The sequence below is a fragment of the Papio anubis genome, chromosome 9 (genome assembly GCF_008728515.1).
Source record: "Papio anubis isolate 15944 chromosome 9, Panubis1.0, whole genome shotgun sequence".
Classification (NCBI taxonomy): domain Eukaryota; kingdom Metazoa; phylum Chordata; class Mammalia; order Primates; family Cercopithecidae; genus Papio; species Papio anubis.
In genome coordinates, this window is record NC_044984.1 from 60129822 (window position 1) to 60418179 (window position 288358).

At 39.6% G+C, this 288358-nt stretch overlaps 1 protein-coding gene and 1 pseudogene across 5 annotated transcripts; one reads left to right on the top strand and one right to left on the bottom strand.

The window, feature by feature from the left end:
- Positions 1 to 22779: 22779 nt before the first annotated feature.
- On the bottom strand, positions 22780 to 37273 carry LOC110740702 (annotated as a pseudogene).
- A 57347-nt stretch (positions 37274 to 94620) lies between these two features.
- On the top strand, positions 94621 to 235742 carry HMGA2 (high mobility group AT-hook 2). Of its 5 annotated transcripts, XR_004176105.1 has the most exons (6): positions 94621 to 95850; positions 98468 to 98554; positions 109302 to 109352; positions 220794 to 220826; positions 232759 to 232886; positions 233021 to 235742. XR_004176105.1 is itself a non-coding variant. In XM_021922570.2 (5 exons), the coding sequence occupies exons 1-5, from the start codon at positions 95740 to 95742 to the stop codon at positions 232804 to 232806; spliced, it is 330 nt and encodes a 109-aa protein (XP_021778262.1). In that variant the 5' UTR covers positions 94621 to 95739; the 3' UTR covers positions 232807 to 235742. The 5 variants fall into 5 exon arrangements, 4 of the variants coding, with proteins under 4 accessions (XP_021778262.1, XP_021778263.1, XP_021778264.1 ...); XM_021922570.2 differs by having other exon boundaries at positions 232759 to 235742; XM_021922571.2 differs by lacking the exons at positions 232759 to 232886; positions 233021 to 235742 and adding an exon at positions 221773 to 222060.
- The last annotated feature ends 52616 nt before the right edge of the window (positions 235743 to 288358 follow it).

Below are 288358 nucleotides of genomic sequence, written 5' to 3' on the forward strand. Positions count from 1 at the left end.
TATGTGGTATAACTTTCACTGCAAAAAGTATGTGTATAAGTGGACATGAGCAGTTCAAACCTGGGTTGTTCAAGAGTCGATTGTACAAGTAAAAAAAACTAACAATAAAAAGCAAGCATGCTCTTCATCTTTTAGCCACTTTGGAAAAAGGCAACTCAATACAGCAATAAAACTATGGAAATCCATAATATAATATAAACTTGTAGGGGGCTTATTTTAATAGCAATTATCTCTTTCAAAACATTACTTTCATTATCATATTTGATCATCAAGCCAACTTATGATGCAGGAATTATTATAACCATTGAAAAAAATGAGGTTCAGAGAGTTTATGTCATCAGTCCAAGCTAGTAGATGGCTATTTTTTTAAACCTCAGATAAATTGTAAAAATACAGAAGAAAAACAAACAAACCAAAAAAGAATCTACTACTAAAAATAATATCTTAATGGAATACAATTGCATATTTTTTATTTCCATGTAGAACTCCATGATAAACAACCAGAAGGACCTCAGATCCAGTTTTCTTGGCTAGTTGGTATAGAATATTCTAAACATTAAGGTAAATTAAGCAAGTACTTGAGGTACAGTTTTGTAAGAATGCTTTGTTTAGTGACTTGTTACAATTCAATAACTTTATAATCAAGAAAGTCTTCAGGTTCTAATGTCAGTTTCTCCCAATGCTATTAAAATCTTCTTTCTTCTTATTAAATCTTTTAGCATGTCCCAACTCCAGGGCTCTAAGGATAACCCTTAAATAACTGAATATGATTGCTAGTAACTTGAATCTTTTCTTTACGGGTCATAATCTTAAATCCTTTCATATTTTCAATTGATGTAACTTAAATTTCGAATTCTGGTGATGCTCTTCTCTGAAATACCTCAAATTCTCATATTGAGGCCGGGCACGGTGGCTCATGCCTGTAATTCCAGCACTTTCAGAGGCCGAGGCGGCCAGATCACAAGGTCAGGAGTTCCAGACCAGCTTGACCCACATAGTGAAACCCTGTCTCTACCGAAAATACAAAAAATTAGCCAGGCATGGTGGCAGGCACCTGTAATCCCAGCTACCCGGGAGGTGGAGGCAGGAGAATCGCTTGAACCCGGGAGGCAGAGGTTGCTGTGAGCCGAGATCGAGCCATTGCACTCCATTTCAGGCAACAGTGTGAGACTCCGTCTTAAAAAAAAAAAAAGAAAGAAAAAAGAAAAAAAAAATCTGTGCCGTAGTTAGTATCTTCAGTGCTATTAATACTACACGTGCCCTCCCGCAAAACACCACTTATTTGGTGATCTTTCTGAATTTTCTTACTTCTCTTACTAGAAGACATAATTTTAGTTAAATTGGCACTCAGAAAGAGAATGATATGGTGGTATAGATAGTACTGCTTAAAGACTTCCTCTGCGTTGTAGGAAATTTTAATGAGTTTTACTATTGTACTTTATTTTTTATAGGAAAAAATATCTGATTTATCAATGTACTTATGTTGTTCTTTATAAACTGAAATTCTTTCAGTTTCTTCCTTTTTCTTTCCCAATTCTCCACCTGTCCTCCCAGTGCACCTCACCCTATAGATAAGATTCCAGTTTCTGGGAGAAGGGATAAAACCAGCTAAATTAAATTAAATTAAATCACCTTTCACCTATTTCTGCTATGATCTATAATGCCCCACTTAAGGTATTCAAGATTTTTCATTAGCTAAAATATTTTCTTGTCTAGGAAGCTTTAGTGGAAATATAAAAGATTGAGTTTCTGTTTTTCCTTTTATCAACAAAATACCTATTAATCATTTTGATTGTGTATGCACATGGCTCTATTAAAATTAGAAAGCTTAATTACATAAAATTAAGAAAAATGTACCATACCTTTTTGATAAAATAAAAAATAAATTACAATAAATTACATTTATCTTTTCTTTGCTAAATAAAATGTAGTTTTGTAAATTTTGACTACATTTGGCAACACTTAAATTAGTAAGTTTTGGCTAATTATTATATCCCTTGTATTTTCTCTTTAATAATTAATAATAATTTAAATTGTTTTTAATTAGTTGGGGCACGTGCAGTTTAAATTTTCTAATAGTCTAGGGATAGAACAACTCTTAACATATTTTTAAACATCAATAGTATCAGTTTTCAAATCTGGATGTTATTCAAGTCCACTTTATGTTAATATATTTTTCTCTGTGGGTAACAATTGCAACAGAAAAACTTTGCCCTTGTAAATAGCCAATGGAATTATCAATAATCATGTGAATAATGTTAATGAAAAGGTACAGTTAAATAAGGGAGACAATTAGTTCACACCATTTTGGTTTATTTATTTAGCAGTGAGCATTGTATAACATGTCAGTCCTGAGAAAAAGAAACAGCCATAAAGGGGCTTAACATTACTAATAAAACAATCAGTATCAAAATATTTTATGTAACAATTTGTCCGTGTTCATATAATAATCTGTCAACTCTGTGATTTGCTTATTATGTGAATTAACTCCATAATCGCTCTGAGATTTAATTCAGTGACACCGTTTAACTGCTCCTGGTTTGGGGGCTTTTACTCGATATTTTTAGGTGAGGAGCTGTCAGGCTAATCTGAGGACATTTGGAGAAAACCAACAAACTGCCACGAATTTAAAACTAGTGAGGTTTCTCGTGGTTTGGTAGAAATTTTAACACTTCTCCTCTTCTACCCTTCACCTCTTCTCCTCAAAACACTTTTTTTTTTCTTTTACAAAAACTGTAAATGCCAGCTCTAGATTTCCCTCCAATCTGGGAAAGTCCAATCTCCCTGCCTCGAGAGGTGTCTGGGCGCAATACGTTCCGACCCGAGGCAAGGGGACGTTTGCGAGGAGGGAGAAATTTAAACCCCCTTCGCTCCGCCCCACCTGGGAGCACTTTGGCGCCGCAGACTCAGGAGCCGACGCCATCTCCGGGACCGTCTTGGTGGCCCCGGTATGAGGCACCTTAGTGGAGCGGTCCAGCACTCCCCCTCCTTCAGTCCCCGGTCGTCTGCACCCGTCTCCCTGCTGCCCGAGGACCTGTCCGCGCGCTCGCTGCGCCGCCCTGGGGACGGAACCGTTTGCTTCTCCAAGGGGCAACTTTCGCGCCCCAGGCGGCGGGGACCCCGAGCCGGAGTTTTGGCCCAAAAATCCCAGAGTCCTACACCTCCTGCGCGCCCAGGCCTCGGGGGCGAAGGGCGGCTCCCCCGGCGCGCCCCGATCCCTGCCGCAACGAGGACGTAGTGGAGGGGAGGTGCACCCCGCGGGCAGCCCCTGGCGCCCCGCTCTGCGCCCGCCGGTGTGAGGACTCGTGCATGAGGTTTCTTGTACCTCCGCCTGAACTGAGACCGGGTGGGGAAAGGGGCAGATTGCTGTCTGTGACTCTGCGGGAGTTGGAGCACGAAACCCAAAAGCTGAAGCACAAACGCCAGGCTGGACACCCAACGAATATTAATGCCCTGCAGCCTCCACCCACCCGCAAACATAATATTATGTGTATGTGCTTACTGGTTAGCTTAACAGACTTGCCATCATAAATTCCTTTTTCTCTCCAGCGCCACCAGGTTTGTTGTGATTAGGATGTAGCCACTAAATTTGTTGTGATCTCCTGTTTGTGAATGGAAGTTGACTCTTTTGTAGCAGGTTGCTACTTAGGACTTTTTTTTTTTTTTTTAATTATCCCAGATTTTTCAAATCAGAAAATTCCCAAGTGACATAATCATACAAATTGGTATTTAAACAGACTCTTTTTTGAGGAATGCATTCCAAAATCTTTCAGTTCCCATCATGCAAGACAAATAAGCATAGTAATTTGGAAAGTGAAATTAATGATCAAGATAATTTTGGAAAGGAATAGAAAGGACCAACTGAGACTAATATCTATTTACTTATCAGAAACTTTATGGCTGATCCTAATTAGAAAACAAAGCAATGCCAGGCAAGTCGCATGCTTTTTAGATCTTGGTATCTTGTCTGGGCAAACATCCAGTGTTTGACACTACAGAGAACGGGACAATATTGTGCAGCAGATTTCCAGGAGTAAATAACACATCACAGGAATCTTTGAAAGAACATCACTTATTTAGTAAGTGAGTGAATATTTAAACAACTGCGTCTATTGGAAAGGGTAAGAAGGAACTGAGGGATAGACTATAAATGATACAGCTCCCCTGCCCTCATAGATCATCCAGTCTAGTGATAGGAGAGAGGAAGTAATTTTACAAATAAAAGATAGCCGGGCACGGTGGCTCATGCCTGTAATCCCAGCACTCTGGGAGGCCGAGGCAGGTGGATCACGAGGTCAGGAGATCAAGACCATCCTGGCTAACACGGTGAAAACCCGTCTCTACTAAAAATACAAAAAAATTAGCCAGGTGTGGTGGTGGGTGCCTGTAATCCCAGCTACTCGGGAGGCTGAGGCAGGAGAATGGCTTGAACCCAGGAGACGGAGGTTGTAGTGAGCCAGATAGCGCCACTGCACTCCAGCCTGGGCGACAGAGTGAGACTGTCTAAAAAAAAAGATACCAAAAGAAAGTGGTAAATCTCTCAAGGTAGGATCTCAATAAGCTCATAGGGAATTCCATGGAGGGGAGATTACTGTCAGCTGAAGGATTGTCCAATTGTAAGCTGAGTCTGGCCAAACTTCACCCTGTCTTGGGCTCCATGTAGGTGACAGAGCTCACTGAAGGGTGTTTCTCTATTAGATGTGTCTTTGATAAGAATTTAGTGTACTACCTCTTCTAGAGCCTTCAGTATGTTTCCTTCTACCAACTTTAAGTTGTCACTTTCTTCCTTAAGTTTGTTAAGCAGTCATTTTGGGGGCCAATTTCTGTAAATTGAGGCTGAGCTGAGATGACACAATCAAAGGGAGTCAAAAGTTATGAGCTAAGTATGTTTTACGTATTACTTCTTTCCAGAAAGGATCTGGGTGGTCTATGGTGGAAAACACCCCATTTAAAATGAATTGGTAAAATCAAAATAGAAAACCAGGAGAGAAAAAAAGAAAAAGGAAACTTGAAATAAGCCAACCCTAAGAGTTAACATGATTACTGAGATTGTGCTTCAGATTTGGGTCGGAGCTTCTTAGCAGCCAAGGTAAAGAGAGAAAAAAACATAAGTGACATCAATCTTGCTGTTGAAAAAAAGCAAAGAATGCCTGTTTTCAAATGAAATGAAATTACAGAAGGAGTTTACTATATGGAGTGCCACAGAGGGCTCTGAGGGATGTAACAGGCAATGTCTTAGCAGTACTTTTATGGAAAAGCAAAAGGGGATATTACAGTCCTGTTTCTTGTAATAACCTCCCATGAAAACCAAGACTTGAGTTAAGGTGAGTCCTGTCAGACTAAGCTAGTATAATTCTGTATTTGGGGATTCACCTTGAATACTAAATAACATATCCACTCTGCAGTCTTCCCCATATATTACTTCTCTCAGCTGGGATCTTGATAAGAATCAAACAATTGAAAAGTTAAGATTATTCTCTCTGGCAAGAGCCCAGTGTGTTAGTATTTCTTTTGGATCATAGAAGACAACTTCACAGGGTCTGGAAAACAACTGAGCAAATACTAAATTTGCCATCCTACAAAAACTGCAGAAGCAAATCAGTGTTTTCTCACTGATGAAGACCACCCCAGTCTTCCTCCAAGGTAAGTTGCAGGGGCACCTCAAGATTGAGCCAAAATTTTCCTTAGGAAGTCGCTTTGAATGTGCTCTAGTCCTTGAACAAATGTTTAATTGAGTCCCTAGAGTTACACACTGTTTGGGCATAGAAAATTTTCAAAAATGGTGTTTCCTAGTCACCCACAGTGGCTGGTGGAAAACATCAGGATTCCCATGGCACCTCTGACCGAATGACATGGCTTTCCGATGGGACTCCAGGATGAGTGTGTTGCAAAATGTCATTGAATGAGTTGACAATAGCTCCCACAAACGATGAGTTTTAATTTCATTATCATTGTTTAGCCATTATTTTTAGCAGGCATTAGATACTGCAGCTACCTTTTTTGAGGCAATTTCTGGTTCATGATAATAAGACACTGTGATCAGACCAGAAGAGGATATTTATCTTCCTATTTGTTATGGTAGGGGGAATTTGAAAAGAGAAGGGAGATCATTCTATTTCATACTCCTCAAAGGATTATCTGATCTGTTCCTTCTTTTCTTGATTGTAATAAAGGGTGTTGGAGTAGAAACTTCTTTTTGAATTTTTTTGTTGTAAAAAATATTTGGCCGGGTGCAGTGGCTCACACCTGTAATCCCAGCATTTTGGGAGGCCAAGGCAGGTGGGTCATGAGGTCAGGAGTTCGAGGACAGCCTGACGAACATGGTGAAACCCCATCTCTACTAAAAATACAAAAATCAGCTCAGCGTGGTGGTGTGCTCCTGTAATCCCACCTGCTTAGGAAGCTGAGGCAGGAGAATCGCTTGAACATGAGAGGCGGAGCTTGTAGCGAGCCAAGATCACACCATTGCACTCCAGCCTGGGGAACAAGAGCGAGACTTTGTCTCAAAAAAAAAAAAAAAAAAAAAAAAAGCATAACATAAACTTGATCATTTTAATCATTTTTAAGTGTACAGTTTTGTGGCATTAAGCACATTCACAATGTTGTGCAACCATCACCACCATCCATTTCTAGAACTTTTTCATCTTTCCCAGTTGAAATTCTGCATACATTAAACATGAATTCCCCCATTTCTCCCTTCTTCAGCCCCTGTCAACTACTATTCCACTTTCTGTCTATATTCTAGGTACCTCCTATATTCTGGGTACCTATATTCTAGGTACTTCCTGTAACTGCAGTCACACATTATTTGTCCTTTTGTGACTGGCTTATTTCACTTAGCATAATATCTTCAAAAAGAATTTTTTATAAGAACATTATTAACTGGTAATCTAATTTAAACCATGCAATGTGACTTATAACCAATTTCTATTCACAAAATTTAGAGTCAGTGAAACTTGTAGACCATCTTACATTATTCTCGGCAAGTATCTCCACAAGGTGATAGGGGACGTATCATCACTGAACATTAAGAGGGAGCAGGCCAGTCGTGGTGACTCAAGCCTGTAATCCCAGCATGTTGGGAGGTAGAGGCAGGTGAATTCTTTGAGTTAATATGCTTTAATGCAGAATTATAATATGTAAATCAATTGTTCTGTGGCAGAGGAGCTTGTAGGACCTAGCTCAAGAAGTGTCAAAGATCTAAAAAATTTCATATAGTTATTCTGTGACTCTAATGTCCCTTTCTCCTCCTTCTTTTCTTTCAAAGAGATGTGATGGCTGCAGTCCAGCATCCGTCGCGGACCATGAGGCAATCTTGAGAATGGAAACCATACAATACAATGGTCAAAGGGGAAAGGTAAAAGGAGTAATTGATGACTGTGAAGCCACCATACCCGTCATGGATTACCTCTGCGAGGGAGAAAAAAAGTTCTGTCTTGTTTAAGCCACATTTATTTCAGATCTCTGTTATTAGCATCTGAAAGCAACTCCTAAATGCTATCCCTCCCAAATTCTCTAACTAGGCAATTAAGTTATGAGGACAGAGAGATGGGAGCAGCTAAGCTCAAGATTAGGATGGTAAAGAAACAGTCATTTTCAGGCCAGGGGCAGTGGCTCATGCCTGTAATCCCAGCACTTTGGGAGGCCAAGGCTGGCAGATCACTTGAGGTCTGGAGTTCAAGACCAGCCTGACCAACATGGTGAAACCCCGTCTCTACTAAAAATACAAAAATTACCCAGGCATGGTGGCAGGTGCCTATAGTCCCAGCTACTCCAGAGGCTGAGGCAGGAGAATCACTTGAACCTAAGAGGCGGAGGTTGCAGCGAGCTGAGATTGTGCCACTGCATTCCAGCCTGGGCAACACATCGAGACTCGGTCTCAAAAAAAAAAAAAAAAAAAACCACACACACACAAAGAGAAATGAACATTTTCAGTGCAATATTCATCTATCTCAAGTGTAGCGTTAAGCAAAAATAGACTCAAGTATGTAAAGTATCATTCAATAGTCATTGATTGATTGAGTACTCACTATGTGGATGAAAGACAAGTTAAAAAATAATAGTAATATTACATGATAATGCAAAATAGAATATGTGATGTGTAAAGTACCATGGTTGAACAGCTAATGAAATGATTCATTTAGGTTGGATTGATGGGTGAAGTTTCACAGAAGTTGTGACATTTGGGTTGGATCTTGAAAGATAATGGGAGCTTTGAAGGTGAATGAAAAAAGAAGTGGAAGAACATTCCTGGTAGATGGAACAGCATATGCCAAAGCACAGAAGTATGAATAGTCCAGTGTACTGTAAGTCCTAAGAGTCTGTTTTTTTCTGAGTTAAAGATGCAGGGAAATGTAGTTTTGAAGAGTTTAAGTTAAACCAGATTTGAATCCCAGCTCTGCTCCTTGGTAGCTGGGTGGCCTTGGTCAATTGCTTTTTAACATATGCTGAGGAGACTGGACCTTATGATGTAAGTTGAGGCTGTTTCTAAAAGGAAAACAAGCATATTTGGGCTTTTGAAAATCACTATGACTGCAGCTTAGAGGATAAATGAAAGAGGGTACAGTGAGGTCAGAGGACAAATTAGAAGACTCTTCATTCAACAAACATATATTGGGTGCCCTCTATGTGCACACAGTGAGGCACTGAGAATTCAGCAATGAACAAACAGAAAAACCCTCACCTTTGTGGAGTTTATATTTTATTGGGGATAACAGACATTAAACAAACAAGGACATACACAGATAATGTAAGCACTAAGAAAAATATTAAGATAATGAAGGATTAGAGGTTGCTATTTTATGTAAGTCAATCAAGAAAACTTCATGGACACAGAATATGAAATAATAGGCAATGAAGACTTGGAAGAGCGGGGGTGTGGGAGAGGGATGAGGGATGAGAAATAACTTAGTGGGTACCATATACATTATTCAGGTGACGGTTACACTAAAAGCCCAGATTTTACCACTAGGCAATACATCCATGTAAGAAAACAGCACTTTTACACCTTAAATGTGTACAAATGAAAAAGAAAAAGTGTCTTTGAAATGAGATGTTTGAGTAAAGAACTGAAAGAAATAAAGGAGTGAGCTGTGCAGATACCCAGTGGAGAAGATTCCAGGAAGAAAGAACAAGTGTACCACCCTAAGGGAAGAGCATGCTTAACTTTTTCAGGAGCAGGGAGAAGATCAGTTTGCCCACAGTACAGTAGTATAAGACCAGTGTGGTGATTCTCAGGGGAAATTGGGAGGCTCTGACCTACTGGAGAGGAGTGGGAAACAGAGGAAAATAAGGAGCTTGCAATTTTTAAAGGCAGACGGACAGGGCTTGATGGCCAGTTGAATATGAGGAGCTGAATATGGGGAGTAAAGAAAGGAAAGGAATCTTGCATGACTGCCAGATTTCTGGATTGAGCAAATGCACAAGTGGTGTCACTGATAGAGAGAGAATGCAGGAAAAACAGCACACCATGAAGTCAGTTTGGGACCTGTTCAGTCTGTTGTGCTGATCACAATTCCAGTGGAGATGCCTTGTTGGCCTTTGGATATACAGATATGGAGTTCAGAAAGGAGATGCGGCCCAGGTATACAGGTTGTTAGCACTTTATTGAGATATTCATTTTCAGTGTTGGGTCATTCATTCATTCATTCATTCATTCAACTAATATTTACTGAAAGCCAAATATGTTATGCTAGACCCTGGGTATATAAAACAGACACGGCCCCTGTCCACATGAAGCTTACAGTCAGGTGGACAAGACAGACAAAAAACAAGTAAACAACAAAATAGGCCAGGCGCGGTGGGTCATACATCTATAATCCCAGCACTTTGGGAGGCTGAGGAGGGCAGATCATGAGGTCAGGAGATCGAGACCATCCTGGCTAATGCAGTGAAACACTGTCTCTACTAAAAACACAAAAAAAATTAGCTGGGTGTGGTGGCTTGCGCCTGTAGTCAGCTACTCAGGAGGCTGGGGCAGGAGAATCGCTTGAACCCAGGAGGCAGAGGTTGCAGTGAGCAGAGATGGCGCCGCTGCACTCCAGCCTGGAGACTTTGAGACTCCGTCTCAAAAAGAAAAAAAAAAAAATAGCATGTAATTACAAATTGAAAAATGGCACAAAGGAAACAAACACAGTGCTAAAAGAGTATAAAATGTCTTAAAGGAAGGCTTTTCTGAGGTCACATTTAAGCTGAAAACTAAAAGATAAGATGAAGCCATCCACATAGAGTGTGGGAAGAGAATGCCAAAGAAGGCATGCTGAGCCAAGCGGGAGGGGCCCAAGGTGAATGTGGAGAAGTACGCAGAGACTGGATCATGAAGGTCTAGCAGGACATGGCACAAAAATGTTTGAAAATCGTAAAGAATGGCATTGACAGAATCCAATTTGTGGTTTTAAAAAATCAGGCGGGGCACAGTGGCTCATGCCTGTAATCCTAGCACTTTGGTAAGCCATGGTGGGTGGATCCCTTGAAGTCAGGAGTTTGGCGCTAGCCTGGTCAACTTGGTGAAACCTCGTCTCTCCTAAAAATACAAACAAATTAGCCAGGTGTGGCGTCTGTAATCCCAGCTACTTGGGAGGCTGAGGTACGAGAATCACTTGAATCCAGGAGGCAGAGGATGCAGTGAGCAGAGATCGTGCCATTGCACTCCAGCCTGGGCGACAGCAATACTCCATCAAAAAAAAAAAAATTAAATTAAAATATTAAAAATGTTAAAATCAGCTGGCAGGGTGGAGGGGTGGTGATGGATAGAGAAGATGTTGGGGGGTGTGGGAAGGAGAGATTAGAAGGAGGCAATAGAAGCTAAGAAAACCAGTAAACAAGCCTATCGCAGCCATCCTCGTGAGAGATAGGGCTTGGGGTACAGTAGGACAGCGAAAATAGAACTAGAACATTCCTAGATAGGCTTTGGATGTAGAATAAATACAATTTGGTGATGGACTGGGTGTGGAGAGTAATGAAGACAGATCAAAAAAAGTGACTCAGGTTTCTGCCTTGATCAGTTGGGTGTTTGGTAGGATTCTTTCTTTCCTTTTTTAAGAGATGGAGTCTCGCTCTGTCGCCCAGGCTGGCTGGAGTGCAGTAGCACGACCTTGGCTCACTGCAACCTCTGCCTCCCAGGTTCAAGCAATTCTGCCTCAGCCTCCTGAGTAGCTGGTACTATAGGTGCACGACACCACACCTGGTTAATTTTTTTTTTTTTTTTTTTTTTTTTTGGTATTTTAGTAGAGACGGGGTTTCACCACGTTGCCCAGGCTGGTCTTGAACTCCTGAGTTCAGGTGATCCACCCACCTCAGCCTCCCAAAGTGCTAGGATTACAGGTGTGAGCCACCGTACCCGGCTGGATTATTTCTTTTGATTGAAAAGACTGGGGGAGAAATACTTTGGAGATGTGAAATCAGGAGTTCAATTTTGGACCTGTCAGGTTTGAAATGCTTGGGGAGCCTTCAAAGAGAGTGGGACTGAGCTCAGGGGAGGTATCTGCCCTGGTGGTAAAAGTTTTGGAACCATCAACATATAAATAAAATAAAAATCCATAAGAATGTATAAGATCACCTTGGGGCAGATGAAACAGAAAGGATAGAAAGCCCTAGTAAATTTCAGCACTAATGCTGAGAAAAAAAGAGGATGTCAACCACATTGTTTGGTGTGTTTGTTTACTAACAATTTAACAGTATGGATTTTTGAGACAGCTTTGTTAAGGTATATATTTTGTTTTATATATATATGTAATATATATATGGTATATATTTTGACACCATGGTAGAATTTCTCTGTATAACCTTTCAACATACTTCTGCTTTGCACTGATATATTTTTACTGAGTCTCATGCCTCATACAGGCTATAGGAATGTTTGTTATTAACCCAACTGTTTGTTGAATAAGAGACAACACCCCGTCCCCCTGTGTGTCTCTAAATTTACCAAATGCAAAAAGAAAATCTCAAAGAACAAAGAAAGAAAGTGGAAAGCTTCTGACTGATTTTTAAGAGTACGTAATTTCAAGTAGTCAAGAATGATATCGTAAACATTGTTTACATGGTTCCTTTTTAGTTTTAATATCAGTTTGCTACAATACAATGCATTTATAATGACAATTTTGTTAAGATATACTTGCTGCAAGTCAATCATTTCTCATTAAATAAAGATGTTCTGAAAGAAACTCCAGGATGAGCAACTGCCTTCAAGGGCAGAGGTTTTAAGTTGCCAATAAAATAAAACAGTGACAAGTATACACTGCGCCTCATCAAGAGGAGCAAGGCAGCTTCTGTTGTGTAGCCGATGTTCCCATTTTTAGAACGTAGAGGTAGATGGGTGAGAAGAAAGAGGATATTTAAACCGTCTTTAAGCTCAAATTTGAAATTAAAAGAAAAAAAGACCTAAAAGAGGGGGCCTGCCCCTCCACCATCAAGGCAGCAAAACTTGCAGCCTGTGGGGTCTCACCATAGCACAAACCAAGCACCTTTACTTGCAGCTCTCTGAGGGCCCAGATTTGAGTTTTGACTCAGGGAAGAGAAAGCAGAGGTCTCTAGAAATGCCTGTTGGGTTTGAAAAATGCTGATGACATTTTTGCGACTATCCTTTATCATCTATTTTCTGTACTTCCTCCACTCGCTCCACCTTTTCCTTTCTGCAGTTCAAAATCATTCTGTGAAATATCTCCTCTATTTCAAATCTTGGCTCTTCACCACTCAATTTAAGAGTGGCAAACGACCTTGCAGCCTGAGGTTCCACCTTGAACATGGAGAACATTCAAACATAATATGGGAGAGGGGGCGACCTGCCTGACTTTTAACATCCCTTCCATGTCCTCCCACTGGGCGCATTTTGAGCGCCAGCGCTCATCACACTCGGCTGCCCCACCGCCCGCGCCCCGAGCCCGAACATTCCCAGTCCCCTCCCTTCTCTCACTTATAGGTCAACAAATATTTTAATAGGTCCTTTTGAACAGATGTGGCCTGTAGATGTATGCAATGACCCCATCGGAAATAATTTGGGGTGACTGGGGAAGGCGGCCTTCCTCTCTAGGAGAGCCTTTATTGTGTAATCTCTAGATAATGAGCTTCTCTCTGGGCCTCAAACTGGGCGAGTTATCCGTGTCTTCAAGTCTGGAGAGGAGGCTAAGAAGCAAACCTCCTGGGTGTCCGGGATCACGCAAACCTCCTGGGTGCCCGGGACCACCGGCCTTAACCTTCTCCAAGCCCAGGACAAGGCGAGAAGAACATGGCCCTGTTCCCCTCGGGGTCCCTGGCCGGGCTGCGGCGGGGGAAAGGTGATCGATCTTGCCGGGGACCATCCCTCGCCCATCGCTTCCTGCGGCGACCTGCCGCGGCGGCCGGAGCCTGGGAGCTTCCCATTGGCTCACGGGCCGACGCCGTGCAGTCTGCGGGGGAGTGGCCGGGCGGTAGGGCGTGGCCGGACGGCGCGGCGCGGCGCGGCGCGGGGCGGGGCCGGGCGACGGGGGCGCACAACAATCTGCCGAGCGCTGTGGGGGTGGCGGCTGCTACCAGCGCAGTCCCTGCTTTGGAGGTCTCTGGTCTCATGACTTTTTTTTTTTTTTTTTTTTAATAAAGAATGAGCGGATGCCCATGACAAGTTAATAGCTCTCGCCACGCTCTAAGGTTAAATTGCATCTCCTTCCCGCCGCGAGTCTCCTTCCACAGACCCTCCGGAGGCTGCCGGTTCGCGAGCTGCGCGGGACGAGGCGCTAGGTGCTCCCGGCTGGTTCCGGCAAGCAGCCCCCACCCCTCGCCGACGCTTGGGGTTGGAGACCTAACCCCAGCACCCCAAGCGGACCCAGGCCTGGACCTCTCCACGTCGCGGTGGTGCGCGCCCCGCCAGCACCCCCACCCCACGCGCAGCCCGTGTCTTCTTTATCCCCGCTCACTTAACACAGGGCGCACGCAGGCATCCCGGCCCCGTCACACTCACACTGCGTCTTCTGTCACACCCCCTGTCTCACACACAGTTCCCTGACTCGCACCACTCCTGTGTTACACCCACTCTAGTTTCGTATCGAGCGCCCGCCAGTTCTCCCTCAGTCGCGCCGGCGCAAGCTTGTCCCCTTCTGCCCCGGAGCCCGCCCGCGCCGCACGGTAGCCCCTCGCGCTGGCCGGATCGTGGGAACCAGGCGGGGCCCCAGCGTCCCTGCCCCTGCCCGGTCATCCATCTCCCTCCCCGTCGGTCAGCCGAGACTTCAAAGGCGCCCCCGCCGGCCGTGCCCGCCAAACCCCAACGCAGCCTGGGTGTCGGCCGGGGGCGCTCCCGGGCGGGGGAGGCCGGGCCGGGGCGCGTCCGGGCCCGGCTAGGTCCTTAGTGCGGCGGCGGCGGACTCCAGAGCTGACTGCGGGGCCGCCCCCGCCGCGGCCGGGCCACGCGCGGGCCACCCGGGAGCTTCTACCAGCTCAGCGAGCACGCGCCGGCGGGAGGGGCGCCTGATTTTCATGGCAAGGGAAATCCGGATAAGGACCGACTCCTTTCCGAAGAGAATGGGAACGCGCTAGTCCTGGTGCCTGACCCTCTCTCCTAAAGAAAATGAGTCTCCCCTGGAGCTTAAGCCATATTTCCTTCTCCTCCTTTCCTCCTTCCCATTCGGACACCCCTAATTGACAGGCTCTAATCCTCGGATCGGAACTACTTTTGCCTGGAAGATTTGGCCGGCTTTTCCTTTTTTCTCAGCGTTCCTGCAAAGCCAATTCGTTCTGAGCTGCATTGATGGCGGGCTGAGGGAGGAGGGCTACATCCAATTTCTGGCACCACCTGGGTGGTCGCCGTAACCGAGTGATTCCTTTACAGCTATTTATTCTCCTTAACTTTATAAGGGTTCTTTTGCTTAGAAGAGTTAAAGAAGTTTTAAGTATTCTATTTTGGCATTGATGTGGGGCATAGTCACTGAATGACATTTATCTGTATTCAACTAGACTATGAATTTTTTGAGCATAGGGATTTGTTATATCGCAGGCCGTAGATTCTAGCACAGGGCATGGCAAATAAATTGTAGCTGTGCAATCAATTATGTTGAATTCAAATGAACCAGCTTTTTGCATGGGGCTTTCCAAACACTTTATCATACTTAAAAATGTTATGTAAAACTTTCCAAGAAGGAAGGAAAACGGAGAAAAAGAAAAGGAGGATGGAAGAAGGAATCCCAGAATGATTTCAGATCCTTTGCAAGAAAGAGGTTAGATTTAGATCTTCAAAGTTAAACCAGGCAGATCTGCATATCTGAGAACACAGAAGCTCTAAAACCAACATTAAACATCATCCCAAGTTCATAGTGTTTTCCCGGCTAACAATGCCAGCTTCTCTTAATGTAAGTCTCTAACTTTGAATTGTCCTTATTACTTTTTCTGTCGTGTCTTGAGCTATGAACACAAGGCTAGACTGGACACAGATTGTTCAAATCTAGAAAATGGCAACTTAGATTTTTTTCTGTTAGCGAGTTTTATCCCATTTAAAGGAAAGGAAGGGGTTAGCATAACCATATTAACTGTTTAGAAAAATTGGTGGCAGTATGGAGGATTCAGTAAAGTGTCTCCAGAGTAACCCATGGTGGGACATTAATGAGCATAATATCCTTCTGTAGATCATCTACAATCAAATGTTTTCATCCAACAATACAATTTTGAGACACATCCATTTTGAGATATATAGGTCTTTATTTGAATTGCTGTATGATATACCATTGAATGAATATACCAGAATGTATTTATTCATTCTCCCATAGGGACATTTAGTAGGCCTTTTTATTTTCTACTAAAAATAATGTAGTGACATCTTTGTGATGGTGGTCCCCTTGTTTGCAGATGAGAGTGTTTCTCTTACTTTTGTCCCTAAAAATGAAATTGCTGGGTTGCAGGGTTACATACTTTCATCTTTACTAGATATCAATCACCAAACTATTCTTCCAAGTGGTTGTAACAGTTCACTCTGTTAGCAGTATGTCAGCCACCTGCTTTCTCGTCATCCCCAGCAACACTTGGTATTAACAGACTTTTCCATTTTTCCCCCAGTTTCATGGATATGAAGTGGATGGTACATCACTGTAATTTACTTTTTCCTTGAATTTTACTTTTTCCCTGAATTTTACTTATTCAAGGCTTTTAAAATTCTCTAAACCAGTATTGTTCAATAGAACTTTCTTGTCACGGTGGAAATGTTCTCCTTAAATGGGTTTCTTTCCACTTTAGTGAGTCCTCTAAACTGCCATCAATTTTCCTACAAAGGAAATCTGATCATGTCAACTAAAACACTTTAAAATGTGACAAAACCTGAAAAAGTTTATTTATTTATTGCCTACAGGCTGCACCAAATTATAAAGCTTGGACCACAAGGGTTTTATATCCAGCTCTGCTCTGTATTTTCACCTTTATCTCAAACCTCTCAATCCCACATGCTCTGTGCTGAACTTCTTATTCAAAAACCACCACCATATCCCAGCTCTCTGAACCTTGTGTTTGCAGGCCTCTCTCCTTGGTTTGCATTTTTTCTTCCCTCACCTGCTACTCATGCTTCTTTCCTAGCATGCGTCCTCTACCAGAATGAGCTTCACGAGGATGAAATAATTTTCTTATTCATTTTTGTATCCCTAGTATACACCCTAGTGCAAGCAAAATAGCTGGGGTGCAACATTTGTTGAACGCGTGCATGAATGAATGAGTGAACGAAGTGTACTACCAAAAAAATGCTGAAGAAGAAAAATATAGAATACAGTAAATAACTCTAAAGCAACAACAGCCTTCTGTCAACCATAGGCTATAGGTAAATCAAAACAGGTAATTCTTATGTTAAACTGTATTCTCTTCCACTGACCTTTTAATTTATTATGGGTCAGTATTATTCCTACTAGTTAACAAAGAAAAACTTTCCCAAAACCTATCACTGAAGAATGCTTCAGCTACAAGAAGCAGAGAAACAAAAAAGAACAAGCACATAAAACCTGATGACCAGTAGCTTAAACACACTTTTTTTGTTGTTGTTGTTCCAATTCATAAGAAACCTGAGGAGACTGCAGCTGGGACAGACTCTCTGGATTCTTCGCTAAGCTCTGACCTTTTCCTTCCTGTGACAGAGTTGCTGCTGCTCCTGACACATCCATATTGAATGAAGGGGAGAAGGAAGGAACAATGCCAGCATGACTATCCCTTATGAAAGCAAAAATGTTCCCACAACACCCCATCACAGCAGACTTCTTATAATGTTATTGGCCAGAATTGGGTAAATGGCCACTCCTAGCATCCAAGGAGGTGCAAATGACCTTCACAGTTAGGAGCCAGTGAATGGGACGCATTGCCAGCACAAGGCAAAGAGGGTTCTGTTAGTGAGGAAGAAAGGCTAATAGTGGGTAGTTAACAAAGCATCTTCCATAAAACATGACCCAGTATTTAAAACGTTAAAACCAAATATCTGGTCTAATCTCATGTTTTAGCCACTCCCATTCCACCTCCCAGAAGGCACAGAGGCCTGAAGACTTAAAAGAGCCCAAGATGTGGGGGGCGCGGTGGCTCACGCTTGTAATCCCAGCACTTTGGGAGGCCGAGGCGGGCGGATCACAAGGTCAGGAGATCGAGACCATCCTGGTTAACACGGTGAAACCTCGTCTCTACTAAAAAATACAAAAAGAATTAGCTGGCATGGTGGTGAGCCCCTGTAGTACCAGATACTTGGGAGGCTGAGCCAGGCGAATGGCGTGAACCCGGGAGGCGGAGCTTGCAGTGAGCCGAGATCGCGCCACTGCACTCCAGCCTGGGCAGGCGACAGAGCGAGACTCCGTCTCAAACAAAAAAACAAAAAAAAAAAGTCCCAAGATGTACTATAGGACTTTCGGGCTTTTGACTTGCAGGCCCTGTTTCCCTTTAATAATAATAATTTAAAAAATGGGGGTGGGAGAACTAAAAATAGGCATAGTGAAAAGGAGGAATTATAAAATTGGACTCAAGAAGTTGCCTCTATACCAGGGCTGCTACTTCAGATTACTTGAATTGAGTCCTTCTTGCTGTGACCCACTGCTCACAGAACTGGACATTCAGCGTTTACCTTTCTAAGACATCACAGTGCACACAAATCAAGCAGACAGACAACGATGCTGCAGCAGGGCAGGAGGAACATGGAATTAGGCTGAAGGGTAGACATCAGGGTTCACCATCTATCTATCTATTTATTTCAAGTGCCGTGACTGGATCCCTGAATGCAAAATATTTGGGTCAGATCCTGGAGTAAGTAAGGCATTAATTGGCAGCAGTTTAGATGACTAAAATGGAGAGAAATGTATGAAAGGTAGATTATAAATATACTATATCCTTTTTGTATGTTGCTAACAGTGCTGGCAAGGTAATACAAATTTAGGATAATGAAAAGGGATAAAATAAGATAATTTCCAAGAAGATATGAACCACTTGTTGTATATATGTCCCGTATGCTTGACATGAACTTCCCACCTTTTCAGTTTCCCCAAATTTTATCTCCTTTTTAAGTCTCTGCAATTTACTATTACAACTCATTTGTTCATCTTTTAACAAGTAACTTAAGTTCCACTTTGAGCAAGTTCCTAGCAACATAAAGAAACCAACTCTGGAGAGTGAATTTAGAAGAATGGAGGACACAGCTGGATGAATAGTGTTATGGACTGCATGTTTGTAATCTCCCAAAATTCGTATGTTGAAACTTTAACCCCCAGTAGAATGGTAGTAAGACATGGTGTCTTTGGCAGGTATTTAAGTTTAAATAAGATCACGAAGATGGAGTCCTCATAATAGGATTAGTATACTTATAAGAAGAGAAAAGACTAGCACTTGCAATCTCTGCCATGTGAGGACACAGCAAAAATACAGCTGTCTGCAAACCAGGAAGAAGGGACTCACCAAGAACCCAATCATGAAGCACCCTGATCTTGAACTTCCAGCCTCTAGAACTGTGAGAGGTAAATATTTGTTGTTTAAGCCACCCAGCCTATGGTATTTTTGTTATAGCAGTCCAGATTGACTAAAATAAATAGGGATTTTAAAAAATGGCTACATTTGCTTATGAATGAATTGATAATTACTTTCCCTCCATGTTTTCGATTGTACTTTATTTATTTATTATTATTTTGAGTTAGATATTTTTCCTCCCTTTGTTGCCCAGGCAGGTCTCAAACTCCTGGGCTTAAATGATCCTCCCACCTCTCAAATATACTTTAAAATAAGCATATAGTCAACTTTAAAAGAAGACAACCTACTCCAGTCTCCCCACAACTGATCATGCAAATTGTCTACCGTGTAAAGGAGTTCAAAACAAGCCTGGCCAACATGGTGAAACCCTGTCTCTACTAAAAAAAAAAATACAAAAAAATTAGCTGGGCAGGGTGGCAGGTGCCTGTAATCCAGCTACTTGGGAGGCTGAGGCAGGAAAATTGCTTGAACCCAGGAGGTGGATGTTGCAGTGAGCCGAGATCATGCCACTGCACTCCAGCCTGGGCAACAAGAGTGAAACTCCATCTCAAAAAAAAAAAAAAAAAAAAAAAAAAAAAATTACTAAGCATTCAAAGTACACAAAGAAGTAGGAAAATGTGACCCAAAATCAAAGAAAAAAAGTAGTCAATAGGAGTAAATACTGAGATGACACAGATGTTAGAATTAAATGACAGAGACTTAGTAGCAGCTGCTAAAAATACATTCAAGGACTTCAGGAAATGATAGACATAATGAGTGAATAGATGGGAATTTTCAACAGAGAAATGGTAATAAGTGAAGAAACAAATGGAAATTCTAGAACTGAAAACTGTAATATCTGAAATGAAACGTTCATTGGATGGGCTTAACAGCAAATTGGAGGCTACAGAACAAAGGTTCAGATGAATAGAAGCTATTTATTCTGTAATACGAAGAGAAACAACAATTTTTTAAAAAATGAACAGGGCTTCTGTGAGTACTCGCAAAATGCCAAGCAGCGTAACATATATGTTGGACTGTCGGAAAGAGAAAAGAAAAAGAATGGAGCAGAAAAAAAATTTTGAGAAAAATAATAACCCGGATTTTCCCAAATTTGATTAAAAAACATGAAAGCAAACCCCTAAAATTGACTAAAAAATCCAAAAAGATCTGCACACCACAAACAGAATAAATACCAGCAAAACCACATTTTAGCACATCCTAGTCAAACTGCTAAAAACCAAAGACAAAGAGAAACGTCTATGAACAGTCAAAGGAAAAAAGAAAAACTATACACAGGGGAATGATGATGTAAACCACGGCTGATCTCTCCTCAGATACAATGGAGGCTGAAAATGAGTAGAGATTACTTTTATAAAATGGAGAAAAGAGGAAATGAGTGAGGAAAAGGAAGAAAATAAGAACAATTGTGGGCAGCAAAATAGTAAGCAAACTTCTAAGATCCTGGAAGTGGATTTGAGGGTGTCTTATAGAAGCAACTTGGTGGCTCTGTCTAACCTAGAGAATATAAATGAAGAATCATGTATGAAACCCTACCTCAAGGATCTTACAGTGTCACTGTAGTGTTTGATTAGGTGTAATAAGGTCAAAGAAAGAAGGGACAGAGATAAGCTGGAGCCTTCCACAGGGAAAGCTGAAAGGGAGATAGGTTGGAGGAGAGATGAAAGTATGCTTGAAGAGGAGTCAGATCTGCATAGAGGTGACACATCAGAACAGGGGACCAGCACTAGCAAAGGTGGCAGAATGGGCGTAATATCATTAGGAACCTGACCCATGTGGAAGTGGGCAGGAAGGAGGAAGCGAAAAGGGTAGGGATGATCATGCCTTTTCTTTCTTTTTTTTTTTTTCTTTAATTGAGATGGAGTCTCATTCCATCACCCAGGTTGGAGTGCAGTGGCATGATCTTGGCCCACTGCAACCTTCCCCTCACTAGTTCAAGGGATCCCCTCACTTCAGCCTCCTGAGTAGCTGGGACTACAGGGATGCGCCACCATGCCCAGCTAATTTTTGTATTTTTAGTAGAGATGGGATTCACCATGTTGGCCAGACTGGTCTTGAACCTCTGACCTCAAGTGATCCTCCTGCCTTGACCTCCCAAAGTGGTGGGATTACAGGCATGGGCCACTGCGCCTGGCCCCTTATTTTCTTCTGTATTTTTATGGATTATCTGTGTGGGGCTGTAGGTAATATGGATCGGGATTAAATGTTGCTGCTCTGAAATCAGACTGCCTGGGTTCAAAGCCTCTGTTGGCCGTTTACTAGCAAGCTGCTGGGGGAAGTTACTTAACCTCTTGGGTTTTTCAGTTTCTTTACTTGTAAATAGATAACAAAACTATGTCACAGAGGTGTAGTGAGAATTGGATATTAAAAATGTATGTAACACTCTTAGAACCATGTCTGGAATATAGTAAATGTTCAGTATACTGAACATTCGCTGTTATTTTTAACTTGAGTTCTCAATAAATATTTGTTGACTTATTATTGGAGGGATTGGTGGTATCAGCTGAAGCAAAGTGGTTGTTCCAAAGAAGGGCAAAAATACATTTAAGTCACCTGGGATATAGGAAAGTCAACTCACAAAAAAGGAAGCTACTTCTGAAGTAGTCTTGTCACCTGTCATCAGTTGTCTTTGGATGGTGTAAATGAGACATGCAAGGCAATAACATTTCATTGGAGGAGAAGGTTGAATGTGTTGATTTCAGGAGAGAAAATCTTTAAAGAAGGGAGGCCTTAACCTTGTCTGCAACCAGGTCATGTGATTTTTTAACATCATCTGAAATATACCTATATAAGCCCGGATTTATTGCTTAGCAGAGTCACCTCTAAGGAAAAAAATAAACTCTCACAGCCTGTGCAAATGAATAAATTAATTTATTTAGGAGATGGGGTCTTGCTCTGTCAACCAGACTAGATTGCAATGGCACCGTCACAGCTCACTGTGGCCTGGGCCTCCTGAGCTCAAGGGATCCTCCTGCTTCAGCCTCTGGAGTAGCTGGGACCATGGTTACGTGCCACCAAGCCCAGCTAATTTTCAAAATGTTTTGTAGAGACAATATTTCCTTGTATTGCCCAGGCTGGTCTCAAACTCCTGGGCTCAAGGAATCCTCCCACCTTGGCCTCACAAAGTGTTGGGATTATAGGTGTGAGCCATTGTGCACAGTCTCAAATGAAGACTTGAAAACTAAAATCAGGCAGGGTGCGGGTGGCTCACACCTGTAATCCCAGCACCTTGGGAGGTCGAGGCAGGTGGATCACCTGAGGTCAGGAGTTCGAGACCAGCCTGGCCAATGTGGCAAAACCCTGTCCTTACTAAAAGTACAAAAACATTAGCCAGGTGTGGTGGCACGCACTTGCAGTCCCAGCTACTTGTGAGGCTGAGGCAGGAGAATCGCTTGCACCCGGGAGGTGGAGGTTGCAGTGAGCGGAGATTGCCCCATTGCACTCCAGCCTGGGCGACAGAGGGAAACTCCGCCAAAAAAAAAAAAAAAAAAAAAGAAAAAGTAAAAAAAAAGAAAACGAAAATCAACGGTGCCTGTTGATCTACCAACTGCTATAAGAAATTGCTGTTTTCCTCACAGAACCATAGTCAGTACAGAAAGAGAAAAGTGGCTCAAGTTTCATACTTTTTTTTTTTTTTTTTTTTTTTTTTTTTTTGAGACAGAGTCTGTCTCTGTCACCCAGGCTGGAGTGCAGTGACGTGATCTCAGCTCACTGCAACCTCTGCCTCCTGGGTTCAAGTGATTCTTCTGCCTCAGCCTCCCGAGTAGCTGGGACTACAGGCGTATGCCACCACATCCAGCTAATTTTTGTATTTTTAGTAGAGATGGGGTTTCACCATGTTGCCCAGGCTGGTCTCGAACTCCTAACCTCGTGATCCACCCACCTCAACCTCCCGTAGTGCTGGGATTGCTGGTGTGAGCCAATGCGCCCAGTTGTTTTTACCTCTTTTCCACATGTTTATCCTTCTACATAGAAATTCTTGGTCAGGAAATACCAGAATTTTTGGTACATTGTGGAAGTGTCACAACTGACCTAAGATGAAAGGTAAATTAAAATGTCTACATATTTGGGAAAGGTGAGATTCTGGGATTTCATGGAGTCTGGAGTGAATAGAAAATTTGGGGACCTAAAAATTTAACTTACTCCCCCTCTCATTCTATCAGCTGAATGGGCATTTAAGTCATTCCAAGGTTTTAAGAACTGATCCTATTCCTGAGACCATGTAAATAAATACTAAATTTTATACTTATTTGGTGTAATGGTTGGAGACAAAGGAAATAAAGGAAACCAACATCAAATCATTAGTTTCCACAAGACTTTGAAGATAGACAAGGTGCATTTTACAAATAAATACACTCACCACTCAGAGTTCAGTCTAGGGGAAATCTTTTACCAATATCTTTCAAGCCTCCTCTAGCAGAACCGTTAGCTCTGAAATTTTTGTCAGATACAGGAGAAAAGAAGTGGCTAAGAAGCAAATACTTTCAAGAGACATAATGACCAAGTTGGAGCTGCTGTTTTTCTTAGCCTTGAAACTAAACAGATTGAAAACTTTTGACTAAAATACATCCATATCATGTAGAAAAAAGAAAAAGCCAATCCAACAAAGTTATGGTGAAACATACTACCTGAAAAAAATTCTGGATTATCAAGAGTTGAATGTATTATCTGGGTTATCAAGAATTGAATTCTCAAGGCATCACCTGGGATGAGTTGGACCCAGACGTCTAAATGATGCTATTTGGATCATATCATCATGGGGGAGCACCACTGAGATAAGCCAGACTGGTCTCTGAACCGCATTCATTTCCTAATTCTCTTCTCTTTTTTCTCTTTGCGCTTAGGAGATCTGGCCTTCTTACCTTCTCTATGGTGTTTGAATAGAAACATCTCTCGGTAGTGCTGTCCCAGGAATTCTGTCCTCACCCTTTCAGCATCAAGTGCAGATGAACCCAACATGTGTGTGAGAGAGATATAGTGGCAGAGTTACTGAGAAACAAAAACACCTTCCGCAGAGCCCCCTACGTCTGAAATGGCAACGCCATGCTTCCCCTTGAAAGCTGGTTCGCATGGAACTTTTATTTTGCTGTGAAACATCTAAACTGCCCCTCCTTTTGGGTGTGTCACAGCCCCTGTGATTTTGATTTGGAGGATTCGATTTGTTTGTGAACTCTTCGTGCTTTCTGTAATGGCTTGACTTTACTTTAACAGCTGGATTTTCAGAGACAAGCTGTGGCAATGTCCCTCTTCTCCCTAATACATACACAACCTTTGCTTTACTGAAGATCTTAATCATCACTTTCTTACACAGACAAACTTCTAACTTTCAGGGCTTATGTAAAACACAGAGTGTTCGTCTTTATGTAAAATGATGTCAGGCATCCGAGGCTTTAATAGATTTCTGCAATGCTTTGGTGGTGGGTGTGTGTGTGTGTGTGCTGTGCAACCAGGTTTTAAATCCTTAAGGTAAGATTTTAATGAGAACCAACTGTCAAAGGAGCTAATTTTCTGAATTTGTGCCACAACTTTATTTTGAAAACACAAGTTTTGCTAGAACTGGCTAGTTTTGACCGGGCTTAGGAAAAGGGGGCTGTTTTGAGTGTCTGAACAGAATTGAAAAATAAGAGAACCCTCTAAAAGAGAAAGGACATGCTCTTTCTAGGGAAGAAACAGGAGAACTTTCAGCCATCCCACTAGGCCAGTGTTTTCCCAGCTCTGCAGTACTCTTGTAAATTTGTAAATTTGCCACAGCTCACTTGTAAATTTGCCAGGGTGGCAGGGACACATGACTCTTAGCTGGGAGGAATGCCAGCTATCAGAAGCCCCCAACTCTCAGGAGGGAGAAGGGGGCGGGTGCCCAGAGACCACCCTGGGTTATGTTTATTTTGGGGGATACTTGCTGGTACTGATAGCAAATCTCCCTAGACGGATGCAGCTCACATTGGAATGTCCTGTTGAGAATTCCTCAACTCCCTGGTATCAGACCTAGCACCTTATAAAGTAAATCCTTACATTATAACAAAGGTAAGTACAGCCTTTCCTATCCTGCCTTATATGTCACCTGATCTTTTAGGTTCTTCTGTGCTTGACTCTGTCTCACCAGAAACCCCTTGTTTATTCTGAGCAGACAGAAACCCATAATTCTTATTCATTTTATCGGTTCTCCCCCTCTGTTCTCAAATCCCCTTCATTCCTCTTCGTTCCTGGTTACCTCATTGTCCCTTGGCCTCCAAAGAATCATCTTACACCCATAAGCCAGACAGATTAAAGTCCCTGTTTCCCAAGGTGTGTTTGGTCTGGCTCCAGCTGACCACTGGGATTTTGAGCTGTGATACTACCGTTGAGAGGAAACTCCCTTCCTTTTTATACTAAATGTATGCATTCTCCTGACCCTTAATCCAGCGTGGAAAAAAAAAAAAAACAACTATCTATCTTCCCAAACATTTCTGACGGGAAACTTAATGCTCTCTTATCATCCACAAACTTCTCTTGAACCTTTGAGCTCCAAAAGAGAGTATAGATGCCATCTTAGGGATTAGGAATGTTTTGCAGTGTGTTTTTAGGGAATTTTAAATCAATAAATCTCAACCTGGGTGATTCAACCAGTGGATTTACTAAACTCAAGCATGGATGAGTTCAGTAAATCCTGTCTCATTGCCAAGCCCATTGAACCCACCACCTGAGTTCCACAGCAGGTACTCAGAAGAGCAAATTATTCACCAGTGGTGAAGAAAGATGGGCTTGGGGATTAAGGGAGGTCAAGGAGTGTTTTGTTCTCTTGTGGTAAGGAACGAAGAGAAGAAGAGGAAAAACAGTTCTAGAATAGCCTACTAGCATAACCTTTGCTTTAGAGATGCTGTTTCAGCTGTCATTATTTCATTGAACTTATTTCTCCACCATTTTTGAAGAATAAGCAGGAGTTATGTGCTTCTTGCTTATAAGAAAAATTATTGTTGCTCACTGTAGTTTGTAAGATTCAGGATGGCTTCCAAAGAAAAAGTCGTATGAACATATTATGAGTTAGTGTTTTTGGCCTTTGTGATGCTACAGAATCACATGCATGTCATGACATTCACCACATTTATGACTTTTATTTGGAGAAACACTGGAAATGAACAGTAGCAATGTATCTACGTAGGGGGAATGCAATGTCAAAATCCCAGGGGAATGCTTCCCCCTGTGTCCTCTTATTCATTCCTCCCTCTTTCCCTTCCTTCTTCTTCTCTTTCCTTCCTTTCTTTTGCTTGAGTGAACCAGAGGAAACCATTCATCTGGAAGCCTCCAAATGTAGAATTTTAAAAAATTTAGTCCTTGGCAGATCCTTGCAAAGTTTCAGAACAATCAGCCATTTACATGCATACATACACGCATGTGCACATTGCAACGAGCCCACTCATCACTTAAAACTATACTGGGATTTAAAACAATGTTTAAATGCTTTAATTAAATAGTAAATTTTTGGTTTGTGTTGGATCTCTTATTTTATTGGCTAGGTAGTTTGGGGTGCGGCGGTGACAGAAGTTTAAGAAACGGAGTAGAAAGGTGAGGGCAGACTAGCCAGAATCGTCCTTTCTCTAGTCCCCTGTGCTAATTCTTGCATTTTGTGATTGTGGCATGTCTGCTGTGCTCTGAGTACAGAACTCCAGCATATGTCCAACTGTCTGCACAAGTGGAAGAAAGGAGGCCTTTTACAAGACTAGTGTTGACAGCAATGCTGTCAATTAATGTAGCCATAGCAAACTATTCATCAAATTTATGTCTGCACATGGCTTTCTTTACCTTAAATTCAGGCACTTGTTTTACCTTCCCTACATCTATTTTAATCAAGTAACCAAGTCACCTGAAAAAATCTATAGACTTTTGAAACCATGCATTCAAGATTAATGTCAAAACAAAGGAGATGAAACACATGCAATTTTTTTCTAAACACAGAATGCAAATAATCAAACTGAGAAGGTTCCCAGTCTTCTTGTTTCCAAATGAATCATCCATTTCATGGTTGATTGTACTTCACAAGGTGGCTGCAGTAGATATCCCATCATACGTACTCTTCTTAAACTTGATGTTGACACTCTTCTCGTAAACCTGAGAGGGCCTTTGACTATGGTGGAAGTGACACTATGTGACTTCTAAGGCTAGGCCACAAAGAAAGATCTAGTTTCTACCTGGCTCTCTTAAGACAGCTGCTCTTAGGACCCTGTCACCATGCTGTGAGGAAGCCAAGCAGCCAAGAGAGAGACCACATGTCGGTGTTCCAGCTGATGACCTCAGCTGTGGTCCCTCTGGTCAGCCTGGAGCTTGGAGTCATCTGAAGGTTACTGTGTGGGAGTAACCATCCGATGATTCCAGGTTCCAGAAGTCATTCTCAACATCTGAGCTGAGCTGTCCCTGCTGAGCCTTGCCCAAATTGCAGATCTGTGAGATGGAGAAAAAGATGTATTGTAAGCCACTAAGTTTTGGATTTTTCTTATTCACCAATAGGTAATTCCACCTCTGAGCTCTCCCCTTCTACTGGGAGTTTGCTGTTGGCCCTAATAATTTCATACGTTTAAACATCCACTTTTAAAGAAGCCATCTAAACTGGGATCTTGAGTTCCTAAGATTTAGCCACAGGAAAAAGTAAAAGTTCCCTGCAAAATGAGTGCTGTGAACGAAGAAAAAAGAAGTTAAAATCTAATGGAGCTATCATTAATAATGCAGCAATAGTCACCATTCCTGGGTACCTACAGTACTCCACCATCTATCACATTAGAACAGAGATAAATTGGAAAATGCTTCTTGACAGAGCAAGTTGTTTTCAAAAGATCAGAAAATGAGAAATCTAAAGAAAGAAGGATGGAAAGAGCAACAATGTGATATGAGCTATGCCATCGATTTAGGATGACTCTGGTCTTTGCATCACAGAATTTTATTCTTTATTTTTTAGAAACTGATGTTTATTTTCTGTCAACCTTATTTTCATGTTGCTTAAGAGTCCGTGCAAGAACAGCTTAAGACCATTCAGTGGTTGCTCCTACCCATTCAGTGGCCTGAGCAGTGGGAGCTGTGGACCAGTCTTCCGTGGCAGGCTGAGCGCTCCAGTCTTCAGTAAGAACTGCTGAATAGGCACAGAGGGTACCTGCATGTCTTCAGACCAGTCTGCAACTTCAGACTGAGTAGCAGTAAACTCAGGAGCTGGAACAGTCCATTTACCGTGAAATTCCTTCTTGGTCACAGCCTTTTCAGCAGCAGCCTGCTCTTCTTTTTCAATCTCTTCAGGATCTCTGTAGAAGTAGAGATTAGACATGACCTCCCATGGGTGTTGCAGGAAATGGTGCCGCCCATGGGCAGAACTTCCCAGGCCAGCATCCACCACATCTGACCCACTGAGGGAGCTCCCTTGTTGTTGCATGTGATGGCAATGTCCACATGACGTAGAGGAGAATCTATGTTGCACAAAGCAATGGCAGGTGGGTTAACACAAGATGCCCCTCTGAGAGACTGGTGGTCAGTCCTGGGGTCAGAAATCACAAGAAGCTGTGGCTCCCAGTAGTCTGCCTGTATCTGGTTAGGAAGATTCAAGGAGTGAAGCAGTCAGCAATTGGAGTGGCTCCAGTGGCAGCAGCAAACTTCAGCATGGCCTTCTGGCCAGTATTCCTGGGAGATATGACACTGACATCAGCAGGGTTTTCAATAACAACAATGGCATGAATTGCCAGCCGAAGCTTCTCCCAAGTCCTCTTCAGATTTATGCTGTAGATGCCATCACTTTTCCTTTTATAGATGTACTGTTCCATTTGGAAGTCAAAGTTGGTGCCACCTAAGTGGGTTCCTACTGCAAGGAAATTAAGGACATCCTCCTCCTTCATTTGCAGGATATCAAGGGCTCCAGACATTGTGAAAGTTTCTCTTTAAGTTATGACAGGAACCTGAAATTAAGAACAACATCGTATGGACTCCTCTGTAGGTAGCACGGAAAAGCTGCCTCACAGAATTTTAGAACCTCAAGATTATAAGAGATCAACTAGTTTGGGTCTGATTAACCTCTCTTGTCAAATCCCTGAGTCCCATCTGCAAAGAAAAAATATCATCTAGTTTCTGTTTAAATATCTTTGATATCAGAGAAAATCCTCTTAATTTCTCAAAGAAGTTAGGTGTTAAAGGATTCTTCCTTGGGTTAAGCTAAAACCGTTCTCCCTGCAATTTTAACAGTTGGTTTTATTGTGAAGTTGTATCTTTTGCAGGAGGTTTGGTTCTAAAGCCACATGAGGCAGCAATTGAATATGGCCAAACATGGTCTTGAAAGTTCCTCAGGAAAGCAACCCAGCCATTATTAGCCTATGATTTGTTAGCCAGCATTCCTGTCATGTTGGAACTGATGACTGTTTCTTTGGTTGAAAAGCAGAAAATGTAGTTGGTTTGCATAATGGAGATGAAGGCATTTTAAAAAATATGAATTTTACAAAGCTAGAATTACACTCAGACTGGGGAGATACTTATGTTCTGAGAGGCAAAATGGACCTGAGATGGGAGAGCTCATGCTTCCTGGCTCCTGCTCATTCTGGGGCACATATACACTCATTAAGCAGAATGACTGAAGGAGCCACCCACACTACTTACTTGTATTTTTCTCTAAAAATAGGATTATTTTTGCAGGGCTCATCCAATTGAATGAGTGTCCATTAAACACACTTATGACATACACCACTGTAGGCCTGTCCTCTAGAGCTCCGTATAGCAAGTCTCATGTCATCTCCAGGAAAGCATTTTGAAGACAGTGATTAGAATTCTCGAGTCAGCTCCACATGAAGCACCATCATTCCTTCAAATGTTTCTCATAGAACATAGTTTTGAGCCCCTACTCACTTGTATTTCTTCTCGGAACAGAGCTGAACATGTGCCCATAAGTATAAATTCCTGGACTGTTCAGACTGTGCACATGGGATGGGGTCAGCATGGAATAGAGGAGACGGACACATCTTTCCTTCTGAATTCTGACTTCCCTTACGCCAGCCAAAAATTGCATTTGAATTTTGGCAACAAAATCCTACTGTGGTATTATAGTTATCAAAATCCCAAGTGCTTTGAACTATTTAAACGTGCAGAAAATGAAATAGCAGACATTCATGAACTCATCACCAAGATTAACATGTTAACAGCTTTGCCTTATTTACCTTGGATTACTAAATCTTTCTTTACATGGGTTTTTATTTGCCCGATTCTCCCGTATACTGTATTTCTGCACCCATCTAATCACCCTGTCAAGAGTTACGAATTCAACAATTATTTCTTAAATTCCTCCTGTGTCCTCTTTGGGGTCTTAATTTTGCTATTTCAATGCGTTATGTATTATCTCAGACTCATATTCACAATTTTTGTTAGGGACCCTGTACACACAACTTTTTTTACAAAAATGAATGGGACAGGTTGATGACAGAGCTCTGGGATCCACCACTAATGACATCCTGTAGACTGGCTGAAGCATTATTTCATCTCTATGACCCTCTTTTGCCTTTGTTTATGTCGTTTCTTTCTCCTGGAATGGCTTCTTGTTTCCTTCTTCCATCTGACGAACTTATGTTACTTAACCCCTTGAGGTTCAGTGTTGGCTCTTCCAGGAACCCTTCTCTGATCATTACCTGCTAGGTGAGGTGCTCTACCTTTGTGCATCTCCTTAGAGTAGCATCTCTGCTCTACAGTCTTCATTGGCTATCCTGTCTATCTTCCTACTCATATTTAAGTCCTTTAAGGGCAAAAATATCATTATGTTTTCCTTTATATTCTTAACCCTTATCAATGTGCCAGAACTTCAAAAGTACCAGATCACATCAGATGCTCAAAAATGCTTGCTAAATAAATATATAACAATAAAACAATTTAGGCAAATCTTTCTTCCTTCCTTCCATTACAGAGATACTTTCCACAATACCTCTGATAGATCATCACTTCCATCATGGAGAATTTGCTACCTAACAGGACAGCCGATTCCCTATTTGAATGGCTCTGGATTTTGAAAGTCTCCAATTAAGCTCCGAATCAGTTTCCTGTAACAACACTGTAAGTTCTCATTATAAATAAGTCAAGTCTCCTTTCTGAATGTTAAAGATTCTTATATGGTATTCCTTGGGTAACTAAGTAGTTTTTAGTGAATATATTTTACGCACAGCAGGCAGAGCTGGAGAAATTATTTCGCTGTTCAGAACTGAGGCACTTTCTGGGGCATCCCATTAAGGATTTCTACCCTGAATTCCTTCCAGAAGCTAATTGGGTCTGTGAAGACCACAGAGTACAGGTGTTCCATGTTCTATGCAGCTCAGATTCCTACATAAACATGCTGTTACTTTCTCGAGCGTCATAAGCTCCTGGGTGGTCTTAGGGCTGCCTTCAAAGGAAAACAAGTAAGACTTTCCTCTCATTGCTGATCACTTGAAGACCTGGTTAGCATACAACATTCTGGAATCTCTATTTACTGAGTCATGAGTTCTCACCTGAAAGGAAACTTCAATGGCTAACTCTGGCTAATTCCAAACCTCATTGAATAGCCAAAGATTTGTAGGAAAAGTAAAAGTGAGAGAAACAGGTAACTTCTGTGCTAAGTTCAATGCCTTTCTCTAAGCTCTTGATGTAACTATTACTTAGCAAGGTGAAAGCAATTGACATTTTCCTCAGGAAATATAGAAGCAAGCCATTTTACAGATAAAAGTTAGTGGTATTTTTTTTTTTTTTTTTTTGTCCCAGGTTGCAGATTTTTCCAAATAGTGGTGAGTTGGCTAAGTTTTATAACAGAGCAGTCATTATTCTTTCTGTATAGAATGTCAGTGTTTCTTATGTGCCAGGCACTGTGCTAGGTACTTTGCAGGACTTACCTAATGTGGCCCTCCTAACAATCCTGAGAAATAAGTATTATTATCTCCATTTTATATATGACGTTCTGTAGGCTCAGGAAAATTAAGAAATATGTCCAGTGTTTCAGAATTACTAAATTGCAGAAACAATCCAAATCCAGATGGTTCTGATGCCACAGCTCATGGGCTTTGTAATAGGCCATGCTGTCCCTCATTCCAACATCAGCTTCCGCATGTGATTTTCCATGTGGATATGAGCACTGCCTTTACTTCCAGATCCAGTGTTCTCAGATCACCTCTACTATCTGCATGTGATTGGGTGCCATCCACTTAGGACAAAGTTATAACATTCTTTTCTTATCAACCAGAGTGTATTTAATTTTGTTTTAAAATAACATCACACTTAAGAATATCCAGAATGCATGTAAATGATTGCTTGGATGTTTTAGCTTCTCGGCTCACTGAGACCTGTGCCTCCGGTTTCAATGATTCTCATGCCTCAGCCTCCTGAGTAGCATGCAGCACCATGCTTGGCTAATTTTTGTAGTTTTAGTGGAAATGGGGTTTCACCATGTTGACCAGGCTGGTCTCGAGCTCCTGACCTCAAGTGATCCACCCTCCTTGGCCTTCTAAAGTGTGGGAATGACAGGTATGAGCCAACACGCCTGGCAGCTTCTCTCTTTTATCTCGACTTTGGGTTGGCTAGAGGGATGGAGTAGAGGAAGGTGAACTTTACTTAATAGGGCCCAACAAAAGTATTTAGTAAGAAGCTCAATTTATTTAAAAAATCTGAGTCCTTTGGACTGAAAAGTCAGAGATAGTTTTTGCTGATATTCATCATGAGTATTTTATTTGCATTATTTAGGCTATTTTTTCCACCCATCTTGATGCTCCATGCTTGACAGAAAATTCTTTAGACCAGAGTTTGGCTGAATTTTGTCCACTGTCTGTTTTTGTAAATAGAGTTTTAATGGAACACAGCCATGCTCACTTGTTTACATGTTGTTTGTGGTTGTTTTTATACTACAAAGGCAGAGAGAAGTAGTTGCAACTAAGACTGTATGGTCCACACAGTCTAAAATATTTACTTTCTGACCCTTTACAGGAATAGCTTGCCAACCCTTGCTTTAGGCAGACCAAAAATGTATGGATGCTGCAGGCCAGCTTTGAATCTCTGTGTCTAGACTTGAATGAGGAGGAATTTGGACTTGGATGGCAGGACTAGGACATCTTTAAAGGCTCTTCCAAGTCTGCATTTCAAGGATTTAAAAATTCAGCATTATATATATTTTTTCTCATAAATAAAGTGTATGAGGTAGGACCCGGATAGCAGATGTGGACTTGTAACAAATCTTGGAGTGCAATGGCTATGTTAAAAACAGACATTTCTGTTTTGTTAATTCTTACTATGCTGATGCTCAAATATAGCAAACTATGAATCCAGCGCATTAGTTAAATTTTGAACAGTCTCTAAAGGCAGCTAAGGCTGAATACGTGGAAGTGGGCCATGTCTGGTTATATTGACATCAACAAGTATTTGAAAGGAATCAAACTACATAATTGTACCATTTTGCTTGTCGGTATTTGTAACATATTATTTGTGTCTTCTATGAAAACTCCCTCCAGTCATGAATGTTTTATTAATTTATTTGTTGCCCATCAACCTTATGCACCCCGCTATATGAAACAATAGAGGAAATGTGGTCACTACCCTGGAGAACTGTGCTGCTCAGTTTTTGGACTTTCTTCCCATGCCTCAGGACCTGTTGTAATGTTTTGGTTATTTTTTAAAGTATTTCCTAGTAATTAAGATGCATGTCTGAAAAATTATGTATAATGTCAGAGGCCCAAAACCTTGGGATCTGACACTGGCTGGGTTCATTTTTGCATCCTTGGGAACTTTGGCTGCATTTAAATTAGAAAACTCATCTTTTGTAACTACAGGCTTGTTTTTTTGTTTTTTTTTTTTTTTTGTTTTTTTTTTTTTAAGCCTCCTGTATTCTCTGTAGATCTTATTTGGCTCACTGGTTAGTCACCTGGTCTTTTAACTTGGGCCAAGCTTTCTCTGAATACCAGAAGGATTTCAAAAGTAGATGTTTAAAGACATCTGATCCCTGATGTATTGTTTAAAATCATCATCTACACATGTATGTACATAAATATATTTTTAAAATATTAACTTGGTATATTTTTAAGTATTTTCTGTGTTATGAAGTATTCTACATTCAGATTTTTTTCCTATTGAATTTAAAATCAAAACAGACATATGTGAGTCAAACAACAAAAACTGTAAAAATACCTGTAAGGTTTAAAATGATTTGCCTGGGGAGAAGAATATCTTATGATATTGAAAATGGGAAAAAAGTTTTACCTTGGAAGGAAAAAAAGATATCATGCTCAAGGAAAAAAGATGAATTTCCTGCATAGACATTGGGAATGGATTATGGGCATGATCCAGTAGGAGGTCAGAGCTGTCGGCACATCACACAGTGGCACCATTGTGAACTTGTTGATAGGATGTTCTGTAATTGTTCTCAAGTCAGCCAGTTTATGAATATTTTGTCTTCTGCGTCAGCAAAGAGAAGAATTTTCATCACCTATTTCATTAGTATTTCCTTTCTTTTCTTCACCTATAAGTGTCTAACAAAATATTTTATCTTAGGTACCTAATAAGTATATATTGATGAATAACTTCACTGTTTAAATCAGCTCATTGGCATGTTTACTGATAGTAAAAAAAAAATGAATGAACTTAAAAATTCTGGAGAGAAAATGCATACATTCCAGAATTGTTTAAAAGAGAATCTTTATGATGGTTCTAGAAGAATTCATCAAAGTTGATTTCAGGTAATAGCAATTTGTCAATAGATGAATTGGCCCTATGACTCATTTGCCCATTTAATGATTCATAATTTTGTTCTGACAAGTAATAAAGTAACAGGAATGTCTGTTTCAGTGAGGCCGCTCAATATACAGCTTACTTTGGAGAAAGACAATTTCTTGGGTTTAAAAAAATTCAGATACCAGGTATATCATCCATCTCAATGAATTTTTAAATAGTATAGTGAATTTTAAATAGTATAGTGAAGTGAAACCAATCTCTTGCTTTTCCTGCCTCCTATAATTTACAGATTTTCTTTCTTGACAGGGAGAGAGAGGAGTTGCATTACAAGTATGGACTAGGAATATTTTTATACATGGATAAGGAGAGGCTTGTATGCCTGTGACTGTGAGTCATGAACTGATATAATGGGAGTGTGAAGATACTCAATGGTTTTAAGCTTGGAATTTTTCAAATGGTTGTGCCAAGAACTACAAAGCAACAAGTTCTTGGTGAATCAATAATGTTGAAAATTGTTTTCTTGGCAAATTGGTTTTTTTAATGAATCGTTAGTCAATCACTTACTATTTGACTAATTTTATTCACACTGGTCTATCTCGTATGAAATAATCTTCCCTCTCCCATGAGAGACCCACTTATCCGGATGCCAAAACCAGTCTTATCTGGAAGCAGGTAAATGAAGCTGCTGCCATATTTCCCAGACCCCATAGCTTTATAATGATAAATTGCTTTATTCCATGCAAAGAAAAACAATCTTTTAAAGTGTCTTTTTGGAGAATTAGTTATTGAACATTTCAACGTGGTAACATTTAAAACAAGATTTCATTTTAACCACTAAAATGGCTTAGCCATAACTCCTATTAGAGGTATGGCCTAGAATGTAAAAGAAAGAACTTGGTTGTGTATAAAAGAAAGGGAGAGAAAAGAAGAGTAAATGTAGAAAAATGAGTAAAAATACTGCAGGCTGTAAGAAACAGAAGAAAGATGCCTGAAGACATAAAATTGCATAGGGCTATTAGTCTGGTAGGTGCTTATGTACATGGGTGTGTATCCTGGTATAAGACAATGAAGGTTAAATGTATCTGCGTCTTAAAGATAGAAGGTCCACTCTCCCAAAATATTCAACCTTTCCAAAATATTCAGCATCGTATAGTGGCTAATAGATATAAGTAATTTCCAGGCTTGCTCTGTTGATGTCACCCTGTCCCTGTGTCTTAGCAATTGGAATGGGGATTCAAGCACTGGAAAGCGGGGTATTGGTTCTGACATTCTAATGGCATTGGACAAACTCCTCTCCACTTGTGTTTTCAGTAGTGACAGCCAGAAACTAATGGCAAGAGGGTTCTAGAATTGACTGTGTGAATAATGAAAGGTACTAGGGGTCACTGCCAAAATACCAATCTACATTCTTTTCTGTTATCAGGACACTGGCATCCACGGGAAAAAAAAAAAAAGTCTTTGTAGAAAAAACTCAAGTATTATTCTACCAAGTTTCTCTCTGCAACATGTGCAGTGTGCCCAGAGTTTTAAATTGGTCTTTCTATTCTTCAAATAAGAAACTGTTCTTATTTAAAGAACAGTTCTTAGTGTTCTTATTTCAAGTATCAGTGCAGAGCCCAGATTTTTCTCCAACGTGTTTTCCCAACACAACGAAACTAAACTTGAGGTCCTTGGAAATTCTGCTTGGTATGAGTCTTTGTCTTTCCATTTGGTTTTTCTTTTTCCTCCCCTTGTTTTCACTAGATTGAATTCCATTTCTTTCTTCTTTGAAAAAAAAGAGCTGCATCAGGCATGGGGATCAGGAAAAGGTTTTTTCACCTCCATGATTTTGGTAGCAATACAGACATCTGGCAGCAAGGAGTATAAAAAACTTCTTTACCTTTTTTACTTTTTTTAAGGAAGCCATTATTTCAGGTAGAGGATATCAACTAACATATTCTTGCAGGCATTGGGCTCTTTCTTTCAAGACCTCCACTGGTGATCAAACTAAATATTTAAAAGGACATTCCTATAAACAAAAGCATGGTCTGCATTCACAAACCATTTTCAACAAGATCTCTTTCCAGTCAAGACTCTGACCATCTGCTTGCCATCTTATATTTTTTAATATTATTCTGTCAAATACATGCTCTGTCAATGCAGGTAAAGGAATACTCGAAAAATCTGAACATACACAAATCAGTGGGTCCAGATGACATGAATCCAAAAGTCTGGAGGGAATTAGCTAATGCAGACTTGCAAATAAGTGCCCCAAACAGAGCACCTTCACAATAATATTTTATCAAACTGCCCTTCTTTCAGGAAGTACACAGATAGTAAAATAAATACAATCAACATTCCCTTTAACTCTCCTGGCAGAAACTGTTACCTTGGACAAGTTACCATTTACAAGGCTGCACATATGAACTTACTCTAAAACCAAAGCCAAAAAAAAAAGTATTATATCACCAAGAAAGAGCAAAACAAAACAAAACAAAACAAAAACAAACAAACAAAAAATAATTAGTACTTTCTAAAGATTATAGAGATAGTCTGTAATTTGTTATTGACTAAGAGTACCTTTGAGATCTAAAAAAGGGTTACCAGGCCAGATGTGGTGGCTCACGCCTGTACTCCCAGCACTTTGGGAGGCCATGGTGGCGGACCACTTGAGGTCAGAAGTTTGAGATTAGCCTGGCCAACAGGGTGAAACCCTGTGTCTACCAAAAGTACAAAAATTAGTCGGGTGTGTTGGTGGATACCTGTAATACCAGCTACCCGGTGGGCAGAGGCAGGAGAATCGTTGAACCTGGGAGGCGGAGGTTGCAGTGAGCTAAGATCGCACCACAGCACTCAAGCCTGGGTGACAGAGCCAGACTTTGTCTAAAAATAATTAATAAATAAATAAATAAATAAATAAATAAATAAATAAATAAATGGATAGCCACGTAGGAGATGTGGCTGAGAGGTTCAAGGGGGACAGTTCAGGACTGTGAGCCAGAATGACCCTGAGTCTGGTCTTATTAGTCATCTGCCTGTGCAACCACAGCTGTGGACCTTGCATGGGCAAAAGCTGGGCTGAGCAAGAGAGTATGACAGAAGTAATGCTCCAGGCCTATTCTTCAGAGGACCAGTAACTTTCACCCTGGCCACTTGAAAGCCATCCACCATGTAACAAGTTGAACCACCCTAAGATTGCCATGTTGTGTGGACGTCCAAGCTAGTCATCTGGAGAGAGTGAAGTGGGTGGCGGTGGGGGTGGGGAGGAGAGATAGGGGGAGAGTAGGGAGAAAGCTCTTCTAGCCATCCTGGCATCCTAGTACGGATTCCAAACAAGTAAATAAAGAAGACATCTTGAACATTCCAGCCCCAGAAGATGCCATATGAAGGGGAACAAAAGAACCCAGCCAATATCCAGAACAGAGAGCCCAGCTATATGGCCCCAGTTGAGCTGGCCCCGTTATTCCCAACCGTCCAAATCGCCTCAACTGAGGCCTCAGGTATTGTGAAGCAGAAACAAGCCATCTGTACTGTGCCCTCCTTGAACTCCTGATTCCTAGAACCATGAGCTTAACAAAATGGTTGTTGCCAATGCCAGGGGTATGGGGGAGCAGGGGTTTACGCAGCAAAAGGTAGAACTAACAACTTTTCTTTTACTTTAGGAAACTTTATTCCTTTTATTCCTTGTGTTTCTCTACTTTGTTGTTCCTATTTTCCTTTTTGTTCCTTTATTTATTGCTATTTTTCTCTACTCATTATGCTAAGATAATTAAGCATATTTAAAAATTTATTTTGTTTGCAAATGAGGTGAGTTTTGGTATGCTCTCCTGCCCACCCCCCCCTGCTTGTATATTATCTTATTTTGTTATTTATTTAAAGACAGGTTCCCTCTCTGTTGCTTGGGCCAGAGTACAGTGAGTGGTGTGATCCTAGCTCACTGAAGTCTCATCATTCATTATTTTAAAATGAAGTGAGTTGTACTTAAAATTTCCTCTCAGAAAACTAGATTAATCAATTCTTATTTTCATGTAGGCACCAATGACCCAAACCTTTAAAAATGTACATAAATATGAAAAACTGGAAAGCAATAGAATGTCCAACAAAATAACTAAATACAATGCAACTGATTAAAAAATGCTCCACTGACTATATCTGGAGCAGCCATTGCTATCTCTTTGCCTCACCTCTGAACACTCTCACCTGCTAACACTGATCCAGTTACAAAAGCCCTACTACTGTTCCTCTAGTGTACCATGTGCACTCTCTTTGCTGTGCTGTTTCCCTTGCCTGGTAAATTTCAAGAAATGCACACAAGGTACCCTCTTTCTTCTTCGGGTCTCAGGTTATCAATGTAGCCTTTCTTGACCACTGCACATATGACATGAGACTCCTCCCCTTCCTAACACACACTATCTCCCTTGCCCTGCTTGATTTTTCTCTTTAATGCCTCTCACCATCTGCTGTATCATGTATTCACTTATTTATTTATTGTCTTCTCCCACTAGAATATCAGCTCCATGAGGGCTGAGACTATGTGGTCTTGTTCTGGGCCTGTCCCCGGCATCTCTAGTACTGTTTGGCAAATGGTAAATATGAGTCAAGGAAGCATGCTTGACTCCTTGACTCCATGCAGCTGAGATGCAACGGATTTTAACTTCTGTCAAAGCCACTAACAATACATCATTAAGAGAAAATAACAGGTTACAGAATAGTATGGAGAGTTTATGCATACGCTTTGAAAAAACTGTAATAGTCTTGACTGGATGTATAACTAGAAATGAGAAAGGTCCTCATTTTGTCAGCCGGGTATAAAATTGGAGGAAGCATTGGTGCTCTCTCCTGTGTGACAGAACAGTACAGTGTTACTAAGAGAATGGAACAGCCTGGGGTGATGCAGGAAAGGGAAGGGGAGGCAGAACACGGGCTGAGCCAGAAACAGAGGCAGCACTAACTTTCCTACCCAGCAGCCGTTTCCTCCTTGCCCTTACCAACAAAATCCTGATGTCATTGAGAGGAACGAGGGACCCAGCCAAAAATACTCACTTTCCTGAACTCCTTGCAGCTAGGAGACCATACGAAAAGCTCTGGCTAATGAGAAGTAAAGCAAAAGTTTCTAAAAAAGCTTTTACTTTTCTGATAAAGGCACTACCGTTTCCTCAGAAAGTTCCTTTGAAACTTTTTGTTCCATTCTCTTAGTAACCCGTGTGCTGTTCCGTTGCCCAGGTTAAAGTATCAAGACTTCCTCCAATTTTATATCCAGATGACAAAATGAGAACCTTCTCTTTTCTAGTTATGCACTCAGTTGAGACTATTACACTTTTTTCAAAGCATGTGTATCAACTCTCCATGCCATTCTGTGACCTGTGCTTCTCTCTCAATTACTGAGGTGGGCACTGCTTCTCTCCTTCCTGCCACAGAAGGATATGAGGCCTGGAGCTGCGGCAGCCATCTTGTGACAAAGAGGCACCAGCTGTGAGGCAGAGGCTTTCATGATAAGAATGGTGAAATGGAACAATAGAAAGAGGCTGGGTCCTGGCCGGGCATGGTGGCTCACATCTGTAATCCCAGCACTTTGGGAGGCCAAGGCGGGCGAATCACGAGGTCAGGAGTTCGAGACCAGCCTGGCCAACATGGTGAAACTCCGTCCTTACTAAAAATACAGAAAATTAGCTGGGCGTGGTGGGTGCCTGTAATCCCAGCTACTCGGGAGACTCAGGCAGGAAAATCGTTTGAACCTGGGAGGCAGAGGTTGCAGTGAACCGAGATCGCACCACTGCACTTCAGCCCGGGAGACAGTGAGGCTCTGTCTCAAAAAAAAAAAAAAAAAAAAGAAAGAAAGAAAGAGCCTGCATCCTATGGCTGGGCACAGTAGCTCATGCCTGTAGTCCCAGTACTTTGGGAGGCTGAGGCAGGCCAATCACTTAAGGCCAGGAGTTTGAGACCAGCCTGGTCAACAGGGTGAAACCCCGTCTCTACAAAAATACACACACACACACACACACACAAATTAGCTGGGCATTATGGTGGAAGCCTGTAATCTCAGCTATTTGGGAGGCTGAGGCAGGAGAATTGCTTGAACCCAGGAGGTTGAGGTTGCAGTGAACTGAGATCACGCCATTGCACTCCAGCCTGGGCAACAGAGCAAGAGGAAGGAAGGAAGGAAGGAAAGAAGGAAGGAAGGAAGGAAGGAAGGAAGGGAGGGAGGGAAGCGGGGAGGGAGGGAAGCGGGGAGGGAGGGAGGGAGGGAGGAAAGCGGGGAGGGAGGGAGGGAGGGTCCTGTAGCCATCATGGAGCTGCTGCACCATCTTCATGTTATTTCCTCTGGACTTCTCATCGTAGCAGCCAAAGAGGATCCTAATAGATACTTTTGGGTTTTTCTCCTTCTTCTGTCAACTTACCATTTTTCTACAATGACATATGTTATTTATATAGCTAAAACAATCGTGTGTGTGTGTGGGCACGCGTACACATATATTTGAGGATGGTCGTGAAAAAAATGTTTGGTTAGTCTGAAGCTAAGGCAGGAATTTTTTCTTCCCTTTCCCTCTTATCCCAGAGGAGAGAACTAGATCCCGAATTGTTGGACCAGCCACCGCCTCTTATGATGCTTTGTTTTGTCCAAATACTAGACCCTCTGTGATCTCAAATCCCTTTTAATGAACTGCCTCGGTGAACTGGCCCCTGTGTGAGCCAAAGAGATTTGAGTTTTGTAGCTAATAACCTAGGACAGAAATGAATTGGATTGTCTCCTTCTACTTGGACTTCTGATGGCAAACAGCAGATTAAAATGAATTTGAAGAGAAAAGAACATATCTCTTAGGCTTGGAGCAAAACTGCGTTAATCTGAAACTCCCTGCTCCCATTTTTGCCTAGGCTGAGCCTAATTTCTGCTTCTTGCCTGTCTTAGGGGAGATCCTTCATGCAGAATCAACCTCTCCATAAGAGAAGAGTTGCAGATGATGCAGCCTGTATATCTCTCAGCTCCTCCTACTGCAATGTCTCTTCTCCGCATCACAGCCCAGTATTGGATCCAAATTCTTCCTGCCTGTGGCACCTAATCCACTGTATCTCCTGGACCCTGCCTCTTCCTCCTGTTCACATTATTGAAATTTGAGGGGGCCCACACTGCTTTCTCCCACTTAAATTCTGGACCTAGTAAGAAATAAGACAGAAGAGTAAGGCAGAGAGGAATACAAAATATATTTGTACTGATGATGCTGATGTTGGCCAATGTTTCCCCTATCAGCAAGTTGGCTTGCAAAATGAGACAGACTGACCAACCCAGTCGGAGGCTGCATTTGGCAACCATAAATCCTCCCTGGAGAGGAGGTCTGTCCTTGCAAAATTTGTAACATTAAAAAGTAAGGCAATATGCTGTATTCTCGTAAATCAGCAGCTCCCAGAAATAAAATGAAGAGGAAGGGCTGGTCAATGCATGCCCAGTTTTTTTCCAAACCCATCAGTCAGACCAAGTCACTCTTTTTCCTGGCTCAGGCCCCTGCTTAGTTCACTCCTTGCCTTACCCAGTCCATCCAGGCCAAAGCTTTCCTGCCCTCCCCTTGCTTCACCCCCAGACAACATCCTCCACATGTCCATCTCCTGCTCCCTGCATGAAGCCACCCCAGTGCAAGGTGGCAGATGCTCCAACTCTCCTTTCTACTCTTCCATAAACAAAGGTTTAATCTCTTCTACCTGTCTCAGTTACCTGTATGCCCTTTGTATCACTTGGGTCTCAGTCTGAAGCTCTTACTCTAGAGAAATACTCTGGATTGGGAACATGTGAAAAGACATATAGAGTCCCCTCACTCAGCTCTGACTTCTAGAACTATGGAGAAGAAAGTAGTCTTTTTCTATGGTGTTAGAAAGAGAAAGTCTACTTTCAGCTTCAGGAAAAGGGCACAGGCTTTGGCACAAAACATACTTTAGTTCCCAATCTGGTTCTTCCATCTTCTTGCTCTCACATTTAGTACACTTGGTTTAACTTAAGATTTGGTATCTTTGAGAATGGAGTATATTCATATCATGGCTACCATGCAGAACATCTTTTATAAGTATTCCTGGGACAATACCCAACACACAGGAGATAATCAAGAAATACTGGTTTCCGTCTTCCATATCCAACCTAATAGTAGAAAAGTTTCTCTTCTCGAGTTTTATGTGCTCATTTTCTAGTCTTCAGGTCAGCCTAGTCTTTGGATTAGTCTATCCTCTCCCATCTTAGGATGATACATCTAAGTTTTAAAAAGATATTTCCTATTTCTTTCCAGATTCTCTGCTGAAGCCAAGCATGATCCAAAGGCAAAAACTTTCTCATAGTCCACAGTCAACGTGGCTGCTACAGGATACAATGAAAACCCTTAGGGACAGTGATTGTTCTTCCAAGACCCATCTGCTGACCCTGATGTGAAGAGGCATTTCGTATACCTAACCTAATGAACATCAAACAACATAACTTAGCCTAGCTTATTTTAAACAAGCTCAGAATACTTACATTAGCCTACAATTCGATAAAATCCTCTAACTTAGAGCCTATTTTATGGTAAGTGTTAAATATCTCATGCAATTTACGGAATGTTGTACTGAAAGTGAAAAACAGAATGGTTGCGTGGGTACCGTCTTAAAGTAGAAAAATCGTACATCAAACCATCTGCAACCACCTGTAGTCTCGAGCACTCATCATAGGACTGTCTGCACTCCATGACACTCATCCCAAGCTAGTATGATTACTTGTCTGTGAATGGACTTTTCAAAAGTATCCCCATAAGTTATTCTTTGAATGCCCAGCACACCAACCTAGGCTCAGGGACACTGGGCTTTAAGTAATGTTTACCAATGAATGAATGAATGAACAAAGGCCATATAACTGATTCAAAAGACTCTTTATATAAAAGCATCATGGAAAAGTATTGTTACCATGATTGTTTTCTATAAGTCAATTTTATGTAAAATGATAATTTCCTCCAATATAACACAGGGAGGATTCCCTTTAGACAATAGCCATGCATGTCATAGATTTTTCTTTCTTGTCAGGCTCTAAAGACATCTAGTCACTTCTATTGGCACTGTTTGGTCTATGAAGGATGTCTCAAGTGAATTTGTGTCCTTAAAGTAGTGTTTTCCTCTCAGCTACTTGGGAGGCTGAGGTGGGAGGATCACCTGAGCCCAGGGAGGTTGAGGCTGCAGTGAACTGTGATCGTGCCACTGCACTCCAGCCTGGGTGAGAGAATGAGATCTTGTCTCAAATAAATAAATAAATAGTGTTTTTTCATTGATTTATGTCATAATTTCTGAGATATTTTGATTTTATTCTAATAAAATGACTTTAGTTTCAAAGTTTGCCTATCTCCTGAGGAGTTACCATTCAGAATCTTTTTGTAATGTAAATTCTCACCCCCTAATTTATGTGTTGTCAAGTTTGGATTTTAGTATACTGTATTTGGCTCTCTTAAAGCAGGGCACACCTGAATTAGCTTTTGAGATAAAAGGAAGGCAAAGAAAATTGATTGTGAGCAAAACATCTGATATAGTTTTAGTTGCAAAGTTCAAATTTTCTGAATGGGATTAAGATGGCATAGTTTGAAATGTGGCTGAAATGTCCACCTGAAAGCAATGGTGATGAAGTTCTTATACAATATTTCCTGGTGTGTTTCTCCTTAGGTATTTCCACATATGTACACATACATTGGGGAAAGCAAATGAACTTCCCTTTCTCTTTCCTAGAATCATTACCATCCCATACTTATTATACGAAAATGGCCTCTCATTCTTGGATCCATTTATTTATGTAGATTTTGCTTTGACTTTACCAAACAAGAAAAAGAGCTGAATTTAAATAGCAATGAAATTCTGCTTGCTGCTATGAGAGGGACTGTCCTCAAAGATCTCTTCTCTTGCCACCCCACCTTCCAGTTATGCTTTGTCCTTTAACCCACATAACAAAACTTTATCTAGCACTGGCTAAGGGTTAGGCACTATGGTAAGTGAAGGGGATGCTGTCCCTCCCCCCACCGAGCTTATTATCCAAGGGATGTTTTGATGAAAATAACCAGTCATATCAGGGAATAAAGCCAATTACAGCATCCAGATCAGAAACTGGCCTCAATTAAAAGTGATACTGATGGCCGGGTGTGGTGGCTCACGCCTGTAATCCCAGCACTTTGGGAGGCTGAGGTGGGCGGATCATGAGGTCAGGAGATCGAGACCATCCTGGCTAACACAGTGAAACCCCGTCTCTACTAAAAATACAAAAAAAATTAGCCGGGCGTGGTGGTGGGTGCCTGTAGTCCCAGTTGCTGGGGAGGCTGAGGCAGGAGAATGGTGTGAACCTGGGAGGCGGAGCTTGCAGTGAGCCGAGATCACGCTACTGCACTCCAGCCTGGGCAACACAGCAAGACTCCGTCTCAAAAAAAAAAAAAAAAAAAAAGTGATACTGATAAGAATATCAGAAATGTATCAAAACTGATATTCATCCTATATTTTGCCCACATTTATCTTCCTAGAATGTTTTTTCCATGGTGCTGGATTTACCCCTTGGAGCCACACAGAATAACGCTTATCTGTGTTCTGCAAGATGTTTCAGGTTTTAAAAAACAGCCACTATCTCCCCCTGAGTGATCTCTCCTTTAAAGCCAAGTAGATCCTGCTCCTTCAACACTGTGATATAACTGAATTTTTTTTGGAGACAGAGTCTTTCTCACTTTGTCACTCAGGCTGGAGTGCAGTGGTGAGTTCATAGCTCATTGCAGCCTCCACCTCCAAGGCTCGAGTGATCTTTCTTCCTCAGCCTCCTGAGTAGCCGGGGACACAGGTATGCACCAGCATGCCTGGCTAAATTTTTTATTTTGTTATTTTGTAGAACCAAGGCATCTCACTTTGTTGCCCAAGCTGATCTGAACTCCTGGGCTCAAGAGATCCTCCCACCTCAGTCTCCCAAAGTCCTGGGATTACAAATGTGAACCACCATACCTGGCCTGACAACTGTGAATTCCCTCAAACTTCTGTACTTAGGTAACTAACCTCTGTAGCTAGATTTTGCAACAAGTGACCAAAAACCTAACCCCAAGTGGTTTAAACAGTATAGGAGTATATTTCTCTGCATAAAATTTCAGGTAGGTGATTTACCTCCAGTGTGGTGTTCCATAATACGACAGACCCAGGCTCTGCCCAGCTTGTTGCTCTCCCATGCCTGACTTGCATCTTAGGATCCAAGTGGTAGCACCCACGTTCTAAGCAGCAGGGTAGAGGAAGGGGAAAAAAGAAAGGCAAAACAGTGGATGGATGCACGCTGTCCCTTAGGAAATACGTCCAGAAGCGGCCACTCTGCTTCTGTTTCGTTGATCTTAGCCACATGCCTGCACCCACATGGAAGGGAAATTGGGAAATGAACTGTGTTCTAGGGAGCCATATGCCTTCCTAAAACTTGGAGGAACTGTTGCTTTAGAAGAAAGGGACATGCATATTGAAGGCAATCTACTTTACTTACCTCACTCTCTCCTTGTGCTCTTTGGTCTCTCATGAAGGGCTGTGGCCAATATGTCACTGCTTTTTTTTTTCTAAATGAAAGATATCACACTGTAAAAATAGCAATTTTATTTCATCATATACAGATGCAGGAAAGTCCTTGTACTTTTCTAAATCAAATTAAATCTAATCTTGTGCCTTGTCTCACCATGCTAATGAAAAATTCAATGTCCTTTATTCAGTATTGCTTATTTAAGGTCACGTGAAAGTAGGATTGAGGTTGAGAAGGTATTATGTGGGTCCTGGAAATTGAGGAATGTGCCTCTTATCTTCAGGCCATCATAATCCCCTAAGAGAGGTTCATTGTCCAAGTCCTATGTGGTCCATGTGAAAACAGGAGACCCTGCTCTTTTCACTCCAGTCTTGGGCTTTAGGGTCTTTGCCAAAGCTAAAATGCAACCCTTGATGCTGGGTGCACAGCTTTCCTCAGTGCACTGTGCAGTCATTTCTTTCCAGGATCCTGTGATTTCCCTAGGGTGCTGTAAAGCAAAGATCCCTCCATTCCCTTCTCAGGTTTGCAGAATCTCCTTCTTCCCAGGACCAGCCTTTTCTGGCTTTACCCTCCAAGCATATTCTTTGATTTTTCCAAGTCTGGATCAGCCCAACATCATTTCCCCTCAGAAGACTTAAAGAAAATAATTTTTGCCTTTTTTTGAAGTACTGTGGTAGAAGGAGATTCTGGCATCTGTCAGTTTTTGTGGTTGCTGTTTCACGTTTGTGTCTTGTTTTGTTTACTCTAATCCTGGTATAATTCATTTATTAATGTAGTCTCAAATCAGTTGGATCATTTCCATAATCATGTTATATTGCTGACCAGTATCAGGAACTGAGCTCCTCTGCTAGTAACAGATATTCAACTAGAGGAATAACTAGTTAAGAGCTTATTTTTCATAGAAAGAAATTCCAGAGTTGGAACAGAAGCTCCAGAATGTCATCAGGGACTCACTGCTCCCTTGCCTTCCTCCTTTGTCACCCTTATTCATGTCCATCATCAGTGACACAATGTGGCTGCTAGAGCTCCAGCCATTACTTCTGTGTTCCAGGCAGGAAGAACGAGAGGGGCAAGAACAAAAGAGACACACCTCCCCGATGAGTAAATACCCTTTAAATAGCTATCTTTAAGCTTATGTGCAAATAATTCCATTTAAATCTCATGGCCAAACCTTTCTTCACAGGATGCTGGAAAATACAGTTCTAGCACATTGCTGCTCCAAATAAAATCTAGATTTTATCATCAAGGAAGTAGGGAAAATGAAAATCTATAAGCAACACAATTTCTATATACTGCATATTATTGCTTACTCATGTGTCTATCTCTTGATTCATACAGTTAGCTATTAATATTTGCACCCAAGCAAAGAACTCAATTTTGTCTTACTACTATTGAATTCCCATTGCAGCCTATGAACATATTTTAAAATCCAACATGTTCATTATTCTTTGCAGCTAAGTCACCTATACATGTGATTTAAGTGAGCCAGCTGCTAAAAAGCTGTTTCTGACTTTATACCAGTTGGTGAGGTGATGAAGAGATGGTAATAATCCCATTTCCAAACATTTTCCTCTGATGCCTTCAGCTTCAAAGATTTCCATCTCTTATTTCATAACTTTGAGATCTGTTTGAACAATCTTTGCTTTTTATTTTTGCAGGGACATCTATTGCTGGAGAGATGCAGGGTTTTTGTTGTTGTTGTTGTTGTCGTCGTCTTTTTTTTTTTTTTTTTTTTTTTAGAGATGAGGTCTGGCTCTGTCACCCAGGCTGGAATGCAGTGGTGCTATCATAGCTCACTGCAGCCTAGACCTCTGTGGTCAAGTGGAGATGCAGTTTTTATTTCAGAAAAACGAAGAAAAACAAAACAAACAAACAAACAAAAACAAATTTCCAGTTCATCCTCCCTTTCTTTCATTTTATTAAGTATAGTTATGTTATTAAAGTGTTACCTACATTCATTTTCTCCTTCAGAAAATCTTTTACCTAAATTAAGAAATAATTCCATGATGTATACCTATAACAAAACATCACACTCTACTCCATAAATAAAATTAAATATGTATATAAAAGATAAAATTATTATAGAATTTTGACCAAAAAAATAGTTCTAAACATCATGTAAGAAGCATAATATCAATTCTTTACATCAGAAAATTGGCATAAGATACAAAATTGTGACTAGTTTTCTTTGACTAATACTTTAATAATGTTTAATCGAAATTTTGAGAAAAAAAAAGAAAACCATTTTAACTTTTTTTCTTGCCAAACGTTTTGTATCAGCCTGATTGCCTCTCTGACTCATTACACGTAATTGAGTGATTCTTAAAAGACAAATAAAACCACAACAAAAGAAACTTTAAAAATAACAGAAGAATTATTTCTGCAGTATTAACTTTGCCTCGTCAATTATCAAGTCCTCTCCCCTTTTTGAGAGCTGTGGAGTAATCTTTCTAAATAAATATACCTTTTCTTTCCATTAGAAATTTTAGTCGGACATATAATCCTCTGGGTAGGAAGATTTGTTCAGAATTTTTTTTAATTGAAAGTTGAGTCGTTTTGCCATTGACCTTGTTTCTGATTTCAAGCTGTTGTTGTTGTTGCTTTTTTTTTTTTTTTTTTTTTACAAGTGCAGGTTTGTTACACAGGTAAATTTGTGTCATGAGGGTTTGTTGGTGCAGATTACTTCATCACCCAGGCATCAAGCCTAGAACCCATTAGTTACTTCTCCTGATCCTCTCCCTCCTCTCTCACTCCACCCTCTGATAGGCCCCAGTGTGTGTTCTTCCCTTCTGCTAGCTTTTTTAAAAATGTGGAAATAATGACATTGCAACAACAACAACAAAGGATGATTTTTTTAACTTAAAACTAGCATCAAATAGTGAGAGAAATAGATCATCATCACTAATTCCAGCTCCCGCTTTCTTGAATCCTTATTCACAAAACATTCTTTCAGCTCCTTTTCTCTCTCAATGGAAATTGATGGTCCTTTGCAACATTTTAAAATCTGTGCACTCTCGTTGAAGGTAAAGGGGCCCAGCCTTCTCCCTGAGGGGAAAGGAAATTCTTTGCATTCCTTCCTGATGAATCAGACATGCACACACACACACACACACACACACACACACACACACACACACACAGTCCTTGATTTATCGGAGGCTCTTTGGTGGGATGTTATGTTACAAGCTGAGACTCCCAGTCATGAACTCAACCACTTATTCACTGTGTGCATTTGGGTACGTTGGAAACCTTTGTGAGTCTCAGTTTCCTCACCTGTTAAATGGGGATAATAATATGTTCCATGCAGGATTTTTAGGGTTAAGGGGATAACATGAGACGCATCTGACACAGATTTTGAAATCCTCACTAAGGATGGAATAAGTAAGATGAGTTCATCATCCTTTTTAACTTTCTGCATTTCATTGTTATTGCACAAAGTTGAATATCACAGTTTGTAACATGCTGCTCTGAAACTTATAAGAAACATTGAACTGACCAGGAGTACCTGCATGCTGTGAGGCATACATTCGGTGGCAAGAACTAGAGAAAGCATTTATTGAATGAATTTCATGTGCCAAATACTGTCCAGATGTTAGTACTTTTATTTTTTCAGAGCGTCTCTGAGGGAGCAGTATTGTCCTAATCTGGAGGAACATGAGGCACAGAGAGGTTTAAGTCACAAAGCTAATCCATGGCCAGTTGAGAGTTGATTCTCTGTGTGCAGGAGGCTTGTGCCCTGTGGAAGTGGAATTCTAAGACAGATCCCAAGATTCCCACTCCTCGGTGTCTGTGTCCTGTGTGATCCCATTCCCTTGAGTGTGGGTGGGACTTTTTAATATGATGGGATAACCACTCCTGTCATTACATTCTGGCAGAAGTTAGGAAGATTCTCCTGCTGGCTTTGAAGAAAACAGCTGCCTTGAGAGGACCAGGTGGCTAGGGCCTGAGGGCGATCTCTGGGAGCTGACAGTGACCCCTGCCAACAGCTGGCACAAACCTGGGACCTCAGTCCTACAACCACAGGTTACTGAATTCTACCAACATTGTGAATGAACTTGGAAGAGGACCCTGAGCTCCAGCCGAGAGCCACAGCATGGCTAACATCTTGATTTCAGTCTTGTGAGATCCTGAGCAGAGAACCTGGGATTGCCATGCCAGAAAGTGTGAAATAATAAATGGGTATTGTTGTAAGCTGCTGAAATTGTGGGAATTTGTTACACTGCAAAAGAAAACTAATACGTCCCCTTTCTACCAGGCTCTGCTGGATACACACTCAGGTGATAGCAAATTCAGCTTCTATATGGTCCTCCATCAGATACTGGCCCAGAATGCTGGGGCAATACCTTTTTTTTTTTTTTTTTGAGATGGAGTCTCACTGTGTCGCCCAGGCTGGAGTGCAGTGGCCAGATCTCAGCTCACTGCAAGCTCCGCCTCCCGGGTTTACGCCATTCTCCGGCCTCAGCCTCCCAAGTAGCTGGGACTACAGGTGCCCGCCACCTCGCCCAGTTAATTTTTTGTATTTTTTAGTAGAGACGGGGTTTCACTGTGTTAGCCAGGATGGTCTCGATCTCCTGACCTCGTGATCCACCCGTCTCGGCCTCCCAAAGTGCTGGGGCAATACCTTTTTAAAGAGGAGCTAATAATGCTTGTCTTTCCTACCTGAAAGAGTAGCTGGGAAGTATATCTGAAATGGTGAACACAAATGTTCCTATGGAATACAAAGTGCTATACAGCAGTGATTCTATTAGTCCATTCTCACACTGCTATAAAGAACTACCTGAGACTGGGAACTTCATGAAGAAAAGAGGGTTGATTGACTCACAGTTCTGCAGGCTGTACAGGAAGGATGGCTGGGGAGGCCTCAGGAAACTTACAATCATGGCCAAAGGTGCAGGGGAAGCAGACACATCTTACCATGGTGGAGAAGGAAAGAGAAAAAGAACGAGGGGGCAGGTGCCACACACTTTTAAACCATCAGATCTTGTGAGGACTCACTCACTATCAGGAGAACAGCATGGGGAAATCCATCCCCAGGATCCAATCACCTCCCACCAGGTTCCTCCCCCAACATTGGGAATTACAATTCAACATGAGATTTATGTGGGGACACAGAGCCAAGCGTAGCAGTGATATTCAAAATGTTAAATAACCAGTTCAGTGCAAGGGGCAACTGATCAAAAAGGATATGGTCACATCAATTACCTGGAACTATTTCTTATAGGGCAGATGTAAAAGATATTTCCAGGTTCAAATATTGATGTATGAAAGTCTGGGGCATGGTCAGGCCAGGGGGAGGTCAAGTTCATAAAGGAAGCTCCTCCATCAACATTCTCCTCTATATGTCTCGAAGTTTTGCCTTCACACCTATTTTCTTTAAATTCTCTCATATTTTCAACAAACATCACATCAACATATCCTTCTAAAATTTGTGAAAAATACTCCACTTTTAGAGAATGTGTTCTAAATGTTTGTGCTCTCCCCAGTTCTGAGAAACAATGGTACCACTAGCTCTTCCCTGAGTCTGCTCAAGAAAAACAAAATAGAGAGATTATTTAGTGCCGAAATGTATACTATTGAATGAGAAATGAGAGGTTGTTTCTTTTGAAGTGTCATTTACATTGATTCGATTTGACTGTATAGATGCAAATTTTGACCTTCAACATCTACCTTTTTCCTGCAGATATTTTGCTTTTTTTCCCTGCAGGTATTTTTGTATTGTTTCCTAGGCTCAAGCTGCCCAAAGTGTCTCAGTTGCTTTAGTAGCCTAATTGTGCAGTGGCATATTTAAAAGTCATTATTTTCATCATCTATTAAATGTAGCCCAGAACAGTTTAAAAAATTGGGTGAGGCATTTTTGCAAAAGCATTTACAATGTGGGCTGCCAAGGAATGTGCAGCTGCAGGAGCTTCTTTCTCTAATCTCGGATTTTTACTTGAAAATGTATTAAGGGTGGATACCTGTGAAGAGGAACCAATTTGATCTCCCAAGAATTGCATGCATTGGAGAGTGAGACACACCTTGTTAGAACATGCTGACTCTATTCATCCCAGGAAGTGTTAGTTGTTACAAAATAGCCCTTTTATATTGAAACAACTGCTTTACCTTGGATAGCATCTGTTATCTTGCTAGTTCTTAACATCTTTGAAGAGTGGATCCTGAGCGGCGGTGAACTGGTAAGTGTTTAATAACAGGCCTAGAGGTAGGGAGAACCTGATTTGTTGCACTTGCCAATTTCCTTGGTGTAAATACTCCTACTATAACCAATTTCAAGCTATCAAAGTTAGGTCACTGAATGCAGAGTTGGGAAAAAATGTGCAGTGGTACACCATCACATAATTTTTTTTTTTTTTTTTTACCATACAGATACAATAGAAGTAAATAATCCCAAGAGTAAAGGTAACAGTAAAATGGAGTGAAATAATTAGGAAATGATGATCTTTGACAATTTGTTACCTTCCTTTGTAATACAATTTATTTAATTGGAATTTTGTGTCATTTAAACTTCAATAATGGCCATGGTTAACAACCAGCTCCAGTACACCACTGAGCCTGAGTCAAGAGTATTAACTAATGTTGCTGGATGATAATAACACTGAAGTCATTCTGCTTTATTTTTGATGGAGGCACCAAAAATCCAAGAATAAGGCAAGACGTTCCAAGTACCCCATATTAAAGGAGTGCTAGGCCACTTGTGTGGGACTTGCAAAGGCGATGACCAAGTTGGTCAGCATCATCTTCCAGTTGAGTTGGAAGAGGTCGAGAGAGAATTTCCATGGGAAAAAATTATTGGATTGTACTTCAATACAAGTAACAGGAACTTCAAGAGGACCGCTCAGAAAACTTACATGTGCCACTTGGAGTGCAGGAACATAAGGACTCGGTCTGAGACCCAGTAAGAACAGTAAGGGTAAAGTCTATGGCTGTGACCACAGCACTATGTCTGGTCACAGAATAAGGAAGCCAGCAGTGGGAGCAAACTTCACCTTCATTGATTGCGAGCAAAGGAAGATCAGGTCAAAGGGAGCCAGCATGGGGCTGCCTTAAAAGGGATCCTACCCCATAGGCTAAGTGATCTAGCAGAACAATGGGACCCTAACAATGGAGTAAGCACCCAAAAGTCCTCCAAAGGGACAATGTTAATCAGACAGCTATGTCAAGATGGTGGCAGTCAGAGACCTCTGGTCAAGGATCACTAAGGAGCCAGCAATAGCCTTGCCTGAGAGAAAGAACCAACTTTAGAGCATCTGCCTTCCTAGGGGCACCAACACCATGTTGCAGCTCCTCCTTTCATCTCCTCTGTACCTTGAGGTACCCTCCAAGGGTCAGAAACACCAGCTAGAGGGAAGAGGTGGGGAGAAAGGAAGTGAAGAAGGGGAATAAAATAGCAATGCCCACGACCCACTAAAGTTTACATGGAAAGCTCTAAATTGAATAAAGTTTGGTTACAGTGTGCTGGACTTTGTGATGATTACACTGGATCATTTTAAATGCTCAAATGAAGGAATTATTTGTTTATTACCCAAGAACAATGGGAAAAACTAGAGAAATTGCCCAATATTCCATCTGGGGGAGGGGAGGGAAGCAATCCAGAAATCAAATTTGCAGAGCAGTGTACAAACAAAGGTAGAAGTTTGGATTCTCCTTATAACCTATTGATGCAAAATCAGTCAATAAACCAAATACAACTATATTTTTGGAAGATTTTCTTAATGCACTAAGTACTTTAAAACCCTTACCAGGCCAGGTGTGGTGGCTCATGCCTGTAATCCCAACACTTTGGGAAACTGAGGCTGGAAGATAGCTTGAGGCCAGGAGGTCAAGACCAGCCTGGGCAACATAGCAAGACCCTGTGTCTTAAAGAAAAAAAAAAAGAGAAAAGAAACAAAAAAGAAAAAAAACAACCCTAACCAATTGCTACTTAAATGAAAGATGAAGATAAGTCATAGGGCCTTTTCAAGTGAAAACTACAATAAGAACTTAGAAACATTTTTTTGGAATTAAATATAAATATTCCCCAAGGAATCTTGTGATTGAGTGCCAAACTTGTCCTCCTCAATTCCAATTCATAAATCTTCCCAAAAAGATAATAGAAAAGATAAGCTGCCTTATGAAAGTTAGAGTGAACATCACTTCCAATAGGCTGTCTAAATACTAACATAGTAAGGAGCTAAAAATTATTTTGATAATTATTTACATAATATTTTTCAACTACAGAACACCAAACAACTGCTTTCTTCTAAATTACCAAACTTACTTTTTGTTTGGAACTGTACAAAGTGCACAGCCACCAAATTCTTGTTAAAAGGTATTTCAACTTTTACCTACTCAATTTCATGAATGTAAAAGTAATTGCAGAGTGGTGGGTTATTTTGGGGGATGGGCTGGGAGTAAGTGTAAAAACTCTCAAGTTCCATGAAACAGCCTTATGTCTGTTCCAATTCACTACTAGAAATTATATGTGCAACAATGACTAAGCCCAGAAAAGTCAATGAGGTTACTAGGCAAGGAGGCCACACACTCTCTTTCCAAGAGGGGTAGGTTACCAGGCAGCAGCCTCTACTCAGACCGTATTGTCTAAAGAAAGAAGCAGTTTTCTTTTAACAGTCATGCAGCAAAAGAAGCAAAAAAGAGGACAGAGGAAAAATGATACAACACCGTTAGGTCCCTTTCAATTTGCAAATCCTGTGTTCTGTGATGGACATACAGACTTAAATGCTCATGGGGACTGGGAAAATTGAAAAAAGGAAAAGGAAAGCAGGCAGTTATGAGAAAAGACTACAACACAAACACTGCAGTAAACAGCTTTTGGCACTCCGTCGGTGTCAGGGAGCAACAGGGAGCGAGGAGGAGTGCGGTGAACTAGATAATGCCGCAGTCAGTGCTTGCTGACTGTGCCAAGTGACAAAGCGAATCCAGCAGTTACGGTCATCCAAGTTTTGTAACGCCCTGGTTTTTTAAATGTTGCCAACTAATTTTAAAAATTGAAAACACTGTGTTGACTAAATCAAACATGGGGGCTCCATGAGCTGTGGTATGTTACCAAAGTACTTTTCATCCAATATTAATAATAATAAAAATAATTCAATACTGTTCAGATTCTTTTATGGTGCTTACTAGTGCCTGGAACTAAGTTCTTTACATGTACTATCTCTTTTAATTCAGACAAATACATAACATCATATTAAGCAAGAGTCCAATGTAAATTTCATGACCAAGTATATCGATTTCAGTTGTATATTTGGGGGCCAGAGAAAGGACCACTGGAGGAGGGGTGGTCTGCTGTCCCAGTGGACCCAAACCAGGACCCCATTTCACACTTGGCCCCATATGACCACATGCTAACCAGGAGACAAGGCAATGCTTTGGGTCCCTGCACTTCAGTGTCCCCGTTCTCTAGTAAATGGCCATAAGCTTCTTCAGGGAAGGAAAGGGGAGTCATTATTGTGTTCATTTGCTAAGCTACTGAAGGGTCTTCCCTCCTGGGGACTTTGCTTCTTCAGTCACTGAGTACCAGATTGAAAAACTGGCTTAGGTTCAGAAACATTTTGCTGGGGTGACTGCCCTCAGCCTCCTGACCATTCATCCTTCAGTTCTTTTGATTTTATGGATTGAGCAGCACCCTTGCTAGCTGCTCATCTATTTTGCCGTCAGGGACACTATATTCCACTAACAATTCTGTAAGATTCTTGTTAGAGACCCCTCCCTCTGCCTTTATGATGTTACCCTGATTGGATCATCATGTCCACCTCGTGGTCTTATCACTCCCATTGCTATCAGGAATGGCATCTCCTACCATCAACCCTAACCTACAGGGCACAGCCACCACTGAACTTCCTAGGGATGCTGTTGCCCCTCTTAATGGCATAACCCTTGTTGCTTGGCAAATGGTGCTTCACTTCCTCCCAAGCCTCCTGCGGATCAAGGGACTCTGGTGGTTGTCTGACCTTACACAGTATACTCACTCCAATATGTCAATTTCTTTGGCTTTGAAACCCCTTCTCATGCCATCTGTCATGGCAATTCTGGCAGGTATACACATGTCTGCTTAGTGCTCTGTTACTTTTTCTAGGAATCATCTTAGTAGTGTATTTGTAGCATTCCCAGGGTCCTTGCCAAGGTTTTTAATTCTATATCCTGGGTAAATTCTCATTTCACCACTGTTGATCAAGCATTCACAGAATCCAGACCTGTGGACCCTCATCTGGCTCCTGCCAGTTTGCCAGCTCTTTGGAGTCTAGTCCCTTTCCTCTTATGTCAGGTTCAACACATCATCGTCTAGGTTATACTGTGAGGGAATCCTAGCTATGGGCCCAGCAAAGAACAAGGAAATGTGCTAGTCCTTAACTGGGAAGAGTATGCCCCTTCGTTTTTCTTTCATTCTTTCTTTTGTTCTTTCTTTCTTTCTTTTTTTTTTTTGGATACAGAATTTTGCTGGGTTACCTAGGCTGACGTGCAGAAATGCGATCACAGCTCACTGCAGCCTCAACCTCACGGGCTTAAGTGATCTTCCCACTTCAGCCTCTCAGTAGCTGGGACCACAGGTGCATGCCACCATGCCTGCCTAAGTTTGTTTATTTTTTGTAGGGATGAGGTCTCATTATGTTGTCCAGCCTGGTCTTGAACACCTGGGTTCAAGTGATTCTCCCATCTTGGCCTCCCAAAGTTCTAGGATTTACAGGCATGAGCCACTGCGCCTAGCAGTCTGTGAATTCGTGATTCTCATGCACACTAATCCAGATGTCCCATCCATGTGCCAGAGTCACTCCCCTGCTCCCACCCAGTCAGGGCCCTGACCTTGGCATAAGGGATCTGCCGTGCTTGAGAGCTTAACCTTTTGAGCTCTGCTTCTATAGGGAGAAAGTTCTGCATGTGAACCTCAGCTTTCTCTGCCTTCACTCCACAAGGTGAGAGCCTCTCTGTGCTACCAAAGACACTCTTTCTGGCTTTCACATTTAGCTTTTAGTCAATTTTAACTTTTTTGTCAGCTAGTTACTTTTGTTTTTTTGTCATAATTTTTTTTTTTCAGGGCTTTAATCATGCTTAGGAATGGCAAACCAATTCCATCAGCCTCTAGTTACTTTTTCTCACACCTTTCTCAAACTCCACACCAGGTAATACTTTCACTTCCATGGGTCACCAGTAAGTACCTCATCCCAGTTCACCGCTGGCTGCAGTATTAACCATTGCATTGCTACTTTGTACCAGAGATTGCCTGGCCACCACCTACCCCAGTGACAGGATTTGAATTGCCAGTCAAGAGCTCCAAATTCACCCCAGGATCTGCCTTCTTAACCATTCCTGATGCCAGTTGTCACTGGTTGAGTTCCCCAGGAGGCAGCCTATGAAATGGAAATTAGAAGTCAAGTGTATTATGAAGCCTCTAAGGATCTCTACCTGCAGAAGAGAAGAGGCAAAAGCAGGATTGCACAGAGGGAGAATCAAGCTGTGATGCAGTCTTAGCCAACACTGCAGCTGACTCCATAGGGATCTCTAAGGCTGGGATGACCTCTGTAGCTGTGTTGTCCTGAGCTGGGGTGAGAGGTCGGCCTTTCTACCCCAAACTGATCAGTCATCGGATGCAAGCATCTTGGAAAAGGGGCATGACCTTGGGTGAGGCAGCTGTCTTCAGCCAACACAATCCCCATAGAGAGCTGACAGCTGAGGGCTCTGTGCTGGCAGTGCTCCCAGCAGCTGGGAGAGTATGTCCTTCATCCCTGAAAGGGGTTCTGGGTGGTGCATCCTAGTGTCCACCACACCCGGTATTCAAGGCTCTCTTAGCCAGATATTCCTGGCTTGGTGAATCACTTTCTGCAAAGGTGAATATTAACATTAAACATTTGCAGATAATAGCTAAATAATACTGTGGTCCTGGATTTTACTCCCCAGGTAACTAGAGCCTCATCTCCCAGGACCCTCTGTCGTTCTTGGTATTCCCTATTCACACCAATGTTCTCTAAACCCACAACTCAGGGACAGGACTCTGTGCCTTTGGGAACACCGGGTCCTAAGGCTGAAATTGCCTTTCTTCCTTGTCCATCTGGCTAACTTCTGGTTACCTTTTAATGCCTGCCTCAAATGTTACCTCCACTGTGACACTTTCATCTAGTTCCCGATTATAGCTATTTGCAACTTTCCTTTTGCTCCTACAAGCATGTGATAGTATAGGACTTAGCGGGGCATATTCTTAACACTATGAGCTAAACTTCGCAGCTAGACTTCACCTTGACGAAATCTTATTTCTGACATTTAGTAGTTGTGGAACTTCGAGTAAGTTATTTACCTTATCCCAGCCTCAGTTTTCTTATCTGTAAAAGAGGGATGTATCTCATTAGTGTTATTGTGGGGATTTAATGAGTGAAAATGAGAAAATCACTTTAAACTGTGCAATGCACATAATGTATGCTGCACACCTTTGCCATTGCCTCACTGTAACTGTTATACCTTGGACCTCATTAGTTGGCTGGTCAGGAGCAAAGACAATGTCTTATTTGGCCTTAAACAGCCAACTATTAGCACAGTGACTGGCACACAGAAGATAACAATAAACACTCACTGAGTAAAGTCGATATTTATTTGAGATCTACAAATCTATATCTAGCAGCAGGATAATGAGCTAATAATGTGATACGCTGTAGCCTTGAAGAAATATATATGTTTTTCTTTGTGATGGCAGTGTCAAACCAGTGTTTCCCAAAGTGGCTTCAATGGAACACTGGTTCTGCAAAATTATCCACAAAAATGAATTCAGTGGTCAAATATACTTGGGAAATGGTACACATGCTACTGGATTCACATTAGCATATTAAGGTCTCTACAAAGTTCTCGAGATATCAAATTCTATGACACTTCTCCCTCCAATAATTGGAGTTTATTTCCCTTCCCATTGCATATAGGCTGAACTTAGTTTTCCAGTTCAGTGAATAGATTGTGAATTCTAGTGAACAGATTGTGATAGAAATGACAGTGTGTGACTCCCAAGACTAGGTAAGAAAAGGCGTAGCAGCCCCCTCCTTGCTCTCTCTTGGTCCCTCACTCTGGGAGAAGCCATTTGCTATGTCTCAAAGAGAAGCCCACATGGCAAAGAATGAATGCCTCTGCCAACAGCCACAAGAGTGCACTATCCTGGAAGTGGATCGTCCTTACCAATTGTAAAGTGAGGTAAATATGGTCTGAGAAGGACTCCTTACGTCTGTATTTGAGTCCTTGTGAATGAACCATAACCTAACTTAATAGGAAAAGACAAGATTGAAAACCTAACTTAGGAGTATGTGCCTGTAACAATAGCTGAGTCTTGATCAATCCCAGCAGCCGCACTACAACCACTCATACACCACTGAGTGTTCAAACTGTGTTCAAACAAGGCAAATGCTGAGCTATAACCAATCCAGCTGTTTCTGCACCTCACTTCCGATTTCCGTACGTTACTTGACTTTTTTTGTCTCTAAATTTGTTCTGACCATGAGGCATCCCTGGAGTTTCTCTGAATCTGCTGTGATTCTGGGGGCTGCCCGATTCCCAAATCATTCATTACTCAATTAAACTCCTTTAAATTTAATTCAGTTGAAGTTTTTCTTTTAACACTACTCAAGCCTTCAGATGACTGTGGTCTTGGAAGGCATCTTGACTGCAACCTCATGAGAGTCCTGCAGCCAGAACCATCCAGTTAAGATGCTAAATTTGAGGGGAATTTGTTATGTAGCAATAGATAACGAATGTATGATGAAACATGTTTAACTTTATGCAATTCAATGTTTGACCCCGGACACTCATCCCACATTATACCTATTAATACTGTAGCCCATTCTTTTGTTAGAATGTTGAAAATCACTACACAATTAAATGTTATCAAGTTTCTCTGAAGCTCTGTTTTAAATCTTTTAGAAATAACCATTTTAAAAATCATTCTATACTTGATATCTTAAAATATGAAAACACTGTCATACTATAACCTCTATGCTTTCTAAATATCAGATTTAACATCTTTGTTCCACTTAAATATCACCTTCTCCTTTAAGAATAATTTCACTTTTGTTAACCAGAGATTCATGTGTGGTTTTAAAATATGTAGCAGGTTTTATTGTTTAGGTGCATTTTAATGTGCCTCATTTAAAGTAATTTCTATGACATTCAAATTAAGCATTAAATATTTTATCTAAAATGAAGGAATTTGAGAATTTCCTGAAAATGATTATTTTTCCTCAAAAGAAAAATCTTTCCAGTTTAATGTTATTGCTACATCAGCTCTTTAGAAACTCACTTAAAAATAAGTTATTATCTCTAAATAAATAATAAAATCAGTGGTATAGGCTTTGTTTTGGTATATTCAGATCTATGTCTCATAAATATTCAAAGTACACTGCTGTTAATCAGTATTTTCCTTGAGTGGTTTATCAGAATTTGAGGTTATACTGTAACAAGCTGGCTTTCAAGTTCAATGCAGTTAGTATTGTATTTGTTTAATTACAGCATTTTAGACATTTCAATTTCCTCTACTGAGTTTGGATGCAGAGCAGTCCTTTGAAGCTCAAATACTTAGCCACTTCCTTACTCTAAGGAAGTTTGGAGAGTGCACAGATTTTTCATCAGTTAAGGGAAAGCAGACATTTTTGTTGTTTGTTTGTTTGTTTGTTTTACCATTGCGTGGGCTAAGGGAAGAGCTGGACAGAGAAGCAGGATGGGAGGAACTGGGCATCTTTCTTTGTGCCTGAGCCACGGCTTCTCAATCCATCTTCATCATTTTCTTTGAAGTGAATATTCAGACCCCCAGACCCACCGATTTTCAAATATAAGAATCAAACACATTCCAAAGTCAAATGTAAAGAAATTTAAGTTTCACGGCTGTTTTACATTAACCTAATCTGTGATCTTCCCAAATAGTTTGAATAATTAAGAAGACCTAAGTAACAGATGAAGCCTGTGATTTCCTTATAGTTGGTTAACTTTACTGAGTTACTCTTCTTCAGTTTCACAACCAAAATAAGGAAAATTGGTATAATAAAATTTATGACTCTGGGCTTCAGAATTGCATGAATTCTAAAATAACACTAATAGAAGTTAGTTAAGCACAGTGTTAGACTCCTTACATACATCACCTCTCTTTATGCTCAGATCGGTCCTTAAAGATGGGAAGTATTTCTAGCTCCATTTTACAGAAAGGAAACTGAGTCTCTGAGGAGTAATTTGTATCAGAGATTATAACTAAAGATTATTATTGGAAATAGATTTGTCTTGATATCAAAATCACAAGTAACTAGAGGAATCATTATTTTAACCCTATCACCATAATGTTTGCCCATTTAAACTAAAAAGTTCTGTTTAAAGGCTATCCTTTAATTGACAGAAGTACTATATATAACAACAGATTTCAGTATGAAGACAGAAGTTGCCATTTGCTTAAAAGATCTTATCTGCTTTCCTGTTGTACCTTGAAGTATATCAGGTATATCAATTCTACAATCAACTATGATAATTAGGGGGACAACAAATGCCCCAGAGGGAGCATTTTCTAGTGATTATATCATACATACATAATAATATCTTTATAAGCTAAGCAGGAAAACATTCTCAGAAGCATATTGTTCAGGTCAGTGATTTTAAAAGAATTCCATAGGATGAATAGCCCCTCTGTCAGAATAAAAGTTGTGGCACAAATTCCATTATAATTCTCTTTTCTCAGTCACTTGGAACTGTCTCAAAAAATTTCTTTCCAAGTGAAACTGTCCCTGGTGACTGCTTTCCAAATGTGATTTTTTTTTTTCTTTTTTTTAGTAAAAGGAAAATTTGTTTCTTCATCCAAGAAGGAAATAGTTATTCAGTTACTTTTTTCAAAGGCTTTTAAGTGTAAATACCTCAAAATGCAAATTGTTAAACACTTAAAATTTTGTGTAAAATTAGGTGGCATTTAATTATTGTTCTTCTTGTTATAGCATATGAGAAATTAGGAAAATCATCTAGAATTTTCCAGAGTTCAATAAATTGCTTACCATATTGAAAAATTGGAGTAAAAGCAAGACTGGCTTTATAGAGCTATAGTTGGATAGAACTTGACTAAACACTTGATTAAGGTTTAATTCACAGTGATTTATCCACATAACCAGTCATGGAGTCAAGATAAAACATCACCGGCCTTTCTGTTCAAACAACATTAAGGCCTGTAGCAAAGCTGACAAAGCTGTCTTATTGGGATTCGTCTCTACGCCTTTAATGATTTGCCTTTGTTAAAGGAAATCTTCCTTAAGTTGAACTTAGCAGCTCCCTAGGATCTACAGATACCAAGGTCTTCTTCAGTCGTAAGGTTGAACAACTGAATATCTCCACCCCCTCACCCTTCCTAACCTGAGAATACAGAACACTTGACTTTTTGCTTGTGAATTTATCCTCATGTTGTTCACACAAGTACAGTGCCAGAAAACGTTATAAGGTAGGCACACAATAGACTTCACTATTTCAAGGAGTATTTCACCTGCAAAATCTGTTGAACTACACATTGCCGGGTATTATTCAGAAAGAAGAAAAGTCATTTTGTACCATGTAAAATATAAAAAGTATTAATCAGCAAATAAATTCATAAGTGATCAAAACTCAGCAATGTTCTGATCATCTGAGCATATGTTTATGCCTGACACCAGAACTCTAACACTAACTTGTGCTGGACACTGTTGAGACACTTTATAAGCAATAAAGATCAAATGTGATAGTAAATTGTATATTGCTTTGGAGAAAGTGATTTGATCGCAAGTCACAAAAAATAAAAAGCAGATTAAATAAGCTGCAAATGTCTGTCTTAAGTTTAAGAAGTCTGAAGGCAGTTGATCCTGGGTGGAATGGTTTTCCCAAATGGCAAAAGTTCACCTCCTTCCAGGTGGTTGTCTTGCTGGGTGTGTGAAGCCTGCTTTTCAAGATCACTTCATGTTTGAAGATGGCTGCTGAGGCTCCAGACATCACATCACCATTTCAGTCTACATGAGGAAGATGCTAAAAAAGGGCATGCATTGTATCATGATTTCCATTGCCATTCCATTTGCTCAGATTACTCAGATGGCTTCACCTGGCTATAAGGAAAGCTAAAAAATGTCATATTTATTTATTTATTTATTTATTTTACTTTGAGGGAGTCTTGCTTGCTCTGTCACCCAGGCTGGGATGCAGTGGTGCAATCTTGGCTTACTGCAACCTCCACCTCCTGGGTTCAAGCACTTGTCCTGCTTCAGCCTCCCAAGTAGCTGGGATTACAGGTGGCTGCCACCACAATCAGCTGATTTTTTTTTTTTGTATTTTTAGTAGAGATAGGATATTTCCATGTTGGTCAACCTGGTCTCAACCTTCTGACCTCGAGTAATCCACCTGCCTTGGTCTCCCAAAGTGCTGGGAGTACAGGCATGAGCCACCACAACTGGCCGGAAATGTCTTTATTCTTGAAGGCCATATGTGCAGCTAAAACTCAGGGGTTTACCTTTATGAGGAAGAATGGGTATTTCAGGCAAAACTGAATTTCAGCCTTGCATATGATTAATGAATACAATAAAATTGTATAAAGTTACAGCAATTACAAAATAGGAGAAGCAGGAGAAAACCTGGTAAAGATTGAGATATTTGAATTAGATTGAACAAGAACATAAAAATCAATTATTGTGGAACATTTCCTTTTGTGCATTACTGTCACAAGCTCTTCTCAAGGTCTTTAAGCTTAAACATCTTAAAAGTTAAGATCTGGCTTAAAAGTTGTATCTGCACATTCTAAACCAAAGTTGATACTTGGCAATCAATGAGTAAATTCAGATTGTGTAGTTAGCAGTCTAAAGGTTGAAAAAAATTCCACGTTGAATCAAGAATTGCCCTGGTTGCCACTGTATGGTATGTTTATGCTTAAATATTTATGATCTCCTAGAAAGATCTTATTCCTAAGAAAATATGTGTAATGTCATCCTTGCTATTTAGTACTTGGCTCTAGTGTACATTGCTCAAATATTTTAACAACCTAAAGTTCTCATTTTTTTTCCCTACATTTTTTTCCATTTAAACAAGAGAGAAAATTATTTTGTTCATTTCAATATAAAAATAGAATGTAGAGGCCAGGTGCGGTGGCTCACGCCTGTGATCCCAGCACTTTGGGAGGCCAAGGCAGGTGGACCACTTGAGGTCAGGAGTTCCAGGTGAGCCTGACCAACATGGCAAAACCCTGTCTCTAATAAAAATACAAAACTAGCTGGGCGTGGTGGCATATGCCTGTAATCCCAGCTACTTGGGAGGCTGAGGCAGGAGAATCACTTGAACCCAGGAGGCGGATGTTACAGTGAGCTGAAATCATGCCATTGCACTCAAGCCTGGGCAACAAGAGCTTAACTCTGTCTCAAAAAAAAATAAAAAATAAAAAAAAGAATACTTAAAAATGCAGGTGATACCAATGAAATACATAATGAGTGCAAGATACCTACTTCAAAAGCTTGTCAAGAAGATTAATGAATTTATGTAAGTATGCTTAGTTTTAAACTAATATTACTTTAATTTTTAAAATATTCATAAAATGTTATATATAATTATGCATAAAAACATAATTTAATGTGTTTTCATGACAAAGTAAATAGATAGAGGTTAGAGATTTGTGATTTTGCTGAGTAAGATCTATAATTCACAGAACCACTAAAATATCAAAAGTCAAAATCAACTTTCCTTTTTCTTGTGAAGTTCATTTAATTTTGTTGTTATTGTTGTTTTCTTTTTTGAGATAGAGTCTTGCTCTGTCACCCAGACTGGAGTGCAGTGGTGTGATCATGGCTCATTGCAGCCTCCAACCTCCTGGGCCCAAGTGATCCTCCCATCTCAGTCTTCCAAGTAACTAGGATTACAGGCATGTAGCACCATATCTGGCTAATTTTTTTTTTTTTTTCATTTTTGTAGAAACAGGGTCTCTCTATGTTGCCCAGGCTGGTCTCAAACTCCTGGGCTTCAGTGATCCTCCTGCCATGGCCTCTCAAAGTGCTGGGATCACAGATGCGAACTGCCATGCCTGGCCCATTTAATTTTTTAGAATTACAGGTTTAATATCTTCTCTTTGCTGCCAAGGATGTTCCCTTTAAAGATATTTTAATAGTGCCCTGAAATATATCCATATCTATGTCTATATCTACACCTATACTGTATATTTAAACAGTTTTGCCACATGCTTGGAAATTATGCCTTGTAATAACTTATCAGTGGTCCAAGACCTACCAAAAGAGCCTTGTTCAAGACATAATGAACACATGTACAAAGATTGCTTTTTAGCTTCCAATTCCTAAGCCCAAGTCATACTGCATTTGCTGTAATGGAGCAATATATTATCTTGAAAAGTACTGTGTAAGCATTTTTTGGTAGTTGAGCTAACATAAAATTTTAAAGAATGAATATATCACAGTAAAAAACTGTAAAATATGGAACATTGCATCATTTGTTTGCATTTCATATAAATATCAATATTGCTATTTCCAAAGAAAATATGGTAGAATATTAATTCTGATTAGAAAAATAAGTATTGTTAATGAGCCAAGCACATTAGATATTTGTCTTACAGCTTTGTTATAGTTTTGTTAAATAAAAAACTCTACTAAAAGAAGAAAATTGTGTTACCTTTGGGCCCTATTTTGCAATTTTTAACATAGGCAGAAACCTCCACTACTTTCCCGGGAGCATGCTTCAATTAAACATGATGAGCATATTTCAATTAAGGTTTATATTTCATATGTATTTTCCCAGGTGTTAGTGCCAAGGTCCATAAATACAACCAAGAGAATTACATGGCTCTGTAAGAGGGTCCCACTCTGTGCTTCTGATAGTGCCTATGTGTGACTCCAAATGTCTGTGCAGCCAGTAGTAACAACGCTAAGCTTTTCTTATTGAAATCATATCAACATGCCAAACTACCATATCTTCCTGTGAAGTTATTGTCAAAATCTGAGCATTGCCTTAAGTCACCTTAACATCAGAATTACCATTACAGTATCAATTTTAACCATTTTCTGGCTAATGGTTATAGGTTGGAATATCCCGCAAGAGAAGTGCAAAGACAGAAAGTCCATTCTTGATGGTTCACAGTGTTGGAGGGACCCAGAGGTACAGGTCATCTGGAATGGCAGTATGCAAAGAATGTTAGTGGCATGCATTGTAGCTGTCATTTTTTAATATGGGCACTAAGAATTGAATTCCAGGTTAAGGTCTTATTAATATTACTTGACCCAGGAACTTGAGGTAGTTACCCAATGTCTCCAGCTTTCAGACTAATAACAAGGTGTGCTCACTGAATTATCTTCCTTACGTATCAGCTTTTCAAAGGACTTCCCTGCATACAAAATCAGCAGTTGAGGTGTCAAAAAATATATAGGTAAATAAATGCAAGTTCTCACTTCAGAAAACACCAAATGCGTTCCATCGAGCGAATGTATAGAGATATCAACAAAACAGCGAAGTGTATAAAAAGGAGTTGTCAGCAATCATAAAATTGCACTGGCTGGTCTGCTCACAGAAAACACTAATCTATTAGAGCAACTCACTCATTTTTTTCCCACCCTGAGGCAGGGGAATAGCATGATTATAATAGTAGAAGCATGAAAAAGTTATGGTCCATCAGAGACTTTCTGATGGTTAAATGAAACTTGCCATTTGATTTCAGTTTAGAATTAAAACAATGAGGTTGACAGGTTTCTTTTTTCCAAACTGACCATTTGACTTTAGTGTATTAAAACTGCTAAACTGGTTTAACCAAAACTACCCTTAACTTTCCTCTGGATTCTGTCTCCTGAGAGATCAAGCCTCAGCTAATAGATCATGCTTCTTAACCCCAAGATAATCTTTAGTGAAGCCATCCGCATGTTGTTTTTTTTTTTTTTTCCTTGCAGTCATTTTTAATTTTTTAGCAAAACATTGTGGAAGCAACTTAGCAATCTTGTTTTTCCTCTGTTGGGTTTCTGAAATGACTGGAAATGTGACATCAGTGTTTAAGGAGAGCTTCCTTTACAAAACTCAAAAGAAATCATTCTAGACAAAAAGATTATGAGCAAATGGAGCCTGTGTTCTGTTTGTTTGATGATAAGTCTCAGATTAATCCTGGAGCTCAATGATCCTTTCCCATTGGCTTAAATGCTGATTTCGTTTTATAAAAGCTTTACAGATTGATTGACTGATTTTTTGTGACAAGGTCTTGCTCTGTCGCCCAGGCTGGAGTGCAGTGGCACGATTTCAGCTCACTGCAGCCTCGATCCCCTGGGCTCAGGTGATCCTCCTGCCTCAGCCTCCTGAGTAATTGGGACTACAGGAGCATGCCACCCCTCCTGGTTAAGGTTTTTTTTTTTTTTTTTTTGGTAGAGACAGGGTCTCACCTGGTTGCCAAGGCTGGTCTCAAACTCCTGGACTCAAGTGATCTGCCCACCTTGACCTCCCAGAGTGCTGGGATCACAGGTGTGAGCCACCATGCCTGGCCAAAGCTTTACAGATTTTTGTCTCCGACTTTTCTGTTTTAAGGCAGCAGTGTGTGGTGGGTTGCACTGTATCCCACAAAAATGTATGTACAAGTTCTAACCCCTGATTCTGTGAATGTGACCTTTTCTGGAAGTAGGGTCATTGAAGATGTAATTAAGTTGAGGATCTCAAGATGAGGTCATCCTGGGTGCAGGATGGGCCCTAACAATAATGGCTGGTGTCTTTATAAGAGAAAGGAGAGAGAGATTTGAGACACAGACATGCAGAGAGGAAAGCGACATGAAGATGGAAGCAAAGACTAGAGTGATAAACCTACAAGCCAAGGGTTGCCAGCTGTCACCAGAAGCTGGAAGAGAGGCATAGAAGATTCTCCCTTAGAGTCTCCGGAAGAAACCAACCCTGCTGGTGTCTTGATTGTAGACTTCTGGCTTTTAGAACTAGACTTCTGGCTTTTAGAATAGATTTCTGTTACACACAGTTGGTAGTAATTTTTTATGTCAGCCCTAGGAAACTGATACATAGTGTAAGTCTCCTGTGTGGCTCTAGGGATAATTCTTTTGTTCTAGAGGCCGTCAGAATGTTACAGGTACAGCCACAGAAGGCAGAACAACTGATACTTCACCATCAGCTGCTTCCATCACAGAGATCAGTACTCACACAACCACTTGTTGGCCTTAGTTGGTGGAAGTGTGTGGCCAGGATAAAAGCCCATGGTGTGCTTGCAAATATCAGTGTTGTGGATAAACAGTCTGATTACTCCTACGCAAAGTGCAGATTTCCTTGACCAGAAATGCCCACACCAACTACCCATAGTTACAAACCTAACTGAAGACAAACCCATGTTTTCTGTGACAATGTAAGTCAGATGACAACACCTCCCATTTCCTGAAGGAAGCATTTTTTCTCCTGAGCATAGTAGAAATCCTCTTTTAATTTCTCTGAACTTGCATAATATGAAAGTTACTTACTGCTCCCCCAAAAGAAGAACAAAGGAAGAAAGGAAGGAAAGAGGGAGAGAAAGGGGCAGGAAGGAGCAGAGGAAAGGAAAGAAGAATGGGGTGATGAGGAAAGACAGGAAAGCAGAGAGAGAGAGAAAGGGAAGAAGGAAAAGTCCTATTCACATCTGAAATGTGGAACGTATCACATTAGCATTAAAATCAAACTGCTCGCTGGGCAATGCTCATGGAATATTTGAATGTATTGTTTAGTCAAACCTTGTCTATCTTCTTCATTGACCACAGAAAGGTAAATTCATTGGCACAATTGACCAGAGCAAGATGGAAGGGCCTGGAGGAGGGCTAGGATGAGGGAGGCCAGCAGCCACCTCTTAAGGGCAGCTGAAGTCCTCACATACTCAGACCCCATCTGCATAGCAAGTCAGGTGGGCCCCTTCTGTCTGCACATTAGCCTGAGATTCTGTGCCATCACAGCCCATTTCAGCACGCTGTTGAAATTCATGCTGTCTCCATTTCTCATTGGACAGCGTAAGTAAACCAGCACCAGCAACAACACTGAAACTCGTGGCTAATCAGAAATTTTCTGTGTGCTAACATATTTTTCTTTTATTTGGGGTTAGGTCTTTAGTGAAACAGAACTTCCTCTGCCTTTTTCCTTTCCTCCCTCCATGCCCCTCTTCCCTCTTAATTTCACAAAGTAGAGGGGAATTCACAGGACAGGATATCTGGCTTTATGCCACTCTGTCCTGCAATTGAACAGTCAGCAGATGAGAGGAATGATGGTATTTAAGAACAAACAAAAGGAAAATATAAATCCTTTGGGCAGCAGATATGTGTAATTTACTCTAGTTTTTGGTTTCAACTTTTAAAAGAATGCAAGATCTTAGACAATAGAGAGTCAGAAATAGGCCAGTATAGCACTCAATCTCCCTCAATTAGGGTCATCACAAAAACACTATTTATGAACATATGGTGCAACTTCATGGAATTAAAAGAATAGTGGATCCAATTTGCCATCTCCATCCACAATGTCCCAGGAGTCGTGAAAACCTGTTCCTTGTGGAGTCATTTTAAGCATTCTCAGCAAATCTTTCAGACTCTCTGGATTCCACAGCATGACTCTATTTTCAATTATGGACTTGGGCTCCAGGTCTCATCTCTTTATTCTCCATCAGCCCCAATATTTATGGAAAAGTGTCATTTAATGGCACACCAATGTTGGCAAAAGCTGTATATGTCTAAGGAAAATGAAATATTTGGCAGAACATCAACCACAACATCTCTAGTTTGTATCCATTTGCATTCTATTCTGTACAGTTCTGACAGATCAACATTCCTGAAGGCCAGATTTAATCCTTTGAGTTCCTACAAGTAACCTTGGGCTTCTGCCGACCATGAAATGCTTAGACTGGCCTCATGGCCCTCCATGGTCTGGCCTATGCTAGCTGTCTGCTCTTACCTTTTGCGGCTCCCTTTCATACACTCTTCCAGATGGAATAATTTAAGGTGCACATATGTATCAGGCTTTACTTCTTCCCCTTTGATTAACCATTTGCTTGCCTGACCGTATTTTTTCTTCTCTCTCCCTGCCTCATATGTCATGTCTTTACATTATTTTGAGTGTTATTTGTATGTTGGGTCTTGCTCCTACTCAACTACAAGCTCTTAGGTGAAGGGACTTATTCACCTTTAGCCCCTCTCCCTCTTTATTGGCACCTAGCACAGTGCTTTGTGTACAGCAGGCATTCCAGTTACTTGTTGACTGCAAATAGGAACAAATAAATGATAAGTAGATTAAAAGCTGAAAGATGAACATTAAATAATTTAAATCATGGCTTGGAAAGACATAAATGGGGAAAATAAATCTAAATCACATGTCATTCTTAATTCATGAGAAAAATACTATACTTTGAATCATTTTATATTGCTACCCTGTGTTACAATTATTAAGCTGGAGTGCTCCCACTTAAAATGTCTGTGTACGGGTCAGACTTGGTGGCTTACATCAGTAATCCCAACAGTTTGAAAGCCTAAAATGGGAAGATTGCTTTGAGGCCAGGAGTTTGAGACCAGTCTATACAACACAGAGATTCTATCTCTACAAAAAAAAAAAAAAAAAATTAATTAGTCAGGTGTGCTACTCAGGAGCTACTGTGTGCTACTCCCAGCTACTTGGGAGGCTGAAGTGGGAGGATTGCTTGAGCCCAGGAGTTTGAGGCTGCAGTGAGCTATGATCATGCCACTCACTGCAATTCAGCCTGGGTGACAGAGTTAGACCATGTCTCTAAAAAGATAATAAAATACTGTGTATATTATATGTTACAAGAGAAGTCAGGCTGGTAAGTTATTATGTCAGTATTAATGTTATTTTTATGATATTTCCTATAAATGAATTTGGAGAAATGCACATTTTAAGACTGTATTGCAAAGAAATTCTATCTTGAGGTTCTGTTGCTGAGCCACTAAAAATTCAGTTGTTCATACTATGAAGTCATCCAGACACCTCAAGGAATTTTTTTCTTGTACTGCATGATTGCTCATCTGAACGCAAAAGGAAAATTTATATGTTAAAATATTTGATGGGCATTTTTATCAGAAAAGGAAAATACTAAAAAAGTGCAAAATAGTACAGAATCCTTGTTAAAAGATTTAATCAAAAGGAAGAGCAATCTCCTTTTCTATGAGATGCATATTCAGTGAATAACCGAGGACCTATATGCTTTCATGGAAACTGTGGAAAGACATGATTTCAACTTTTGATAATTATTTCCTTGTTAATAAAAAAGCCTTTGAAGTATCATGGCTCTAAGCATCAAAAAGCAAGAGAGAGATACCAGACTGAATACAAGACAATAAAAGATCTAGCCCATTAAAAAAAAAAAAGACACAAAAGCATTATCATCTCCTTCCAGAGTTTCTCTCCCTGATCCTAAACGCTGCATCCTCACACTACTTCAAGCTTCATGGGTAGAGAAGATGAGAAAAATGAAGTGATGGGGGAGAGAACGGGAAAATGGGAAGAAAGTGGGATAAGGGAGCTGGAGGGAGGATGCTCAGGAGTGGTTAGAATCACAAAGAAATGGGGAAGGGAATAAAACCTGCTATAAGCACCACAGACAAACAAGGTGAATTGAAGATGTTTGTGTCCCGTGTGATGTTCTACGCCTGCTACTCCTGCTACTACAATCTAGTGGATGCCATGTGCCAGGTATGGTTCTAAGTATTTTACATATAGTAAATCACTGAAGCTCATGACTCATCTACTGAGCGAAAGTCACAGAAAGCCTGACCCAAACAGTGTCAAACCAAACAAAAAAGGAAAGAGGATGGGTCTAGAACAGAGGCATCCTTCAGGCTGGGATTTATTCAAGGCTTAAATAGTGTATCCCTTTTTCCATTCCTTTTCCTCAACTGGTGCTATATTGACTCCAGACCCTAGCAAGCTCCCCACTCCTAGTCCCAAAATGGTTGCCTACAGCTATGAGCTAGGCACATATTTCCTATTCAATGAAAATGGAAATTTCTACTGTGCTTGGAAAAAAATAAGCAAAATTTTCATGATCGTCCAGAAGAAAGAAACTTGCCTATCTCTTCAACTTCTCAGGCCCATCGTACCACTCCTACTTGACGCTTCCATCACACGGGCCTCTTTAAGGTCTCAAATCCATCAGGCTCTTTGGTGGGAGTGGAGGTGAGTAGAAATAAAGGTTAAATAAAGGTCCTGGAATTTGTTGCCCTGATTGGGCAGATTTGCTCTTGTGATCAATCCCATAAACTAATCCTGCTTTGAGGAATGTGGGAATTGATGGTTGTTTTAAGCCAATTATATAGATCACCCCTGAAGCCAAGTGGAACCAATTCTATCCAAAGTAGACTGATGAAAAATTCAAGGAAACCTTAGAAAGGAGGCAAGAAGACAATCCTCATAATGATAGACTGGTGAAAATGAACATAAAAGTAAACGGCTAAATGTAAAAAAAGCAAAGAATAAAAATCTAAAATATTTTTTTATTTTGTAATACTGTTAATAATATGTCTATATTTTCATATATGTGTGTATATACATGCATGTATCTATACTGAGTTGCAACATATGCTAATTTAGACAGAAAGGGAGAGTTTTTAAAAAGGGATTTTGACTGGTACAGAATCTCCTGAAAGTTGAGTGTCTTAGGTAGATTGCCAAGAAGCAGACCCTGGAGAATTTATGTCTTGGTGATTTATTAAATGATACCAGGAGAAGCCAACAAGAGAGTGGGGAAGTAAGACAGGGGATGGGAGAAAGCCCACACCCATCAAGGGTGCTAGCCTATGCAAAGGTAGTTTCAGCCTGATCCCACAGGGGAACTTTATAGCAGAAGTTATGGCTGTCTTGCCCCAACTGAAGGCACAGAAGCTGGGCTTCCTTATTCCACATCTCTGAATCACTGGTTAAGAGCGCTCCTTGGAAGGCAAATTCCTAGGATTTCCAGCCCTCTATTAATTCTGGCAAAAGCTAGCTCCAGAAGCCAGAGGACAGCCCTTGAGAGAAAGATTTAGGCACTGGCTTTTGAAATAGAAAGCACCTCAGATGCTGGGGAAAAGGAACACAGAAAAATAGCAAAAAAGGATCCAGTGAGACCTGGGCAAAGCACGAATGCAATGCGCCACTTTGAGACAATCAGCTTTCAAGTTACACATGCAGTAACAATACTCCAAACCACACCGTGCAGCTGCCCCATGCACCATCAGGGAAATCTCTGATGCTGCTGGTGCCTTGCCAGCGCTGCTACCCACTGCTGCATCTAATTGCTGACTGCAGTCTTTGCCCCATCCTCACTCCCATGGATTCTGCCTGTCACCTGTTCTTGGAATCTCTAACTTCTAAAGTCTAGTGTTTATGGAATACTACACAGTCACAAAAAATAATGAAATAATGTCTTTTGCAGCAACATGGATGCAGGTGAAGGCCATTATCCTTAGTGAATTAATACGGGAACAGAAAACCAAATACCATATGTTCTCACTTATAAGTGGCAGCTAAACACTGGTTACTCATGGACATAAAAATAGGAGCAATAGATACTGGGGAATACTGGCGGAAGGAAGGGAACAACAGTTGAAAAATTAACTGTTGGTTACTATGCTCAGGACATGGGTGACAGTATCATTCATACCCCGAGCTGCAGTATCATGTAATGTACTCATGTAACAAACCTGCACATGTACCCCCGAATCTAAAATAAGTTGAAATTATAAAAAACAAAGAATAAAATAAAACAAAGTTTAGGGTGCTAAGTGATGGTGGCCAGGGTGTGTTTATACATCTGCTACAAGAAATGCCAGAAAAGGGAATATCTGGCAATTTTAGCTGCCATATCAAGAGGCAAGATCCACCTCATTAAATATTAGGTGGGAATGCCCAAAACACAGGGAGAAGATGATGATGTTGTGTAGAAAAAAAAAAAAAAAAAGTAAGAGGTATTCACTCCACTCACAAAAGCATAAAACATTTAGAATTGGGCCGAACGTGGTGGCTCACACCTGTAATCCCAGCACTTGAGGAGGCCGAGATGGACGGATCATGAGGTCAGGAGATCAAGACCATCCTGGCTAACACAGTGAAATCCCGTCTCTACTAAAAATACAAAAAAAAAAAAAAATAGCCAGACATGGTGGCAGGTGCCTGTCGTCAGAGCTGCTGGGGAGGCTGAGGCAGGAGAATGGCATAAACCCAGGAGGCAGAGCTTGCAGTGAGTCGAGATTGCACCACTGCACTTCAGCCTGGGTGACAGAGCGAGACTCGGCTTCAAAAAAAAAAAAAAAAAAAAAAAGAAAAAGAAAAAAGAAAAAAAAGAAAAAAAAAAACCATTTAGAATTAATAAGAAATTGCCATCAGAAATTACCCTGGGGAGCGGAACCAGAGCTATAGTTTGAGGAGTGGGTGAGAGAAGATTCTTACTTCTCATTTTATATGTTTCAGTAGTGTTTAAGAATTTTATAAGTGACATGTTTCTTTTTTTGATTTCAAAGAACTGGTTTACTTTTTAAGAAGACCTGTCTCTTTATTTAGAACTGCTTTTAAAAAAAGGCTGGAGCCGGGCGCGGTGGCTCAAGCCTGTAATCCCAGCACTTTGGGAGGCCGAGAAGGGCGGATCACAAGGTCAGGAGATCGAGACCATCCTGGCTAACACGGTGAAACCCCGTCTCTCCTAAAAAAATACAAAAAACTAGCCGGGCGAGGTGGCGGGCGCCTGTAGTCCCAGCTACTTGGGAGGCTGAGGCAGGAGAATGGCGTGAACCCGGGAGGAGGAGCTTGCAGTGAGCTGAGATCCGGCCACTGCACTCCACCCTGGGTGACAGAGCGAGACTCCGTCTCAAAAAAAAAAAAAAAAAAAAAAAAAAAGAGGCTGGAATGTTTTAATTAAATTATGTACCCTTCGCTTTCAGGAAGGGAGGCCATTCAGATTTGGTGGCAGTGGTTACCATTCATTTTTTCGTTCATTTATCAAAGATTTATTGATTGTATGCAAGGCTCAGGGGATAGAAATATGAAAGACAGAGCCTCTGTTCTCAAGGAGGGAATTAATGGTTATGATGAGAAATGTCTTTGAATGTCTTGGGTTTTGTTTTATTTTCTTACATATTGGTGAACCTTTTGCTTCAGATGTAAGTACCTTCTACTATACAGCTTTAACTAGATTTACTTACGTTTTTTCCTATTAAATGGAATTAGGAAATATAAGTTGTACATCTTCACAATGATTTCCAAGCTAAATGATGTTGGTGAGGTCTTTGAAATGAGTTACTGTGGAAGTATTTTATGCTCTTGAACTTCTGTGGAAGTATTTTATGCTCTTGAACTTCATTCAAGAATTCAATTTAACTTCATTTAAAGATTTCATTAGAATTAGGTGACATCACCTTATGTTTTGTGTTGGATTGCAAAAGACTTATTGCTAGCCAGATGTGTTCCTTTTGCTGATAGTAATATAAGCATTCTAAAAGTTCTCATTTCTAAGCCTTGGATTTAATACAAAACCATAGGTAATAAAGATGTATAAAAATCTAGCACTGAGGCCGGACATGGTGGCTCATGCCTGTAATTCCAGCACTTTGGGAGGTCGAAGCGGGAGGATCACCTGAGGTCAGGAGTTCAAGACCAGCCTGGCCAACACAGTAAAACCCCCGTCTCTACTAAAAATACAAAAACTAGCCGGGCATGGTGGTGGGTGCCTGTAATCTCAGCTACCCAGGAGGCTGAGGCAGGAAAATCGCTAGAACCTGGGAGGCAGTGGCTGCAGTGAGCCCAGATCGTGCCACTGCACTCCAGCCTGGGCTGCAGAGCAAGACTTCATTTTAAAAAATAAATTTATAAAAAAAAAAATTAAAAAACAAATAAATCTAGCACTGAATTATTCTGTCTTCCTGACATCTAGTATTGATTTATGGAACATTCATGGTATGGTCAAGCTAAGTTGTAGCTTGAAGGAGGATGCTTTATCCCACCCTCAACAATCACTCTTAGTCCCTCCAAAGCCACGTAGGCAAGAAGCTGGCTGTGCGAATGCAGCAGCGGGATGAATCCAGCCTCTTCTAGCAATCAGCTTACCTCATCCGATGCCTCCTCTCTAGACACTCTGGAGCTACCACTGCTTTAAAACTGACTGGCCTAAAATAATGCACTAGTCTTTTTTTTTTTTTTTTTCTTGATAGGGTCTTGCTCTGTCACCCAGATCAGAGTGCACTAGCATGATCATGACCCACTGCAGCCTTGAACTCCTGGGTTCAAGCAATCCTGCAACCTCAGCCTCCCAAGTAGCTGGAACCACAAGTGTGCACTATCATGCCCAGCAAATGTTTTTTTTACTAATGCTTGGTACAGAGAGAATCTCTCATGTTGCCCAGACTGGTCTTGAACTGCTGGGCCCAAGTTATCCCTCCACCTTGGCCTCCCAAAGTGCTGGGCTTCATGAGCCACCATGCCTGGCCTACTACTCTTAAGGTAGTTAAAACTCTTTCATTTGTAATTAATTTGTTATGTAAATCATGTTTTAAATCCACCTTTACATTCTGAAATAAACCATGTCAATTCAGTTGGTTAAAGCAATGTTTTCAATCTGTATTCCAGGGAACCCCAGGGCTCTGCAGAGGCCTCTTAGGACAGTGAGAGGCAGAGGTTAAGAGAGAGGGTAAGGGGTTGAAGCTTTAGAGCTCTGCTTCCCTGCCCCAGCTCAATGTTTTTCCTCTCAACTTTCTATGCATTGGGCTTCCATGTAAAATTTTGTTTGGAAAAGGTTTCTGCTGATAAAAATAATAAATAACTTTAAATTTAAGATGTGCACTCTCTTCAACTCAGAAATGTAACTTTTAGAAACTGCAGAAATATTTGCACACATGCTCAGAAATGTATATATCAAGAGCTCCTTTATCATTGTTTTGCAATGACAGTAAACTGGAAGCAATCTAATATTCTTCAATAGGGGCACAGTTAAGCAAGCTATACTATGAAATACTATACAGTTGATAAAAATGCATGGAAAGATCTTTTGGACATGTTAAGTTTTTTAGAGCATTTTTCAATACAATGTGAAGAGTATGGTCCCATTTATGTAAAACAAAGCTGTATGTCTGCCTATTATATACATGTAAGTGCTTGGAATAAAGAACTAGAAGGGTGTACATGAACTGTTTCCAGTCATTACCTCTGGGGAGGATAATATGAAGACGTGGGAGGCTGATAAAGAGATACTTTTACATTTTACTCCAACTATTTCTCAGTTTTTGAATGTTCTACTATGAGAATTCATTCAAGTATAACTTGTGTACATTATTAAAGAAATAACTCAGCTTGGAAACCACTGAGTTAAAGCCTGGTGCTAATGAGGCCATGAATATGTGCTTTTTCCCTACATAGGCAGGTTGGTACCTCATAGAGAAAATCTCTTTGTATGACAAAGACTGCACCCCATGTAACCCCAGCAAGCTCTTGCAACCACACATAGCACTTGTCACAATCAAGATCAAGTGAGAGGGTTTGACTGGTTAATTGCCAGTGCTCCCGGTCACAGCATGTGTCATGTTGGTAGGTCTGGCTTCATCCTTTATTCTTCATTTTTTTTTTTCCTTTTTTTTTTTTTAAATTAATTTATTATTATTATACTTTAAGTTGTAGGGTACATGTGCATAACGTGTAGGTTTGTTACATATGTATACTTGTGCCATGTTGGTGTGCTACACCCATCAACTCGTCATTTACATCAGGTATAACTCCCAATGCAATCCCTCCCCCCTCCCCCCTCCCCATGATAGGCCCCGGTGTGTGATGTTCCCCTTCCTGAATCGAAGTGATCTCATTGTTCAGTTCCCACCTATGAGTGAGAACATGCGGTGTTTGGTTTTCTGTTCTTGTGATAGTTTGCTAAGAATGATGGATTCCAGCTGCATCCATGTCCCTACAAAGGACACAAACTCATCCTTTTTTATGGTTGCATAGTATTCCATGGTGTATATGTGCCACATTTTCTTAATCCAATCTGTCACTGATGGACATTTGGGTTGATTCCAAGTCTTTGCTATTGTGAATAGTGCTGCAATAAACATACGTGTGCATGTGTCTTTATAGCAGCATAATTTATAATCCTTTGGGTATATACCCAGTAATGGGATGGCTGGGTTATTCTTCATTTTAAATAGCTTTATTGAGATATACTGTGCATATCATATGCTTAACCCATCTACAGTATACAATTCACTGGTTTTTAGTATACTCACAGCTGTGAAACCATTACCAAAATCAATTTAGAACATTTTCATCACTCCGAAGAGAAATCCTTCACTTATTAACAATCACTCCTCATCCCTCCCTCCATTCTCCCCAAGCCACAAATTTACTTTCTGTCTCAATAGATTTACCTATTTTGGACATTGCATATAAATGGAATAATATAGTATGTGGCCTTTTGGGCCTAGCTTATATCAGTTAGCATAATGTAGCATAATGTCATCCATGTTTTAGCATGTGTCAGTACTTCATTCCTTTTTTATTGCTGGGTAATATTCCATTGTATGGAAACATCACATTGCGTTTATTCATTCGTCAATTGGTGGACACTTGTGCTATTTCCATTTTTTGGCTATTACGAACAGTACCACTATAAGCATTCATGCATAAGCTTTTGTGTGGATGTATGTTTTAATTTCTCTTGGTGGTGTGTCCAGGAGTGGAATTGCTGAGTCATATGGTGATTCCACTTTTAACATTTTGAGGAACTGCTAGACTGTTTTCCAAAGTGGCAACATCATTTTGCATTCCCACCAGCAATTTATGGATGTTCCAATTTCTCCATATCTTCACCAGCACTTATTTCATCTGCCTTTTTAATCATAGTCATTCTAGTTGGTGGGGAGCTGTTGTATACATTATTGTGTTCTTGAGAATGACCACTTGTATGAATTAGGCTTCTGCTCCAATACTACTGCCTATAAACAATCTCAAAATTCACTGGCTTGAACTGTAAGCATATATTCCTTCCTTATGGGTTTGCAAGTTAACTGTGGTTCTACTGGGCTTGGCTTGGCAGTAGTTCTGATCTGTTTCATGTGTCTTCATCCTAGGACTAGGCATGCTCTTCTCACAGGGGATCTCAGAACCTCAAGCAGCAAGCAGAAATATTCTGTGGCCTCGGACTGGCACTTGTTACTTCTGCTCTCAAACCTTTGTCCAAAAAGTTCATGTTGCCAAACCCAACTTCAATGAAGCCACTAAGTAAACAGTGGCTCACAGTGGCTAAGGGCAAGAGTGTATAATTGTATTAAGTAAAGAAGAGTTGGAAACAGTAATCTGGTCTGCTTTACCACTCAATTCTCTGTCCCCAGTTCCATCCTCTTTCTCAGTTTCTAGCACTGCTTAGCCATTATGTTGTTGTTATAAATTGCTGTCTTTCAAAATTCCATGTCTCTCAAATCTCAGAAACTCTCTTAATTCCCCAAAGAACTCATTTCCCGACTTCTCCATTTGAGGCAACAACACCCAAATTTAGAATTATTAAAAGCCCAAATGATTAAGAATTAGAGTGTCTTTCTCCCATCAAACCTACTCCTCTTTTGTATCAAATGCTGCTAGCTGCTATGCAATAATACTTTTTTTCTTTCAAAACAAAACCAAAACCAAAATAACAACAACAACAACAACAAAAACGTGATTTTTTTCTGGCAATGTTCTTTCTCCCAGCCTCCCTTACTTGCAGCTGGGGTTGACCCTGTGGTGAAACTCTGTTTTAGACTTCTGGAAAAGTTTGGTTTCCTTTTCATTGTCCTTGACATTGAAGAAAATTCAATGTCATTGTCATTTTCTTCGTATTGTTTTCTGTAGGTCATGGATATGAAACTAGAGGTGGAGTGACCATACTTTAACCATAAGGTGATCATAGCAAGGAAAACCAGATGCAAAGAATTGGGACGTAGAATGGAAGAAGGCATGTGAACACTGATAACACATGGAACTCTGACTCAGCTGGCCTATTCACTTCTGAAGTTTTTGTTGTGTCACTATCTTGTTGATAAAGCATCCGTGCCTTTGCATCAACTATCAAGTAATTTACAAACTCCTTAGTGTGGTAATTAAGATGTTCCAAAGTCGTCTCTAAACTTCCAACCTTTCATCTCATGATTATTCTTTGATTTGCCACTAACTGCCCACCCAAGATCTATTCTTCATCCTTCTCTGTCCTGCTCTGTACACTACCTAGAGGGTGATGCTGGTAGCCCAAGTCACCCAGGACCCCTTGCTTGTTAGTACTTGTTGAGTTTGGCCAATGGGACGCACTGGCATAAGGAAGCAAAAATGGGAAGAGAAAAATTTCAGAATACTTCTTCCCACTGCCCTGCTTTGGTGCTTCCCTTCTGGCAATGGTCACTTGCTTCCTGACCTCAGCTACTACCAGGTAGCTTCTCCTCCAGGGCTCCAAATCTCACTGGGTCTTCAACATGATTTCCTCCCCTTATCCATTAAGCCCTAGAATGATAATGGCTCTCGATTGCTGCCAATATCTAGGTGCCTTAACATCTCTGTTTTGCTCTTATAACCCTGTCCAATTTCTATACAAGGTCCTTGCATTCCAGTGCCTTCACAAGAACCATCTGCAGTGAATTGTTTCCAGCTGGCATCTGACTAATACAGTAAAACCTCTCCTGGTACATGCATCTGGGCTTGTATTTCAGCAACTTTTCTCATAATCCTCCCTTTGCTTGAAATCCCTGTCCTCTCTTCTCTGTGTCTAGCTGTCCTTCAAGGCCTTCTCAGGCACACTCCTCCCAAGTAGCCTTCCTTAATCCCCACAACATGGGAAATCTCTTCTTTCCTTGAACTCACTCAGCACATACTTGACAGTAATTATCTTTTTCTGGTTTAAATTATAGCGACTTATGTATATGCAACTCTGGCCAGTTGGTAAACACTTTGAAGTCTGAACCCACATCCAGGTCTGATTTGTTTTTGTTTTTCTTTTTCTTCTCTTTGCTTCTTCCCAACCTTTGCTTCTCTCTCCCAAAAGCTTGGCACCAAATGGATACTGTCTCATTCATTTGTATTACTACTTATTACTACTTACTACTTATTACTGTTTATTATTAGTACTACAAGAGATAGCAGTTACAATCAACATTTTATCAAAAAATAGAAAATTATGGAACAGACTAAAATTTTCCTTTTGGTGATAATGCATTTGTTGCACTTAAAGTATACAATAATCATTCATCTATGATACCTATATGATAAGTGATTTTTTTTTATTTTAATATTTTAAGGTGATAAATCTGGTTTTCTCCCAGCACTTTTATTGGGTATCATAGAAAAAAATAACATATAAGCCAATATTCATCTGTAACTGAGGGTTATCTACCATTATGAGTTAGAATCAGAGGTATAGAGTTATTTCCTAACCCAGTGTTTTTCACCTCTGCTCTAGGAAGTTCTAGGGATTATTTCCAAGAGTGGGAACAGGGGGATAATGGGAACCAGTGCCAGGGTAGGAAAACATGAACTGTAATTGATGAACTGCTAGAGGTTCAGAGTAGGCAAGCCTGAGAGTTAACAAACTCCATGGGGTTCCAGCCATGGGGTTGTCCACACTTCTGTGAGTTTTATCTACAGGATCTCTACCAGGTCTTCACAGTGAATATTGGAGAAAAATCTTCTCATGCTTCTGGCAAGGGAAAGGGTAAATAACCCATTTTGAAATTTTCAGCAGCATTCTGTCCTTAACAAGACCTGCTCTCAGGAAAAACTATTAACTGGAATCCAATCTACTGGGGTTTTATTAGAGCCTAACCTACTTGAAGGAAGGACAATATCCAATCCCAGCCTCCTATAGCCATCCTGTTCCACATAACAGGCAGGGAAAAGAAGTGAGAAAGCACTCAGTTCAGGGACACAGGCTCACCAAAAAGTGCAACCTGATCATAGGACTATAGAAGACTCTCTCCCCTTCACTTCTTAGGATTACATTAGTGAAGGTCTAGACTCCTCATTTCCTTATACCCGGTACAGCATGTCCACCTTTCAACAAAAATGGCAATGCACACTAAAAGACAAACACACACACACACACACACACACACACACACACACACACACACAGTTTGAGTGACTGAACAAGCACCAGAGCCAGAGTCAGAAATGGGAGGAATGTTGGAATTATCAAACGAAAAATTCTTGAAAACTATGATAAGTGTGTAGAGGTCTTTAATGAAAAACGTAGAGAGTATACAAGAACAGATTATAATGTAAGCAGAAAGATGGAAATTCTAAAAAAGAATAAAAAGGAAATGCTAGAGATCAAAACACTGTAACAGAAATTAAAAAAGCTTTTGGTGAGCTCATTAGTAGACTAGACATGATTGAGGAAACAATCTCAGAACTTAAGGATATGACATTAGAAACTTCCAAAACAGAAAAGCAAAGAGAAAAAAGATGCAAAAAACCCAGAACAGAATATCCAAGAATTGTGGGACAACCATAAAAGGTGTAACATACAAAAAAAGAAAGAAACAGAAGTAATATTTGAAGCAATAGTGACTGGAAATTTCCCCCAAGTATTGTCAGACACCAAACCACAAATCCAGGAAGAGCTCAGTGAACACCAAGAAGGACAAACACAAAAAACCACACCCGAACTCAAAACAAACAAACAAGAAAAACTACACCTGGCTATAATACATTCAAACATCAGAAAATTAGAGATAAAGAAAAAGTCTTGAAAGAAGACAGAGGAAACATTTTACCCATAGAAGAGGGAAGATAATAATTACATCAGACTTCTCAGAAACCATGCAAGCAAGAAGAAAGTGTAATGAAATATTTAGAGCACTGAAAGAAAAAAAAAAAACATCAACCTAGAATTCTATACCTTGTAAAATTATTCTTCAAAAGTGAAAGAGAAATAAAAACTCATAGACAGACTAAAATTGAGGGAATTTGTTGCCAGTAGAACTGCCTTGCAAGAAATGTTAAAGATCTCTTCAGGGAGAAAGAAAATGATATAGCTCAGTATCTCAGATCTACATAAAGAAGGAAGCACATCAGAGAAGGAATAAGTGAAGGTAAAATAAAAACGTTTATTTTTCTTATTTTTAGTTGATCTAACACATAACAGTTTCTTCAAAATAACAAGCAACAGTGTATTTGCATATATATATATTTACACGCATACTTATGTATTCTTATGTGTAAACAAAGCAAATGACAGTAGGAGACAATAAAAGGGAGAGAGGAAGGAATTAGGGATGTTTTGTTATTGTAAGGTACTTGCACTACCCATAAAGTGGTATAGTGTTATTTGAAAGTGGACTTGGATTTATTGTAAACGTATATTGCAAGTAAAAAAAAGTTTAAAAAGTACAATTTATGTGCTGTGAAAAGAGACAAAATCGAATCATATAAAATACTCAATTAAAACCATGAAAGGCAGAAAAAGAGTGGAAGACTAAATAGGAACAAAGAAAGGCAACAAATAAAATGCAGTAACAAATATCATAGATATTATTCCAACTATATCATCAGTAATCACTTTGAACATCAATAGTCTAAATGCACTAATTAAAAGTTCAAAGTGGATCAAAAAATAAGACAGACCCAAGTATATGTTATCTACAAGAAACCCACTTTACATATAAAAACATATATTAAAAGTAAAGGGATGGAGAAAGATGCACCATACTAACACTAATCACAAGAAAGAAGGAGTAACTATATTAATTTCAGACACAGAAGACTTCAGAGCAAGGAAAGTTATCTTTTAAAAGAGAGTGTTATATAACAACAAATAGGTCAGTTCTCCAAGAAGGCACAACAATTCTTAATGTATATGTGCCTAACAACAGAGCATCAAAATACATGAGGCAAAAACAGATAGAATTGCTTTGTTTGTTTTCTGAAGAACTTCTATACTGTTTTCCATAATGGCTGTACTAATTTACTTTCCCACCAACCATGTGCAAGAGTTACCCTTTCTCTTCATCCTCACAAGCATCTGTTATTTTTTGTCTTTTTGATAACAGGCATTTTAAGTGGGGTGAGATGATATCTCATTGTGGTTTTGATTTGCATTTCCCTGATGATTAGTGGAGTATTTTTTCATACATCTGTTGGCCATTTGTATATCTTCTTCTGAGAAATGTATATTCAGATCATTTGCCCATTTTAAAATTGGATAATTTGTTTTATTGTGATACATTGTTTGAATTCCTTATATATTCTGGTCATTAATCCCTTCAGACAGAGAGTTTGCAAATATTTTCCCCCATTCTGTAGGTTGTCTTTTCACTCTTGTTTCCTTTGCTCTGCAGAAGCATTTTAGTTTGATATAATCCTATTTTATATAAATCTACAGTAATCAAAGCAGTGTAATATTGGTTAAAGAATAGACAGGCGGGGCGTGGTGGCTCACGCCTGTAATCCCAGCACTTTGGGAGGCCGAGGCAGGCAGATCATGACGTCAGGAGATCAAAACCATCCTGGCTAACACGGTGAAACCCCATCTCTACTAAAAAATACAAACAAATTAGTGAGGCGTGGTGGTGGGCGCCTGTAGTCCCAGCCACTAGGGAGGCTGAGGCAGGAGAATGGCATGAACCCAGGAGATGGAGCTTGCAGTGAGCCAAGATCGTGTCACTGCACTGCAGCCTGGGCGACAGAGCAAGACTCTGTCTCAAAAAAAAAAAAAAAAAGAATAGGCAGAAAATGGAACAGAAGAGAGTCAAGAAATAAACCTACATAAATATAGTCAACTGGTCTTTGACAAAGAAGCAAAGGCAGTACAATGAAGCAAAGATAATCTTTCCAACAAATGGTGCAGGAAAAACTGGATGTACAAATGCAAAAAAGAAAAAAAGAAAGGAAAAAAAAAATAGATCCAGTGGGACTGCTCTGAAAAGGGAATACTTTTACTGCTGGTGGGAATGTAAATTAGTACAACCACTATGGAAAACAGTATGGTGGTTTCTTAAAGAACTAAAAGTAGAACTACCATTTGATCCAACAATCCCACTACCATGTATTTATCCAGAGGAAAAAAATCATTATATGTAAAAAACATGTGCACACACGTTTATAGCAGCACAATTTGCAATTGCAAAAATACGGAAGCAGTCTAAATGCCCATCAACCAACGAGTGGATAAAGAAAATGTGATATATATATATAGACATACACACACCATAGAATACTATTCAGTCACGATAAAGAATGAAATAATGGCATAGGCTGCAACCTGGATGCAGTTGGAGACCATTATTCTAAGTGAAGTAAATCAGGAATGGAAAACCATTATAGGTTCTCACTTATAAGTGGGAGCTGCCGTCGAGGTGGCTCACGCCTGTAATCCTAGCACTTTGCTAGGCCGAGGTGGGCGGATCACGAGGTCAGGAGATAGAGACCATCCTGGCTGACACTGCGAAACCCTGTCTCTACTAAAAATACAAAAAATTAGCCAGGCGTGGTGGCGGGCGCTTGTATTCCCAGCTATTCGGGAGGCTGAGGCAGGTGAATGGCGTGAACCCTGGAGGCGGAGCTTACAGTGAGCCGAGATGGTGCCACTGCACTCCAGCCTGGGCGGCAGAGCGAGACTCCGTCTCAAAAAAACAAAACAAATGGGAGCTAAGCTATGAGGATGCAAAGGCATAAGAATAATATAGTGCACTTTGGGGAACAGGCAGGAAGGAAGGAAGGGTTAAAGGATAAAAGAAAATACATTGGGTGCAGTGTACACTGCTCAGGTGAGGGGTGCAACGAAATCTCAGAAATCACCACTAGAGAACTTTTCCATGCAACCAAACACCACCTGTTCCCCAAAAACTATTGAAATTACACACACACACACACACACACACACAAAATAAATCTAGATACAGACATTATATTCTTCACAAAAATTAACTAAAATAAATCTATGATTTCCTAATAAATGTAAAATGCAAAATTATAAAACTCCTAGAAGACAGCATAAGAGAAAACCTAGATGACTTTGAGTATGGCAATGTTTTTTTTAGATACAATGCCACACGCATGATCCATGAAAGAAATAATGAATACTCTGGGCTTTACAAAAATTAAAAACTTTTGCGCTGCAAAAGACAATGTCAAGAAAATGAGAAAACAAGTCACACACTGGGAGAAAATACTTGCAAAAGTCACTTCTGATAAAGAACTCCTATTGAAAATATACAAAGAACTCTTCAAACTCAAAAATAAAAGAATTTAAAAAATCCTATTTTAAAAATAGGCAAAAGACCTGACCACAAAAGAAGATATACAGATGGCAAGTAAGCATATGCAAAGATGTTCAACATCATGTGTCATTAGGGAATTGTAAATTGAAACCACAGTCAGATACCACTACACACCTATTAGAATGACCAAAATCCAAAACTCGTAACACCAAAAGCTGGCAAAGATGTGGAGCAACAGGGACTCTCATTTCTTGCTTGCGGGAATGCAAAATGGTAATGGTATAGCTACTTTGGAAGACAGTTTGGCAGTTTTTTACAGAGCTAAACATACTCTTATCAATCCAGCAATTGTGCTCCATGTTCTTTACCCAAAGAATTGAAAACTTATGTTCACACACACACAAAGACCTGGCACAGGGATGTTTATAGCAGATTTATTCATAATTGTCAAAATTTGCAAACCACCAAGATATTCTTCACCTTGTGAGTGGATAAACTGTAGTACATCCAAACAATAAAATGTTATTCGGTGCTAAAAAGAAATTAGCTATCAAGCCATGACAAGACATGGAGAAAACTTAAATGCATATTACTAAGTAAAAGAAGCATATCTGAAAAGGATACATATGGTGTAAATCCAACTTTATGAAATTCTAGAAAAGGCAAAACTATTAAAACAGTAAAAATATCAGTGGCTGCCAGGGATTAGGTGGGAGGGGAGATGACAGGCAATGCATAGGGATTTTTAGGGCAGTAAAACTATTATTCTGTATGTGACTACGATGGTGGATACGTGTCATTCTACATTTGTCAAAACTTGTAGGATGTACATCAACAAGAGTGAACCTTACTGTAAACTATGGACCTTGGGCAATAATGATATGTCAATGTAGGTTCATTGATTGTAATAAATGGTGTCAATGTATATATAGCTCGGGAGGTTGTATATATGTGGAGACACAATATATGGAAACTCTCTGCACTTGCCACTTTATTTTGCTGTGAACCTAAAAGTGCTGTAAAAATAAAGTTCATTGATTTTTCTAAAAAGCCAGTCACATTATAACTTTTGTCAATCATGCATGGATTGAATATTTTATCATTTAAGAATTACATTTTACTGTTCATGACAGAGAATGGCTTGAACCTGGGAGGTGGAGGTTGCAGTGAGCCAAGATCGCACCATTGCACTCCAGCCTGGGCAACAACAGTGAAACCCCGTCTCAAAACAAAACAAAACAACAACAACAAAAATAGGTTATAAATTGTAATGTACAGTATGAACCTATATTTGTTCACTTAAAGTCCAGAAGGATTAAAATAGTTTTAGAGTTTTCTCTCAGTGGTGTGATAATTGGGGCATTTTTTTCTTTACTTTTCTGTCGCTGACATTTTCAACAATGCATTTTCTATGACAGTTGTGATAAGAGAAAAAGAACAGTAACAATAACTGATCAGAAAAAGAAAGAGATCCTTCTAAAAGCAGTGAAGAATGGATTCTTACAATGTAAGACTGAAAGCTAGGAGACCATGGAGAAAGATAGTGAAGAAATCCAAGTGAGAAGGGGAGGGAGCCCTAACTAAGGCAGTGGGGGTGGGAAGTAGAGTCAAGAAATATTTAGAAGGTAGAATTAGAGGGACTTGGTGATCATTTGATGTGGAAAGAGAAGGATCTAGACTGATTCCTAGCTAAGTGCAATTCCTAGTTAAGAGTGATTAAGAGTGATTGGTAAGAAAAGAAAATCGTTTTGGGGAAAAAATTATGGGCAGTTTCTATGGCTATGTAACAATTCACCCAAAAACTTAGTGAATGAAGAACAAACACAACATGTGTTTTACCCCTAAATCTGCACTTGGGTCAGAGCTCAGCAGGGGTCTCTGCTCTCTGTTCTGCTTCACATCTGCTTGGGGTGGCTTAAAGGCAGTTGGGAGTGGGGGCCTGGAATTATCTGAATGTTCATGCACTCACTTATCAGGCAGCTGATGGGAAGATAAATGTTTGAGATCTGGCACAGCAAGGGCTCCTTGGCATTTTTATCTCTGTGTGGCCTCTACCCAAGGTCTCTACAGCATGGTGGCTTCAAGGCAGCTAAGCTTCTCATATGTCGATTCAGGAATTCTAAGGTGGCAGGAGGAGGCACAGGGAGAGAGAGATTGGGATCAAGGCAGTAATTGTATTATTCGTGTTTGCAGCCTTGTGTTATGTAGTCTCCAAAATGATGCAGCATGATTTCTACTGCCTTTTATTTATTACAAGCATGTTACTAAAATTGACCCATGTTTAAGAAGACTGGAAATTAGATTTCACCCTTTGTGGGAAGAATGTTGAAGAATTTACAAACATGTTCTCAAACCACCACACATGACCAATTCAGTTTCAGAGACACTGAGTTTGAATTTCTGGGTGCCTTAGTCTGCTTCCTGAGCAAACAAGAGTCTTGGGTAAGGATCAATCCTTATACTTTATTTAGAAATACACACTCAAGGCAGTGAAAGTAAGGAAAAATGAAGATAAGGCAGGGAAGGATGGAAAGCAATTGAAGACGATGCATTTTTATGCTGGTCACTACTACCCAATTACCACAAAGAGACAAGGCAGGTGGCTTGGTAGGAGTGGTGCAACCACGTGGGGCTTTTCCAGATAAATTCCAGATAAAGTCATTGTGCTTTGGAGCTTGGTGGCATTTCACGGATGGTGAAAGGGGAGGAAGTTTATTTAACTAGATCCCTCCTGTATTAGTTTTCAATGGCTGCATAACAAATTACCACAAACTTAATGACTTAAAATATGATTAAAATACCCATTTACTAGCTCACAGTTTTGTGAGTCAGAGCCAGGTATGGTGTGACTGGGATTCTTACTCAGGGTATCATAAGGCTGAAATCAAGGTGTTGGCCTGGCTGTGCTATTGTCTGAAGGCTCTGGGGAAGGCTCCACTTTCAAGCTTGTTCTTGTTGTTGGCAGAATTCTGTTCCTTGTCATTGGAGAACGGGGGTCCTTATTTCCTTGTTAGATGTTGGTCTGGGCTGACCTCAGCTCCTAGAAACCACTCATATTCCTTGCCACCCATGTCCTCCATCTTCAACAACCTTCTTCAAATCCTTCTTGAGCCAGAGGAAACTCTCTGCTTTAAACATACATTTAGTATGGCTCCTCTGGATAATTTCCCTATCTTAAGGTCAGTATGTCAGGTAATACAACCTAGTCACAGGAGTGAAGTCCAGCCAGTGATTATGCACTCATGTACACCTCGAGGCAGAAAATCTTGGGTGCCATTCTGCCTACTACGCCTCCTATCCCTAAATCTGATTTCAAAGCCCATGTTCTTCCTGCTACCCAAAGCTGCTTGATAATATATGGAGACCGAGATCGCTTGGGGCTGACAATACGATGTCAATAGATGAAAGACAGACATGAAACTCTATCACTTCTGTTCTGTTTCCATGACTTTTGTTGAAAAGAACGTTCTGTGAATCCCAGCATGTATTAGGTGCTCAATAAAGAGGGTTGAATGAATGATGGATTGGACAGAGGAGACTGCTGGAAGACTTAATGTGATAAGTAAATAGATTTTAAATGAAGACCTAATTGTGTTAATTGAGTTTCTCTGTAGTTCTAGATGAATTATATTTCTGAGTCCTGAGAGAATAACAGTGAGATTTCTGCAAAATCAACTCAATATATGTTCCTTGAATGAATGAGTGAACCAATTTATTTTGTTTGGTGATTCTCTGACTACAGGACTAGGAAGCCTATCAGAAAAAATTTAAAACCCCAAAACTAATTTGGCAGCATATATTTGTTCTTGATGATACTATAGGGAAACTCTTAGAGATAATCTCTCCGACATTTCATTAACTATTAACCATTAAAGACTTATTATTATTATTATTATTTTCTTTTTGAGACGGAGTCTCACTCTGTCGCCCAGGCTAGAGTGCAGTGATGTGATCTCAGCTCAATGCAACCTCCGCCTCCCTGGTTCATGCCATTCTTCTGCCTCAGCCTCCCGAGTAGCTGGGACTACGGGTGCCCACCACCACGCCTGGCTAATTTTTTGTATTTTTAGTAGAGACGGGGTTTCACCGTGTTAGCCAGATGGTCTCAATCTCCTGACCTCGTGATCCGCCCGCCTTGGCCTCCCAAAGTGCTGGGATTACAGGCATGAGCCACCATGTCCAGCCCACAAGTATTATTAAATAATACATTATTAAAGATATAATTTCTAAATTGTGGGTTTGAGCAGTGCAAATGACCTTATATTAAAACACATGAAACATTTTTTAGCCAAAGTAGAATGCAAAGCTCTTAAGGCAAGATTATGTGTTTATTTTGCTTTGTGTGTGTATGTGTGTGTGTTTTGACACAGGGTCTCACTCTGTCACCCAGGCTGAAGTACAGTGGTGCCATCATTGCTCACTGTAGTCATGACCTCCTGGGCTCAAGTGATCCTCTCACCTTAGCCTCTTGAGTAGCTGAGGGAGACTATAGTTGCACATCACCATGCTTGGCTAATTTTTTTATTTTTTGAAGAGACAGGGTCCCACTATGCTGCCCAGGCTGGTCTCGAACTCCTGGCCTCAAGTGATCGTCCCACCTCAGCCTTCCAGAGTGCTAGGATTACAGGCATGAGCCGCTTCGCCCAGCCTATGTGTTTACACTGTACTTTACTAAACTTCTATTTACATACACACACAGAAGTGCTATGCATTCTGTTCAATCAAAATTAGTTATAATTTTTTTCTGTGACCTTACATAGATTCAATTCCAAAATACCTGATTATAATAAATCTCCATTTAATTACACAGGAAATATATTCATCATTAATCAGTTATAATCTGAGTAAATCCTTAAATAATTCTTTTTAATTTGTGAATGTATTAAGGTGTCAATATATCACGAAAAAGTGCAATATGAGTACTTAAATCTCCTTGTCATAGATGCATCTTTCTTTAGTTAAAAGAATATGAAAGGTATTTTAGTATATCTAAAGCTTTTCTCATCCTGTATGGTATGTTCTTTAAAATAGTAAATTTATTATAGGTGCTTTCGTCGTTGCAATAAATTAATAACTATCAGAAGTCTATCATGAACAGAACACTACTTAGACTAGTGCAACAAAAACAAACAAAAAACCGAGGTACTTGAAATGCTACCTGTCTTCTGGGAATATACATAAAATTTACATATAAGCATGTGTATTAGTCCATTCTCACACTGCTATGAAGAAATATCCAAGACTGGGTAACTTAGAAAAGAAAGAGGTTTAATAGTTCTGCATGGCTGTGAAGGCCTCAGGAAACTTACAATCATGGCAGAAGTCAAAGATGAAGCAAGACACCTTCTTCACAAAGAAGTAGGAAGGAGAAGTATGAGAGCTGGGCAAAGCAGGGAGCCCATTAAAAAAACCATCAGATCTTGTGAACACCTACTATCACGATAACAGCATGGGAGAATCACCCCCATGACTCAATGACCTCCCACCGGGTCCCTCCCACCATAGGTAGGGACTATGGGAACTACAATTCAAGATGAGTTTTGGGTGGAGACACAGCCAAACCATAGCAGCATGTATACTACCAAAATAGAAAAGACACTACCTAGTATGTGATAACAGTACTAAGACACCTTGAATTCTAAGATACATCCCAAATTCTGAGACGTTAAGGATGAAAATACAACCCATCTTTTTTTTTTTTTTTTTTTTTTGGAGACGGAGTCTCGCTCTATCACCCAGGCTGGAGTGCAGTGGCCGGACCTCAGCTCACTGCAAGCTCCGCCTCCCGGGTTTACGCCATTCTCCTGCCTCAGCCTCCGGAGTAGCTGGGACTACAGGCGCCCGCCACCTCGCCCGGCTAGTTTTTTGTATTTTTTAGTAGAGACGGGGTTTCACCGTGTTAGCCAGGATGGTCTCCATCTCCTGACCTCGTGATCCGCCCGTCTCGGCCTCCCAAAGTGCTGGGATTACAGGCTTGAGCCACCGCGCCCGGCTACAACCCATCTTAACAGTTTTCATACATATGTACTATATATCTAAGGCAGAAATTGTACATGTGATATTCTCGATCTTAGTCTACCTATTTTTTAAATGATGTTATGGGTTTGCTAAATTAATTTTACCACCCACTAATGGGCTGACCTGATCTAAACACTAATCTACATCATGTATCACAGATAATTAAAAACCTTGTTAACATATACAACCAAGGTGCTAATTGCTCAATTCTATAGTGGGTACAGAAGAAGAAAAGACAGTTGAATATGGACAGAAACTACCTGGAAAGTTTTCAAATTAGAAAGAAGAATTGAGCCTTGAATATATGGGTAAAATATGGTGTGATAAAAAAGTAAATGGTTGAGAAGTTTAAACTGGGGGAAAAACCCTCAGATGTAAATGTAAAAATATTCCTTTTTCTTTAAAAATAAAATCTAACCTTTTAGCATTATTTTTAAAATATATAAGAACACCATTTTGTATAATAAAAGTCTCAATAATTTCAAAGATTAGAACAAATTTTAATGTTTTGCCTACAGAAAATATACAGAATTCTGAAAAATCAAATACAGCTTCCAAAGAATGAAAATATACAAAATTGATTTGAACAGAACTTGATACAATATTTGTTTTATACCCTTGTTATAAATTCAAAAGGGGTCAAATAGTCCAAGAGCAAAATGATAGCAGCCTGAAAACAAGTGGCTGTATATTCCCCCACCCCCAGTTTTTCTGTGCTTCTCTTATATTCAAAGATTAATGCAAAAACAAAATTTTGGAATCCCCTCCTTGCTGACCTCTGTACACATTACAAAAAAAAAAAAAAAAAACCTAGGATATAATGAGGTATACAGCACAAAACTGGCTGGCTGAACTCCTCAGTGGCTCCCCTGCATTCACCCTCAGAATTTCTCTCTCCTTCTGGCAAAAAGTAAGCAAACACACACAAATCCAGAAATCTATTTTGTACGTGTATGTAAAATGTGCACACCACAGTGCAAATATGTGATCATAGTTTTTAAATGTGAACGCTTGTCAGTTAGGACATGTCACTGTAATCGTTAGGTGAAACTTTAATCCCTTTGATGAAGATACCATCTTTGAGCCAGGCCCTGACAGAAAACCTTTGGTTCCTGTTAGACCCCTCCCTTCCCAGTCAGCTGCTGGGCTCCATCCGGAGGGATGGAGGCTCTCTCTCTCCATCACAGCTAAGCGTTCCCAGACCCAGGAGAAACCCTGGATTCCTGCAGAGCACTCGACGTGCAGCAAAGTGTCCCAGCTCTGCAAAGGGCAGCTGGAAATGGATTTAAAATGGCAACGCGGACCAATCAGCGCTGCCGCGCCAAAGCAGACATTTACACGCGCCTCCTCCACATGCACAGGGGAACCTGGCGGTGCCTAACTCCTGCTTAGGGCTGCAGAGTAGGCGTTTTTATTCCACGGTGGTCTGTATCTTTGAAAAAAATAAATTCTTCCCCAGGTGAAAGTTTTTATTTTGGAATTAGTCCAAAATAATTTTTGGTGTGATGTGTGAAAATCTGAACCTAATTTTTTCAGAGTTTTGTGTTATTCAAGGATGAAAAGAGGTACATTTAAAAATGTACTCCACCTTTTAAAAACGGACTGTGGCCATTATGGTGTTCACATAACTCAGAAACAGCCCAGGCTATAAAATTAGGACTTGGCAGAAAGAGTTCTCAGGCAGAAGGTTAAATCGAGGTAAACTGAAGGGAGAGTTGGGCAGTGAGTGCAATTGTGGCGTTAGGAATCTACAAGGTGCCCTTTACTCTGCGAATGTCGGATCCCCGGGGAGGGAGATGGGGAGGGAACTTTGATTGCCTCTAGGCTTTCCTGGAGAAAAAAGTTCAATGAAGAAGCTGGCGCGCTGTGTGTGTGCACATTGCTTGCACGTGTCTGCGAATGTGCATGTCTATCTGCGTGCCTGTGTGTATGTGTGTGTGCGTAAATGCGTGTGTTTACGAGCGCATGAGTGCCCCGTTTCCACGTGTATCTGCGTGCAAGTGTGCATGTGCTTACACGCGTGTTCGTGTGTATCTGCATGCATGTCTCCGTGTATGTGCGCGCTCGCCCGCCCGCAGTCTCTGTGGTGAGGGCATTCTGCGGCGGAGTAGGGCTGTCAGGGCCCCTCTCCCACTCCTCTGCAGTCCCTTCCCGCTCACAGTGAACCGGAGCGCTGCCTGGGGTGCAGCCTAGACGCTTCCTGCAAAGTGTTGGCTCGGGACCGTAGAGGCGCAGGTAAAGGCCGAGCCCCGAAACGTGGCTCGGGGACAGTCACGTTCCCGCGCCTTCCCAGGACAACCGCCCAGGGGTGACCTCGAGAGGCGGGTGGGGCTAGGCCCACGGCGAGCCAGTCCGGGATCCCCGGCCTGTCCCTTTAACCCCGCCGCCGGGCGGGAGCACGTGAGCGGGGCTCCGGGTGGCACCCGGGCGCCGCCGCCGCCGAGGCAGTTGTATTTCGAACGCTGCCTCTGGCTAGCAGCCAGGCGCCTTGGCTCGGCGGTCCGCCTGGCCTCCCTCCTCCTCATACTTTTCTTCCTGCGCAACCCCCTCCCCTTTATCCGCCCACGATTAGAGGTGGGCACTCCCCCCCTTCCACCACCCCCTCCCCAAGCGCAAGCGCGCGCAGCACACACACCACACACACTCACACTCACACACACTCACACACACTCACACACACTCATCCCACTTGAATCTTGGGGCAGGAATTCAGAAAACTTCCAGCCCGGGCAGCGCGCGCTTGGTGCAAGACTCAGGAGCTAGCAGCCCGTCCCCCTCTGACTCTCCGGTGCCGCCGCCGCCTGTTCCCGCCACCCGAGGAGGCGCGGTGCCACCCACTGCTCTGTCCTCTGCTTGTGCTCCGTGCCCGACCCTATCCCGGCGGAATCTCCCCATCCTCCTTTGCTTTCCGACTGCCCAAGGCACTTTCAATCTCAATCTCTTTCTCTCTCTCTCTCTCACTTTCTCTCTCTCTCTCTCTCTCTCTCTCTCTCTCTCTCTCTCTCTCTCGAGCGGGGTGGGGGGGAAGAGGAGGAGGAATTCTTTCCCCGCCTAACATTTCAAGGGACACAATTCACTCCAAGTCTCTTCCCTTTCCAAGCCGCTTCCGAAGTGCTCCCGGTGCCCGCAACTCCTGATCCCAACCCGCGAGAGGAGCCTCTGCGACCTCAAAACCTCTCTTCCTTCTCCCTCGCTTCCCTCCTCCTCTCGCTACCTCCACCTCCACCGCCACCTCCACCTCCGGCACCCACCCACCGCCGCCGCCGCCGCCGCCGCCACCGGCAGCGCCTCCTCCTCTCCTCCTCCTCCTCCCCTCTTCTCTTTTTGGCAGCCGCTGGACGTCCGGTGTTGATGGTGGCAGCGGCGGCAGCCTAAGCAACAGCAGCCCTTGCAGCCCGCCAGCTAGCGCTCGCCCCGCCGGCGTCCCCAGCTCTATCACCTCATCTCCCGAAAGGTGCTGGGCAGCTCCGGGGCAGTCGAGGCGAAGCGGCTGCAGCGGCGGTAGCGGCGGCGGGAGGCAGGATGAGCGCACGCGGTGAGGGCGCGGGGCAGCCGTCCACTTCAGCCCAGGGACAACCTGCCGCCCCGGCGCCTCAGAAGAGAGGACGCGGCCGCCCCAGGAAGCAGCAGCAAGTCAGTACGCTGGCGCGGTGGGGGCACCAGCCCACCCCGTCCCCACTGCAGGGGCCCAGACACGCGCGGGGCGGCCGGAGCGCGGGAGCCCAGTCGCCGCGGCCGTCGCACGCTGCCCGCCCGCCGGCTGGGGGGAGCGGCGCAGACCCCACGAGTGTGCCGAGCGGCCCCGGGGCGCCAGCAACCCTCTGGGCGGGGAGGTGGGGAGCTGCGGCGGGCGGCCCGGGGAAGGCTGGAGGTGGGGTCGGGCGAAGCGCGTCCTCGGACTTTCGCTATTGTGCACCGCCCCGAGTGGCGCGGTGTCGCCGGGTGACTGGAAGCGACCGGGATCCGACAAACCCGGGCTCGCAGGCGCTCTCCGAGCTGCTTTTGCAACTGCCCGGGAGGAAGGAGGTGCCGGGGACCCGGGCGCTCCGGCCGATCTGGGCTGAAGGGGTTAGAGTCCTGGGGGCCGGAGGCTCTTTCTCCCGCCTCCCGGGGCTGCTCGCGGGTCGGGGGCTGGCGCGCCGCAGCCGCCCCCTTGGCGCCCTCCTCCAAGCTCTCGGTGGCCCAAGACTCGCGCCCTCCCGACAAAGAACGCATGGAGAGCCGGCTGCCTGGTCCTCTTCGGGCTCTTTAAATGTGCGGCGGCCGCCGGAGGGAGCCCGGGGCAGGGGCTACGGGAAACCTGGCTCCCCGCGGGACGGGGTTAACTCGCCCAGCCAAGGGCGCGTTGAAAGGAGTGTCCGAGAGAGTGCAGGGTAGCCAGGGTCGCTTCCTCGTCAGGCGCCCGGTCCCCCTTTTGCCCCTGGATCCCGCGCCTCAGAGCTGCAGCCATTAAATGCTCTTCTCCAAGGCCAGTGGCCGGAGGTTGAGTAGGGGACGATCGAGGGGCGCCCGGGACCCAGCGGAGTGGAGGGTTTTGTCTGCGGATGCAACCAATTAAGCGTGCAGCCGGCGCTTGCAGAGCTGCGCTCAGCGCGCAGGGCTGGGGGTTTTGTTCGCTGTAATTTCCAAGCCGCGGCGGGCAGGGTCGGAGCGGGCTAAGTCTATTGAGAACATTTAAACTCCACTTTCTCGGGCTTTAAAACTTGCTCGCTCCTTAGTCTTAAATCGCTTCCTTCATGGCAAACACGCCGATTAGAAAATAATCCTAGAGTCCCAAAGTTGCCTGAGAGCAAGGTGGGGAAATTGAACAATGTTTGCTTGCCAGAGAATTTTAGAAAAATTGAGAGTTTACCTTTTCAAAATCATCAAAGGAAACAAGCCTATCTAGAGGCCCCTGAGTTTTCCCGCTCTGCCCAAGCGACACTTTACATCGCATTTGAATCCTGTTTTACACCTCCCAGGAAGTCTCTGCCCTCCCCCACTTGTTTCCCACCCGCCACCCAGCTCCAACTGACTAATTGCACCCCCCTCCAAAAAAAAAATCCAAAAGAAATTACAATGGGGTCTGGAGGTGATTGGATACTTTACCTTTGAGTTAAGGCAGAGTTCACAAAGAAAGAAAAATGTGTCTCCGATGTATTTGCTCTCGATGTGCCCACTGGCGCTAGTGGTCCCACAGAAGCTTGCAGGGAACCTTCCCCGAATTCTCTAAATGGGATGCGAATTTTCATTGAGGACGTTCATGGGTTTTAAGTTAATTAGTCTCACTTAATCACCGAATCTGAATGAAATGTGAATAGATGATTCACTGGATAAATATTTGGGATCTGGAATATTAATCATCGCATTCTCTTAACCACTTGAGTATTTACTACTTGGCATAGGAGCCATTTAAAGTTTTGCTAAACCTAGTGATTGCTTCCATTTCTCATTCCCAGACACTCCATTCCTCCTCGCTTTTACCCCCTTTTAGTTTTCTCCACTCCATCCCCATAAGAGTTTTCTTAAAAGAAAGTTTTGAAGAAAGTATGTTTATTTTTATCAAAAGATATTTAAATGTAGACTGGAGACCATGCCTGCATCTCCAAAAGGAAGTGGAGAATTGAAGCAATTAACTAGATAATTCAAGCAAAACCTCCCACAATAGATTTACTATAATTATTTGGAAATTTTAGGGGGAATGGAGTTATTTTGAACTGAAGAACTTGAATAATTCCTCCAGTATTTCACTCAGAATGTGTCAGTTGAATCATAATCCACCTAGAAGGCAGGTATACAAAGATTATTAAAAGCCACCTTTTCAATATGGAAGATTGTTGAAATATCTATGATGTTAGCTTCATATTTCTATTGTTTGAAATGCTAGTATAATGGAGAGTGGTGCTCGTTTAAAATGCTTATTATTCCTATGAGTCGCCAAATGCATAGCCCTGTAAACTTTACGCCTTAAAAGTATATGACTTTCTTTCTAGAACATGCCTCTTCAGTCTTTGTTACCATTTTAGGTTTGAAGTAGAATCTAGTTTTCATATACAAAATAGGGTTTCCTCTTTGAACCCTTGGATTAAAAGTATAGTTATTTCCCCTTTCTGTAAACTCTGTACCATCATCATCCATTTATGCTTGAACTGAAAGTGTTCCAACAGCTCTTTTGAGCAGCACATGCAGAAAATATAGCTAAAGAGTCAGGGTCAATTTCTTTCAGACATTCTTGCCACAACAGCATTTTTTTTTCCCCCCTCACAATTAGGAACCAACCGGTGAGCCCTCTCCTAAGAGACCCAGGGGAAGACCTAAAGGCAGCAAAAACAAGAGTCCCTCTAAAGCAGCTCAAAAGGTGAGATTTCTCGAGTCAAGCTCTCCTAACTTCATCAATGACTACAGGAGCCTCCCTGTAATTTTCCTATTCTAACTCCGCACCTAGGAATTTGTCCCAACTGGGTAACACAGACTCAATTCTTACATTTAACATTAATTAGATGCGAGTTAACCTTTTTTCTAAGCAGATGCTCAGCGTAAAAAGTTTATGAAGATACTTAACAGTGTTGTTTTTAAACAAACAGCCACCAAATAATTTGAACCTTAAAACGGGTAGAAGTGAGGAAGGAAGGCAGGGGGGAGGGGAAGGTGGAAAATGACACAACTAATATTTGCACTAGTTGTAAGTAGTTAAAAACAAATCAAAACTATAGATTTTGCCTGGTGGTAAAGTTTTTGCAATTTCTTCTGAAAAATGATAGAGATTGATTTACTTTGTGCTTATTTCATGGCTACTGCAAACCAAATCCCCCTATTAAAGTACTTTGCCAAATAGATGATAATTAGAAGTAAATCTAGTTGTGGGATAGTGGAAAAATTTCATGAATTTTACAGCTTTAATTGTGATAATAAAGTATACTGCTTGTTTTACAATAAACCTGCAGTATAGTATATCATAATCTCAAAAAGCCTTTTCATCAAGTGACATAGAAATGTCTGAATTGAACAATGAGACTTTTTAAAACAAATATTTGGCTCATTTAATATCTCTTTTTGGGCAAAATAGAACCCAGTTAAGTGTAACATTCAGTGTTTTTCTTAATAAATTTAAAGTTGCAGTTTAAGATAACTTCAGGCTGGCTATATTTAAGATTGCAAAGAGGAACTATGTCAGGGTTAATGCATGTATAGAGAAGTACCAGTCGCTTTTTTGACTTTATAAATAAATTGGAAAAAAAAGTTTCTGCATTTTATTTGTAGGTTTGTATAGTAATTGAGAACAAAGTTTCAAAAATCAGAACTAAATTTGGATATACCTTTTCAACGGGTTTAAATACATGTACAATATTTGTTAGAAAGGGCTATATGCTCATCGTTTGGGGATTAATGTTTTGTGTGGTTTTCTTTGTGACTGTGGGTACTAACTGTAATATATGTGCTAGTTTTCAGTGTTGTAAACTGCCATAGCAACTAATGGTACATATAAATTATTTAGGAAGTAACTATGAGTTCTTGTCTGTTTTAACAGTTTTGAACAGAGTTGAGGAGCATATTTTTAATATATTTAAATTTAATTGCTTCTTAGAGTTTAGATTTGATTGTGTTTCTTATTTAATCAATAAACTTTAAAATAGCTCTAAGTAACCTTGTTATTTAAAAATGGCAATATGTACTCTGGTATTTTTAATATGAATACTTTATATTTGTTTTATTTTACCTCATTTATAAATTAACTAAAAAGGACTGATTTTACCAAGGAGTTTTTCTATGTTGCGTAAGTGTGGAGTTTACCTAATTTACTTTTATTCTAAGGAGATGCACAAATAAATACTTGTTAGATAGCTAACATGCATTTAAGCTATGGTGTAGTTCCTCTGAAAAATGCAGCATGATAGTATCTCCTAGGAAGAAATCTTTAAATTTCACCATAAATAAGTAATTTGAAATTTAATACTAAAAAGGAAAATGAATTGTCTCCCATATTTTACTATATTCCATGTTTTTTGGATGAATAGATAGAAATGCTCCCATTGCCTCCTCTTCATTTTAAAAAGCTTACCACTGACTAACAAAATTTGTATTGAGAAAAGGGAAGCTGAAACTAGTGCCTAGTTTACCACCTAAAGCAAAATTTTTAAAGTTGATCTATTCCTAAGTAAGGGTTGATTTATTTTTAGTGACTCTAGTGACAGGCGTTTGTAAATGAGCCCCCTAAGCCACTCATCTTTCTGAAAATTCTTCATATGTATGCATACATTATTCCAATTTCCAAAACAGAAGTAGGCTTTCTTTTTTCTAAAGATTCCTTCTCCAGAATCTTTCATTCTTTCAGACACAATTATTTCCAACAATGCTGTTATAAAAATCCCTCTTGTAATAAAAATGAATAAATACATTTGCCCATAACCTGACTTATTTTTCTTCAGTTTTATAAATTACGCTTCATCTGGAGAAGAGAATACCTTGCAAAATAATGAATGACATTGATGAATCGTTCATGGCATGTGTAAACTTAAGGTGTTTTCACTTTCAAATCAGAATTTGTTGAGTATGTTACTATTCTATATAAACATGATTTTCAAACATGTTTGTTTATTAAGCATATATTGTGTTCTAACAAAACATATATGTTCATCAGGATTTTGAAATGCAAATCTTTTTAGAAAAAATTATATTGTTCATAACATGTAAGATAAACATACCCTGTGAGACTGACCAGAGTAGATATGAGAAGTCTTCTATGAGTAACAAAGTGGGTGTTTTCCTGTAAACTGAGACCCATCACAGTGCAACATACATTGCAAAGACTGGTAAGTATATGAGAAGAAAGAAGCCTAAAATTAGAGGAGTTGCAGTGCACACTGAAATCCTGATGGTTATATGCTTAAAATGTCTTGCTGCTTGGAGTTTCTTGACTTACAAAGTTTATATTTGGATTCAGTAACTGGCCTTGGGACATTTGAAAACAAAGCTGTTTATTAGAAAATTAACAGTGTGAAACTGGACAATGCATGCAGAATGTTGCAAGACCAAGTGAATGACTACTAAATTAGCCATCACTTTAATTTCAAACCATATTCAGTAGAAAATTGATTTATATAATATGTAAAACAAAGACATTGATAAAAACACAATTTGCTATGCTTAGAACTTTTGGAAGAGAATTATTCTTCAATCTACTTAATATTCCATTAAAACGAACTACTATGCATGACCATTGTGTGATGATTCTAGTCATTCCTCAGAACTCCAATCTGAGTGCTCAAAATTTGTCCCTGAATCGGTTTCATATAGTTACCTGAATAAAAGAAAAGAAATCAGAAGTTAAAGTTTTCCTGAATAATTAATTTGTCCATGTGTGTCTATGTCTGTGTGAGCATATCTTTACCCTTTTATTTTTAGTCTGAGATATACCTAAGACCAGTTATGTCTTAACCTCCTTTTTTGTTTTGTTTTGCTTTGCTTTCCTTTCCTACGTTGTGCTGGATGGAACTCTTTGCATTTTTACAGTTCCCAAATGGTTAGAGAGAAAAGTTATAATCTCCTTTAGTTTAGGGTTTTGTTGTACTTTTTTAATCATGACAGAATACTGGAGGGGTTGTCACTAATTCTTCAGTGTTGAAGGTCTCAAGTCAAATTCATCCTTAAGTTTTAAGCCAATTCTCATTCACATATTTTAGGAAGTTTTTTTTCTGAGGTTGAATTAAATTTTATTGGAAGGTAAATGAAAATTTAAAAAAAAAAGATCTCAGGTGTGAGATAACCCTACTTCATCATGTCATATATTTGCTTCACCACCCTTGTGACTTTAGGTGTAATGGGCAGATCTAGGGAGCAAAGTGCAGAATGAAAATATCTAGATAGAGCAGCTATAGTTAAAATAACATGTTCAGAGTAAATGTTTAGTCTCTATGTTCAATTTGCTATAAAAAGAAGGCCTGAATTAATTAGATACTGTAAAGACTACTTCATGCTCCTTCTAATCATTTGCATTCCTAGAAATGTGGTTTGCTTTTCATAATCATTACCAACACCAATCACAGGTATTTTAAGAAGAGAGAAGATAGGTTTTAGTCAACATGCAGATAAATCATTCAGCATAAATGCTGAATGAGGACAGAATTTTCTTCAGAATATAGTAGGCCTAGTTGAAAGGAGAAACCAAAGGCATTATTATAGGTGAGTTAAGGAAAGGTAACATTGGCAGTTATCATATAATTCCAGCCTATGGTTTCTAAATTAAACTACTGTGATTTAGTTTAATTCCTCTGTATTTCAATGGCCAGGTAAGTTTTATTGGGAGATTCAGGGCCCTATCTGAGGATACAAATGAATTCAGGCAGATTCAGGGCCCTATCTGAGGATACAAATGAATTCAGCAGGTGAAATTAAGTAAAGCCCAACTGTTATTCCATTATCATGATATTTCAGGCTGACTTACCTAAACAATTGACTCATTTTTTTCTTTCACTTTGCCAGGGAAGATAAAGCCTTACTTAATGCACCAGCACATTCTATCTGGCAATGCTTTGAATCATCACAGATTATGATCCAAATATGGGAGATTGAAATACATTTGAATTATCTTACGAAGTAATTTTATTTCAAGGGACCCATAGTTCTACTTCTCTAGAAGCTCTCATCCTTCTGAACTCTTCTGAACTTGAAGGCTCCTCACTTCTCTGGCTGACCTACATTCCTGGCTCATTTTTATCTCAAGTTCTCAACAGATCATTTTGCTAAGGAGATAGAATATACCAGATTGGTATGCTATTGCATTTCAGTTCTTTCTCGAGAATAGATGGATGAAGAGCATTTTATGTCAGTTAAATCATTCAAAACTGTCTTGTCTTGTTAACTTTCTGCAGTTTCCAGAGCAGAAGGCACAAAGTAGAAACTGAATTTAATTTCACTGTCCTAGATTCTGAAGGTTTTAGTTAGGAATCTTTGTTCTGCCAACCAGGAGAAAAGGGGAAATGAGAACTGACTATCTGTTAGGGCATTGCATTATCTCATATTGTTTTAATACGCCGAGCAATTTTGAATGGCATAGTCTATTTAAATTAGGGAAGAGTAGTGCAGGCATTATCTTTTGTCTAGGATAATGTTTGCTCAGAAGGTAACTCCTATGATCAATAGCAGTGGTCTCTTGTATCATTGCTATTGATTTTTCTCATTACAAAGAAGTAGAGAGAAGATTTGGAGGAGGAGAATCTTAAACTTTGAAAATGATAACTTTGCCTGTCATTTGGCTTTGGTTTTAATTTAGTGTTTGTATACATGAAGATAAGCATGTGCAAAATAAGGACACCAAAGTTGACAGTAAGTGCTAACTTGGGTAATAAGCAGGAACTACAATGGATGATGGAAGTTACTTATATTTCCTATTGGTAAATATATTATGATAGCAAATTGTAATGTCTCTTCAAGGCTAAAAGTGTTGCTTGTAAAATTAGGAAACTCACAGAACTGGATTATCAAAAAGGTAAAATGAAAATTTCCTCAGTGCTTAGTGAGATTGATTTGTATAGTTGATTTTGATATCAGTGTACATTGATTTATACTGTTTATGTTTTTAAAAATAGCAACTGAAGGAAATAAAATGTGTTTTCTAGGCTTTGGATAGTGGGCTTCATGTAAATCAAGATACATGCAAACAAAACAGGGCACCATCACACCCAAATATTTTTCTGGTTTTTTTTTGGTACAGATGCACTGATGGATTTGCAGTGGGGGAATTCTGGCTATATCATAGTACATAAAAAATATGATGAGATAACTTGTAATAGCAAAAAATTAATAGCCATCTAAATCTGACCCTGAAGTCAGAATTGAATTATTCTTAGTTTCCAACCTCTGCTCTTGTCCTGTGTTTATAGGAAACCTGGAAATACATTACTTTTAACTAATTTGATTTTCACCCTAGAAGGTTATCTTTTATTTTTTAAATTTTCCCATGGCAGTTTTGTTTCATATGAGAATAGTTCTCCAAAGAACAGACACTTTACTGCCTTGAAATCCGATTGGGTCTCAGTTCTACTACCTGTGAACATGGGCAGGATGCTTAATCTCCCATTTGTAAAACAGGGGAATTAACAGTTGCCCTGCCCTACTTAAGTAACATAATGCTTGGAAAGTCACTTTGGAAACTTACAGAATTGGTAAGTATTATATTTGTGGGTAGCATTTTAAAGTAAGGGGAGGGAGAAGAAATTACATTTGCCTAACTGCTAAATACCATAGCTTTTGTCAGGCCCTTTATATGTCTATTAGCTCCTTTAATCCTCTGATTTAAGCATTGTGGTCTTCATTCCACAAATGAGAAAACTGTGATTCAAAGATGTAAACCAGGACATATCTGATACTCAACTCTGGTACATGGTAACACGTGGGTTTGAATTCACTTTAATTCTAAAGCTTATACTCTTTCCACTACCATGTGCTCCTGAATGTTCTGTAAAACACTTGTTAAAAGGTAGATTTCTGTTATCTCCAGTGACCTGAAATGCAGGTTGGAAATTACGCTTCGGGAAACCTTTGAAGGGCCACTCCAAAGGTTATAAAGAGACTGGAAATGTGTGCCTTCTGGTACTGATACCCACAAGACTTCTAGCTCCCAAATATATCATGGGGCTATGTCTTTGGGAATTGTAGTGCATCCAGAAGCTTTCTGCTTTGCTAAATGAGAGGGCTAGGTGAAATTATTTTTGCTAAAGTTTTACTGAACTCTAAATTCGGATGAGAAGAGGGAAATAAGACACACATATAATATAATCACTTTTCCTTCCTTTCTTTTTTCCTTCCTTTCCTCTTGCCCTCCCTTCCTCACCTCTTCCTCCTTCCTTCCCTCCCTCCCTCACTTACTCCCTTCCTCTCTCTTTGCCTCGCTCCCTCCCTCCACTCCTTCAACAAGTATATAGTGAACACCTCCTGCACACCAGGCACTAGTGCTAAGCACTGTTTTCAAGCTCAAGAGATGTGTTTGCTAGATGAATTTCTTTCCTAATTAGTTTTTAAAATCTGCAGTACATTGAAGAGTCTGCAGTACCAGAACTTGTTAGAGAAAGAAATAGTTATATTTCCCATTTAACATTTCTCCCAATCCTCGTGGACTTGCTTCTAAATATATCATAAAATTAAGTATACAGTTTTGAATCTAAAGTTTAAAACATAAAAATATTAATGAGGGCAAACAAGGGAGAAATGACACTTTTAATGAGAAATGATTGTTGTAAATATTCACATAATAGTACTGGTAATAGTCTGAAATTTCAGTTCTTACAAATGAGAATTCCGACCATATCTCCCTTTTCTCTCTCAATGAGAGCAATAAATAGTTAGAATTAGTTATGTCTCTGTTATACATGGGTTTGTAGTATAAAGCCAAATTCTATTCTGGCAAAGGAAAACCAAATATACACTTCTACAGTATTGCATATGTTAAAACAAAACAAGCCTCCTGAATGTTTTGTTTGTCTTTTTTGAAAAATAATATCCTGAAAAGCATTAAACACAGGAAAACAATATTAAAGCTGGTGTTTTCCAATATGTAAAAATTCTGGATCTAAGCTGGTTTACAAACTAAAACCCTAACTTGTTTTGCAGCCTTTGAGGAGTTTGATTAGAATGATTAAATAATGTGGGTTTTAAAGAAAAATGAAAACCTCCCAGATCGATGCCACACAGCACAGCTAATGTGTTTCTTCTAGATGTAGTCTCAGAAGAGGGTTTCAGTTTACATGTAACAGAGGCCTGAACGACCAAGGAGCGAATTTGCTTTTAACAAGTCCGAGTGATAATCGTGATATTTTGCCCTTTAGTTAATGGTGCAAAGTTTATTTCTCAGTAGGCTTTTTGTAAATGAGATGCTTGTTTAAAAGTCATCTTATTTGCAGGGCTTTTTCTGTTTTTGAGAGATTTGTTTTCTCTGACTTTGAAATGCAGTGAAATCCTTTTAGAAAAAACAAAAAACAAAAAACTCTCTCTTCAATAGACTTTAAATACACCCGGATCACATCATGGCCCCTGAAACATAACAACCATGCAGAGAAAGCATGGCGTAGCACTGTTAGCTTCTAAGGTCAATAGCCTCCTTCTCCCACTCTCACTTCACACCCCCATTTCCATTAAAAAGGATTTATAGGCCGAGCGCGGTGGCTCAAGCCTGTAATCCCAGCACTTTGGGAGGCCGAGACGGGCGGATCACGAGGTCAGGAGATCGAGACCATCCTGGCTAACACGGTGAAACCCTGTCTCTACTAAAAAATACAAAAAACTAGCCGGGCGAGGTGGCGGGCGCCTGTAGTCCCAGCTACTCCGGAGGCTGAGGCAGGAGAATGGCGGGAACCCGGGAGGCGGAGCTTGCAGTGAGCTGAGATCCGGCCACAGCACTCCAGCCTGGGCGACAGAGCAAGACTCCGTCTCAAAAAAAAAAAAAAAAAAAAAAAAAGGATTTATATTTTCCATGTTTATGTAATTTACTACTGGGTTAAGTGTGCAATCTTACAGTTGCTTCCAAAGATTAAGTTAGATGCTGCTTCTGTGCTAGAGAACTCCATACCCATATATAACTCACTATGCAGTAGCAAAAGGGATCCTTAAAAGCCTTATTCTAAAGGTGACAGATGGGTGTGATGGAATACTTGCATTGACCAAGCCTTCTGAGAGAGGGAACTAACTTGAAGAAAAACTCCCTTTTTGGGAGGCCGAGGCAGGCGGATCACAAGGTCAGGAGATCAAGACCATCCTGGCTAACACAGTGAAACCCTGTCTCTGCTAAAAATACAAAAAATTAGCCAGGCGTGGTGGCGGGCACCTGTAGTCCCAGCTACTCGGGAGGCTGAGGCAGGAGAATGGCAGGAACCCTGGAGGCGGAGCTTGCAGTGAGTTGAGATCGTGCCACTGCACTGCACTCCTGCCTGGGTGACCGAGTGAAAAAAAAAAAAAAGAAAGAAAAAGAAAAGAAAAACTCCCTTTAAGAGTTCCATCTAGTTAGGAGTGAAAGAACACTTATGGAGCACCTCATGGGAGGCAGGAACTTCTAAGTACTTGGAGGAATGACCTCTCATAGGAGGCGTCATGTCCATTTCACAGATGAAACCAAATTGAGGTCTTCAAGGCCCTGCCCAAAGTCATAAAACTAAAATGGCAGAGCAGGAATTGGAATCTAAGCGTTCCAAGGTAGAGTCTGTGATCTTCTCAGGACATCTCCCTCTCTCCATGAGGCAATGCTCTGAAGATTATGTGATTTACTTGACACTCTGGGCTTTCACTGAATTCATGCCCTTGGGACTGAAGGTAAGACAGTGCCACTAACCTCTGACAATATATGATTCCTTTGTGGAGCCATTCAAAAGTAATAAACAATGATTCAGAGTGTCCAAATCTGATGGTTAGATAGAATTCCTAAAGGCTACCAGGTTTCCTTTTGTTCTGGGAAATTAACTGAATCAGTGACAATTATAGTTTCCTCAAGTATTTTTTTATGGTAACAAATGCTTGTATACTAAGGGGTAGTAGCATTGTTAAGAGGCTAGGAGCACAGTTTTTAGAGTTAGACAAAACTGGGTTCAAATCCCAGGTCTGCCACTTACCTGCTTTGTTTGTGACCTTGAGACAGTTGCATACCTAACCTATCTAAGACTTAGTTGTTCATCTACAAAATAAGAGAAATAATAATACCCACTTTATAAGGCTACTGTAAGGATGAACATAACACCTGTGACTGACAGTCGAGTGCCTGGGATATTTTAAATGCTCAATATGTGTGAGTTAACATTACAATCATATAGAGTCTGGGTTAATTCATGGGACCTGTTGGATAGTAATGACAGATCAGGGAGACACTATTTTGGTAAGAAATGTTGTGGCTTATTTTATCTGTTATCTACCTGTCTGTCTATCTGTCTATCCATCTGTCTATTTGTCAACTATCATGTAAATCTATCTGTTTTTACCAGGCAGACTGAAGAGAAAAAGAGGAAAGTTTCATTTGGCAGTGTAGATAGTCAGTATCACTACCAAGTACCCCCACTGGCTGCTAACTCAGATAACAAAAGTAAAATGTGGAACAAGGTATCCTGGTTCAAGTTATCTGTATTTGTGTGTTAATACAGCCATGGATGATTCTTATACATGAAACAATATGTACTAAGTTTTCTTTATCCTAAGAAGTATGAACACATGTTTTTATAGATGTATGTGATATGTGTGTGTATTGATGTGTTGTTGTGTCTGAAGATTGGACTAGGGCTGACAAAAACAGGGAAAAATAATTGTTTTATAAATCATGTTAACAACTGTGATATCAGAAAAATCTTCTGCGAAGTAAAGCAATGAAACAAACTCCCAAGATAGAAATGTATTCGTGTTAAGTGTGGGATTATTGTTAATAAAGTACATTTTTAATTAATCATTATTTCTAGGCACATATAGTTTTCATCACTGGGACAAACTGATGATTTCTGCTGCTTTTTTTTCCTCTGCTTTAGGTGAACTGATTGACAGGTAATTGTTTCAGGCAAGGAACATGAAATTAAACATGTAGAAGTGTACAAATGTTTGTTATTTTGAATTAGAATGCTTGTGTATTCTTTTTTATACATTTATACTTGCTTTTGACTATCAATATAGGTAGAAGAGCTTTGTAAATTATAAAGCAATGTATCAATATTAATTTTTGCAACTTTAGTTGTGACATGGAAAGAATCTTGATCATCTTAAGAAACATTAATTTTCTAAAATACTAACATATGTAGTTACAGAATGTGGGGATAATGTTTTTAATATGGACAGAAATAAAAGCAAAATAGCTTTTTAAGAAGCATTTTCATGCATTTCAGAAGAGATCACTACAGGGGGAGTATTTTAGGGTGAGGGGTTGCATAGATACCTCTTTACATCATGCAATGAAGAAGAATCTACTCAAAAATGTGGAAAAAGATTAACCTTAGAGGAGATGGAGTTTGCTAAAAAAAAAACAAAAACCAAAAAACCGATACTTCATCTGCAAAGCAGAACATTCTTACTTCAAATGTGTCCCTTGGTGCAGTACTTATAAACAATGTCAGGTAGAAAACTATAATGACTTCCTTTGTCATTTGCAGAAAGCAGAAGCCACTGGAGAAAAACGGCCAAGAGGCAGACCTAGGAAATGGGTGAGTAATAAGATATAATTTTTCTTCTTTTTTTTGGAAAGAAAAATTTCTGTTGTATTAAATGAGAAAAGTTTTATTTCGTCGATTACATGAATTTCCAACTTCTGGTTTGATGAATCTTTGAAAGGGTTAAGGCAAGAGACAAATGATCATCACTTCCTACCACTAGGCTCCAGGTGTTTACGCAGAACACTTTTCTTTCCTGAAGGTGGACTCATTTTTCTATCTCTTATCAACATCAAAAGAGGCTCCACTCTTCCTTCAAATGGGGTAACAATGAGATGATTTGTTCAGTAGATTGAGTAACTAAAGTTAAAGGGTATTATGAAACCTTGGAAGTTGATTACAAATGGTGATAAAATTCATACACAATGTGTATGTGATAACTTTTTAATGTTTTTCTTTTTCTTTCCATTTTTGTTTGTTTGTTTGTTTTCTCCATGGCTTTTTTTTTTTTTTTTTTTTTTTTTTTGACACATCTCATTTTCTAGGTGGTTTGTGTTTTCTTTTTCACATGGCTTTGTTAGGAAGCAAGGGTTTATTTCGAGTTTTTCTTGCTTCCCTTAGTAGTCATTCTCCACATGCAAACATTAGAGATAGCTGTATCCATACAAGTGCACTTAATCCCATAGGCACACAGATCCTGTATCTTTTGAGGCCAGAGATTCAGTCGCCACTGAAGAGCTTTGCTAATTTTATTGCTTGAACCTTGTTCCCTTGGTTGCTGTGTTACCCATGTTCTTCTGGTCTGTCTTTCCCACTGACAGAGAAGTCCTAAAAAATGAATGAACTCGTTTCTCAAGAAGGATGAGGGCATCCTTTATACCCAATGTTGTATATGATGGGTTCTTTGGCTTTCCTTTTTCCTCTTCCCCAGTTCATTCTTCATGCTCCAAATTTTAAAAAGTTTTTTTTTTTTCCTGTTATGCTGGATTATATGTTCCTGTTTGCCATTCCTTTCTCCTCTAGAGTTCTGCATCACTTTCTATTTATACTTTGGTATTGCCTTTCATTTAATTTATTCATCTTGTATTTTTCCTCTGCTCAACATGTGTTGGGATTAGATTTCTTAGCACAAGGAAATGGGATGATCTTTAGATGAAAAACATCTCAGTATTAAAGTGTAACCTTAAAGTAAGGATATTTCATTCAACCTTCTGTTCATTAACTTAGTTCTCTCCAAACCTGCTTATCAAGTGGTGATCATCTAGCCTGTGCTTGATTACCTTTAAAGTTAGGGAACTTGCTACCTCTCAAGGCTGCCTCTTTCTTCTAGGAAAGTTCTGAACATTAGAAAATTATTCCATCTGACTCCCTGTAACTTCTGTCCACTGTCTCTAGGTCATCCTCCTGGAACATACAGAGTAATTGTTTTCACTTTCACTCATGATAGCCCTGCAAACAGTTGAGGAAAATAAACACATATTCTTTGTATGTATCTGTGTTTGTATGTAACACATACTCCAGTTATCTCATTTTTTCCCCATAAAGGAACGTTCTTGTTGTTCTTTTCTGAGCATGTTTGTTCTTTAATCTTTTGAAAGATGTCACCTAGAACTAAATATCATATTTCAGGTGTGGGTTCCATAACCAGTGGGTTTATCACCTTCCTTATTGGACATATGATTCCAGTTATCGATTGCTGCTTAGTTAACCACTCTAAAACTTCATAGTATAAAAAAAGATTTTATTATGCACATGGATTCTTTGGGTCAAGGATACAGGCAGGGTAGATAGAGCAGAAAGTCTTGTCTCTGCTCCATGATGTCTGGGGCCTCCACTGGGAAGACTCAAGCATCAGTGGATGACTCTAACACTTGGGATCCAGAATCTGGAGCTGTTTCACTTACAAGTCTGGTGCTTTATCAAGATTGACTGGAAATCTGGGTGGGTCTGGGAGTGTGTGCACTGGATCACCCATACGTGGCCTCCCCAGGATAATCAGCCTTCTTAACATGCACTCAGAGCTCCCTCTGGGAGTGTTCTGGTAACTGAGGAGGAAGCTGCAAGGCCTTTTTAGTCAGACATGGCCTTAGTCTCAGAAGTCAAAAACTGCTGCCTTCATTATACTCTAATGAGCACATTGTTGACTAACTTGATATTGACATACATATCAAATAGAGATCTGCTGTTTTCTAAGCATCAGAACTCTGAAAGGACATCCCATACCATTGAACATTAATAAGAAAGATGTGTATAATCTTTCTAATAGGTAGCATAATAGAAAATAGATGAGTTATTTGAAGTCATGGGATTAATGTGGCTAAAATGAAATAAAATAAATTGTAAGCAACTACAGTGGCAGTTAACCAGCAAACTAACCTCCATCAAATGGGGCCTCTTAACTCTCTCAGCCTTTCATCTCCTCTGCCTTTGGACTGTCCTATAATGGTCACCAATTCACCTCCATAGGTTAGAGTCTTGTCGTCTCAGAACCTTCCTATGGCTCCACATCTGACCAGCTAATTAATTACAACCCATCCTAGTACTTCGAAGTCACCCGGTTTACATCTACCTTTCTTTACAGTTTTCTTTTTCACCACACATCCTTAAACAGTTGATTAATCAGCCAAGCCGGAGTAAACTATAAAGCAATTATATGTTTTTTTCGTAATGGGTTCTTGCTAATTTAGGGGGGGATCTGGATTGCAGGCATTCGATCTTCCTGCTGGGTAAGAAGCGCATGTGAGGCGCCCATCACAGAAATCCTTGCCTTTCTGAGAATAGCTGGGCCATTTTCTTTGACTCTCCTGGTTTCTAATTTTTACTGGCTGTGAGAATGGAAAATATTATGCAGTGAATTGTTACAAGTCCCTGATTTGGTCCCCAAAGAAGAGTTGTTCTACTGAGAAGAGGAAATAAAAGGAAATTGTATATTTTTTCTAGACAGCGTGTTTCCTCTTTGCTTGTATATCTTCTGTTGGGTAGAGTATGCAGCCAGTCACAGCAAGGCATTCCGTTCAATGGCATTCTTTGCTGGAAAGCTTGTACTGAAGAAATAAATTATTGCATTTTCCATAGGAAATGGGCTTATACTTTATAGCAAGTTCAATTCTTTCCAACAGTGTCATTCACCGATTTCCTTGAGTTAGAGATATATTTTTGAACCGACTGGATTCATTAGGTATATGGGTTAGAAGCCAAATTGTTCCCCTTTTATTCTTGTGGGGTATTTTGCTTTGTTTTAAAGCTCTTGTGCTTTTAAAACTTGTTCCAGTAGATATTATAGATTCATGTAAGAGGCCTGGGAAAAGATACTTAGCGAGGAATCCTCTGATCTGATGTAATTGGGATCGGTATGGGTAGGTGTAGGAGAGAAACTTGAGTCAGTCTTGCTTTCAGAGGGCATGAAGCATTGACCAATCCAGTGATCTAATGAGTGTGTTAAGTAGATTTGCTTAAGAACACGTCTATTGTTTACTTTAATTCCCTTCGTCTTTTTTTTTTTTTTTTTAATCCCCCTAGTTTGAACTGGATTTCAGATCTATTATTTTTATGAGGTGGTCTGATTTTCAAGGGGTGTGTGTGTGTGTAGAAGAGGCTAGAGGTAAACGGGTCTCTTTTTTTTCTGGCTTTTTATAGTTAAGAGCTTAGGCTCTGGATTCAGATGGCTTGAGTTCAGATTCTGGCCCGCCATTTAGCTAACTGGAGTCTTGAGAAAATCACATGACCTTTAACGGTCCAGTTTCCTCATCTGCAAAAGTTGTATTTCTAATAGAGTTGTAAGGATTAAATGAGATAATGCATGCAAAGGGCTTAATAAAGAGCATGGCACACAGGAAGTGCTCAATAAATGTTGGAAATTATGATTAATTTCACTGTACATTTTCATTTTGACATTAGCTATAGGCTAAACCTTAATTACTTAAAGCCACCAGTAGTTACACATAAAATGAATGACAGAGTTACATGTCAGACTAACCAAGTACCCTTGATGGTATCATTATGTCCTCAATATATTTATGCTGAATATTAATCAAGTTTAAGAACTGCTTATAAATAATACTAAAATGCATTTTAATTCTCTTTGCTGTTAAGGGGGAGTTTTACATTGCAGCTTAGAAGCCTTTCTTCTAATAGTAGAGATTTGGTGTCATGTGGTGTTCATCAGTTTGAAAAGAAGTATTTCTGCTGTTTGCCTCAAGATGTACATACAGAGATGGCTGATTCTCAGAACTTCTATAGAATTCCATTAGCCAGTCCTGCCAATTGAAATTTGGCATTTAATATTTGCATTTTTCTATTCTTGCATAGGAAAGGAGCTTGTCACATACTTAGTTTAGTGATGGAAAGCATTTGGAGAAAGTTGTAGAGAGTGGGGCTCAGGCTCAAGAATACAATGAAGTAATAAAGTTGTTAACCTCATGTATAAAATCCTCCGTGCAGATGTTGCTTAGTGATGCAGCTAGTGCTTCTGGAGAAAAAGAAGCAAGAACCAAATAATGAAGACTGCATCAATGGGAACAAGTGATACTTTTAGGTGTTTTGTTCTCAGAATATTTTAAAAGAAAGGAAATTAACAACAGAAGAAAAATATTTACAATATGAATTAATGGTTTTTAAAAGAAAAAAAAATCTTTCTGGAGATACTAAGATTGACCTAGAAGTTGATCCAAGGACCAGATGCTGAAACTGCACTTCAGTTGGTCACTAGAAAGATCCCAGCAATCCCCAGCTGGTTTCTCAGGCTGCTGATTCTCTTTATTTGGTAATGGGGTGTGTGCAGTACGTCGATTAAAAAATATGTATTTCCATTCCATTGCTTTTGAAGGGGAGCAGTTGTCTTTCTCTTATTAAAGAGCTTGTGATACACAGGAAAGTGATGTAATTTTATTTATTAGTCAAACATGTGAGGATTCTAGGTAAGACAACAAGGGTTTTTTCCCCTAGTTTGTAGAAATCTAGAAATTTAAGTGATGATTTGAGGATCAAGAAGGGAGAACTGAATCAAAATAAAATTTACTACATCTATTCTTTGGTTTTGGAATTCTTTGGCTTTCTTCTAAAGATCCCAAGCATTAATGTATTGAAGAACCTGGAAATCTGATTTTGAAGCTAAAGCATTAGGTTTTCATGTCCATTACTTTTCCCCTCCAGAGGTTTGCTACTTACACACACACACACACACACACACACACACACACACGCACACACCAAAAACTTTTAGCTGTTTGTAATTTAAGACTTTCCTTGTTGAAAGTGGCTGGGAGTAGTGGCTCACGCCTGTAATCCCAGCACTTTGGGAGGCCGAGGTGGGCAGATCACTTGAGGTCAGGAGTCCGAGACCAGCCTGGCCAACATGGTGAAACCCCGTGTCTACCAATAGTACAAAAACTCCTGAGTGTGGTGGCCCATGCCTGTAGTCCCAGCTGCTCAGAAGGCTGAGGTAGGAGAATTGCTTGATCCTGGGAGGCAGAGGTTGCAGTGAGCTTAGTGATCATGCCACTGCACTACAGCCTGGGCAACAGAGCAAGACTCCATCTCACAAAAAAAAAAAAAAAAAAAAAGAAAAAGAAAAGAAAAAGAAAAAAGAAAGAAAAGAAACTGAAATATATAACTGCAGTGTTTAGAAAGGAATATCCAATAATGCAGATTGCAGATAATTGCAACTTTGTACTGGAGTCGGTGGGGAAGAAATGACTTTGATATAACATCAAAAACTCTCTGCTAATGGAATATGTGAAGGTGAAATCATTTTTCCTTAGACCCTTGCGATTATCACATGCTTTAAAAAACAGGAGATGCTCTTTTTAAAGCAACTGGATTTTAAAAATATATGCTTAGTAATTAAATATAAATTTGCTGATGCATATAATGCATTCAAAGTTGGTAAGTAATATTTTCTGAAACTAGCTTCTCCTTTGCAATTATGATAAAAATAGAGTACTTTCCAATTTTTTCCCTGTGGGGAAAAGTAGCTTAATATTGTTTTGTTTTAATAGTTTACTGCAAAATTCACTAAAATGATTATTTAAAATTAAAAGATGAAACAAAAACACGAATAAGTCATGTCTTAAAGGCAAGCATTGAATTTGATCATTCATGTTTTGATTCAATACTAATGTCTTTTTCATTTGTTTTAATATGCAAGTGCTATTCTTAATTATTCTGTTAAATGAAGACTTTCCAAAAAAGAGATTGATAATCTGCCCTACTTGGTCATCCAGTTCATCCAGTTCAGCACGGCCAATCTCTACCAGACACTAACCATTTAGGATTATAAAAGCATTGACTGCAGAGTCTGAAGCTCCAGTGACTCTGCTGCTGTGCCAAAATAGCATTGACTATAACCAAGGAAGAAGAGGTTTTTCTCACTTGTGTGGAGTGGCAAATTTTAGACAGGAGGTAGTTCATAAAAATGTCTTGTTTCTCCATATGTTATCATCAGATCAACAGAGTCCTGGCCAAGACAGTAGTCTCAATTTTTAATTCTAATAAAATGACAAATGTAGAATCAGTGACCATTTTGTACGACAACAAATGTATATAAGATTTTCCTTACACAGTGTACTATCCCTACTCCCATACACGTTTACCTACATTCACCTTACTGTAAGTATTTATGGATGGTAGTAAATATTTCTAAAAGGTTGGAAATCCTCATACTGTATATTAATATGCCACTTTTTTTACTAGGTAAACAAGTAAAATGATTATATTCCAGGAGAATATTTTTGTTGTGTTTTTAAGGGTGGAGCCTGCTTTTATAAGGGTTTTTGTTTTTGTTTTGTTTTGTTTTGTTTTTGAGACAGAGTTTCACTCTGTCACCCAGGCTGGCGTGCAGTGGCACAATCTCAGCTCACTGCAGTTTCTGCCTCCCAGGTTCAAGTGATCCTCCTATCTCAGCCTCCTGAGTAGCTGGGACTATAGGCCCATGCCACTATGCCTGGCTAATTTTTGTTTTTTTTTTTTTTTTAATAGAGACGCGGTTTCATCATGTTGGGCAGGCTGGTCTTGAACTCCTGACTTCAGGTGATCCTCTCACCTTAGCCTCCAAAAGTGTTGGGATTACAGGCATCAGCCACCACTCACGGCCTTTAAGATTTTTTTAAAAATCAAGGAATTCCTGATTCTAAACTCTTCAATACTTGACACAAACATTTAAACATTTTTGACAAAAGATGGGATGAAATCAAGCCTACTCCTTGTACTCCAGATTGAAAAAAGGACCTCTGTATTTTGATGGGCTGAATACCTTTGGGCAGGTTACTTAATTTATCCATGCTTTTTCTCATGTTTAAGTGCCTGACAGGAACATTCTGTCCACAACTAATGGCTGTCAAACATTTACAGTTGTAAAACACAAAAACCTTTATTGCTCCAGCCAGGGACTGATTATTGAGTTTGTGATGAGGCAGCCTCTTGTCTCCTTCTTTGCTTTGTTTTCTCTGTTCCCACCTGCTGCCTGCCCTTTGGCCATTTCACTGCTCATTAGCGCCTCCACCAGATGGGGGGCAGGGGCAGGAACAGGGGGTCAGCTCTGGTAAAAGGCTTGGTGAGAAGGAGGCTGAGAGTAACAGCCAACATCAGGTTTTCAGATTATCTACATCCAGGCTCGCCCCCAAACCTGTCCTCAGGAATCACTGAATGCAACCATGGCACAGAAATTTGTTTTTCATTCATTATTTTTTCATTCTTATAATAAACGTGGTTTTATAAGTTAGTTAAAAAGCTAAAAAGTATTTTTCAAGATGTCATAGTAAATAAGAGTCCCTTTTGAGCATTTCGTTAGTAAACGATGAATGGCTGCCGGTCAAGCTTGTTCTGGCAAGTCTTTCGCCTCTGTTCAGATTCAGAAGAATGGCACCAAATCTATGCTTACATTAGGCTCAGGTTGTGGAATGTAGTTCTTTCAATTCAGGTTTAGGGAATTTGCCTTATGATGGTGAAAGAGTCCTGTTTGGATGTTAAGAGGCCACAGAGCTAACCCTAACTATATGACCAAGGAAAGCCCGTGTTATCACATTGTACTGTAGTTTCAGTGTGTTAACTCAGAAAATGCACCTGAAGTGCCTCTTTAAACGTGAGATTGTGCAGAAGGCACAGCACGTACAGGACAGAGATACAGACAGAGGCTACTGAAACACTTTTGTTTGTTCACCTATTTGGTTGCTTGTCTCTTTCTTGGCTGGATCATTTAAACCCTAGAGCTCCAGTTCTGAGACCCTTTGATTTTGTGATTTTCCCATTTGTCTAAACATTTTGCCAAAGCCATCTGACATTATTATGAATCAAGCCTGTGCTGGGTCCTAGGGATGTCAAGGTTAACAAGATAGGTGGGACTGCCTTTGGGGAATTTATAGTCTGGGGAGTTCTAAAGAGATAACCTGATGCCTGCCAGGTAGGTTATTATTCTGTGCTTCAGATGTTAGGAGGTTAAATTAAATGACAGTTTTCAAGTATTTTGAGCTCTTTAGAATTTAAATCCTTCCATAGAAGTAATTATACTGCTTTCCAAATCCTAACAACACACTATTGGAATTTACTTATATTAACACCATATTTTGAATGTACATGTACATGTATACATATATATACACACATACACACACACTTATATATGATATACGAATTGGTTGTACTATGTACTGTGCGCCTGGGGTCACATTCTCTCATTATCATCACAGCAAATATTAAAGCTAATACAAAATGTGTACAGATTTGATTTATCAAAGTAGTCAAATTTCATCTAGTTAGTATAGGTTCAAAAAGATGAGTGTTAAGTCGTCAGGTCCCAGCTCCAAAAAGAGGAAGAAAAAGGGAATCAGAAAAACCAGGAAAATTCTGGTGAGCCATTCAACATATGGTGATCTTATTTTTCCTCTTTGTGCATACTCAGTATAATTTATGTTTATCAAATAATTTTTAAATCACCAGGTCTTATAGCAACTTAATTATATACTTTAATATTTCTGAAAAGTGCAGCCCTTTGTGTTTTAAAATGAGCTCTTTGAGGGTAGGGTGCATATCTCGTATTTATCTTTTCACCCTCAGCACCTAGGACATAGGAGGAAATTCAGCAAAGCGATTAAGAGCTCAGACTGCCTGGGTTCAGGTATCAGCTTAATCAAGGCAAGTTGCTGATGGTCCCAGCCCCTGTTTCCCTGTGTGTAAAACAAAGGGTAATCATAGTTTTTGTCTTGTAGGATTGTTTCGTAAGAATTAAATGAGAAGCCATCAAAAAAACTTTATTCAGCATGTGGCAAGCTCTCAATAGGTCATAATTGCTGATGTTAGTACAGTCCCAGGCCCATAATGGTGCTTACTAAATGTTCGGTGAGTAGGATGACAGTTTTTCTTTAGTGTGTATAAAGCATGGCTTTTGAATTTTTGTTTTCCAGTAATGAGTGTGGATTTGAATTACATTCTTTGACTTAAAAAAAGAAAAAAACCAAACAGATGATCTGTATTTCCAAAGAGGCTACACTAGGTTTTTTTGTTTTTTAAAAAGCACAACCTATAGGCATCAAAGCAGATTTGTAATAATTTTGAATTCCATCTTATGCCTCTCCGCTAAAGAAGTAAGCTGCTAGCCACTATCAACCAGGCCCAATAGAAACTTTGAATGTCTTGCCCTATATTAATATTTCCATTCCCTCACTCCTGGAAATAGCATTCTGCTTTCCAAAATAGACTCTTATGCTGTACCTTAGAAGGATTTTTGTCACAATTTTGGATCATCAGAAAAACAGAAGACAGTTTTATTGGCCAAACCTCATGAACTAATTTTCTAAGGTAGTTTCTCTCTCTGTTTTACAAAAACTCATTTTAATGGCCTATTCGTGTCCCATTTTCTTTCTATTAATTTTTAGTACTAACATGAGAATAAAGAAAAGTAAAAGTAACTCTATTTGTTTCTTTTGAGGGCATCTGAAAGCACTTAAAGTGACACATTAAGGCAGTAGGGTGTACAACTAAAGATTTACTGGGGACAAAAATCTGAAACGCTAGGCTTACATCAACATGGGAGTAAGTACTTCACAGTGAGAATAATAGCTAGCAATGTTACATAACTTAAAAGTTTAAGCATTACCAATAATGGAAGTTCAGGTTTACCAAGTTCCCAGAAAACCCAAGTATCTTCACTATTAAGGCAGTGTCCCAGTGCGGGAAGCACTAGATCCCAAGGAGGTGAGATAATAACTCTACATGCATGGAGGAACATGGACTCATACGATTATGGTTGGTAATGTTCTAGAAAGCACCATTTGTTTTGCGGTGTCTTATTATTTCCTGTTCAGAATGATTGTGATGTCAGAGAAGTACATCCTATGCAGTTTGTGTCAGAAGCTGATCCTCGAGTGTAATTTCCTTATTACAGGGTCTCTGTCTCTACATTTTCTTTCCTGCCATTATTCTCTCAGGTAGTCCAACTTCAGTATTCCTTACATTCTCTAGTGGAAACTTGATGAGGCATTTGCATGCCTGGGCCCACTCTCAGTTGATAGAACTGGGGGTGGGTTTAGAATGCATGAACATGGCCATCTCTGTGGCCCCTCATTCTCTTGAGAGATGGACATTCTTGGCACTGGATGCACACTTTATGAGTGTTAAGGAAAGGATGAAAAGGCAATGAGTGATCTTATAACATGTTCATTCTGTGCTATTGCTAAATCTAAAATTTCTCTTTTAAAAGAAAGTATAGTTTGATTTACAAATCAACAAAGAAATCCCTTATTCCCCTTTCATATGTTTGGACTATATATTTTCCATATATATTTGGTGAAAATTATCTCATTCCCAATCCTAATTCTCCTTATTATAATTTCTTTCATAGCTATGTTGTAGAGTTTAATGACATTGTTTGGATTGCTATTGAGATTTTCCTAAATGAGAGTGCTTATTTCCAGACTGCCAAACCAAGACAATGGTCGGCTCTGAATTTTTTTTTTTTTTTTTTTGAGGCTGGAGTGCAGTGGCACAATCCTGGCTCCCTGCAACCTCCGCCTCCTGGGTTCAAGTGATTCTTGAGGCACAGCCTCCCGAGTAGCTGGGATTACAGGTGCCTGCCACCACGCCTGGCTAATTTTTGTATTTTTAGTAGAGACAGGGTTTCACCATGTTGGCCAGGCTGGTCTCAGACTTCTGACCTCAAATGGTCCGCCTGCTTCAGCCTCCCAAAATGCTGGGATTACAAGCGTGAGCCCCTACGCCCAGCCTATATTTTTTATTTAGTATTGCCCTTCCTCTATTGGTAGTTGACTTTTTTGTGGATATTAAAATTTGTCATCAAATCAGCCAGGCTTAAAGTTTTGTGCTTTCCATCCTGTTTAAACAATTGATGAGCTACATAAAACCATTTAAAATTCATAATTTTATAAGCAGTAAATTGGTAACTTTTTCTAACATATAGTCCGCCTTGCTATTAAATTGCTTATCTTAGTGGAGATTAGTTGGGATCCTTTTCAACTGTTAAGACCTATGGAAACAAAACTGTTACAGCTATGATCCTATTTACACTGTTGGAAGTTCTTAGGGAGCCATAGTATTTATAGGAAACTAATTCACGCTCAACTCACTTGTACTGCATTGTTTCCTGCTATGATAAAGCAAATGGGTTATGTATATTATTGCTTTAATAGAATAATGAATGCACTTAGATTGTATAGTGTGAGAGAGTTTGGCCTTACATAGTCATAGTATGAAGAGAGACCGATTTTTTTTTTTTAACTAAAAAAAGACTTTTCTGCTGGGATTGTAATAATGTGGTAAGTATTCAGACTTACTATTTGCTATCTTTGAAGCAAATATATCACAATAAACATTTAGAGAAGCTGATATTTTATATCCATAAGGCAAACACAGAATTTCCTGATTTGTGTGAAAATTTGGGTGTTTTATCCTGTGGTTTTATTTTATTTTTGAGTCTGAGATACTTTTGTGTCCAAGAAAATGTTTAGATTAATTTACTTGTAGTCTTGAAGTTATCTTTTGTAGAAAACCATCCTTATGTGTATGAAAAAACCATTTAGAAAGGAGATTTCGTGAGTATCCTTGACAGTGGTGTACAAGTTTAATCATCTTTCCTGTGGCAGGAGAGTCTTCATGTATTCAACCTAGAATTTCTCCTTTTACGGTTCTTAGTCCATTTCCTCTTGTCTTATTCTTAATGGTGATAGAGAACATCTGCTATGTTCCTCTTCAAAACATATCTTCCTACTTGGGGTACTGTAAAGTGTACATACTTTGGGTCCTAACATATCTGCATTTGAGTCTGAACCTTATCACTTACTAACCTTAGGCCTTTGTTACCTCTCTGAGACTAAATTTCTTCTTTTGTGAAATGAGGCTGGTAATATCTCCATTGTAGTTTTAGCTAAAGTATCCAGTACCTAGCAAATGCTCAAAATACCATTATTTTGGCCTGGCACGGTGGCTCACGCCTGTAATCCCAGCACTTTGGGAGGCTGAGGCAGGTGAATCACTTGAGGTCAAGAGTTCGAGACCAGCCTGACCAACATGGTGAGACCCCATCTCTACTAAAAATACAAAAAATTAGCCGGGTGTGGTGGCACATGCCTGTAATCCTAGCTACTTGGGAGGCTGAAGCAGGAGAATCACTTGAACCCAGGAGGCAGAGGTTGCAGTGAGCCAAGATCACGCCATGGTACTCCAGCCTGGGTGACAAGAGTGAAACTCCGTCTCAAAAACAAAAACAAAAACCAAGAAATTAGATGGCCTTGGTGGCAGGCACCTGTAATTCCAGCTGCTTGGGAGGCTGAGGCAGGAGAATCGCTTGAACTCAGGAGGCGGAGTTTGGAGTGAGTCAAGATCATGCCACTGCCTGGGCAACAAAGGGAGACTCTGTCTCAAAACAACAACAGCAACAACAACAAAAATCATTAGTTTTAAACCCTGTAAAAATATGTTGTCAGCTTTCCATTTTCCACAATAAGATTCCCAAATCTTCCTTACTATGTCCTGTTTTTCTAACTCACTAATCATGGTTCTGAATGAGACTTCAAATGATATGGTAGATGGAACACTACGTTTGTGATGAAAGGCCTTTCTGACTTGCTTTCTGACTTAATGAATTTCTAGCTTTATGACCTTGGACAGGTGACTTATCCTTGAACCTGCTTGCTCTTATGTAAAAGGGGGATAATAATTGTCATATATTCTTTGTCTTCCTCTCTGGGTTGTGGTCAGAATAATATAAGAAAGTAATTTGTAATGTACAAATAAAGCACCTTGCAATCATAAGGTAACAGCAGTAAGTATCAGCAATTAAAATTTCATACACTAGCTGGATGCAGGGGCTTACGCTTATAATCCCAGCCCTTGGGGAGGCCAAGGCAGGTGGATCACCTGAGGTCAGGAGTTCGAGGCCAGCCTGGCCAACATGGCAAAACCCCATCTCTACCAAAGAAAAAAATACAAAAATTAGCTGAGCGTGGTGGCGCGCCAGCGTAATCCCAGCTACTTGGGAGGCTGAGACAGAAGAATCGCTTGAACCCGGGAGGTGCAGCTTGCAGTGAGCTGAGATTGCACCACTGCACTCTGGCCTGTGTGACAGAGCAAGACTCTGCCTAAAAAAATAATAATAATTAAAATTTCCTGCACTACAATAGGGTGAATGAAATTGTTCCTGTTATTTATGTAACTTCTAACACTTAGCTTGCTATCTTCAGCTTTTCCCTTGTCCTATCTGGTGGTTTATGAGGCATTTACTCTTTTACCATTTCCATCTGCTCTTGTGATTGAAAGGCTAAAACTGACAACTTTCAGATGTATCACAGAGACATGTCAAAAGAATTTCAACATGAAAGGTACTGGGTTCGTGTGCAGAAGTAGTGAATAAATAAGCAGGGTTGGGTGAGGTTAAGAGAGAGCCAGATGATCTAAGTGGTAATAAACAGGTGAAGTGTCCAGGAGAGAGAGATGAGCAAAAGAGATCTCTCCAGCAGTAGACTTTGAAGAGGAGGATTTTAGAATTCGTCTCCTAAGACATTCATTGCCAAGTTCCAACGGAACATCGTGGACAAAACATGTCTAAATGAGAAGGAAACTTTGGGACATTGAGGATTGCTTGGCGTGGAAGTGACCTGGAAGGTTACAGTGATCCCAGGCAGGAGAGGACAATGGCCATGTCTGCAGTGGCTGTGTCTAAGGGGGAAGGTTGCGGACTGACGTGTTGGGAACTGGGAGTGTGGCACTGGAGAAGACCAGTTGGATAATTGATTGCCCTAGGTGTGAAAGGTGAACCATGAGGACGGTCTAAGAGCACTGAAACTGGGGAGAAAAGAAAGTAGTGTGAACATGGTAATGCTTAAATGAATATTTACATGTGATACTGGCTTAATATTTTAAATCTACTGAATATACTGTTCAAGTTTATAGAAGCAAGAAACTTCCCCCCATATTTGTACTGTATTAATCTTTTGGTTTCCTTGCCTCAATTCAGTTTTGTTTCATGTTTAATTATGGGGCTGAAAGTACATAAGTTTGAGTAGTCTAGAGTGGAATGTGGTTAAATATCCCTGCAGATTACTTTACGTGTTTCAGTATTCCAATAAAATCAGCCGCAGTGATCCATATGGGATTTGTAGATGCTGTTTTCCCGAGGCCCTTTTCTCCATGGCTGTCTGTGACCTTAGCCATTGAATGGCTTAATCGTTTTTGGCCTCCTCAGTCAGTGATTCTGAGCGGGCAGAGTGGTAATGTGATGTCATGTCTGGGGCATGAGCCTGCATCCTCGCCGTACATGGGTCCCACCCTTCCTGGTCTAGGCAGCTCAATGCACAGTGCTTGGCGCATCGTGAGTGCTCAATAAATTCAGTTGCTTTTCCCGTCTCTCTCTGGATCTCAAATAGGAATATCCAAATTTGAGAATGCCACCAAAGCATTAGCTTCCCTAATTAAAGTCCATAGTAAAACCTGAGGCAGATGTGTGGGAACGCAGTTCCAGACACTGTAGTTAATGTAGGAGAGATGATCGCACTGTATTTACAACAAGGCTTCCCATGCTCATGAATCATAATAAGAACTCTTACAGGATTAATGAGTTTTAACTCATTGCAGAATTTTTGAACTATGTGTAATACTGGGACATTTCGAAGTGTTCGTCATGAAAAGTGGCTGATGGAGGTACACATTTTGAGATATCCTGTGTTCTGACTACGTTGTTTGTTATCTTATTGACATCTTCTGTTCCTTTTACAAAAAGGTCAGCAGGAAGGCCCTCCACATTTTCTGTAGATTTCTAGATAAGAGAAACATCAAGATAGAAGGGAACATTTTGATAGCCTTACACATTTATGTTTTTAAAAATAAAAAAATTCTTTACATAAAACTTTCTTTCGTGCCCTTTCTCTGGTAGAGAGAAAAATCAGCCCCCTTTTCTTTCAGAGAAAGGCCTTGTGCACTTTGCCCAGTTTTCCCCAAACGCTGGCATTTTGTAAAACTGTAGAACAAGATCTCAATTAGGATGTTGACATTCATACAATCCATTCATTGCAATTAGATTTCCCCAGTTTCTCATGTACTTATTCGTGTGTGTGTACATGTGAGCATCAGGTTATATACAACTTTATCACATGTAGGTTCATGTATTCACTGCCAGAGGTATTATTATTTTTTAAGTTCCGGGGCACATGTGCAGGATGTGCAGGTTTGTTACATAGGTAAATGTGTGCCATGGTGGTTTGCTGCACCTATCAACCCATCACCTAGGTATTAAGCCCAGCATGCACTAGCTATTCTTCCTGATGCTCTCCCTCCCCACTCCAGTATTATCTTTTTTTTTTTTTTTTTTTTTTTTGAGACCTGTCCCGCCTCTGTCACTCAGGCTGGAATGCAGTGGCTGGATCTCAGCTCACTGCAAGCTCCGCCTCCCAGGTTTACACCATTCTCCTGCCTCAGCCTCCCGAGTAACTGGGACTACAGGTGCCCGCCACCTCGCCCAGGTAGTTTTTTTTGTATTTTTTAGTAGAGACGAGGTTTCACCGTGTTAGTCAGGGTGGTCTCGATCTCCTGACCTCGTGATCCGCCCGTCTTGGCCTCCCAAAGTGTCCAGTATTATCTTTTAAGACGGTCAGTTGCTCAGGAGTTTGTGGCACATCCCATGGTGACATACACTAAATATGTCTTCTCTAAATACACAAGAACTTTGCATGACTGTAGGAATGTGGGGAGAGGAATTCTGGTCCATGATTCCTGTCTTTGGCTGTGCAGTTACTCTTTCACATTCCCTCATTATAAAGGTCTGGCTGGCCCTGGCAAAATCATAGGTGGGCTTGGCACACAGCTAACTGCTTGCCTGAAGTAACTTACGCTTCTGTACTGCATTCAGAGTTCTGCCAATTTCAGAGGCCAGGAAAGAAAGAAAGGATTGGCCTGGGAGTGTAACACACCTGCTTTTCCTGAGGGCACATACAACAGGCCTGTTTGAGTACCGGCTTGCCCTTTGGTATATATTGAAACACATGCCTGTATCGTCCTGAAGTTGTGGATGAATACATTTATCCCCTGGAAATTCCTTGTTTCACATAGATTTTAAATGTCCATGCGGGCAGACAGTCACTGAGGAAACTGTCCTGTTAATTGTACTTTGGCTATTTGCCCAAGTCTCTAGAACAATTATAGTAGAACCATGTCATCTTGACACATTTAGGAAGAGCCATATTTGAGAATGCCACTGTAACATTTAGGTTCCCCAAATAAAAATTTCATATTACAACCATGTCTCTCTCTCTCTTTCTCTCTCTCTCTCTCTCTCTCTCTCTCTCACACACACACACACACACACACACACACAGAGCAAAGCTGTGCTAAGATGCAAACACTAGGCAGATGGTCAAGTTGCCCCTTCAGGCTAAATGTCTCAGGCCTGCACTCTAGTCTGAGAAAAAAATGGATTTGCAAACAGCTCAAGCGGTGAATATTAACATTTGAGAATGGCCAAGGTCTATTGCATTCCACTAGTCACTCCTAGAATCTGAGGTAACCAGAACACAGATGATGATGATGATGATGATGATATCGATTGATCATAATAACTGAAGAGTGAACAATACCATCAATGTGATCATTATGAGATTCTTTTAGAGAATACATTTAGCATATTTGGACCCAAAGGCCTATGGGATCCTAAATCCCAGCTATGCTGTGGCATACAAATAACTATTTTTTCTTTTTCTTTTTTTTTTTGGACTAATGCTTTTTGAATATTGGCACTTCAAATTTCTACGAATTACAAGTGATACTCTTTATTTTTGGTGGTAACGATTACCTTATTTAAACAAAATCATGCTTTTGAATCAGCTGTAAACATTTTTGACAATCTTGGAAGTGCAGAAAAAGTTATATTTGAAAGAAAATAATTACAGAATATCAGCACATGCTGCTGTTGCTTCCATAGCAAACTCCTTTGGGCCTTACTCAACCAAAATAAATGTGACCACACTACTGCGGTAGGCATGGCTCGAGGCAAATGGAAGACTGCAGTTCTGTTTCCTGTGTCCTGCTTTCTGTCCCTGAGGTCCAAGCAATGCCAGAACAGTGACTCTGGAAGTATTAAATTGTTGGTCTGTGTGGTCCTTGGTCTTCCCAACTATAAACCTAGACTTGGTCTAGAGGTTATATAGTTAAATCCTCTTATATTCCACAGGTAACAAAATGAAAACCCAGAGCAATTGTGTCCAGCTCAAGGCCATGCAACCTTGTTAGCTCTGGCAAGAGCCAGGTTTCCTGACTTCTAGTCTGCTTTTCCCTGTAGCGAGCCACTTCCTCTTGCCTCACCTGATCTTCCTTGGATTTCCATTGGGAATGTTGACCCCAGTTCTGATGAATCTCTTCCTTCAGATCCTGTGCTAGTTTCTTCAGTGCTGCCATAACAAAGTGCCATAAACTTGGGTGCTTTACCACAACAGAAATTTGCTCTTTCACAGTCTGGAAACTGGAAGTCTGACATCATGGTGTTGGCAGGGCCGTGCTCTCCCTGAAGGCTCTAGGGAAGAATCTGTTCCATCTCTTTCCCTTCACTTCTGGTGCTGTTGGTAATCCTTGATACTCCTTGGCTTTTAGATGCATTGCTCCATTCTCTGCCTCCGTCGCCACATGGTGGTAACAGCAGTTCCCGTGTGTCTGTGTCTCTTTTCCTCTTATAAGGACACCAGCCATATTTGATTAGGGCCCACCCCACTGACTTCATCTTACCTTGATTATACCTGCCAAGACCTTATTTCCAAATAAGGTCACATTCATAGAGACAAGGTGGGTTAGGGCTTCACTATATCTTCTTAGGGGACACAATTCAACCTATAGGAGTTCTTTTTAACTTTAAACCTGTTAGAACCAGGCTGGTATGTGTAATGCATAACGAGAAACTGCAGTGAATTTCATTAAGTGTAAAGCATCATATCCAGCATTTGTAGTTTGTTACAATAACACATTGAAAAGATTTATAGACTGTTTTTGGTGTGATTTTTGGATTAATTCCCTCTTTTGAAGACATTTGTTGGGTTTAGTTTATTTTAAGGAAGGAATGAATAGACCTGAAAGCACCTAATTTTTATTTTCAATTTAGGCTGGAAGCTAGCAAAAGCTTTTGCAGAGAACTTAAACTGTTTCACAGAGCACCAGCACTGTATTTGTTATCATTTTGGCCTTCAGTTTTATTAATGCTTGTTTGATGTGCTAAGCCTCTAGCTAAGACAAAAAGACAGAACTTTAGGGGTTTTGTTTGTTTTAGCAGTAATAAGGTCTAGAATAAAATGTTTGCTCTATAATATTTAATGGTGTGTATTCAACTTTTAAACCAAAATTTAAAAGAAAGAAATCCCATTCTCATTCAGCACTGTCAAATGTATTCATTCCCCCAAACTTCACTGGTTGAATATAATAATTTGTGTGTATAAATAGTCTTCCTGACTGCATTCTCTTTAATATTAGTTTATCAATTTGGGAGGAAATTTCCAAATAACCTTTATTTGTACCTTAAAAATATAGTTTTAAACGAAGTCATGGGAATGGATTGCTGTATCTTTTATTGACTTTTGTATATGTGATTCCAAATCTCCCTTTAAATTAATGTCTTCTAGTTTCAAATATACCTCTTCCCATAAGGCTATTCCTCATTTCCTATAATCTTACAGACCTACGAGAACAATATTTTCCCTTCTTCCCTTCTGTCGTTTTGATAATTACGTCCTCTGTGCTCAGTGGTGGCCTATTAACTCACATGAATATCATGGGCTTGCAAAATAGCCTCAAATTTCCATATATTGGAACTGTGAGAATTTTCTATAATGGTGCTTTAGCAATAATGATGGAGGTGCAGGCATTTCCTGAGGATTAATGACCAGCTGGGAGGAACCAGTGGCCCTTGGCTCTGCCTCCCAGCCAGCCATTAATTCTAAGGAAATGTCTTTTGCTGAGGTCGTTATTGCTATTATAAGCTTAAAATGGAAAAACATAATAGGTGTATGAGTTATTTTTATGGGTTGATGCAGTTTCCAATGGTATGTACTAATTTGAGAAAATGAATGTGTATACATACAAGAGTAAGTCAGATTGTTTGAATCATCCCTCAGTATTCCATATGTTTTGTGACTGATTTTACAGTTCTCTCTACCTACCTTTCTCATTTACAAAAGAAAAGAAAGAAAGAAAGAAAGAAAGAAAGAAAGAAAGAAAGAAAGAAAAGAAAGAAAGGAAAAGAAAGAGAGAGAGAAAGAAAGAGAGAAAGGGAAAATTTGATTTAGCAATTCCTAAAAGTATTGTATTCAGTGACATCTTTGGAAACACCAATTTCTGTTATCAGCTTTAAATAATAGTCAGGTTTTATGTATGATCTAAAGGGAAAAAAAGTTTGTTTTTCAATCCTGTGATAATTTTTCTTTTAGAATGAAACATTGCAAGAAATGAAAAATAAAAAAAAAAACCACTCTAACAATTGTGCTGTGCTTCTTTGATTTTTCTCTGTCATTTGTTTAACGGGCACCTTATATTTATACCTTTACATATTGAATTCATGAGAGAGTTATGCACAGCCTAGTTATTCGACATTCCAGGGGTTTTTAAAAATGTATATTAAATATTGCAATAATGGTGAATACTTTAACATAAAACCACAAAAAACCTCCTAAAAATAAAGCCAAAGAGTCAAAGTCTTGCTCACTGTGCTTTCTCATTCTTTTTAAAAGCCAGCACTTCTTGTACAGTGTTTCTACTTTTTATTCTAATCAACTGGCCTGTTGCGTTATTTTTATGTAGATTGCTAACAAGGTTTTTGAAGAAACATTCTTAAAAGTCATAAAAGGGAAAATCTTGACAGTTCTGGGATATTGCCGCCCTTGACCTTTTGGAGAAACGTAGACAGCATCTCCCAGGCATGACGCCTGGGGATCGTGTTTATCTGTCATCAGTTGGTGACTCCATGTTTATCGAGCACTGGCTATAAGCCAGACTTGGTAAGGGACTGAAACAATTACAAGACACAGTTCTGCGCTGGAAGAAATAGGAATCAACCTAAGATGTCCTGTCCTGCTAGGTCATCAGGTTCCTGTCCCACTACTTTCCTTTCACTACCAAATTCACTTATAGCCTCCAAGTAGTGTAACTATCAATAGCACCCCTTTCACTCCCCAAAGTGGCCTAATTTGGAGAGTAAGTTGTATGATCACTCTACCTACAGTCTGCCTGTTTTCAAATGCACACTTTGTCCCTCTCCTGCTCTTGTTACACATGTGTTCTGAGGCCACTTCCAGATTGTTCTTCCTCTGTCATTACTCCAGCGTGTCGTTGCTCTGCTCAGAAACTGCTAACTGGGTCTTGGTTTGTGATTAAATAATTTATAAATATTTCAGGTCCCATAAATACAATTATGTGGCTCTTATTTTACCATTTTTCTTATATACATGTAGCAGAAAACTCTATTTCCAATATGGAAATAGCTCAGAGTAAACATTCTATTCCATGAACAGGACAAACACTTTCTAATCTTCACTTTTACCTGCAATTTCCTTCTCCCATTTTCAACTGCTTAAAATCTTCTTTAATCTTCAAAGTCCAGTTTAGACGGCACCCTTTTATGAATTAGCTCCTTACTGCCCTAGTCAGATTTGGGCTGTCTCATCCGTGGAGGAGGGTGAACAGACATTGCAGATGCTTCTCAACTTGCCATGGGGTTATGGCCCGATATACTCATTGGAAGTCGAAAATATCGTCAGTCAAAAATGCATTTAGGCCGTATGCAGTGGCTTACTCTTGTAGCCCCGGCATTTTGGGAGGTTGAGCTGGAAGGATTGCTTGAGCCCAGGAGTTTGAGACCAGCCTGGGCAATATACTAACACCCCATCTCTAAAAAAAAAAAAATATATATATATATATATATATATATATATATATATATAAAATTTTTTTATATATATATAAAATTAGCCAGGTGTGTGGTGGCACGCACCTATAGTCCCAGCTACTCGGGAGGCTAAGGTGGGAAAATTGCTTGAGCCTGGCATGTCTAGGCTTCAGTGAGCCATGACTGTGCCACTGCACATCCTAGCCTGGGCAACAGAGCAAGACTCTGTCAGGAAAGAAAAGAAAAGAGAAGAGAGAAAAGAAGAGAAGAGAAGAGAAGAGAAGAGAAGAGAAGAGAATGCATTTAAGACATCTCACCTACTGAACATCCTAGCTTTGCCTAGGCTACCTTAAATATGCTCAGAACACTTACACTGCCTACAGTCTGAGCGTATTTACATTAAATATGCTTGGAACACTTACATTGGCCTACAGTCATCTTACACAAAGCCTGTTTTATAAGAAAGTATGGAATATCTCATGTAACTTACTGAATACTGTACTGAAAGTGAAAACCAGAATGGTTGTATGGGTATTTGAAGTACAATTTCTACTGAACGTGTATCACTTTCACACCATCGTAAAGCCAAAAAATTCCAGTCAGGCCATCATAGGTCGGGGACTGTCTGTATGAATGCCTTGCTTTTATTATAGCATTCTCTATTTTCTCTTGTACTGGTAATTTTTGAACAGTTATATTTACCAGTTTTGTAAATTCCTTGAGAACAGTTTTGTATTTTCTTCAAAACCTAGGACTGTAGTATACAGTAACTGCTTAATACAATATTTGTTAAATGAAGAACAAAAAATACATGGCTAGGCTACTCAGGTCATAACCACAAAATGATTTCTTTAAACTGCGTAATTGGAAGTTACTGTTTTTTCAAAAAAGTATGTCCACAGTATTATGTCATTAATTACTGTACCCTGAGGAATTACTGCTGCTGCTAATCTTTTGGATTCAGTACTTAGAGACATAAATATAAGTGACATTAGCACTGCTACTGTTCAACAAGATTACAAAATAGAAAGTAGATGTACAAGCAGATGTTGGAAAATATCCTCAAAGATAACAAAATGTAGAATATCTTACTAGGCCTGGTTCAGGGACATAGTCTAAGCTGAAGCTGCCACACATGGTGTTTGATTTCATGGCACACTCTTCTGCAGAACTGGAAAGAGATGTGTCTACTTTGGGGCATTTTCTTGGAAATTTTTTAAAAAATGTGTCTATGATTGATTTTTAAAAAGATAATTAAGGCCAGGCACGGTGGCTTACACCTGTAATCCCAGCACTTTGGGAGGCCGAGGCGGGCGGATCATGAGGTCTGGAGTTCAAGACCATCCTGGCCAACATGGGGAAACTCTGTCTCTACTAAAAATACAAAAAACGAGCTGGGCATGGTGGCACACACCTGTGGTCCCAGCTACTTGGGAGGCTGAGGCAGGAGAATCGTTTGAACCCGGGAGGCGGAGGTTGCAGTGAGCCCAGATCATTCCACTGCACTCCAGCCTGGTGACAGAGCGAGACTCGGTCTCAAAAGAAAAAAAAAAAAAAAAGATAATTAAAAGAAACAATACATGCTATTGTATTGGATAGATAAAACAGAGTTTCATGTGACAAAACCTGTACATAAAAATATTTCTTATTGTTTAATCATCGTTTTGTGTATGTGGATCACTATGGAATACTGAGCTCAGAAAATAAATTACTTTTCTTTTTCAAAACATTGGATTGGTAGTTTCATCTCGTTTTAGGTAATATTGATTTATCCTAATTGGTAAAAACAACCTAGATACTATATATATTTAATTTAAGTACCTTGTAGTTCCATGGAAAACAAACTGATAAAATTTTAAGAGTAAATTGACTAAATAAATATAGATTATACTTAAATTTTTTTCTCTATGAACTGGCTTTACAGATGTACTTTAACATTTAATATACCAACATATTTTTGAAAAAAGAATCCATTTTTGTGCAACATGTTTCTAAGTGAACAGTATGACTTCAGATTTTTAAGAGAGTTAACAAAATAATAAGCATTGGATATATTTACCTTTTTTCAAATGTTGTAACAAATTTACCAAAACGCACCACACACACACACACACACACACACACACACTACACAACATCAAACAACAGAAAATGGGATTCTCTCTGTGTCTGTGTTCCACAGTCAGTACCACTACCACTACTACAGTTTGCTTTTATTATAGCATTATCAATTTTCTGCAAATAAGCCTACATGTCTTATAATTCTACATGTTTATATTACACAGTAATTGAGGAAAAACTAAATATTTTTGAAAGTACATTTAAAATACTACTTTAGAACAATTAATCTGCTTGGGTATACAAAATGAAAGCCAGTTGTTAGAAATCTCTTATACTCCAAAAATTAAAAGAGTGTTAAATGTCAAGGGTTAGACCTGGACTAGAAGCGTGGGTCACTTGGTGGATGACCATGCAACTCAAGAAGAGGAAGAGTGGATTTAGAATTCAAGATAGAGATGAAACACTCATGTACTTAGTATGTGTGAAATTTAGGAGAGGGAGCTGAGCTTGATGGAGCCACGAGTTGCAGTAGCTGAAGCCATGGCTGTGGATAAAGATCCCAAGAGAATGTGAAAAATGAAACGTGATATAGAAAGTGGAGAAGAAAGGGAATATGGGGACCACTGCACACAAAGGAAATAATATATGTTGTCAACTGCCAACAGCGATGTGTGGAACAGTGGTCTTTACTACATCCTTCTCCAGCTGACCCACCGTCCACAAGAACTTATGCATGCTTCCTTTGCTCTGCTCCACCCATGCTCGGTTCATGGTAATTGACATGGCTGTTTCATATCTATTAGCTCACTAGACTGAGCTTACCATTGGGATAGCCAACAACAGCAGTGAACCCTAAATCCTGACGACCCTATCAGCACTTAAGGAGAGCTGGGGAATGAAACTGGAATTCTTTTGGGGCCAGATCATTAACTCATATCTAGTGACACCCCATTTTCCCTCTGGAAAAGTTAATTGTTATGCAATTAGCCTTACAGAATGGAGCATTTCTGTTGGTTTGCTAAAACTGTTAAGCCAAAATAGGGCACAAGTGCAAGTCCTGGCTTCAGAAGTTGGCTGTACCTTCCCTTCTGCAGTACAAGGTGAACATCTGTAAAGAAGAGTGCAATGTCCCGGGTGTGTTTAAACTGACTGCCTTGGCCTCAAACTAAAGCTGTTAAGCCAAAACAGGGCACAAGTGCAAGTCCTGGTTCCAGAATTGGCTGCACCTTCTTTTCTGCAGTATGAGGTGAACATCTGTAAAGAAGAGTACAGTATCCCTGGTGTGTTTACACTGACTGCCTTGTCTTCAGGGATCATTAGATTTCAAAGAAAAAAAGTCACAATATCCTTTGCATGGACCAGATGATGAGAAACTAAATTGTAATTTGGAATTCATTTACAAGAAAAGGCCTGAATGGTTTTCCCATGGACAGGATCTTGGAGGTTAGGAATACTAAATCCTGTGCCCAGCTCAGTCTCTCTGACTGACTAGGGAACATTGTCTTCAGACTACAGAAGTTGCAACCCTAACCCCAAAGCATGAGATATTCAAACCTTTCGAAGGGTGTGATGTTTCCAGGTAATTTGGCTTGGCGCAGGGATTGCATTTATGCCCAACTTTGGCTAAGCGATTTTAGTAGTCCAACAAAAATGCTCTGTTCTGTAAAGCTAATTGCAAAACAATATCTTCACTTCTCCAGATGGAAAACGGGATATGAAAATCCACCAAAGGAAAGAAATATCATTTCCCACACTATGGCTCTGCAATCTTAGAATGGTTTCATGAATATTATGTATGTGCAGTAAACATTTATGACCGTATTTAGGTCCAAGCAGCATGAGGGATTTTGTGCTAGTAGTTGTTGATGAGCACTACAAATAGGAATCCTTTATATCTGAGGTATCCATAGTAACTAAGTAGGGCCCATTTCCATCATGCTTATTTGCTTCCAACCTGCCAACCATGCTTAGACTCTGAGGGCTCCAGGATTCCTAATTCATAAAAAAACACCCCAGAGAGGTGGGTAAGTGCTTTTCAGCAAAAGCAAACTTAAGCAAGTGATTTTAAGAGATTTGAAGAGTGCTACATGGCAGCCAAGATGATAATTTTTGGCCCAAACATAAATTTAATTGAGTAGTGTTATAAAGACAAAATTACATAGCCAGAAACAGAATTATGAGCATTAGGAAAATAATAGTGTTGTCTTGCATCTCCTTGAAATCCCCTGTTATGTTACTCACTCCACTGTTGACTATTTTGTAGGTAGCACACGTTCACCTTGCATTTGGCAGAGAACACCAGCTTTGTTATGAATGCTCACAGTTTTTGTAATACAGGGAAATATTTAACATACTAGGGAAAAAAGGTTTAAATTCATTAACATTAATATTGTAATGTTCACATAATCCTCTTAGGACACACTCACTAAAGTGATTTTATAGTGTTTCCATTTAACACACATAGTAGCTTTTCTTATGGATTGTATGTGCAGTGCCGTTGAACAGAAGCATAAAATTGTCAGTGGCCTATATTTTTTAGATTATTTAACTATGATTAGAAATATTTTGATCCATTTTTTTCACTTCATCTCTTTTTCATATTAGTGCACACTTGACCCTTGAACAATACAGGTTTGAGCTGGACGGGTCCACTTATATGCAGATTTCTTTCAATAAAAGTTACACCGAGTGCTCCTGCCTCTCCTGCCTCTTCCACCTCTTCTCCCTTTTCTGCCTCTGTTACCCCTGAAACAGCAAGACCAACCCCTCCTCATCCTCAGCCTACTCAACATGAAGAAGATAAAGATGATCCATTTCCACTTAATGAATAGTGAACAAATTTTCTCTTCTTATTTTCTTCTTTGTAGTTTACATGTAGTTTGTAAGAATGCAGTATATAATAATATAACATACAAAATATTTGTTAATCGACTGTGTTATCAGTAAGGCTTGCAGTCAACAGTAGGCTATTAGTAGTTAAGTTTTGTGGAGTCAAAAGTTTTGCGTGGATTTTTGTTGGATTTCTGACTTCACAGGGAGTCAGTGCACCAACCCCTGCATTGTTCCAGGGTCAATTGTATTTGTGTCTGATTTCATGAGGGTGAACTTTTTATACTATACTTTTACAGATAGAAATGAAAGTACTTAGTAATAATTGAATGTATGTACAGTAAAAATATTATAACTGTTGTTCTAAAATAATTATATTAAATTGAAACCTAAGTTAGTCTTCAGGCTTTTTAAGGTTTTGAAATTTGAACTGGAATGTGAAGCAGAATGCACTAGAATAACGTTTCTCCTTTCTCCAGTGTCAAGATGGGAAGGCACACATTCTAAGAGTCTGTATCCCCATCTATTTTTCACTAATATTCAAGCTATAGTTACTGGCTAAAATGATGAAGCATCAAAATTTGTGAACTCTGGGAATCATAGCAAGTGTATAACTATAATTCTTTTGTGTCTAAGGAGGGTGGACCTCTATATTAGAGAGAAAATTTACAAATGTTGAGGATAAATGGAAATTGAGATTGACTCCTAAGGAAACATCTGTTCACTCACGCAGCAAACATTTATCCCACTCTGCTAATGCTAGGCACTGTGCTAGATATTTGGAGAGACACTGGGGAAAAGCCTAAGGTCTCTAGTCTTGTGGCTCTTACATTCTAGAGAGGGATTACAAATGGTGGCATAGTTATTAAAAAAATAGAGATGATGATTTCAAGACATGATAAGAGCGAAGAAGAAAAGTGAACCAAGTTAATGTAATGGAGAGTATTGGAGTGGGCAAGGCTGCTTTAGATCAGAGAGTCTGGGTGGACTTGACGGAGGAGGTCATGGATAGCCTTGCAGCTGGTAGTCCTGTGGGCAACATTAACAGCAGATAGAATGAGAGGGTTAGGGGCTAACTGAGCATTCACCTTTGTCTTCTTTTTCCCCTCGGTTATGAGTGTGACTAAGCGGAACATTCAAGAGAGATGTTGCAGGTGTCGTAACAGTCATGTAAAAGGCAAGATGATTCATTGTATCTGTTCTTTTTGTGATACTCGTGTGACTACCTATAAGCTTCAAAGTGAAATAAACATTACCTCTTCTACCTTAGCCCGCTTCTCATCATTACAAATTTAAGAAGGCAATTATTAATGTGAACAGTCATTCTTCTTTTCAGCAGTGCTAACTTAAAAAAAAATCACTAGCACTTAGCTGAGATGCAGCTGACATGTACCAAGATTGCTTGCCATTGCCCTCTCAACCCATCTGAGTCTAATTTTTCTTTCTGCTGCTGTTTTCCTTCTGCTGCCGTTTTTCTTTCTGCTGCTATCAAGATGGGAACATGTGCCTTCCCATCTTGACACTAGTAGAGAGAGAGATTGAGAGAGTGAGGGGGCAGAAATCAGTTCTGATTTTCTAGTTTCTAAACACTGCAGAAGAACAAAGTAGAGAAGAAAGAGGAGAGTGTGTGAGGAAAGAAGTGGCAAGAGATGCATGAGATAACTTAGCAAGGAGTTAAATCACTAGCTCACATAATGACAAAGAAATTGACACTCTAAATTGAGAGCCTGCCATTTTTGTTAACTGGTATCCCTGAATGTAGCTAATGGCACAAGCCACATAGAAACAGCGCTTGTCCTGTTTTTGTAATGAGCAGAAATCTAGCCCACTGAGACATTGAGTTCTTTTCTAACTTTTTGCTCTGTTGAGAGCATCTTTGCTTTTGGATACAAAGGCAGCATGAAAATCCGGAGGCCTTCTCAGGAAGGGGAACTTCTAGGAACTTAATCTGTTAGTGGGAGAGCCAGGAACCAGCACACTTGGAGTGTTATCTGAGCAGGAGGAGTCAGAATTGGCTGGCCAGTTTTCCCTTAATGAGTGTTTATTATGTTTAAGCTACAGAACTAATTACTGTGAAAAGACATAAAGGAACAAGAAGACCAAAATCGTATCCTCATGATGCTGACAAATCAGTTGGACTGAGCACACATGAATCAACTGAAGAACACTTCTGCCAAGTTCAAGTTGTGTAAAAGTGGAGGATATGAGTCTTGTGGGGACACAGAGTTGAGGCATGAGCTATTAGTCAGAGCCGTAAGGCTGCCTGCAGGAGAAGAACTTTGGATGGAGTTTTGAAGGAAGTGAGGAAAAGATCTGAATTAACGTTATTAATACATAAAGCTTGTCATCTGAACAGGACTAGAAGCATCTCGAGGGTAAGAACGTGCCTTCTCTTTCTTACACATTCCCTGAAGACCCACGTTCCTTGTTGGGCACTCTGTAACAGTATTTACTAAGCAGTTGAATACCTGGACATGGGCACCATGTTGCTAAGTTGATTAAAGGTTTATCTTCCACTCTGCCACTGCCCATAGCACAAAGTGGAAACATGTCACAAGCACCTTGTAGATCTGTCCCTTTTTTCTTCTGATGTTCACCCTCCTTTTGAGCTCTTTTTCTCTCCAACATTGCTTAGAAAATAATCTTTCTGCATCTGAGAGGGAGCAAATATTCAGTAACTTTCTGCCGTTGGCCTCCCTAAAGAGGAGAATCTGCTGAATGCCACCGGAAATGTAAGGATCTCTTGTGACAGTAACGTCTCAGGGGAAAACTAGTGGTTAAATTGTTAATTCTTTGCGTCTGAAACTTTTTTCATTTGCAGTGCAGATAAGTGCCTGATCTTAGAGTATCATGTTTCTGACTTCTTTGGTCTGGCTTCATTTTTTTTTTTTTTTCCAAAATGCCGCTTTCATTTGTTCTTAGAGTTCAGAACATGTCAGAGAGCTTCTCTGAGCAGTAGGTGATTTTACAGAGCCCACAGAGAAGGAAAACTAAATGTCATCCCAGATGTAGTCCACTACGATCAGGGAGGAGTCAGATTACTCTCCAGGCTTTGCTGTGTCTGCTTGTGAAACAGGAAAGGGACCTTATTTGGGCCCAAAGCACCACCTACGTTGAATATGGAGGAAATTTGAAGCAAGAGTTTCTTTTTATAGGTACTGTGTACATAATCACCATTTTCTCCATGGTTCTTATCCAATTCAGTGCGTCTTTAGGGATGGCTTATGGAATCATGATATAGCAGAAAAATACAGGTGATATCAGTCTTGCCTGTTTCTACCTAACTCTTTCATTTAAACTCTCACTAGAATCTATAGGAACTGTTAGCATAAATTTTAATAAGTTGTCGACTAGGTGATTAGTGGTATTTATTGGTTATTTTTGACAAAATAAGGGAATCATCAAATTTCGAGTTGAGAAGTAAAGTAATAATTTATGCCAAACCCCAAATGTAGACAAGGTCACATTATAAACATTAATGCTGTCCCAAACTGCCAATGCATTGCATACAAGTGAGTCTAGTAGGTTACCGCTGAGTGCCTCTACTTAATGCTTTAAGAGGTTGGCATTGGTAAGCCACTACATTTTCTTGATCAATGAGGCAGAAACCCCTTTGCAAAACACTCAGCTGATGAAAAGATTAGCTAGAATGACTCTAGGAACTGTCTTCTAAGGATCTGACTCATTCATTCCCTTTTCTTTCTTTCTTTCTTTTTTTTTTTTTTTGGTAGGGTTCTCTGGGCCAAGTTAGTTCGAGTATGTATCATTTAAAATAGGATATTACCATCACCATCATCATGTACATTCGTAAATCAAAGCAAGATTAGAGAAGGAATATGGTGGATCACAGAGCAACTCAGAAAGATGACAGCAACAACTAGGAAATGAAACACCATGGTTGTATTTCAGGAACCCTACCCAGCAGATAGGAATTACCATAGCTCCTAAAATTCCATCTGGGTGGTTGATGGAGCCTCAAGTAATCTGACACCATAGCCCACACTCCCCTCTTGCTACCTGCTGAAGTTAGCAGGGAAAAGTCAAAGAGGGTGCTGTCAGTGGAGTCAGTTCTGAGGGATCATAGTGAACCACCCTCCATTGCACTGACTCTTTCCCACAAAATGGGCTAGAGACAACAGCTCTCCTTATGTATTTAAGAAAGAATGGTCAAAAAATACAATTCACATTTTTTTCTGATGTACACCATTTTGACAATGTTTCACCATGTAGGTAATATGAATGGGGGCATTTAAACACAGTCCTGTTTAATATCCTTAGCCAGTACTTATTAAATGCCTACCAAGCCCAGCACTGTTCTAGAAACCTCAAAATACACCTTTAAAAACACATTTTATTGACAGTTGTATAAATGAAGAAAACAAGTCTCCGAAAATTAAAGTAACTTGCACAGATACACAAGCTAGAAAGTAATAAAACTGAATTTTGAACCCAGGTCTGTCAGACTCCAAAGTCCATGATTTTCTGCTCCATATGGCCAACCCAGTTAGAAAGGTTATAAAAAATCTTAACAGTTTTTCAGCCCTTCTCACACTTAGCTTTAAGATTAAAGTATTGGTCACGATTTGAAAAAAACAAAAAACAAAAAAAAAAGTGGTGTACAATATTCCAGCTATATTCAATAAACATTTGTTGAACACAACACATGTATATACAGGTCACTGTTACAGGTGTGTGTATAAGTAAATATAATATGGTCCTTAGCTTTAAGACCTTACAGTCTAGGGGTAGATATGCATATCCATACAACTTCTATTTATTTTTGAACTTCGACTATGTGTCAGGTGTTACGCTGAGCACGTTGTCTTGATTTATTATTTAATCCTTACAAGAGCCACGTAAGGTAGTGGTTTCAGAAATATTTTTGCCGAAATGTAAATAGTAAAAAACAATATGCGAAGCCTTTATTCCAACTAGGTAAAATAAGGAAGGCTTTACAAAGGAGTTGAATGACACTTCAGCTGAGCCCTAAAGAATGAATAGGATTCTAATAGAACAGCTGGGGGCAGGCGTGGTGGCTCACACCTGTAATCCCAGCACTTTGGGAGGTGGGCAGATCACATTAGGTCAGGAGTTTGAGACCAGCCTGGCCACCATGGCAAAAGCCCTTCTCTGCTAAAAATACAAAAATTAGCCGGGTGTGGTGGCACATTCCTGTAATCCCAGCCACTCGGAGGCTGAGGCAGGAAAATTGCTTGAACCCATGAGGTGGAGGTTTCATTGAGCCGAGATGGTGCCACTGCACTCCAGCCTGGGCAGGGGGAGACTCCATCTAAAAACAAAACAAACAAAACAGCTGGAAGAGGACTTTCCTGTGACAGGGCCTTTCATGTCATGTGAAAAGTAGGAGTAAATCAATGGAGGCAGGGAAATGTAGGGTGTATTTAGTAAGGGCAGCTAGTTTGGATTGGATAGTGTACATTAGAGACATACCATGAGTGAGGGAGTGAATGTGGACAGTGAACCTAAACGCTTAGTGGTAGCAGGTCACGAGGGCCGTGCATACATGCGTAAAGAGATTGGATGTTGCAGGAAATGGGAAGCTATTAAAGATTTCTAAGCAAGAGAATGACAGGTCAAATCCGACATGATTTGGAAAAAACGTAGGCTCAGTCAGAAGCCATAGTCTAATGACCAATGCATCATAATTATTTGCTACCCTAATTTTCTTCTTTAGAAGTCAGCTTTTAAAATATGTGTTTATAATACAGGTTTATACATTTTTACATGGTTGAAACAAAGAATAATAATATTTATTATGTAAGATTCAAATTTCAGTATCAACAAATAAAGTTTTCCTGGGCACAGTCGCACCTATTGGTTCACGTGTTGTCTACACCTGCCTTCCTACTACAGTGACAGAATTGAGTACCTGCCACAGAGACCATCTGCCCAACAAAGCCTGAATTATTTACCATCTGACCCTTAAGAGAAGAAGTTTGCTGACTCCTGCTCTATTGCGTCTTTCTGGCCCTCTTAATCCATTTGTGTGTGAATGGAAAATGAATTTAAGTTCATTAGTAGAAGCAAGAAACCTTTAGCTTGGCCTCCAGGTATTATTTGTTTTCCTTCTCATGAGAATTTTGAAAGTCCTGTATCTACATTCTCAAGGCTAAAGAATAATGAGGCAGAATATGTTTTCTCCATTACTATATCCCCTTCCTACGGGGATTCTGAAGGTGTGGTTTTCCCTCTAGGTGAGAGAACTATATTCCTTTTCTAGGCAGATTCCATTTTAGTTCACACTCAGGCTGTCAGATACACAGAACAATGTCACACAAGCTTCTTAAGACCTCTTAAAAATCACTTCCAGTTTGACTTCTGCCCATACCTTATTTTGTTAGTTTTCCTCAGAAAGGCTCGGGAATAGCAGAATAACCTTTGATTACCAACAATAGATTTAATTTTCCTATTTGATATGATGATGTCACAGAAAATAACCAATTGCTTTATGTGCTCTGTAGCTTTGTGCTTCACTGCATCATCACTTTCTTGGGTTTAGGGGTCTGTGGGCATAGCAAAAGAAGGTGTGACAGCCTGTCCTTGTTAGACTGAAGCCAGTCTGAAGTGGTAAGGAGGCAAGAGGATGCCAGCCAAATGAAACATATTCTCACCTCTCCAGATCTTTAATCCAGTCCGGAGCCTAGTGTGACTTGGCTTCTGCCCCCTTCATCCTTCCTAGGGTCCCCCTACACAAAGTCCTCTAAATAAGATCGCCAGTAACCTCTTAACTGCCAAATCCAGCAGACACTTCTCAGTCCTCGTCCTGATGTCTCTTCTGAAATATCTGACACATCAGCAGCGCCTCCTTATTTCAAACTTGCCCTCCTTGGATGCCTGAAGGTAAACCTGTCCTGTGTTTCTTCTCTTGTCAAGAAGTTCCTTGCACCTGGGAGGCTCTTCTCTCTCTACCTGCCCTCTGCACGTCGCTCGTCTCCAGGGTTATATCTGAGGTCTTCTATTTTTCATTCCATGGTGTTTATTCTGAGTTAGCTCCATGATATCTGTGTTTCAGTCACTGCCTGCATTGACTGACTGTATTCGTAGCTTATCTGAGTGCCATCATACACCCGGTCATCCTTGACTTGTCAGTCTCCTATTTCAACATTTGCAAAGTTCTGCTATTTATTACTCCTAAAGGTGCCTGGAGCTATATGTTTTGAGTTTTCTTTTCCTCCATTCCCACTTCCCCACTGCGACATTCTTTGTACAAGTCTTTATCTTCTCTCACTTAAACTATTTGCACCAGCCTCCTACTAGTTTTCCTGCTGTGTCTACTCTTCTTTGTCCAGCTTGCCTCCATTATTGCTGGAAGTGTTTTCTTCAGAACAGACACTCAATCACTCTCCTGCCAAAAATTGTCACTGGCTACCATTCACCCAACGGATAAAGTCTGAACTTCTTATGTTGATTATAGCATTGGGCCTAGTTTCTAATCTTGCCTCCTACCACCCACCAGTTGAAATCTTCACTTCCCTAGGACAGAAAGACCCGTTTTTCTGAAACTTACATTAGGTGTTTCACACTTGTGCTCTGATTGGTGAAGTCTTTACCTTTACTTCCATTTGGACCGATCTCAACACACCTCCCAAGACCCAGTTCAAATATGGTGCCCCCCCAACCCCTCCTGCAATTATTTCCTTCCTCTTTGCCTCATGGAAATTTGCACACACCTGAGGTAAAGGACATTCCAAGTCTACTATAATTATTTGTTTACATGTTTTTCATGCATGAGACTGTGTCTCATCTATCTTTGTATTTTCAATGCAGAGCATAGTGTGTGTCTTATAAAAAATATCCAAGGAATGAATGTGTCCAAGCCATGTGTCTGCACCTATACCGTGAGCCCTCTAGATTCTGTTGTCTGGTGTGTTAGAAATAAATAGTGCTTTGAGCACCAAATAGGGAAGCCATCAGCAGAAAAGGTTTATTTCCTTTTCTCAATATTTTTTTCGTATTGAATCTGGGCTAAGTGTAGATGGCTATAAATAGTCACTCATGAAGTCAAATGCACTTGTGGGATTGGAGGATAATATTTATTTTAGAAAAAAAGAAAGAAGGAAAAGAGGAGAGATGTCCAATGTCACTATTAGTGAATCACATATATTATACTTTAATTTCCCATGTAAATGTGAAAAGAGCTTAGTAGAAAGTAAGATATATAAAGCATGTCTACGTGTTTTATTATATGTATACATGTATATATGTAGATGCATACATATATTTAAATGTGACCATTATCACATTACTCTATGTTTTATTTTATTATATTCATCCTCATGAAATCATTGTTTTACCTCCAGTAATAAAGACAGGGAACTGAGGATTTATTTTCAAGTCTTGCTTGTGGTATTTGCCCGTGCTTGCACAACAGTAACAATAATGGTAGACCCATTTATTAGATGATTGAAAAGAGCAGGACACCCATGGAGGTTTAACATATGGTCGCTGCCCTTACAGAATTCAAAAATCACACACCAAAAAAGGTAGGTAACAATATAGGGTGGTTTGAGGTATGCCAACTAATGGCACACAGTTAGTGAGATTTTGTTTTTTTAATCTCTCGATAGCCTACTATAGCACTTTGCAGACACTGGATAAATATTTGCTGAATGAGTGGACAGTAAAACAGAAGCAAATTTGTACTAATTTTTCAATTACACTTTCTTCCTTGTATGCATTAAACTAGAGTTGGGTTTTGGGCTGTGTTTGTTGACACCAGCTTGTTGGGAATAAGAGTAAGAATTTATCCTTTACAGTTTCATAGATCTCATTTATCATCTACAAGAAAAGAAAACTCATTTTTGTTTTGTAAACTTCAAATGTAAATTAATAAATATATAATATAAATAATAAAGCTATATAAATAATAGGTATATATAATGTATAACATTTAAAGCTATATAAAGTCTACTACTTAGTTGAAGACTTTGTCACTCTTGCTGAGACACATTGAGTGAAAATATATATAAAAGGCTTTAATGATGTGAGGTGAATACTCAAGAAATTTTAATCATCTTCTTTTCAGTGGTAACGAATTGCGCTCATACAACAAAGCCTAGGTTTCCAGCAGGAAGCAAACCATTTGAAGATGTGGTGCCCTTTAGAAATTGTTTAGAATCTTTTTCAGAAGGAGGTGTAGTGTGACTCCAGGTGCCTCTCCAACCTTGTTGAAGTGAGTGCAGGTGACCTCTATGTACTTGTTCTTCAAGCTGCTTTATAATAAGCAGCTCGCTACCCCGATTTACCCACAGAACCACCTTAAGTCTTGGCAAGATAGCTTTAAAAAAAAATAAAGTAATGGATAATCATAGTTCAAACTCATTTGTTTTTCTGTATACATACATACAGGTAAACATTTTCACAAGTACGCTTAAAAATAGTAGAAGAGTTTAAAGATTTGCCCCAATGGGCTCGTCTCCCTTTTCCAGTTTGGTGCTCCATCTCAGAAAAAGAGAGTCACACTTTGAGACAGATGTAGCTCTTTCTACAGATTTTTCCAGAGCAAGAAAATTGGGATCTCACACACCTGCAGTACTTATTTTATCTTCTCAATTCCCTTTATTCAACCAGAAAGGTTTCCCCCCACCAGTAATACTCTTTTAGAATTATCATGTAGCTTGATGCTATGGCCATAATGGGTTTTGTCTTGTTTTGTTTAATCACAGATGTAAAAATAAAAAGAAATGCTTATATTTAAATAGAGTTAATACAAGTAATTGTCTCAAAGTAGTCCCAAATTAATTTTTACTCCCTCATGCTCATACGAGAAAATATACTGACAGTGGCTTAGTACTTGCTTGCTTTGCTTATCTTGCTGGCAATAATACCAGATATATTTTATTTAATTGAATAGCTGTGTTCCTGAGTGAGTAAATGATATTATTCTAAGTTGATCTATTTACATACACTGGAACTTGCAGTTTATAACAACTGTTAGTTTATTATTTCAAAGATTATACTGTGTTGCAAAGAAATATTTTATTCAGATTTTCATATATTCAGTTTTGTCTGTTTGTTTGTTTTGAGACAAAGTCACTCTCTGTTGCCCAGGTTGGAGTGCAGTGGTGTGATCTCGGCTCACTGCAACCTCCACCTTATGAGTTCAAGCCATTCTCCTGCCTCAGGCTCCTGAGTAGTTGGGATTGTGGGCATGTACCACCATGCCTGGCTATTTTTTTGTTGTTTTTTTTTTTTTTTTTTTTTTTTGTGAGACGGAGTCTCGCTCTGTCGCCCAGGCTGGAGTGCAGTGGCCGGATCTCAGCTCACTGCAAGCTCCGCCTCCCGGGTTTACGCCATTCTCCTGCCTCAGCCTCCCGAGTAGCTGGGACTACAGACGCCCGCCACCTCGCCCGGCTAGTTTTTTGTATTTTTTAGCAGAGACGGGGTTTCACCAAGTTGGCCAGGCTGGCCTCGACCTCCTGACTTCAGGTGATCTGCCTGACTCGCCTCCAAGGTGCTGGGATTATAGGCGTGAGCCACTGTGCCCGGCCTTGTCTGGTTTTTTAATACCGATGGCCTACGTAAACCATCAGTCAACTATCTATGAGTTTGAACTACCAACTTGGTGGATGTTTTTCTTTTTTTATTTGCTTGTTTTCTTTGAATTATTTTTACTATCATTAGAGAATGGGCAAAGTTATTTAGTAGAGAATGAGCTCATCTCTGCTACTTCAGCTATTTTTAGAATCTGATTTTTTTTTTTAAAGTGGTTGGAGGAAAGAAATGAAACTGTATTCAACTAGGCTGACCTTGGTTGCCATTATCATGGGGATTGGTGAGTTTTTCTCTTTGTTGATGTCTTCAGTTTTCAACAAAATTGCTTCTTTGGAAGTTTCTGCTTTTTCTCCCAAACTGGTTATATAGGAATGTAGTAGGTACAGGTAATTCCATTATATAAATGCGTATTTATAAATGATTTACTTAGCTGTTCCAGCTTGTTAGTTAAATATGTATTTAAGGCCCATTAAATATATATATATAAAAAATAGAAACTCACAGAATGGATACTGAGTTGCTGAAAATTAGCCAATCATTTGAATTTAAATCTTTTCAGGAGTTTTTGCATTAGGAATTTACACCATATACTCACTCTGAAACCACGGCATGAAAAGTATGATTAGTCACATCTATTAAAATGGTGAAAGAAAATATTTGGTAATTTTGTATTAGCCAATAAGTTACTTTGCACAAGGCAATTGTGAATACTCTTTCTGTTCCTAATCTTAATATGTACACAACTATACATTCAATATTTCTTTCAGGAAAACCAAATCCTACAACACCAAAAAGAGAGTCTAATTTGGTTGCTTTCTATTTCTCTTTGTATCATTTATAAAGCAGGCAAAGCAATTTCTGGCCTCTGAGTTTTGAAAACCATACAATCATTTCACCACTTAAGCCCAAACTTTCGAAATCAAATTTTTACCCTAAGAACAAATACTTTCACCATTTATAAACCTTTCAAATTAAGGTTTTGAGTAGAACTTTCCAGACAGCCTCTGGAAACCATAGCAACACATGTCCCTAAAGCACATTATATTATATGGTGCTCTACCATAGATGCCCAGTATTTGCCACAGAAGGAAGAGAACTTGTATTACCCCATAAGTAGACCAATTGGTCAGTGGAGGGGTGACAGGTGAGCAGTCAGCAAGGGTGCTGGAGGAGGGTGGCTGTGGGGGTGTGAAGGTTTAGTAGTAGAAAAAACTCTCACTCTGGGTTGCTGGGTGCTTGCTTTGCAGCCCTGGTTTGTGAAGTGATTTATGGGCCATACATCACCTTCCTGGTTGGCTTTGTTGACACCTTGTCACATTCTTGCTTAGGCTTGAGGAATTCATTGTTCTTGTTTGAACTGATAAGAACAAAAAAAAAAAAATGAAGAAAGAAAAAAGAAAGGTTTTCTCACTGAGACCTTGGGAAAAGCTAAGGGGGTGGAATGTTGACGTGGAGCGTCAGGCTGCACTTTCCCAAGCAATGCAGCCCTGTGTCTGCTGGCTGCTGCAGCGGCAGGGAATGCCATTAGGAGTGCTGGCGGAAGCTTTATTTGCCCTGTGGAAGTAGTTTCCTGGCTTGGAGCTGTTCCTTTTTGCTAGAATGGTACTGTGGAGAGAGGCCTTAGGAGGGGTCAAGGAGAGAGGTTTTCCTTTGAGAGCTGGGATACATAATGGCTGAGAGGAGATTCCAGTGGGAGGTAAAATGACCCCGGCCACTGGGAGAATGTAAAACACACGGTGACTTGATGTGAGTTGGTCTCTCCAAAGTTCATCCTGCTGTACAGCATGCATTTTGGGCATGGTGCCATGCTGACCTTTCTCCTTTAATGTGTAGTGCCCCATGCTTCACTTAGTATTTTGGCAGCCTGCACACAGAGGCTGGCATTTGAGCCCAGTGCTTTGAAGAGAGCAAAAAAGTTTCAAAATGGGAACTCTTCAAGTCATTGGTTATACATAGGGTATTATCTCCCACGTCAATGGAGCAATGGATGACCTGCCTGTTTTGTTTTTTTTTTTTTAGACCTCTTCCCTTTTGTCTTTGCTTCAAAAAAAGTTAATACATTAAACTATTTTTCATCCAAGAGAAGTAAACAGGTCAGATCCTATGTTCCATATCATGGGATTGTAAATGCTCATATTTCCTTTTGTGAAAATATGTTTTGTTTAAGAGCAGCCAACTGTGAACATACTGCATTCACTAATATTCTCTGTCATCATGCTACTGTTGATTGGAAGGAGAAGAACCTACTTGCACCCCAGCCAAGGGTGAGGTGTCCTGGGGAGTGTTCACACTTTTGTGTTATACTGTTAACAAGTTCATGTGTAATGTAATAAATCACTTTACCTGGAAGCGCCATTCACACATCCCCCCTATGAACCCCATTTTGAACCTGAGCCATAGAAAACTGTTTCTAAAACTGTTTCTAAGCTCCTTAAAATGGTTCTCTGCAACAATGTTTCTTACAGAATGAGGATGTATAAACTTGTTATAATGTACTTGACTTTCCAAGTGGTCCCTGTAAACAAGGGATGCTTGAAGAACTGCCAAGCTAGGTAGCCAGAGATTGGGATTGAAGAGCTGACATTGTTCTAACACTGAATGCAAATGGAAATTACCTAATACATGTGTAATAGTAAAGCTTATAAACGTGTAACAGTATAGCAATTGCAGGATTAAAATAAGAAGCAAATTTTGGAAAGTGCACACTTTTTCTTTTGGGTCATCTACCTTGGTATGAAGTGATATTTCGAATAACATTTAAATATCTAAATATATGTATTGCCATAATATTGACACCAAACTTTTAACACATATCTGTTTTTAAAAATCTACAAGCCCAGTTTCCTCAGTTTCTTTATAACTCTGATGAGCCTGCCAGTTCTGCCTTTGCTTTTTTTCCCAACTTGGAATCTACTCTGGTTTCCAGAATTAGGTTTATTGACAGTGTTTCACTGCTCTCTGCTGGAGAAGCCCAAAGCCAAGCCAGGCATCTAAGGCTCTAATGACTTGCAAGGAATGCAGGTGAGATGGTTCAGCTGATAAACTCCCGGCCTTGGAAATTAAACTCAACACAAGACTTATTCATACTAGTCGAAGATCACAGTTTGCAAGCTGTGCTGTACGGGCTAGAAATGGGTTTCTCAGAGAGTAGTATAGGTAAGATAGAAAGTATAATACTGCCTAAGCTCCAATTTCTTACTTCGAATGTCCTTTGTAAAGATATCCTATATAATGTTGCACAGAAACTGTGCAGTTTCTCAAGTCAATTTTCATCCTTCCATTTTTGACACATAGATATAAACTTAATTGTGGTATGTACATCTGAGACAGTAATCAACCATTCCCTCTGAAAGAAAAAAAAAAGAATTTTATTTTTATTTTTGAGACAGTGTCGAGCTCTGTCGCCCAGGCAGAAGTGCAGTGGCATGATCATGGCTCACTGCAGCCTTGACTTCCCAGGCTCTGATGATCCTCCCTTCTCAGCCTCCCAAGTAGCTGGGACTACAGGCATGTGCCACCATACCCAGCAAATTTTTTGTATTTTTTTTTTTGGTAGTGATAGGGCTTCACCATGTTGCCCAGGCTGGTCTCGAATTCCGGGGCTCAAGCAATTCACCCACCTTGTCCCCGCAGAGTGCTGGGATTACAGGTGTGAGACACCATGCCTGGCAATAAAGCGCTTTTAACCAAAATATGTCAAATTCGAAACAAACTATATATAAAGATTTTTTTCTTCTGAACTTCATATTTAGTATGTCCATGACCAGAAAAAAGAGAACAAGAGTATTTACCAAGTAAGCAAAAGTGAGTTATGACATTTTTTTCATGAAACTTTTCTAGGTAGGAATAAACATTACTTTACATCTTGATTTGCATGAACACAAAACTCTACCATAATCTAGATGCCATACTTCTCAAATTTAAAACAAAAGAACAAAAACAAAAACAGTAAACACTTTAGGTGACTGTTGTTTTAAATGTCTATATTAAGCATATATGTACACATATATTTATGCATGTGTGGATGTGTGTTTATACACATATTCTATGTATATATCCTTGGTATATATCCAAGGGTATATGCTCCCATATACCCTTGGGAACAGGGAGCAAAGATCTAAGCATATCTCCACAGGGCTTTATGTTCTTTTCAGTCTGGTATCTTTTAACTTAAAAACAACTCGATGAATAGAAATCATAAAAGCCATCCTTACAACAGCATTAAAGTACTATTCTATTCTGTAGCATTCCAAGTGAATTATTGCTGTGCTGTCAAAGAAAACAAAAACATTTGGGAAGGACTGTTTATTTTACAGTGGTTGACCAAAAGTATGCAAGTGGTTATAAAAAAATGTAGACAGCTAACGATGGGAGGTGCCACTTGCACATTCTGAAATCCATTCACAAACCTTTGACACTAACTGTTGATCACTGGAGATAATATTAGAAGCAAAGCATTTTCCACAGGGAAAATCCTAGCACTATGAAAGCATTTCAGGTCAAAGTAAATAAATAAAACCTCTATCCCTCATCCTGTATCACTGGCATCTCCTCACTCACAGAACCTAATGGCATGATTGTTTCTTCCCAAGAAGAGCAAGAAAACTTTGCAAAAATATTTCTGTCAGAGGTTATGGCAATGAGGGATTTTTGTGCCATGAAACATGTGTTGCCCTTTGTATTTAAAGATTAAAATAAAAACTGCTTTTGACAATGTTAATAGATTCTTTCATTAAACAAATATTTCATTTTGAGCTATATGGGAAATTAGAGACATCAAACGCAGTCCCTGTATATTAAAGATAACAAAATGTATACTTAGGGAAGATAAATGACTTAAGGTTACACAGCAGGTAGCATGGAAGGATGAATTAGAAGTACTAGTTCAGTGTTTGTATTTGTATGTTTTGCCTCAGAATCAGACAATATACAGTTAAGACCTCATTGATATCTCCCGGTAAATGCTTATTTAATGTTTAAGAATTTTCATTGGTGGAGAGATTCTTATTCCAGGAGTCTAGGTCTTGGAGTTTAGGTTTCTTTTACTTAAAAAAACAAAAAGATTCCTCTGATAAGTGAAGATCCATTTAACTTTCTGGTGGATCATTCGGTAACTTTCGAGAAATGAGAATAATCATAACTGGCTCTATTTATCCTTAGCATGGGGTGAAAGATATGAAAAGTTCCTTGATATGACTGGCATGATTCTATCCCATAAAACCACTCGTAAATATCAGTTGAAATAATGCCTGTAGGGAAAAATTTCAAATGTCCTTTCTATCAATGCAGAAATGCCAGTGCAGCTTGTTTTCTGGGTGGTATGTAAGTTGTAGACAGGCACCACATTGTAGACATATTATGGTGGTGCGGTGAATTGACAGGCAGTTTACCACCATTTCCATGTATTAGATTATGTGTACCTCTGGCTATCCTGAGCCTTTGCCCCCAGAGTGGAGATAGTGAAAGAGAAGGAGAGAGGGACAAGAACTCCTCGCATCCGTGCCCCTACCTCAGCAGCTCCTCCTCCTTGTCTCTGAGGGTCTCCAGAGTTTGAGTTTGGTGTCATGTTGGCCCAAGAGACTGTTGTCCTTTTGACAGCTCGGCTGTTTGTGTCTCCAGAATGAAACAGAATCAAAATTTTTTCAGATGTAGCATCTGCCTTCCCTCCAACATCCTTGGGTTAATCACGTGCTTGCTGGCCAGGATATGTAAATAAGACTTGGCTAAAAACCCCTTAAAGGATTATGAAGCAATCTTGCTTAATAGTAGCAGAACAAAACAAAACAAAAAACCACTCCAACAAATCCTCCTGTGTGCTACCAAGTAATGGAAAGATCCAGTTATGACTGGAACTGTCCTGGCCTGAGTATTGTCCTAGACCCAGAGGGAGCGAAAGAGGGAGGGAGGAAGGGAGAAAGAGAGAGAGGGAGGGGGAGAGAGGGAGAGAGAGAGAGAGAGAGAGAGAGAGAGAGAGAGAGAGAGAGATAAGTATGAGAGGAGGAGAGAAATTGCTGAAGGAGAGCTTCACTCACTGACTCCGCACACATTCCCTCCCAGTGGTTGCTAATGAAGAGCCCGTGCTGGTGAAGGAAGCCTGCTGATCCCGGAACTGGCCTTGTGCGCATGTGGTGGGATGACAGACACATTCCCTTCCTTGAACTGCACTCTTTTCCTTTGCACTCAGAGGTGGCCAGAGAGAGCCCCGGGTAGGTCCCGGAGTATGTTCCATGCTGCATAAGACATGGAGAGATTCCAATTGCGGGGGTTCCTCCGTAGCCTTTGCAGCTGAACGTCTCCATCTCCTGTCCCTAGGCGGTCAGTCGCTGGCATGGCTCTGTGGAGTTTTACCTCCCAGTTGTCTATCACCAAAGCTGTCCACCCTGTCTGGAGGGGAATGAGCGTGGAAACCCCTGGCGGCTGTACTGACAAAAGCAACCTTAGTCAATGACAGAGTTGGGCAGGCGGCGAGGTCTTGCGGGCTGGCCTTTCTGCTGCTCGTAGGAGGATCATGTGCTGCTATTTCGGAGGTTCCTGCCAGTTGGCCCCTGCCCACCTTTTCTGTTCATACTGAAGCAGCCAGGAACTGAGAGAAAGAGGAAGCCTCGGCTGTGCTCCGGGCTGCGCTGCCAGGGTTGCGTCTGTAGTAGGTCCAGCAGCAAAAACAAAACAGGGCAGAGCCCAGGGAGGCCCCAGCCAGAGCAGCTGAGTGTGGAAACAAAGCAGCCCGCCCGCCCTGGGAAGCTGTCGCAGGCTGTGGAAGGCAACTTCTGGAGAGGCTGCATCCTCTTCAAGCCGGGAACCTGAGGCCCAGAGGACATGTGACATATCTGAGCAGTGACCAAGCCAGGAGTAGAAATGTCTTCTGAGGGCCTGTCCCCACTGCTGTTTGGTTTTAATTGCTCAGCTTTTAACAATGTAACCCTGGACAAGTGGCTTACTCTCCCCAGCCTCCATCTCATCTGTAAAATGGGGATGAGAAAATACCGCTAAGAATTGTTGTGACAATTACATGAGAAAGTATAAACAAAGCATGTGGCACAGTGCCCGGCCACTTAATGGGCCCTCAGTAAGTGTTGTCTAATTATGTGAACCAGAACTTGAGATGGAAGTGAAGCAGAAAAGATAGGGAGTTGTTCATAAATGCCTGATCTGCTAGGGAAATATTTTTTAAAGCAAGGCTACTTTTCACAAGGAGGGGTAGGCACACTTGAATTAAGATCAGATTGATTATATGTTTTTGTTCAGCTTTGATGTTGAAATGTCTAATCAAATGGCAGACTGTGCACCACTTCCAGGAAGAGCTCAACTCCAACTAGGAGGAAGCAGGTAACGTGAGCCGTGGCATCTTCGCCATTTAGATTTCCCGAATCTTTGTTTATCTTCGTTGTCTGAACCTTCCCAACAGAGTTTAAAATATTCAACTTCAAAGTTACATTCTGATGGAAAACACGTCCTAAGAGGCTGAAGGCTTGCTCTAGGAGGTGAAAGAAGAGGAGAGGCGATGGATCACACCACATTTGTGGAAAACGTTAATGCTATGTGATCTTGCCTCCTTAGACCCAGATAGATGCAAAGGATAAGGAACTCAGTTTATAAACTAATAACAGATACTCCAGAAGTGCTTTGCATCCTGTTCTGACACTAACTGGTTGTGATTCACTTGTTAAAGACAAGGATAACAACAGCAATACCATTTCTTGAGCCCTTACTGGGTGTCTGGTATTGTGCAAAGTACTCTCTCTATTACCTCAGTTTCCACAAGAACTTTTATGAAATATTTCTTCCTTTTGTGATGAGGAAAGTGAGACTTAGACAGAAGTTAAATAACTTGTTCAAGATCACTCAATTAATAAATGCTCCTATGCACCTAATCACTGTGCTATGTCCTGCTTACCCCTTAATGTTAACCTTAATCCTAACTTGAATTTAGGTTAATGTCTATGCGCACTGCTGTTTTGTTCACCTGCAAATCAAGGGCTGTACTTACAGTTTTGCTAAGGCCACTTCTTTGAAAATTGTAAATATTTCCAGAAAGAGGCACAGTTTACAACAAACTTATTGCTTTCCAAATAAATTCTTCCCTATTAAAATCAATGTACCAGTTGTAATTTTCATACCTATGTATTGTTTAAGATAGAGAGTTCAGGACAGAATTGAAAACTGGGAAAAAGAATCTCGTGGTTTTGTTTGTTTGTTAGAGACATAGTCTCGCTCTGTCGCCCAGGCTGGAGTTCGGTAGCCCAATCTCAGCTCACCGCAACCTCCAACCTCCCAGGTTCAAGCAATTCTCTCGCCTCAGCCTCCCAGGTAACTGGGATTACAAGCGCGCACCGCCACGCTCAGCTAATTTTTGTGTTTTTAGTAGAGATGAGGTTTTGCCATGTTGGCCAGGTTGATCTCGAACTCCTGACCTCAAGTGATCCAGCCACCTCGGCCTCCCAAAGTGCTGGGATTACAGGTGTGAGCCACCAGGCCCAGCTCTCGTATTTTTGATATACAGATTGAATATCCCTAATTTGATAACCTGAAATCTGAAATGTTCCAACATCCAAAACTTTTTGAGCAGTTACATGATATTTGAATGAATTGCTCATAGGAACATTTTGGATTTCAGATTTCCAGATTAGAGATGTTGAAATCTGTAAGTGCAAGACAAATATTCCAAAATCCGAAGAAAATCAGAAATGCAAAACAGTTCTGGTCTCAAGCATTTCAGACACTCAGCCTGTATTTGTACGCTCATGGCTGTTGGGAAAAGTTAACACATTCACCAAATTGTGCTTGGCCAATTGATAATGACTAATCAATATTAATGCACGAGTATATGTACTTTTGCTGTCAAGGGCAAAATTTAAACTTTACTTGCACTAGTCTTTAACTCTAAGGAAACTTGTACATTTATGCGAGTAATTTGGTATCCTCAAGGTAAAAACTCCAAATAGTCAGCATTATTTACTGAGTGAAATTTCTCTATGAAGACTTTTCATATCCTAATGGAATTATGCTTCTAAATTCTCAATATTTATTAGTATCATTGAAATTTTGTGAATTAGACTCATCTAGATTAATATGTACTAGAATCGTTACCTGTATGAACTTGGACAAGTTTCTTAATCTATCTGGGCCTTAGTTGCCTCAGCTGCAAATTGGGAATGAAAATGGTATCATCATATTATAATGGCTGTTGAGACTGTTAAATGAGTTAGTTATGTAAAGTGCTTCAAATTGCAGCTGGCACATAGTAAGTGCTATATGTGTTAATTAATTGTACTAATCACTTGTGACTTTCAATTGATTCTATTTTAATTGATATATTCTATAATATAATTTGCTTCCTTCGTCTCCCTTTCATGTATACAAATTAAATTTGCATAGAAAGTCTTCTAAGAAATTTTCATTCTTCTACTTCACCCTCTCTTTAGCTCTGTAGTAAGTAATTTCTAACTGCTTATTTGTCCCTTAGAACTTTATCTAGAGAAGCTTTTGATATTAAGCTGTGACATATAATGGATGAAATTACAGTCATTGAATTTATTTTCTCTGAATTACTGATTATTTTAGGTAGAATTTATCTTCCTTTTTTTTTTCTGGTGCCCAAGTCTTAGAGAAACATGTTTTCAGCCCTGATCATGATAAATAGTGGGTTTTTTAAATGACATCACGAGATACATATTTCTCAGATACAAAGGATTGTTGTTATGTTCTTTTGGCCAGAAGACACTCATCTTCCTGGGAAATGTAGCCACAAAATGCTGGGTTTGAGTTTTATTAATATCCTTGTAGATGAAAAACAAAATGTTTCCCCTCTAAGTTTTTGTTCTTTTCCATTTGGCAAACCCGGTGATTTGCCACATGAGCCAATGTGTGTCTCATTTGCTTATTTTCTTGCGCACTAGCAGCCCTGGTGATAGCATCTGGAATGTGTGCAGTTCCTGGGAACAAATAGCATGTTGGAAAATGGTTGACTTGGTGGCAGCAGGATTGCTCATGCACCTGACAGCACATGCCACGTATCTCAAGCCATTTGCCTTTTGTAAAAGTGATTTTAAGATAGGCTGCCTCTCCCCAAATTTTTGTCCAAATAATAATAATAACAACAATGATAAGAAAAGATTTTTATGACCAGTGACTTTAATTTGAGAGTCAGATTTTCAAAATTATTTTGATATTTGAGCTGATGATATCAAATATGCCATGAAATTTTGTTTTGTTTTGAGGCAAATTACTCGGTTAAATGGGGAGGAACCCTCAGTTCTGGGAATTGCCCACTGCTTTCCTGGAAAACACATGAATAATCCACCCTCTTGTTTAGCATATAATCAAGAAATAACTTTAAGTATCCTTAGTCCAGCAGCCCAAGCTGTTGCTCTGCCTATGGAGTAGCCATTCTTTTATTCCTTTACTTTCCTAATAAACTTGCTTTCACTTACAAAAAAATTACTAGGTTAAACTGAATCAAGAAAAAGATCAGACTTTGAAAACTTGGTTTACATATATATTATATATGTTGCTTTATTTTCACCATTCTTAAAAACTGTTCATTGACTAAATGATACACAGATTTAAGAGGTTAGGAGACTGAATGGAATTTAGACCGGACTGTTCTTAAACTGCTTTCAAGCTCACATTTCACTTAAGAGTAGGGACTCCCTGTCACCCTTAGTCCCTGTTTCCTCCTTTTCTTTTGATTCATCATTCTTGCAGGGAATTACTGAGAAGGACGTGAGCTAAAAGACAACACAGAGGTATTCGAGGAAGGAGGTGTGAATCAAACCAGGCCAGACCATTGAGTTCCAGAGAAATTTCCAGACAAAGCTTCTCAACCCACCAGCCAAGACCCAACCCACAGCGGTCACTTTCACTCTGTCTTATCTTGAACATACTCTTGCTTTTTGAAGGCACAGTCTGTAGAATTCCACATTTTCTGTTTCATTCATTGCTTTCCTCAGTTTCCCTTAATAAGTAAGCAAGACTTGAACTACAGGTTATGAAATTCTTGGGATTAATGACTGAGCTAATTTAGAAAGAAATGCCTGTTCTTCATGGCCCAAAAATGTAGAAAGCCAATCACCTAACTCTACTTGGCAATTTAAATGATGCCTTTTCTATAAAGAGTTCATTACACAAACGCTGACCTCCCCTCCTCATAAAATGGATGATATTTTAGTGAGGCATTTCAAAGACGAAAGAGTCTGATGACTTGGCCTAAGGCTAGTTCAATGAAGGCAATGAAAACTTACCTTGGCTATTCTTTTTCGAGTTGGCATTCCAATGAGTCACCATATGGAAGAGGATTAAGAAAAATATTTTATACTTAGGCCAGGCACAGTGCTTCACACCTGTAATCCCAGCACTTTAGGAGGCCGAGGTGGGTGGATTACCTGAGGTCAGGAGTTCGAAACCAGCCTGGCAACATGGCAAACTCTCATCTCTACCAAAAATACAAAAATTAGCCTGGTGTGGTGGCGTGTACCTGTAATCCCAGTACTTTGGGAGGCTGAGGCCAGTGGATCACTTGAGGTCAGGAGTTTGAGACCAGCCTGGCCAACATAGTGAAACTCCATCTCTACTAAAAATATACAAAAATTAGCTGGGCATGGTGGTGCGAGTCTGTAGTCTCAGCAACTCGGGAGGCTGAGGCAGGAAAATCACTTGAACCCAGGAGGCAGAGGTTGCAGTGAGCCGAGATCGCGCCATTGCACTCCATCTCCAAAAAAAAAAAAAAAAAAAAAAAATTGCACTTAGGATTTGTAAAATCCTAAAAATCTTGAAGAACAATAGTTAAATCTTACCTTCTATAATTAAAATAATTAAATATTAAGGATTCTTTGGAGTTGCGTCATTAGGAGCTTTACAGTAAGATACCTTACTAATCAATATTAGCCTGCCACAGGTAAATTAAAAAAAAAAAAAAAGCAATGACAACAACATTTGAGTTTGTTAATCTAATTGCCCCTTCCTTGCCATCACTCCAAGGCATTAATGTGTCTTTAGATGACCCCATTAAGTTTTCTATTAGAATTTCCTCTCCATCTCTCTCATACACACACACACACACACACACACACACACACACACACACCCTAGCCATTGGTGTTTCCGAGATTATGAATCCTCTTTCCATGGTGGTTTGGGAACATAGGATATAGTTTATGAGTTGGGGAGACACAAATATGTTCTGAAAAAGAAACCTTCAAACCTACTGGGCGTGGTGGCTCACGCCTGTAATCCCAGCACTTTCGGAGGCCAAGGCAGGTGAATCACTTGAGGTCAGGAGTTTGAGACCAGCCTGGCCAACATGGTGAAACCCTGCCTCTACTAAAAATACAAAAGTTAGCTGGACACGGTGGTGTGCGCCTGTAATCCCAGCTACTCGGGAGGCTGAGGCACGATAATTGCTTGAAACCAGGAGGTGGAGGTGGCAACTAGCCAAGACGTTGCCACCGCACTCCAGCCTGGGAGGCAGAGTGAGAATCAGTCTCAAAAAAAAAAAAAAAGAAAAGAAAAGAAAGAAAGAAAAGAAAAGAAACTTTCAAATAAAACTATCTTTGACTAATAGACTCATTCATCCAATAGGAATAGAGTGCCCATGGTGTGCTAACTCTTATGACAATGATGACATAGGGACCCAGGGACCACCCTCCCATTAGAGGTGCACCATACTCAGCCCATCTAACTTCGAGCCTGCACTTTCCACCAATAATCAGCTGCCTTCTGTGCCCACACTAGGAGGAAGGATATATGCTTGATACTTTGTTTTATTATACTGTTAAATTTCATCATCACCCTACTCTTATCCACAAAAATTATCCAAAGTATTAAATGTTTCTTAAAAGAAATATTAGTTGTGCCCATTTTAATCTCCTAAACTTTATGACCTTTGTCCAATGTTCAACTAGATATTTAAGATTGCTTTCATTTGGCTTTTGGTAAGACTCATTTTTGGAATTAATACAGGATCACTATTTGTTCTCCTCAAGTCCCAGAAAAGAAAAAGGCTTTTTCCTACAAATCAAACTTCAGCATACCACGAGCTGCCAGTGTTATTTGCCATTTGTTCCTTATCTTTTCCAACAAAGTGACCTTAACTGAACCAGGAATGCTTAGATGTAGATGTGCACAGAGGACCCTTTTAGTTAATATATAGTAAATACATACCTAATAGGTAAATATGCCTATATATATATACACCCACAGATTTTTAATAAGTGAATATTCTAGAAAGTTGCCATTCCAAGAATGCTCACCGAAAACACAGTACACAAGGCCAACAAGGAATAAGATAGAATATTCCAGCTTGGCAGAATGGTGAGTGAATTGGGCTTTGACTTTAAAGAGGTAGGTAGGTGAGGAATTGTTGACAAACCTTAGTTTGAAAGTGGTTTATGTCATGGGAAAGTACGTATCAGGGCTGTTGTGAGGACTATCTTATTTCTTTCTCACAGTAACTCAGTGAGGTAGACACTGTTATCATCCTTATTTCACTGATTAACAAACCAAGGCACAATAAGGTAAAGTCATCTGCTGCAGGACTCAACCGCTGATGAATGAAAGAGCCAGGCAGGGCAGGCTGGCTTCAGAATTGTACTGTTCCACTTCCTATTTCTCCCTACATCCTAGCCCCACTCACATGGAAATCAGTCTGAAAAGTTCTTCTGTCTTATTCTGTAAAGACAATCCAGGCTGGGCGCGGCGGCTCACGCCTGTAATCCCAGCACTTTGGGAGGCCGAGACGGGCGGATCACGAGATCAGGAGATCGAGATCATCCTGGTTAACACGGTGAAACTCCGTCTCTACTAAAAATACAAAAAAAAAAAAAAAATTATCCGGGCTTGGTGGCAGGCGCCTGTAGTCCCAGCTACACGGGAGGCGTGAACCCGGGAGGTGGAGCTTGCAGTGAGCCAAGATCGCTCCACTGCACTCCAGCCTGGGTGACAGAGGGAGACTCCATCTCAAAAAAAAAAAAAAAAAAAGAGACAATCCAGGCCGTCTTCCTCCTAATTCTTACCCACTTGTATTTCTTCTATAATTGCTACAAAAATGGTCCTACACAACAACAACATTGTCAACTCACAGAGTACCAAAATAGCAAAGAACCTTACAAATTCCTCTGGGCTAATTTTATCAGCAAAACACTAAGCAAAATGAGAGTTGCCCAAGTCCTGAAAATCATTATGCCACAAAGTTAGTGGTTACCAAGTTCAGCCCACTATTTAAGTATAGCCATTTAAATAGGCCACTATTTAAAACATTGTGTTATCCCCATATACTCAACTCAACAGGACAGAGACCATGTTTTATGTCTCTTTGCATGTCTAGCCCTTACCACAGCACCTGAGACATATTCCTCAACAATTTATGCTTGTTGGATGAATGATGGACTGAATAAATTAACAGGTCTTAGCTTTTAGTTTTTTAAAAATTAAAAAGTTTAATCTTTCATTAATATATTCTTGTGATTTGATCAACGTAAAGAAGAGCAAGATCATCATCTAATATTATCCTGAATACTATTTAATATATTTCTATAATGTTGCCTAAGGTATATCTTTTGTTTTGTTTTTTTTTGTTTTGTCTGTATTACACAGTTGACTCAAGCAAGCTGTATATGCCATGAAAATCAGCATTGTTCTCCCTCACAACCCCCCACACACACATACCCAGCTTTCAGATAGATCTGAACTCCATGAAATGGAAGTCCTTCTTGGGTTAAGCTGAGATTGAGAGGACTATTTTACTGCTTCTTCAGTATATTCTTTTTTTTTTTTTTTTTTTGAGATGGAGTCTCACTCTGTCACCCAGGCTGAAGTGCAGTGGCGCAGTCTCGGCTCACTGCAACCTCCGCCTCCTGGTTCCAGCGATTCTCCTGCCTTAGCCTCCTGAGTAGCTGGGGTCCCAGGCACACATCACCATACCCGGCTGTTTTTGTATTTTTTGTAGAGACAGGGTTTCACTGTGTCACCTTGTCGGCCAGGCTAATCTCGGTCTCCTGACCTCAAGTGATCTGCCTGCCTCGGCCTCCCAAAGTGCTGGGATTATAGACGTGAGCAATAGCTCCCAGCCCACTTCTTCAATATATTCTTATATGTGAATTGAGCCTTCCATTTCTTCCCTTAGCTCCTCTTCCATCGATTGGAACCAGTTGACTTTTTAATGTAAAGTATAGAAACTCAGCCGCTCTAACCCTGTTTTGATTCCAAACCCTTGTACCTACCAGGCCATTTAGGAAGACTGGGATAAATAAGCATTGTAACTCTAGGGAGCTTTCTGGTTTCATGATCCATTTCTGCTTCTTAGGGGCCAGACAGTGCTAGGCTTACAGGAGGCTCAGCCAGAAAACTGGCAAGTCGATTAATCTGTAGTTAACCACAGCAATAAATGAACACAAAGGAAATGCAGATGTAAGTAGGGGATAAACTTTGAGTGGTTCCATCAGTAGTGATTCATGGTGTTGAACTACAATAATATTTTCCTCCACACACTCTCCCAGTTCCCATTGTGACCCTGGGGCAGCATTTGGGGAAGACAGTTAGGCTTGGGGGTGGGTTCTGTGGTCATGGCTGTGTAAGATTGGTCCTACGGCTGTTAATCTGGCTGACAAATGGTTCATCAACATGTATTGTTGAAAGTGACATGATGCACAGTGCTAGTTAAGAGAGTTGCGTAAATATTAAAATACCCAAGATGGGAGAAGAGCAGTTTTCCCGGCTTCTCCAAGTTTGAGCTGCAGAATCAGAAGTGGCAGAATAGAGAGAGAAGAGACAGGACACTAGCTTGGGTTCCAGCCCCAACTCTGCTGCCCTGTGCTGCGTGGCTGCAGCAAGTGACTTATCTAATAACTGTGGGTCTCAGTTTCCTCACTCATAGTACTAGTGATCATTTCTCAGGAGTATTAAATAAAAGCATGAGTTTAAAGAGCCTAGTCCCGTGCCCAGCACAACAGAGGCTACCCTCCAAAGGTCAATCCCTCTTTCTATGTGTTTCATCCTCTCTTGGCAGCCTGTTTGCTGCATCTCTTAGCTGACTTTTGTCCCTTCCTGCTCACTTAGTCAATTCAGAGATTACAGTTTGTACAATAATGCGCTGCCTTGTCTTCTCGCTGGTGAATCTGGACCGGAATGCTCTGCCTCTGCGCCGACGCTCACTCTGATGGTCTTGGCTGGAGGACAGAGGCTGCTGGCAAAAACCTAAGAGGGAACATACCGTGGTAGCAGCATGAAAGAATTTGGCAAGGAGGTGCTCGTCACATGATTGTGATTCATACTGTACTCTCAAAATGTGGCAGGAGGGCTAGGAGAGACTTTTAATGCCAGCACACAGAGCAGAGACACTCATTTTCAAACATCACATTCTTTTTATAGTACAGGCATGCCTCACAGGGAAAATATTGAACTTGGCCTGCCAGCACCACGAGAGTCGTCCCAACTGTGATTTTACTGCTTGAGTCACTCCCTGAATCAGATACTGGCTGCATGGAGGAAGTCTTCTATTAGGGATGCTTTGAAATTGTGTTTTTAATTAATTAACACCAACTCTGGGCAGGTTTTTCATTTACTCCTAGCAGACTCTTTTTTTTTTCTTTTCTTTTCTTTTCTTGCCTGAAACTTGTTAGACATTTTTGTAAGGTCTCAGTTGGATCGCTTTTAAGTATCTTGGTGAAAGAGTCATCTGTGTTGGGTGAAAGCAAAGGGACCCTTCAAAGTAGAGTTTGTCATCTCCGAGCAAATCTGATCCATGGGAACTGGGTCGTCAGGAAGAGTCCCTAAAAGTCTGGCATAACACTTTCTGATGCCTTCAGCCGTCCTCAATCCATTCATCCTGTTGTTAAAACTTAAAACTAGAGCTGGCCAGCTGTTGAGAAAAGTCCTCAGTTTTATTTCAACCAAATGGTGCTGCCTCCTGGGGCTGGAAGGGGGCTGACTTTAAGCACAATTAGAAATGTGTAGCTCTTTCAAGCGGCGGAAACCTACAAAATGGCCTTGATTCACAGAGCCCCTCTGGCTCAAAGACTCTCTGCTTCCCGTGTGTCATAAATCTGTATCTGCATCAAAAAGTGTAAAGACGGCAGTGTATGGAAGTCCCTCTTCCTCTGTGAGCGTGTCTATGACAGATTTATACTGATGGCTACACTGCACCCCGGTCACAGGCTCCTATTATAGTCATGCCCCACTGACTCAGCCCCCGTTTCCTGTGGAAGGGGAGACAAGGTCCTGCATGAAGGAGGGTGAAATTACAGCTCAACTCTCTAATTGCTGTTAGTACAGGAGGACCTTTAAGGGTTGCAGCAAGACCCATTTTGTTCATAGCAACATCTACTGTCTCCTCACCCCTGTGTGGTCACAGCTAAAACCTAAGGCGTTTAGTTTAATGACAAGATCTGCCATGACAGGGTACTCCAGAATTCAACAAGACCAAATGGATACATGCTAAAAGAACAAACCACCTCATCTGTTTAGTTTCTGTTTCTTCAAAGTGGTTTTCTTTTTCTTCCTGAGGGTCCAAGTTTCAAATGTGAAAATTTTTTAAGGTAGCATTGAATCTACCTCTCTATTAGTATTTGCAAATGGATGCAGACCAGGACTGGTTTTTGAAACCACCTCCTTGTTGGAGATTTTTCATCCTTGGCGAACATTGTAGGGTTTCAGAGGTAGCGGCTGATGAGAACCCTCTTGTGTTCGACTGCCACCTTCAAGGTTTAGAGCTGTCCTGCATTTCAGGGGGTGAATCGCTACTGGTAAAGAGGTCAAAATGAGCTTTATTCTAAGAGTTAAGCAACTAAGTTGCAAAGTTTAATTCGTCTAATTTTGGGAGATAAGGATGGAACTGAAGGATATTAGGATAGTTTGAATCCTCTAAGAGGAGAAAAGGCAAAACTGATGTTTCACTTTCCCATTGTATTTAGAGTAGAGCCTTCATGTGGGTAGCTGTTCCTTCTCCTGTTTGGTATGGCTCAGAGCACTTGAAAATGTCACTGGCTGAAGAAGAGTGTTTGTGATGATATTTTTTAATTCAATTTTTTTTTTTGTAGATTGTAGTACTATAAAGAAATGATACATAGAGGGGAGTAAAAACTTGTCTAGCTAACAATTGGTATTATGCTTTTGAGTGCACAGTTCTGATTAAATTATATACATTTCTTCCGTTGGCCAACTTATCGTGAGCCTGGTTGTGTGCCTCTGGTGTTTGTATGATATCCACCGCATTTTTTTTCTAACATGTTAAGGATTCTGTTTTAAATAGAAAATCAGATTGCAATTTGAAAAACTTAGTTTTGAAACTCTACCATCTGCTAGATTTGTGAAAGAGGATCTAGTAAATGAAAATTGTGTGTGTATGTGTGTGGTTTATTTTATAGGCACTGCATATTTCTTTGATGATCTATTTTCCAAGCTCATTCTTATCTTTTAGAAGATGTTTCAAGGATTTATGCATCTGGCAGGATTTCAGAGAACTCTATAGTGGTGGAGAAGTACACTCCATTTATAGGGAATCCTGAATCAGGGTCATTCAGAGCATTTATTTTGTTTTGTGCTTAAATTTATTTCTGCTCTGGACATTTCTTTCAAATGGATCATTTTTACATTGGCAAATCTAAGCATTTTATTCATAAGAACTGTAATAATAAAGCTTTTCCAGTCCAGACATAGGAGGAAATTTGCAAAATGCATCAAGAAAGTATGGCAATTGTTTTTCAAGCCATCGTGTATTTGAGAAAGTATTGCATTCATTAGTGTTTGCAAAACTGTACATTTAATGGTGCAAAAGTAAAGTTGACCTCTCCCTTTTGGTGCACAGATGTATAAACTTTATGGAAGTACACCCCAAGGTAGAGACTTATTGGAGTAACTCTTAGAAAGGGCAAAGTTGGCCATAAACAGTGATGCAATAACCCCACAATTATGTATGCTCAATTATTTGGAAGGGAAGTCTGGGAGAAGTGTTTTATATGATTACATGGGCAAATAAGAAGTGAGTGAGGAGAAGCACGGTCCAAAGGTTTGCATTTGTTGTGTATACCCCAAATAGCATCCTAATACAGCTTTATAATGTAAATCCACCGGTACCAGTAAAATGGCATTTAAAACAAATTGTAAAATGAACAACATTTGCAAAGCAATAAAGACACCACCTTTGCAACCACTTTACTACAGTTTTGAAAAATGTTAGTGAATAGCTCTCCAAAGATGCAAATAAATAATATTTTATTAGATTTCAGACTAGGAGAAAGGGGAGGAAAACCTTCAACTAGAATTACATGATTATTGCTTCGCTCCTCCCTCAACCCAGCAAACATTAAAATGGAACATAAAGCAAGTCTATAACAAGATTTATGAGGAAAGGTATTACACTTAGGGGCACATTGTGCAGAAAAGTCATTAAAATTGTTTGGGCCTTAAGAAGGGGAAAAAAACCCTTTTGAGAAAAATGAGAAACTCAGATGTATCGAAATGCCTTCCTTATGATTACCTAAGGCTTTAGGTTTTTAAAAGCCATTGTACCTAAAGGTTCTGATTCATTCTCTATTGTGGCAGCTTTTTCCTACCAGAGAAAACTGAAAGATTTTGTTTCTCTGGGAAACATACTTAAAGAGGTATAGTAGACCTGGCATTCCTTTTGCATGCTCTGGTAGACCCCGGCTCTTGTATAATAAAAACAATATAGGCATGTTATATTTGCCATATGTTAGTTAGGGGATTTCAGCACACAAATACCTCCTTGTGCACAGAAGTAGATGAAAGCAAAGCTTACTGATGTCTAGGGTCCCTGTGCCTTAACTTACCTTCTTTATCCTACTTAGTCTGCCTAGCAGACTTCTTTTTAGTTGGTTGTATGCATATTTGGATAATGGTGATAGCTCAGCTTATTCTTTATGCTTTGTTCCGCTCTAAGGACGGCTAGTACACTCGATTCAGTAGTATATGCTTTCTGATTTCCTTGCCTAATGCTTCTGTGTTATGCTAAATCTCAGTTTATTCTGTCAGTAAAGTTGAAGAGAGTAAGTGAGGAGTGCGTGTGCATGTGTGTGTTTTCTTATCTGTAAAGTTTTAACTTTGGCTTACTGTTTAACCAGGAAACTCAGCAGGACAAAGGAGAACTAAATAAAACTATATTCCTGTTGAGAATCTCCAAGGTTATGCAATACTATAAAATGGTGGTTTGAGTAGAAGTTCTGTAGTTCATCCTTATCAGAGTAATGGTTTTGGGGGTTTTTGAAAAGGAATGTTTCAAGGAGGTCTTTGAAAACCATTTTCTTCAAATGTTCGTTGCATCTGAGATCCCATTTTTGTCCCTTTATTTGCTCCAGAATACCGCCCAACTGCCAACAAAGAAGGGCCTGTGCTCCCAGGAATTTTCTGCATTCCTCTCTGGAGTAGGCATTTTTCTCAGCTACAAAGGCCCTTTGGCGAATTCCCTCTAATCATTGGATTTGCCCTGGGCTCTGATAGGTGCCATTCATGGACTTGGTCTGCTGTTTGATGGGGCTGAGGCATTAATGGGATCTTTTCATGATAAACAAAACCGGGTAACATTACCAGAGGGATCACAAAGCTGCTGTTGTGGGGGGAGTGTGGTGCTTTCTCTCTCTTTCTCTCTCTCTCTCTGCTTTTTCCTTCTTCCTCCTCTTCTGCCTGTTCTTTTTATAAATGCACATTTGTGTGCGTGTGCAGCATGGCCATTTCTAGAAGCAGATCTTCTGACCTTTGCTGCTACTCATAAGTCAATGGCCAATGGCAAAGCCTTTGTTGAACATAAGATGATTCTATAAACTGATCTGATCTACAGTAGCTTCACAGCCTGCGGGGAGGTCTGTGTTTTCTTAATTGATTAAACATTGGAAGAACACTGCATGAAGAATCTGATTTTGAGATCTTTCTTACATGCTGGCATTTAATTACTGAAAGTATCTGGTAGTTGAGATGAATGAGTCTGTGGGAATAAACACTTAACACAATAATTTGACTTCATGTGGCTGCTGTGATGGTATATCCCTGACTGTGTTATCAATGCCAGACTGAATGGGGTAACTCCAGTCACTGTTGTTGTATCCTACTTGCTTCTAAAAAGAATACAAAAATTAGTTGAAACCTGATTCCTGCAATAGTGGAGAAGTGAAATTAGAATTAATTATTAGAAGTGACGAACACTATTTTTTTAAAATTTTTATTTTTGTGGGTATGTACATGTACATATTTGTGGTGTGTGTGAGAGATTTTGATGCAGGCATACAATGCTTAATAATCACATCGGAGTAAATGAGGTATTCATCACCTCAAGCATTTATCCTTTGTGTTGCAAACAATTCAGTTATACTCTTAGTTATTTTTTAATATACACTTAAATTATTATTGACATTAGTCACCCTGTTGCATAAGACTGTTTTTTGATGAAAAGAAACTGACAGTACAAACTAGAGAACTTGCAATCATATTAACGACATTATTTTTAAGTTTCTGAAAATATTAAGGAAAAAGTTTCTTATTTTAAACGGAAATCTCTGTGAAGTAATTTGGGAATAGGTGGAACATTAGGCATCCTGATAGAGGTAATTCTACTTACTTAACATGTATTTTCTTATGTTCCATCTGAATACTGGGGCTCAGGCAAAAGGACAAAAAGGAGTAGTTAGGGATAGCACAGAGTGAGCAAGTGTGCAGAGCAGTGATTTAAAAGTCAAAAGGAATGTTAGGTTAAGGGAGGGTGGGTGAAAAGCAGTGCTTATTATTTCTCCTAAAGCAATAAGAAAGGCCAGCACTGTGGCTCTCGCCTCTAATCCCAGCACTTTGGGAGGCCAAGGCGGGCAGATCACCTGAGGTCAGGAGTTTGAGACCACACCGGCCAAAGTGGTAAAACCCTGTCTCTACTAAAATTACAAAAATTAGCCGGGCATGGTGGCACGCCCCTGTTGTAATCCCAACTACTTGAGAGGCTGAGGCAAGAGAAATCACTTGAACCCAGAATGTGGAGGTTGAGATCGCACCATTGCACCACCAGCCTAGGTGACAAGAGCAAAACTCTATCTCAAAAAAAAAAACAAAAAAAAACCAAAGTTAAATGATTCATCCATCGGAAGGGATAGCACAGTGCCCTCCTATTTCCGCCAACCACTGATGCCAATTCTTCATTTTAATTTTGACATGACTTCTGGGCTAAGTGTAGGTATTTTAATATCAGTTTCGGCCTCCAGCTAAATAACAAACAGGACACCAGGCTTCTGTCTAGCCAAGGTTTCGTGATGCTATTTAATGGTCCCCAAATCCCTACCTCAGTACATTTTAAAATATCCACGTGCTGTAAGTCAGATGGGAAAAAGTTTGACAGCTAGTCAAAGAGGAGAGAAAATCATTCCCTTTGGTAGAGCAGCACTTTATTCATTTCTTTTTTCAGGTTTTGATTTTTGATTAATGCTTTTTGTTATCATCTGTTCAGTATAACATATTGTAAATCATAAACTCAGGGTTCAGATCTTTCAACGACTTTTGCAACTTGAAAGGTGGAGCTTCCCAGCCTCAATGGAAATCTGCAGTGGCTTGTGTTCCCTGCGGGGCCCCATTACCCAGTCCTGGAAAGGTGCTAACGGGGCATCGTTTTTTTTCCCCATGAAGAAAATATCATGCATTTTAAAATATCGGTGTTATCTGATATTCACATGTTTCATATATATGGTTATAGTACATTTTCAACAGCCCTTAAGGGCTTAAATATCCTTTATATCTACTAAAATCTTGGTGGTAGCCACTATACAATGAACTCTGCTATGTCCAGCACTTGATTCACATTATCCTTAATCCTCCTAGCCTCCCTGCCAAATCATGTTACGATTATTCCCATTTCCCATTTTAAAGATGAGGAAACTGGGGCTCAGGGAGATTCTAGTGTTATAAGACAATGGAGTCAGTTTCCAATGATGCCTGGCAAGTGGCACTGGCTGTGTTCATCCTATTTTACCTTCTCGTCGGTTTATAACTCGTGTTTCTGAACAGATGAAAACTGAAAAGTTTAGTTGAACATCCGAATGTTACCAAATATCCTTATATTTCGTAGCTTGTAGTTTATGACACATTTGGGAGCAAGTTCTTTCCAATGTTTATTTATTCTCTATAGTACCTACATTTAACTTTTTTCCCCCATAATGACTTCCGATCCTCCTTCTCCCTGATTCAGTATTCACTCCATTACTTCACTGGCTTTCTTACTTACTATCTGTCACAGGACGCACACTTAGGAAAAATCTGCCTTGTGATATGATAATTGCAGGATGTTTTCTGAATTGCAGAAGGCTGGAGTAGAGGGGGATGAGGGTTTGAATCAAGTTTATCTCTGGATGAGAAGAATTCTGGCCTGGGAAAGGAACTGGAAACATTCTGGCCAGCTTTCTGAATGTCGGTTAAGGAAAAGCCTAACTCACTCTAGACTGCTCTGCATTCTAGACATTTTACCATGGTCTGTACCCTTTAGGATCTTATATTCTGAGGAAGAAAGTGATTATTTCCCAGGTCGTGTTATTTTTATGAAGAGAATTGAAGCTCTTTTAACTCTGAATAGTTTTCATTTTAATTTACAGATATCCCACTGCATCTTAGGAAAGCTGATATTTTTAGTTCCAAACTACTGGATCACATTTTACCTGCCAGCACTTTTGCCACCTAACTAGTTTCCTGACACCTGGGGTTTTTCTACTACTCAAGTTAGACACTGAGACAACTATGCGGGGAATTTAAGTGAATAATAAAATCAAAAGAGGAAGGAAACCTTTCATCTCAATCATCTGAATATTTTGTGGTTTTAAAATCTTTATAGGATAGGGTAATATTTTAATACTTATAATGACTTCATTATTTTAGATTATCTTGTATATGTAATTTGCATTGCTTTTCTAACTGCTGTAAGCAAATTAGGTCATGTTTACTCTGTAGTCAGTGAAAACGATTTGTTCAAATTGAGGTCTCCTTGGATTATTTCAGTCATAACTACCTCTCCATTAGAGAGAAACGCCACTAATGATCAGCTTCTCTGCATTCTCTAGGAGGGCCTTAACGCACTCTAAATTTGTACATGAAGATTTTGTTATGAAAATACTGCATCTTACAGGACTAAATGGCATGCTACTATTCCAAGAAGCTTGTTGTTAGTTTTACTTCTCCCCTGGACTCCTTTTCAGGGTGTTTTCAAGCAAGGTAGAATCTGTTCCTAGGTCACGGCATAGCTGAATGCCAGAGAGCAGAACTTAACCAGACCCAAATCTTGAACCTGGTTCAGGTAGAAACCAGACAAGTGTCATTAACTTTCCCTCTTAGTAGCCACAGCAAGCTCACAGCAGCCTCTAGCCAAGGACCAAGTGTATCAAAGGGGACTGACCAGCACTGTGGACTGCAGTGAATACACAGAGCGGGGTATGGAGACCACAGGGACAATTTTATTTTTTCCTGTTCTCTAAAAGACCACTTAAGAACAAAATGAGCCCAATCTTTGTAGTAGAAGCCCTGGTAATTACTGAACACTCACTCAATTCAATTAATAAAGCCAGACTGGCTTTAATACACCCATAGGCCAGTTTAATATACCCAAACTGGCCATTGTTTTTAAGGGAGATTTTGTTTGTGTGCTGGAGGCAGGTTGGAGCCAACTGTTACATTTTTAGGAAGTTTGGGAGCTGGTTGTTAAACACAGCCATTACTGAAAATTAACATATATACATGTATAATTAAATAAATTATGTTTGAAAACAGTCAATGTGTAAAACTCATCATTTCCAAGTTATTCTTCTGGACTTTACTATTATATATGCTCTTGATGGTATTTATGTTTATTGTATCTATGTGGAGAAATACTACATAATGGTGTGCCACCTCCCATTTCTTTCCAGCTCTGTGTTTAGTGATGACACATTAGCAGCTGAAATTGACCATGGTAGGAGCATTTACACCACAGAAATTGGCAAATGCTACGAATAGGACTTGACACATTGTTTTGATGATTGTCTAGACTTTAAAAAATTATTGAGGACATTTTAATAATGCAGGTTAAACTTAATAAAGTGTTATATCTGCAGCCTTTACATTATAAATAGCATAAAACATTTAAGGAAATATTCCTTGGGTATTCAAAAACTATCATCCAGTTTAGCAAAGAAGTCACTCACATTATTGATGAATGAGTAAAGTTCTGACTTCACTGTTTCACTTTGGTTTTACTTACTGATGTAAAGAAAAATATCAACCAATGTTCATGTTGAAACTGCACTTATTTGTTAATGACATGAGCTGTTTCTTTGCTGAAATGAATAGTCACCAAGCATTTGTTTGTTGTCTGATTTTGTGACACTGTTGTTGGTAATCGAATTACAAAAACTGATACTGAATTTTGCAAGAAATAGCAAGTGAAACAAGTTACAGGTGTATGGAATTTTAAAACAGTATTACATGTTTTATTATCAATTGTCAATTGTTTACTAAACATTCCTTAAATCACAAATTTTATAATAAACTTATGAATATGTATATATGCACACATTGTTTTTTCTCCCAAAGATCCTGACATTAAACATTTACTAGGTAATGGAAGACAATGGATGCCTTATGACGTAAATTCAGAAATCCCCCACAATTTTCTGTTGAGTCCTATTTTTAGATCCTTGTTATTCGAAGGACACAAGCAGAACTTTTCAAACAAAATAAAACACACACACACACAAGCCTAAGAAACATGATCTCCACCAACATAATATTCTGAAGTATGTGAAAATGAAGTCTTTTATGTGAGAACCATAGAAATGTTTTTCAAATATAGTAAAAATGAATGGTGTTGATTAACTTACTTTATAAAAACTTTCCTGAGTTTATTCTCTGAGAAACAACTATGTAGAAAACTTTGTCCTGGGCTCTGCACAGATTTAAGGAGGACTTGGTGCCTGTTCCCCAGGTTGAGCTTAAACATTTGCTCTAATATGGATCATCCTACTTTTAAGAGTTGTTTTTCTTTCCAAATAAATAGGTAAAGAGCCATTCTAAGTTTCTTAGGAGAATCGACATGAATTTGTGAAGACCGTTGATCATCTTAATTTGTCTTCCGTAGATAGTAATAAACAAACAATATCGAACACCTGTTATATGCCACATTCTATACCAGGCACATTCCTCAAAACTATCTTTTGAAAATCTCTGTGAGCTCAGTTATAATGTCTTCATTTTACACAAAAATGAGACATTATACTGGTAATCAATGATGAATATGAGATTTCAGTTCAGGTTTTTCTGACTCAAAAATTCTGTGTCTTTTCTGAAAAAATCTTTTATCCCAAGAGCCCTTGAAAAAGAAAACAATCAAAAATTATATTCCTTTAAATTACTGAACAGACACTGAGCCTGGGGAAATGCTTTCATCAAGTGTGAGAATAAAACTAAGTGACAGCTGGATGGCCAGATCCATTTTCTGCAGTAGATAGCAGAGTCTGAGAAAACAGCTGCCCAGAAATGAGGAAATGGAACAGACAGTATGTTTTGGTATCTTTTTACATTCAGAAGAAAGTAAAGAACCATATTCTGATGTCATTAGTCATCTCTGATACAAGCAAATTTTTGACCTGCTGATACTACAGGGTTTAATTGTGAAACTCACGCTGTGGCCTAAGATAATTCCAACTTCCTCACTCTCCTCTTGTCCCATACAAAATATCAGTGTGCTACTTACCAGTACTAATTCAAAATTTTATTTCTAAATTTTGTAGAGTGAGATAGTTATATAAACCAAGTAGTAGTATTAGAAAGAAAATAAAGCAAGCTAAAGTAGGATCTAAAAGAAGAAAGAGAATACATTATTTGTATATATTGGTCTAAATGTTGCCTAGTTTTGTTTGTTTGTTTGTTTGTTTAAAGAAACAAGCACCAGGATATGAGATGTCACTGGGAATACCATTTCCCTTCAGCTGCTTTATATTTCATTGTGTCCTGGTCTAGAATGTGTTTATATACATATAAATATATTCTCCACCAAATACACATTTGAAACTAATGGCTTTGCTGATTGAAAAGACTGAAACTTGTGTCACTTCACGAAAGCAGTTCCTAAAAACAAATGCCATAAAGTTAAATGTATATATGGCCAATGTATGCTAGAAAATAAAGGGACATGTAGGATTTTAAATCAGTTGATTGATTTTTCAGCCATCAGTTTGAGTAACATAAATTGCAGACTATTAGGAAACTTTGGAGAAATGCATAGGTTCACAGTAAAAGGATCTGAGTGGGGAAAAAATTACCTTTTAGGGACAGCCAAAAAGACTGTAGTCACAAGAGCAGAATGAACATACTGAGACATTGCTGGGGAGGTGGGGGCAGAGCAAGGGTCTCCAGTAAACAGGAGCCACTGTAAGAAGGATCCAAGTTAAAGGTTCGAGACATCACAGTGAGTATTTTTTTTTTTAGGTTAAATGTTAGCAAAATGTTTCTGACAGGCCTGTCAAACACTGTATCCATGGACCTACAGAGGCTGTTTGTGTTCCAAGAGTAGTGCTTCTTCATTCTGAGGAAGAATAGAGATTCCATCACAGGATTTCTGAAGTCAGAGTTATGTTAGGTCTTTCGGCTTTTTGATTGGTGAGAAATAGGCTTCTGTGGATAACTAGCAGATAAGAGATAACATCCATTTTTGTTGCTGGAATGAAATAAGACCCAACACTGGCAAATTTACATTCATGATAACGGCCTAGAGCCGCTTGATTTCCTAGTGGAGATAAAGAGGAAATGTTTTATTTGGGCGAGGTGGGGATTTGCCAGTACGTAGTAGTAAATAACAAAATCAAACGCATCACGTAGTGATCCATGAACAGTAATGATAATATCTTGAATTTGTACAGTAATTTGTAAAGCACCAGTTAATTAGAGAGAACTTTAAATCATTAGCTTCATATTCCAGAGGCCCTGGGTCAGGGACTTCTGAGAGATCTGTTCAACGTCATAGAATTAACTCGTGGATTTCGAGGCTGGGCCTAGAGTCTGGACATACTGTTTCCACCCAGTGTGTCCCTTGGCTCATTGAGTGACCAAAGCACCACAGTCTCATCTACCTCTAGATTATAGACTCATCTCACAATTGAAGCTGCAGAGCAATTCATTTTTTAAACCACTTCTAATATCAAGCACTACACAATTATCAGGTATGCTCTTTCCACATAGAATTGTGACCTATCTTGTTTTTCCACAGTAGAAAGCATCCAGAATCAAGACAGCACAAGCCACCTCCTCCAGTTCCTTAGCAATTGTTCTTTAACTGATTTTTTTGCTATAACTTTACAACTAAAGTATTACTGTTTTATAAATGAATAAAACAAGGTGCAAGAGAATGGTTCTGATATGCCCAACTGGTTGATTTGATGATTCTGAATGACGCTGTTTATTAATTGATTCCAATGATTTTTTTGACATTTTGAAGATTAAATTTCTGGCTAGTTTGATGATATTAATTACTTATTTTAAAACTCTTAAACATCTTACATATATATAACTCTACAGCCAAGTCAGCTTTTGGTTACGTAAATTAGAATGAAACCGTAGAGAGTGAAAATTTTTTTCACTTTGGGAGGCCGAGGCGGGCAGATCCTGAGGTCAGAAGTTCGAAAGCAGCCTAGCCAACATGGTGAAACCCCATCTCTACTAAAAATACAAAATTTAGCTGGGCATGGTGGCGAGCGCCTGTAATCCCAGCTACTCGGGAGGCTGAGGCACGAGAATTGCTTGAACCCGGGAGGCAGAGGTTGCAATGAGTCGAGATTGCACCACTGCACTCCAGCCTAGGCAACAGAGCAAGACTCCATCAAAAAAAAAAAATATATATATATATATATATTTATTTTAATTGCAGATAAATAGAAAGTCATTTATATCAGTCTTTGAAATGCATGTCCTAATTTTTATTTCTTGGAGGCGTGGCTTTCTGATTATTTTGGGAGTAGGTTATAATAAATTGACTTTATCACAAACACATACACATATATAACAGGAAATGAGGATGAATACTAAAGTGGGCATTTTTCTGTATAATTAACAATATTGATATAGTCAGTGAAACCAAATGAAATTGCTGTTTTTGTAAGTAAAAAAAATTGTTGAATATTGTCTGTTTCTCATGCTTTAGTCTGCTTAATTTTGTTTACGTGTTTATCAAGCTTCTTCAATGGGATTCCATTGTATTTTGAAACCAAGCTGTCTTCCAGAAGAAAAACAAAATGGAAAAAAAATTACCAATATTTAAATATTTTCATTGTTCATTATTACAGTTTTATAGGTTGAGGAATAGAAAGAAAAAGCAGAAGACAAATAAAATACCTCATGTCCAAACCTGTGTGTGGACACTAACTCCACGGCACAGACATGTCGTCACTCGACTCCACTTCTTCTGAGGATAGCCACACAGTGTGCATGACAGTGCCTGCCCTGTATATGCACAGTACTCTTTGCATGCTTCTACTTACATAAGGAATATTTTTCTTTAAAAAATACTTTCCTTGAAAATACATATAATCTTAAACTAATACATTGTCTTTGGAAATTTTGGATAATTCATAAAAGCTGAAGGAATAAAATAAAATTATTGAATCTTACTACTCAGAAGAAATATTTATATTTACTTCTTATACACTAAAATATTAATATATTCTTATTTAGAATATTAATATATTCTAAATAAATACATCTTCTTATACACTAAAATATTAACATTTTAGTGTAAATTTTTATCTATGAAGTAAACAACTTTAAAAGCTAAATATAGAGTCTCATTCAGAATATATGGATTATACCTTATGTGTAATTTTGTATTCAGCTCTTTACACTTCACATTATATTGTGTTTCCCAAGTCATTAAATATTCTTCTAAGTAACCAGAATAGATCAGCAATAGTTCACTTAAAACAGTGAACAAACTGCATTAAAAACCAGCCAGAGCCTTACCAAAGAGCTGATGCTATGAATACCAGTCATAGCTTAGTTGCTGTTCCATATGTTAATTTAATTTGACAGAGTAAGAGTCTTTGAAGTCCTAATTCTCTTTTGCATCCAATAAACCAGTTTTTATAGTGCGTGAACTTTTAGACATCAGCCTGCAGCTAAACTCATGTCGGGAAGTTGCCGTGAGGTCACACATAACAATGGCTGGAGGGGTGTTCCTTTGGAAGTCTTGTGGGAGAGGTGAGGGGACTGTCAGGGGTCACTTGGGGGGTCAGTGCCTCTGATGATAGCATCTTACGGGCATACAGATTAGTTGCCATTTTATGTGAGCTCTTGAAGGTTGATTTCTACAGAAATGGGTCCACAGTAGCCCAGCAACATTCATTAATAAGTGTTTAGGTACATCTTTGTGTTTATTCATGTTCTCTGTAGCTTTACAAGGAAAAAGCTAAGCACAAATGTCTTGCTAGTATGTTGTTTCACTTCCCATACTTCAGCGAGAAGGTGACTCTCTAGTCTTCCCTACCATCAGCATTTAGAATCCGGGTGGTGAGTTAGTTCAACTCATAGAATACTCTTGGGGATATTTTTGTTTGATGCTGATTAGAGCTAGTGGTACCCACTAGAAGGGTAGAAGGGAAAAGAAACAGGGTCTTAGAGAAGAAGATCGTAAAGAAAGAGGTTAAAAATAACAAATTATGCTGAACATTAAGTTCTGTAGAGTAAGGATTTTAAGGTTTTTTAAATTGTTCTTTGTTTAGATTGTATGTTCTTTGAGGGCAGAAATCATGCTTATAAGATATTACAAGTTTAGCAGCTGATGTTTTTGTCTAATAGTTATTCTGGAGGTTCAGCATCAAATATAGTGCCATAATAGCTACAAACATTAAAGATCAAGACCCTGCGGAAATGGGTTTCTTTTCCAATTACTGATCACCTCCAGTGTGCCAGGACCTGTGCGAGGCTAGCATTTGACTGCAAAGGTGTATGGGCATTCCCTGTAGCTGAAAACGAGTGGGAGCCAAGCATGTGAACTGTTAACTTCAATAAAAAGGGGTTACCAGGTGCGGTGGCTCACGTCTGTAATCCCAGCACTTTGGGAGGCCGAGGCAGGCAGATCACGAGGTCAGGAGTTCGAGACCAGCCTGGCCAATATGGTGAAACCCCGTCTCTACCAAAAGAAAAAAAAAAATACAAAAATGAGTCAGGTGTGGTGATGCGTGCCTGTAATCCCAGCTACTCAGGAGGCTGAGGCAGGAGAATTGCTTGAACCAGGGAGGTGGAGGTTGCAGGGAACCGAGATCACACCACTCTATTACAGCCTGGGCAACAGACCGAGAGACTCCATCTCAGAAAAAAAAGTGGGGGTGGGGAGGTAAAGTGCTCTGATGGAGTCATACGCCGAGAGTTCTGGGCCTCTCAGTGTTTGTCCAAAGTTAGGGGATCACTCAATGATCAATTAACTAGCATGAAAGAGCAATTCAGAGAGGAGTCTGTGCCCCTCTTTGGAAGGACCTGGGAGGCCTATTCTTTGGGGAGTTCTTCATCAATGACAGCGATTTGAGAATAGAGAACTGAAAGATAGAGTGGCCACTTACAAGGCACACAAGCCAACATTTAGGGAAATTGGTGATTAACAGGAAATTATTGGACAAGTGCTTAATATTTCCAGTAAGGATGTTTCTAGGTAACAATCCTGTTGTGGCCGCGTGGTTCTGGGAAGTGGTAGACATGGGATTAAGCAGCTGCACTGGATAGTAATGATGTAATTAGGTTTCCAACATAATTTCCAGTCCTTCTACTGCTTCTGGGTGGTTTCAACAACTGTGTGACCTGAGTTTCATTTTGGCAGTCCATTTCAGCTGTACCGTTGCTTTTCAGCCATTACAAAGGTAGCTTGACTGCCTCTTCACACTTAATTACTCAAATCTGTGTCCTTTAAATAAAATTGAGATATCCATAGAGTCTGCCAATTAAGCATTTAGGGGAAACCACACACTGTGGAGAAAAGAAGGTCAAATTAGACAATCAAGTGGACCAAGAATTTGCCTAAGTTTGGTATAATTTTGTTGAAGATTAGCTTATTTTCATGGTGAGTTATGGTATTGCATGGAAAGCACACTTTACATTACTCGTACCTGACTGTCAAACAGCCATTACATGTGAAGGGCAGCCTGTATACAGGCTGGGTTTCCCCTTGCCGCTTGGGAACAGGCACGGGGAACTGTTGGCATGAGTCGTTCTCCTTAGCTCGGCATATCTCACACACGTATTGTAGTTCTATTCTCCAGTCTGTCTGTTCTACTCGGTGTGATTTCTTATTCATACATTCCAGCATCTCTAGATTTTTCCTCATCTCTTCAAAGTCTCATTCACTTGTCTTCTAGATATTTCCCTTCACATCCTTTCCTTTTTTTCCTTTGCCTTTCTCTTTATTATTAACCTTTTTACAATTTCAAAATGAGCTACATATGTCTGCAGTTGTTGCTGGGAAGTATTGGTACTTTCTTCGTTTATCCACAGCTATTTTAGTGCACCGTGTTAAAATTATTTGTTTATGCATCTATTTCTTCCTTGAAGGAAGTTTCATCTTTAACATCTTCCTTGGCATCTAATGGGGACTTCATAGATGCCTATGTTTTTAACCATTGTAATTTTAGTAAGTTTATTCTGCTTTCCTGATAGTCAATTCACAAGCAGACTTTTGCAACCCAACTCCCATATAGATTGAGGAGTTTCTGCAATGTGGTCAACTACGGCAAAAGGCTTTTTTTTGTTACAAAACTCTAATCTTGATCTACTTTGACCCCACCTGAATTCCACTATAATTACCTTTACAACATATATCCTACCATCATCTTAAAAAGGCTTACTTCTGAACACATCCGCTGGCAGAAGATTTGTTTTGCTTTCTTTTCTAGGAAATTGTAGCTTAGCCAACTATGAGACTGTCTGACTTTAATTTTTCTTACTTTCTAACTGTTGATCTAACTTTTAAAAAGTAAATAGATTACCTTTAATTTGCTTATTACGCTCAATAATCACACATTAGCAATGTAGTAATTTTAATAACAGAAAGTACATCTAAATCTCTACTGTTTGTATGTAAGTCCCATACCTGGGAGCCACAATACTTTCAAAAGTGCACATCAAAGTAATTGTTTTGTCTGGCGCCAGCACAAATTTCTGCTGGGACCTGCCCCATTTAATATAAATTATATTACCTGTGGAATTTAAAAGGATGTAAGGTGTAGTGTGCCCTGCAGGCAGGAAATTTAAACTACGGATTGCCTTCTTTTTTTTTTTTTTTATCTCCGATTTATTCCTGTAATGTGGAATATTTAGCATCCCTAATTTTAATCATTTTACAGGCATATTTAGCATCCCTAATTTTAATCATTTTACAGGCATATTTTGAATTTTTCAGTCATAGGGAAGACAAAGTTAGAAATCCTATTATTCTCTCAGGCTAACTTGAGAATGAAAAATATCTAAAGCTAGGGGCGAAGTGGGAAATAGATGTCATTATCCGAAGGAGTCTATTTAGAAACCAACTAACCAACAAACAAAAAAAAGGATGATGAAGAAAAATAGGGAGTTTTGACCTAATTTAACCAAAAACCATCAAGCTTCAAACCTGATATCTTTGCCTCTTTTTTGCCTATATAGATGTGAATGTAGGAACAGCACATCCACGGGCATGAATATGGAGATATAACCTCATCTCTGTAAATCCATTGAACACAGTTTTATCCCCTGCTTAGAGGACCAAGATGTTATATTTTAAGCCTGTGGAGGAAAACACATGCAAACCCAGCTGTTCAGGTGGAGAACTCTGGCTTCCACATTCACACCCTCAGTGACCAATTGGGCTCACGTAGTCCTCTCTTAGGAGATGGCTGCATGCATATCATCTTGAATGTTGAATGTACAGAACACTTTCACTAGGACCAGTAAAAAGGGGAAATAAAGCTAACAGCACAAAAGAGGATATATTGAAAAGAGGTAGAGAGGAAGGAAGGAGTGAGAGCGTATACTAGAGAAAAAAAAACTAGAGGCACTAAAGACCAAAGCAATGAAGACGAGGCTCCTGTCCGCCTCCCCTCTTTGTGTTCCAGGTGGTTCTTACACTCATTTTTACTCAGCCACAGCTGAAAACATGCTTCTGTCTCTGCCCTTAGTCAAGGGAAGGGGCTTCTGCTCAGTCTCTTAATTCAGTCATTGCCTAGCCATTCTCATGAAACAGGTCCCCATCACCAAGAGGAGATACCTTCTCCAGGTCTTTTTCTTTTTTGTTCTATAATCCGAGTATTCTCTCAAAGACTAACATTGCAGTCATGAACAATAGTCACTGTTGACCAAGGTACTGCATTAAATCTTTTATGTCTTACTTAAAAATCTTTACATCGTACTCACTCCTCATGCCTACAACATACGCTCTATTGTCCCCGTTTTATAGATTATTGAGTAAGATGTTCTGTATCTTTAGCGATGAATATAAACACATGTAGTTCATAATTCTACATAAGATTTTGCTGTTTTTCCTTTGCTCCTGCATGCATTTCTCTCTGTTCAGTGTCTGTGGTCCCTGAGTGTTCATGACATCTTCTGGTAGGAACTTGGGGTACTAGACCTTTGGACACTTTTCACAGTTTTCTCCTTTTTTTTATTTTTAAAACATCTTATTAGTTCTTGGAGTCCTGTCCAACTTTAACTGAAATGTGCATCTCCATGGTTTTCTTTTGGTTTCTTATATGTTTCCTTTTCCTTTATTTAAAAAAAAAAAAAAAAAAAAGGCTAAATACCCTTTGTTCCAAGGGTTGACTGAATTCAAAGGCTCAAATTCAAGTTTTTGAACTGTATAGACAGGTTAGTAGCAATTAGTAGTTGTTGAATGCCAGCGGTAGAGAGAGCTGGTATTTAGCTTCCTTCCACCCCATTCTCCTATTCACCTTTGTCCTTTCAGCATTAGAGCCCCCACAGATTCTGCAGCAATGGACAAGATCTTCGAGAGGAACAATATTAAGAAATAAGGCTTCAGATACGCAGAGGACCTTTTCTAATCTTAAAAGCTGATATCGAACAATAGAACTATTTATTTCAAAACGACACTCCGTGTATCCAACTCAGTTGGTATACTTTGATGACTTACATTAGCATTTAAGGAACAAGCAAATTTTAGAAGATGCCTCTAGATTCAAGTGTTGGAGGCAGGGAGCAGCTGGTCTTTGTTGTTAGAAAAATAGATATTCAAAGATTGGGATAACAGATGAACCATCTCTACCACTTGACTTTAAAGTTAGTTTTTAGATAAGAAGATAGCTTAATAATGGGCTGGTTGTTGAGAGGATCATCCTTCTAAAAACCTTAATATGCTTTCAGTCTTCCCCGGAAACAGGTGATAGGGTAGTTAGCATCCACATCCTCTGCTCAACAGAGCAGCTTCTCTGCTGGCACATTGCTTGGCAGGATTCCAAGGAAAGCTGTGTGATGACAGCAAGATTAAGATCCAGGAAGCAAGGCCCGGTCATATGCTGTAAGTTGTCCATTTCTTCTACTCCCTTAGCATGTTCGATTCCACGAACACGGCTTATTCCGAAAGCCAATCTTCCTAATGAGCACTCGGTCATTAGAATTTTCATCAATACCAAACGGCATTACATTTGGGATCCCTTTTGGTCTTTCTTGTCATACCCGAGATGATGAGACCCTTTATACTCTAAGTGCCCCTTATGCACACACAGAGCCAGGGCATCCGTGTAGAAATAAGAACTTACCATGGTAAATGGTCAGTACTGTTGAATCTCCAGGATGTGGGGTTCACCACATTTAACTGTATGTTTATTAACAATTCCATTCTAAAAATTACGTTACAAGCATGGCCAAACAGAAATGAAACTATGACAGTGGCATCTCTGTACTAAAAGTCTACTCTCGATGGATCTGGCTATATCTTCACTTATAGATAACACATTGTATGGAAGTTCTAGTGTCAGAACTTCAGGCTGGTGATCCCTGATTTAGATACTATATTAACTATATCTTTCCACTAGTCTTTCTGTTTATGTTCTCTTTACAATCCCCAAACACCCAATAGTTTGCAACCCTTACCACACTTCACAGAATGATTCTTCAGGTAGATAATAAATATGAAAGTTTTAAATTTATGCATATTATTTTGGTAAGCTAATCAAATTTTTTATGTTAAAGTGAACTTGATATATTTTTATATTCTGTCATTTATTTCTTCATTAAGTGCACAGCTTTAAAAATTTTCAGTGCTGCAAAAATAGGCCAAAAAGTGTGACCTCATGTATTTTAAATTTAAATAAATGAATGAATGAATATGCAAATGAAAGAAATAATGTCTCCTGGGAGCATTCTTCGAAGTGGGCCTCAGCAAAATAAAGAACAAAAGCTTCTAGACCTTGCTTTCTGCTCTGTCTAGAACCCTTCTGAAACTCATTTCCTCCAATCTGTAGAGTGGCGGGGGAGTCCTGGATACTTGGGTCCTTCGCATTGTCCTGTTCATGCTGAATTATCAGTTTTATTTAGCAGTTATAAGTGATTCAACCTGAGGAGGTGTTGTTCACAGACAGCCAACCCTCAGAATGTGTTTGAAAACATAGGTTATGATTCTGGAAAGAATCCTGGATTTGGAATCTCTTCCTGGATTTAATGTCAAGCCATAGCTCCATCAGCTATTTACCGGATGAGTCTCTCTTTGTCTCTGGCCCACAGTTTTCACAAGTCTAAACTGTGGATTGTCATAGGATGATCATGCCGAATGGGGCATTTTAGTTTCCAAAATGAGAACATTATTCATCTATATAAATATAAAGTTAAAAAAGAAGCTGTTTTAGGGATGACAAAAACTCTCAAAGCAGTCCTTTAGCACTTCTATGTCCTGCTCTGAGGCAGGACCACTCTTAAATTCTTCCATTCAGATAAAAAATCTATATTGTTTGAAAATACCTTCAAAGGAGATGTGGTAGGAATTTACTCCACAAGCACAGTTACACTAGACATTATTAATTAATTACTTATAATCATGAGTCTCTTGTTTTCTGTATAGTTCTCCATCCAACAGTTCTTCAGTTCCACCATTCCTTCTGCCATTTTGTGCTATTTTTTCCTTCTGCCATTTTGTACCATTCTGTGGCCGTTTGCCTCTCCTTCCTTTTTTCTGGTCAACTCCTTCAGTGGTCTTCCCCATTTTAAACAAACTTCACTGCCCCGCTCTTCTCCGGGGTCAGTCATCTTGACTTCTGCACAGGAAGAAGATTCCACAGTCTTCCTCAGCCACTGAGTCAAATAAGTGCAATCTTTCTGGTAAGGAAACTTGCTGTCTTGTTGCAGTTGAAGCCCATTTCCTATTCTTACTTCTTCAGAGCCCGTTTCAAAACAGCTGGTTACCATCCTTTAGGTTAGTCCTTCCTAGACAGTACTTCAAAAACATTATATCACTTTTCAGTCTTTTTTGTCAAGCATGAGTTATAGAACTTCCTTTAACTTTTTCTCATAAGGCGTATTATTCAGCCTTTTAATAAGCAGCAGGGTGTAATTGAAAGAATATGGGCTTTGTAGTTAGACCTAGGTTTGAATCTGGGCTGTGTTACTCACTAGCTGTTTGACCTGACTCAGAGCTCATGACTTCTGAACATAAGTTCCCTCATCTGTCAGGTGGGGTTCATGGGACCTGTCTCACAGGGTCCTCATCACAGCTGATGTGTGTGGTGTTCCTGATGTGTCATCAGTGCTCTAAAAAGTGTTGGTTACCCTTCCTCTTCCCTTTTGTTGTACTCTTCTCTACATCAGGTCACTATTTCCTGGCACTTATGGAGCCTAGGATTGAACACAATGTTGAGAATTTGAAATAATTATCTTTATTCATCCCCCCACAACATGCTTTTTAAAAAATGTCTTGGTTGTTTGTTGTTGTTATTGTTGTTTTTTGAGACGGAGTCTTGTTTTCGTTGCCCAGGCTGGAGTGCAGTGGCGCAATCTCAGCTCATTGCAACCTCTGCCTCCCAGGTTCAAGCAATTCTCCTGCCTCAGGCTCCTGAACAGCTGGGATTACAGGCACCTGCCACCACACCCTGCTAATTTTTGTATTTTTAGTAGAGATGGGGTTTCACCTGGTTGGCCAGGGTGGTCTCGAACTCCTGACCTCAGGTGAGCCACCCACCTTGGCCTCCCAAAGTGCTGGGAATACAGACGTGAGCCATCGCGCCTGGTCTAAAAAATGTCTATTAGTGTTTCATCACTAGATCTGTTCTGAGGTATTCATGCCATATGCCCCACCCTGATGTCGTATCCACGGGACAATCTACTACCAAGAACCAGCCCCAAGAAGAAAACATCTCTGGGAAACAGTATCAAAAGGAGTCACTTAATTGTCATTGGAGGAGTCCAGGATAGCTCTTGATCTTATTTTCACCTTGAGGAACTGTCTGTTACATCTATGAACCTTGTGTGTGTGGCTTTCTTCATATAGAAACTGATCGGGTGTCCTTCAGATCATTTCAAAACACTGGATTATTCTTTCTTAGGTTTCCAACTGAAGTCTGCATCCCAAGATGCAGTTTCACTGCCATTCCATATGGCACCCTTGTGCAAATTTGAAAAAGGTACTCACTCTAGGCACATGCAGAGCCATGCCTCGGGGGACAGCTTAGAGAGTAGAGGGTGGGCTGAACTCCAGTCACTCTTGTACAGGGATCCACCTTTTTGCAGAAATCACAGTGTGGCTCTGGTGTGGTTTGATTTCATAAAACAGATACTTAAAAAGTATTCACTGTCTCTGTCTCTTCAGTGCCATGTAATATCACATGACCTTCCTTTCTCATTCCATTGGTCTTTTCCTGTATCTTTTATCTTCTGTGCAGTTTGTCAGTAACATTTCATTCCCAGCTTCAGATGGGCTGCCATGACTCCTACCAGTTCCAGCTATTTCTATGGATGCACCTTTGAATGCCTGTCTTGACTTATACTTTTGTGTGTGTGTGTGGAATTACTCTTTGGGTTTAAATTTTGGGCATTTGGGTATTAACCCAAATAGATTTTGCTTAAAATTTCATTCTATTAACAGATTCTTAGTAATAGCAAATTGGCAAAATCTAGATAGTTAATTCATATTAACTTTACTTCCCCGTCTTCTCTACCACGCCTCTAGAGATGACTTAACTGAGCATCTAAATGACCTAACCCAGGGTGCTGGAGGGAAAGGGGGAATGGGTGACCATCAGTCTTAGATAATCTACACACTAATAACCTTCAAAGGAGGTGAGAGTCCAGTCGTTCTAAGAGGAATACCGTGCTGTCATCCTTGCCAGAAAAGAAGATCCTTTTATACTAGGCCCACAACTTTGGACAAGTCCCCCATAGAACAGGAAGGGAGTACAGTGGACCATTACATTTTCCAGAGCTCGGCCAAATTGATTCTGGTGGTCAATGAAGCTGCAAGTCTCAGGAAGCTGGTCCCATGTTCAGTAACTGATAGGTATTCTTACATTCATCTCAAGGAGGTAGAAGAATACTTTAATATAAAAAAAAAAATGTGTAAAAGGGGATGAAGATTAAGAAGTGGAAAACTTGAAGTTAAGCCAGAGGCAAAATTTCCTGACAGCATGATGTACTGGACTGCAGATAGGTCTTCTGATGGATATGCTTGCAATTCCATTGTTAAATTAATCTTGTCTGCATTTTTCCGCATTTATTTCTAATGTGTCTGCTAGGCTGGTACCTCCCTGGGAACATAATATAAAAACAACTATTAAGTAAATAGAAAAGCTTAAACAATACGCATATAACTCCAGCTTGAAGCATTTTTTTAATGCTCTATAAATCACTAGAAAACACGTGACAGGAGCTATTCCTGATCGGTCTTAGGATGTGCAGGATACCCTAAGAAGGTTTTCCTGTTTATTACTTTTTTGAGTGTATGAATTTATGTTTTTTGACTTTGAGATAGTTAATATCCAGAAGAGTTCTTTGGCTATGGAAATAGCCTTGAAGGCTTGGGTCTGGGAAAATAATAGAGAGAAAGAGTTAGTAGGGCTTAGTAGAAGAATTGAGGGAAGGATGCAGGGAAAAGGGGACAGCAGATAGAAAGAGGAAGCTGGTGAAGGCAGACCTTGGCAGCTGGGGCAGCGGCACTTGGGCCGCTCACGGTGAGGTAGCCCGCAGAGGCGCCTTTGGGCGGAGAGAGAATAAAATCTGGTTTTGACATGTTTATTTTAGATGGCAATGAAATGTCTAGCCTATATGTTTTGTAGACATTGAGAAATAAGGGACTGAAAAGAGGAAGAGGGGTCAGGGCTGGAGATGGGGATCTGGGGCTCATCTGAGTATAGGTGGTAATTGAATCCTTATGGCTGCACTAAGGGAATAAGTAGAGAAGGAAAAGATGAGCTAGGAACCCCTGGCTGAGCCCTGGGGGCACTAAGTGGTAACGCATGGAGGGAGGGGGAGAAGTTAAAAGAAGGAAGAAAAAGCAGACAGAAATATCTGAGGAGTCCCAGGGCCTAAGGTCCCTGCCACTGAGGCCGTGAGAATGTTGAGAAGGCAACACAGATCCCTGGAACGGGGGAGTCGCTAAGAAGTTCAGTAAGAAGCCATGGTGTTTGACAGCTTCCATAAAAGCAAATGACAAAAGCTAGGACTGCAGAGAGGTGAAACCAAGGCCGAATCTGCGTCTGGTCTGGATAGTTTCCTCCATGCTCTCTAGTACAGAGCTTTATAAGATAGTGTTGGTTTTAACGAATGAGGGAGGGAATGAGTGAATGAATGAATCAAGCAAGTAAGCGGATATAGAAACATGGGCATTTTCATAAAGCAGAGTACTCAGCAGTGCCTGTGAGCATCACTGACAGGCCAAACACATAAAACAGGCAGAAGGGAGAAAAGGAATTGAGAAAAAGAAGGACAAGGAAGAGACGGAAGGGGGAAGGAAAGAGCAGTAAGGACTGAAGAAGGCCGGGGTTTCCTGGAGTGTGCAATTATGGAGCCCTAGATCTGTGGGTTTGGCCCTTACTTTGTTCGTATCTCTAGTTGTTTCTTTGACATTCATCTTGTCTCTGTGATGAAACTTTAAGTTTCTTAGCAAAGACAAAAACTACTATTGTGTATCTCTTTAGTAACTAATACAATTCTACAAGCATTTACTTTATACTTGATAACAGGTAGAGAGAAAGAAAGCACGTTTTCAGTAATTTCTAAAAAATGAAGAATTATCTAGAAATTTGGTCAGTTAAAACATCCAGTTTTGATAAGTCAAACTAAAACATCCATTCTTCACTCAGAAGAGGCTTTTAAACTTGGATTTTCTAAGTAATTTACTCAAACCCCTGTCTCGTCTCTCAAAGACCCTCTTGTGAAATGCCCTTATGAAGTGCTTGTGAAATGGCCTTCTGACTTAGCTCCACAAAATGTCCTTCCTAATCTTAGCAAAATGAAGAAATGGGTCGAAATGATTTGAAATATGCTTCTCTGTCTCTTCCTTCACCTCTTTTTGGTTCCATTTTCGTAAGAGTACCTGTCAGCATTTGCAGATGAATTAAAGGCAGTGTCGTTCTGGAGGGAAATCACATGTTCCTTTGATTTTGTGATGGAAGGACTTATAAAGAGAAGTGGAGCTTGGTTAGAAAGGAGAAATGTGCACATGGGAAACGGAAGCAGGGCTGGTGAGAAAACTCGGTGGTGGCGTTTAATTAATTTTGATACTGGAAAATAGTTCTGTAGTTAATCTGTAAGATTTTTTATGCTGAATGCTTGGAAAATTTCGACTTTTTTATTTTCAACCACTTTGTATGCAGTGATGACATAAATAAGAAAAATGGCCCTTGAAAACATCAAAAATGTAATTTTCACCTTCTTATGCTTTAAAAACACCTAAATGCACTTTTCTCAAACTTTTAAGAGAAGAAACAAAACTCAGATTTTGGTAACGATCAAGATGAATGGTGTTGACAAATTTCAGGAGGCTGGAGACTCTGAAAATAGTCTTATGGATGACATCTGTATGTAACTTTAAAATGCTCTACCACAGATGCTCCTATAAGGGCAACAGAGAAATAGCTGGAAAAGGTAACAATGTTACTTATTTTATTAAATATGTAAGAATTGTTTGCATCCATTTCCTGGCAGTATTTCCTGTTTTTAGGAGTGAGATCAATGATGTTGTAGAGCTAGAGATACCAGTGGGCTGACTGCAATTTTCAAAGCACCTTGAGATGTAAAAAAAAATGTTTCTGCAGGAGGGAAGGGGTACAATTCTGATAAATCTCTCAGCAGGATGAAAAAGAAAAGGGTCTAGATAGTCTTGTTTCATCTGATAGAATTTTCCCACAGAAGATGGGCAAACCTCAGATAAGAACATTTATCAGACCTCACACATTTTACAGCCACATCCCTTTGGGAACATTACACAGCATAGACTTGCTAAGTCCTGAAAATGGAAGACAGAAAGCACTATAAAAAATATGGACTGGCGCCCTGAGAAACCAGTCTTTATTACTCACCCTAACATATACATTAGGCATTTTGGTGTACTTGTTAAATGATACATAAGACCGTATCACTAATGAAAATACAGCAGTAGTCCATGAGCTCTTGGCTCAAAAGAAAGCAAAAGTAAATTAAGCAAAAGATCTAATTTTTAAAAAAATGGTAGTGGTCCCATTGGAAAACCAAATATATGCTGACCCACTTTTCCTATTCTGCTCTTGTCTGATTTTCATAACAATGGGTGAATGCAGAGGAGCCTTGAGCAGGATTGCAGAAAGCAGGTACCTATAGTCCATTAATCCCAAACTTCAGAAGCAAGAGCAAGTAAGCTGGCAACCTAGGAGATGCTTTAGTAGTAAGGGCAGGTGTTGCCAGGGCAGATTTTTGCCAATGAAATAAGAATTTAAGCAAAATGTTAAATTCATTTAATGTTATTTCAAAGGCTAATCTAATAATTCTTAAACATCTATGTAAATCTGCCATTTTCTCAACTCTGGGAGACAGATAAAGAGAACCACGTGGGAAGATATAGCATGTTCTATTACTCGCCATTAAATTGATAAGAATTACAATGTCTGTGAATTCATCAATACCACTGAAAGACATGCAGTGGAATCAAATAGGTGGCAGAATAGGTACATGAATAGCATAATAGAACAAATCTTTCACCAGATGGTGTTCAGATTTGCTGTTTATTTGTGGCTTATTTAATATTATCCTGCTTTTCCTCAATCCACAAAGGATTCAAAGCGTCTTACAAAGAGCACCATGGGCCTCAGGCAACCAGCTTTTAATGACCAAAAATGAACTCTTAAGTCCATGACATTTAGTAATTTGTCACTTTTCTTGGGCACAAAGTTGAATTCTGGCTCCAGGAAGCTGATGTTTGGGAGAAAATCATTTAGTTGTGGATGAAGTGAGCCAACACATAGCCGGTAGTCCCAATGTGACTTGTTTGTTTCCTAATTTGAGTTTACATAGTAACTCTCTTAAAGAAACAAAACCATTTTTTAGTGATGGGGGAGTTCTTTGTGAAAATAGCCATGAAGTGAGAGATGAGTCCCGGGTAGAAGCTGGAAAGGGAGTTAACTTGCGGTATGAGGATGTGCACAGGAAACGCTTGCCTCTAGATAGTAATACAGTTTCAGGAGAAATCTCCAAACCTGAGTGAACTGTTTCCTGGATTCTCAAGTTTAGAGACTGTGAATCTGGGGGCTTGCCAAGTCCTCAAAAACATCAAGGGCCTACTAAAATACAATAGAAAATCTAGAAAAAAAGATAAAAAGACAAGGAACATGTAGATTTGTTTAGAATACGCACTTTAAATGCAATTCTCCTATTACCAATTGATATGGTTTGCCTGTGTCCCCACCCAAATGTCAACTCGAATTGTATCTCCCAGAATTCCCATGTGTTGTGAGAGGGACTCTCACAACAGGGGAGGTAATTGAATCATGGGGGCCAGTCTTTCCTGTGCTATTCTCATGATAGTGAATAAGTCTCACAAGAGCTGATGGGTTTATCAGGGGTTTCCACTTTCGCTTCTTCCTCATTTTCTCTTGCTACTGCCATGTAAGAAGTGCCTTTCGCCTCCCGCCATGATTCTGAGGCCTCCCCAGCCATGTGGAACTGAAAGTCTAATTAAACCTCTTTTTCTTCCCAGTCTCGGGTATGTCCTTATCAGCAGCATGAAAAGAGACTAATACAGTAAATTGGTACCAGCAGAGTGGGGCATTCTTGAAAAGATACTTGAAAATGTGGAAGCGACTTTGGAACTGGGCAACAGGCAGAGACTGGAACAGTTTGAAGGGCTCACAAGAAGACAGAAAATGTGGGAATGTTTGGAACTTCCTAGAGACTTGTTGAATAGCTTTGCCCAAAGTGCTGATAGTGATATGGACAATAAAATCCAGGTTGAGGTGGTCTTAGATGGAGATGAGGACCTTGTTGGGAACTGGAGCAAAGGTGACTTTTGTTATATTTAAGCAAAGAGACTGGTGGCATTTTGCTACTGCCCTAGAGAATTGTGGAACTTTGAACTTGAGAGAGATGATTTAGAGTATCTGGCAGAAGAAATTTCTAAGCAGCAAAGCATTCAAGAGGTGACTGGGGTACTGTTAAAGGCATTCAGCTTTATAAGGGAAGCAGAGCATAAAAGTTTGGAAGATTTGCAACCTGACTATGCGATAGAAAAGAAAAATCTCATTTTCTGAGGAGAAATTCAAGCCAGCTGCAGAAATTTGCATAAGTAGCAAGGAGCCTAATGTAAATCCCCAAGACCATGGGGAAAATGTCTCCAGGCCATGTCAGAGACCTTCACAGCAGCCCCTCCCTCCCATCACAGGCCTGGAGGTCCAGGAGGAAAAAGTGGTTTTGTGGGCCAGGCCCAGGGTCCCCATGCTATGTGCAGCCTAGGGACTTGGTGCCCTGTGTCCCAGCAGCTCTAGCTGTGGCTGCAAGGAACCAATGTACAGCTTAGGCTGTGGCTTTGGAGAGTGGAAGCCCCAAGCCTTGGCAGCTTCCATGTGGTGTTGAACCTGTGGGTGCACAGAAGTCAAGAATTGAGGTTTGCCAACCTCCACCTAAATTTCAGAAGATGTATGAAAATGCCTGGATGCCCAGGCAGAAGTTTGCTGCAGGGAAGGGCTCTCATGAAGAACCTCTGGTAGGGCCATGGGGAAGGGAAATGTGGGGTCAGAGCCCCCACACAGAGTCCCTACTGGGCCACTGCCTAGTGAAGCTGTGCGAAGAGGGCCACCATCCCCCAGACCCCAGAATGGTAGATCCACTGACAGCTTCCACCACGTGTCTGGAAAAGCCACAGACACTCAACACCAGCCCATAAAAGCAGCCGGGAGGGAGGCTGTACCCAGCAAAGCCACAGGGGTGGAGCTGCCTAAGACCATGGGAACCAACCTCTTACATCAGTATGACCTGGATGTGAGACCTGGAGTCAAAGGAAATCATTTTGGAGCTTTAAAATGTGACTGCCCCACTGGATTTCGGACTTCCATGGGCCCTGTAACCCCTTTATTTTGGCCAATTTCTCCCATTTGGAATGGCTGTATTTACCCAATACCTGTACCCCCATTGTATCTAGGAAGTAACTAGCTCACTTTTGATTTTACAGGCTCATACATGGAAGGGACTTGCCTTGTCTCAGATTAGACTTTGGACTGTGAACTTTTGGGTTAATGCTGAAATGAGTTAAGACTTTGGGGGACTGTTGGGAAAGCATGATTGGTTCTGAAATGTGTGGATATGAGATTTAGAAGGGCCAGGGGAGGAATGATATGGTTTGGCTGTGTCCCCACCCAATGTCAGCTTGAATTGTAGCTCCTAGAATTCCCATGTGTTGTGGAGGGACCCAGGGGAGATAATTGAATCACAGGGGCTGGTCTTTCCTGTGCTATTCTCGTGATAGTGAATAAGTCTCATGAGATCCCATAGGTTTATCAGGAGTTCTCGCTTTTGCCTCTTCCTCATTTTCTCTTGCTGCCACCATGTAAGAAGTGCCTTTCGCCTACCACCATGATTCTGAGGCCTCCCCAGCCATGTGGAACTATAAATCCAACTAAACCTTTTTCTTCCCAGTGTCGGGTATGTCTTTATCAGCAGCATGAAAACGGACTAATACGCCAACCTTAGGAAACTTCATTGCATGACCATTTCCCTAGTTTCTTCAATTGGAAACGAGGGGAAGCTGCTCATCCCACCAATTGTTGTGCACAAAGAAGGGCAGCATGGGCCTTCTGCTAATTTAGTTGGTAAACTTGGGTCCAATCAAGTAAAAAAAGAAGAAAAATAAATCCCTATGGCCATTCTTAAAGAAGACCCCTCAGGAAATAAAAGAACAAGGTTCTGGGTCCTTTCCCACTCCCAAAGCAGAGCAGCTCCATTTTTATGATTTATATAAAGTGATGTTCTAAAGACTGGAGGTTAGGGGACAGAATGAGGAAGAGGAATGTTTCTTTGATGAAGGAACACTCAACACCCACTAGGGGCTTCCCTGTGTTACATTCAGACCACTGTCAGTTCCTTTCAGGAATAAGTGATACACTAGTGGGCTCCCCTTGCCAGCTACAGCACTGGACCAGTCCAACAAAATATATTCTGAGGCTGAAGATCAAAAAACTTAGTGAATAACTGAAACTCCTGTAGGCTCCTGTACCCTGTGGGAACCTAGAAGAGTATGGTAGGACAGCAACATAAGGGCTATGTTCTGGCTTCAAATGGGAGCTCTAGAGCTCTGATGGGAGATGCCAGACTTTATCACCCTTAAGAAAGTCACCCTCACCGGGTGCGGTGGCTCATGCCTGTAATCCCAGCACTTTGGGAGGCAGAGGCGAGTGGATCACCTGAGGTCAGGAGTTCGAGACCAGCCTGACTGACATGGAGAAACCCCATCTCCACTAAAAAATACAAAATTAGCCTGGTGTGGTGGCACCTGCCTGTAATCCCTGCTACTCAGGAGGCTGAGGCAGGAGAATCGCTTGAACCTGGGGGGCGGAAGTTGCAGTGAGCCAAGATTGTGCCATTGCACTCCAGCCTGGGCAATAAGAACAAAACTCCATCTCAAACAAACAAACAAAAAAACAGGAAAGTCATTCTCTGACCCCACCCCCAGCCCACCTTAGGAAGGATACTGTTTAATAGTAACTTAAATTCCTCTTAGGGTAGGGAAGGTCCATCTTGTCTTGGCTTATTCAGGGCAGTAGAAGCTTTACCCACTTCCCACTCTTCTTCATGTTATTGAAGCCCAGTTAAAATGAACCAACGTAAATTAGAATATAAAATTATTTTAATATTTCTTCATCTGACTTGCTTCTAATCCCATTGTTTTTTTTGCTGTATCTGAAGATAGTCCCAACTTCTCAAATATGTTATAAATTTCTGGGCTGTAAAATGAATATGGATGAGGGACTCAAATTTTGTAAATGCTATGGGGTAACAAATCCCCAACTGTCCTCTGCCTTTGTGTTGCCTCAGCTTACCACAAAACCCCCCTACGCACATACACACACACACACACACACACACACATCCCTAAAGTCACTCTAAATATCAGTAATTATGAAGTTGACCAGGCGCGGTGGCTCACACCTGTAATCCCAGCACTTTGGGAGACTGAGGCGGGCAGATAGCTTGAGGTCAAGAGATCGAGACCATCCTGGCCAACATGGTGAAACCCGTCTCTACTAAAAATACAAAAATTAGCTGGGCGTTGTGGCACATGCCTGTAGTCCCAGCTACTCAGGAGGCTGAGGCAGGAGAATCACTTGAACGCAGAAGGCGGAGGTTGCAGTGAGCTGAGATCCTGCCACTGCACTCCAGCCTGGCGACAGAGCAAGACTCTGTCTACAAAAAAAAGAAAAAAAATTTAATTGTGAAGTCTTTGGCAACTTCCTGAGGCCTTCCAACTCTCTCCCAGCCTTTCAGAACAGGTCTTCCTATATTCTTCCATCCCTCTTCTGCCATTCTGTCATATTTCTAGAGTGGGGCTGGCAATAAAGCTATCAGAGAAGAGAGAAACCATATGTTCTGAGGTAAAATTTAACAGAATAAAGAAAGAATGCCATTAATTTCCAGCCCTTGAAAATGCCCAGAAGCTTCCAAACAGACCTTCCTTAAAAGTTTCCATCTACTGTCTTTTATTAAACCCTGGTATTCCTCAAATGTGAAATTCCAATCTGAATTGTTAAAATATTTTTACAAATTAAAAAAACTCTATTAATTTTGAGTAGCTCAAAAGTATCTTTTCTACAATTTCTAAAGTGAATATGCTACATTTTAGATTATAAGCTTTTGCCACCAGGTGTGAGTCTAACTACTCTTTATATCTTTTGTTCGCTCAAGGTAAAACATGTCCCAAATTTGAAAAAAATTGACTTTGAACAATTTCTAATAAGCATTTCGGTGGTCCTGAGCAGGAGGACCTATTCTTCTAGTTTGTGAAGTAGCTAAGGAAAACATCTTAGGCATAGAACATTCATTTATATTTCCAAGACCTTAGCCTGACCAATTAACCTGACTTGCAACTTGGGCGTTTAATTAGAAGCAGTTTGGACACCAGAGTTCCAGTTCTGCTGTTGGTGCCATCTTTACCTTTGGGGAAGTGTTCTGCTTGCAGCCTATATTTTGTGGACATCGTTTCCTGTATATCTTTGTGTCTAAACTTCAAACATAGTAGGCATTCGGAAATTGCTCCCGGAACTGAATTAAATGCAAAGTTAATTCATGGTTGTACATGACCAGAGTTGGAGTAAAAAATGAAATAAAGTGAAAAGCATTATCAATTACTCAGGTGAAGTCATGTCAGGCAATCATTAAGTTTTCGATGATCTTGCAGATGTTTGAATGAGAATCCGGATCTTGGGGGCATTTTCAGTTGTGTGCACTGACATGTGAATGTGTGTGTGCCCTCACATAAGTTCTTACATAGCAGAAGGAAGGAAGTTGTGAAAGGGGAGAAAATAGAGCTATTGACTGCAGAGCCATAAAGCTGTTTTTAGAATGACTGCTTCTGTTGTATTGGGGAACACTTCCTTTGAGAAGGGGTATATTATGCATCCTTTTTCCATTAAGTCTATTTTTGGAAGAAATTACAGAAGATAATATATTACCAGCTTCCAGGGATCTCTTATCAACATAGCCTCTGTTCTCATTACACACCTGCTTAGAGCAAAATAAATTATTCTGTCCTCAGGAATGCCAACCCCAGACAATCAAAATCTTCACTAAATCACTGTATTTATTAGGGAAGCTCTGATTTTTGAAAAGTGTTAACTCCACCCCTAAAAAGAGTAAGTGAGATCTAACAACACTGGAGTCTTGTGGTTGAGCATTCAATCAGCTTCAACAGGGACAAAGTCTAGGAATTGTTTTCAAAACAGTGTGGGGCTTCGCTTCCTACTCAGGAGGAAGATTTATCTGCATTTGGCGATTACTCCAGTTACCTTGGAACAAGAAATTTACTTCTCAGTAGTTTTACAAATTAAGTGTCTAACTTGTCTCTATAGAATTAATGCCTTAGGAGGTGGGGAGACGGAGGCAGAGCAGAGGCTTTCAAGGCCAGTTCACAAGTTTGACATTTAAAGTGATAGTAGCAATTTTTTCTCTAACTCCAACAGTGTGAAACTCTGCTTCCACCTAATTGCAGTTTGCATCCTGCAAGTATGTTGATTTAGACATTAAAACAACTTAAATGTTTAGCAGTAAAAAGTTGTTTAATCATTAAACCACTACCATTTTATTTTGCCCTTTAAACCTGCTTTCAATCAGCAGATGCTGATTTGGATACTGGTTTACAGTCTCATTAACCATGAAGATCACAAAGGAAAGGTTGTGGCAGCAGCGGGAAGCTCTGAAACACCCTCATTGTCACAGGAAACACTCAGTGAGACATTCAGCTGTCTCACAACACACGCGGCTCTGAGAGAGGTTTGGGTGGCAGAAATGCCGCCTCTAATTCCAGAAGCAGCACCCTGTTCATTCCAGGAAAGGAAAGGAAAAGTGTTTTTCTGCGTGACCATGTTGATCACTGTTACCATGCAGTAATCAGGGGTCTTTTTGCCACTTAAGTGTAATGGGAGGAGGATATATCATTGCAGACTCCTAGGTGAATGGCGTGGATGTTACTTTTTTGCAAAGCGAGGAGGAGTTGCAGTGTTTCATGGCCTTCTTTCAACACATGGGAGTTTTATCACTCATTTTAAAAGCCCAACTTAACACCATTTTCAAACTGAGTTCCAGTCCTGGATTGTTTTTCTACAAAATGGCCCCTTTCCCCTCAGAGTGGGATGGCCATGGGTGCCCATTAATTGCTACACTTGTAGGAACTGAGTTTATTCCCTTCATAGTAGAAAAACCAAGCTTATTTTCTGAAACTTAATCCTGTGAGCTACCATCCACGGCCACACCAGGCTCCAGGAAGGGATCACGACTTTCCGAAGAGATGAACTGCTGCTTTAACAAAGGCTACATGTGCCTTTTGATTCCATATTCTGCCTCTGCTAGATGTTTGGTTTTGCTGCCAAATATAAAAACCACACTGGAAAAGACAGTTCTTCACTTTTAAGTGGCTGTGTGATAGAAAATTGGTAATTAGTTCAGTTTTGAGGAAGATAGGGACAAACTGTTCTTTACGTTTTATAAAATCGCAAATTGTGACAGTGATCTCCCATTTGAGATGGAGAAATAGAAACCTAACGAGTTCCAGAGACTTGCCCAAGATCTTGTAGCTAATTATTAGAAGCAGGAAATGGGTTAGAAGCCAGAACCTTGACTTACAGCTAATTGTATTTTCAGCTAGCCAAACGTCTTTACTGGATTAATACAAACTTCTCTTGTCCTCAGATAATACAAATATCTGTCCTCATGGAAAATAAAGGCTTATTGGTCTGTCTCTTTCTCTCTCTCTCTCTCTCTCTCTCTCTCTCTGTATCTGTGTGTGTGTGTATGTATTATATATGTGAATGTATATATAAAATATGTATGTATGTATATGCATATGTATTTCTGTCACTAAAAATGTGTGTGTGTATATATATGAATGTATGTGTATATGTGTATGTATATGTTATATATTTTATAAAGACACATATTCAGTCAAACATTGCTTAACGATAGGGGTACATTCTGAGAAATGCATCTTTAGGCAATTTCATTGTTGTGTTAACATCAAAGAGAGTACTTACACAAACCTAGATAGTAAAGCCTACTGAACGTCTAGGCTAAACAGTGTATCCCATTGCTCCTCGGTACAAACCTGTACAGCATGTTACTGTACTGAAACTGTACACAATTGTAACACAATAGTAAGTATTTGTGTATCGAAACATATCTAAACATAGAAAAGGTATAGTAAAAATACAGCATAAAATATTTTTAAATGGTATACCTGTATAGGGCATTTACCATGGATGGAAGTTGCGGGACTGGAAGTTGTGGTTGCTCTGGGTGAGTCAGTGAGTGAGTGGTGAGTGAATATAGCAGCCTAGAACATTACTGTACACTATATAGACTTTATAAACACCGTACACTTGGGCTACACTAAATTTATAAAAAAATATATTTCTTTCTTCAATAATAAATTAACCTTAGCTTACTGTAACTTTTTTACTTTATAAACTTTAAATTTTTTTAACTTTTTGACTCTTTGTAATAAAACTTCACTTAAAACACAAACACATTATGTAGCTGTACAAAAATATTTGTATTTATATCCTTATAAGCTTTTTTCTATTTTGAAAATTTTAATTTTTTTTAATTTTCAAACTTTTTGGTCAACAACGAAGATATAGCACACACCGTGCCTAGGCACACATAGGGTGTGGATCATCAGAATGTCAGTAGGCAATAGGAATTAACTCCATTATGATCTTCTGGGACTATATGCAGTTCATCGTTGAGTGAAACGTCATTATGTGGTGCATGGCTGTATTTATATCTGTATAAAGATTACACATACATAAAGGATACAAAGACAAAGAATGCATATATATTTATATATAGTATACTGTATATATGCATGTATGTATGTATGTATCTTACTTTGGGATTTCCATTTTTCTAATCTTCTTACCATTTTAAGAATTGGTCTATGCACAGCAAACTTTTAGAATCGCAATTAAAATATTCAGAGAAGTGGCCAACTTTTTGCTTTTGTTTTTGTTTTTGTTTTTTGAGACAGAGTTGTCACCCAGGCTGGAGTGCAGTGGCGCGATCTCGGCTCACGCAAGCTCCGCCTCCCGGGTTTACGCCATTCTCCTGCCTCAGCCTCCCGAGTAGCTGGGACTACAGGCGCCTGCCACCACGCCTGGCTAATTTTTTGTGTTTTTTAGTAGAGACGGTGTTTCACCGTGTTAGCCAGGATGGTCTCGATCTCCTGACCTTGTGATTCACCCGTCTCGGTCTCCCAAAGTGCTGGGATTACAGGCGTGAGCCACCGCACCTGGCCATGGCCAAGTTTTTGTATAGGTGTTTGGATACTGTGCACACAAGTTCTACATTTCTCGGTTCTCAAAACTCCTTCCTACATAAATACTGAGGACTGTTCTCTGGCCAAAGTCTGTCAAACCATCTCTCTGAGTAACAAGACTTTCTCATGTTTTCCATGCTCTATAGGTCAGTGTTGCAGCCTTCCCATACTTGATTTTTAAAGCAGAGTTTTGTTTTGTTTGTTCATGGTGCGTTATGACTATAAAATTTAAATACCTTTCCTCTTTGAAGATAATCCTTATTTTAAACACTTGCTCTTGTTTTAAAACATTGAAAAAAATTTATCGACTTGATATTTCTAAAGAGACCTATGTATATATGTATTAGATATTTATATACATACATATGTATATATGTAATATATATTATATATATATTTTAGAAATCTGCAAATTTAATAAGGGAGTGTTCAGATTGCAGAAGACCTATCCTTAAATCCCGAATCCCAGAATTCTTAAGCTAGAAGGGCTCTTGAGAGGTGATCTCATCTATACAGAGATGTATATTTAAGGAGCTAATTTACACAAGTAGGTAGCAAAACCTTACACCAATTATTCAAGCACATGAAGCACCTTACACCAAGCACTTTGGTGAATACCCATTTCTACTCAATTTTAAACTAAATTCAACTGAAAATATCTCATTTTAAAGAGGATATTCAGTTGACTCACTGGGGAAAAACAATTGGATAAACTGACTGTTTGCCCTTACCCGGATAAAATCACTGATGAGTTAAATGCATTTTTGTAATGTGTCAAGACACTGGTGGCTTTAACCGTCACACATATTAAGTATGGGATATGTGGCGAGGAATGGAAGTTTTTATATACAGCAGTAAGAACTGTAGAGGGGGAAAACCGTGAAAGATGGAAGACAATGAGAAGAAAGAGGACAGAGATGATACACTCAAGAAAAGCTGCCTATTTCAGAGTAGAATATATTGTAAGCCCCAATATAGTTGAATGCTTACAAGAGGAGAAGCTTTCAGCAACTCCTTTGTTTCTTAATGTATATATTATATCTGAACAGAATGCTTCTTTCCTGTGAGCTGGACAGTAGGAAGTAATCTATCTTCAACCTTGTTTGGTGTGTAAATAAAACTTCAGAAAGGGTCTGTTGAACTTTGGACAGGCAAGCTCCATGAGCTCTCCCTCACTCTTTGAGGCAGGTTAAAGGGTAGGGCCATGACCACCACCTTCATCCTTCAGGGACTATTTACAAAAGATTGAAAAATGTGCCCAGGGCCTGTACCTGGCCCTCTGTGAAACTAGCCCAACTCAAGTGGGCTGGCAGGCAAGCCTGGCTTTCATGGGGACAGAAGAGAGAGTTTAGGGTGAGCTTGGCATCTTTCAACACATGTTTTTTGGCTTCTCCTACTGAATTTGTAATTTCCATGATATTTGGTGGGAAAATGGACACTGGCCTCTTTTTCCTTTTGTCTGCTGCTTTGCAGCTATTGGGATTCTGAGTCTTGGGATAATGAAGCAGGCTGTCATTTCCTACCACCAAATAATGCATTACAAAGTGGAAATGCAAATTTCCTGTGCAAGCTCTAAGTAGCAGGTGGTATTTCCTTAATATATTGTTTTTGACCTTTGGGGAAATTGGTATTATGAGCTTACTTTGGAAAATTAAAATAGCATCAAGGTCCTACATTTTCAATAAAACAATCAATATCTTAAATTTTAAAAATCAGACTAGATTACAATACCAGGAAAAGACATACATATTTTGCTTTTATGTGTTAAAGTTTTGTAATTCAGGGAGGACAAGAAAAGGGATATGGTGCAGCTGAACTTTCTAATTCACTAAGACAGAAATAAAAGGAAAGAGAAAAATGTATATTTTTAAGTTTCAATTTAAACCATTGCTGTTAACTAAATGCTTTGATACGATCAGTCATACAAAGAGTTAAATTAAGCATGGAGCTGTTCAGATGGCAAATCTGAGTTGAGCTGAAGGTAAAAGACATCTGTATTTTTCATTCATTTGCTCAGCAGCACTAAATTTCAAGCTTGTTTTTTGTTCAGCATCAAAGAAAAGGTTGTTTTATGGTTATTGGATTTTTTTTAACCCACATATTTCATGAAAGAGACTCAAGTCACTGGGTCTTTATATTCTTTTAAGTTATTTTTCTGCCCACAGCCCTTCTGCAAGCCATCTTGTTGAAGAGGGAAAACATAATTTCATTCTTTTTCTCTTCCTTTGAAGAAAAAAATTTAAGAGATTTAAATACCGTTCACATTTTGGAACTTCCTTCTTTACCCCCTCCCGAAACCATAATCTCACAACTATGTAAAGCAATCAAATGTTGAAAGACTTAAGAGATTTTCACTCCCATAAATATCCTTTATATACTTATAACTGCTCTACTTATCAAGGGCAACAAGAATGGAACCCAGGAGCTAACTAAGTTTATAGACGTGTGTTTGTGTGTGTGTGTATCAATATATCCAGATGTGTCCAAATGTACACGGTATTTTTAGCATACAAATTGCTGATTAGGCATCTATATCATTTTTTCCTCTAAAATGTCTAAGTGCATGGATCTATTAGTGGATGGGCGCCAGAACGACACAGTCAATGGAGGACTGAAATATTTACCAAACCCAAGAAATGAAGGTTTGTTTGAATAGTTTAAACTTGACGGGAGGCTGAGACAAGAGGATCACTTGAGCGAGGAGTTCGAGGCTACAGTGAGCTCTACAATCATGCCTCTGCACTCCAGCCTCGGCGATAGAGCAAGACCCTGTCTCTCAAAAAAAATAAAATAAATTTGAGTAGAGCAAACTATGTAAACTTGGATAGTCTGGTAACCTTCATTCTTTAATTGTTCCATAGCTTATATTTGGCTTCAAGGTCCAGGTTTTCGAGCACAAGAAATCTGCGTTTTTCATTCTAAGAAGTATAAAGCAAGATAGTTATATTTCATGTGAGGTTCACATTAATTGTCATTGCACCTCTTCTTCCCAGAAGGAAGAGGAAATGAGAGCTGGAGTCAACACTGGGTACTGTAAATGCTCATCTAATCTTGAAATCTCAGAGGTTATTAATTTTCCAGATAGTTGAGTTATTGCCTTCAAATTTTAACTTCAAATTTTATTAATGTGGTGGTATATGAAAATGCAGCCAATGTGCATGATATGTGTGTCTCAAACTATATTTATGAATTCACTAAATGTAATTTTATGTGTCTCTTGATAATGTTTGATTGTTAACATAAGCATCACTAGACTTGTCAAGTGGCAAAGATCATATTCTTTCATTCTTTCTTCCTTTCTCATTTCTTGAGTGCTGGCCATATGCCAGGAACTATGCACCCACTCTGGTGCTTGGTGTATAGAAGGCACTCAATGAATATTTATTGAATAAATGCAAAAAAAAAAAATGAATAAACAAGTTCAATGGATAGTTAAAAGGATAGTTTCGGTTCTGTAAACCTTGATTTGGGTATAGGACCAGTCACAGTGACATGACAGAGCTATTTGGTGATAAATAGTGTGGAGTGTATTTACCACCATGCAGTAATGCCCTGTCCCTCCTTGAATAGTAGTACAGATATGAGAGTGCTTTTTAAAATTTTTAATCATTGGCCACTTTCTCGTGAAATTAGAGGGAAACTGTGCAGCAACAGGACTCTCTGGGCATTGTGACATGTCTACTGTCTACAAAATTTGTGTTCAAGACAAAATCTAAAGCAACCATCTTTCAAAAGGATGTCCTCACTTTCTAAAAGACAATTATTGCAATGACTATAGCCAATGAGGTTTTTCGTGCCACTGCCATTCAAAACATCAGTGATTTTGGCATCTTGGGCACCGTACCAACTTGTTTTTTCTTTCCCACACCTCTGTCCCACATATGATAAGTTTATTCTTGGGTTGTGACAGAGGAGCATTCCTTATCACTTTGAGAAGTTCAGCTAGGATATTTAGGGGATGAATTGCATTCTTATGAATTCTTTATCATGATTACACTCCTATCTAGTATAATGTGAAGGTAAAGTAGGGCCTTTAGAGGTAGACTAGCATAGGTTTGAAATGTTTGCTTCATTCCTTACCAGCTTCCAAAAGTAACCTGGGGACATGTCCATGCTTCGTAAACATGGTGTCTTCATATACACGCTGATATACAGGAAAGATCTTTGCAGAACTCCATGAAAGTTTGTTTTTATTATTGTACCAAAGATTACATATACCTGACCAGACACAAAACTAAGCTGTAAGTTTTCTTCAAGCCTCCTTAATATTTTGTCCTTTAAGCATAAGCGATGTTGCAAAGCACCCCTTTAATTTATCGTGTGTAAACAATCACTAGAGTCTGCAAAATAGATTGCATTTCTTATGAACTCCATTTTGTAATAACATTTTGTATACTGAATGATGCATTCAGTGAATGAGGTAATTAATGCTAAAGGATAAAAAGATTATTTAAAAATTTACCAAACTATACCTTGCTTCCTTAGTAGCTATGCATAGGTAAGTATGTTGTTCTGAAATTATTGTTGACTGAAAGAATAAATATGAATGATAGTGGGAGCTATCCATCAAAAACGTCTTTATTTTTTTAAACACTGGCATGCACTCTATAAGCAGTAAGCAAAAGTGACAATTTTTTCCTAATCACTAAATGTTTACTTACCATTTGTAAGAAGGGTTAACCTGTCCTTAATTTGTTTGAACCCATGGGGCCATGAACAAACACCATAATAGAATGAAGAAAGCAATGCCAACATAGACCAATTTTGTCAGTAATAAAGAACTGTCCTGGGACAGAGTATGCCCAGATATGAGTTCTCAGAAAAAGCCACAGAACTCTTCTGTAAACTTCTATATCAACCGTATCCTACCTCCTCTTCTGCCTCAGCTTGCAGTAGCAGAAAAAGTTTACATGTGTTTGTATATTCACTGAACAGTAGTCCTCAAAGAATAGGGAATTCTCACATCTTTTTAAAAAGAGCCACTTAAAGAAAATATATTCTAAGTGCTTTAATTCAGATTTAAATGGCTACATTGCGAGATATTATTCCATATAATTGGAGTAATTGCGAATTTATACAGATTTTCAACAGTGGCACTTTGTAATCATTGATAAAATACAGCAGGGTGGGGGGATAAAACCAGTATTGCTTGGATCCAATGACATTTTCCCATGCTCACTTTTTCCAGTTGTGTAGCAATGACCATATTCTCTAATAGCATTAGCATACTTTTATGCTTCGGTCTTTTTGCTTTTCATTAGGAGAATACTGGAATTCATGCTATAGAATGGTTCCTTTTATACTCCAGCCCACTTGTGCAACAACATTCCTGTGATTTTACTATCTAATATGTTGTGGCTATAACCAGAGAATGCAAAATTTGTCTTCCTGGGAGCCTTGGCCTCTATATTTTCTACCAAATCATGCCTCCATTTTTTCTATAAAGGCTGTTGGTACACCCACAAATGTCATCTGTCTGTGACAAGCAGAACTGAGGCACTTTTGTTCTGATGCTTACATTTGTTCACATGAATAGAAGTTCCTCAGTTGAAAATGATTTGCACATAGGTTGAGGAACTGTGAATGAAATCACTCAACCTAGAGGCTGGCATTCTTCATGCTGCTGGCTGTTGATTTCTTCATCTTCTCCCTGAAGACCCTGCATGAGTGGTGAGTATCTGTAAAGGCACCAGGAGACCCAGACACCTCTGTGGCAGCCAAGCAGGTGTTACCCTGCAGGACTTAGAGGGATCTTAAGAGCAAGAGAAGGAAGGAGTGACTTATCTCACCAGTGGTCAGAGCAGAAAGTGCAGAGCAGCAAGTTGCAGGTTCTGGCAGTGATGGCTTCTGAACTGAAGAGCAACCAAACCCTCTTATGTAACCCTGTCACCACAGCTCAAAGGGAGGCTTTCTTGCCTCCCAGTAGAAGGGAACTGACAGAGCCTGTGTGGCTTTGCATCCTGAAGAATCTATAATTGTTGTGTCTGTTGAGAAAGCGTCAAGAAAATTGGATTGTTCCAACATTCAAGCTCTTCCATATTAGCTTTGTGTTCCATTTGAAAACAATAGGTTGAAAAAATAGCTTAATTCTAAGCTTATATGTATATGGGGAATTTTATCAATTATTAGCACCATTATAACTTGTTAAACAGTGAACTTATAGTTGAATGTGATCTATCAGATGGCTGCTTAACATTTGCTCAAGAATAATCTATGAGTCATCTAAGCACAAAGTAGCTATTTGAAAATTTGTTGAGTAAATGACATCTCTTTGACAGAAATATCTGCATAATTACAGTGTGTTATACATGCTCGTTATAGCCTAAGGACGTCTGTTTGAATTTGGGTTTTCCTTTTTTTTTTTCTGTCTGCATAACACACATGCAGACATCATAGTTTGAATACTTACGGTTGTGATCTTGGAGAAAAGTGTATCTCTTTTCTCTTTAACAGCTTAAGCATACTAAAGGTAGTTTGTAAGCAACACATAACTTTGAACACGGAAAATTAAGTTTGCTTTTCATGAAATTCTAATTTTGTAACTTGTTGAGAGTTATTTTTAGAGAGTGGTAGCTTTTGAAGAAAAAGAAGTTTGTGTTTTTTTTTTTCCTGAAATGTAATTGGTAGTCATTAATTACATTTTATAAAATATATGTTCCTTTCAAAAGCAATCTCAGACAATAGTACATTTTAAAGTCTGGATCACTTTCCCAGCAGCCCAGGGTGTTTTGAAGATAGGAGAACAAGGGAAGTACTTTAAGCCGTAAAGTCTTGCAGGGTAGCAGTTAAGTGCTTAAGGCAGTGCATTCTTGTTGCAGCGTCCTGTTACAGTAATATTATGAAAAAAAGCTACAGGGAATTCTCATACATGTCTAATACATATAGCTTTAATGTTCACTGGCTGGACCCATTCACAAATGGAATCTGTGGGTCAGATGTAGTTTGCAAGCCACTATTATTAAGCTGTTTTCCTTTTACTATTAAGTAATGGTTCCTTGTTAATATTATGAATGCATGTGTTCTTTGCTCTCTCTGTAAATCTTTTGTTCCAGTCTTTTTTTTTTTTTTTTTTTTTTTTTTGGCCTTACAAGAATGTGGGGGGAGGATATCCCTATCCACAAATCACGTACTTTAAATAGCCAGGCTAGAGCTGAATGAAGGAAATCAGTCTAGATAACATCTTTGTGAAATGTATGCCTATGAACTCTGCGTCACACAATACAAAGGAAATTGCCATTGTCCTGTACAAATTAGGTGAACAAAGCACATAAAAAAATCCTCTTCTGGTTGCCATATATATTCCTGTGCAGCTGAAACTAGAATTCCAAAGGCCACAGAAACGGCAAGGCTTAAGTGACAAATTTGCAAATCAGAGAGTGTAGGTTTTGCATTGATAATACAGAGAGATCTGTAATCATTTATCACAATGGTACCACATTTTTTGATACTGAACACTGCAGACCATAAACAATAAGGATTACATGACCACTGCTGCTACTGTGACTACTACTGCCATCACCGCCACCCTCCCTAGTGCTATTAAATCATGCTTATTAAGTTCTTACAGCCAACAATTGTGCTATATACTTTAGTGGCATTCATCATATTTAATCACCCCAGCAACCCACTGAGGAATCCACTTTATACAATTAAGGAAATTGAAGTTTAAATTGCTGCCAAGTCACACAGCTTATGCATACCTGGTCTCATACTTGATCCCGGAGGTCTTTCTGGCCCCAAAGCCCTGTTCTTCCCCACTATCTTGAACTTCCTTTCCCTGTATGTGAAGGGAATGGAACTCACCAGGTACCAAGATGTCACCTCCTAACCCTTACAAAGCCCAGTGAGTTATTTGGAGGGGAATTTTTCCCAAGGCCAAAAAGCTGTCCCTGTAATACTCCAAAGTAACTTCGATATTCTGGAAAGAGCAACTACAATCAAAGATAGCACCTTACAAACATCCTTCCTTTATTTAAAAAAAAAAAAAAAAAAAAAAAAAATTTTAAAGCTACTACCACCAACGGTTCTTCCCAAGATCAGAGATACCTGCACATCTGGCAATAAGCCCAGACATACCAAACTGTGTATTATCTAGAGCCAATGACTTGAATACCACTGCATCTGCAGAGAGACAAGCATCTCATTTCAATAGACAACTTGTTCCTAGAGTGGGATACTCCCCTGCTGAACTGACAGGGAGCCGGAAGAGCGGCATGGAACAAAGAGAATAGTTATGACTAGGCAGCAGACGGCCCCAAGCACAACCCCAGGTTCTGCTCTTCTTCAGCTTAACCAAGCAGAACTGCAGTTAACTCCCATTAAAAGTCAGTAGACATTTAGTCGGCTTCCAGAATGTGGGCAGAAGCTCATGTTAGTTATTTACTACCCATCTCTGGAATTCCTTTTGGACATGACCAATGAGTTACAGCTGGTCTTTAGGCAGTATGGCACACTCATTAACTAGCTGTCAGGAACAGCTACACCCTTTGGTCCACAAATCTGGATTTACCAGAGGAAAATTCCAAACAGACCAGGAAAGCAAAAACCACTGACACCATCTCCATAATAACTGTAAAACTGAAACATGTACGTTCTACAAAGAGGGCTGTTCTTCTGCCTCCTCAGAAACAATTTGACAAAGGCAAAAACTTTATGCACTACCCCTGGACAAACAATGCAAAGAAAAATGTTGTGCAGCTGATTTCAGAGTCAAGAGGGTGCTTCTTACCAACCCTCAAAGAAAAACCAGCACAGAGAATAGTAAAATGTGCAAAGCCAAACTGGTTGCTACTCTCTATCCATTCCCCAGCTTCCTTTGTTCACAGAAAGTGACCCTCTCCATGGCCCTGGGGTAAATCTGATCTGTCCATGGTTGTCATGCTGGTCCCATTCCCCTCGCAGGGCAGTTCTGGCCTGTTAAAAAGGGCGGTGAAATCTGCAGGGACTGTCGGAAGAGACTCTCTCCTTCTGCTGGACATTGACATTTCTGGAAGTGCCACTATGAATGGCCACTGCAAATGACTGTACCCATTTTGTGATTCTGAAGGAAATAGACTGAGAATAAATGTCAACTGGCAGAGCGGAAAGAAAGAATCTGAAGCTCCGACATTTCTTGATCCACTGAAATTACCAACTTTAAACGTGCATCATCTCCAGGCTTTTTGTTATGTTAAGTAAATAATATCCTTATTATTAAATCAGTTTGAATTGGGGTTCACTGTTATACCCAAAAGCATACAGTAGGAATTTTCTTTGGTGGGCTATTTGAGACTTGTCAGAATTCATTATCTACAGTCTTACAAATCGGTTGGATTTCCATTACCTTCTTACATACACTGATCTGCTGGAAATATAGGGAGATCAAATCATATTTAATATGTCTTTTAAAATGTACTCATTTTCTTCTAGCCACTTTTGGAACTCCAAAAAAGTAACTCTGTCATGCTAACAACTCCCTTGTTAGAGAAAAGAATTGTGGGTGTGTAAGCATTGTTTTCCCATGACAATGTTTCTTTTTAATTATTTATTTATTTAGAGACAGGGTTTCACTCTGTCACCCAGGCTAGAGTGCCAGTGGCATGATCACAGCTCATGGCAGCCTTGACCTTCCCAGGCTCAGGTGATCCTACCGCCTCAGCCTCCCGAGTAGTTGAGACTACTGCTATCAAATGGGTGGCATGTACCATCACACCCAGCTAATTTTTGTACTTTTTTGTAGAGATAGAGTTTTGCCATGTTGCCCATGCAGGCCTTGAACTCCTAGGTTCAAGCCATCCTCCCACCTCATCCTCCCTAGCAGGTCACTGGGCCCTCCAAATCTAAGAGTCATGTCCAGGAATCAGCATTTCTAACAAGCACTCTTTTATGAGATATATGGAAGGCATGACTTAGCGCTTGAGGAAGAAGAGCTAGAAGAGGAGGAGGACTTCTTCCAGGCAATGAGAGGCCTTAGAAATTAGTTGGAAACCTTTTTTTAATATTTACTTCTTCCAGAAGACTAGAAACATGGTAGGGACTGAGTGAGTGAGGTGGATGGCCAATTTCCCTGCTTTAGGAAGATTCTCCCTGAAATTTTCCATTGATGTTATGGTCTGCTCAATGTTTGTAAACACAGCTTCTCTGAGACTGGAGCATGAAATGGTGTGTCGGTAGCTTTGACTGGTAATGTGCCTTAATATAAATATGTATAAACATTATATGTACGCACACATATGCAAACATACAAGTTTTTTTAAATTTTTATTTTTATTTTTATTTATTTATTTTCTTTTTTTTTGAGACCGAGTCTCGCTGGATCACCCAGGCTGGAGCACAGTGGCGTGATCTCAGCTCACTGCAACCTCCGCTTCCCAGGGTCAAGCTATTCTTTTGCCTCAGCCTCCTGAGCAGCTGTGAATACAGGCACCTGCCACCACACCTGGCTACTTTTTGTACTTTTAGTAGAGATGGGGTTTCACCATGTTGGCCAGGCTCGTCTCAAACGCCTGACCACCTGCCTTGACCTCCCAAAGTGCTGGGATTATAGGCATGAGCCACCACACCCAGCCACATACAAGCTTTAAATGAAGTGTTTTAAATGACTTCCTCTGTATTTATAGATCATGAGTAAAAAAGAATGTCATGGATGGTAACATTCTAAAGAAATGAACACAGGCACAGGAGCACCAGCCAGTGAACACAGAGACCATACTGGACAAGGGACTAAAGGCAAGAGACGTGGAGATTTATTGATTAGAAAGCCATGTGGTTGGGAAGGGGAGAGGTGTGATGATGTAGATGGGCCTACATCATTATGGGAAGGACTCGTATGGCATCTGTATGGGGAACAAGCATTTTTATTCTTCTTCATATTTTGGTCACAGACATTAACATATAATATATGAGACTGTAAAGTCCAGAGATACAGGAACTGTGCCTGTATATTTTCTATATCATAGATACCACAGAATTTATAGCTAACATTTGTAACATAATCAAATATTATAGCAGGTAATAAACAAGAGAGGAAAAAACCAAAAATAAGTCATTAACATTTATCATGGATATTTTAGCCTTCTTAGCCTTACCCGAATTTATTTTCTACAGTTTTCAAAAGGAATAATAGAAATAAAAGGGTTAAAGAAAGTATAGATAGATCGATATAGCTATACATAAGAATAACAGGATAGGATTTCTACTTTTATAGAAATCTAGTGAGAAACAAGATGCTCTCTATATTTCTAAAACATCTTGAACTTTTTGATGAGAATACTTTTTTCAGAGCAAAGCTGTTATTATAAAAATAGTATTCTACTGCTGATTTGTCCTTTAAATATATTAGAAACATTCTTTTGAACTAAGATCTTTTAAATTGTTACATTAAAATGCAGTTTTTCTCCTTATTTGGTCATTTTTCTTCTTAGTGAAATCATAGTCCTAGAAAGCTAGATTTTTATTATGTTTTCAAAAACAGATGCTATTTTTATAGATAAAAGAGGATGGTTGCATATAACACTGATTTTCTTCATTAAAAAAAAAAAAGCACGGAATATGCTGAATAATTGCCCAAAATTCTTTTCTGGGGCAGTGTAGAATAGTGGAAAGGGAAAAAGATGTGGAGCTATACAACCTGGGCGGGTGTTATAGCTTCATTATATGCTGGCCTTGGAATGTTTTGCAAGTCAGTTACTGTCTTTTGGATTCAGCTTCTGCATGCATGAATCTGAATGGCAATACATCTGTACATGGTTGTTGTAAGGGTTAAAATCAGTCAGTGCACTTTTAAATCACGTTACAAACTGTGTCACTATTATTATATGACACATACAAACTATGTGTCATTATCATCATATGATCGATATCAACAAAATGAAAACTCATGTCAGCTCATCTTGAAATGAGAATGTTTGATTCCATGGATGTGATCGTGAAGCCGAGTTCAGAGAGATATTTCTGGAATATTCTATACAATGCTAAACAAAGATAAGCAGTTTTTAAGTTAACAGAATGCTGACCCCAGAATCATCCATTTTAGAGAAGTTGAGCTGAGTTGGGTAGTTCAAAACAGTTGCCTGAAGCTCCACTTAGGTTTGAGATGGAGTAGATTTGGAAGACAAGACGAATGAAGTATTTGATTGTCTAAAAAAGGGAATGGAGACACTTTAATTTACAGCTTCTGAGGAAAGGTCATCAATCCAGAGAAGACAGTGAAGGAAGGTCCAGGAAGAAGGTATCCTCTGGAAAGGCCAGGGTGTCAGGGCCACTGTGGAAGTGTGAGCATGTAGCAGAAAGAACTCACTTCACAACTGTTTAGAAACATTAAGGATATAAGCTAATGTTCGGGAATAGTTAACGTTTCTCGGATTGAATATTAAGCTTCCTCCAAGGAAAACAACTCAACTGCTAAAGTCAGCCCTAAACTAGTGCCAAGAAAATAGTGCTAAATTAGGATTCTAGGAGAGATATGACTCAGTTAAGTATCATAGAGCACTCAACCCATAAACTATCCCTTTGTAGTCCTTGAGAACATAAGAGATTACAAATAAATGTACTGACTCTTTCCTTAAGGAAAAGAAATGCCTAAAATCATGATTCAGCTTTTTAAATTCAGTTTCCATGTGTACTGCTATAGGTGCTGGGAAATACTTGATAGTCAAATCATTTTGTAAAACCATTTCAAATGTTTAGTCTAAGACCAGGCAAATGTTCTTGGAACCAAATACATTTTCTGGGTATTGATTCTAAATCTCTTTAGTCAGAATGAAAGTAATAAGAACTGTTTTAAAAATCATATTATTTCTATAAGCTTATGGGCAAGCGTACAAGAAAAGATATACATGTTCCATGTCAAATTGCGTGTATCTAGTTCAAGTCCTGATCTGATGTAATATAATGACTATCTGAATAATTGGCCAAATGTCAAGAAGATGGATATCTTAAAGAGACTTTCAAGTATATTGCCAACACGATTGGAGTATTAACAACAAGTTTGGATATTAATTCTTGGTAATCTCCAATAGCATCTAATTTCATTTCCATTATTTCATAGATGCCTCCTTTTCATCTAATATTGAGCACTAATTAGTCTTCATTTGGCTGGAGTTGACATTAGCTAAAGTTTGAACTTAGGCTATAGCATCTATGCATACTTGTTTGATTTGTGAAAACCCAGCAGCATGGCAGTTTTATTCATTTTCCTGTGCTGGCTCTTAAGCACATGTGCATATGCAAAGTGACCTAGCTTTGTGAATGGTCATACACAGAGAAAAAGAAATACATATAGAATAAATAATTTGAGCCTTAAAAATATATATATGTATATATGTGTGTGTGTGTGTATATATGTGTATATGTATGTATAGCGCTCCTGTTTTGAAAACTTGTAGCAATAGGAAATAGGACTGAAACATTCATTCTTTTCTATGAAGTAACATTAATCTCACAATTTTCACTTCACTTTTTGACTAAGGGTGGATTTTTCCCCTAAAATCTTAGAGAATCCTAAAAATTGAGATGCAAAGTCGACTCCTGAGACTGTGTATTCCTTTACCCCACATGTGTGTGACTGTTTACTTCAGACTACTTTATGTTCCTCAAAGCACAACCATCTCCCGTAAAACAAAAATCTCTATTAAACTGCTATAACTCGGGAGCACACCAGAGTATCCCCTTGACACTAACCATGGTTTGACAACACTATCCCCAAACCACATCTTTTGCTTTTTAATTTGTTAAGCTTAATTGTAATCTTTAACTTTCCAAAGTGAAGGCAAAGAAATTTTCTTACTGTATTTCTTTGTGATAGGGAAAAAGTGATACTTTTCTTCTACTTCGTCTTCAAATTTCTTCTGGAATTTTTTTTCAGTGACCTTATCTCTACCTTCTTATTTTCCCTATTATAAAGAAAATAGTCAGCTCTTCTTTCCTACATTTATCTTTTCCATATTTGATCAGCACGCCTCCCCACACTTAAGAAAACATTGTAGGAAAAAATATTAATCTACAATTGTACATTGTACTCTAATATCTGTGTTTCATTTGTCTCCCCCATTAGACTCTAGGCTTCTTTAAAGATTTCTTCTTTGTTTTCTACACCCAGTTCCTGTCTGTCATATAGTTCAAATATCAATTAGTATTTGATGAGCCAATGAACCACTTCATCAGGTCAGAATCCAGAAGGATGCATTTTGAAACTAATCATGACACTGTGATTTTTAAAGGGCTTCCCATTGATCTTTTCACTCCATTCCAAAGGTGTCTCAAAGGCACCCGAGGGAAGGCAAAAACTCCGAAGTATCAGCCCCCCAGTCTGTTCTCATGAGAGCTGCTATGGCTCATTGCCACACATACGCAGTCTGATGTTAATCAACACTAACTAGAGCAGCTTGTGGCTATTCTCATCCTTGAGCAGATGAAACGAGGCCAGCAGCAGTGAGGGCACTTTGCTATAATAATCCAATAAATACTTTTGAAATGATGCTTACTTTTGTCTTTTGCATTAAAGTCTAAGTGCAAAGCCAAGAGAATAGAAAATAAAGAACACTTCCCCTTTTCCACAATACCAAGCAGAAATTCCAGAGATTTTGCCAAAACTCCCCCATAGATTTATCACTTCTTGGGAGACTTTGTACAGAGAACTACAAAATCTCCTTTGCACCATAACGGCCAGATGTTACTGTTGAATTGTAACCACCCGTAGCTACATGTGTACACACATTGCACAGTCATCTCTAAATGCACACAGGAGGCACAAGGAATGGAAGTTAAGGCCTAACTTAGGCTTTTTCTAGGTTCAGAAAAAACTCTCACTAGCTACTCCTGGTAGATGGTTTCTCCTCTTTACCAAAGCCTCCCATCACTAGAAGGCACGTTTATTTCCAACTCAGGAAGCACTAAGACAGAAAAGCTTTCAACCCCAGAAGGGTGGTGCCTAGAGGTGTGATTTGTGTAGCTAACTATAGCTGAATCTCATCCTCACAATATTGTATCAACATTTGATCTGAAATAAATCCTTCAAACTTCAGATATACCATATTCCTATCTAATTATCAAAATACATTCCTTAGGTCCATTAAAACTTTTTGATCACTATTGTAGAATACCTCAAACTGAACTCCCCTATATCTGATCAATACCTGAGTTGACCATTAATTTTAAATTTAATTCAAAGTGACAGTTTTCATTCTAGACCTTCCCTGGATAGCCACAGAGAAGTGTTATGCACAAATTATTTCAGCCATTCAGTTTCAGTGAAGAGGTAGAGTTCAGGTGGATTTGGAGTGGGTATGAGAATCTAGCCAGATGGCCACAGACAGTCCTGGTGCTCTGAAAGAACAACCACAGCATAAGCAAGAAACTGGAACACCATGCCTGGTATAGGCCAATCCCTCCTTTCACTGCAATCTGGCAGCTTTTGGTAAAGTAAGTGTAAGGGGAAGGATCCAGGCTGGAGAGGAGTGAGCAGGAAAATTGAGTACAGGATCTCAGAAGGTACAAAAAGGTATGCAGAAGGTACAAAAATCTCTTGGCTAATACAGCTTAATGACACGTCACAAAAATTACTCTTACTGAATTAGAAAGACCTTACCTTGATTGTATGGGATTAAACCATATGAAATTGCTGATAATTGATTGGTTTCGACCTACAAAAATGCCTGTTCATGTGGCTCAACCTGATAGTACGAGTCACACGGTGAATGCTGTGAAGATGCTCTGCCTCCACCTATCCTGGCGATACAGTTCTGCAGGAGGATTTGCATCTAAAAATCAGAGATTTTTGTTTTTACAGAGTCAGAGTCTTGCTCTGTTGTCCAGACTGGAATGCAGTGACTACTCACAGGTGCGATCATAGTACACTGCAGCCTCGAACTTCTGGACTCAAGGGTCCTTTTTCCTCAGTCTCCCAAGTAGCTGGGACTAAAAACATGTGCCAACATGCCTAGTCCTAAGATTTGTTTTTAGTTGACCTCCCCTGGAGCTCTGGTTTTCCATTGAGGGGCCTCAGGGGCATCCTGGGAGGGCAGACATGGGTTGGAGTAGAGGCCACGTGAATGAGTCTCAGAAATACCATTTTGTTTGCTTTCTGTTGTAGGGTCCCCACATAAGATCTAACATAAAAGGTGTGGGGGAGATTCTTATGCTTTAAAAAAAAAAAAAAAAAAGTGGTTCAAAGCCTCCAAAGCCTGAAGTTCATTGTTTGAAAAGTGACCCAAACACAAATCTTGACATTCTGGAATATTGAAGTTTTAAAACTGTAAATCCGGAGGGCCATGAACAAACATGTCAATCACGTAATTTCATGAAAGACAAATTCTTGATAATGGTCATCCTCCTTCAGCCAGGTAAACATCAAATTCAAAGAAAATATATTCAGGACAGCAGTGTGAAATTTCTGAGGATAAGAGCATATTTCATAGCATATAAATGAGAGTGGATCTCGGTGAATGTTCTATACAGAAAGAAAGGTTGTGTTATGAACCTTTAAATAACTTTGGACAAAGGGTGAAGAAGGATATTGTTCACACCACAAGTCAAAAGCTACTCCCATCAATGTGCCCCAACCACACAAGTCAAGGCTGCTGCTGGCCTTGATGGTTCATGGCCATTTGGAGTGTTTGCAGAGAGATTTGATGACTACTTGTCTAGAATTTGAGCTGTGTCTACTTATTCAATATTTTGGGACATTTTTCCTATAAATAACCAATCAATTTGGTCTAGAAAGCAGTGAAGTGATAAGTAATAGGTCTATGTATTTATTGAAATGTTGTCTGTATGATAGGGATATATTCATCTGTCAGTTCAGGCAGATAAAACTGGTTACGCATGTGTGGATACAAACATGATCATAAACCTCACTAGTTCAATGAGCTGGCTTACATCTAAAGGACTCTTTTGGAAGTTTAAAAACAAATATCTTTTGCATAAACATTTTTAATATGACACCATATTTAACTTAAAATTTTAAATAACAGATGATCCTATGAGATGTTATTTTATGAGGTGTGAAGGGCCCCCAAAATGTCACTCTCATTGAGGAATTTTTATAGAAATTAGGGTTTTTACATCCTTTTTTAGTAAATGGCTAGAAGATCTGTCTTACACTATATTGCTATGAGACTGGAAAACAATCTACATGAAAAAAGATTATGCTAGGGCACAGAAGTACCTATTGGTTGAACAATGGTCATATGATTTTTAAAACAAAATCATACGATTTCAAAACAAAGTGGGCAAAATCGCCTACTACTGGCTGGCAAGAAGCAAAGGATCTAATTATATTAAAATTCTGCTGCTTACATTAAAGCCAGAGACTCATCTGCACAGGGAGCCATGTGAAGGGCTTCTTTCTTTCTAAGGTCAACTTAAGACCCTTTGCATAATAATCATGTTTGCTTTACCATACACTGTGCCTAATTTTTTTAAAAAAATTAAGTTGGTAAGCTCAATTCAAGCCTCTTTTTATTTAATGTTTAGATTAGTACTAAAATGAACTACTAATGTCTGGGTCCTTTGTTAGCAAGGATTTTCTTTCAATGCCTACCAGAAGGAGTGGCTTAGCTGTCTGAGTATCAGCTTTAAAATACCTAGACTTCCTGGAACCATAGATTGTATTCTTAGGAGGGCCGAGGAACTTCTTAATTATTCTGAAATAGGTGGAATGGCAGACCATTTCCTACACAAGTGTCTTTCTACAAAATCTTAAAAATCCAGATACTCTGTGGATTTTAAAAATTCAGTAACTTTTTTTCTTTCATTTGGAGAACTGCTCGTCTGCTGTATGACCTCAGAAACCCAAAACTATGTCCTTTCCTTTTGCTTATCCTCTACAGTTTCTTAGCATGTTGTACCCTAAGCTATTTGTATATACTTTAACAATGATATTTATTTATTTGCAAGCATTATACTTTCAATTGTGGCTGAGCTAGTCCATTCTAAGGGCTAGACTACAGAGCACTACTCACTGAAATCCATGTGGTTAGAAAGAGCTCTTCTTAATCTTCACATGATATGTTCAACTGATGGGGTCTTTGAGTTCTCACCATTTTTTTTTTCTTTAGAGGCAGGGTCTTGCTCTGTCACCCAGGCAGGAGTGCAATGGTGTGATCATAGCTCACTGCAGCCTCAACCTCCTAGGCTCAAGCAATCCTCCCACCTCAGCCTCCTGAGTAGCTGGGAGTACAGGCATGCACCACTACACCTGGCTAATTATTTTTAATAGAGGTGAAGTCTTGCCAGGTTACCCAGGCTGGTCTCAAACTCGTGAGCTCAAACAATCCTCCCAAAGTGCTGAGATTACCGGCATGAGCCACCGCATCCGACCAGAGTTTTATTTTAACATCTATTAATCCAAAACATTTCTTCAAAGTCCTTTGGTGATTTTGTCAATGCTGCTATTGATGTTTTGTTCTGGGAGGAAGCTCTGTTTCACCCCATTGTATTTTAGAAGTTTAAATGCAACCATGGAATGAGGATTTTCATTACAAGCTTTTTGAAAGGTGCAATAGTCTCAACATCATGAATTCAAAATCTCAGTGCATTGAAGGGTTTGCATGCCAAGTTGACAAAGTGCCTAAATTATATAAACTCCCTATGTGCACACTTAGAATTGGATCATCAGATTTGTCTAAACAACTTGAAAGGCTTTGCTATGTGTTCACTAGAATGGTCATTATGATGTCCACACCTTTAAGAGGGACTTATCCCCTCCACAATTGATAATGAAGGAAGAATCTCCAAGTGAGGTGAGGCTGCTGGACTTTGCAGGGCTGACTCTTGTCCCCTGGGATTCACTTTTCATCAGCAACCTGGAGGAATCAGAACTAGGCCTTGCTGAACAATCTGGAGTTGAAAATCAAAGCTGGGGAAGTACAGCTTCTCCTGGATTGGATATTGATTTGACTTTTTTCTTTTTTCTTTTTTTTTCAAGGAACAGACTGGGTTTCTTCAGCGCATTATATCAGGGATTAAGAGAATCAGTAGACTCAAGTTGTTTTAGTTTTAGAAAATGATCTCAGAAGATTATTTAAATTCCCTAGGCCTTGGTTTCCCTGTGAGAAAATGAAAACAGTAAGGCCTGGACCCTCCCAGTAACAAAGGGGCAGATGTTAAAAATATAAAGGATTTTAGCTTTTATATAGGAAATGCATGTGCAAAATATTACTCATTTTTTAAGGTGCATGGACATTTACTGTTAACGGCACAGAAGACTAATATGTATCGCTGATATTATTCAGGTCTTATAAAAAATCCTGTGGCCAGTTGTGTTTTTAATGCCAAGAACCCTGAGGAGCAACTGGTTTCTAAGTATCAACACTTAGTTCTGAGCCGAGAGATGCCTCAAGGAAGATAAGAGACTTACAGTTTGTTTGGCGTCCAAAAAGCTTTCCAGACAGCAGTTTGTTTCCTTCCCCTTTTTATGAATGGTGGTAGTATTATGCTTCAGTCTGCGTTTTCTACCAAAGCCATTCATAAAAATAAAAACAAAACAAAATAACAACAACAAAAACTTTCCCGGCACAGTCTGGAGCCATTGGGTGCCAGAGGCTGGGAAAACATCCTGGCAGCCATAACCCCAACCAACATTGAAAGTATTCAAGGGTCTGTTTGTTTGGTGGTCTGAAAAGTATGAAGTGCTGTGTCTGAGGGTAGCTGGTAGAAGTTCCGTGACACGGACTAGGCCGGGAGCCAGGGCTGGCAGAGATTCAGACATTGTCTTTCCCCTCATTGAAGTGTCAGGACCTAATTCATGGAAAATTGGGTGAGCTGGCAGCCCTTTCAGAGGATTTCATTGAGCTGCAGTGTGCAGGAGTCACATGAATGCGGGAGCCTCGGCCAAAAAAGGAGGGGGATTTCTGAGCAGTAGGAACCAGTCAGCCTGCAAGAATGTGTGTAGATTTGAAACGGTTTGGGAGTAAACATGTGTACAGGTGTAATCGACAGGGAAAAGGGGGAGGAAGAAGAGTGCTGTCTTCTTCCAAATGGCCCTTTGGAAATGAATCCTCTAATAGCCCACGCTTTTGTGTCCTAAGAGGCAAAAAGTTCTCATTGTTCTTAGTTCGATTTCCCCTGGAGAAAATATCATCTCAAAACTTGGGCTTTTGTGATGACCTCATCTCTACTGTGGTTTAAAGTCAAAGGGAAGAACGTCTTTTCCTTTGAGCAAAAGTACCTTGCCATTTATTTTATTTTTATGCTGTCCATCTAAAAACAAGAAAAGTTCTGATGATTTTTATATGGAATTTTTAATGTACCAGCAATAAACCACCGTACCACTGAGAGGAACTCTGAGAGGAAGGGGCTCTCAGAATGAATGAACAGGGGCTAGTGAATAGTGAAGGTGTTCTAACTGCTGTTATTTGGGAGAACTGTGACAATTTTATTTTTCACTGGCGCAAGAACGCATGTCACTATCCACATCAGAGTACCTCAGGTGTACTCACAAATCTCAGTGATGTGTAGATAGAATAATGCATGCCTGTATTCAGACATGAGAGTGAGGACTGGAAGTAAATAATCCATCGAAAAGCTCAGGCTTCAAATCCACCTTTTATAACGCCAAAGTAATAACAAGTACTTTCTAATACTCTATTGGAAAGTTAGGCAGGCAGAAAAACATTCCCTCGGGTGTTTCACTCAAAAGAGAGAGTTTTGCTCTACATATACAATAGATATAGATATAACACAATATTCTTCCTAGGATACCATCAAGAAACTGAACAAACTCACAGAATGGGAGAAAATATTTGCAAATCATAAGGGACTTGGATGTAAAACATTAAAAGAACTCTTACAACTTCGTTATGAAGAGATAGCAATTTTTTTTTAAATGGGCAAGGGATTTAAATAAACATTTCTCCCCAGGAGACATATAAATGGCCAATAAGCACATGAAAAAATGCTCAACATCATTAGTTGTGAGAGAAATTCAAATCGAAACAGCAATGATGTTTAACTTCACACCCATTTGGATGTCTATAAGCAAAAAGACAGGCAATAACAAGCATTGGCATGTATACAAAGCAATTGGAACTCCAGATTCATTGCTGGTGAGACTGTAAAATGGTGCAGCTGCTTTGGAAAGGTGTCTGGCAGCTCCTCAAAAAGTGAAACAAAGAATTACAGTATGACGCAGTGATTCCACTCCCAGGTATATACCCAAGAATGAAAACATGTTCGCATGAAAATGTGTATATAAATGTTCATAGTAGCATTGTTCATAATAGCCAAAAGGTGGAAACACCCCAGATGTCTGCCAGCTAATGAATGGATAGGTAAAATGTGGTATATCCATACAAGGGAATATTATTTAGCATAAAAAGGAATGAACTGCTGATGCTACCACATGGATGACCTAGAAAACCCTAGGCCAGTGAAAGAAGTCACACACAAAATACTCTACATATATTGTATGATTCCACTTACGTGAAATGTCAAGATAGGTAAATTCGTAGAGACAGAGAGTAGATTCATGGTCACTTAGGCGTGGGAGGTGGCTAGGGACGTGGAGGTTAGGGAAGAGTAACCGCTAATGGGTACAATATTTCTTTTAGAGGCGATGAAAGTGTTCTAAATCAGATTGTGGTGATGGTTGCACAACCCTCTGAATATACTAAAATATACTTTAAATGAGTGAATTGTGTGGCATGTAAATTATGTCTCAATGAAGGTGTTTTTAAAAAATGAAATATTAACAAATTAGGTACCTTCACTCCTCAGTTTTGTGACATATAGGCTAAAAACAAAGTGAATCAAACAGTTAAGTTTCTTTCAAGCTACTTGGCGTGTATGCCAGACTTTAATTGGGAATTACTTTCACTGAGATAGCCTATGTTGTGTTTCCTTAATATAGAGAGATCAGGAATAAACAATTTTCTTTTTTTTTTTTTTTTTTTTTTTGAGATAGGGTGTTGCTCTGTCACCCAGGCTGGAGTGCAGTGGCATGATCACGGCTCACTGCAGCCTTGACCTTTCTTAGCTCACGTGATCCTTCCATTTAGGCATCTGAGTAGCTGGGACTACAGTTGCATGCCACCACACACTGTTAATTTTTGTACTGCTTGTAGAGACAGGGTGTCACCATGTTGCCCAACCTGGTCTAGAACTCATGGGTTCAAGCCATCCATCCGCCTCTGCCTCCCAAAGTGCTGGGATTATAAGCGTGAGCCACCACGCCTGGCCATGTATAAACACTTTTAACTCTGGATATACCAGTTGAACTTTATACTTTCCTGTTTTCTTTGAAGACAAGTATCTATATTTAAAATATGTACACCTAATTTTTTCCATAATGTATATTTTCTTTTAAAATATATCTTTTTCTTTTCCTCCTTAGCCACAACAAGTTGTTCAGAAGAAGCCTGCTCAGGTAAGACATAGTCATTAATTATATTCTCCCCATTAATATAAAAAGTGAAATATGTTCTGAAAAATGTCCCCAAACTAAACCTTATTTTGCATTTTCTTCATTTTGATTATCGTCTTGCAGTGTTCTTGAAAATGTGTTGTAGCCTTCAAAGTCAGGAATATATAGTTGACAATCGTACCATTAAAAACCCCCCAAAATGTAAGGTCTTAAGTGTACAAAGCAAATATAAATTATTTTAAAAATAAAACTATTTTATTTCATTGCCTCGTATGTAAAACAAATATTTAATTTTACTCTATCTTTTACCAATTCTTAAACATCAAATTTTGCCCTTTCCAACTGACTGTCTATGTTCTGTTGACTTGACACCAGACTTCTATTTAATGATTCATGACTGGAAACATATTTCTTCATTGAACCATTTCATAATATTTGATGATCCCAAAACACTCCAAAGAATGCTGGAATACTTGAAAATTAAGTTATACTAACTTGCAGACTGATGCATTCTTAGATCTTATTTAAATAACTGAATCCCAGTCTCTGAAGTTTTTGGCAACATCAAAATTGGGAAATAGCTCTACGTCTCTTGCCCCATATTCCTGGAGCACCTTGTCCTCACTATAATCCTTACATAGAAACGTTAAAAAAACATGTTTATTGAGGAAGCATATCTTGAAGAAAACAAAACTGAAGTATAAATTAACCATGATTGCTAATAATGTGAGCCATTATTAAAGTATAAGAATGTCCTGCTGTTCTCTTCCCTTCTGGATGTACATAGTCATTGGAGATCTAGGTGGTATGCTGAACCTGCTAAAATAAGTTATTAAGCAGTGTCACGAGCTACCAAATTAAGTAGAACTCTTTCGTGTAATTTTAAGTATCCATGAAATCTTTTTCCCTAGAGGTCTTTACAAATCTACCTTGCATCCTGTTTTCTTAGGTCAATGTTGCCTTGCCTGGGAAGGACCACCCAGGCAATCTTATATATCTACTATTCTCTAAAAATGCCACTTAGAAGAGAACTGAAACTTCCAAACACATGAAAGGATCCAGGGAAAGTGTCTTCAAACAATTACACATGAGCTTTAAGTGGAATAAAAACAGAGTTACCACGAAAAAAGTCATTCTCATTGCTGCTCCCATGCATAAAAGCTAAGAGTAGGAGAGGGGTGCTAAAAAGACCCAGTGTTTGTGTGTCTTTAAGCAATATTAAAATATATATATATATATACACATTATACCATATTAAAATATATATACACACATATATAACTATATATATAACAATATGTTTATATATATACACACATATATATAAACACATATATATTATATATATATACACATATATATATATAAACAAAAACTTGACATTTTAAGTAGGAGAACCCAAATATATTTAGCCTCTCATCCTTTATCTGTACGAAAATCAAGAGAAAATAAATTGATATCTGTGCATTTGAGTCAAAGGATGAAGCAGAGTTCACATTTGCATCATAGGCTGTGAACTACAGATTAATCACCTTATGTGATTTGTTAATATTGATTCAGTCCCTGTGCTTAGTGTCATAGGGAAGATGAGTCAAACAAAGAAAAACAGTCACTGCACCTGAGAAATATATTTATATGTATATGCCTGTGTCCTATCCAGTGGTATGCTGGAACTAGCCCTTGTGAGCAAATAGTGAACATCTCTTCTGAATTCTGTGCAGTGATGTCGAGTAGGTAGCTTGAAATCCACTATGGTGGGAGTATTTACACCATGGAAAATGACAAATACTAAAATTCAGGACTTCTTTTTTTTTTTCCTGAAGAGCAAGTTGTTAAACATTTACCTCCCCAGCACGGCCCCACCCTTCAGCGATTCTGTTTATTTGGTCTGGAGATCCATCAGTATTTTTTATGAACTCCCTAAGTGAGTTTAATGTGCAACCAGAGATGAAGACACTCCATGAAAACACATGGGAAGATGTTTGAACATTTGTTGAGCAAATGACCACAGAATGTCAATGTGCATGGGACACACGGGGGATACGGATGAATGAGTGGAATGCCTCAGGTTATCAAGGGGATGATACCCCAAAGACTGGAATTTTCTTGTTTTGTTTGATTTTGTTGTTGTTGAGTTGCAGAAGGGAAAACTGAAACATAAATTAAGGGAAAGAAATTACAGATAAGATGAATGGCATATACAAAGGTAGAGAGGCAAGAACAAATACATCACAGGTGGAGATTATTAATGTGGCTAGAACTGATTGCAAGTTGGGCATTAATACACCAAGAAATAATATAAGTGAAATCACAGTTTTTCCCAAGAGAATCCAGAATCTCAAAGAATCCATAAGTGGATTGAGGTGATCTTCAAGGATGAATATGACTACCTTACAGACCCTGTTCCAGATTTGCCCCATATAGGAGAGTTCAGACTCAGAACTATAAAAAAGAACATGAGCTCATTGGGCTACCTAATTTATATTGTCTGATGACACAGTAATGAATTATGTAAACATGAAAACTATGTGAAAGTTCGTGGACGATAATGTAAATTTTACACTACATTCAAAAGAATATCTTCCTTTTCCATCTGTTTCTTTCAAAATACCCTCCCAGATGGCTTTCCCATGTGGCAATCTGGATTAACTCAGCCTCATATCCTTCGTTCAACAGCACTTTGAGGGGTTACATTCAGAATCACTTTTGAGATAAAAATTTTAGCACAGCTAAATATTTGATATCTAAAGAAAAGGGCTCAGAAGTGTGTAAAGAGACCTAGGTTTTTCTTTCTGACCCCATCACTAGGCTAATTAATTTCTCTTTGCTCTATTTATCCATCTAGGAAATGGAATAATAATACCTTTTCCCTTCCTCCCAAGAACATTACAAGAGATTCATAATTATATAAATTCCAGGTAGCATTATTACGTTCTGACTTATTTTTGACTGTTTTTCATTTCCAGAGATTTATAGTCTCAAAAATTCTAGAATCCTGATTTATTCCAAAGTACTTCCTCTTTGACGTCAAGTGTTTTCCTTGAATGTTTTTTAAAGCAGGATTTTTTAGCTGGAGGAAATTTTCTAGTAATTGCTCCATCCTATCATTAGGGCTAAAGCATTCAGAGTCATCTTCCTAGTATTTCTGTCACATGTATACAGAATTACAAAGGCTCTGTGGTAAAGTATCCTTATACCGCCCAATGCTGAAGTCTCCTCAGATCTTCAATAATGGCCCTTCTTGAACCTGGGGTACAAAGCAGCAGAGTTTATTCTGAGGAGACGAATTCAGAATTATGACAAATCTCAGCACCTACATATGCACTTGTGTTTGTGCGTACAAGTACATGCATCTAGAGAGAAATAAAAAGTGAAGGACCACCCTGTTGCAGGGGTTCGTGTTTGGGAAATCCACCAGGTGTCATCAGCTGCAAACATCAACTGTGTCCCATAATCCTAATGGGAGAGTTAATAGCCTCTTTAAAATCTAAAGGGGAAAATCTGTAATATGCACGTTAACTTTTTTCTAAAATTCCAAAACCAATGAAAACGGCTTACAAAATAGCTCTACTATATTTCCACTTCAAGTGATAAACAATAAATTGAAATTAGCTAATTAGAAATAAATAGAAATGAGGCTGGGTGCGGTGTCATGCCTGTAATCCCAACACTTAGGGATGTCAGGAGTTTGAGACCAGCCTGGCCAACATGGAGAAGCCCCGTCTCTACTAAATACACAAAAATTAGCCAGGCATGGCGGCAGGCACCTATAATTCCAGCTACTTGGGAGGCTAAGGCAGGAGAATCGCTTGAACCTGGTTGGCGGGGGAGGGTTGCCGTGAGCAGAGATGGTGCCACTGCACTCCAGCCTGAGTGACAGCAAGACTCCATCTCAAAAGAAAGAAATAGAAATCAGCTCATTTTTTAGCAATTTGAGCAGTTGAATTCTCAGTCATATGAATTACATTCTTAACCCTAGTAGGAAATGGTGGTAGGTTTTTCTTTTTCTTTTTTTAAAAAAAGAAACACCATAAAAGTACCAGATCATTATTATTATTATCATTAGAGGGTGCTTTGTTACTCAGGTTTTTACTTTGATAAAAATAAGTCTCTTTCCATCTGAGATGTCTAAAAATGTTTCTCTAGTTTATCAGGTATTTGATCGTTTATTGCTATTTCCCTTTTAAGGCTTTCACCTGAGACTTGAAGGGACTCCCTAAATGTAATTCAGACATTTTTCTCTCACCTTTCTTCTACCCAAAGGGAAAACAGGTTTTTAAAATCCAAAAGTTCTTAACCCTTTCAATCTACTTTCCCCATTGTTGTACAGCCCTGGCAAACAATGCCTCTGGCAATTAGGACAGGTACAAACCTGCTCCTTTTCAATTTCCCAGTGAGAGGATTGCAAAGTTTTCAGTTTCTAAAAGACTGGAAACAAAGCTTTCTGTTTCAAAAAAGAGTTTTTACTTGCGAGTAACATCTTCTGTGGGTGGTGTGCACCCGGGCAAAGAAATCTCAGTAAGCCTTGATTATCACGGGATTTCTTCCCCCTCAAAATAAAATGTTGAATGTTTTTACAGAGACTTCAAGGGCAGTTTTAAGGATGTTTATATTTCAGACAACCTAAACATTGTTTGGAGCAAAATGAGAGATTTCATTTTGGGACAAGCAAGTTGATGAATTGCAGTCAGCATCTCGTTCTCAAAGAAGGCATTTTTACTGGGGGCTTTTAGTCTAGACATACAAAGAGGGAAGGAGGAAAGGGGAAAGCATTCTCACTCTAACACTCATCTTTTACATGGTACCTTGGCCAGTGCAGTAAATAGTTCATAATAAATCAGACTTACAAATACTCACTCGTCTACTCACTCAAGGAACATAATGATTTATACTGCCTAAGTCATAAAGATTACTGATGTATTTATTTTTTTACTTATGCACTTTCAAGCTGGTAAAACATCTTGTGGGCCAGTAAATGTTTAGTACCAACTGGCAAAACATGAAGAATCATATCAAAGGCTGCCCTGAGTTGCACTGTTTTGTTGTATAGGAAATACTTTTTGACTTAACCGCTGACCTCTGACATCACACAGGTCAAGGGACAAAGAGAGAGCAAAGTAGAAACCAAGGTTTAACCCTTAATAAAGTAGCTCAAGGACATAGCAGCACAGGGAAATTGGAGGGCAGAGGAAGCGTATCAAAATGATTATTAACTGTAAACAGATGAAGTAATTAGCTTAGCTAACAGTTGTAATACAGGAATATTGGCAGGATGAAGTCAGCGGTTCTTGGCAGGAAATGTTTTATAGAGATGACAACTTCTAACAGAAGTGAAAGAACATCACTCAATTTAGGGCAACTTATAAAACTCCAAAAGGCAAAATTTAGTGTTTCTGGACTTGACACATTTGCCGAGAGTTTTTTTTTTTTTTTTTAAGTATGACTGTTTCTGTGTGGGGAAGTCTGTGGATTAGGCTCAAAACAAAATGGCAGTGGCTGCCTGCATTTCCCCTTCACATTGCAGAATTTTCCTCTACATTTTGATGTGTACTGGATAAAAACCAATTATTTACTCAATATATATCTTTCTTCTTACTCTCCAAACTTACTCACCCAAATTAATGTGGAACAAATAGCAATTGGCTTTAAAACCTGGTCTTTCTAAGAAAATCCTTAATCGTTGCATAGAAATATATTGCATTGTCTCAGACACTCATATTCAGGAAATGTTTGCTAGACACTCAAATGTCTACTGAGAAATTATTTGTTAACTTACTGTTACTGATATTTTTATAATCTTACTCAAAAGTCATAACTCAGGATAATGAAAAACATTTGGTGCAATAATGATTAAAATCCACAAATGTTCTGTTCCCTGGCTGCAAATAAAACACCTATGCAAAATTTTACACATCTACAAAACAAAAGGAAAAGGTTTTTCCTAGTCTATGCCATTAATAAGCACATCTGGAATATAACCCTTAAGCAGTCTTTAATCATAATTTAAAGCTACTTTGCATAAAAATAAGAATATTCCACAACAGTTGTGGAAACACTGAAATAAATTTTCTTCTTCTGAGCTGGACATGATGGCTCATGTCTGTGATCCCAGCACTTTGAGAGGCTGAGGCAGAAGTATCCCTTGAGCCCAGGAGTTTGAGACCAGCCTGAGTAACATAGTGAGACCCCATCTCTATTAAAAAAAAAAAAAAATCCCTTCTTTTGAATACTTTGTTTATGCAAAAATCCTTTTGCTGTCTTTAGCTATTTTTTTAAATGCAGTGTTCCTGTGATAAGAATTGAACCTGGCATGGAAAACTGATCAAACCAGTAATCCTCAGAAATCGTGACTCCTGAAACTTATAATTAGTTTATACCTAAAATGATTTCCCTGTTTGAAAAATGTGCCTACCATCTCCAGATTTTTTAAAAATAGCCCTTTATCCCAGAAAGGAGAAATTCATTGTATCGCAGAGACCAGCATTACTTCTGTTGCGATATTTGCAGTAATGGAACTCTATTGAGATTACAGACAAGACAAGCCAGAGAGCATTTTAGGAAGCTAATACTTTTTATTTTACTTTCCTCTGGGGACCCTATTGAATAGTTTTTTTCTTTCTTAAGAACCTATCCTTGAATCATAGGTAAAGAAATAATCACAGAATTAGTAACTGACATTAATAATCACAGCTTCACACTATAGTCTTACTGGATTTTTACTCTTTTTCAAGGTTTCCCCAAATGGTTGTCACATTTCTCACACAATCCTGCAGTGTAGATAGACATGTATAGTCATTACTGGTCTGACACAGTGGGACTGAGACCTGCTAGTGCAGTGGTTGGCATCTATGATTAGTGAGGTCCAAGCTCAACCTTCTTTACATTAAACATGCCCTAGCAAGACCTTCAAACCAACTTTATTAAGCTGATGCTAACACACACAAAGTAGTCCTAACAATTCTATGTTATATATACGTAATGCAAAAATAAAGACAAGATCAGGTACAAATGCTGTCAATATCTCAACTTCTTGTCTCCTTTTGAAAAACGTAATTCCTGCCTAGCATTTCCACCAGAATCCCTTGCTCTTGCCAGATTATATGGTTTATATGTGTTCCATTTAACATGTTTTTTAAAAATTTGCTGTAGAGTTTTCCTAGTTGGAGGAAATAATCACTTTCCATTAAGTTAAACAGTCTTGATACATTTTAAACGAAAATATCTGACAGAGAATAGAAAAACTCAGCTTTGTGGTCTTGTCAGTCACTTAGCTACAGATGGAACTTGAAAAACTAGTTCCTGGTCATTGCTGCTGAGGAGAGCCCTTTATTTCTGCTGTAACAGGACTGACTCAAGATACTCATGAACGTGGAAAACTCCTAAGTGTGTCGTTCTGAGTTCCTGAGAAATTGAACCTACACAGATAACAAAAAAAAGAATGCCATTTAGCCATAACTACCCTTTCTAGATTACCAAGTATTTGTAGGTTTATTGGCAAGATAGCTTAAATTACACATGGATTTCTGGCCTGCAACATCATGTAATAGAAGAGTTGCAGAATTATTTGCAGTTAAGAAAAAAAAAAAGATAAGGACTTATTAAAGCTGACATGAACTTCTGTGATTTTTGCACTCCTTACCACACACGAAGGAGGGCATCGTGGTAACACCACCTCTGAGTTTGTATTTCCCGGTTCCATTTAGAATCCACTGGCCTCTTCTACTGCAGACCTGCTGTTTAGTCTGCATCTGAAAATTAAACCCAGAGCTTCAGCTCTTAGCATTAAATACTGAACTTTCTTCCAGCACACACCCTCATCCATGCCTGCATGGTAAGTCTTATTAAACTCAAGACATTTTAAAATTCCATTAGCCTTAGGAGTTAAGTTTGGATATTGGGCTGTCTTCCTCCTCCTTTTTAATCAATTAGCAGAAGTGTACCCAAAGGTGTATATATCACATGCATCATATTGAACCAAATTAAAAGAACAGTGATACGTGCAAACTATATTTCTGGGTTTTAGTGGAGTTTTTTTTCAAGCTTAGCTAAAACAATGAAAGAGTTACATTTACCAAATTCCTTTTTTCATGAACAAAAGAAAAACTAAGGCAAAGTAAGTGCACTTTTCCAGTAGTTATAATAAAAATATAGTTTTCCAACTCTGCCCATCCCTTGCCCCGCTCATCAATTTTCTGCCAAGAAAGCTCACATGTTTCAGCCTGGTACCACGCAACCTCACTTGTCTTTGTAAAGTAGCTGCATGATGGCTGGGAGCTGTTCGGTGTTTAGAGGCCTTAGTGGCTGGTGCTCATAAAAATGTCACTGTGCACTTGCACTTTGAAAAGTCCTTTCATATGAGCATTCCTGAAGCCCCATTCCAACAGGTAAGCCTTCTTGACCAAAGAGCGGCTGTTTAGCCTTCCCACCCTGCCACTAGACCCTAATGAGATGTGTGCAACTCTTGGCTACAGTTTTCTTCTTATTATTACTTCAAGGCTTCTCTTGGGAGCTACACAAGCTCAAAGGTCCTTTGACCATTAGGTGACAAATGTGATGCAATTTTTTTAAAACATGTCAAGGTACAAGCTATTGTCTATAACACACAGCCTTTTTTTTTTTTTTTTTTTTTGAGGTCGCCCAGGCTGGAGTGCAGTGGTGCCATCTCTGCTCACTGCAAGCTCCGCTTCCCGGGTTCACGCCATTCTCCTGCCTCAGCCTCCCAAGTAGCTGGGACTACAGGTGCCCGCCACTACACCTGGCTAATTTTTTTGTATTTTTAGTCGAGATGGGGTTTCACTGTGTTAGCCAGGATGGTCTTGATCTCCTGACCTTGTGATCCGCCCACTTCGGCCTCCCAGAGTGCTGGGATTACAGGTGTGAGCCACCGTGCCTGGCCCCAGCCATGTCTTTTAAGTTACTAAAGGTGATTGAAGCTCAGGGGTCCCTACCAACTCCTCAGTTACAGAAACAGGACTCTTTGGGGATGTCAGAGCCAGCTGCTTATTCTCCATGTCACCTGTTTCTGTTCTCTCTTTGCACCACAGAAGCACCCTGTGTTAACTCTGGCCAGACCATGACACTTAGGGGAGCTAAGAATGGGTTTTCCAACCTCATTCCTGACAGGGAAGGTTTTTCTTCTCTTCATTGAATGCACACTTGTGGTACAGAATCCACACATGTAGCCAAAGACCAAGTCACTGGGAAGGTGAGAGCTGAGGTATGCAGAAGTGGGAAGAGCCACCTGCCCCGCCACATCACCCCTTTGGGAACCATTCCTTCCTTTGAAGGGTGGCCAGCCAGGGCTATGCCAAGAAGAGAGAGCTCTCCATTAACTAGACATTTGAGAAAACCATCATTCTGAGCATGTGAGAGCCACATTGCCTGCAAACCTTTAACAGAGTGAGACTCCCACCCTCTGACATCCTAGTCATGTTCCCAGTACTAACTGATAGTCACTAGTAGAAGAATTCCAAGGTCAGCAGAAAGATGCATTAATAAAACAACTATCCACATTGTGTTAAGAACAGTTAAGGAAACATCATGATCTATCACCATTTTCATTTGAATTGTGTCTAAGGGGTTGGAAGTCAGGAGTTTCAGGAGCTCACCTCAAGCAAAGTTTCTGGGAATGTTTTGAAAAGCTGATCACATTCCATCTAGTACAAGGTCTTTGTTAAGTTCACGGCCTGAAAATTCTGTTTCCTTTCGGATTTGAAAGTACCTTGGTTTCCGGATAGTATAGAAAAATCAAACAGTTAGAAATGGAATAATTACAGCTCAATCCAGGAGGTTTGCCAGCTTGACTGTGCTCTATTAATTTGTTAACCGTAAAAAGGAATAAAATATACCTGCTGGCTTTTATGCCGTGGTCTGTTTCAGAGTAATCACCTAAGTCCACACCTCATGTCATAATGAGAAGTGAGTCATCTGGGGACAGACGAGGTGTGTATCTGCCTAACGGTTCAGTGACTTTCTGGAATTTAAATATTAAATGAAAGGACAGGGTCACAGGGCAGCTGATCTTTGGCTCGCCTCTCTTTCGTCTGCCCATGGCTTTGATCATGCTACATCCTCCTTTGTGGCCAGGGCTCCACAGAGAATCTCAGGGTCATGGCCTGTTGCCTAGTCAAGAGGTATAAACCTGCTGCTTATATATGTGAAGCCCACAGTTTGGGGGTTGGGAGTTAAAGGGGAGGTAGCCTCATACGTTCCACTTTTCCCACAAAACCCAAAGCAGACTAAACAAAACCGGTGTGAAATCTCATGACTTGATGCTGCCATGGTTATATTTTTCAAGCTGTAATCCATTCATTTGTATGTGTGTTTATTCCCAGGATTTACAGCTCTCTCAGTCTTCAGGGGGAAGGAGAATATTTGAAACCTTTTGCAAAGGGTTTGAAGTATGCAGTGGCCTGTGATTAAAGCCCAGGATAGAGAGAGTGTGTGTGTGCATGTGTGTGTATGTGCATTCATGTGAGTGGGTGAGTGCCCGTTCATGTGGGGTTTTTTCTCCCATTTGCTGCTTTTACGCAAAAGCGTCACACATGGTAGCATTTAGGAGCCCCTTCACAGCTGAAGTGTTTCAAACACTAATGAATGGAAGTTTGGTCATATAATGCAGACAAGCTTTAAGGCATGCTTTACTGAATGGTGTACTGTGGTGACCTGGGAAAGGAAGAGAGGTATAAATTGTGTCGGTTAGCCACCCAGACAAAATGAAGCCATGTGGAAAATCAAATCTATTAAAGTATGAAGACTGTTATAAGCTGTTTTAAGCTGGCCATTCTTAAAGGGGCTCGGTCTGCTGCAGGAGTAAATGTTTACCTCTTCTCCCAGATCTTTTTCACATGCCGTCTTATGAGACAATGTGCAGCATTTGATAAAAATCATCCTCTCACTAACGACGCTTTTATCGGAAATGTTTATTGTCTCCGCTTTACCACCCATGTCCTGAAAGGTACTGCACATTTGTTAAATAAGCAAAAGGAAAGAGAACTTTGCGGCTCAAGCCGGCTCGCAGAAACCCCAACAAATTCCAGAGCCATAAGGAATCAGAAAAAGGAAAAGGGAAAGAGGAGTTAGATTTATATGAAGAGGGGGCCTTGCAAAAACATATATATTAGATTTTCTCTGCTTGGCTAGCCCACCATCAAATGTTTGGTCCATGCGGATTAGTATTGAGATTGAGCAGTTACGCTGAACTTGGGTCACTGTCTCAAAATGTGCTTTAATAAATACAAGGGGGAGGAAATGGATTTGGGAAGGCTCGTTGTCCGCTCTGCCCCTGCTCTCACACTGCCTCTGCACAGTGGTGTAGCGGTCACACGCTGGTGTTGGCACCAAAACCGACCCGACCCAAATCCTGGTCCCACACACCCTGTAATTTTGGGCACATTCCTTGTCTGTGCCTTGGTTTTCTCATCTGTAAAATAGGAATATTAACAGAAGGTGCCTAAGCATCTGGTAAGCACTCTAAAAATACCAGCTATTATCACCAGTATCGGGAGGGTGGGTTCTTTATGCCTTAAGAACTGATCCCTCTAACTCTATTTTTCTTGTGTGCCAGTGTTTAAAACTGATGAATGGCATGCTGTCGGGAAAAATTTATTCCATTCCTATTTTTTTTCTAATTAGTGAGTAACCGTGCATTGCCCTGACCGTCTCTGGACAGCAAACAATTGAATTTGCTGACCAGCCGCCATGATGTCAAGCCTTAAGTCAACAGTGGCTAATGACCACTCTGGGAAAAAACAACACCTTGATTCCTCAATTACGGTTTAAGAAGCCCTGGCAATGAGGGCTCGCCAGTCATCGTCATCCTCTTTTGAGGCAAGCGTAATGTGCTGTGGAAACAGGTTACCTCTGCACTGTTGGCAAGAGCAGCCCACACAGTGTAACGATTGAGCGTCATGGCTGTGCCCTTTGTGTGTTCCAGGAGGAAACTGAAGAGACATCCTCACAAGAGTCTGCCGAAGAGGACTAGGGGGCGCCAACGTTCGATTTCTACCTCAGCAGCAGTTGGATCTTTTGAAGGGAGAAGACACTGCAGTGACCACTTATTCTGTATTGCCATGGTCTTTCCACTTTCATCTGGGGTGGGGTGGGGTGGGGCGGGGGAGGGTGGGGGTGGGGTGGGGAGAAATCACATAACCTTAAAAAGGACTATATTAATCACCTTCTTTGTAATCCCTTCACAGTCCCAGGTTTAGTGAAAAACTGCTGTAAACACAGGGGACACAGCTTAACAATGCAACTTTTAATTACTGTTTTCTTTTTTCTTAACCTACTAATAGTTTGTTGATCTGATAAGCAAGAGTGGGCGGGTGAGGAAAACTGAATTGGGTTTAGTCAATCACTGCACTGCATGCAAACAAGAAACGTGTCACACTTGTGATGTCGGGCATTCATATAGGAAGAACGCGGTGTGTAACACTGTGTACACCTCAAATACCACCCCAACCCACTCCCTGTAGTGAATCCTCTGTTTAGAACACCAAAGATAAGGACTAGATACTACTTTCTCTTTTTCGTATAATCTTGTAGACACTTACTTGATGATTTTTAACTTTTTATTTCTAAATGAGACGAAATGCTGATGTATCCTTTCATTCAGCTTACAAACCAGAAAAGGTTATGTTCATTTTTCAAAAAGGGAAGTAAGCAAACGAATATTGCCAACTTTTCTATTTATGGATATCACACATATCAGCAAGAGTAATAAATTTACTCACAGCACTTGTTTTCAGGACACTTCATTTTTAGGAAATCTACTTCCTACAGAGCCAAATGCCATTTAGCAATCAATAACACTTGTCAGCCTCAGAGCATTTAAGGAACCTAGACAAGTAAAATTATCCTCTTTGTAATTTAATGAAAAGGTACAACAGAATAATGCATGATTAACTCACCTAATTATGAGGTGAGAGGAGCGAAATCTAAATTTCTTTTGCTATAATTATACGTCAATTTAAAAAGCAAAAAAAAAAAAAAAAAAAAAGGGGGCAGTCTGTCTCTCTCTGTCTCTCTCCCTCTTCCTCTCCCTCTCTCTTTTCATTGTGTATCAGTTTCCATGAAAGACCTAAATACCACTTACCTCAAATTAAGCATATGTGTTACTTCAAGTAATACGTTTTGACATAAGATGGTTGACCGAGGTGCTTTTCTTCAGCTTGAGTTCACCATCTCTTCATTCAAACTGCACTTTTAGCCAGAGATGCAATATATCCCCACTACTCAATACTACCTCTGAATGTTACAATGAATTTACAGTCTAGTACTTATTACATGCTGCTATACACAAGCAATGCAAGAAGAAAACTTACTGGGTAGGTGATTCTAATCATCTGCAGTTCTTTTTGTACACTTAATTACAGTTAAAGAAGCAATCTCCTTACTGTGTTTCAGCATGACTATGTATTTTTCTATGTTTTTTTAATTAAAAATTTTTACAAATACTTGTTTCAGCTTCTCTGCTAGATTTCTACATTAACTTGAAAATGTTTTAACCAAGTCGCTCCTAGGTTCTTAAGGATAATTTTCCTCAATCACACTACACATCACACAAGATTTGACTGTAATGTTTAAATATTACCCTCCAAGTCTGTACCTCAAATGAATTGTAAGGAAATGGACTAATTGACTTGCAAAGACCTACCTCCAGACTTCAAAAGAAATGAACTTGTTACTTGCAGCATTCATTTGTTTTTTCAATGTTTGAAATAGTTCAAACTGCAGCTATCCCTAGTCAAAACTATTTTTATAAAAGACGTTTGATAGAAAGGAACACATTTTTACATATTTTTGCAAAATAAGTAAATAATAAATAAAATAAAAGCCAACCTTCAAAGAAACTTGAAGCTTTGTAGGTGAGATGCAACAAGCCCTGCTTTTGCATAATGCAATCAAAAATATGTGTTTTTAAGATTAGTTGAATATAAGAAAATGCTTGACAGATATTTTCATGTATTTTACACAAATGTGATTTTTGTAATATGTCTCAACCAGATTTATTTTAAACGCTTCTTATGTAGAGATTTTATGCCTTTCTCTCCTAGTGAGTGTGCTGACTTTTTAACATGGTATTATCAACTGGGCCAGGAGGTAGTTTCTCATGACGGCTTTTGTCAGTATGGCTTTTAGTACTGAAGCCAAATGAAACTCAAAACCGTCTCTCTTCCAGCCGCTTCAGGGAGGTAGTTTCAAAAGCCACATACCTCTCTGAGACTGGCAGATCGCTCACTGTTGTGAATCACCAAAGGAGCTATGGAGAGAATTAAAACTCAACATTACTGTTAACTGTGCATTAAATAAGCAAATAAATAGTGGCTCATAAAAATAAAAGTCGCATTCCATATCTTTGGATGGGCCTTTTAGAAACCTCATTGGCCAGCTCATAAAATTGAAGCAATTGCTCGTGTTGGCCAAATATGGTACACTGAGTGATTTCCATCTCTGGTGAAGTTACACTTTTATTTCCCGTACGTTGTACAATCAAAACACACTACTACCTCTTAAGTCCCAGTATACCTCATTTTTCATACTGAAAAAAAAAAAAAGCTTGTGGCCAATGGAACAGTAAGAACATCATAAAATTTTTATATATATAGTTTATTTTTGTGGGAGATAAATTTTATAGGACTGTTCTTTGCTGTTGTTGGTCACAGCTAAATAAGACTGGACATTTAACTTTTCTACCATTTCTGCAAGTTAGGTATGTTTGCAGGAGAAAAGTATCAAGACGTTTAACTGCAGTTGACTTTCTCCCTGTTCCTTTGAGTGTCTTCTAACTTTATTCCTTGTTCTTCATGTAGAATTGCTGTCTATGATTGTACTTTGAATCGCTTGCTTGTTGAAAATATTTCTCTAGTGGATTATCACTGTCTGTTCTGCACAATAAACATAACAGCCTCTGTGATCCCCATGTGTTTTGATTCCTGCTCTTTGTTACAGTTCCATTAAATGAGTAATAAAGTTTGGTCAAAACAGATCAAGGAGGGAGACACTCACAAGTCATTTTGTTGCACCCCTTGCACACACCTTGGTACACACGTACATAAAGTGTGTTTTACATATCATACTCCTTCAATCAACTGCCCTGAGCTCACCTTTCAGATTCTGACATTTAATTCTACAGAGACAATCTTAGAAGAAACATGAAGAATAAGCTGTAGTTCCAAATTATAGAATTTTTACTTCAGGCTAGCGTCTACAAAGTTTGTAAGGGAAGTAACTAATGCAACAGTTGTCTTTGAAGTAACGTTGAAGAGAGATCTAGAAGTTTGATCAAAAGAATAAGAAATGAAAGCCACGAAGTGTCTCCTAGATAGGAGCCTTTTAACTCTAAAAAGTACTAGCAAAGTCAGAATGATTCTACCAAGTTCAAGGTCAACTTGACACTTAAGTTGCTAATTATGAATATATCCAGGATTTTTAAAAAGCTAAAATTTCTGGTTTGTACTATCACCATTGTTACTCAAATTTTCTTCATTTAGCTTCTTAAGAGAAATTTGTTTCTAGAAAGAGTTTGCCAATTTTAAGACATCTACTGTCAGGAAATTTGTTTAATGTATTACTTCATTCCTGAATTCATTCACTTATTCTCACAGTCAGTATTCTGTGAGTACCTTACTGAGTTATCCTGAAAAGTGGTTGCATCCCGAAACCCCTGCCAATACCAAGGACAAATCACAGGCCCTATCACAGAAAGCCTTTATGGTCACCATCAGAGAGGGAGAATGGGTTTCAGCCAATGTAGCATTTCATATGGGAGCGTGGGGAGGGTATGTATCTTTTAATGGGCTGAGGATGCTCAACTCTTTAGTGAATTCAGGAATAGTAAGTGGTGTAGTACTCTAGGCAGAAATAAAAACAGAATTTAGGAATGAATACCCTCCAGCCAGGGGGCATATGATGCAAACTCCAGCTGTAACAAAACTTCAGAGAAGTGAAACATAAGGAGCCCAAGACCAGCACCGTGGCGCACTCCTATAGTTTCAGCTACTCAGAAGGCTAAAGCAGGAGGATCACTTGAGTCTAGGAGTTGGAGGTTGCAGTACACTATGATCACACCTCTGAATAGCCACTGCACTTCAGTCTGAGCAACACAGCAAAACTCAATCTCTCAAGTTAAAAAAAAAAAAAAAAAAAAAGCCCAAGAGCAGAGAGAAGACGGCAGATTTGATGCTCTTCTTTTCAAGTTAGTTTTATTTCTGTGAGATGACTTTTTATTGAGCAAAACTAATTTCTAGAGTTAGGTAAGGTCATTCTTGAGAAATTACTCTTCAGATCTAGGAATTCTGGCCTAAAAGTGGAAGAAAAATTGAAAAAATCAAAATTATTTTTGAAATACATAATTCAGATAGATAACAACCAGGGGGTCAAAAGGCAACAACAGGGGTCTACACCCCTAATCCGAGTTCGGCCATCTGTAAGACTTGGCAATCTGGTTTCTTCTGAAGTAGGAGGGGAATGGCTGCAGATATGACCCTCTCTCCTCCATCCTCAGCCTATGTATTTGGGACTCCACCTAAGCTGAGACAGTCATGCCTTGGTTCCTCTGTCATACCAAGACCCAGTTGCGGCCCATGGGAAAATGCCTCATGTCAGTGAGCAATACTCCACTTTGTACCTAGTTTGTAGTAGTTAGGCTCTTGTTTTTGCTTTTGAGCCTGAATCAACACCTTGATGATCTGCCTCCACTCCATCAGTAAGTCTATCTCAGCCTTCCCAGGGCCCTAAATTCTTCCCCTGTACTGCCACCAACCCTAAGGTTGATGCCTTGTGACCTGTTAGTCCCATCTCCCTTCTATTCAATTACCTATTTTCTCACTTTTGGGTTTTGCTTGTCCTGTGGCTTCCTTAGTCCTAGTTTAAGCATACATTCTTGAGGATGTGAAATAGCAACATTTGAGAATGCTGTGCTGCCAGAACCCAGACTGTGGGGTATCTACCTTGAAAGAAACTTGCTTTGTGAGGAAAATGGTAGACACAGATCTAGCTCTAGTAGTGTGCTGCTGCTGAGAATCTAGAGAGTTCAGAGAAAAGAGGAGACCTTTAACACACTGCCATGTGTGTTTTGAGATCTCCCCAAATCCTGGAGATCTCAAAAGCATCAATGTCCTCCCAAGTCAGATCACTGACTAATGTCTGCTGTTCCACTGGGCATATTGGTCAGGTTTTAGAGGAATCTAAGGAAGAAGAGCTGCCATCTAAGTAGTAATGCTCCAAGAGATGCAATGAAACAAAGACAAAGTTGATATTAAAATGCAGATAGTTTAGTCTAGCACAGGCTAGCAGCTCCTGCCCTAGAAATGAATGGCTGTGTTAGCCAGGATCCCTTCAGTTGCACTGGACATAAACCCAATACAGAATGACTTAAGCCAAACAAAACAAAACAAAACAAAATGTGTAGTAGCTGATAAACTAGGAAGTCCAGGATGTGGATCTTTAGGTACGGCTTGATCCAGGGACCCAAGGATGCGGCCAGACCTATAGTCTGTATATAACCTATAGTTCAGCTTTTCTCTATCTTGGCTTCATTCTTGGATAGGTTATGTTCTAGCGATGACAGGGTAGCTGCTGTAAGCCCCACACCCACATCATCTCGATCTAGCAAACTCTGAAGAAAGATCCTTATTTTTTTTTCAATATTTCTAACAAAATCTTGGGGTTGAATACTGTTGGGCCAATTTGGATCTCACACCAATCACTATAAAATCATTCTGGCCAGAAGTGGGTGGGAGTGGGGAGAAAACACTGATTGGTCAGATCAGATGTGGGTCACATGTCTGTCCCCGGAGCCGGTCCATAAAGGCGGACCTCAGTAAGTGAGGGGGAAGGAAGAGAGGAGGCCCAGCCCCACGTGAAACACGAAATCAGAGATGCCCCAAAGACAAACCCAAGCCCACAGCCAGGAGAAGGGAAAATAGATACAGGAGAGAGGAAGGATAGCAGCTGCCTGTTACAATGGCACAGCCAACAACTCTCACTTAACACCCAGAAGCTGAGGTGAGATAAATGTGAGCAAGGCTGAAAAATGTCACAGACTTTACCATGAATGTGAGTGGAAATCAAATACCCTGAGAATTGTTAGTCTGGCAGTGGACTTTGCAGGAGGATAAAGACACCTCGTTTAGAGGCACTGAGACTTTACTGTTTCTTACCATGAAACAATTTAGCCCATCTTGATTGGGACAAGTAGTGACAACTCTTTTTGCATCATCAGTTTTTTGCTTACAAACCACTTTCACAAATTTTCTTTCTTTTCATCTTCATTACTATGGTGAGTAATAGAGCAGGTATTATTATTATTATATTTATTTTACAGATGGGTTAACTGAGGCTCAGAGAGCCTAAGTGACTGACTTGGGAAGACAGCTAGTAAATGGCAAAGCCATAATGTAATCTCAGGTTCCACACTCTCCTCTAGGCTGGTGCATACCCACAGAGTATTGCATGCAATTCCTGTTCAGGATGAACCTTCTTTTGGGTGCACATCCCTAACATAGTTAATCCTAGCTTCCCAAGCTTCAGTCAGATTTTCCAAAGTTATATTTTCAAAGGGAGCACTAAAATAGCAGCACACTCAGTCTCCAAGTCTTCAGTACCCTTCAGTTGGAAAGATTCTGTTGCATTGTGGAACACCTAAACCTAGCTATTCATCTCATTTAGCAGTCTAAGAATATATATCAAGAGACTATGAGCTATATCAGGTTTAGGGGATTCTCTAAATTGCAGCAAGTAAGCTGGCCATAAGACTCAGAACATTCTGCAAGACCAGTAACGTTTAACGCCCCATTCCTCTACCTTTCGTCTAGTCCCCAAATCTATAGGCTTGTCGAAGTTCCCTGTGGCCTCATCTCTGAAATCAGGCATTAGGTGGGCTGATATATGGTAATTATTTATTACAACAGGATACATTTAGCCATAAAACAATTATGTTTAGCCTAATCCCAGCCAACTTAATCACATCATGAAAAATAAAACCTATATTTCAACCAGCTAATGAAAATGTGAAACCTACCTAAATCCATAAGATACATCATGCTGCCCATCCAACAATTACAGAAGTCATCTTTACAAGACAAAGGTCTTCAAATATCTCTTGAATGTGTCTGCTTTCTCTTCATCACCGTTGCCACTACTACAGTTCAAGCACCACTACCTTTTTATGCTCCGTATGCTCTCACCCCACTTCAATTTTTTCTTTACCCACAGCCAGTGTCATCTTTTGAACAACAGAAATCCAATCACAAATTTTATGGTCTTAGTAAAATTCAAAATCTTTCCTATGGCCCAAATGGCCTGGACAGTCTGACTCCTTCTTCCTTTTTGAGTCCGAGCTCTCTCAGTCTTCCTTACTTTGTGCTCACTTGCTTTAGGGTGGCTTGGAATGCACCTTTCTCCTTCCTATAACCTTGAGCACTTTTTCCTAGGCTCTAGTACCCCCTGTTTGGAATTCTTTTCCTCCTCGGCCTCTCTTTCACTCTGGCAAACTTCCTCCTCAGTCTTCAGATCTCAGTTGAAATGTTTCTCCCTCTAGGGTAGCCTCTCTGCCTTCTCACTCCCAACTCTGACATACAATCAGATCCTCTAGTGCAAGGGTCACCAGACCCCATTACCAAACCATTACCAGTTTGTGGTTTGTAGCCTGTTAAGAATTGGTCTGCACAGCAGGAGGTGAGCGGCAGGCAAGTGAGCATTTCCACCCATGCTTCACCTTCTGTCAGATCAGCAGTGGCATTAGATTCTCACAGGAGCATAAACCCTATCATGAACTACGCATGCAAGAGATCTAGGCTGTGCGTTCCTTATGAGAATCTAAGATGGAAGAGTTTCATCCAGAAACCATCCTTCACTGCCAACACCCCGATCCATGGAAAAGTTGTCTTCCATGAAACCGGTTGCTAGTGCCAAAAAGGTTGATGACCCTGCCCTGGTGTATATTCTCTCTTTTCATTTGTATAATTTAAGGGATACAAGTGCAATTTTGTCACATGGATATATTGCATAGTGGTGAAGTCTGAACTTTTAGTGTAGCCATCATCTGAATAATGTACATTTTACCCATTAATTTATCATCATCCACTCCCCACCCTTTACAGTCTCCTATGCCTATCATTCCACACTCTATGTTCATGTGTACACTTTAGCTCGCACTTATAAGTGAGAATATGTGATATTTGACTTCCTGTTTCTGAGTTGTTTCACTTAAAATAATGGCCTCAAGCTCCATTCATGTTACTGCAAAAGACATGATTTCATTCTTTTTTATGTTTGTATATGTACACTGCATTTTCTTTAATCATCTGTTGATAGACACTTCAGTTGATCCCCTGTTTTTGTGATTGTTGAATACTGAATATATTCAAAAATATATTGAATATATTCTCGTGTAACACCCTAGACTTCTCCCTGGTAACAATTACTGCAGTTGTCATTAACCAATTGTGTGATGCGCCCCTGTGGAGCACGAGAGCAAGTCTGTCTTGCCATCTCTGTCTTTCTAGCACCTGACACAGTGGTGGAACACAGTTGCTCTTCCAAAACTGCTTGAATGAAATGAACCATACAAAGTTTCCTCTGCACTGAGCAGACAGACTTTTTCTAGCATCCTCTCATCTGGCCTTTTCCTAGAGCCCTCCTGTCCTTTAGCACCCTACTAACCTTCTCTCAGAACTTACTTTCCCTCCCCTGTGCAAGGCTCTGCACTCCAAGCCTCTCTCTGTTGCCACCCCATCACTTCCTCAACACAGCCAATGTAATCTCTCCTCTGCCCCATTTGTATGAGTTCAACTTTCTACCAGCATGTTCATCCTGAAAAAGTATCTGCTAAACAAATGAATTGACAACGGATGCTCCATAGACAAACACCTAACACAGTGTCTCAGATATAGTGTGCCCTGGGAACAGACAGTGGTTGCTCTGAATTACTCGGCATCTATTTTACCTCTGCTAACAGAATTTTTTTTTTCTTCAGGAGATTTCTCTCCTTACTCTCAGCCTATGAGATTCAGCTGGAGCTGACATCCAATCCCTGGTGGCAGGGGAGGGTATGCGACTTAGTTCAGGCCAGTGGATATATTTTGACCCTCTGATTGGTTCAAGCAGAGGCACACAACCCAGGGTAAACCCATGATGTTTAATGTCAGTGCTTTTCTGGGACTGGTAGGAAAGTCAGCCCTTCTCACTCCGGTAGACTTGAAGCTGGTAGACTGCATGCCTGTAGCTTCTGAAGGAAGGATGGTGAGGAGGAAGACATGTAGCCACAGCATGGGATGGGCTTGTTGGACAATGAATCCAGCACAGAGAAAAGCAGAGACAAGATTTGGAGACAGACCAAGTGTTGAAGACATAATTTGAGCCACCGGATTTCTTTGTGCCTGGAGGTTTTCAGTTACATGAGCTAATAAAGTTCCTTCTTTTCTTGAAGTTTGTCGGATTTGGGGTTCTCTCACTTTCACCCAGAAGAATCCTGATGATGCTGTAAACTAAATAATCAACAAATACAGGAATGCAGTGAAAGTCGACAAAAATGACCTTCAGAAGACCCCATTGTAGCCATGGTTCTACAGCTCTCAGAGGCTGAGACCTTGGACAAAGCTCTGAGTTCCCATTTCCTTATCTTTAGACTGAGCATGGTGGTTGACCTTTATCTCTTTATCTATAGACTGACCTTTAATATTGTTTCTAGGTTTACAATTCTTTAATTCTGTGATACTAAGATGTCCACAAAGCTTAAACACAACAGTTTTAAACACTAGTTCACAGAGGTGAGAATTTAGATTAAGAGCCTATAGAGGAAATAGTACTGAATCAGGGGACACCTTTCATGCATCTGCCATATCTCACGTGTCCACAGCTTCCTAGTGTATTTCCAAGTTAGAGAAATGAGGAAACTCCTGGGGTGATAACAGAACCTACTGAAGTTTGAAACCCACAAATAACAAAATAGCAACCCCACAGGCAGCAGTGGAGTTTCATGAGAGAGCTTGTTTATTTCTTTATGTGTGTGTATACATATATATACACATATACACACACACACACACATATGTATATGTGTATGCATGTATCATATATATGCATATATATATCACTTTAAGTTACATAGATGCAAGATATGTCTTTTCTTAAATTAAGATAATATAAAGTCATTCATAATTAACCATATATAGTAATAATAATAATAACAGTGGTAACAATTAAAAATCGTAGCCAGAGGCTAGTAAAGAAAGCAGAGCTAGTGAAGAAAGTAAATGAAACATCATCTATCATGGCACATGGATCAACGTAAGAAAGTGTGCTATTATTCTGGTCATAATGGAAAACATGATATAGATTTGTAACTGACATGGTTTCAGCTTTTAACCAAATATTTCTCTGGAACTCCATTTGAATCAAAAAGACATTCTGCATAGAAGTATTCTTCCTATAGAAGGAACAACTGCCATATGGAAATGGACATTAAGCCAGAGTCTAATCTTACATCAGCCAATGAAAATCCTCCTACAATCATTATTAATAGCATCCTGATTTATGCATTTTCCTTTAGAGTTATGTTAACTGAAAATCTAGCTTCACACGTAAAACCATCAAACTAGAATCATTCTCTATTTCTTCTTACTATTCATTTGTATATCCTTGAGATCATTCCAATGAATTCTTTTCTATTTAACTTGTTATTCCTGAGCCTGTCACATAACTTGAATTAAAAAAATGAAATCTTGACCAATTTCCCAATGGTGACAGACAACCATACCTCCTTAAACAATTATCTTTCAACTAGCCTCAGATTAAAATTTTAGAACCACTTTTAAAATTTATTTTCGTGCCTGTGGCCTAAATGGTATTACCTAGGTTTTCTTTTAGGGTTTTTATGGTTTTAGGTCTTATGTTTAAGTCTTTAATTCATCTTGAGTTAATTTTTGTATAAGGTATAAGGAAAGGGTCCAGTTTCAGTTTTCTGCATATGGCTAACCAGTTTTCCCAACACCATTTGTTAAAAAGGGAATCCTTCCTTTCCCCATTGCTTGTTTTTCTCATGTTTGTCAAAGATCAGATGATTGTAGATGTATGGCGTTATATCTGAGTCCTCTGTTCTGTTCCATTGTTCTATATATCTGTTTTGGTACCAGTGCTGTGCTGTTTTGGTTACTGTAGCCTTGCAGTATAGTTTGAAGCCAGGTAGCATGATGCCTTCAGCTTTGTTCTTTTTGCTTAGGATTGTCTTGGCTATATGGGCTCTTTTTTAGTTCCATATGAAATTTAAAGTAGCTTTTTCTAATTCTGTGAAGAAAGTCAATGGTAGTTTGATGGGGATAGCATGGAATCTATAAATTACTTTGGGCTTTATGGCCATTTTCACAATATTGATTCTTCCTATCTATGAGCATGGAATGTTTTTCCATTTGTTTGTTTCTTCTCTTATTTCCTTGAGCAGTAGTTTGCAGTTCTCCTTGAAGAGGTCCTTCACATCCCTTGTAAGTTGTATTCCTAGGTATTTTATTCTCTTTTTAGCAATTGTGAATGGGAGTTCACTCATGATTTGGCTCTCTGTCTATTATTGGCATATAGGAATGCTTGTGATTTTTGCACATTGATTTTATATCCTGAGACTTTGCTGAAGTTGCTTATCAGCTTAAGGAGATTTTGGGCTGAGACGTTGGTGTTTTCTAAATATGCAATCATGTCATTAAACACCAAAAGCAATGGCAACCAAAGCCAAAACTGACAAATGTGATCTAATTAAACTAAAGAGCTTATGTACAGCAAAAGAAACTATCACCAGAGTGAACAGGCAACCTACAGAATGGGAGAAAAATTTTGTAATCTATCCATCTGACAAAGGGCTAATATCCAGAATATACAAGGAACTAAAACAAATTTACAAGAAACAAACAACCCCATCAAAAAGTGGGCAAAGGTAGGAACAGACACTTCTCAAAAGAAGACACTTATGCAGCCAACAAACAAATGAAGAAAAGCTCATCTTCACTGGTCATTAGAGAAATGCAAATCAAAATCACAATGAGATACAATCTCATGCCAGTTAGAATGGCTATCATTAAAAAGTCAGGAAACAACAGATGCTGGAGAGAATGTGGAGAAATAGGAACACTTTTACACTGTTGGTGGGAGTGTAAATTAGTTCAACAATTATGGAAGACAGCACGGCAATTCCTCAAGGATCTGGAACCAGAAATACCATCTGACTCAGCAATACCATTACTGGGTATATACCCAAAGGATTATAAATCATTCTACTATAAAGACACATGCACATGTATGTTTATTGCAGCACTGTTCACAATAGCAAAGACTTGGAACCAACCCAAATGCCCATCAATGATAGACTCGATAAAGAAAACGTGGCACATATACACCACAGAATACTATGCAGCCACAAAAAAGGGTGAGTTCATGTCCTTTGCAGGGACATGGATGAAGCTGGAAACCATCATTCTCAGCAAACTAACACAGGAACAGAAAACCAAACACCACATGTTCTCATTCATAAGTGGGAGTTGAACAATGAGAACACGTGGATGCAGGGAGGGGAACATCACACACTGGGGCCTGTCAGTGGGTGGGAGGCTGAAGAAGGGATAGCATTAGGAGAAATATCTAATGTAGATGATGGGTTGATGGGTGCAGCAAACCACCATGGCACGTGTATACCTATGTAACAAACCTCCATGTTCTGCAAATGTATCCCAGAACTTAAAGTATAACAATAATAATAATTATTATTATTATTTCTTTTAAAGTTTTTCGTATCATTTGTGAGGGCAGTCAGTGCATATTAGCTATGGTCCAATGAAGAGAGATAGGAAAAGCATGGGGGAGGCTGAGCATGGTGGCTCATGCCTGTAATCCTAGCAATTTGGGAGGCCGAGGCAGGCAGATCACCTGAGGTCAGGAGTTCGAGACCAGGCTGGCCAACATGGTGAAACCCCATCTCTACTAAAAATACAAAAATTAACCAGGCCTGGTGGTGCATATCTGTAATCCCAGCTGCTCAGGAGGCTGAGGCAGGAGAATCACTTGAACCTGGGAGGTGGAGGTTGCAGTGAGCCGAGGTCATCATTGCACTCCAGCCTGGGCTACAGAATGAGACTCTGTTCAAAAAAAAAAAAAAAAAAAAAAAAAAGGCATGGAGAAGCTGTGTGATGCTTCCTATGGCCTCTCCTGCCCCATTGGAGAGGGTAGTGGATGGGAGGGTAATGGAACTGTATTGAAAACATTTTTCAATGTGGTCTTTGTTAACTATTATTCAAAGGCTCTAAAGAAATAAGAAAATGTAACAACTTTCCCTCACCTATTTGTCAAGCCATAAATAAGAGGCTAGGTTATAGCATGTGGCACCAACCGTTCTGAAAGTATTTTACTTTCTTCTTTCATAAGGGTGTAAAAGTATATGGTGCATTCTCAATTTACTTAGGAAATGGCTGGAGGAAAAGAGCTTAGGAAATATTCATTTCCTATGGAACACAGGAAATCTGCATAACCTTCTCTCTGTCTCTTTCCTTTTAACATTTGGGTTTAAGCCAATATTTTTTAACTCATTAGCCTTTAACTGAGCAGTTATTTAACACATCTGAGGGTTGTTTAGATTCTTACTTTTCACATAATCAGTGTATGCAAACTAAAGTGCAACTGTACACAGTGACAGTGGCTTTCATTAATTCATTCCACATGTTTACTGAGCACCTACTATGTTCCAGGCACTATGCCATGTATTGGAACTACCAAGACAAATAGTCCAATCTCTGCACCCATGGAGAATAAAGTCCAGCAGGAGAAACTGAAAACAAATGTCACACTTGAAGGGATAGATACTCCATCTCCATAAAGTGATTCTTTCACGTTGCATGCCTGTAACAAAGCATCTCATGTACCCTGTAAATATATACACCTACTATGTACCCACAATAATTCAAAATAAAAAAATTTAAAGGAAGCAAACAGCAGTGATAATAGAGTATATGAAGGGAAATGCCAGAGGGATGCACCCGGAGCTGTGGGAGGTACAGCATCCCCATTTAGGTGGCGCCATTGTTGAGAATGGCATCTCTAAGGAGGGCACAGCTAAACTGAACCTGAAAGATGAGAAGGAGTTTAGCCAAGCAAAAAGGAAAAGGGAAGTGGAGGATGCTCCCAATAGATCCATAATATAGTCTACACACCAGCACCATGCAAACAAAATGATTGTGCTAAAAAGATTTTTTAAAACAACTATCCATGTTTAAATTACATCACTGTAATGACTGAAGAATGAGTTGCCATGGTATGTGATTCTGTGTGCTCTTGAACAACTAATTGGTGGATGACAATGTGCCAGCACAACTCCAGGCACAGACAGAGTGGAGTGGATCAGAGCTGAGGCTCAGAAATGACTCTGTCAGAAGCCATTTCATGTTGTGAAAATCTCATGAATTTCCTGAAACGAAGGTCATTTATACTCCAGATGAACAGACAGGAAGATAAATGTAGGGAGAAGGGTGGAGGGAAAGCAAGCAAAGGACACCAACAGATGTTTCCAAAAGAGTGTATACACAACTTTTCCTTCACTTTCTATAGCTCCTGTTGCAACAAATCCTGTTGACAAGCACTGTTGCAGTTCTACAAGAATGCCCTAATAAATATAAATGATAGTCTTAAAAGTATTGTATGATGCTTTTTCCTTGCATTTTAAGGACATGAATAGGCATATGAAATTCCTATCTGTTAGGATTGATAAGCAGAATTTATCCAATTGAGTTTATGTTACTAAATATTTATATTTTTGGATTGAGTTTTTCTCTCTTTTTAGGCTAAATCCAGATGTTTTCAATCCATGCAAGATGACAACAGAGATGTAATACATTCTTCAATAATCCATATAAAGCTTAGCACAATGCCTGGCGTGTAATAAGTGTTCAATGCTTAATAAATGTTAGCTATTATTATTGTTGATATGACCTCTTTACAGAAAATAAATAGAAAATGTTTTCTGAGACATGTACACTCTTTTAAAATCAAGCACATGATGAAGAAAGCAAGTAGTTCACAAAATCTTATAATGAAAAACAACAGTGACTTGCTTCCTCCTGCCCACAGCCTCTCTTCTTATTCCTCAGATACAACTAATTGCCTTTCATTTTCTCAGCTGTTCTTTCAGGTATTTGCTTTCCTATTTTTAAATTATAGACATATATCTTTTTATTGATTAACTCATTCCAGGCATTATCAATTGACATCTTTTCATGGCAGATGAGGATTTAGGTCTCTTGCATCATTTCCTTTAGTCACTCACTCAGGAAATAACAATAACTACTGTTATTATTTTGAGACAGGGTCTCTCTCTGTGGCTGCAGCGCAGTGGCATGATCAGTCTTGGCTCACTGCAACCTCCACCTCCTGGGCTCAAGCCAACCTCCCACGTCAGCCTCCCAAGTAGCTGGGACTATACAGGAACATGCAACTATACCAGGCTAATTTTTTGTATTTTTTATAGAGACAAGGTCTCCTTATGTTGCCCAGGCTGGTCTCAAACACCTGAGCTCAAAAGATCTGCCCACCTCAGCCTCCCAAAGTGCTAGGATTAAAGGCCTGATCCACTATGCCTGGCCAACTCAACAAATAATTACTGAACACCTAGAGTGCCAAGAATTACGTAGGCACTGAGGATACCACAGTGAACAAAACTGACAAAAACTCCTTGCCTGCAAGAAGTTTACATTCTAATGGGAAAAGAGACATTAAATATGTCAGCGGGCTACATGTTCAATGGAGAAAAATTTAGTTGGCGACCAGAATATGGAACACTGGCTAGAGAGGACTACAGTTTTAATACTTTGGTCATGAAATGCCTCTCTGAGAGGTTGATATTTGACCAGACTCTAACTTTGGGAATTTTCTGTTGTTGTTTCTTTGATAATTTCTTTGCCTTCATTTTCTCTGTTCTACCTTTTTGGATACCCTATTAATCAAATGTTGAACTTCCTGGTTTAATCCTCTACAATGCTTGGATTTTCTTTTCTACCTTTCTCTGTCTTTGACTTTTTGTTCTATTCTCTGGGAGATTTTCTTGATTTTTCTCTTTTTAACTATTCATACAACAAGTATGTGGAGGTCTTTTTTCTTGAGACTCTTCAGTTGTCCTGGAAAGTCACCTCTGAATTCCAGGCTTGGGACAGAAACCACGATGTTGACGTTTTATGTACAAATAAATAGATGGGCGGCGGGGGCGGCGGCTCACGCCTGTAATCCCAGCACTTTGGGAGGCCGAGGCAGGTGGATCATGAGGATAGAGACCACGGTGAAACCCCGTCTCTACTAAAAATACAAAACATTAGCCGGGCGTGGTGGTAGGCGCCTGTAGTCCCAGCTACTAGGGAGGCTGAGGCAGGAGAACAGCGTGAACCCGGCAGGCGGAGCTTGCAGTGAGCGGAGATCTCGCCACTGTACTCCAGCCTGGGCGACAGACAGAGCGAGACTCCATCTCAAAAAAAAAAAAAAAAAGAAAAGAAATAGATGAAAGTCAAGAGATCCATGTAATCCCTCTGTTTTTAGACCTACACCCAAATCCCATCCACTACTGTACCTGGAATTCCAGAATCCTAAATCTTCGTGGTATTCCTCTGGACAAATCTGATTGATTTACTTTTTTCTTTATCTGTGGGCAAAGAGGCAGCCTCCTCTGGTCTGCTAACTTTGTGCTTCAGAAATGTGTGGAAAATTCTTATCTGCTACGGACTCCTATCCTATTCTCTTCTTTTTCTATAAATATATGGAGTACAAGCGTGATATGGTTTGGCTGTGTCCCCACCCAAATCTCACCTTGAATTGTAATAATCCCTACATGTCAAGGACAGGGCCAGGTGGAGATAATGGAATCATGGGGGCGTTCCCCCAAACTGTTCTTGTGGTAGTGAATAAGTCTCATGAGATCTCATGGTTTTGTAAATTAAAGCTCCCCTGCACAAGCTCTCTTGTCTGCCTCCATGCAAGATGTGACTTTGCTCCTCCTTTGCCTTCTGCCATGATTGTGAGGCTTCCCCAGCCACGTGGAACTGTGAGTCAATTAAACCTGTTTTCTTTATAAATGACCAGTCTCTGGTATGTCTGGTATGTCTTTATTAGCAGCGTGAGAACAGACTAATACAAAGTGTAATTGTGTTACATGTGTAGATTGAGTACTGGTGAACTCAAGGCTTTTAGGGTATCTCCCATCTGAATAACGTACATTTACCCATTAGGTAATTTGTTTTTGTTTTTGTTTTTGTTTTTTGTTTTTTGTGTTTTTTTTGAGACAGAGTCTTGCTCAGTCACCCAGGCTGGAGTGCAGTGGCACGATCTCGACTCACTGCAACCTCTGTCTCCTGGGTTCACGCAATTCTCCCACCTCAGCCTCCCAACTAGCTGGGATTATAGGCACATGCCACCATTCCTGGCTAATTTTTGTATTTTCAGTAGAGACAGGGTTTCGCCATGTTGGCCAGGCTGGTCTCGAAATCCTGGCCTTAAATGATCCGCCCACTTCAGCTTCCCGAAGTGCTGGGATTACAGGCATGAGCCACCGTGCCCAGCCATCATTGGGTAATTTCTTATCATCCACCTCCCTCCCAGCCCTTCATCTTTCTGAGTCTCCAGTGTCTATCATTCCACATTCTATGTCCATGTGTACACATTATTTAGCTTCCACTTAAAAGTGAGAACATGCAGTATTTGTCTTTCTGTGACTGTGTTGTTTCACTTACAATAATGGCCTCAAGTTCCATTCATGTTGCTGCAGAAGATGTGATTTCATTCTTTTGATGACTGAATAGTATTCCATCGTGTATGTACACCACATTTTCTTATCCGATCATCTGTTGATGGGAAATTAGGTTGATTCCATATCTTCGCTATTGTGAATAGTGCTGTGATAAACATATGGATACAGGTATCTTTTTGATATAATGGTTTCTTGTAATCAATATAATGAGATTATATTGATATTGAAATATAATGAGTAGATACCCAGTAGTGGGATTGCTGGATCAAATGGTTGTTTTTTCTAGCAATTTGAGAAATTGCCAAACTGCTTTTCACAGAGGTTGTATTAATTTACATTCTTACCTACAGTGTATGTGAGTTTCCATTTCTCTGCACCCACACCAAAATGTTAATTTTTGTCATTTTAATAATAGTCATTCTGACTGGTATAGGATGATATTTCATTGTGGTTTCAATTTGCATTTCTCTGATGATTAGTGATGTTAAATATTGTTTCATATGCCTGTTGGCCATTTGTATGTCTTCCCTTGAAAAAATAAAAAGACTATGTCCTTTGCCCACTGTTTTCTTTTTTAAAAATTGTTATATTTTTAGTAGAGAAGGGGAGTTTTGCCACTTTGTCCAGGTTGGTCTCAAACTCCTGACCTCAAGTTATCCACCCGCCTCGGCCTCTCAAAGTGTTGGGATTACAGGAGTGAGCCACTACGCCCACCCGTTGCCCACATTTTAATGGTATTATTTTTGTTCTCATGAATCTGTATCATTTGTATGCCTTTGCTATAATTGTAATGAGGTTTAGGGAAAAAGGGAAAATTAATGTATTGGTTCATCTGCTCTCTATTATTGGATATCCATGTACAATTTTAAAAAGCATTTGTTGATTGCTATAATTCCCATCATATACACAGGTATATGTACATTTCCCCATATATTTATCTAATATACATATTACATATGTTATGTGTGTGTGTGTGTATTATGTGTATGTGTGTGTGCAAGTATGTCTGTATAATCTTTTTTCCATCATTCCACTCTTTTGGAGGTAAGATATGTAAACTCAAGAAATATCATTAATCTCAAATACACAAAGTTCTATAACTATGTTTCAAAGTGAAAGTTCATGGTACATGTTAGGACCTGCAAAATGGCTGGAGTAGAGATTTGTTTTAGGGAGAAGAAACTAATTACAGAAGATGCTGGAGAGAAATTTTTTTTTTAATGGAGACTGACCCTGAAAGTAAAGTTAAGCAGTTTGAAATTTATTCTACGATCTGTTGAGAACCACTGAATGAGTTGAACAGAGAATACTATAATCAGATTTATATTTTAGAAAATTCACTGGCTACAGCAGAAAGAATTTAGTAGGGGGCAAAACTGAGATGGATCAATTAGCAGGTGATTGCAATGACAGTAGAGACAGAGAGCACTGGGTCAATTTGAGAGATATTTGGGAAATAGAGTTGATGAGTCTTGATGTTTGTTAGAAGTGGGAGTGGGAGTGGAAAGAGGACTCCAGGATGGTTCCTGGTTCTGACCTAAGCAGGCAGGTTCTGGTGCCATTCACTAAGATAGGAAGGATAGAAAAAGTGGGTTAAGAAGAAGCTAATGTGGGGAGAGGGCAGAGATCAGAAGCCAACTACACATGCTAAGGCCACAGCCAACTACAGACCTCACTGTGAAGGGAAGAGCAATCTCCTCTGAATGTAGATTGAAGCACTGATTCATATCTCCTGAAGAACACTGACTAGAGAGAGTGATTTGAGGACCAAAGTGGGAATGTGACTGTCTATTACTTAAGAGTCCACAGAAAAAACACCACATTTTCCAGAATTTGCATCCAGTGACAGAGAAAGTTTACTTCCATTGAATAAATTCAAAATTGTATTTTTGTTACAGCCCATGCATAATGGATTGAAGATACTAATTACGGCAATATAAAATTCTGTACTCTTCCAATTGAAAATACACATTCTCTCCAAGCACACATAAAACATTTATCAAAACTGACCACATAACCAGGTCACAAAGGACAGCTCAAAATTTTTCAAAAATGTAATCTCATAGAGATTACATTTGTAAAGCAAATTATCCCTAAATTAGACACCAACAATAACAATATGGAAAAGAAGATATATTTTGATTAAATGCACCTCCAAATAATTTATGGGTTAAAGAGGAAATGATAATGGAAATTACAAAATTTTTAGACCTAAACAACCACAAAAGCCCTACATATTAAAATGTATGGGGTATAGCTAAAGTGGTCTTTAGATATTATTTTACAACCTCAAATGTTTCTTTAAAGGGATACTGAAAATAAGCATTTGCTTTAAGAAAATACATTAAGTCATTGAAGGAAACTAGATACCAATGTTAAGAGCTTGTCATTTTTCATATATACAAAACTTTATTGGGTAAACAAATAAACTCTTGTTTGCCCCAAGTAAAATTTATTTCAGCCAAGTAATAAAAATGCTAATTTCACCTACTCTGTCCTTTTTCTTTTTGTTTCCGTTTATTTATTTATTTATTTATTTATTTATTTTAAGACAGGGTCTCACTCTCTCATCCATGCTGGAATGTAGTGGTGCAACCATGGCTCAATTTAGCCTCGACCTCCTGGGTTCAAGTGATCCTCCTGCCTCAGCCTCCCTAGTAGCAGGGACTACAGACATGCACCACCATCCTTGGCTAATTTTTAAGTTTTTTGTACAGATAGGGTCTCACCAAGTTGCCCAGGCTGGTCTCGAACTTTTTGGCTCAAGCAATTTTCCCACTATGGTGGAATGGTAGATATTTGGCTTTCTCATATATATTATGTATATATAATATCTGTATGTAATGCAATAGGATTCCGTGTGTGTGTGTGTGTGTGCGCATAATAAAGTTCTACTTGTTCAAGTTTTCTCTAAATAGAAAACAGCTCTGAGAGAAGCAAGAGTTGAAGGATGAATAAGAACAGGGGCCCGAGGTTCAGACAGCACTGAATTCTATCTCCACTTTACCTTGTATTAGTTGGGCAACTTGCGCACATCTTTGCAACCTCTGAACACTTCACTTTCTTTCTCTGTAAATTGTAGATGCTGGAGCCCGGGTACCAGCCGTAGATGAGCATTGTGATGAATACCAGTCACTGTATATGGAGTGCTCACCTTGCTGCCTAGCAGTGGCAACAATCACTACACAGTAGGTACTGGAACTAGAAAAGGAATAATACTTTATGGTAGAAGGGAACTTTTAATTTTGACAAGCATTTCAGGGTACATTTTTCACTTGGCTTTTGATATTCATAGCTGGTAGGTTTGATTAGGCCTTATTCTCATTTTACAGTAGGGCAGCTAAGTCCCAGAGAGCTTAAGTGCTTTGTCTAAAATTGCAAAGCTAGTTAGTGACTGTCTGGTTTTGGAACCTGATTTCCCGACTTCCCGAGCGTAGTTCTTCCTATGATATGTTTCAGTAGAAGTGCTACTTAGAGATCTCCTGTAAGGGACCTCCATTCTAAGCAGCTTAAGTAGGACCCAGATTCACTTATTTATCTTTTAAGGCAGTAGAAGAATCAATACTCTATAAAAATGTGGACTAAAAGCTCCCTTAGAACAAAAAGACCTGTAAAATTTGTGCACACTTGAAAAAAAAAATTAATTTATAATTTACATAAAAATTGACCCTTTCTAGTGTACAATTTTGTAAGTGTTAACAGACAACTGCAGTCATGAGAGCATCACGACAATCAAAACAGAGCAGCTCCGTCACCCCGCAAATGCCTCTGTATCACTCTGTACTTAGCTTCTTCTCTTAATCCCAGTTACTGGCAATCACTGGTCTGTTTTCTGTCCCTATAGTTTGTTCTTCTCCAGAAAGTCATAAAATGGCATACAGTATGTAGCCTTTTGATTTTCAGTCTGGCTTATCATTATACACTGGAAATTCATCCATGTTGTTGAATTCACTTATGGGCTGTCGGTTTTGATTCCTGAGTAGTATTCCATCAGATGAATGTACCACTATTTGCTTTTTTAAAAATTTATTTTAATTTATTTTTATTATACTTTAAGTTCTAGGATACATGTGCACAACGTGCAGGTTTGTTACATATGTATGCATATGCCATGTTGGTGTGCTGCACCCATTAACTCGTCATTTACATTAGGTATATCTCCTAATGCTATCCCTCCCCACTTCCCCCACCCCACGACAGGCCCCGGTGTGTGATGTTCCCCTTCCTGTGTCCAAGTGTTCTCATTGTTCAATTCCCACCTATGAGTGAGAACATGCGGTGTTTGGTTTTCTGTCCTTGTGACAGTTTGCTCAGAATGATGGTTTCCAGCTTCATCCATGTCCCTGCAAAGGACAAGAACTCATCCGTTTTGTAGCTGCATAGTATTCCATGGTGTGTATGTGCCACATTTTCTTTATCCAGTCTATCACTGATGGACATTTGGGTTGGTTCCAATTCTTTGCTATTGTGAATAGTGCCACAATAAACATACATGTGCATGTATCTTTATAGCAGCATGATTTATAATCTTTTGGGTATATACCCAGTAATGGGATGGTTGAGTCAAATGGTATTTCTAGTTCTAGATCCTTGAGGAATTGCTACATTGTCTTCCACAATGGTTGAACTAGTTTACAGTCCCGCCAACAGTGTAAGAGTGTTCCTATTTCTCCACATACATTCCCCCCTTAAGAGATATTTGGATTGTTTCCAGAGTTTGGTGATTACAAATAAAGCCACTGTAAACATGTGCACATAAGTTTTCCCATGAACATAAATTTTCATGTCTCTTGGGTAAATACCTAGAAGTAGAATTGCTTGCTCTATGATACACCTTTCAAAGAACCATCAGACTGTTTTCCAAAGTAGCAAGACATTTGCATTCCCACCAGCGATGTGTGAGAGTTCTGGTTCCTCTAATTCTTGCAAGCACTCGGTATTATCATGGTTTTTTTTTTGTTTTTAATTTTTGGGTTTTTTTTTTAGCCATTCTAATTGATGTTAACTAATATTGTGTTTCACTAGAGATATTTTGTAATGATAATAACCTAAAGATCCCTGTTCAAACAAATAGCCATTCTAATTGATAGGGGAAATGTAAACAGTCCCTAATCAATAATTTTGCTAGTTGTTTTTCTTTCTTACCCAGTTGGGCATGTAACTTAAATATACATATGAGGGCACAAACACACAAAAATCTAAATCTCACTATTTTGGCAAATGTTATTCTTTCGCACCGTCAGAAATGACTTTTTTTTTTCTAGGGATTGAGGAATAGTATGTGTTCATCTACACTTTTCCAACAAGGAATATATAAATACTTGTATGGCATGGTAAGCAGAATAATGGCCACCAAAGATGTCCACGTCCTAATGTATAGAGCCTGTGAATATGTGACAATACTTAGCAAGAGGGAATTAATACTGCAGATGGAACTACGTTTGCTACTCAGCAGACCTTGGGATGGGAAGAGTATCATGGATTATCCAGGTGGAGCAATGCAATCACAAGAAGTCTTCTGAAAATGAAACAGGGAGGCAGGAGAGTCAGTGTCAGAGTGATGCAGCACGAGAAAGACTCAATGCTTCTAGAAGCCACAGGATGAAAGGAAACAGATTCTCCCCTAAAGCCTTCAGAAGGAACACAGTTCCACTGATACCACGATTTTAGCTCGGTGAGACCTGTTAATATTTTTGACTTCTGACTTCCATAAACTCAAGAGAATAAATTTGTGTTATTTGAAGCCACTGAGTTTATGGTAATTTGTTACAGCAGCAATTGGACACTCATACTGTTCATACTTAATTTACCTTACAAGGAAAAAGGCTAGGTGGGCACCAACTGGACTAATTTCTGAAAGGTCTTCCTTCCCATAAGCCCACAGAAGCAATATTAACTGCTTTTATTATTAACACAAACAATATTAAATGTTTGTGATACCTGCCTTTGTTGTGGCTCCTCAGCATACAGCCCTGGGACATCTTCTTATCCCTTTCCCCTTCTTTCTCTCCCTGGAGCTTCACCCACACTCATGGCTTTAGATACTATCTGTGTATGTTTAGATACTGTATGTGTATGGATGATTCACATGTTTGTGTCTCTCACTTAGCCCTCCTTTCAGAGCTCCATTCCAGAATATCTCCATGTGGATATTCACTGAGATCTCAAGCATAACGTGTCCAAAGCGGAACTCTTGATTTTCTATCTCCAACCTCCATCCTCACATCCCTAGGCTGCCTTTCCCTGGATGTCCCCAATTTCTTAAGAAAGAAAGTAGTCAAAAACAATTGACACCTTTCCTCTACATCCAATTACCAAGTCTTGTCAAGTCTGTCTTCAAATACATCTCTAATCTATCCAGTTCTCTCCATTTGTCATCGTCACCTTAGTCCGAGCTAGCCTCATCTCCTCCCTGACTGACTGAGACAGCCTCCTAATATCCCTGTTACCCCTGGTGCTCCTTTCCAGTTCATTCTCCACACTGCAGCCAGAGTGATCTGAGCATTCCAACCTCCTTCTGACCTCAGGGCCTTCATACAAACTATTCCTTCTGCTTTGAACATGTTTCTCCCAACTTTTCATGTGACTCTTCATCCTTCAGGCTTCATTTGTTAGATAGATCTCCCCTGACAAGTAATTCTTATATCCTGTTTTTTTTTTCATAGTTCTTATCAAAATCTATAACAATATTTGCACTAGTTTAATTTCTGTAACACTTAGTAGTGTGTAAGCTCCTTGGGCAGACACCACATCAAGTATATCTGTCTCTGTATTGTGAGTCCCAGGCCCATTACCCGATACATAGTAGATGCTCAATAATGTTTGAGGAAGGAAGATGAATTTCAGTAAAGGAAATAGTATTTATTAAGATCTCCTATTCTATCCCCTCCTGGAGATTATTTCTTTCTCTGTCTTCCACCTGGCTATCTTTGCCATTTATGCCTTTTCCTTAGGCAGTGTCATATGCTCTGAAACCTTCCTGCAGCATCAAAACACCTGTCCTACGTCACATTCCCACTGGGACTCTGCCCTCTTCTGGTCAATATGGGAACTGAATTTTTTTTTTTTTCCCCCTGATGCTATTTTAATGGATGATTAAGGGCTACTCTATTTTCCTTCTTAGTCAGTATTTCTATCTTAATTGGCAGTTTCTGGAAAAACAAGAACTAGCCCCAAAGTAAAGACTTCAATCTATTTCTGTTTAGTGATATGTATATAAATCAAGTCCATTACTAAATTCATGAGGGATGAATCCATGTATACAACCATGGCAGTCTTCATTCATGAATTCAACACCTATTTTTTGACTACCTATCGTTAAAAGAAAAACTTCAGCTGAATTAAATTTAAAGGAGTCTAACTGAGCAATGAACAGTTCATAAATCGGGCAGCCCCCAAAATCAGAGCAGATTCAGAGATACTCCAGGAATGCCTGTGGTCAGAACAAATTTATAGACAAAAAAAGGAAGTGATGTACAGAAATCGGAGGTGAGGTACAGAAACTGCTGGATTGGTTACAGATTGCTGTTTGCCTTATTTGAACACAGTTTGAACACTCAGCAGTGTACAAGTGGTTGAAGTATGGCTGCTGGGATTGGCCAAGTCTCAGCTATTGTTTCAGGGCATACTCCTAAGTTAGGTTTTCAGTCTTGTTGGCCTATTAAGTTAGGTTGCAGTTCACCCACAAGGACTCAAATAAAGAAGTACAGAGTCCTTCTCAGGCAATATTTCGTTTTCTTTAACAAATCCCCACTTTTGGTCATTTTTTCTCAATTTCGAGACATTGACCAAAACATTAGTCATTGATGTCACTATCACCATTGTAAATGTACTTATTTGGTTTTAAAACCCACTGTGAAACAGTAGAACAGTGAGTTTTGCAAAGGTAGGAACACAGACTTGAGTAGAAAGTACCTCCTGATGCTGGAACATTCTGTTTACAGGAGAAAAACGAAATCTGGTCTATTCTAAGATATATGTGTTTGCCTAAAGTCTTAGTTTGATTATATCACATGTAGCACGAGCGACTCCATTTTTGTTTGCTTTGGTCTGCTGGGGCCTAGTGCATGAACTCAGTCCAAAACAATCGCCTCCCATAATTTTGTTTTTAAAAAATCTCCTTTTTGGGTCAGGTTCTCACTTAGGTGAGAGTGTGACCAAAACTTACGGCCTTAGCGTCACACTTAGTTACTGTCATTTTGAGTTTCCGGTCTCAGCATGTCATTCATAGGTTACGGTGTCCTCACGGTTGCATACTTCTTTCAGCTCTTGTCATTGCAGTGAAGAGAGACCATTTGACATTCTAGAGATGGCTGCATGCAAACATTTAAAACCTTTGAGAGAATACAGTGCACCAGGGAGACTGTGATTATGACTTTGGGGAGGATAATACCAAGAATTTGGAGTATGCTCCTTACTAGGATCCCCACAAACCAAACCACCTAAAATCAAATAGGTTAGAGAATGAGCTAGACGAAGAGTCTATTCACTTAACTAAGCAGTTTCTTCGTTAATCCCCTACAAGAAAATCTCTATAATCTACATTTGATATATTTCTCCATAGGCCACGAGGGCCAGCAGCTGCACAGATACTTTTCTGTTTAGCCACTAAATAATCTAGATCTATTCTATTATTTAGCATCACTTTCACAAGAGAATTTAAGTGTCGTGTAACCATAGCTTTTACGGTAGAATCTGCTATAGAGACTATCATGAGGGATACATTCCTAATCATTGCCTCTTTTACTCCAAGCCATGAAAAAAGAACCTAACAAATGATGCCTTTCTTGAAGAGTGAAGGCCTCCTGGCAATGTTCTCTTTAACCATGATGTGGTTTAAGAAGAGTGAACCAATGTTCTGTTTTTGACTGATTATGAGGCAACATATGTACCACTAAAGTTTCTTATCCATATTAGGCCTTTTTTTTTGAGATAGAGTCTTACTCTGTTGCCCAGGCTGGAATGCACTGGTGTGATCTAGGCTCACTGTAGCCTCCGCCTCCTGGGTTCAAGCGATTCTCCTGCCTCAGCCTCCCGAGTAGCTGGGACTACAGGTACACCACCATGCCCAGATAATTTTTGTGTTTTTAGTAGAGACGGGGTTTCACCACGTTGGCCAGGATGGTCTCGATCTCCTGACCTCGTGATTTACCTGCCTCGGCCCCCAAAGTGCTGGGATTACAGGCGTGAGCCATTGCACTCAGCCAGGCCTTCATTTTTTATCTATCAAAGTATAAGGTTATCCATGCATAAGGCTGGTTGCAAAATCCTTCACAAATAAAAGTATAACCCATAAGTGCACACAACAGACCCCCTTTTCATTTCTGTTGTTCATAGAGACATAAACAAGGAAAAATTTTCAAAGAGAAGTCTCATAAGAGTAGAGAAGTCTTGATCCCTGATCTTGGGAAAAGCTGCTCACATCAAGGATGCCGTCTTTTGGGGAGAAACTTTCCTGGTTAGCTTTACCTTAAGGATTCCAGTGGGACTACAGTTTCAAGAATGTGGAGGGACCCTTCTCAGTTGTGACATTATGAACCCAAAGTTCAAGTGTCCAAAGTCTTGTTGCAGTGTAAATGGCAAGGACAGTCTTTCCCTGATGTTTTCAGAAGATCCAATTTTCAGGTTCTAGTTTGTGAAGGAGTTGACTGTCCTCAGTAAAACATAAAAAGCTTTCTTTAGCTGATGAAATTACACTGTAGCATAATAATGTACTGTTATAACATCAGTCCTCTTGCATGAGATAACTTTTCTATAACCGGAAAACATGCATTGAAAATGACAATTGAATGAAATCCCTTTATAAAATGTTTAAATGGCCCATCAAGTAACCAAATGTACCTGAAGCTTTGATTGTTTTCCCAGGAATATGGGTTTGACAACCAAACATTGGTTATACACTATTTAGCAATTTATAAGTTACCACACCAATATATTTAATTTTGATTATTTTATCTTTTCCACAATGAGTTATGGAATGCAGAACTTTTAATAACAAAAGCTTTAAGGGCTCAGGAAGGACAAGGCAGCTGTCCTCATCCTCCAAGAATCCATCTTTAACATGGAACTTATGTTCTCTTGAATACAAGTTGGTTTTCCAATTTAGGTGCATAGCACTGATAACTCGTAGGTTACTATAGGTAATTTGACTTAGACCATGGAGCAGAGCTCATTCAAATTGCATGTATAAACAATTTCAGTATTGGCTGATTTAGCATGAAAATCTGGCAAATTATTTTCTTGGTATTTAATTAAGTTTTGTTCTACTTGGGTTAGTAGTTTTATAACCCAGTCAGTCTTTTCATTAATTTTTACCCAGTCCAAATGATATGATTCTAAAGTTATCAGAAACCCGTATTCAGGAGTGCTTTTCAGGGTTCTTTCCATCGTTTTATGAACCTCCTAAAAAACATCAGCATATTCTAGGATTTTGTGTGCTTATGAAGTTTTCAGAAACTGCACCAGCATTAACCAATTAACTGGAAATAACTTTAAATAGTCATAGTTAAAAATACAATTGACAAGGAAATTTGGTTCTTTCTGTGGTCTACAATAAAAACATAATAACCATAATTACAATTTATAGCATATAGACATATTAGAATTTTAGAAATCACATATAATTTTGGAACATATTGATGATATACACTAGAGTATAACCTAAAGATGTATAACCTAAAACCTATAAACATTATTTCTTATTTTAACAATACTTCCCATGTAACTTAACATGTTAAATAATCCTGTTTACCTCTCTTTCAGTTGCTTCAGGGGCCTTATGTAGCATCCCAAAGTTAGAGGTCAGAAAAGACAATTTTGAAGTTGAAATTTGATTTTGGGAAGCCTTTCAAATACGTTAAAGCATTAAAACACTTAATATTATGAGATAGAATTCCAGGTCACCATAAGCCATTCATTTAGCCAAAATAATGAGTTTAAAAAAAATTTTTTAAGGCAAAAACATTTACATATTGATAGAAGGAAGATTTAACTTTCCAAGTAATCTGTTTCTTGTCTTTCCCTTCTTTTTTCAGTTGTTTATTCAAAAGGCAAACAAAAGTCTTTCATTATTCTTTGATACTACATGAAAATCTTGTTTGAGAGGGAACCAAACTTCATGCTTGCATTAATTACCATTAATATCAACCCCAATTTTTAATAACACTTATGGACAAATTTATCAATTTAATCAGTTTGACCAAAAGGTGAGATTCTCACAAACCTTTATAACCCTTTACAATTTTTACTAAAGACCAGATCAGTGCTCTAAGAAAAACTTGTTATGCTTTTATTTTAATGTTCAATTTACAGAAAAACTGAATAATACCCCCTTTAACTTTAGCCAATATGGCTACACACAGAACATTTTACAATTAATTTTACACACCTTCCACAACTTGCTCAAAGCTTTAACTTTTTTTTTTTTTGAGACAGAGGTACACTCTGTCACCCAGGCTGGAGTGCAGTGGCACGATTTTGGCTCACTGCAACCTCTGCCTCCCAGGTTCCAGCAATTCTCCCAACTCAGCCTCCACAATAGCAGGTGTGTGCCACCATGCTCAGCTAATTTTTTTGTATTTTTAGTAGAGATGGGGTTTCACCATGTTGGCCAGGCTGGTCTTGAACTCCTGACCTCAAGTGATCTGCATGCCTTGGCTTCTTAAAGTCCTAGGATTACAGGCATGAGCCACCGCACCTGGCCCAAACCTTTAGCTTTGTCTTATTTAATTTAAAACAATCCTTTAACCTTCTAAACTAGGTAAAAATTTACATTCCTATGCCTTCTTATAATTTGTTTTTTGACCAAAAGCATACTTCACTTTTCTTACACACCTTGAATATAAAACTGTTTTTTCAATATCTCAATTACATGTGATAATGGCAAATCTTAGCAACTTTTATTTTTGGTGCATAAATTTCCTTTCACAGGTCTTTTCATGACTTGCACAGATCATCTACAACATGCTTGGACTTTCTGACTTGTCCTAAACATCCCTCTTTTTAAACTAGTTATTTTACTTTAGGACGAGAATTTACCATACAAGATCCTTTCTTTCACAAAAGTTATTTTCTTTATAACCTTCTTTGCATAGCTAAGGGGAATGGCCAATTCCACATGTTCCCAGACCTTATCTAGAGTCTAATGTCTCCAAGGTAGGTAAATTGAAAAATTTTCAAAAGTCAAAGCAGTTTATGACCTTTAAGCACTTAGCAAACCTAATATCTGACCTGCCTAATTTAGAACAAATGTCTTTATTTTACTAATAATCTTTTAAACTTTGTATTTCCCCAAGATTACTAAGGTTACAAGAACTAAAAAGCCTTACAATTTTTATTTTTCTTTCAAAATATTTTCTTTAAATGTTTATTTTTCTTTAAGCCAATTAATTAGAGCTTTTTAATATAAACATCACACATACAACATAAATATAACTATACAGATAGACAGATGGAAAAATATTCAGTAGTTGTAAGATTTTTCCTTTGCCAGTTTTTAAGTTTTTTAATTGGATTACTGGCTTTAGGGTAGAGTCCTTGGAGAAACAGGGCCAGGAAAGCATGCAGTTTCTACAGCTGAATATAATAAACAGGCACGGCTGGAAGGCAAAACAGATTTCCAGAAAGTAAGGATCCCATTCCCATTTTTATATGAGATCCTGGATCCCAAAAAGAGGGGATCAGTTCATCTCCCAGTGTGGGGAGTTGTTTCCATAACTTCTAGGTGGCCAAGAGCATGCTTCTCTTATCCAAACACATAGAGCTAAGTATCTCCCCATAACTGCCATTAGCTATCCCCAAAAGTGTATTTCCAACCTAGTTATTACATACCAAATCTCTCTCATAATGCAAAGTAATTTCTGATACCCCCCAAAGTCAAAAACGTCAGATAATGCAATGCAAAAGAGAACAGAGCCTTAGATTTTGAGAGGGAGCTGTCAGGTGGCTAGAATACAGTAAGCCAGGAGTAAACTGTGAGAGATGACAAAAGAGAGGTAGCCAGGAGACTAGTCAGAGACAGCCTTGTGACCACTGCAAAGACCATGGATTTTATTCTAAATGTGACATAAAGGTATTGAAAAGATTTGAGCACAGGATTGACATGATACTACTTATATTTTAAGAGGGTGACTGCCAACTATTACAGACTTTAGGAGGAAGCATGGAGTTGCAGAAGACAGGAAACAGATGAATCAGGAGGCACAGTGCAGCAACAAGAGATGAAAGGTAACAGTGGCTTGGACTACAGTGGTAGTGGGAGAAGGTGAGTACATGATCAGATTTAAGAATTAGTTTTGAAGTTAATGCCAATAGGATTAGGAGATGGGTTTGATACAGGCTGTGGTAGAAAGAAAGAAGTCCAAGATAATGTCAAGGTTTTATGTCAGAGGAAGAAGTAGACGGTTCCACTTAGGTAATAATATGTAAAAAATAATAGCAGCATGTTGCAACCCACACACATTTTACTAAAGAGCTCATGAATTCTGTTAACTTAGGATCTGAATGTCAGATCCTTCTGCTCTAAAGGCTAACATCATCCTTCAAGCTCCCAGGGAAACACTTCTCTATATCACTTGCCCCATATCCTTGTACATTTCTGACTGTGGTGTCCAATCTGCAGCCCATGGGCCACATGTAGCCCAGGATGGTTTTGAATGCAGCCCAACACAAATTCATAAACTTTCCTAATATATTATGAATTTTTGTGTGATTTTTTTTTACCTTATCAGTTATTATTAGTGTTTCATGTTTTCTGTGTGTGTGTGTGTGTGTGTGTGTGTATGTGTGTTTGCTTTATTTTTTGTTTTGTTTTTTTTGAGACAGAGTCTCGCTCTGTACCCAGGCTGGAGCACAGTGGTGCAATCTTGGCTCACTGCAAGCTCCACCTCCCGGGTTCCTGCCATTCTCCTGCCTCAGCCTCCCGAGTAGCTGGGACTACAGGCGCCAGCCACCATGCCTGGCTAATTTTTTATGTTTTTAGTAGAGATGGGGTTCCACCTGTATTAGCCAGGATGATCTCGATCTCCTGACTTCGTGATCCACCTGCCTCATCCTCCCAAAGTGCTGGGATTACTGGCGTGAGCCATTGCCTGGCCATGTTTCCATATTTCTTGACCCAAGATAATTTTATTTGTCCTTCCATCCTTCCCTCCCCTCCCCTCCCCCTCCCCCCCTCCTCCTTCCTCCTCCCCTCCCCTCCCCTCCTCCCCTCCTTCCTTCCATCCCTCCTCCTCCCTCCTCCTCTTTCCATCCTCCTCCTCCCCCTCCCTCCTCTTCCCTCCTCCTCCCTCCACTCAATTGTAGAGAGACAATGAGAGATGAGAACCCTAAAAGGTCTTCCTTCCACTTGGTGAATAAATGTCATTTTCTCTTCCTTGTAGTTTTTCCTTAATAACATTTTTCTTTTCTCCTAGCTTACTTTAAGAATATAGTATATAATACATATAACATACAAAATATGTGTCAATCAACTGTTTTTATTATTATAAGGCTTCTGGTCAACAGTAGGCGATTAGTAATTAGGTTTTGGGGGATCAGAAGTTACAGACAGTTTTCAACTCTGCAAGGTGGGGGTAGCTTAGTGCCCCAATCCCCACGTTGTTTGAGGTCAACTGCATTTCACTTGGACAACATCACACTAGAGTCAGACAGAGGTGGTTTAAACCCCCACCCATCCACTTATCAGCGCTGCTTCTTCAGGCAAGTTTCTTTTTTTGTTTGTTGGTTGGTTTTTCAAAACAGAGTCTCACTCTGTTGTCCAGGCTGGAGTGCAGTGGCGCGATCTCAGCTCACTGCAGCCTCTGCTTCCCGGGTTGAAGCGATTCTCCTGCTTCAGCCTCTCAGGTAGCTCGGGCTACAGGCACCCACCACCATGCCTATCTAATTCTTGTATTTTCAGTAGAGATGGGGTTTCGCCATGTTGGCCAGGCTGGTTTCAAACTCCCGACCTCTAGTGATCCGCCCTCCTTGGCCTCCCAAGTGCTGGGATTACAGGCACGAGCCACTGCGCTCAGCCTTCACGCAAGCTTCTTCAGTGTTTTTTCTGTAAACATGACTTCATAAACTTACAGAGTTGTTCTGAAGATTAAATGAGGTAATGCATGCATCCTGACACTGCTCTAGCACGTAAACATTATTATTACAGTGTTCCGGACACAGTTGCCCCAAAGAGAGGGGCAGGAGACACAAGTGGATTCTCCCAGCATTCCAGTGCACAGGTACAAATTGAGGGCCAGAATCAAGCCATAGCCTTTATACAAGGAAGGAGATCTTGCAAAGGGATTTACCTTTGAGCATTGTTTTTTGTTGTTGTTTTGTTTTGTTTTGTTTTGTTTGAGATGGAGTCTTGCCCTGTTGCCCAGTGCAGTGGCACGATCTCAGCTCACTGCAACCTCTGCCTCCAGGGTTCAAGTGATTCTCCTGTCTCAGCCTCCCAAGTAGCTGGAACTACAGGCACATGCCACCACGCCCGGCTAACTTTTTGTATTTTTAGTAGAGAAGGGGTTTCACCATGTTGGCCAGGCTGGTCTTGAATTCCTGACCTCAAGTGATCCACCCGCCTTGGCCTCCCAAAGTTCTGAGATTATAGGCCTGTTTTTCTCTTTTCAGAAATCCTGCCTTTGTTCCCTAGAAGCCTGCTCTCTGAGGACTCTCAAGGAAGCATTCTGGCTGGAGTCATCTGGAGTCACCTACCTATGCCACTGTGTCTCACGGGGCTGTAGATGGTAAGGTGCTCAGGGCAGAGATGTAGCTCTGTTCTCTTCACTTGGCTCTACACTGGGGCTCACTTCTAGGTAATGTGTTTTCAGGAGCACTATTTTTTGTTTGTAAACATAGTGCCCTTTCCGTCCTAGGAGGCTGAAAAGAAAACAAACAAAACCCAACAAGCTGCTCTGCAACCACGATACTCACTGCTACGTGTGTATCCAGCTTCTTCTGGAACAGGTAAAGGTAGGAGGGAATGTTCATAGTTTTCATTTTTGAAAACGTCTCAAAGATCTGTATAAATCCTTGGTCCAGACATGTTTCTTTGTGGGCACGTTTACAACGTTTTGATTTATAAATGAGGAAGTGAGGACAGATGTGTTCATCTGAATGCTCAACTTCTGAACAAGACTGAATGTTCGTTCATCTACTCATTCTACATTTCAGAGGGGTTCACACTAGATTTCCAGGAGTGCACAAGTTGCAACCTGAGTCAATTGCCTCGATCACAACTGTCATTTTTCTCTCAGCCCCAACCTCAGGTGGCTCAGTCATTGGTTCATTCACTTTCCCGCTAAGGCTTGTCCCTAGAATGCCACAGCTGCAGAGTTCCCCACAAAAACGAGGCTTCTGACTGATACACTCAAAACTTACTGATAAAGAAAGCAGCAATATCCTATGCTTGAAGATGATGAAAAGAAAAAAGAAAAGTGAGGAAAAGAAACAGCAATGAAAACAAGAGGAGCGTGATGTCACTGCTTGCTGATTGGATCTGCACTCAGAAAGCTGTGCACTTTTCTGAGTTTTAAAATTTTCCAACCAAAATCAGCACAAACTGTTAAGCTTTGTGCTGAAGATTGTGGGGACAGGAGGTTATAATAAAAGGCAAGTGATGAATATCATTTATTGAAGAAATCTGGACTCAATTGACTATCATGATCTTTGTCAATTTTGCACCATAAAAATATTTAGTCAAAAGGTTTCTGCCCTGTTCCTGTTTCTCTTTTTGCCCCTTCAAGATTCCGTTCTGTTTCCAGTATTTCATTAGCTGGGAAATTTTGTTTTGGAGTTCTGAAAACAGAGAGCCATGATCTTCAAGCCACAGGTTGATTTGCATTGGGAAAATGTTGAATGAATGTTTGGTAGGCTCAAGACATGAAATGAAAGGAGATGCAAACATAAATGAACATTGCATGTGCCTTCATGGCATTTCAGTCTAGAGGAAGAGCTTAGATATATATTTAATCATCCCACGGACATTTATTAAATGCTTACTTGGCTTACTACATGCCAAACATGTTCTCAGTATCAGGAATAAAGCAAAGACATTGCTATCATGTGGCTCATATTCTGGAAGACGGAGACAAACAGTAGAGAAATAACTATAATGTGCCTGACAGTGTAGTTCCAACTTAGTGCTGTTCACTAAATAATTCTGACTCTCCCCCTTGTTGGGCACATGGTGACATCACTCTTCCCTTCCCTTTTTGAAGTTAGGTGTGACTTGTTATGACCAATGACGTAGGAGCAGAGATCACATGTATCACTTGCAGGCAGAGGCTTTAAGAGTCAGTGCACAACCCGCCACATATTCCATCACCACTGCTGTGGTAATTGCAGAAACACGTGTTAAATGATGCCTCATCACTCTTCAACCCTGGGCAATTACCATGAGCAGAGGCTCCTGCTGACCTGCAGTAGACATGTAGCATGAGCAAGACAAATGTTTTCTTTTTTAGCCACTCACATTCGAGGATTATCAGTTACCCACAACATAGACCTTTTCTAAGAGGATGGGTTGGCTAAGTACTCTGTAGAAAAACTAAGCAGGGTTAAGGATATAAAGGAACGGTGTGACAGGAAGTGGTTCCTATATCAGATAGGGTGGTTAGGGAGGTCCTCTCTGATAAATTAATATTTGGGCAGAGATCTGAAAGAAATCAGAGTGCCAGCCATGAGGATTTCTGGGTGAAGAACATCTCAGGCAGATAAATAGGCAAGCACGAATGTCCTGAGACAGGAGCATGCTTGGAATGTGTGACGAGACCAGTGTGACCAAAGCACAACGTGCATGGAGGAGAGTAGTAGGAAATGAATTTGGAAAGGTTGGTGGGCATAATAGAGGAGGGCTTTATGGTCTTCATGTAGTATATGTCAAGATCAAGTGTGATGCAGTCAGAGGCGTGTGAGATGACAGTGGATGAACAGCATTTGAGCTGGTCGTCTTTGACGCTTATCACCACCTCATTGTTTATGTCTAACTCATCATCAAATCCTGTTGATATCTTGGATCTCTTCCCTCTGCCTTGCCCTTGTCAGCCCCACAGCCACCGCTTTGGTTCCAGCCTCATTAGCCTTTACCTGAACCATTGCAGTAGCTCTCTAACTGACCAAGTCCTTTCATTCTTGTAGCCCTCAAATGAATCTCATCTATTACAGCCACTGCCTCCAGGAATGAGTCCTTTAACAACTCAAAACTGATCAAGTTACACAGCCCTGGTTATAACACATCCATGACTCCACACTCCCTAATGAAAAACAAAACAAACCCAACTACTTAGCATGGAATGCGAGACTGTCTTCCTGTGAAAACCTACAGGTCCCCCTCTCCAGTCTTAAGCTCACCATCACTCTTTCTTCCTCATCTCCAAAATTCTCTCACTCTTTCAGCTTCCTACACATCACTTTGTTTCATACCTTCGTGTCTTTGCACTCATTCCCTTGGCCTCTCCACATCCTTATCTGCCAGCATCACTCAAAACCCTGTTTCATCATGGCCTCCTTTGCAAAACTTCCCGTAGCACTGATCCAGTGAGGTTCCCCTCTCCTTTACCTTAGAATTGAAAGACTACATCCATGGCTAGTATACATTACCTGTTTATGTGGCTGCTCCTCTTCCAGCGTGTACATTCTTTGAGAATGGAAACGTGTGACTCACTTCTGTTATCAGGGGCAGGGCCTGTACAGTTCTTCCTCCACCACGGGGTGATTGTGATGTCTCCTTCAAAAGCACCCTCTGAGAGATTTTTCCAGACCTTGCCTCCAAACCTGTTGTCTCCCTAACCTTTTGCCCATGCTTTGCTTCTAACTTTTGGTTTTACTCTCTGTTAAATGCTTTGGACTTATTATTTTCAGCCCTTCATATTTCCAGCCTCAGGCTTTGCACCGAACACCCAAAACATATCACCTGGGGCCTGCTTGGATCAATCCTGGTACCTGGACCACTTCCAGAGCCAAGGTCCTATTCTTCGTCCAGTAGTCGGGCACTGCACATTGCTGTGTATAACAGCTGCTTCACACAGGACTGCAGAACTGAACTGATCTCACGTTGCTTCACCTTCCCTCTTCTTCACTGTGCACTGGCTTAGAAAAATAGCAGAGCTTTCTCCAATTCTCCCCCAAGCTGACTCAACATAAAGCAAAGTTTCAAAACGTTTGAAAGGTGAGTGGCAGTGGCTTCCTATAGCAGTTTGGGTGGTCCCACCAGAGGCCATCAAACTTATCTTACCCACCTTTCCTTATCTCCACTCACCCTGGTGCCTTTCTACCTTCAGTTGCTGGAAATGCCTTCAGAGCCCCCACATAGCAATAGAGTTTGTAGAATTTGTCCAAACCTGTCTGAAATGGGGTATGGAAACCACAAGAATGAAGTTGTGACTTTAAAAAAAAAAAAAAAAACTTGGCAATTCTTCCCAAATATGCATTCTGATACGGGTGAGGAGTCAGAATGAGATCCTTGTCAGACTCTGTTATGTCAGCATGAATCTCCTCCTAGGGCCATTTTGCCTCAAAGAGTATGTTTTGAATCTTTTTGTCCTGCAAAACCCACAGGAGCTGTGAGTAAGGATGGTGGCATGCAGGGACCCAGGTGTGGGCTGGAACAGCTCTTGCTGCCAGCTCCAAAATTCCTGGGAAAGCAGTGTAATTGTGGTAGGAAGAATTTCTAGGCAATACTGCTTTCAGGGAATAAAGGTGAAAGTGAAGGGAAAATTAAGCTCACAAATGAAAATGAAAGATAAAGTAGCTTTTCTTTTCTCTGGCCTGATTAAGCTTATTACTCTTTGGTTGATGAAAAGAGGATCCAACATGAGGATTTGAAGCTTGTGCTGTCCATGGTGGCTTCATATCTAGAAGGTATTTTTAATAAAAGGAGTGCTCAGATCACTGGCTAGAAGAAAGAGCACCCAAGCACATCAGAGATGTCATGGTTAGTCCCAGATCTCACAAAGGGAACCAAAGGACTGACCAACCCCACACAGATCAGGTCTCTTATGTTTGAAGCCTTCATAGTGACCTAAAAACATCTGCATGAAACCTCCAAATGGTAGACAACTAGATGCTTGATATCGACTCTATTTTTTTATTTTGGCATAAATTAATGGCTTATGATATTGCATCACAGTGGTTTATTAAAACCAGAACTCACTTCCCTTTAATTTTAGTTATGAGTGAGGTTTATTCAGAGACCATTGCGAATGGGTAGGAATCAACTAGAAAGGTGTAAAGCCTTGTTTTCAGATAGAGCCCCCTTGCTCCCAATGTTGGAAATAAGGTCCTAATCCCAAAGTTAGGTAATTTTCAGGTCACCCCAATGAGCACTGGAGAGACAAGAGAAGCCAGGCAGAGAGTTCCTGTGAGAATCAGTCGGAAGTCTAGGCCTGTGTCTCTCAACCTTGATTGTATAGTAAGAGCACCTGGGAGTTGGGTTTTTTTTCTTTTTTTTTTGTGTGTGTGTGTGTGTGTGTGTGTGGGTGTGGGTGTAGGTGTGGGTGTGGGTGTATGTGTTTAATTCCCAGAGAAGGCAGACAAGCTCAAGAAGTCTTCAGGTGGAAAACTAGAGCCATTACCTGAGTAGCTGTAATGCAGCTGCTGCCTCAATTCTGTGGTAAAAGGGAGATATTAAAGGTGTTGGATCAGATATTTCACCCCCTGCAAACAAGTCTTCATGCTGCCTATGAAATCTTCTCTTGTTTAAAGGTGCTTCCTCCCTCCCCAAAATATGAAGTCCAATGCATAGCATCTCTGAGAATCAGGCCCCTTTCTCCTGTTCCCAGCTTCCCAAGAATCCCACCATCCCAGTTTTTTTCTATGTATCTTACCTTATCTACAGAGCCATGTATCTGAGTGATGGCTGACTCCATCCCTATATCAAGGTAAGTGTCTAAATCAGATGTCGACAAACTATGGCCCTTGGGCCAAATCCAGTGGGACACTTGTTTTTGAAAATAAAGTTTTATTGGAACACAGTCATGCTCTTTCATGTACATATTGCCTATGGCAGTTTTTGCACTACATGGGTGGAGTTGAGTAGTTGCAACATATGATATGGTCCACAAAACATAAAATATTTATTGTTTGGCTTTTTACAGAAAGTGCTTGTGAATCCTGGTCTAAGTGTTTTTGCTCAGCGACAGATTTAGAAGTGACAACATGAGCTATTTCAGGCCAACCAAGTATGATGAGGTACCTGCTACAGTTTCCTAAAAAGATGGAACAGGAAGAGAGACCCCTGTCCATCCTCTGACCATTGCTATATCTGGATATAAGAGTCAACCCCTTGAAGACTCCTTGAACAGGAGGTGTGGAAAGAACTTATGTCCCTGATGGTACTGTTGAGTCTCTCAGTCATCCAACTTGCAGAATTCCCCACTCTAGACTTCTTAATATCTGACATACTAACTACCTGTATGGTTAAATCAGTTTCTGATGGGGTGCTATATTATTTGCATGTTAAATATCCTGAGTCAACTATAAATTACTCAACTTGACTCCAAAGGAAATATTAAGCTAAAAAATACTAATACACATTTAAAACAAGGAACCGGTTCATAGAGTATACCAAGCCCTCAAATAACAGATAACTTATTTTATACAACAGTTACAGAAACTACAAAAGGGAGATGCTCTCCAAGTCCTTTTTATGAAGCTAGAAAAACTTTGATATTAAAAGTGCACAAGCGCAGTATAGTATGAGAAAAAATTTATAATAAACATAGCTATGAACATAGGTATGCAAACTTTTCATAACACCTAATATTTGTTACTTTTTAACCAAAGAAAGTAAGGAAGCAAAAGAGGGAGAAGAAGAGAGAAAAAGAGAGAGAAAGAAAGATAAAAAGAAAAAGAAAGAAGACAGGAAAAAAGCAAGTAAGAAAAAAATTTTAATAAATATGCAATAAAATAAATTTTCTTAATCTGATATAAGTACCTGTCAACAACCTAAAGCAGATATCATACTAAATGTGAAAATCAAAAGCATTACCTTTAAAGTCAGGAACATGGTAAAGAAACTCACTATTACTGCTTCTATTCAGGACAAAAATACAGAAACAGAAAAAAATAAGAGAGTGATAAGAACTGAAAAAGTGAAACAATATGTTTAATATTAGCTGGTGATATTGTTGTCTACATAAAAAATTGAAGATATTCCACAATTGTGTTAATAAAAGTAATGATGGCTCCTCAAAGTTCCTGGATAGAAAAACAATATACAAAAACAATAGCTATGCTATACCTAATAAACAATCATTTAGAAAATGAAACTAAAGAAAAGCTCCCATTCACAATGACGGCAAAAAAATGAACATATAAATTTTTAAAAAGATGTACAACATTGTAATAAAAATATAAACATGTATTAAAATACTTAAACAACAAATAAATGAAAAATTATAGAATGCTAATAGTTAGAAAGACTCAATGCCATAAACATGATAATTTTTCCCAAATTAACCTATAAATCTAATTAAAGTTCAATAGGATTTTTGTTGAACTTGACAAACTAATCCTAAAATTCACATAGAAGAATAAAAGATCAAGAGTCATCAAGAAAATTTTGAAAAATAAAAAAAAAGAAGGGAGACACCTTGCCCTCCCAAATATCAGGATTTGCTATAGAGTTTTAGTGTTTAAAACAATGTGATACTACCTTGAGGATAAATAGATGGACTCATGCAAAACAGAAACAAACATTCACATTTAGAGAATGTGGTATATGTAGTTCTGGTGGGGGCCCTTGAAAGAGGCAAAAGAAATAGTGGGAAAAGAATGAGCTATCTAATAAAGGAGGCTGAGAACACTGGCTATACTTATGGTTTAAAAAGAAATCCTACGAAACCTTTATATGAAAAAGAATTCCAGGTTAATTAAGGCCCTAAGTATGAAATGTAAATTTTTCATATCATGAGATAGCAATATGGAGGATATAAACAAAGGAAAATCTTTATGGTCTTGAAGTAGGGAAGAATTTCCTAAATAAAACAAAATGTACCTTATTAAAGTAATTAAAAATTTTTGGATGGCAAAAACTGTCTGAACAAAATTTAAAGGCACACTGTTGGAAGAAGATGTAAAAGAAATAACCAAGAAAATATTACTATACAAGATATACATTTTAAAAATCTGTAAGTAAATACGAAAAAACAATCAGATAGAAAAATGGGTAAATGACATGAATGGGCAGTTTACAACAAAAGGAAGATGAATGGCCAATGACCACATGGAAAAGTTTTCAACTTCTCTAGTGATTAGGAAAATATAAATTAGACAAAAATGAGATAACACTTTATACCAAGCAATTTGTCAAAAACTAAGAAATCTCACAACCTTTGTGTTAATGAGGATGTGAAACAACAGAAAGCAGTGTTCACTGATGGTGGCAGTGTACATTTGTACAACCATTTGGGAAATAATTTCTGCTAAAGGTGAAAATGCTTGTACTCAGCACTTCTCTTGCTGAATGCTAGAGGTGTTTGCACACGTGTATAAGAATATTCACTGTTGCATTTTTGTAATAGTAATAGAACAATTGGGAGAAAAAAAATTTATGTCGATTAGTAAAAATATTATAAAGTAGGCCGGGTGCAGTGGCTCACCCCTATAATCCCAGCACATTGGGAGGCCAAGGAGGGTGGATCACCTGAAGTCAGGAGTTTGAGACCAGCCTGGCCAACATGGCGAAACCTGGTGTCTACTAAAAATATAAAAATTAGCCAGGCATGGTAGCATGCACCTGTAATCCCAGCTACCCAGGAGGCTGAGGCAGGAGAATCACTGGAACCCAGGAGGCAGAGGCTGCAGCGAGCCAAGATCCCACCACTGAACTCCAGCCTGGGCAACAGAGTAAGACTCTGTCTCAAAAAATATATATATATATATATACACATATATATACACACACACACACACACATATAAAATGTAATTTATAAAATGAACCAGATCAACATATGCAATATGGATAAATCCCATAAACACAATATTGAGTTTTTAAAGAAATTGAAAAAGATATATATAACAGATTTAACAGTGAAAAAGTTTATTATATAAAATAACATGTTATTTGTGGGTATATACATATGTAGTAAAAATATAGAAACATGGTTAGAATACTTTTGAATGAGGGAGGAAAGAAAATTGGAAGGGAGTACCTCCAACTCTATCTATAACATTTTATTCCTAAAGCAATAAATCTGAGGCAAATATGGTGACTCTGACCTGGCTACCTAGACTCTAAACAGTGGAGGCAAGACTGAAACCAAAATCTTGACACATCCCATGTATAGCAGCTGGCACCTGAGCCCTGAGGCAGTTATCCTGAAGGCTCAGCTTGCCACCTCTAGCCAAGCCAGATTATCGTGTCTCCAGCCCATTAGCCACACCCAGAGATATGCCTTTCCTAATATGGAACACAAACAGTCCCCAGTTGTGATGGTTAATTTTATGTGTCAAATTGACTGGGTTGCAAGATGCTCACATAGTTGATCAAACATTATTTTGGGTGTCTCTGTGAGGTGTTTTTGGATGAGGTTCACATTGAAATCAGTGGACTTTGAGAAAAGCAGGGTGCCCTTTATAGAGTGTGGGCCTCATCTAATCAATCAAATGCTTGGATAGAACAACAAGGCTGACCCTCCCCCAAGTAGAAGTCTTTTTTACAGCCTTTGAACAGGGCCATCACCTTTTTCCTGCCTTTGCACTTGAACTGAAACACCAGTTCTTTCTGAGTTTCACCCTGATGCCCTTTAAACTGAAATGATATCATTGGCTCTGCTGGGTCTCCAGCTTGCTAACCGGTTCTGCAGATTTGGGGACTTGTCAGCCTTCATAATCATATGAGCCATTTTCTTGTACTAAATCTCTTTTCATATTTATACCCTATTGGCTCTGCTTCTCTGGAGAACTCTCACTAATACATCAAATTTTTTGGCATTAAAAGACCTACCCCACTTCTCTTCCTCTGAAACTCATCCCCCAAAGCTTAGACTCATTGCTGGATTGGGCTTCCTGTTGGGTAGCAAAACTTTTCCTCTCCACACTCTTTATTCTCTTAGTCTGTATTTTTTAATATGGCGAGTTGTTATATTTAACGTATATTTAATATATATTTAATAACTATTTAACAGTCAATCTTTATTATTTGGAGATTCCACATTTGCAAATTTGCCTACTTGTTAAGATTTATTTGTAGCCTCCAAATCAGTACAAGCAGCAGTTTCACGGTTCTTTGTGGACAAGCATTGAGTGGAGAAGAATTTCAATCACCTGATGCACACTTTCCCAGCTGAAGTGAAATGAGGCCACACTCCACCTTTTTTTTTTAATCTATCATACTCTAAACATATGTTCTTTTTGTGGTCTATCCAGTGCCTGGTTTTGTGTGTGTGTGTGTGTGTTTTTTGCATTTTTTGCTTTTTCTTGGTGATTTTAATGTTTAAAATAGCCCCCAAATGTTTTGCTGAAGTACTAGGGTCTAGTGTTCCTAAGTGCAAGAACGCTGTGCTTTCCCTTTTGGAGAAAATAAGTGTACATTTAAGCTTCATTCAGTCAAGTTATAGTGCTGTTGCTGTGAGTTCAATGTTAATGAATTAACCATATATATGAAATACAGTGTTTTAAACAGAAACACACACAAAACAAAGTTAGGTGTCGACAGGTTGATGAAAATGTGACTGATCTGAGGCTCACAGGAACCTAACCCTGTGTTTCTCCTAAGAGCAGTGGTTCAGTATTCAGTAACTCAGTGTTCACAGTGACTTTGCAGGACATTGCAACTGCAAATAATGAAAATCAACTGCCAGGTGCAGTGGCTGACACCTATAATCCCAGCATGTTGGGAGGCCAAAGTAGGAGGATTGTTTGATCCCAGGAGTTTGAGACCAGCCTGGAAAACATAGAGGGACCCCGTCTCTACAAAAATAATAAAAGAGATTAGCTGAGTATGATGGTACATGCCTGTGGTCCCAGCTACTTGGGAGGCTGAAGTGGGAGGATAGCCTGAGCCCAGGAGGTCAAGGCTAAGGAAGGAAGGAAGGAAGGAAGGAAGGAAGGAAGGAGAAAGGGAAAGGGAAAGAAAAGGAAAAGAAGAAAGGAAAAGAGAAAAGAAAAAAGAAGGAAATAAAGAAAGTAAACTGTATGTTTAAAAATCTAATTTGTGGGTGGGTATCTGAATGTATTTTTTTAAATGGTTTATAAAAAACACAAGACTTCTTTTGTATGTGTAAAATATATCATAATTTTAAAGCATTTTTAAAAATAAAAGGGCATTCATTGATGCCAAAGGTTAGTGTATGACAGAGAGACTGAGGGTGCAGGCAGACAAGCAGGTATCTGATCGTGAAGAGGCAGTAGGCAAAAGGAATACATTTGAATTTTATTCAGAACCGAAATAAGTAACTCATAATGGCAAAAGATTTTGTAAGATTACTCATTCCCTTCTCTCTCCCCTCTTCATCCTGCTTTCTTTAACTTTCTCACCCAACTATCAAAGGACCCAGATATTTGGAACATTCTTATTCAAGGATGTACATTTCTAGATCTTATTTTCACAATGAGTCTGACTCCATTTCTGATGTTTGACTGCTGACAGCTTTTAGGCCTCACTCCTTCCTCTTTCCCCGTCCCACAACGCAGTAAGCTGATAGGAAATTCTGGGTGCTGTCTCCTTTGGCGCTAGTGAGAAGTTCAAACTACGTAAGTCCTTTGCCTGCACAGAAACCCTCAGCCCAGACCCACCACCTAAACACTGTAAAAGCCCCAAACCCATCTCTTTTCCTTGTCTTTTAAGCCATTTTCAGATTCCATGGGTGTTCCTTTTCTGCTCCTTCCAGAAATGCCTCAATCATGTAAGTATCAAAACTTTTCATGCGCTCTTGGTGTATGTGTGGCATCATCAGTCTCTACATCCAAACCAAATTATGGGTGGGGGTTCCATTGTATTTTTGCAGAAGGACTATTACACTTTCAATATAGAAAGACTATTCTAGGATTAAGAAGGAACTGACATGATCTAAGGTCTTGGGGGAAATAAACATTGAGAGATTAATAAAACTAAGCTTACACTTTTGAAAAACCAAAGCAAAATAACATATTTGGTGACTGATCTGCAAAAAAGGACTCATTTATCCCGGTGTGGTGGCTCATGCCTGTATTCCCAGCACTTTGGGAGGCTGAGGCTGGCAGATCACTTGAGGTCAGGAGGTCAAAACCAGCCTGACCATCATGATGAAACCCCGTTTCCATTAAAAATATGAAAATTAGTGGGTATGGGGGTGCATGCCTGTAATCCCAGCTACTGGGGAGACTGAGGCATGAAAATCGCTTGAACCTGGGAGGCAGAGGTTGTAGCGAGTCAAAATCATGCTACTGCACTCCAGCCTGGGCAACAGAGTGAGGCTCTGGCTCAAATAAATAAATAAATAAATAAATAAATAAATAAGACTCATTTGGTTTTGAGTCTTGTTGTAAATGCTATGCACTTTAACCTGACCACCATCTTATTCTTATGATATGATGAGAGATAAATAGGAGTCTTTTTAGATTTATCTAAACTGCTTATTACTTGACTGGTGCTATTATTTTTCCTATTCATTGTATAGTCCCATCACTGTGAATGAAGAGATAAACCTGAGTCCCTGAAGAGCTCTCTTATTTTTGTTGCACCTCTTTAGACCACCCTGCTCCATAGCTATGTCTCACCTGGAACACAGAGGAATATAGAATCCTCCTCATTAACAGCAGAGCCATAAATTGCTGTAACTGCCACATGTCCCTGACCCTTGCTATTGCATAAAACGTGGTCCACTAAAGGCCTGCCACTCTGCACTTCAGCTAGGAATTCTTCCCCATCTTTACTCAGAATGGAAAGTGCAGTCATAACAAAGTACCTGCAATTAGAATAAGCCATCAGCTAAATGTGTTATTACAATTTATTGGCAGATAACAATCGCTGCTATGTTCTGTGCACCTACCATAACCAAAATCATTTCTTCTGCTTTCCTGAGGTAGCTTTCCCCTTTCTGGGCTATAATAACAAGGTATTTCCCCTTCCTGGGCTATAACAGCAAAATAAACACCAAGAAACACAATTTAATGAAGAAGAAAGACAGATACCAAATATTTAGTATTTACAAAATATTATCCCTTTTGTACTTGCCAGAGTTCAAAGGGCCAGAATTTGAACCAAGATACATCTGACTCCAAAGTTTGTCATCTTTATGCCTATGGACTTTACCAGGCACCATTAATCACTGAACAGTCATTACCCACATTCTTTTTTGCTAAAAATAGAACCCTGATTTTGTTCAGCTGTCAGGTGGCCGGGTGCTTCACAGAAATTTATTCTCTTCCCAGCCCAGAAGTGACTCTTGATGAGGTTAAATCAAATGTGATAATTCCATCCCTTTTCTAGCTATTGATTGAGCAGTGGACATGTGACCCAACCCTGTCAAATAAGACATTTAGAAAGTTTGCTGAGAGACTTCTTGGTACAGTTTTCTTTTCTTAAAATAGAATGATAGAAGTCCATTGATTTTTCTTATATTTTTATTTTATCTATTTATTTGTATTTATTTTTGCTTTCTTGTTGTGTCTGGATATGTTTTTAGGGATGTGATGCATAGAACATTGGTAGTCATCTTAGGACACTGGGGGAAATTACACTAAGGGAACACAACAATATCCTGAGAATACCAGAACAGAAAAATATAAAGAACCTAGATCCCTAATAAAATTGCTGAAAAGTTTAACTAAACCTTGTACCTCCACTATTCTCTTCAAATGAGATAATTTAGAACTCTTGGTTTGGGTATTTTGATTGGGTTTTCTGTTACTTGAGGTCCAAAATGACCTTACTGACACTTGGTCTATAAAATAAGATTTATTACCTGTAGATGTTTTAAAAACCTAGAAATACATTTTCCTGTAAATCAAGAAACAGTATTTCTGGATCTTTATCAGATGTAGAAAGCAGGAAAGAATATCATCTCACACTTATAACCAATAAGAAAAAAAAGATAATTTACAGAATTACAACTTCTCTTGAATCTATCACCAGGCTATGGTCACAGGGCAGACACAACTAACTTAATAAATTCAAAGAAAAACAAGTGCCTTCAAGGAGAGTACCTGCTTGCCTGCAGCAAACACCAGATACCATGCAAGCTGGTAAGAAAAAATCAACCAAAATTTTTAACAGACTGTTAAAGGTCAACTGGGAAAGTATAGGGTATAGAGTTTAGAGTGACAGTATAGAACTACTGAGAGCCACAAACATAAGGAGAATTCACATCCACTTGCAGGCACTTCTCCACAGATGCTGAGTGCTCACGAGAAAAATTAAAGACAGGATGAGATTCCAGAGAAAACATCACTGTAGTATAGACTTGCACAGAAGAAGAGCAGCCACTGAGGCAAAGGCTTGAAGATATAGCCATTTCTTTCTCTCCTCAGGGGAAGGAAAAAAAAGCCTTATCCCGCTGAGGGAAAAACAACAATAAAAACTATGTCGCCATCAGGGCACTGGTAAAGACCCATTGTAGCTGGGGAAAGGAACAGAAAAACCTTCTGGGGAAGGGCAGGAATATATCCTAAGCTTGACCATTGGGGATCATTAGAGATTTCCTACTGCTGAGCAAATAAAAATACCACAGAGAAAGCACCACCTCTAAGACCCAAGGACAGAGCACCTATCTGAGACTGAGATTGAACCAGAATAGCAAAGAACACCTCCACTCCACTCCCAACACCAGGCTAGCAAAGTCAATAAACAAGTAATAGCAGTCTTCAAGAGCATTGAGAGACAACTTAACAAGGCATAGGCGCAAAGGGAAGACCTAAATCTGAGGATGAAGCAGACATTGAGAAAAAACCTCTGACAAACTACTCTCCACCTAAGCACAAGGTAACACTAGAAGTTGAAGCCTGTGACACATTGAGAGTAACCATAACAGGAAGATAGCATACACGCAGTCTAATTCCTGGCTTGATTGAATCAATTCCATATACCAGAAGCCTAGCAAAGAGCCATAAATATTTGCTTCAGTCTTTGCTCTCTACATAAAAGTGTCCAGTTTTCAATAAAAAATTGCAAGACACACAAAGCAGCACATAAAAAGAATATACCATTAAGAGACAAAGTAATTAACACAACCACATTCAATTATGAGAGATATTTTGGAACTACCAAACTTTAAAATAACTATCATTAATATGTTAAAAGATCTAGTGAAAAACATCACTAATTTGCACGATCACAAGGAAACGGTCAGCAAAAAGGTGGAAACTATGAGAAAATGCTAGAATGAAAAGCATGATAAAAGAGACGAAGAATACTGGAGAATGATGAAAGTATGATGATGAATAGGCATTGTCTGGCTTCATTCCCTCTCACTCTCAAGAAATCTAACTAGCAATTATCCACAGGTAAAAATGCCATCCTGAATACTGGGAGTAAGTGTGACACCCCCTTGGACTGAAGAACCTAGCAAAGCTGCAATCAAATGATAAGAGGAGTAATTCTTTTGAACTACACTGCACCTTCCTCAAGCCAGCATATTGCCACACAGAGATAATTTCCCTAGACCCACAATTTCTGTAGTAGAAAAAAATGAGTTGGAGATGAATAGTCAGCTTCCCCACCATTCTGGCACCCTTTGCAGGAGGATTGTTTCTCTTATCACATAGAGAACATTGGGAGTACTGACAGGGCTAGAACATCTGGGGTCAGTTAGAAACAAAAAACAGGAGTGAGTCTCACAGTGACCAGTGCACAAATCTTGGTGGTTGCTCTGCATTCCAGACAATTTCTAAATGACTCATAGATCAAAAAGGAAGTTATAAGGAGATTTGGAAAATACTCTGAATTGAATAAAAAGTAAAAACACAAGACAACAAAATTTGCAAGATGTGGTCAAAGCAATGCTTTTGGGAAAATTTATAGAACTGAAATGCTTATATTAGAAGAGAAGAAATATTTCAAATCAATGATATAAGCTTTTGCCTTAAGAAACTTGATAAAGAGAGCAAAGTGAACCCAAAGGAAGAAAATCTTAAAGATCAGAGCAGAAGTCAATGAAACTGATAGCAGAAAAATTATGGAAAATATTACTAATTAATATAATTAATTAATAAACTGACAAAAAAGAGAGAGAAGACACAAGTTACAAATATCAGAAATGGAAGAATACATATCACTATATAACCTACAACTATTTAGAGGGTAACAAAAAACTACTGTGTATCCATAGATTTGACAACTTCGATGAAATGGACACATTTCTTGAGACACAAGCTTCCAAATTTCCTTCAAGAAGAAATAGATTAGCCTTATATCTTTTTTAAAAATTCATTTTTAATTAAAAACCTTCCAACAAAGAAAATTCCAGGCCCAGATGGCTGTGAAGCCCTATCATTTTCTGCATTTGCTTCGGTTTTGATTCTCCACTCTGGGCTTCATAATTATTAGATTTTTGTTTTTTCAAAACAGGATCTCACTCCATCACCCAGCCTGGAGTGCAGTGGTATGACTGTGGCTAACTGCAGTCTCAACCTCCTGGGCTCAAGCAATTCTCCCACTTCAGCCACCTGAGTAGCTGGGACAACAGCCACACAGAACCATGCCCAGCTAATTTTTCATTTTTTTTGCAGAGATAAGGTTTCACTCTGTCGCCCAGGCTGGTCTTGAACTCCTAAGCTCAAACAATCCTCCTTACTCAGCTTCCCAAAGCACTGAGATTACAGGCGTAAGCCACTGCGACTGGCTAATTATTTGACCTTTGTGTGTGAATATTGTTTGTGTTATACCTACATAATTATTTTTTAGATATTAAGTTCATAGAAATTTAGTTTAAAAGTTATTACTATACTATCTTAGATTCATTATCATTTTTCAATTAATGACTTTATAAGCACCATTAAAGCTATCCCCACAACTCCATGAAAAGGGGAGGCAAATGGAATCATGGGGAACAGAAGTTAAACAACTTTTCCAGCCTCTTATTAAATTGATCAGTTCAAATGAGTCCAACTATAAGTCAAGGGCCTTGAGTCTTGTCTGCTGCACTCCTGTGACTGGACTAACTGGGTCTGGCTACTGTGCAAGGTCAAAAATACACAACCCAAAACTGCCAAGCTAAGGGAGAAATCAAGAGTTGGAGTAAGATTACCACGCCAGAGCTAGACATACAAAAATGAAGATCTGAGACAAAGCAGACACAGTCAGCAGGAAGCAAGGACGACTGAGAGTTTTGCAAGTCTGAATTAGGCTTTCAAGCCGTGGTAGGACAAACCAGAGGTCAAAGGGGAGGCCCAGAGGAAATTCAACCCTTCAGACTTTCTGCTGAAATAGACTGGGGTCAGGGAGGCCAATTGGCAGCTTAGAGAAGACAGCCTGAGGCTGAATATCTGGTTCTACCTGAGGTGTGTGTCTTATGCCCTTTCTGATCTGGTTCACAGATTAACTTTTGCATGCTCAATTCACTCACCCTGCTCCCCCGCAAGGTCCAGAACTGATCAGTAAACTCAGCCGAACAGTGGATTTTGTGAAATAGAAAAAAGCCAAGACAGTTGATTGAATGAACAATGTCAGCAACGCGTTAGATGTTTTGGTGTCCTTTTGACAGAGCTTATTCATAATCACTTTTGCTTAATGTTTTAAAGTATGATCTTATATTTAAAAGAAAATGTGGAGTGGCAACAGAAAGAACAAGTTTTGAAGTAAAAATGACTTGAATAAAAATCACTGCTGTTTTTGGGCACAAGACTTTAGACAATTAGAAATCTCTAAATCTCAATGTCCCCATATATAACATGGGATCAACAATGTCTACCTCTTGTGAGAAATAAATGATATTTGCAAAGCACCTAATACATAGAAGGCACTCGATAAAAAGTAATAATGAGTATTTTATACATCTTGTTTAAACTGAAACTTGGACATTCCATAAATAATCCATCTAGTTTATTCAACAAATATTTATTGAGCCCCTACTATGTGCAACAAATACTCTTTTAGGTACATGGGATTCAACAAGAAACCCCAGTCTCTGTCCTCCTGGAACTGGCCTTCTATTGAGGGTTTGTATACCATATGCCAACACAGCAAAAGATGCTTCTTCCACTGGGCCCAGAATAGAATCCTTCACCTCACTTCACTCCACCGGTAACAACTAAGGTTACTGAATTACACCTATTGGAAAGATATTCTGTAGCTTTCCCTGATACTTTCTGCCTCATCATAATAATATCCTGCTAAGGAAAAAGGTCCAGTTCTGCAGAATGGATAACATCTATTCAGAATAGGAATGTAAACTTTGCGGGCCCCCCCCATACATCAGTACTGGTATTGGTATTTCAAAGTAATCATATGCTACAGGGGCCAAAGACTCAAATGCCAACTGGGGGGCCATGGGTAAATGAGTCAAGAAGCCCAGCGCCATGGTTAAAGAGTGAGGAAAATTATAAAAATTAAACTATCTCTATAAAATGCGCAGCCACTACTACTTTCAGTCGATATTGCCAGAGAAAATGCTAGTGTGGTCAGATCTGACTTTTTAAGAGAAGCTGAAATCTGAATTTTTACATAAAATTAAGTGATTTTCCAAATAAAATCTCTCAATAGTACTTATTCAGCCCAGGAGACATAAATTTACAAGCCCAATAGAGGTTTAGAGGACTACGTTTTTAAAAATCAGTAGTGTAAACAGTCTGTAATCCTTTTTCACTTGCTACATGGAAAGACATTCTCAGAATTGCAAAATGCCAAATGGCAATGGTTTATAATTTTGTTCATTTGTTTGTTTTTATCTGAAACCACAGTTGTTATCCAACATCTAAGAATGTAGAGCTCAATGGGTCAATCCCATAATTTGTGGAGAAGCTGCAATAAGGCTGGAATAATGATGGATTAAAGGGAATAGGTTGCCCTCACCCTAACGTCTCGGGGTCTACCATTACCCTGGGATTAAGACATGCAGAGACTTGTTTGTAGTCACAGATTTTGTATCCTCTCTTGCCATGGCTACAACAAGAACGCACATCTGTGAAGTGTTTGCCAGCATGTCAGGAGTAACAGGACTCTTGAAGCCATTTCAAATGTCAATCCTTGTGCGTAACATCTTTAAGAAGATTGTTGCTAGAGATCTTAATATTAAAAAAAGAAACCTGAAACACAATACTTTTAGCCACTTAAAAGTGGAGTTCTTTTTCACTAAGCAAAGTTGAACTTTTTAAACATCTTTTTACCAAACAAGCCTCTTTTTGGTGGTGAGCAAATAAATTAGCATGTGGGTCCTAAGTGCTCTTAAAATCGTTTTGCTATAGATCTGTCCACTGTTTATAATTCTTGAATAAAGCTAAAAGTAAAGAAAGCCTTTCTCTGAAGGTTTATGAGCATTTTTCCATGAAGCAGAAGTCAAACAGAAGATCAAAGTGATCTAACAAAATGCTCCAAACTTGGGTTGGGGTGGGCTGAAAGGCGGTGAAAACAAATCAGCCCCTCCAGATAGTTTGAGAGATAGGTCTTTTTACTTAAAATGAAACAAAACGGAAAGCATGAGAGTTTGAGCGTATCAAACTAATGAGAGTTTGAGTGAATCAAGCTAAGGTTTCTGAACAATGTTGTTCAAGTATCCGCCTTTGATATTTTACCCATAGTATCAAAAACATCTTAAAGGAAGTTAGTCAACTGTTGTACTAAGTAGCAAATATGAACAAAATCAGGTGAATTTCATATCCCTCTGTTCCTAACAGCCATTCATCTCTAGGCTTCTCTGAGTCTCTGCCAAGGGTGGACATTTCCAAGCTCACAAAGGATTAATGTACAGTCTTGAACTGTTTTTGAAGAGTCTAATGTATTCTGTATATTTTGAATACTACTTAATTGGCATTTAGTTTTTCATACACTACCAGTTTAAATGCCTACTAACCATTTACTTTACACAGAAAAATAAAACAAAGGAAACAAAATAAATTTATCGCTGAAAAGGCATGAATCTATTCTTCCATGATTAAATCCTCAATAAATCTGCTTCTAATCACACATTGGTATTTAAAGATCTAGTAACTACTCTATTAAACTTAATTCTCTCTATTTAATGACAGTTATTCTCAATATAATGACAGTTATTTGAAATATATACCCACAGATTATTAACAACATTTTAACAAGAGTTTTAAACCATGGAATGTGAGTATGAATCTATCAAATGTCAATAAATCAATTCCGATTTAATGCAGAATGCCTGAATTGTTAAATCAAAACATATCCCAAGTGAGAATGTTTTTTAAAACATTTTAATGGAAAAAAAAATTTGCCAGGGGGAGAATAACCATTTGTGAACTGCTAGTATTATTTCAGAATAAAATTAAGGATATATAACTTTATAATATATTTATTTTATATAAAACTATGCATTTGAAGGAGCACATTAAATTTTCTTGATTGGGCTGGGCACAGTGGCTCATGTTCGTAATCTCAGCACTTTGGGAGGCTGAGGCGGGCAGATCACAAGGTCAAGAGTTCAAGACCATCCTGGCCAATGTGGTGAAATCCCTTCTGTACTAAAAATACAAAAATTAGCTGGGCATGGTGGTGCGTGCCTGCAATCCCAGCAACTTGGGAGGCTGAGGCAGGAGAATCGCTTGAACTAGGGAGTCGGAGGTTGCAGTGAGTCGAGATTGTGCCATTGTACTCCAGCATGGCAACAGAGCAAGACGCCATCTAAAAAAAAAAAAAAAAATTGACTGGGAGTTGATTTTATCCAGAAAACGATTTTAACCTTATGAGTCAAGTGGTTTTACTTTTTCTGTTGCCAATTAAATATGTGCTAAAATATTACAAACTATTTTATTCCAGAGATTCACAGCCAGGTTTTTTACAAAACATTCCTTTATATTGAACACAAGAAAAATTGTTTTCAAGTTACAGTGCTCACCAATTCACCATCTCTTAAACAAAACAAGTCCTTAATCCAAATAATTCTGTTTCAGGCTACTGGCACAGTTTGCTGCCTATCAGATACACTCTGGCTGCCATATCTTTCTGGTCAGCATAAATGGTCCATGCCATTCTTGCTTGAACTTTCCCTTCCGCGTATCCTCTTCTACATCACTGGAGCATTTACTGGACCAGGAATGTAGACTGGCAAGTCAGTGTGACGTAAGAATCCTAACCTATAAAGTACATCAGTAGACACTTTGTAGCATGTGCCATTTATTAGGGTTTCCATTAAAAGCATTACATTTCCATACTTTACGACCGTAAAAGAGTAAATAATTTCAAAGGATTCCTTGATAGGAGACTTCTGTTTTAAATGGAACTTGGAAATATCTGGGAAATCACTGGAATAAATGTGCTTAATAGACCCAATGCTGTGAAGTTCTTTTTAACTGTTTTCTTAAGCACATAAAAAGATATAACATTTCCTCCAACATTTTTTGAAATACATTTTGGTTTGGGGTTTTTCTCTGTAACGTTTGCTGTATAAATATTTCTTACAATGCTTTCATTGTTCTTTCTTTCTTTCTTTCATTCTTTCCTTCTTTCTCTTAGTGCTGAGGCTGACTTCTTAACACCAATAGATTCTGATCCCTTTCATTGCTTTAATCTGCAAGATAAATTAGAGCTTAAAGTCAGAAAGTACCATTACATGCCACTGAAGAAAACCTGCCACACTACATGATAAGTTGGCAAACATATACTAAATGTCCCTGTTGAGATATTTCCTTTTTTAGAGGAAATTCCATCCATGGGACTAACCAAATATTTCATCAATCTGGGCTGTATGAGAAGCCAATACAGCATTCTTTTCATGGAAAAGATTAGATCAGGCCAGTTTCAGAATGAAATAATTTTTAAATATATTCCTAATACCAAACATTTAAGGAAAATTTAAGTAGTCCATAATATATTCTCACATTATAATCTAATTGGAATTGTCCAGATCAGCTGCCTTTATGATCCTCATTCTCCAGGAAATTACATCAATTTATCTCCGATTTTGTCTGTGTAGGCATGACATTAGATAGCACACTTTCTTTTTTCAGGATTGCATTTCTAAGCATCAGCCAAAGTACCTCAACAACACTAGTTGTCAAAGGCAAGATGATGAGTAGATAATATACTTAAGGTGAAACTGTTTGATTATCTAACTGTACCAATTAGAGGTCACAGGATGGTGGAGATTAATTTCTTTAAACCAAAATGTTAAACCCTCAATAACAACCCCTGGAACCAAGAAAAGTAAGCATGGAATGTTATCGGGTGGGTTTTCCCAACTTAACGAAGAAGGCACGAGTAATTGATTATAGCAACTACCAGACTTGCATGCCAGGCTCTGTACCAAATTGTTGGCCCATATCATATCATTTAATTCTTACAACCCCTCCTGATCTTTGTTTTACAGATGAGGAAATTGAGACTCAGAGAGTTGAGGAACTTTCCCAAGGTTATAGAGTTAGTAGTGTACCTAGGATTTTAACCCAAGTCTGGCTGAGTCCAAAGCATATGTCCTTAACTGTCATGCCCAATATCCCTCTAGATTCAGAGTCAGGCAGGGTTAGAGGACAGAGCCCAGAGCCAAAGCTAAAAAGAAGGTTGACTTTTAGGAGGTGAAAATGCAGTCAAGTCAAGAAGGAAGTTATCCAACATCTGTCCACAGGGCCAAGGCCTCCTCCTAGCAGAGTAGATCTGGTTGGCAGGGAAGGAAAATTGAAGGTACATGAGCAGCATCTTGGATCTGGGAAAAAGACCTAAAGTCTGAGCACTATCAAGTGGGAGAGGAGGAAAAGCTATATGCCTC

What these genes read in the sequence shown, in the direction of transcription:
- HMGA2 (XM_021922569.2), top strand. Translation starts at nt 95,740, where the DNA reads ATGAGCGCACGCGGTGAGGGCGCGGGGCAGCCGTCCACTTCAGCCCAG. An exon ending in GCCCCAGGAAGCAGCAGCAA is followed by an intron (nt 95,851 to 98,467) that starts GTCAGTACGCTG and finishes CCTCACAATTAG; the next exon opens with GAACCAACCGGTGAGCCCTC. An exon ending in GAGGCAGACCTAGGAAATGG is followed by an intron (nt 109,353 to 128,915) that starts GTGAGTAATAAG and finishes CTGATTTTACAG; the next exon opens with TTCTCTCTACCTACCTTTCT.